At 41.4% G+C, this 288,358-nt stretch overlaps 2 protein-coding genes across 10 annotated transcripts in view; both read right to left on the bottom strand.

Annotated features, from left to right (window-relative positions):
* The window catches only part of gria2b (glutamate receptor, ionotropic, AMPA 2b), a 140,992-nt gene extending 91,100 nt beyond the window's left edge, over positions 1–49,892 (bottom strand). For all 9 annotated transcript variants that reach the window (XM_072255987.1, XM_072255988.1, XM_072255980.1 and 6 more), the window contains exons 1-2: positions 49,648–49,892; positions 49,184–49,324 (exon numbers count right to left, since the gene is read on the bottom strand). In XM_072255987.1, the coding sequence (XP_072112088.1) occupies positions 49,184–49,324; positions 49,648–49,741 (235 nt within the window). In that variant the 5' untranslated portion in view covers positions 49,742–49,892. The remainder of the gene's footprint in view (positions 1–49,183; positions 49,325–49,647) is intronic.
* A 62,559-nt stretch (positions 49,893–112,451) lies between these two features.
* glrbb (glycine receptor, beta b) lies at positions 112,452–264,327 on the bottom strand. The gene is made up of 10 exons (XM_072254697.1): positions 264,116–264,327; positions 262,547–262,704; positions 216,187–216,293; positions 199,428–199,495; positions 176,248–176,477; positions 176,053–176,135; positions 171,094–171,234; positions 154,526–154,678; positions 152,405–152,730; positions 112,452–112,748 (listed from the first exon to the last, which is right to left on the bottom strand). Exons 2-10 carry the CDS (start codon positions 262,666–262,668, stop codon positions 112,452–112,454), a joined length of 1,527 nt encoding a protein of 508 aa, XP_072110798.1. The 5' UTR covers positions 262,669–262,704; positions 264,116–264,327.
* Positions 264,328–288,358: the final 24,031 nt, after the last annotated feature.

Below are 288,358 nucleotides of genomic sequence, written 5' to 3'. Positions count from 1 at the left end.
TTTATAATCTGAATATTTTGATTCAAATTATAAATGTCAAAATAAAAAAATTCCCATATTAATTAATTCAAGCAAAATGCCTCATTAACCTACTATTGCTCTCAAATAATGGAAAAAGATGCATTTTTCTAGAAAGCATTCTTCTAGGGTGCATCACAACCTGGTATGGAAGTTGTCCTGTCCAAGACCAAAAGAAGCTGCAGAAGTTTGTGAACACAGCCCAGCACATCACACAAACCAATCTTCCATCCTTGGACTCATTTTATTCCGCACACTGTCGGATCAGTGCTGCCAGGATAATCAAGGACACGACCCACCCAGCCAACACACTTTTCCTCTGGGAGCAGGCTCAGGAGCTTGAAGACTTGTACGGCCAGATTTGGGAACAGCTTCTTTCCAACTGTGATAAGACTGCTGAATGGATCCTGACCCGCATCTGGGCCGTACCCTCCAAATATCCGGACCTGCCTCTCGGTTTTTTTTTTGCACTATCTTACTTTCCATTTTCTATTTTCTATTTATGATTTATAATTTAAATTTTTAATATTTACTATATTTGTCATCCAAGGAGCGGGAAGCGCAGAATCAAATATCGCTATGATGATTGTACGTTTTAGCATCAATTGTTTGGTGACAATAAAGTATAAAGTAAAGTAAAGTAAAGTAAAAAGAACCAATCCTGCAGGAACTAAAATCTTTCAAATCAAATTGATCTTAGATCTTTCTTTCTGGAACTTTCTTCATCAAATAGTTATTGAGACTTGAGCTTACTTCTCAATTTCAAAACTGAGATTGATAAAATATTATCTTGACCTGTGCTTTGGCCTGAAATGTCAACTGATTATTCCTTTCCACCAAGGTTGCCTGACCTGATGTGTTCCTCCAGAATTTAGTGTGTGGTGCTCTGGATTTCCAGCATCTGCAGAATCTCTTGTATTTTCGATAAATTATTGGTAACAGAATTCGGCTCTGGAATTCCAAGCAAAAATAAATGACCACCTCTAGATTTCAATGACCAAAATATATTTCTTGGCCTTAATATGTATTTCTAAAATTAATTAATTTAATATTTTCCAAATGCTGGAGGCACTCAGCAGGTCGGGCAGCATGTACAGAAAGGAAAAAATAGCTAACGTTTTACGCTGAAATCCATCATCAGTCCTATGAAAGGTCTAGACCCAAACATCAACTATTCCTCCAGTATTTTGTGTTACTCTGGATTCCTACCAACAGCAGAATCTCCTGTGTTTCTGTTTAATACTGTTGGACTAAAGATAAACTGGACCCATTTTCAAGATATCTGGGGCCGTAAACCTGGTATATAGTTGCTTCATTTGTTGTTCAGTAAACCTTTAGCTATACAAAATGTTTCAGTAAGTATATTATGTGAAATATATAAATCATGAAAAATATGACTGTCCCATCACAGTAGCTAAGGACTATTGAATGTTTCCAAGTAGGGTCTGGAATCATATGACACAATTAATGAACAGTTAGGTGAAATAACTTGCTATGTTCTGCCTTTTGACATTTTCCTATGCATGCCTTAAGAAACTGTTAATCAAAACAATTGTGAGCACCATACAACATTGATTGGCAGAAATGTCCAGGCTTGGAAAATCATTAATAAAGGCTTGCCCTCAACTGTTCTGTACACATCAGCCCTTGGTGAAGAGAGAAAAGTTTCAAATCCATGACTTTGCCTCAGATCTGAGAAAAGTCTGAAATTAAGCAAGGTGAAAGTTGGGGGAGAGGCAGAGGGGAAAGAAAATGGTCCGTGATAGGACTGAACTTAAAAGAGTACCATCAATTCTCTGCAGCCATCACCAATATTTTCATTACTAATTCTGCCTACTGCCCACTGTATCAACTTCCCTTTTGTTCTGACCTCTTTCTCTGCCTTTCTATCATATTTTAAACTTGTTTCACCTCTAACTTTTCCTAGTGTTGATGAAAGGGTTCAATAAATGAAAATCAAAGATCTGAAACAAAATCAGAAGATGCATAAAAGTCAACAGGGTTATTATTTCAGATTATGTTCCTCTTATTGTATTATCACCCTCTGATCACCTCTATTAAACTATCAAATGGATGCCTCCTTATGACATTCTGAGCCTCATCCTATCATGGGTGTTTCCTTTGTTTTATCCTTCCTTCCCCTACCTTCTGTGCAACTTAAAACTACCTGTTTTCTCTCTTTTCCAGCTCTGGTGAAGTTTCTTCAAACTGAAAGATTAATTATGATAGCTGGTTGCATAAAAACATCATCCATTAAGTGTGATAACACCTCTCCACTTAAGAAAAACATCTCTTCCTCAGGATGCTTAGCACATAACTATTTCTTTTATCCTAACAATAGCTCACGTGGCTCTACAGCAACATTTGCTTGATAACACTCCTTTAAAGTGCTTTGAGAATTTTTACTATTTATGGGTGCATTATAAATGCACTCACAATGATGTTGTTGACGCAGTTAGTTACCTTAAGTAACCATGGATATAATTTAGTGAATAGATCAGGTATTTGAAGGCTCTGAGCCTGTATTCACTGGAATTCAGAACAATGAGGGGTGACATCATTGAAACCTATCAAATGGTGAAAGGATGGATGATAGAGTGGATGTATTCTATGATGGGAGAGTCGAAGAACAGAGGACACACCCTGAGAATAGATGGGTTTCTGTGGAATTCATTGCCATAGGCAGTCTTTATGTATACTTAAGGCAGAGTTGATAGATTCTTGATTAGTTAGGGCATGAAGGGAAAAGGCAAGAGACTGGGAACGAGAGGAAATTTGCATCAGCCATGATGAAATGGCAGAGCAAACTCGATGGGCCGAATGGCCTAATTCTGCTCTTATATCTTATAGCCTTATGTTAAAATAACAGATACTGATCTGCAAAAATGAATTGAGAATCTGAGCAAACTGCAAATAATAATTTCTGTCATTGTTCTGCATAACATAAATAAATTGATAATTAAGAAAAATACCAGCATCCTTTTGGTGCAGGTTTAAGAATCACACTTAGTTTGTTACCTACCTGGTGCTCAGGTGAGTGACATATTGAACCAACTTGAAAGAACATAGGAAAGCAAGGGGTAGAATTAAGTAATTGTGGTCCATATTAGGACAACTTTGGAAGAGAAGCATAACATCTACATTAACATACAGGACACTAGAAGTTATAATTTCTGGAATATGAAAACTACCATAGCATTAAGCAAATAAATAGCGTCAATTAGTACTTCAAAAAGTGGCTTGGGAAAGAGGCTTTCCAATATGTGGTCACTGACATTAGTACATGGACTGGAGTGAACCAAACAATTGAAAAGGGCTCCTTCTGAGTAAGGCTGGGACCAGGATCCAAAACGAAAGGATTACGTGGACAGTTAAAAACATTCAGCTGGTTAATTGAGCAATGACACAGTAGTTAAGTCTTCATGCACAATTATAATATAACAAATAAAAGGTTAGGTTAAAAGTCACAAATTTTTTGAGGCCCTTTTAGTAAAGGAATCTCCAAGAGGACCACAACCTTGTTCTGGGGTTTGGAGGCTTACATGTCTCGATGACCCAGAGAGCTATGTTGACTGGAATCAAAGACTTATACTTTAGCCCTTGGTAGGGTCACCCCTGCCAAACAGGTCAAAGGGTAGAGGCCAGATCAAGAGAGGTCCACCAGTCTTCCAGGTTTGGAGGTTCAGTTCAGGGCTAACTACCCTGACTGATAAAACGAAACTGTTACAGAAACAGCAATGAAGAATCCTTCTACATCAGAGTAGCCTTGGACAGGGAGGGAGGGAGGACCTTCATTGCTGCCCTACATGCCAACGGTGTAATGGGCAGGAAGTTTAATAAAGGAAAACTGAATCTATGCTGGAGAGAAAATTAAGGAATCTGTATGTAAAATACCAAATCAAGAGGACAGGTGTGATCCAAACTATCATGATTTTTACCAATTGCGGGCACAAATTCAACTTCGACATGCAACTGTAACTGAGATACAGCTGCATGCAATTTGGCCTGGCTTTAAACTAAAGTGAGCTCCATTAAAAGATCCGCAAGAAAGATGTGAAGATGGTGCTGCAGTCTTACAGATGAAGGTTGAGATGATCTCAGCTATAGTGAGAATGGTAGGGGAGAGTTGTTTATTGGGAAGTCTACTTTAAATAATGAAGTAAATAAACTTCTCAAAGATTCTTAGCTAGTCAGAGAATCAGCATCTGACAATTTGCAAAGGCTAGGTCATGCCTGACAAATTCAACTATCTGTAGATGTTATTTTTATGATCTTCCAGAAGTTTTTTGATAAAGTCCTTTGTGAAGCTGAAACCCATAAATTGAAATTATTGACTGGCTCAGTCAGAAGATAATGCATAAACAGCAAGGGCAGGGATTCAACCTGTCAAGTTGTGCCTAGTGGTACACTGGAAAAATTAGTGAAGGTTACCGTTAAATAAGTGGTAGTTTATTTCGTAGGTTTGAATTACAAATATAAGACTGTTCAAATTCATTTTGTATAGAGTTAACACAAGCAAGACTTCCATCTCATCCTTCTTGCCTGGATCATGACCTGTCTATGAAAAAGACAATAATTCTAGTCCATCAAATGTTATCATTTTTTTTAAATACACTCTGAACTACAAACTGCATGAATAAGCTCAGCGAATGTTATAGTAAGGACATAAGAAACACTGTCCAGACAAAAGATTCAGAAGTACATAATGCTTAAACTCTCTGAGCTCAGTTATAACTTCATTCATAAATTTCACAAATAAAGAAATAGTTATTTGATCTTGCCAATCAACATTGTTCTCATAAAGATGTAATAATCTTTTCACTTTATGGAACCATTTATGGCATAAGATACCAAAGTTCAAAGTAAAATTTATTATCAGAATACATACATGTCACCACATACAACCCTAAGATTCTTTTTCCTGTGGGCATACTTAGTAAATCTATAGAACAGTAACTGTAAACAGGATCAATGAACAACAAACTGTACTAATGCAGATATAAATAAATAGCAATAAACAAGCATGAAATAACAAGATAAAGAGTCCTTAAGTGAGTGTAATTATCCCATTTTGTTCAAGGGCCTGATAGTTGAGGGGTAGTAACCATTCTTGAACCTGGTGGCGTGATTCCTGAGGCACTTGTACCTTCTACCTGATGGCAGCAGCAAGAAAAGAGCATGGCTTGGGTGGTGAGTATCTTTAATGATGGATACTGCTCTTTTATGGCAACGTTTCATGTAGGTGTGCACAATGGTTGAGAGTTTTTTTTTACCCTTGATGTACTGGGCCTAATCTACTACCTTTTGTAGGAATTTCCACTCTAAGCCATTAGTGATCTCATACCAAGCCATATTGCAGCCAGTCAGCACACTTTCAAAATGTCAAGATATCTTTAACTTTCAGTAGTTGATCAGCCATACCATGCTAATGGTAGAAGCCCAGAAATTGTGGGTGATCTTGCTCTCTGCAGCATATGAATGTCTTACACTTGGCCTCAGACTTGATATGATACTCTATCCTTGAATTTTTATGTCAGATAATCAAAATGTATTGCAACACTTCCAGAACATCTTGGACCTACACTCAGTGACCGCTTCATGAAGTGCAGGTGTGTAACCCGCTGTGGTCTACTGCTGTTGTAGCCCCTCCACTTCAAGTTTCAACATATTGTATGCTCAGAGATGTTTTGCACATGACTGTTGTAATGCATAGTTATTGGAGTTACTGCCACCTTCTGGTCAGTTTGAACCAGTCTGGCCATTCTCCTCTGACCTCTCTCATTAACAAAGCATTTTCACCCACAGAACTGCTGCTTACTGGATGTTTTTTTTTGTTTATCACACCATGCTCTGTAAACTAGATGCTGCTGTGCATGATAATCCCAGGAGATCAGCCGTTTCTGAGATACTCAAACCATCAAATCTAGCACCAACAACCATTTCATAGTTACTCATTTACATCACAATTCCTTCCCATTCCAATGTTTGGTCTGAAAATCTGAACCCCTTGACCATGCCCGCACACGTTTAGTAACTGAGTTGCTGCCACATGATTGGCTGATTAGATATTTGCATTAATGAGCAGGTGTACTAATAAACTGCCTACAGAGTGTACGTGAACAGAGAAACCAACTGTCTATCACCTACGCAGACACGAAGACATCTGCAGATGCTGGAAATTCAGGACTGAATACTGACTTCTCTTACTTCCGTTAATGCCTCTCCTCCCCTTTACACCCCATCCCTTATTTGTTTATTTAATATTTTTAATTTTTTTTTATTTTTCCCCCTTTTTTTCTGTCTCTCTTTTTTCTCCCCTGTCCCTCTTGCTATAACTCCTTGCCTGCTCTCCACCCTCCAGGCTCCCCTCCCCCCTTCTTTTTCTCCCCAGGCTTCCCATCTCGTGATCCTCTCCCTTCTCCAGCCTGGTATCCCTTTTTCTAATCAACTTTCCAGCTCTTAGCTCCATCCCTCCCCCTCCCACTTTCAAATCCCTTACTACCTCTTCTTTTAGTTAGTCATGACGAAGGGTCCTGGCCCGAAATGTCAACTGTACCTCTTCGTATAGATGCTGCCTGGCCTGCTGCGTTCACCAGCATTTTTTGTGTGTGTTGTCTATCACCTAAACCAATCAGATTAGAAGAACGTTGATGATGTTATGCCTCAGTCTGACCACCTGGGGATGCCAGAGTCCTTGAGGCTCCAACACGCTTCCTTCCCAATTATTCATTGATTATTTACAACTGTGTCTTGTTTTGTTTGTCTAAACAATTTCCTCTGTTGTTTATCCTTGCTCAGTGTTAACTTTACCTATTCTGTGTGTAGTCGTAAGACTATAAAACATAGGAGCAGAGTTAGGCCATTCAGCCCATCGAGTTTGCTCCACCATTTCATCATGGCTGATCCTGGATCCCATTCAACCCCATGCACCTGCCTTCTCACCATATCCTTGATGCCCTGACCAATCAGGAATCTATCAATTCCTGCTTTAAATATACCCACGGACTTGGCCTCAACCACAGAATGTGGCAGAGCATTGCACAGATTCACAACCCTTTGGCTAAAAAAAAATTCCTCCTTACTTCTGTTCTAAAAGGTCTCCCCTCAATTTTGAGGCTGTGCCTTCTAATCCAGGATACCCCCACCAAAAGGAAACATCCTCTCCACATCCACTGCATCTAGTTCTTTCAACATTCGGTAGGTTTCAATGAGATCCCCATGCATTCTTCTAAATTCCAGTAAATACAAGCCCAAAGCGGCCAAGTGCTCCTCATATGTTAATCCCTTTATTCTTGGAATCATCCTCGTGAACCTCCTCTGGACCCTCTCCAACGACAACACATCCTTTCTGGGATAAAGAGCCAAAAACTGTTGACAATACTCCAAGTGCAGCCCGACTAGAGTCTTATAAAGCTTCAGCATTATCTCCTTGTTTTTATATTCTATTTCCCTTGAAATAAATGCCAACATTGCATTTGCCTTCTTTACCACAGACTCAACCTGTAAATTAACCTTGTGGGAATCTTGCACAAGGATTCCCAAGTCCCTTTGCACCTCTGATGTTGGAATCTTCTCCCAATTTAGATAACAGTCGACACTGTTGTTCCTTTTACCGAATGCGTTATCATACATTTCCCAACACTGTATTCCATCTACCACTTTTTTGCCTATTCTTCCAATTTATCTAAGTCCTGCTGCAATCACATTGCTTCCTCAGCACTACCTAACCCTCCACCTATCTTTGTATCATCCGCAAACTTTGCCACAAAGCCATCAATTCCACTATCTAAATCATTGACAAACAAAGTAAAAAGTAGTGGTCCCAATACTGACCACTGAGGAACACTGCTAGTCACTAGCAGCCAACCAGAAAAGGCCCCCTTTATTCCCTCTCACTGCCTCCTGCCTGTCAGCCATTCCTTTATCCATGCCAGTATATCTCCTATAACACCACAGGATCTTATCCTGTTAAGCAGTCTTGTGTGAGGCACCTTATCAAGTGCCTTCTGAAAATCTAGCTAAATGACATCCACTGTCTCTCTTTTGTCCACCCTGCTTGTTACTTCCACTAAGAATTCCAACAGATTTGTCAGGCAAGATTTCCCTCGACAGAAACCATGCTGATTTTGACTTATTTTATCATTAGATTCCAAGTATCCCAAAACCTCATCCTTAATAATAGACCCCAACACTTTCCCAGCCACTGAGGTTAGGCTGACTGGTTTATAATTTATTCTCTTTTGTCTTCCTCACTTCCTAAAGAGTGAAGTTACATTTGCAAACTTCCAGTCCTCCGGGACCATGCTAGAATCAAGTGATTCTTGAAGATCATGGACAATTCATCCATTATCTCTTCAGCAACCTCTCTAAGGACTCTGGAATGTAGTCCATCTGGTCCAGCTGACTTATCCACCTTAACACCTTTCAGGTTGCCTAGCATTGTTTCTTTTTGATAGCAACGGCACTCATTCCTGCTCCCTAACACTCACAGACGTCTGGCATAAAGCTGGTGTCTTCCACAGTGAAGACTGAAGCAAAGTATTTATTAAGTTCATCTGCCATTTCTTTGCCCCCCATTACTACCTCACCAGTATCATTTTCCAGTGGTCCAATCTCAACTCGTACCTCCCTTTTATTCTATATATAACTGAAAAAAACTCTTAGCATCCTGCTTTCTATTATTGGCTAGTTTACCCTCATATCTTTTCCCTTCTTAAAGCTTTTCTTAGTTTCCTTTTGTTGGATTTTAAAGGCATCCCAATCATCCAAATTCCCACTCACTGTTGGTATCTTATATGCCATTTCCTTGGCTTTTCTGCAGTCCTTAACTTCCCTTGTCAGCCATGGTTACCTACTCCTGTCATTTGAGAACAACTTCTTCTGTTGGATATATCTTTCCTGTGCCTTGTGAACTATTTCTAGAAACTTCAGCCACTTCTGTTCTGCCATCACCCTCACCAGTATACCCTCCAATCCACCTAGGCCAGATCCTTTCTCGTGCCTCTGTAATTCCCTATATTCCTTTGCGATACTGATACATGTGAGTTATGCTTCTCCCTCTCAAATTGTAGTATGAATTGAAACGTATTATGATCACTGCCTCCTAAGGGTTCCTTTACGTTAAGCTCCCTAATAATTTCTGGCTTATTACACAACACCCAATCTAAGATTGCCTTTCACCGAGTAGGCTCAAACACAAGCTCTCTAAAAAGACAACTCGTAGGCATTCAACAAATTCCCTCTTGCGATCTGACACCAACCTGATTTTCCCAATACATTTGCATATTGAAATCCCCCATTACAATTGTGTCATTACCCTTATTACATGCCCTTTTTCAGCTCCTTTTGCAATTGCAACCCCACATCTTGGCTACTATTTGGAGGCCTGTGTATCATTCCCATAATGGTTTTTTTTGGCCTTGCAGTTTCTTCTCTCCAAACACAAAGACTTAACATTCTCCGACCCAATGTCACCTCTTTCTAAAGAAGTACTTCCATCTCTTACCAACAGAGCCACGCCACCGTCTATGCCTTCCTGCCTGTCCCTTTGATACAAAGTATATCCTTTGATGTTCAACTGCCAACTATGACCTTCTTTAAGTCACAACTCAGTGATATCCACAACGTCATACCAACCAATCTCTAATTGCGCCATGAGTTTGTCCACTTTATTCAAATACTACACCATTTAAATACAGCATCTTTAGTCCTGCTTTCTTCACCCTTATGAATTTTGCCTCTGTGGTACCACTTAACTCTCTGCTCTGTCTGCAGTTGTACCCAATTGTTGGCTTGTCCTTCCTTATATTCATATTGCATATTACATCAGCTATTTGCAAATCTGCTGGCTCATCCTCAGCTCTATCAACCTAGTTCTCATAGCCTCTACCATATTAGTTTAAACCACTGCCAACAGCCCTAGCAAATCTGCCTGCAAGGATATTGGTCTCCCTCGGATTCAAATGCAACCCATCCCTTTTGTACAGGTCACCCCTGCCCCAGAAGAGGTCCCAATGATCCAGAAATCGGAATCCCTGCCCCCTGCTCCAATTCTTCAGCCACTTATTTATCCGCCAGCTCATTCTATTCCGATCCTCACTGTCGTGTGACACAGGCAACAGTCCCAAGATTACTACCCTTGAAGTCCTGCTTCTCAACTTCCTTCCTAACTCCATTTATTCTGTGATTGTTGGGTTGTAGCCTGCATTCTCTACAAACAAGTAAAGATTCTTTGTTCAACTCCCTCCTTGTCTTTGCTTTCCTCTGCGCTTGAGTCCAACTAGTCAAAGTCTCTCCTGGTAGTCTGCTGGTTAAAGATATAGAACTTCATAACAACAACCCTGATTCAAACCCAGCCTGCAACCACCTCCTTAAACAGATGAGTTTAATGGAGTTTTGAGTGAAATGTTTTTGGGTTAGAATAACAAACACAATGCTGAATTTGGTATTCAAAGCAAAATAGAGAAAGTTAGGATAGAGTGGCAAAGAGAAAAAGACATACAGAAAGAAAACTTGAAATAAAGAACTCTGGCAATTATTAAAATCTGAAGGAACCAATCCACGAGTATGATCTTAGCCAGATCTGCAGTTTGATTTCCAGCTTCCCCAATTCAAAATTGAATCTATTCCCATTTGTTTTCATCAGCTTTAAGCTAATCTTCTTGAAAACTTCACCAATGATCAGTTTGGTCAATTAATATAAATGATCAGTGTTTGTCCAAGGTCTTGTTGCAAATTTTCATTGCTAGAGGGAGACATTGGACTGTAGTGATAGGAACGTGGAGGATATTTGTCCTGCACATGTTAAGTGTGAAGTCTAAACTCTCATATCCTCATCACAAGTATGTGAGATGATGATTTGGAGCCTGGCCTCTGTGTATAAACGCAGGCATCATGACATACTTCCCATATCTTGGGAGCCATCTCTCAACAAGTGGCAGGCACTAGTGAGGCTGATAGTCACCTTTCCCTTCAATATGCCACTTCAGCCTTTTGCTAATTGTAGTAAAGGGTGTTCAAGATCACAAACCTAGTACAAAAGACGTGATTTTATGGACAGCAGAGATATCTGCCGCCTGACATAGTTCTGAGACTTGGACTGCTAACAACATGCACACCAAGGCTCTAATATTACCTCTACAAAATCCGCTAATCTCACTGAAAAGATAAGCAAACCAACATTGGAATCCTCCCTCAGGATAGAATACTCAGCATCTTTCCCTAGGTATACTCCATCAGCTTCACTGAGCAGGCTGCGTCATTCACATTCCATATTTCCATCTTGCTTTACCCAAAAGGAAGACATTTAGTCCACCGAATGGTTCCCAGAGCATTCACATCTTTCACTATTTTTTTCTGGTAATCTAATTGCCCCACATTTCCATCAGCATCCTCATGTATGCACCTACATGCTGGAGACAGTTTGGAGTGGCAAGTTAACCTACCTCTCAGGAATGTGGGTGGCATGGCAATGCTTTACTCTACAGGTGACCAGGGTTCAATTCCCACCACTGCCTGTATGTTCTCCCTGCGGCAGCGCTGGCTTCCTCCGGGTGCTCTGGTTTCTTCCCACAGTCCAAGGATGTACAGTTTGGTAGGTTAATTGGTCATTGTAAATTGATTAAATCAGGGGTTGCAGGGCAGCACAGTTCTACAGGCCAGAAGGGCCTATTCTGTGCTGTATCTCAATAAATAAATAAAAACCAGAGCATCCCAAGAGAACCCCACAGAGACAAGAGAGATGTGCAGACTCCATGCAGACAGCACTGGAAGTCTGGATTAAACTGGGGGTCACTGGAGTTGTGAGGCAGCCACTCCCTACATGGACCTATGTGTTGTCCTGAAACAAACTCTATATTCGAAGCTCTATCCTAAGAGGTGGACAGAGCTTCAGGATATGGACCACAGGCTCAGTAAAGTGTTATCACCCCCTTGATGCCTGGAAAACACTGAACAATGACTGCTCAAAGTGGAAGAAGAGCACTTGGGAGGATACTAGAAACACTGAGATCACACCCCTGCCTAAATGTCAGCATGCGTGGGCTAATTCATTTACTCCCCATTAGAAATGTCTGCAGCTCCCATACTGGCCTCATCTATCATCTCAAAACCCACAGCTGCACTGTCATCCTTCAACAAGCCACATTAATGACTGCAGATCACTCAGACACAAAAGAAATGGACATTACTGCACTTCATCAAATCTAGAAGATAAATCTTAGAAGATTAGTGAAACTATGTTTTTATCTTTCACGTAGACATAAATAGCAGTTTGTCTTATATTTAATAACTATAATTTTCAAATGGATAATTTGTACAAACATTTTGTTAGAATTGTAGTAAAATTGTCTTTTATCTGCAATATTTCTACTTTGCCATTTTTCAAAATTAATAATGCACATTGATGATAAAATCTCACTTCGGCAACCAGCTTAAATAAGTTTATCAGACATCTGGAATCCTGAATGAATAGGATCAATATTTCATCCCCTGAAGTAATTAAATTTTAGGGCTATAATAGCTGGTAAGTGGCAGCTTTGACATCTGAATATTTAAACAAAATTGATTGCAACAGAACCTAATTACATTGAGGAAAAGGGGCACATCTATGCCTATAAACACATGGATGAGTCAGGCTCCTGTTAAAGGTTCAGACCATATTTTATTCATGAAATCCAGGAACCAAAGTAAACCTGTAGATTGCAAATTTTATCATTTTCCTCTCTGCTGCACAAAACCGTTTTTTGCTTTAGCAGGCAGTGTCTATTCTCAATCAGCAACATCTGTAATCCATGAAGCACTTTTCAATCTATGCCCTTTATATTTTCCCTCAGTTCATTTATTTTCTTCTCTCTGTGGAGAATTTTCTTCCTTTTGTAAGATCCCTAGTTTAATTTGAATCTTGGATATGTATTTTATGTGACATGTGCAAAGCAATCATCATTAATTGCTAACTGGCTTAAAAGTGAAAGGCCACTAGAAACATAAATCACCCCATTATCAGATTTGTCATGCCATGAAATAATAGCTCTAACTTTCTCTGCCAAGTTTGATTTGTTCTTTTCGCACAACTGAAGCAATTCTTTGACGGCGAGACAAAATGATTGAGAACAGATCATCCAGCCACTGCCCGTAATTCACAACCCATTGCATGCCTTCTCTTTATCAAATTAATGGGAGGTTTTATATAATAATGATAGTGTGACCAGGAACTCATCACTACTTTTGCAATAAACACTGAATCAATTTGAAGTAGATCTTTAAAGGACATTGTGATTTTAAACTAATGAAATAACTAGATTAGGACAAATGTTCAATTTGAGATCATCATCAGACTCAGCAAATCACTGACCTTCCAAAATCCTCCTCACAATACAAAGGAGTTAGGTCTAGATTGGAAGAGCTATGTTACAGACCAGTTAAGCAACACGTTAACAGAGTCAAACACAGAGTATCCTACCTTACAGATAAGGTACTAGACCTCAAGACCATCCCTAGGCATATCCTGATGCACCTTAAGGGACTAGCCTCGGGTGTCCTGCTTCCAGACCTTTTCAAGTCTCATACATTCAATGGCCACTTTATTAGGTACAGGAAGGATCTATAGGTTTGTAGTCTTCTGCTGCCGTAGTCCATCGACAAACTGTGTCTTCAGAGATGTTCCTCTGCACACCACATGGTCGTTTGAGTACTGTCACCTTCCTGGCAGTTTGAACAGCCATTCTCCACTGACCTCAGTCATAAACAAGCCATTTTCACCCAAAGAACTCCTACTCACTGCATGCTTTTTTCACGCCTTTCTGTGTAAACCCTAGAGACTGCTGTGCATGAAAATCCCAGGAGGTCAGCAGATTCTGAGATAAACTTCCCCGGCTGGCACCAACAATCATGCTGCATGCTAGAAAGTCATTTAGGTCACATTTCTTCCCCATTCTGATGTTTGGTTCAACAACAAATGAAATTCTCAACCATGTTCACATGCTTTGTGCATTGAGTTGCTGCCATGTGATTGGCTGGTTAGATATTTGCATTAACAAGCAAGTAAAGATGTATCCAATAAAGTGGCTGCTGAATGTATTATTGAACCGAATTCTGGGGAGTATGGAGGTATGAGACTGATTGCCCTGGTAGCAAGGCAATATTTGACGAAGTGTGGCATGAGGAACCCTGACAATAGTGAAGTAAAAGGGAAATACTCTGTGCTCCAGTTGCTGGGTAGTACGTTGCAGGAAGAAAAAGTGGTTGCATTTATTGGAGGTCAGCCATCCCAATCCCATGACATCACTGAAGAAGTTATTCAGTGCAGTGTCCTAGTCCCAAGAATCTCCAATGACCTTTTCCCCATCATGACAGAAGCAGGGATGTTTGCACATAATTGTACAATTTTCCATTAATTTTGTAACTTCAGAGAAAATGCCGTCTGCTCCTGCATGATCTGAACAACTGTCAGGAAAGAATTGATATGTGGCAGGTAACACTGCTAACCACAAACCATTTCCAACACGAGAAAATTCAAGCTCCTGCCTTTGACACTTATTGGCCTTGCCATCAATAATTCATAGATTTATAGCAGTGGTCCCCAACCTCCGGGCCGCGGACCGATACACTGCCGCGAAGAACGCAGTGGTGCAGCGGTAGTCAGAGCGCACCCAGTAGATCTTTAAGATACGCCTCTGATCTGGGCCGACATTTACATGCCAGGCGGCACCTTTAATTAGATTGTTTATTTCGGCTTTTCTCTTAAAGATGTGCTGGGTGCGTTCCGACTACTGTTGCACCCCTGCATTCTTCGCAGCAATGTATCGGTCTGCAGCCCGGAGGTTGGGGACCACTGATTTATAGTGCACCAAAACCAGACCTTTGGTCCACAGAGTGTGTGCCATCCATCAAATACTCATTTACAATAAACCAATTATATTCTCTGACATTCTTGTGTTACGGTACACACCCGACCATGCCAGGTTCAGGGGTTTAGACACTCTGATTCTTCACAGTATGGATAGTTGGCATGGTCCCTTTAAAGATTCTGGCCCACTCAGCTAAGACTTGGATACTTAAAAAGGCCTGGACTCAGGTTCGGGGCTCAGTCATCAGCTCAACTTTGGTTCAGTCTGCAATTGCATTTAGGACTTCTGTCTCGTTTGGATTCTCGTCTAGTCCTGTCAGGTTCTTGTCTAGAATTTAGTCAAAAAACCCTGCTCTTGTCCTAGTCTCAAAATCATGTCTGGATTCCAGACCTGGATACTCCAGCACTTGGGCCCTTACCATCCTCACCTAGGTCTCTCGTCACATGCTGTTAACTCCCTTCAGACACTGCCCCTCACCCTACACATTACAGACAATTTACCATGGTCAATTGACCTATCACTGCACATGTCTTTATGAGGTGGGAGGAAACTGGAACAACCAGAGGAAGTCCATGCGATCAAAGGGAGAATGCTTGAACGCAACATAAAGAGTACCAGAGGTCAGAACTGAACCATTAACAACATCCCAGGAACTCACCATTTACCAGAATTCAGCTGGACAAAATCACATAAATATTTTGGCTACAAAGGCAAGGCAAAGGCTCAGTATGTAACTCACTTCCTGACTCCTCACAGCCTTTCCACAAGGCATAAGTCAGAAGTGTGTGATAGGCTACTCGATGGTAGCCTTGATGATCACTCAACCACACTATAAACATTTGTTCTCTCTACTATGGTCATACTGTGGCTTCAGAGTATACCTTCAACAAGATGTTCCGTAGATATCCAACAAGGCTTCTCCAACATTTCCCAATCATACAAGCTCTAACATCAAAATAGACAAGGGCAGCCCTAGTAAAGGAAAATTATGTGTTCTCCTCCAAGCCACATCTCATCCTAAAATATATCCCCATTTCTTCCTCAAAGTTAGGTGTAAATCCTGGAACTCACTACACAACAGTACTGTGGGGAATACGGTTACCAAAAGGACTGCAGTGATCCGGGAAGGTAGCTCACCATGACCTTCTCAGGGGTAACTGAGGATGGGCAATAAATCCTGATCTGGTTAGTGACATTCAAATCCTGGTCAAAAATAGGTATTTTATATTTTTTATTTCAGGTTTCCAGGTATTTTTTTTAAATTTTCAAAAATATTTTTGATAATTATGAAAGATTCTTCAATAAAATTCCCCCCAAAATACTGGAAACATAGGAAGAAGGAGCAGGAGCAAGCTATTTGTCACTTCTAGCCCCTCCACCATTCAACGCAATCATGACTGACCACGCGCTGCAGCATACTGTTCCCAGCCTCTTCCCGTATTCCTTGATCCCTATGAAATCAAGAAATACAGTACAGCTGTCTCATTCTTGAATATATTCAAGGACTTGGCCTCCTATAGTAGAGAATTCCACAAGCTCACTGCCTCCTTAGTGAAGGAATTTCTCCTAATCCCGCTGAAAAATTATGTCCTCTGCACCTAAAAAAGATTACCTAGGTTATGAACTCTCCCATCTTCAAGAACATTCTCCTTGTACCTGGTCTTGGAATATTTAACATCTGAAATAGTTGGACTCATCATGAAAGCAAAACTAATTTAATTAATAGTGAGTCAATATCGTATTGTTAATTTTTAAATATTTAATAACATTTTGCAAAGTCATTTATTAATTTGACTCTGTCAACTTGAGCCATATCTCAAAATAACACAAATCAAGACCCCAAACACTACAGTAAAGAAAATAATACCAGTGATATTGGATAGAATAAAAACAACAAGGTTGCACTTAAAATGTCAATAGTATTCAATAAAGCAAAGTCACATTGCCTGGATGAAAACAATTATGAGGAAAATGAGAATACTCCTGGTGGGGGCTTAGGACAGGATTTTCAATCCTCCTTAGATATTGAAGTGTTGCCGAGGATTTCACAAATATTAGATCATAGTTCAAGAAAACAAAAATGAATAATAATCTAGAAGCAATTCAGCTGAATGTCAAAAGTGGAAAAATTAATATTGACTGTAAAATTCACTGTCACTCAGAATGACACGGATTAATAGATGATGACCGGTGCAGATTCTGTCTGACAAAACTGACAGAATTCCTGATGAAATAGAAAGTTAATGGAGGCATTGCAGTTGATATTATATTCATAGGTTTTCAAAGAGAAATTGCTGAAGTCCCATAACATAGCAAAACTGAAGCACAGGTTATATAAAAAACAATGGCCTCATTGACTAAAATTGAATAAAAGATGGGAAACTAGAAATTATTCAGCAGTCAAAAAGGCAAGATGATATACATAGGCTGGAGAGTGAGGCACCTTGGCTGTATTAATACGTCATCATCATATATCAAGTGTAATATGTAATAAAACAGACCTTTCATAATAAACCACAGTCAAATCCCTTCCTGTTACTTGTTCCACCAATGTTCAAATACCAGCAGAAACCAGGCAAGTCACAGATTACGGACAGGGATACTTGAGTGAGGACATAATTACAGGGGAGGTCCCTTGACATGGTTTGGAGGGGGCATCACTGTGGAAAGGACCATTAGATTACAATTAGAATTGAGAGTGGTCGATGTATTAAAACAGCCTGAATCGTCGTGAGATTTCCATATCATTGATTCAGAGACTTAAGTTTGAATCCCACTATAATATGTGAGGAATTTCACTTCAACTGACTAAATAAATCAGAAATTAAAGCTTGTCTCACTTACAGTCACCATGAAATAGCTAGTTTACAAATATCTATCAAGGAGGAAATTCTGTTGGCCTTCCTTTTCAGGCCTACGTGTGAATCTGGTCCCACCAATGTGGTGGACTTATAAATGCCACCTTAGCTCTAGGGCATTTAGGGATGGGTAGTTATGTGCACATCTGTTATATGAATATATACATATTCATACATTTATATGAATTATGGATACGTATTCCTATCAATACAGTACTGTGCAAAAGATTAAGCACGTATATACAGTACAGCTAGAGTGCCTAAGACTTTTGCACAGTGCTGTATTTGTCAGTGTAGCCAGAGGGCAAGTTTATAAATCTGGCAGGAGTAAAGGATGTTAGGAATGGCTAGCGTGGAGCGTGGCGGGAGGGGTGTGATACTGGTGGCAGAGAAACAGTGCTAGGTCGGGGGGTGCTGTGGGTGCAGACACACCCAGCCCTGAAACTACAGGTAAGGTCACTTGATTCCAAACAATTGGTTTATTGATCATCGCAGAATGTCTCTCTGATGCTTCCTGCTCCCTCCCCTCTCCCTTCCCCTTTTCCCAACCATAATTCCCCTCTCCCTGCCTCCTTCCCACTCTCAGTCTGCAATAGAGACCCACATCAGAATCTGGTTTATCATCACTCACATATGTCATGAAACTTGTGTTATTTTGTGGCAGCAGTACTGTACAAAAGCCTCAGGCACCTTAGCTATATATGCTGTATGTGCAAAAGACTTTTGCACAGTATATGGCTGAGTAACAAAGCTCTGCATAAAGGAAATTCAGCAAAATTTAAGTGACCATTTGGATAAGAAATTAGCTGGCTCTCTGTCCGTTCCCCCTGTTCTTTCTCTGAAGCTCTCCTAAATTAATGTATATCATACCTATATAATTCCTTTCTATCACCTTCATTGGCAGTGAGGTTCAGATTATATTTACCTTGTATATATGTAAAAAAAACATTTTTCCTTGTGTACAGCATAGCAATTCTAAGATTTTGAAATTACGTACACATCTTTATAAAATAGATATGACAGAAATATGACACTTTATGATACCACTCAGTGGTTTCCTGTGCTGGTGCATTTGGATAATTGCTTCAGCTTATCAATGCCTTGGATTCTTATTTTGGACCAAGTAGATTTCATTTAAACCAAATTAATGCAGAAGTGCATGCAAGAATCTAAGTCACTTCATAATGAATTATGTAAAAATATGTAAAAAGGACCACCTAAAATGATTCCCTCTAATTTTAACAAACTCAAATTCAATTGGATTGCCTTTATTAGAGCAATGGTCGATAGTAGAGGGTCTCACAGATCAATTAGAACTGGAATTACGAACATGGAACAGAACAGTACAGCACAATGTAGCCCATTCAGCCCATGATGTGGTGCGGACCCTTTACCATACTCCAAAATCAATGTAACCCTTCCCTCCCTCATTGCTGCCCAGTTTTTCTATAATCCATGTTCCCATCTAAGATACCCTGTTAAGTGTCCCTAATGTATCTGCTTTTACCACCACCCCAGCACCACGTTCCATGCACCCATTATTCTATTTTAAAACCTACCATTGCCACCCATACAGTACTTTCCTCCAAACACATTAAAGTCATGCCACCCTGGGAAGGTCTCCGGCTGTCCACCCTATCTGTACCTCGTATCATCTTGTACACCTCTATCAAATCACCTCTCATCTTCTTTCTCTCCAAAGAGAAAAACCCTAGCTTGCTCGACCTATTCATGCAAGATGCTCTCTCTAATTTAGGCAACATCTTGGTAAATCTCCTCTGCTTGGTCTCCAAAGGTTCTACATCCTTGCTTTAATGAGGTGACCAGAACCAAACACGGTATTCCAAGGATGGTCTGAACAGAGTTTTATAGAGCTACAGCATTACTTCAGAGCTCTAGAACTCAATTCCCCAACTAATGAAGGCCAACACACCATATTGTAACCATCACAAATAAGAGAAAATCTGCAAATGCTGAAAATCCAAGCAATACACACAAAATGATGAAGAGTTCAGATGAAGGGTTTCGGCCCAAAACGTTGACTGTTTACTCTTTTCCACAGATGCTGTCTGATCTGCTGAGTTCCTCCAGCATTTTGCGTATATATATTGTAACAATGTGTGCTGGCAATGTCGGAACCCAAGCGCAGACTCCAGTGTAGAGATGGCGACCAGAGTTCCTTCATTAGAACTTCAAAAGGACATGGATGACTTTGCCGAGTGACACCATGAGACATAACATTCTCAAAGCTAGGACTCTACGATTAGCGCTAATCAGGCATCTGCTTAAATACCAGTAATGTGGGATCCCTGAGCCTATCAAAATAAACTTCACAAGTTTAAACAGAAAACACCAGGAGACCACATTACACAGAGCGAGTTGCTTCACTTTAAGTGATTAATAACTTTTATTAAACAACAGCTAACCAATTCAGGTGCTCTAAAATGCTCTCTGACTCCCCTCACAGGCCTGAGGAGCTCATAACTGGCATGGGACTGTCAGAGGAATTGGCAGAGATGCATGTGGAAGGGGAATTGTTGAATTGGTGTGCAATTCTGAACTTGCTATTGTTATGATTTGTAATTCCAAAACACAAAACTAATTGTAAAAAAAGACAGGAGCCCAGGAGAACGGGTCTTAGTTTTGTTTTTTTTTACTTTAAGTGCGGGGTATATGTATGATATAGCAGTGATGACGTACGCAATTTATGTACTTGGCATATAACCTGTAATGAATTATTTAAACAAAGAATGCTTACTCAACAACATATTTACAATATTACTGAAATATTAAATACACAACACTCCTCCTTAGCTATAAATAACTCAATATAGAATGCAACTGAACTTATATACATACATATTTAATTGCTGTGGAGGATTTCTTACTCTTGGGATAATGTCTTTTGTAACAAGGGCGTCACTCTGCTTGGCAGGAGAGACACGTGGCTGTGAAACAATCTCGGGGTTGGAGGCCACCTCCATAGTGGTTGCAGTTGACTCTGGGACTACAGGAGGTGGTTCTGGCAGATATGGACACCTTTCTTCTGGATATGCTGGCATCCTGAACGGTGCATGGCAAGCTTTACTGGATGATGCGGAACTTAATGAGTGAGTACAGTGTCTGACATCACCAGCTCCTTTACCTTCTGGAAAGCCAGATCACATTGCTGCACTTTATTTTTAAGTAATAGGCTTTGTCTATTGCCATTTCTTCCTGGTCTGTAGTAAAGAGTCACCTAGGTTTGGCAGAAACCTGTTATAGTAATTGACAAATCCTGAAAAGGACCACAACTGTGACACATCCTTTGGCTTTGGGGCATCCGCCACTGATGGAATTTTCTCAGCACACTTGTGTAAACCTTATGTGTCAATAGTGTGACTACAGAAGTGATGTTTCATTTTAAAAATTCATACTTGTTGCGTTGTGCTCTAAAGCCATAATCTCATCTTTTTAACACTGCCTTATAATATTGGAGATGTTCCTTGTCATCCTTACCAGTGACAATGATGTCATCCAGGTATCACTGAGTGCCTGGGCAGCCTTGCAGCACTTCGTCCATAGCTTTCTGCCAGAGTGCAGTTGCAGATGCTACTCCAAAAATGAGCCTATTATAGCAACAAAGCCCTTTGTGAGTGCTTATAGTGAGAAACAATTCGGACTGTTCTTCCATCTTCATCTGTATGTAGGCCTCAGCTAAGTCCACTTTGCTGAAGTGTTTTCATGAAGGAAGGTTTGCAAAGATATCCTCCATTCTGGGCAGAGAGTATTGATTTACTTTCTGTACTGGGTTGATGGTGTCTTTAAAATTACCACAGATCCTGACAGACCCATCCTTCTTGGCTACTGGGACTACTCATGTTACCCATGGGCTCCACTCCACCTTAGAAAGAATTCCTTTAGACACCATGTGATTGAGCTCACAGGCTATTTTATCATAAGGAACCCGATGAGATTTGTAAAACTTGGTGTGGCATTTTCATTTACATTATTTTGCCCTTGATATGTTTTCTAATGCCTTCCTTGAACACTGCTGTGTCATCATTCCTTAGCACTTTCAGTTGACTCTACTGGAGGGGATGTAGCATACAATTCATGACTGAACATCCAATCCAGTTGTACTTGTCCCACAATGTTGACCCTCCTGCTTTTACCATATACAAACCCAATGTGGCTTGTTGGTTGTTGTATATCACTGTTACAAATGTCATTCCCAAAAGAGTTATCTCTTCTCCAGTATAAATTCTTAGTTGAATATCTGCAAATTTTGGTTCAGTATCTTAGAAATGCCATTCAAATGCATTTTGTGGAATAACTGAAATAATGAAGCCTGTGTCCAATTCTATTTTAATTAACTTGAAGTTCACTTCTGGTGTAAGCCATACTGCTTGTCTATTTTTAGTTTTCACATTTTAACTCTCAACACTACCCAGTCCTTCTGATTATTAATATAAATCATTATCAGATTTTTCACCAACAGCATGTAGATTTAGTGTTCTCTCTGAAACTGCAGCTTGATTTATTACCCTGTATAGTCCATTTATTCCTGCCTGCCCCACCATGCTCTTTGTATATGTCCTAGTTTGTGGCAGCTTTCACAAGGTTCACCTTTAAATCTGCATTGGTCTGGTGTATATAAGCCTCTGTCACAACGGTAACACAATTTGTTTGGACAGGCAGGTTTCTGCTTAGACATTGCAATTTTGTTCACGCTCACTTTCATTCCTAACTGCAACTCCATTGCATTTCTGTCTGCTACTTCCATTGATACAGTGATTACAATTGTTTCAGTTAGGAATCATTTTTGAATACTTTCTTGCAAGATTCCACAAACTAAATGATCTCTCAGTGCATCAATGCTCTGCTCACTGAACTGACAATGCTCAATCTCTTCAATTCAGCCACATACATTGAAATGGACTCCTGTTCCTTTGCATTCTGCTTATAAAAACCTAAAGCATTATGCAATCAACAATGGTTTCAGTTCTAAAAGTTCTTGTATTACTTTCACGATATCAGCAAAGCTCATTTCAGCTGGTTTAGTTGGAGCAGTCAAACTTCTAAGCAAATTGTATGCCTTTAAATCCAGTCAAGCCAGGAAAATTGGCACTCACTTTTCATTGGATATTTAATTTGCTTCAAAATATTGCTTAATTCATTCAGTATATATGAGCCAGTTATCCATTGTGCAATAGAATGCCTCTATCTTTCCAATGTAGCCAGTCTTTTCTTCTGCTTTTTATTATTATCACACAGTACACACTGTTTATGAACCCAATACCCATCTTTTTTTTAAATTTAAGCATCTTCTCCCCGGTAAAGAAAGCACGCTGCGCTCTTGTCTAACTCGAACATTTCACTGTTCTTCAACAGGTAGTTAAGCATCTCAGGTTCATTTTAAAAATACCTCGTCACCACTAGTGAAGAAAATCTTGCTTCATCCTGCAGACATCTTGCACTCTGACATAGAGAGCCCACAGAACCTCCTACTATAAGTTTACAAATCTGTTTTAATAACTATTAAAAATGATCAAATTAAAGAAAGGCTGAGGGACTTCCCCATTGGAAATACATTGACACGTAATGACTAATAATCATCAAAAAAGATTGATGCTTATGAAATCTAAAAGGAAATCATTATAGTACAAAAGTGAATGCTCAGCAACTCTTGTACTCTATCAGTGCATGGACCTTAGCATTTTACTGAGTGGCTTAAATAGGTTGGATGAAGGTGAAGAAGGGGTTTGGTGCAAGTGAGCTCATACATTACAATTCTAAGATTGTGCATTGTGACCTTTCCCTGAAATTATGAGATTATGTCAGAGCAAGTTACTTGGACATGAAAGTCTGATTCCTGACTTAGGAAGGAGGGTGGAGCAGATTGGAGAAAAGGTGGATCTGACCCCAAACAGTTTTAGCATCAGGAAGTGGATGTGAAGGGGTGCAGGGGAAGTAATTAAAGGGATGATATCAAGGTTGGCTTGGAGGTCAGGAAAAAGAACTCCAGTTTCTGATTGGCCTATAATTAGAGTAGAAACACTCTTCGCAGCCCAGTTTTGCTGTCAAATTTCCAAAGACTTGGATAATCCAACCGCCTCAGCCCCCATAAAATCTGGAGCTTCCTCACTCATTATATTTAGCAATTACATCCCTTCCTCTAAATGAGTTGGCTCCATTGACATTCACAAGTCAGAAAAATGACTTTAGCTTTCTTACATGCTATCTAATTCATTTGAATTATACCCCCCCATCGCAAATGCAGTCACAAATATATAACCAAATACATCAATCAAGTGATTTGGTTATTAATGTATCACCAGATTTAATATTTTGAGAAATGACAATAATTTGAATGTTTCTCATTTGGAATGCTTTCAAATGTTTAGTAAATGTCACAAACATTAATAAAAAGCTATTTTAACATCCCAAGCTAAAGCCGATGAGATGTTGAGGGAAGCACAAGAGATTCTACAGATACCTAAGCAACACGCATAAAATGCTAGAAGAACTCAGCAATTCAGGCAGCATCTATGGGGGTGAATAAACGGTCGATGTTTCAGGCTCAGACCCTTCACTAGGAGGGTCTCAGTCTGAAACGTCGACTGTTAATTCTCCTCCATAATGCTCCTGACTTACTGAGTTCCTCCAGTATTTTGTGTGTGTTGTGATGCTGCAGTGGATTTTTCATCTGCCATGCAGATCTCACCACTGATAATGAAAGCAGTCTTGTGCAACGACAATGCACTGAGAAATTGCGCAAGACTTTTCTTATAGGTTAGAGGCAAATGCAGGAGGTTAGTTGCTGACCACAAAATGCAGACCATTATTCCTTATCTTCGTGAACTCAAGAGCTGTAGTGGATTGGTTACCTTAGATCACTAACGAAGTACTTAATCAGATCAGAATTAGCATCAGGTTTAATATCACTGGCACATCATGAAATTTGTTACCCTTGCGGCGGCAGTACAATGCAATACATAATAATATAGAAAAACCAATGAGTTAGAGTAGTAAATATAAGTACATTAAATAGTTAAATATGTAGTGCAAAAATGGAAATTAAAAGAAGTGGAGAGGTAGTGTTCATGGATTCAATATTCATTCAGATAACGGATGGCAGAGGGGAAGAAACTGTTCCTGAATCGTTGAGTGTGTGCCTTCAGGCCTCTGTACCTCCTTCCTGATGGTAGCAATGAGAAGAGGGGATGACCTGCATGAGGAAGATCCTTAACAATGGATGTCACCTTTTCGAGACACCGCTCCTTAATGAAGTCTTGGATATTATGGATATTTTGTGCTTCCAAAAAGAAGTGATAGTTTCACTATTGCTGTGATCATAATATCTGATGTAGTTGCAATAGCTGTTATACTGAGCACAAAAATCTTCAGTGGATTGGTTTTTGGTACATGAATCACTGTTCTGCTCTGGATGAGATTAAGGAAAAGCTAATTAATTTAAAAGATTGATTAATAAATTAAAGACAGACTATGAATTGATCCAGTGGTGACCGACATCCATTTTGATGCAGACAGGAAGCCAATGACTGAGTATCAGGTGGCCGTTATTCATGTGGCCTAATTTTCATTTCCATGGACCACATCAAGCTGACTGGCAATCCCATAGGAAACTCAGCGTCCAGTCCCTCTATACCATTCATTTTCCACTTATCCTGTTGAAAAAGGTATGCCTAGGAAAGCATTTGAGTTGTAGTTATAGTAATGTTTTTATTAAATACATTTCAAATTGACTCTGTACTTTTATTGTCGATTTACATCTGTATATAGCGTTTAACAATATCACATGCTTTCAGAGGCATTAAAAGCTGTTCAAGAACCTTTGTCAGCAGTCAGCAGTTGAAGACACAGGGAATTCTGGGATAGGGTTTCAGGATTTAGAACCTGGCACCTCATTGCAGTATGGAGCCCCTATAAGCTCACCGGACACATCTCAGGTGTGGAGAGTGAGTTCGTCAGCCATCCACATCTGAAGCAAACCAGGCCAGGAGAGAGATCTCCATGGACAGCAACACAGGCATAGCCTCACGTAAGAACAAAAAAAACCGTAAGTATAACTGGCTCCTTATGCATGGTCCACCATTCAATAAGATTATGGTTGGTATTTTACCTGAATTCCTTTAATTCAATTAACAGTTAGAAATATATACATCTTTGTCAGGAATATAGTCACTGAGCCTTCACTGCCCTCTTGGGTTTAAAGTTCTGGATGAAGAAACCTCTCCCCTCTGCTTGAATGGCTAAGCCTTGATTTGAGACTGTGTCTGAAATTGTAAACAGATGGTACTTGCCTTGTGAGGCCCCATATAGTCCATCCCATTACTTTTTCTTCAGGGATTGACAATCACTTTTCGGGGGAAGGGGAGTTGAAGTATAAATGCACAGTTTGGCGTCCATCTCCCTGCTCAGGATTTCGTAATCCACCCCATTTACTGAAGCGTTAAATAGAAAGATACTCTATAGGCAAGTTGAGGAAACAGTTTTGTCAAGGATAGTGACATATCATTAAAAAAAACCAGTCAATAGTACAGAAGTTGCCAAAAAATGGCTTCAGTTTAGGGAAGAGAAACATAATCCATGTGTATCTGGTGAAACACATATGCAGATCTTACTGTAAGGTATCTAATGAGCATCTTATGGGCCTGCATGAGTCAATGCAGTTCCGCTCTATCAGGAAAACTAGAATTACATTTACTATTCTATCAGGAAGCACAACCACTGAGATAACAGATAATATGACAAAAACAATTGAAAATGAATAATCTCAACAGGATCTATACCATCTATCAGGAATAATGTGATTCTTTTTCTTGCAGGATGATTCTGAGCAACACATTTTACAACAGCATTTGGAGAATGTGGAACCAGGTGGTGAAACTACTAAGTTCACAGAAATTCTCTCTCTTCCACACCATGAAATAACTTTCATATTCTTCATAATAAGAGATTATTATCTTCAAAAATAAGGGAATATGCACATATTGAGTTCAGGTTCTATATGTAATCTTTTTCCAAGCTTCGATACTTTCTTTATGTATCCACACAGTGCACTTATTATCTGGCAGGTTTTAAATCATGTTGGACAATTTTTGCCCAGCAGGCAATAAGTCAGAAAATCAGATCATGCCTTTCTATCTGAAATTGCCAAAAATTTCTGAGATTTGTTTTAAATGCACTGGCACACACATTAAGATAACTGTTAGATTAAACAGATTTCACCAGGGCTATAAGAGCAAATGTATAATACGTTTGTACATCAAAGTGTCAATAACTGATTTGCTTTTAATCACACAATACAAATAAGGCTATACTCAATGGGAGTTCTTTTAATGCAAGGGTGATAGGCGTAATGCTACACAATAAGTGTATCCAAGGCCATAACGTACAATTGCATTAAATGACCACACTGTGGGGTTAATTAAATATTAGTTCTTCACTGGCATGTGTTCAAGCAAAATAGAGGCTGGTGGTTTCTATGGAGAGTGAAAAAACAATACAAAATAACTAGCTTTATTATGTTTAAAAGGTTGTTGTGAATCTTCAGAAAAAAAAGTAGGAATGATTGCTTAACATTCCTGGATATATGAATGTTAGATGAGAAGAAGAGGGAAGTATAATAAGAGAGGCATGGAAATATATTCTAGAAAATCACAGATGTGAGCAAGGATAATATGTAAGAGCAATCAACCTGAGGCTTTATGAGTTGAAATAAAGAAGAAAACAAGATAATCACATGGTTGGGACTGTATTGCAATTTGATAGATAATCCAAGGGAGATCAAAGAGAAAATCTGTTGTCAAATGTATGACAAATATAAAAACACTCGACTGATATTGACACTGAATTTAAATGATCATAATGTCATCTAGGACACAGTGAGTGTGAAGGGTACAGAGCACACAGAATTTAAATGATCATAACAGGCCTACAATGGTATACTGAACTAACTAAAGTAATGACACCCAATTAAACTGATCCCTTCTGCCTCCACATGGTCTTTAAATCTCAACTGCCTCTTACTCACCTCCAGCATGCCAACTTCCACCAACAACTCTGCCAGCACATTCTAGACACCCACCACTATGTGTGAAAAAAAACCTGCCCTGCACATCAAATTTGAGATTTCCTCTCCCACTTTAAATACATGTCTAGTATTAGACATTTTGACCCTGGGAGAAAGATATTGGCTGTTTATACTATCTATACTTAGTTCTCATATTTTTAATATAATGCTGCTGAGATACATCCTTGGATGTGCTGGGACATATCATCAGTGGTGTAACCTGGGGTCAACGGATGTTTCAGGTCTTTTAACATCAGATACTCTTGCCCCGGCGACCCAGCCAGGACTGATTAGGCCCTGGCTTGAGTCCAATCAGCTTTTGTCCACGGTTCACACCTCTTGATCCATAGCCACCTGGAGGCTCACTCAGCAGCCTCTGTGATGGTCCTGATGGCTCTTGTCTTTGCAGCTCCCGTAATGCCAAGGAGAAAGTGGGTTCTGCACAGCAAAGTGTCAGCAAAGCCTCTACACCCCACCTCTACGGGCTCGCATCGTGCCTTCCACCCCTGTCTCTGGCACTGTTCTACCAGCTCCAGGTATTTGGCTTTCTTATGCTCACACTCCTCCTCAATCCAGTCTTCCCATGGAGCTGTCAGTTCTACCACATTTATAACTGAGACAAATTGAACTTTAACTTTACTTTTCTTTCCACAGTTGCTGCCAGGAGGTCTGCGTGTTTGCTGTATTTACCTTTGCAGTATTAAACCCATGAATCCTACCTCATTGTTTTTTTATTTCTATTTTTGCGCTACTTATTTAATTTAACTTACTGTAATTCATGTTTTTTTTTCTGTTACATATTGCATTGTACTGCTGCTGCAAAGACAACAATTTCACGACATATGCTGGTGGTATTAGACCTGATTCAGATTCTGAATCTGCTGTGCTTTTTCCTTTAGATTGCTAGCATATGTAGTTTTTCGATTTTCAATTTAAGGAAGCAGGAAAGGTAGCTAATGTATATAAAAAGCCACAGAACTTGCTTTCCTTTATTCCTTTATTTACTGAGGAATAACATGTAACAGCAGGGTACCACCTTGAAAACATGAACTGCTAGAATCATTTCACTAATGCATACGGTTCTGATTAATACATTTCATGAAAAGGGCACTGGAGAGAGTGCACAGTATACTTACCAGGATGTAGCCAGGACTGGAAACCACAGGATCATAGAAACCTACAACTTAGGAGGCTACTCAGCCCATTGCATCTGCAGTAGTTAGAAAGAGATACACCCACCTAATCTGAAGTTCTAGTACTGGGTTCATAGACCTGCAGGTCAACGTCTTCAACTACACATCCAATTACTATTGACGATGATTATTTCTGCCTCTCCCACCCTATCAGGCAGTGTGTCATGGTTCCAGTGCACTCTCTTGATAAATTGTATTTTATATTCAAGGTGGCACAGCAGCGTATTGGTCAGCACAATGCTTTGCACTACCAGCAAACTGGCTTCCGTTCCCATTGCTGTCTACAAGTAAGGAGTTTGTACTTTTTTCCCTGTGGTCACATGGGTTTCCTCTGGGTGCTCCGATTTCCAACCCACAATCCAAGAACATACTGGTTGGTAGATTAATTGGTCATTGTAAATTGTCCCATGATTAGGCTAAGGTTAAATGGGAATTGCTGGGCGGTGCAGCTTGAAGGGCCAGAAGGGCCAATTCTGTGTTGTAGCTCAATGAATAGATAAATCATCTTCCTTCCTATTCATTGGCTCATATCTCTGCCCCTGTGTTTTGATACCTCTCCCCACCCACCCATAGTTTTTAGTCCAATATTGCATGCTTGATCACCTTAACTAAAACATGGGCTTCATCCTTACTTTTCCAAGACTTTGCAAAATATTCATTAATATCTCAAGTCTGTCTCTTTCATACAAGTTACTTTTTCTTCTATGAGAATAAACTAGACTAGCTATGAGCGCTTTCTTTGATGTGGCTCCGAGAGGTCTTAATTAGGATGCATAACATTCTAATCAATCCTGGCAGAGGAAAGACCCTGTTCCTTTAGCTGAACGACCAAAAAGAAGCAGATGGTTTAGAATATGTTCAATATTGAAGGATTTGAGAGTGGCTAAGCAACTTCCTTTCCTCTAGTAAGAGCATGTTGGACATCTGCAACTCAATGCTTGAAAGTGCAGTAGAAGTAGAATCCTTCACCTCTTAAAAACATCCTTGAATGACCTACTGGAAGAGCCTTAAATTTGTGAGCATGTACTGGAAACTAGAATTATGTTTGGCTCTTTTTTTCCAACTGATGTGGACACAATTGACTGAACAATTCATTCTATGTCCTGAACTTTTGATAATTCTATGATTCTAAAATCATGAGTGACTCAAAGTATTCTTGATTTTCATGTTCATGTCAGAAGATTCAACTCCCAACATCAAGTTTATTTATTGAGATACAGTGCGGAATAGGCTCTCTGACCCTCCACCCAGCAATCCCCATTGAACCCTAGCCTAATTATGGGCCAATTTACAATGACCAATTAGCTTACTAACTGGTATGTCTTTGGACTGTGGGAGGAAACTGGAGCACCCAGAAGAAATTTGCACAGTTATTGGGAGAGCGTACAAACTTCTTATAGATAGCAGCAGGATTTGAACCCGGATCGCTGGTACTGTAAAGCATTGTGTTAACCACTATGCTTCCTTGGCTGTAAATACTGTATAAATACACAACACTAAATAAATTAATAGAATTTAATTGAAAACAAATCTTCCACATAAGTAGAGCATCTAACTACCACTGCTGAGTTGTTTCTGTTGTGGTCAGAAGTTTTAGCCAGACACTCCTTTCATCAGTCACCATTGTAACCCTGACCGAACCTTCACATGAAAGCTGCAAGAAATGATGATTCTGCTCAATGTTCTTTTTGGAGTATTACAGAGGAATTCTGACAATGCTGTCCCATAGGTGACAGATACCAGGCACATTTGAAACAACACACCGTAGCACCAGTCATGCTGCTTTGTGCTTTGCAAGAAGAAAAAATATTAGCTGAAATCTTGGCAACACTGGTCCATGCATTAATTTCCACCTCAACATCAAAGATTCCCAGTATTCCACCTGACCCAGATCTGAGGATCCATTCTATCCAATCTCCCGGCCTCCATTCCCTTTACCAACGCTTCCAACTAGTGTCACCAACGCTTCCCTACCAATACAAAGTTACTAGTGTGCACATGCATGTACAGAGATGGTATTCCTAGTGTCTCCAAAACATAAGACTCCTGATATCCCTGATCTATATCCATCATGTAAAAGTGCTGCTGACCTCAACACTGTTTCATTCCAACCTCCCACCCAACCAAAATAAAATGCAAGAGAATGAGATCTTCTCCATCACCCCGCCCATTCAGTGAAGCTCTGTGTGTTCTTCCTTGTCTCTTAACATCCCCTCACCAGAAGAGTACTGGTGCACAATTCTCCTTCCCTACTGGCACAAATCTGACCACAAAAGTCCTGATCAGTCTCCAACTCCTCACTTCCAGCCCACCATCACCCTCAAATAGTTTCATGTGTTTTATATTTTCAAATATAAAAAAAACCATGTCTGTTACGTTTTATGTAACTGGGATCTTGGGCCTGGTTACATCGAATTTCAATGCAGTGAATCAATGGCACACTAGAATTTCTGGGTAAAAGTACCTTTGCCATTTTGATACCTGTGGAAAATTTGGAGTGCCTGATAAGCAAAGTGAGCTTTTTTTTACCTCAGGTCATAAACCTGAAACACTGTTTCTGTGCCCATGGATGCTACACGACCTTCCAATGATTTTCAGCATCCTGTTTTTATTTCATTACCGAGCAATGACACGCTTTGCTTTATGTTGGTAGATTCAAGGTGTTTTGCTTCCTGGTGCAGGATTTTTGCATTTCTCTGACATGACCCTAACTCAGCTGTTTCTGGGATGTGATTCAGTCTGGGTTAATACTAATTACACCCCAGTCGTTCCCTATTTCTGTAACTAAGTCCTGCTCTTCATGGCCTCCTATACCGCCACGATGAGGCCTCTCTCAGGTTGGAGGAGCAACCTCTCATATTCCATTTGGGTAGCCTCCACCTGACAGCATGAAGATCAATTTCTCCTGCTTCTGGTAGTTTCTCCCTTCTCCCCCTTCTTTCCTTTTCCATTTCCCATTCGGCTCCTCTTTTACTCTTCTTCTCCTGACCTGCCTATCAACTCTCTCTGACACCCCGCCTCCTTCCCTTGCTTCCATGGTCCACTTCTCTCAATCAAATTCCTCCTCTTCAGCCTTTTACCTGTACCCACCTATCACCTCCATGTCTGTCAGTTCATCCAGCCTCCCCCACCCACCTACCTTCCCCTTGCCTGGCACCTGCCAGCTTGTACTCTTTCCCCTTTGCCCACCTTCCCCTTTTTCCTCCTACCTCTCCAGTCCTGATGAAGAGTCTCACTCCAAAATGCTAACTCTTTATTCCTCTCCACAGATGCTGCCTGACCTGCTGAGTTCCTCTGGCACTTTGTGTGTGTTAATCTGGATTTTCAGCATGGCTTTGTTTATGATTTGCTGCTGTTTTCACCACTCAGACTGAGTCACACCCACTCATCAACCGTGTTGGTGACCTTCAAATTGTTAATAAAAAAGTTTAAAATGCACTGTCAATTAGTCACTTGTTTACATGTGTGTTATGCCATGGTAGATCTAAAGGACCTAACAAATCCAAAGAGGTGGTGAACAGAAAAATCAACCTGTTTTTTGTGTGACATCCCCAATACCTGAGACAAAATTCACCAGCAAGTATGACACCCAGATGGAGTGGCAAATGCTTGGCCAAACATATCGATGCAATCATGAAGGAGGCACACCAGCAGCTTCTCCTCATTTGGAGTTTGAGAAGATTTGTTATGTTACCAAAGACTCTTAAAGATATAAATATATATATGTACAATAGAAAACATTCTGACTGGTTGCAACACAGCGTGGTATGCATCTCCTAAGTAATCGATCACAAGAGGCTGCAAAGGGTTGCGGACTCAGCTAGCACTATCAGAGGCAGATCACCTCCCCATCATCGAGGACATCTTCAGAGAGGCGATACCTCAAGAAGACAGCATCCATCATTAATGATCCTCACCATCTGAGAAATGCCCTCTTCTCATTGCTACCATCAGGGAGGAGGTACAGGAACCTGGAGACTCGCACTCAGTGATCCAGGAACAGCTTCTTCCTCTCCGTTGAGAGTTCCATGAACCCAAGAATACTACTTTGTTATTCATTTTTTGCACTATTTATTTTTGTAATTTATAGACTTTTATATCTTTGCATTAAACTGCTGCTGCAAAGCAACACGTTTTGTTTTGTCTGTCAGTAATAAACCTGATTCTGATTCTGAAATAGAAGGATTACCCCAAACTGCAGGCTCCCATTTCCGTATAGGTCAATGGTGATGATAGGGATGTTTCTGTGGTAGAACATGTCTATTCTGTCATAGGAAAGCAGCATCCATCATCAGAGATTCCCACACCGCCCAGGTCATGCTTCGTCTCGCTGCTGCCATCAGGTAGATGTACAAGATGTACAAGAACCCCAGGACTCGCACCATCAGGTTCAAGAACAGTTACTATCCCTCAACCATCAGGTTCTTGAATAAAAGGGGATAAGTACAATCACTTGCCCCATCATTGAAATGTTCTAACAAGCAATGATCTCACCTTTGACTCTCTATCTCATTATCTCATATTCTCATTAATTATTGCTATTTATTTATATTTGCATTTGCACAGTTTCTTGTCTTCTGCATTCTGGCTAATCTTTCATTGATCCTGTTATAGTTACTATTCTATAAATTTGCTGAGTATGCCTACAGGAAAATGAACTTCAGGGTCGTACAGTATATGGTGACATAAATGTACTTTGATAATAAAATTTACCTTGAACTTTGAATTTTTGTATATGGCTCCTTAAAAATTTTCAAAAAAAATAATAGAATTAAAATTCCTTTAAGTAAATGGACCTTAAATTCTGTTGTTATCAATTTATAATATATCTGAAGACTGTGTAATTTACTTTATGCTGGGCTTAATATTATGCTAACATTTAAACCTAAAGTCTGTACCTTCAATGTTCAGATCTTTTCATTGTCTATTGCTACTTGAAGGTCTATCAAAGTAGTTTTCTGTGTTTCCTTAACTACCAGAAGGTCTGTCTGCAAACTCCCTGTTCAGATTTTGTCCTTAGACGTATTGACCTTGCCTCTAGGATGCTGGACACAAGCCAAAGTTGACTTTTCATTGACTAATATTTTTTTTTCTGTGGATTATCCAGTCTTCAGCCAGTGAGACAGATAGTTTAACCAGAAACAAACTAAATCAGCATTTACTTTTTATTTCAGTCAGCCTCTGTGTCTTTTGCTTCTGGCCCAAAGTGTACCAAAGCAAAGGACGGTAGCCAAATAACATACATTGGTGGGCAAAATGAGGAGGGAGATTGACAAAAGGCAGTATACAGAGATGAGAAGAGATAAGGGAGTATTAGTGATGGAAAGAAATGGGCAGATAAGTTCAAACTTTTCAGCAGAATAGAATGAAATGACTAAGATCAAAGAACAATTGTCTCTCTGACTGAGCTCTAAGCAAAGTGGATCTGGTCATGCATGAGTGCACCTTGCTGTTTCAGCTGCATCATCAAGCTGTTCTGTTGCAATATTTGATAACATCTGTTACATTGTGTAGACGATACCATGAATCAAAATAGAAAAACAAACTGAAATATGAATTAGAACTTGGACCATGCTGGAAATACTAAGCAGTTGTGATGAAAGGTGATCAATCTGAAATATTAATTTTGTTTCACCCTCCTTGGAAGCTGCTGGACTTTCTGGGTACTTCTAGCATTTTCAGTACATACATCCTGGAAAATATCTGATCTTGCTATGCTCCAAACATCAGTATTTCATGTCATGAACAAATAATGTGCCAGCTCACCCACAGTACCATCAGAAATGGGTGGAGATATCAGTGTGGTTTTGGGAAGTCAAGTCTGTAAACAGTTCAGTTGACATCAAGTCCTATTGTTGCTGATGGAAATTGACAGTAAGAAACTCACGGGTGCATTCAAACTGGAGAATGTTCTTGAGATACAACCATAATTCCAATGGATTTTTTAGAACTTTGTACTCAACATCATATTTTGTATCTCTAGGTTCTTGTAGTGGTAAAATGACTGAAACTACTAACAACACCCATCAAAAGGTGAATGCAAGGGAACAGGGCTTCACATTCTGCTGATCTCAGCAAATCCTTGACAGCAGATATACTCAATGAAAATAGTTCCAGTGATTTGGTTTATGATTAAATTTGTACACCTTAAGTCATAAAACAAAGGTTATTATTAGCTTTTCTAAAATAGAGTATTAATTGACCTTTCCTCACCATAAGGAAAAAAAAAATCCCTCCTCAAATTAGATTGCTGATACACCCAGTGGCCTAAGTCACGCAAATCAAAGGGCAACTAAGAGACCTTATACCTAGCCTATATGTTTTAACAATTTCCAGTGAACCACATCTAGCATGCACCTTTGGATTTTGGAGTCACTTTGTGCCTGTTGTGCTACTATCTTCAATCAAGCATTCACTCCTCTATTTACATATTCTTGGGCAAGTTTGAATTTCTGCGTAATCATTAACATAGTTAGAGTCACAGACTTGTACAGTACCCAAATGACCCTTCTGCCCATCACAGGCCCGTCAACCTTGTTGCCCATCTAATCCCATTTACCCACTTTAGATCCTTCTCTGCCTTGCCTCTTAAGTACATGATGTCTGTTTCTTTTTCCACTATCTCCTCTGGCAGCAAGTTCCAGATATCAACTACTCTCTGCCCAAAAAAAACCTTTCCCCTCAAATCCTCTTTAAAACTCCCCCCTCAGCCTCCTCAGGTAAAGAATCCCAGCTTATCCAATCTCTCCTCATATCTCAAGTCCTCCAATCCAGGCAACATCCCGGTGAACCTCCTCTGCATTCTCCCCTATGCAGCCACTTTCTTCCCATGAACTGCATGCAGTGAACCATGTACAGAAGCCAGTCTTTTTGTTAAGTTGCAACAAATCAACTCAATTTTTATATTCTTTAACCCAAGGATGCTTTATGCCATCTTCACACTTCTGTTGCTACTTTCAGGGAACTATGAACTTGAAACTAAATGTAAGTTTTTGTTGCAAGTTTTAAGTCTGTCTAGAATTTAACTAAAATCAGTGGTCTAATAAACTGGGCACTGAATGTGTTCCCGGTCTTCTGCTGCTGTAGCCCATTCACTTCAAAGTTGAACATGTTGTGGGTTCAGAGATACTCTGCTGTGCACCACAATTATAATGCCTGGTTATTTGACTTACTGTCACTGTCTTGTCGGCTTGAACAAGTTTGGACAGTCTTCTACGACCTCTGTCATTGACAAGGTGTTTTGGCCCACAGAACTACTGTTGACTGGATCAATGCTTTTCACGCCATTCTCTGTAAAATCTAGAGATTGTTGTGTGTGAAAATCCCAAAAGATCAGCAGCTTCTGAGATAATCAAACCACCCAGTTCGGCACTAACAATCATTCCACAGTCAAAGTCACTTAGATCACATTTCTTCCCCATTCTGATGTTTGGTTCTAAATGACAAATGAACTTCTTAACTGTGTCTGCATGCATTTATGCATTGATTCGTTGTCACGTGATTGGCTGATTTGCATTAGTGAGCAGGTGTATGCCTAATAAAGTGGCCAGTGAGTGCATATATCTGTATCTCCACACTGAGCTTTTGACTCTGTGCTCCTCAAAAAAAAATGCCATAAAATGTGATACCTATAACTGTGACTTCCATAAACAGAGATCTTATTACATCTGGAACTATGTCAGATTTATTACACATGCAAAAGTGGTTAAGGAGGGGAAGTGCTAACGTTATTTATGTCCCATTATTATACAAGTGCAATGAAATGACTACAGAGTCATGATCACATAAAAATGCATCACATCTGCAGAATTGGAGAATTGATGATAACTACTACTTATTCAGGATGCTTTCTTCTACCAGCACAGGCATTTTTACCCTTCACTGGATGAGCCAACTTCAGTTTTTCTGTACAGTAAGTTTATCCATCAGAGTAAATAAATCTCGCTAAAATGCTAATTAATATGACTACCTTATATTCAGTAGAGTATAACAAATAACAGGCACTATGAGCAATGCATTATCAATGCTTCATGGAAAAATATACAGCCTTTTTAAAATTATCTGCATTAATCTGTAAAACAAAATGAATTTACAATCCAATTCTGCTTTCAAAAGTAGTTTCTTGTACACTTTGTGCAAGTTAAATAATTCAAAATGAAAGTGACATATCGTCTAACAGATAAACTATTTAAAATCCTTGATTTTACTTTCGATTTTACTTTCTGTACAACAATACAAATTGTGCTAAAATGTTCCAGCAATAGACAAAAGAACTAGATTTTTCCCTCATCCACCGCGACACCAAAAGGTTCTTGTAATACCTCAGAAGTAGCATGAACTCCATTTACATTACTGGGCTAAAATTTCTGGCAGAATAATAGCAGGTTTAATGGACCTTGTTATTAGTACATAAATGACCCAGCAAATAGTGCTGATGATGAGATACCCAGACATTTGGTAATCCCCACAAGTTGCTGGACAATTTGGTACCACTTCAAGCATTAACCTCTTGAAAAAATTAGGATTTGCTCTTGATCTCCCGTTCAAGGCTGAAAATTTACAGCATATGCTCCCACAATACTAATAAATTTCTCTGGCTCGGTAATAGAATAGAAGAAAGAGTGGAATCTCACTTCTTCAAATGGTAAACCATGTTCTTACTTGTCAATTCAGTGTCAGAATCAGGTTCAATATCACTAGCATATGTTGTGAAACTTGTTGTTTTGTGGCAGCAGTGCATTGCAATACATAATAATAAAAAACTAAATTACATTAAGAAATATATACAACTAATTAAATTAAATAAGTAGTGCAAAAAGAGAGCATCAAAAGAGCAAAAAAAATAGTGAGGTAGTGTTCATGGATTCGTTATCTGTTCATAAATCTGATGGCAGAGGGGAAGAAGCTATTCCTGAAATATTGAGTGTGTGTCTTCAAGGCTCCTGTATCTCTTTCCTGATGGTAGCAATGAGAAGAGGTTATGTCCTGGGTGACAGGGGTTCTTAACTTTGGATACCACCTTCTTGAAGCATTGCCTTTTGAGGGTGTTCTCAATGCTGGGAAGGCTAGTGTCTATGAAGGAGCTAGATGAGTTTTCAACTTTCTGCAGCCTTTTCTGATCCTGTGGACTGGCTCTCCGTATCAGACAGTGAAGCAACCAGTTTGAATCTTCTCCACAATACACCTGTAGAAATTTGCAAGAGGCTTTGGAGTCATACCAAGTTTCATCAGACTCCTAAAGAAATATAGCCACTGTCATGCCTTCTTTGTAATTTCATCCTTATGCTGGACCCAGAATTGATCTCCAGAGTTGTTGACATTCAGGAACTTGAAGCTGCTCACCTTTTCCAATGCTAATTCCTCAATGAGGACTCATGTGTGTTCCCTCAACTTCCCCTTCCTGAAGTCCACAATCAGTTCCTTGGTAGTATTGACACTGAGTGCAAGGTTGTTGTTGAGACAGCACTCAACCAGCTGATCTATCTTTCTCCTGAAGGCCACCTCATCACCATCTGAAATTCTGCCAATGATAGTTGTGTCCTCAGCAAATTTATAGATCGGGATTGAGCTGTGCCTAGCCACACAGTTGTGGGTGTAGAAGAAGTAAAGCTGTGGACACATCCTTGAGGTGTGCCAGTGTCGATTGTTAGTGAAGAAGAGATGTTATTTCCAATCCACACACACTGTGGTCTCCCGGTGACGAGGTCAAGGATCCAGTTGCAGGGGAGGTAAGGTCCAGGTTCCGGAGCTTGTTGATTAGAACTGAGGAGATGATGGTGTTGTACGCTGAGCTGTAATCAGTAAACAACAACCTGACATAGATATTCCTATTGTCCAGGTGATCCAAGGCCAGGTGCAGAGACAGTGAGATTGCATCTACAGTATATCTATTGTACCAATAGACAAGGTCCTTGCTTATTCAACAATTGATCTTGGCCATGACCATCCTCTTAAAGCACTTCATCACAGTAGACATATGTACAACTGGGTGATAGTCTTTGAGGCAGCTCACCCTGCTCTTCCTGGGTAGCGGTATGATTGTCGCCCTCTTGAAGCACGTGCAGCAATGAGAGAATGAAGATGTCCTTAAATACTCCTGCCAGTTGGCTGGCACAGGTTTTCAATACCCTACCAGGTACACCAACAGGGCCCGACACCTTGTGAGAGCTTCCCCTCTTGCAAAATGGTCTGATGATGGCCTCCAATACAGGGACCACAAGGTCACCAAGTGTTGCAAAGGTTCGCACAGGCGTAGTTTTATTCTCCTTTCAAAGGCATTGAGCTCACCTGGGAGTGGAGCATCACAGCCACTCATGATGTTAGGTTTTGGCTTGTAGGAAGTAATTATCTGGAAACCCCGTCAGAACTGACGTGTATCCGATTCTGTCTCTAATTTCAATCAGAATTGTTATTTGCTCTATGTCTTTCCTTGCTTCCTTAATCTGATTTTACTTTCCCTCAAGTTCTCTTTCTTCCACTGTCTCTCTAATTGCTATACTTCCATCTCCAGCATTCCCCTGCATCTTTTTTTCTAACCTCACTGGCACTGAATTAGGAGATAAAGTTATTTTTGCCATTCCTCTTGGTTTCATCCCGCCCAGAAGGTCTGCTGCTTCCGGCAATTTGAGGATATAGTATAAAGCTAAATGAAACTGCTGAGGTGAATGCTTGGCCATTTGTTGTGACTGATGGCTCTCAGGGACCCTCTAGATTTTTGAAGGATTTCCATTCCATCTTCAGGAGACAATATAATATGGAATAAATTCTCATTCTTATGACAACATTTGAATCTCTATAATTATCTGGAAGTTGCTTCTATCCATTTACCAGTCTGCGGAAATACTAAGTGCCTTTCATGGCTTCCTAAAAAAAATAATTGGCGGATGAGATATAATATTTGCATAACAACATTTTTGTACTTTGCTTGACACACTGGACATGAAGGTGCTTCACAGGATCCAGGCATTGAATGAAGTATGTCTTCTTAGTTTCTTAACAGAAAGATCAATGAAATTTGGAGTGATAATTTATTCAAATAAAAACAATTCAGGAGTACTGAATAAAATACAGGTGCTGTGAATGTTATTCAAGTTTTCCTTTAACTTTACATTATTTGTATTCTTCTTGACAGCCCACAAACAGATCATAAATTTGAATCCTAGAAAGACATCTGTCACTCAAAGGTTGTCTCAGTGTGGTAATGTAATCAATCGCCAGCTGAGACGGCAGATGGACTGCCACAGGCCATTCCATACTGAGGGAAGGAAAAACTCTCACTGTTTGATTTGACACCTTTTGAGAAGGTCTTGTCTGTGAAGTGGAATTGACAAAAGCAAAAGAAGCTCATGTCAACAATTTCCTGACTCACGGCAGTGTGAACGACTAAATAAAAAAATGTACTTGGGCGAAGACAGAAGCAGACCAAATTAATTTACATGAAGCATGTGAAATGATGGTTGTGGAGTTTTGTCCTAATTTCTAAACAAATGATATTTATTTTCACTGTCTATGTATTTCCGAGATTTCCATCCTATCTTCAGGAGACAATCAGGAAATTACCCTCCCTCCTGCAATATCTGAGAATTCACTGATATATTACCCCATGAGCCATAACTTTATACTATAAGTTCACCTGAAATTTTGCGGCATCTCACCTGTGGTAAGATTCCACAAAACTGCAGGTTAAGATTTTTCACGCAACACAGACAACTGGGCTTAGTTGTTACATCTTCTACCAACAAATAGTAAGTTATATCAAAATGCATATTTTAAGTACATTATACCTTATTTTGAAGAATCATGCAGAATTCAGATATGGAGTGAACTTTCATCAATAAACTAAAAAGAATAGTAAATGGACATGCAGACATCCTTGACTGAATCTTTGAATTACAAGGGCAATAATTTTTAAGATAGAAATAAAAATATAAAAGCTGCATCCAAGACTCTAGTGATACTGTGCCATCAGTTAAACTCTTAATAAACGAACTTTAGAAGGGAAGTCTTAAGCTCAAACAAATCTGTTAATTTGTATTCAAAATAAATCCTGATATAATGAATAACTGTATGCAAATCACTACAGTCATGAGCAATTCTAAAATAAGTATGTTACAATATTAAAATGGAAATTATTTAGATACATTAAATTAATTAATTGTAAAATTAGCGCGCTCCATCACGTGCACTAGTCTCCGTAGTATCCAGGGCATCTTAAACGAGCGGTGCCTCAGAAGGGCGGCCTCCATCGTTAAGGACTCCCTCACCTAGGACATGCCCTCTTCTCATTGCTACCATCAGGAAGGAGGTACAAAAGCATGAAAGCACACACTCAATGATTTAGGAACAACTTCTTCCCCTCTGCCACCAGATTCCTGAATGGATATTGAACCGTGAACACTACATCACTACTTTTTTATATCCTATTTTTTGCACCACTTATTTAATATAACTATTTAATATATACTTACTGGAATTCAGTTCTTTCTTTTTCTCTCTATTATCATGTCCTGCTGCTGCAAAGTTAATAAATTTCATGACATATGCCAGTGATATTAAACCTGATTCGGATTCTGAAATCACTAAACCCATTAAAGACAATGGTAATGGAGGTTCATTTCTGGTGCTGACTAGCCCAAATCTATTTTAAAAGTATCCAGTTGATCAATTTAACATTTTGAAACTGGCATCTAATTAATATCATTTTCAACATTAGAAGACATTATAGTAACACTGTATCGTTTGGCTGTATTCATGAATGGTTGAATGACAATTAAACTTGAATGGGATTGAATGCTGCTCAATGCTGTATACTTGATCATTGAGCATTCACTTAGAGACTGTAATTCTATGATCTTCATTTATATTGTTCATTTACTAGAGCACAGGTAGCTGGATAGCTTTGGCTCTACCAGTTATCATATCCAATGAAAGTGAAAGCAGTATTCAAAATGTTTTGGAAGTCTTAAAATTTCTAAATCCATGTTTATCATCTCCCATGTCGTTTGATATCATTATTTAATAGGCTACTCTTCTTTAAGGTAAGATATGAAATTTTATCTGTCCAAAAATCAATGACAAGCAAAGGCAAAAACGTTCAGATGTGTTGTATGCTACATTGCTAGGAGTAAGAGAGAAGTTAACAACAATTTCTTTCCACTCTGTTGTCTAGCACATCCAATGATTAAATGGCACATTATAACTAAAGAAATTTTAATGTATTAAGATTTAGAGAAGAGAAAAAAACAATAATTGTTACAAGAGCATTTAGTTACCCAGGAGAGGAGTTTTGGAAAGGATTGGCATGTGTAATTGATATGAAAATATTAATGTGTTGCTAGCTGTACTGCTGAACAACTTTACGTTATTGATCAGCAATCTTGCAGTAGCTGCAATACGATTGTTAATTCAATAAGACTGACATGTGCTAATCGAATGGTGCTGTGCTTGCAAAATGAAGCAACATTTTGAATAAAGCCATGTCCTTACTTTACAATTTGCCTAGCATGAAACATAATACATGTCTGAAATGATTCCAGGACAGACCCCTGGCCCTGGTGACATCTTCTCAGTGCTCAATGATATTGGCATTATTTATGTCAACCTGCAACTTACAAAGGTGAAGATGTGCATTCTCAGACTTCTCATTGTCCTCAGTAGTCTCCCAGCTCCATCATGCAATTCATTTGGAACCTCACCACTCCCATCCCTAGCCTGACCAACCACAGCATTTAGTGCTGTGGTTCACTGAGCCAAAACAAGCACTTTCTATACATGGTTGCCAGGAGGAAAGACGAGGATCTTAAGTAAACAACATCAGGTCACAATGCCTAATTGCAGTCATTCACACCATCTAGGGAAGTGCTGTGACAGTGAGTTTAGTTGGGCGGGACAATAAAGGAGTCCACAATAAGACTGAGTATAAATTTGAAGGGCCCGGGAATGAGAAAACAAAAAGGTTAAGTTTGATAGGACATTAGAAAAAGTGGAAAGAGTGACCAATTTCAGGTTCCTGGCTGTCAATAACTCTAAGGATCTAACCTGGACCCAAAATATTGATGCAACTACAAAGAAGTGGCTATATTTCATTAGGAGTGTGAGATTTTGTATGTCACCAAAAACACTCACAAATTTCTACAAACGTCCCATGGATAGCATTTTAACTGGCTGGATCACCATCTGGGTATGGCATGGAGGGCTGGGGGCTACTGCACAGGATCAAAATAAACTGCACAGAGTTGTAAACTTAGCACTAGCTTCCGCAGTATCCAGGACATCTTCAAGGAGCAATGGCTCAATAAAGTGGCACTCCTTCATTAAGGAACCCATCATCCAGGTCATGCCTTGCTCTTATTGTTGCCATCAGGAAGGAGGTACAAGAGCCTGAAGGCACGCACTCAGAAATTCAGGAACAGCTTATTCCCCTCTGCCATCCAATTACTGAATGGAGATTGAACCAATGAACATTACCTCACCACCTATTTTTATTTCTATTTTTGCACTACTTATTTAACTATTATATATACTGCATTTCACAGTTTTTTCTATTATTATATATTGCATTGTATTGTCGCTGCAAAGTCAAAAAATTTGTGACAAATACGGGTGATATTAAACCTGACTCTGATCAAAAGACGTGCAGGAGTGAAGGAGAGTGGAACTAGACTAGGCAAGAATCATGAGAGATCTTCAGTTGAGGGAAGAGGATACAGCACTGTCTGATTATGCTGCGTAAGAATATTTAGGAACATATCTGGGATTAAAGAAGAAGATTTATTGGAACAAGTTCACCTAGCATCCTTCTGCAAACTGGAGGAGCTTGTTCCTGCTGTATGACTCCTGTGAGGAGCAAAGGAAGAGAAGCCCATGATCAGGCTCAGGAAATGACATGCAAAACACTTGTGGTCACTCTTGGGTGGTGAAGTTCCCGATGAACGAAAAGGACCCCATCAAAGTAGAAATGAAAATCTTGACCTCTACCTGCAGGTCATCTAAAACAGTCATTTTACATATGATGCAAACCAAGAAAAGGTTTCCAGCACTAGGAATATCGCCTGTAGAGAAAAAATGCTTCATTTAGCAAGCTAAATTGTCAAAGAAAGAAACATAAGAGTTGCAGGAATATGGAGCGTTAAAAAAACTCTCGAAGCAACCACTGATGCAGCGTTTCAACCCGAAAAGATGACATTTTTACTTCCCTACAACCCCACCCCCGCTGCTGCTGCTTGACCCACTAGATTCTTCCAGAAGCTACTTTCTTTTAGCTATTAAAAATACTTCATTCTATACGCAAATGTGCTCACTCCAGGACTCATGCTGAATCACTGCGGAACAACAACACAGAGGGGGAAACGGGTCTCCAGAGGCCGTGGTGGGCCAGCGAGGGGGTGTTGGCCGAGGTGTGCAAGCCAGCAGTCTGATTGGTGACGGTAGGATTCATTGTCCATCACCGACTCGTTTCCCTCGGGTGACCCCGTTTCTTTTGATGGTGCAGATGTCCCGGGAGACCGGCGGCACGGGCAGTCCCGCCGACCTTTCCTGCTGGCACAGAGTGCTGAAGGGCCCCGGCCCAAAGCGTTGACTGTACGCTTCTCCACAGATGCTGCCTGGCCTGCTGAGTTCCTCCAGCGTTTTGTGTGTGTTGCTCAGGTTTCCAGCATCTGCAGGCTTTCTCTTGTTTGTGACTTTTCCCTGCTGCCCTCTGTAAACTGGCTATCGCTCAGAACCAAGCGCGGGAACCCAGTCATCGTGCAGTGCAAGCACACCTCGCCACTAAACACATTGTCAATAATATATGGGAAAAATAATTTGTTACAGAAGTAACTTTGTACTTACTCGATAGAATTTATGGCTCAGAGAAGGTTCAGTCCATAATGAGGAGGCTACATGTGCCTCAAGATTGGGAAGGGGTGGGGTGTGATTCCCTTTGTACTACTTACGGACAGAATTAAAATTGACAAGGCCTTTTCCAAACTAAAAAAGTCCCCTATTTAATACATTGTCTGCGACATTTCCATCGATTTGCCAATTTTTATATAACAAAGTTGCATCCCAAATACTGAGATCATTCTCTGCTTTTAAGGACAAATCTCTCTCACCTCTAGCTGATTGTATGTTCTAGCATCTGCCATCTCTAGTGTCCTCTAACACCATTTTGTTTATTTTCTTGTATATCGTTAATAAATAGCAGCAAAGTTCTTTCTCATACATCATATTTACACAGAAGATCACGAAGTCACACAAGCCAGGAAGATCCCCTTATTCAATTGCAGATTCATGATGAAGTATCTCATTATGACTGTGGTAAAGATGCTCTATTTCTAGATCCCCAATATGGATGGAGGTTAGGAATAAACTGAGTTTGTGTCCATTCCTGTATGCTTGCTAGCATCTCCACAATGGAAGTAAATGTGTGGGTGCTCTGCTTGGACAGCAATCAATTAAACGCACGCTGGGGCTTGCCAGAGCTTGTCATGACATCATTCTTGGTTAAATTCTGCCACGTTCCAGAAACAAAAATCTCTTGTTGTGGTCAATTATGCCAGTTTTATTTATAATCTTCATTTAATTAGGCAAATATTTTCACAGTAATATTAATCAGAAAGACAACTATCGGTTTGTTATTTACTGTAGATGAAACACCAAAGGCTTTAAAGCTAGGATTGAAGTAGTATATAGAATCAATAAAGAGTTAGAGGTGGAAAGGTTTAGAAATTCCCAGAAGTAAGAGTCTTGGCATCTGAAGGCACAGCCAGCAAAGGTGGAAGACCAAGAGGCCAGAATTAGAGGCACATGAGGCAGTATTTGATGCAACATAGGGAAAGGCCCAGTGAAGGATTTGAAGCCAAGAGTGTAGATTTCACAGAAGTCCAGTAAAAATCCATAAACATGCATACATGGCTGAATGGGGCGGCATGGTACCATAGTGGTTAGCACAATGCAAAAACAATACCAGTGACCCGGGTTAATTTGCTGCCGCTGTATTCTCCCTGTGACTCTACAAGTTTCCTCCCGGGGCTCCAGTTTCCTCACACAGTCCAAAAGACGCACCGGTTAGTAGGTTAATTGGCCATTGTAAATTGTCCCGTGATTTGGCTAGGATTAAATTGGGGGATCTCTGGGTGGTGCAGCTCGAAGGGCTGAAAGAGCTTACTGTGCACTGAATGTCGATAAATAAAAATACATAAATAAATGTCACATCTTAAAGTTATCATTGTTATCCCTTTCATTCAAGTTATCCATTGTTATTCACACATTCATTTTGATCTACGTTGTGGTTTACAATATGTAAGGTATAGGAATTGATGCCTTCATGTTCCATTCGATCAGTTCTCCCAGACTAGCTATAGACCTGTGCGTAACTACTCTGGCCATTTTTGATTTAATAATAAAGACCATCAAATGTATGCGCATGAACATTGGCAGGGTAATCTTCCGTGAATCAAAATAATTCCATGTAATGACACATAATTGATATTGATATAATTAGTGAGACTGGAGGGCCAATCCCCAAATTAAGTTTACCACAATTACTAAATGCCTCAATTATATCAAATCAATTAGCATTTGGGTATTTAGAATTTTGTTTTGTTTTGTTATTAAACTGGAAAGGAATCCCAGCATTTTGAATCAGGGATGACAGCACAATTCAGCCAGTGCACAGCAATCCACTGTATAGTGGATCGAATCCAAAAGTACCAGCTCAACATGTATCTTCAGTTTGGACGAAGAACTATCATTGCACTCTTTACTTGCCAGTGAGGAATTTGAGCCAAGGGATATGGCAGTGCAGCCTGAATCTGAATGGCCCCAGAGTCTGGATAAATTAAAGGGGAGAGATGAAGGTGTGGGGTGAGTTATGTGAAACCATGTAACCCTGTTGGGCCGAATAGCCTATTGACGGGCTGACCAGTCTGCCCCCTGGTGGTAAGTGAACCGCCCTCGCCTTCTGCAACTGTTGGAATGAGAGACTGGCAATGCAGGAATTGATGCCTTCGTGCTCTATCATTCAAACGAGCTCTAGGTTCCCCTCTATAACCACTTACCCGAAAATCCTCAGACTATTGACAGTTTAATCACAAAGACGCCCAAAGGCACATTTATGTTCTTTCAAACGTGAGCTTGCAAGGGCTGGGAGCCTATTTTGCGATCTAATGCGAAGATTGGCACCGTCAGCCAAGCTGACAGTGAATTCGCACACAGGAGACCAGCCATTTTATGAAAGGGGGGATCTAGCAGCTCACAGAACTGGGTTTTTGCTTTGGTTCGTCGGATCACGGCAATCCTTCACAATTCTGTAATATATAAATATATAAAATAAACATCTGAGCAGCGCGCTGAAATTCAACTTATTATAAATACCAACGACTTAAATGCAGGATTGAAGAAAGGAAGGGGCTCTGTACATGATTTGGTTCCCATTTCCATCCAAAGCATCGGATAGCCGTGACGTAAATCGGGTACTTTGCTTCAGCCCAATTAATGTTTCTACAAACATAAAAAAAAGGAACTCCGTGTACTGCACAAAGAACTATATGTGTTGCTTTAATATTCATGTTCTTCTCGAACACACATACACCATGTCAGTTTCAATGACAGGAGAACGGAAATCCACTCAAACGTTTTTTTTCGGCGTCTGCGATACAGTATTGCTGATCGCCTCCGCATACTTGAGTGTGAGATTCTGCTCCGTGTTGTGAATCGCCGTTATTTTATTTCAGGGTAAAGTGCACTTGTTGTTTCATTGTTTTTTATATTTGTAAGCGACGCGGAAGTCTTATAATGACTATCCCATCGCATTTAGAGTGGAATCGTAGCTCAAGCAACTTCGCAGTAGTAAATTGGACAGCGAGCGTTAGTCAGTCAATCTCAGGAAGATATTTGTGAAATTGGCACGATTATGTAACCAGAACCAGTCCTCGCGGATAAATAGGGCTGCGCGCGTGCCAAGTAAATTTATAATATTCCCATTGAAATCCAGTTTAAACTTGGATCCCAATTGAAGACGCGCATTTAGTTATATTGTTCGAGTTACATAAATATGTAAATTAAAGCAGTTTAATTCCCCCCCCCCAGCCTCGCACAGAGAATACAAAATCACAGCGGCAGCCAGCATCCATAAAAAAAAATCTCACAACAAGCTACACAGTAAAGCTACAAAGCAAGTGGAATGCACAATCACATCGAGTCTTAATGAACACAGGGACACATTATTAGCTTGCCTCCTATAACTGAGACGAACTGAACCCCCGCCCCTTCCTTTCTAGCCTTCTGTTTGGTGGCTCCAAGGAATGCTCAGAAAGCCCGTTCTATAATGCTGAGATCACCTTGTGTAATGGAATTTACGCACCTCGCTCCTGTCCCTACCATTTTTCGGCAATGTATAAAATATAGTTATTTACTGTGAATGGTGATGGTGTATTGCTTAGTCAGTCCTCTACGAGTGAAATTAATAATCACGATCGGCCGTGTTAAAAAAGATGCGACCAAGCTGTGAATTAGTATGTTGCTGATTGATCGATAACCCTTCAGTATTATTGTTTTGACGACATGTATGTATTCTGCACCGTGTCGGTGTTATACCACTGCAGTGGTGTGACGTCACCCACTTTGTGACCTAACTTTGTGACATCAGAAATAATAATGACCAGCGTTAGTTGCTTTTACAGTTGTAGAACCAGGATGCATCATTTGGGACCCGACCTAATAACCCACTGGTGTCTCCCCAGCTCGTTAGTTATCGCAACGGTTTACTCGGGCTGCGTCTCATTCAAAATATTTGACAATACAGGGGGATAGAGCCGCTCCCACCCACCCTCACCATCTTTACGCTTCCCCTCGACAGCGCGCTTCCTGTTTGTGAAAAGTGGTCGTGCCACAAAATATAAACGGTGCCTGGAGAAAAATAGTTCAGGACACAGACACATCATACTAACAGCCAAAACGATTAGAAGGACTATATGAATTTTGTATAGATGGTTTTCAGCACTCACTATATTTTATCTCCCCAGACACACACACACACGCGCTACAACAGCCTTGGCACAGAGAAATACAATATCGCATTCAACCGGTACCCAAGTTGAAGCAGACTGATAATTAATACCGAGTTAGCTGCCCCTGTCGCTCATGCTAAGGGTCTCAAACATTCCAATACATTTCGCAGTGCCCGCCTTGGTCGGCAAGATTACTTACATGCGTTGGTTATGGCGAAACTGTTTGCTACTTCCAAATTGTCAACATGGGGCGTCAGCCTCAGTTCATGTGAATTATGCTGGAAAATTCCTAAACGAAATGCACTGTATTCCTGATCTGCTCCTCTTGGGAATAACCCCCCTATTAAAACAAAAAATATATAAATAACTAGTTTTACCCTTACACTTCAAATGAACCTCATCAATATATTTTTGGTGTATGGCTATAACAAGATTCTGAAGGTCTTGAAAAATTAAGATTACTGATACTAAAATCTGATTGATAGTTTAGTCGAGAAGTAAACAGCTATTTAAAAAGATCATGATTGTCACTCGTTCTTGGTCTAATGCTTTATGACACAAATGCAGAAACGAATACGATCGATAGAATTGGGATTTTCTTAAAAAAATGAAATAAAGATTTTATTTGCCAATGTAAATTAATTTTACGGGAAGGTAACTCACCGATTTGTACGCTGGTGGGGGAAGAGGCACTGAGCGCCAGTCCGCATAACCAAGAAGCCAGGAAGACCGATATATGCTGCATAATCTTTTGCATTTCCGAAGAAGAATACTGCAACCGCGTTATAATCCTTCCTTTCAGGATCTGTTGTAAGTTTCAGGTCCTGTACATAACGCCGTTTTTAAGAAAGAAGGGGGAGAAAAAGAAAGAAAACGATAAACACCTGGTCGACTAACGCTGCTTTTCTCGGTTGGGGAAAAAGGCAGCAGCAAGACTAGGGACGGTGGGAAAATGTGAAAAGCAGTTTAGCACTGCGCTTTACCCAGCAACACCTCTCAGCACAGCCACGCTGCCAGAGACATGTCCTGATTCTTAATAAATCCGAACACACGAAAAAAAACGATTAACGACCGAACACATGCACGTTTCTCCCTACCAATCCAGAGAGGACTTCACTCGGAACCATGAGGCGTCCATGTTATTCAGTATGTTTTCTCTACCTTCACATATTCCCGTCACTTGCGATCAACATATTAACACCACTATTAGATTAGCGTATTTTATCTTACCTGCCTAGCGTGTCTCTAGTCGAATGACAAAGAATGGTATCTGTTAAGAGTGGAGGCGGGGGCGAAGAACTAAGTCGCCCATAGTCTTCATTGTGCAGGTTTGCATTAGGAACACACGGTTTACCAAGACATTATCCACATACGATACGAATTCACGAAGCTCACGTTAATTTCCGTCTGTATTGATGTGGGGCAATTACTAGTTCATATCTTAATGCAAATATGAAATACCAATTGTCCGGTAGCAATCGTCCCACATTTTCGCTCATTCATTAAACATCAACCTGACAGACATTCGGATCTATTCGCACGGGCAGCATACCTCATCAAAAATATTAATCATATAACCGATAATGATCTTGTTTTTAATCAAACTTTCAAGATGATTTAACAGACTCTTACTTAATAATTAATATAATTTTAATCATCTCTGTTAGCTTAGCTTTAATATTCTATTAGTCTATTTGCAACATTTTAAGGGGGATAAGTTATTTGGTAAAAAATCAATGTTGGTAGTAGCAGAATTTTTCAAACAAATCTCTTCAGTAATTGAGATATTCAAAAGGAAAACTAAAGACGATGCTTCTCTTTTGCGGATCATTAATTAAATCTATTTTTGCCTTATCAGAAACAGGTTTAAAAACTAGTGATAACATTTGTTCTTGCTTATTTAGGCTTTTATATTGTAGATATTATAAAATATAAATCTTGAAAAGAAGGAATAGTAATTGATCAATGTTAGAAATTTTCATAACCAGCTTCTCTGCTTAATTTGATCCTTTTTAGAAATCTGATAATAACATAAACTGAAGTCAGATAAAGAGAAAGGCATTGAATGGAGGGTGTCCGACATATGCATCATGGTACACAGTTAGATACTAACTTCTTTCTTTTCAAATCTTTTTATTATTATTATCCAAAATTAACAAGAGTACATCAAAATAAGCAACACTTACGATGTCTCAAGAAAAAAACACTATTTTTTTAAGATTGAAAAAATTATGGTGATTAAAAAAAAGAAAAAAATCCTACTAAGCAAGAATGATGCTCTCAAGTGATGCTATGTCTTAGTTTGGAGAAAATTAGAAGTCAAACCTTTGAACCTATGTTTGAAATTGAGAAAAGATAGGGTTCATTTGCTCATTATTATCATTTGAGTTAATTGATAGATTTCCTCCATGATCTAATTGTAAATTTTTGGTACATTTTATTTTCTTGCTGGCAGTTTGATGTTTATCTTTAGAAGCTTTTTGTATGACGCATGGCTCCAGGGTTGAACACCTAATGGGTTTTTTTCTCACTTTTTCTTGCTTAATAGATACTAACTTCTTAAGGTGTATTATTGTTATTGAACACATGATCACAAAGACACATACAAACACACATACAGACACACACATGTAGAGAGAGAGAGAGAGAGAGAGAGAGAGGGAGAGAGGGAGAGAGAGAGAGAGGGAGAGAGGGAGAGAGAGAGACAGAGACAAAGACGGAGAGCAGTATGACCAATCAAGGTTCTGGGGAATAGGATTAATGATCAACTTTTCCCAAGGATCAAAGATCAAGGATAAACTTTCTTTGCCATCTATATTTACAGGCACTAGAAATTTTCTGTGGAGTGTTGGCACACATGCAATAAGAAATAACAATATTCAAATTATAAAGGATAAATAATTATATAAAAATAAAGTGAGAAATATACAAACTGTAGATAACTATATGGAATAAAAATGTGCTGTAATACATAAACACCATTGTTGTTATTACAATGTAAACAGCATGAAAAACAGTGGTTTTAAGTGTTTACAATACAGTGCGGTGATAGAGGTTGGGTTGGGGTGGAGGCTAACTTGAATTGTTGATCAGATTAACTGCCTGAGTGAGAAAAAAAGCTTTTAGGATGGTGTGAAACTTTGTTTTAATAGACCTATAGTGGCTTTCAGAAGGGTGCTTCTAGAAAAAGCAATTTGCTGGATGGGTAATGTCCGCAATGATTTTTCCTGCCCACTTCTTTGTCCTGGACACATACAAGTCCTGCAGTGATGGAAGACTGCAGCCAATTGACCTGACAGTTTTGCTACATTGTGAGAGGATGCTGTGGCAAGCTGAGAGTAAGGGTTGATGTGAGGATGCTCCCTATGAAGACAGTGAGGAACTGCAGCAGGATGTTTGGGGCAGATCGAAATTTACCAACTGCAGCAAGAAGTACATCCTCTAAAGTGCTAATGTTGTACTGGATGCTGCTTTGAAGTTGTGAGGGGAGCCTGCAATGTCTGCCAAGCTACCTGGAGCATTAAACCAGGCTCCTTCTGTTCTCAGAGGATTCCTTTTCACAATTTTGAAGAAGAGCGGATAAGATAACCAAAGTGCACAACCAATATTTATCACTTAGCAATGATTATTTTTTCCTGATTTAAAGGAAAGATTGAATAGGTTAGGACTTTACTTCTTAAAACATGGAAGATTTAGGGGAGATTTGATAGAGGTGTATAAAATTTGGAAGGTTATAGATAGAGTAAACGCAAGCGTTTTTTTCCACTGAGGTTGGGTGGGACTCAAACCAGAGGTCATTGGTTAAGGGTGAAAGGTGAAAGGTTTAGGGGGAACATGAACGTTCTTCACCCAGAGGGCTGTGAGAGCGTGTTACAAGTTGCCAGTGCAAATGGTGCATGTGAGCTCAATTTCAAAGTTTAAGAGAAGTTTGGGTAGGTACATGGACGGCAGGGATAATATGGAGGGCTATGGTCCTGAGGAACGTCAATGGAAGTAGGCAGTTTAAATGGTTTGGCAAGGACTGGATGGGCCAAAGGGCCCGTCTCAGTGCTCTATGTCTCTCTGGCTCTATGTTGTTAAGTATTATTTCTGTGTTCTCGCTTTTTTGTGAGAACCTGTACACAGATTGGTTAATGTGTTTTCTATGTTATAACATTGACAATGTGTCAAAAATACTTAGGTGATTATATTTTACTTAGTTGAAATACTTTAGGACATTCTGAGATTATAAAAGGCAATGTACAACATTTTTAAAATGTTGTACCTGTCCACTAAGTTCAATGTAGTAATGAAGTCATTACATGTCTTATTGTCCATTGAGTCTTCTTTTGCCTCGAGCACAGCAGGTAAAGCATCACGAAGGGTGATTGATAAGTTCGTGGCCTCGGGTAGAAGGAGATGAGTTATACAGCTCTCGTTACATGCACGTGCAGTTCAACTCTTTGAGTGATAATGCAGAAAGTTTGAAGTTAATAACTCATCTCCTTCTACCTTAGGCCTTGAACTTATCAATCACCCCTGCTGTGGACCATTTTCTGGAGGTCCAAGGTGCCGACTTCTACAAAGGAGTATCCATATTCTTCACGACTGCTGGACTAAGTGTGTAAATGTAGGAGGGGACTATGTTGAAAAATAAATGTGCTCGGTTTTCTAAAATTGACTCCTTCTGCCTTAGGCCACAAACTTATCAATCACCCCTCGTACTTCAACCACCGACTCAGTGGCCACCAGGACTTTTCCAAAAGAGATTAACAATGTTCATACTGAGCTGAAAGTAATCAATTTATTTTACAAGCCCAAAAATAGAAAGCAGTATTATCTGCAAAGTGACAAGATTAAAGTTCTTCAGTGCCAGAGCCAAAGCATAATGCTGGTTGAAACAATTGGCGGCATTGATGACAGCCCAGATGCATGGCCATTTCATCAGTAATTATATTGGTTTAAATTTATTGCAACCAGTTTGATAGACTGAGCAGAAAATAGTGGATACATGCCAAGTTTCTAATGCATGTTCCTAAGTGATGTTGTTAGCTGAAAGATTTTTTTACATAAGTATCACAGGTATGACTGTGAAAATTTGTAAATATTCATTTATAAACTATCCAAAATGGTCGACTTCGTCCTCAAGGTAAGCTGGGCACTTCCTTCAAATAAATGCCTATGGCATGAAAGCATTTGGAATGGACATAAAATGAAAGATTCTTATCCTTAGTTTAATTATTGCAACTGAATCACTTCATCGCAATGGTGAGTCAGATTTCCAATGGTATAGAGGTGTCAACACACATTTAAGATTGTTGAGAGACATAATTGTAAGATTCTGAAAGACACTGTGCATTCATTCAGCTCTCAACCACCCATCCCCCCCCATTTTAGTCAATACAATGCAGCAAGTGTTCTCGTTCCAGTGTGCAGTTGGACTTTATTAAACTAAGTGTGTACCATTCTGACTGCTTTTGTTTAAAATTTGCAAATAAAGTAGAAATGCAGCTGATATCTATAACAGATGTGGATATTGATAAGTAATTGGTGCAGATTTTGGATGTATTTGCAAATGTAAGTTTAAGGTTTATGTACAGATTAATTTCATTAGGTGGAATACATAGTTGAATTAGGAACTCACCATGAATAAGTATTCATCTTAATCAGTGATGTTGACTACTCTCCAAAGTTTATCTTTACATTCACGTATACCCAGTGGCTGCTTTATTAGGTAATTCCTGTACCTAATATTCTGAGTGCATATTGAGCATATGTTCATGGTCTCCAGCTGCTGTAGTCCATCTACTTCGACGTATTGTGTGTTCAGAGAAGCTTTTCTGTACATCACTGCTGTAATGCGCGGTTGTTTGAGTTATTGTAGCCTTCCTGTCAGCTTGAACCGGTATGGCCATTCCCCTCTGACTCCTTTCATTACCAAGAATTTTTCACCCACGGAACTGCCACTCACTAGGCATGTTCTGTTTTCACACCATTCTCTGTAAGCTCTAGTCTGCTGTGCATAAAAATCCAGGAGATCAGCAGTCTGTGAGACACTCAAACCACTCTGTCTGCTACCAACAATCATTCCACAGTCAAAGTCACTTAGATCACATTTTTTCCCTATTGTGATGTTTGGTCTGAGCAACAAATGAACCTCTCGACCACGTCTACATGCTTTTATGCATTGATTTGCTTCCACATGTTTGGCTGAGTAGATATTTGATTTTAACAAGCAGGTGTACAGCTGTATGTAATTTTTTTGAGATTATGTGAACACTCAGTCCTCTTTTATTGTCATTTAGAAATGCATACATGCATTAAATAAATGATAAATAATAGATAAATATCCAAATTAAAACAGAAACTGCTGCAAGCATTCAGAAATTCAAACAAAGTTACTGCATTAGGCCCAAGGTGTTTCATCAGAAGCACACAGGTGATCTACTGGGTAATTGCAGCATGTTTTCTGATCTCTAACAGCTGCAGATACTTTGTTATTGATGCACAATAACACTCCATTTCTTTGTGCTTTATTTTGGTAAAATGTCCTCAAAAGACATTCTACCAAAGCGTTGAATCCTGATGAAGAGTCTCGGCCTGAAGTGTCGACTCTTTATTCCTTTCCTTCGATGTTGCCTGACCTGCTGAGTTCCTCCAGCATTTTGTATGTGTTACGCTGGATTTCCGGCATCTGCAGAATTTCTTTTGTTCATACCCAATGAAAATCCTTGCTGTTACAGAAAGAACGTTCAGCCTCCACATAGACAGCATCAGAGGTCAGGGCTGAGCTTCAGGCCTCTGGCTAGTGGAGAATTGCCCAGTTGAGTGACTGGTTTCATCACGGCCTTGTATGGAAACACCAAGGCCCAAGAATGTAAAAGACTACAAAAAGTAGTGGTTACAGCCCAATCCACCACAGGAAAAATCCTCAGTGAGCACATCTACACGTAGTGCTTCCACAAGAAAGCAGCATCCACCATCAAAGAGCCCCACAATCCAGGCCATGCTGTCTTCCCACTGCTGCCATCAAGAAGAATCAGATTCAGAATCAAGTTTAATATCACCAGGGTATATTGCAAAATTTGTTGTCTTTGCAGCAGCAGTACAATGCAGTACAAAATAATAGAGAGAAACTGTGAATTACAGTAATATATTTATACTGTTATGTACCCCTAGGGTTCATATTTTTGGTGGACTGTCATTTCAAAACATCAGTAGAATGAGAATGACTTTTGGACACTGTTTGAACTCTTACAGGGAGAGAGAGGGGTGGAGTCTGCCTTTCAGCTCGTGTTATGGTTTCTCTGCAGCGTGTTTACGCTTTTACAAGGACACTGACTACTGCTGTCAGCTTCTGGGTTTCCATGGAGAGAGAGAGAGAGAGAGAGGGGCGAAGATGGTTTGTTTGGAAGTTCGGCAAGGACACTGCCAACCTCTGAGTTCCTACAGGGAGAGAAGGGAGGAGCTACTTGATGGACAGCTTGTGTTCAGCATGGTGAGATAAATAGAAGGTCAGCTGGTAGACACACAGACACATGATTTTGGATACTGTATGAGCTTTGTTGAGCCCACAGAAAGGTGGGTTTTTGGAGGATCGTTCAGGAGCATCGATCACTGGCTCTCACAGTGTGGAAAAGGTGTGACCAGTGGGAAGTTATTAGTGTGTCCAACCCTCGCCTGGGATGATAACTCCACCACATAAGATGGTCCCCTTTTTGTGGTCACATTCGGTGACTTCTAAAAGATTTTGGAGGACAATGGGAAGAATCGACGGCATCGGCTTACTCAAACAACCACAACACCTCTCTCTCTCTCCATCACTACTCGACTCAATACCACAAACTGAACTGAACTTTACTCATCATCGTAAGACTGTATCCATTTACCCCTAGGCTTGAAGAAGCTTGGTTTTTATATTTCCATGCTTATATATATAATCATTGCTAACCTTTTGATATATCTGATTTTATATTACTGTATTGTGTAGTTACAAATAAACGAGTATTAGTTAGTAGCAATACCAGACTCCAAAGTGTTTTCCATTTCTGCTGGTTCTTTAACCCGTCACGGGGTACATGACAATACATAAAATAAGTACTGCAAACATGGAAATAAAAAAGTAGTGAGGTCGTGTTCATGGATTCAATGTCTCTGATGGCAGAGGCGAAGAAACAGTTCCTGTATCATTGAGTGTGTGCCTTCAGGCTTCTGCATCTCGAGGTAGTATACGAGGACATATATATACATTGGTAATAAATTTACCTTAAATTTACTGGTAGTACCAGTTGGTGTATGACTGTATGGTTGAGTCAAGCTTCATGTTCTAGTTATGATATTCCTTTATCAGTCCTTTCAACTGTAACATTATTTGCAATTATTGGTTGATATTACTCTGGTTGACTGTGATAAATTCCACAGCATGAGACTCTTAATTCCATCCCTTCAGAGAGCATCTCCTAGCAGCTTCAAAGAAGTCTTGTGCACAGTGAACGATAGGGCACTGAGGAATATGGAAGAACAAAGGGAATTATAGATCTGTAATTCCTTGAAAGTGGTGTCACAGGTAGATAGGGTCATAATGAAAGTTTTTGGCACAAGGGCTTTTATAAATCAGAGTACAGTATTATGTAAAGTATTTGAGATTTTATGTTGAAATTGTATAAGATTTGTTAAGGCCACAATTGGTGCCCTGTGTGCAGTCCTGGTCACCTGTCTACAGGAAAGGCATCAAAAGATTGAAAGAGTACAGAAAAAATTTACAAGGATGTTGCCAAGACTTGAGGATCTGAGTTTAAGCAGAAGCTGAATGGGTTAGGATTTTTTTCCATGGTGAATGAGGGGAATTTTAATAGAGGTATACAAAATGATGAGGTGTATAGATAGGGTAAATGCAAGCAGGCAGTTTGCAGGGAGGTTGGGTGAGACTAGAACTAGAGGTTGTAGGTAAAGGGTGAAATATGGAATATTTAAAGAGAACCTGAAGGGAAGAGTGGTAGAATGAGCTGCTACGTAAGTAATGGATACTGGTTCAATTGTAAAATTTAAGAGAAGTTTGGATAAACACATGGATGGGAGGGGTATGGAGAGCTGTGGTCGAGTGCTTGTTGACGGGATTAGGCAGTATAACAGTTTGGCACAACCTAAACAGGCCAAAGCATCTGTTTCTCTACTGTAGTCCTCCATGACTCTATCAATATCACATGACACATTGGTTTTAACTTCTTTGTCTCAACTTTGGGAAAGTATAATGCATGAGAAGATCAAATTAATACATCTTGGTGTAGGTACACTAAATGGGTGTCCCTTCCACAGGATTGACTTTGATTAGCTCCAGATATGTTGTGTTTAGTGTTACCCTGAATCTAACTCCAACTTTGTTCCTGTACAGCTCATCTCAACTTCTTCATGAATATTAATATCCTTATTATTGCATCACATAACAAAGAAACACTACCTTTGGTCCACCCCCATCAAGTATTCATTTAATTTTGTCAGAATTATTTTGAAATCCACATCATTCACTCTCTTTCCCATGGGCAGGACATTTGTATTTGAACTACCTATGTTGTTATTCACAATACTTGTGATAGATATGCAGTCTTGGTTGATTGCTTCCTTTTATTGGGAGTAAGTTGCTGAGTAGAGTTGCAAAAGTATTCTAGAGAGAGTTCTGGGAGGCTGTTGAACGAAAAAACAAATATTCAAATTCTTTATATCAAAGTACATACACTATATGTCACCATATACAACCCGGAGATTCATTTTACTGTCAGCATACTCAACAATTCTACAGAATAATAACTATAGCAGAATCAATGATAGACCATACAACTAGGCTGTTCAACAGAGTGCAGAAAACAACAAACTGTGCAAGTACAAAAAGAAGAAATAATAATAATAATAAATAATAAGCAATAAATATTGAGAACATGAGATGAAGAGTCTTTAAAAGTGAGTCCATTGCTTGTGGGAACATTTCATTGATGGAACAAGTGAATTTGAGTGAAGTTACCCCCTTTTGCTCAAGAGCCTGATGGTTGAGGGGTGGTAACTATTCCTGAATCTGGTGGTGTGAGTCCTGAGGCTCTTGTAACTTTTACGTGATGGCAACAGGGAGAAGAGAGCATGTCCTGGGTAGTAGGGATCTCTGATGATGGATGCTGATTTCCTGCGACAGTGTTTCATGTAGATGTGCTCAATGATCAGGAGAGCTTTACCCATGATGGACTGGGCCATATCCACTACTTTAGTGGGATTTTCTGCTCAAGGGCATTAGTGCTTCCATACCAGACTGTGATGTAGCCAGTCGATAATATCTCCACTATACATCTATAGACTTTTGTCAAAATTGTAGATGTCCGGCCAAATCTCCACAAACTCCTAAAGAAGTAGAGGCACTGCCGGGCTTTGTTTGTAATGGCACATAAGTGCTGGGCCCAAGATGGGACCTCTGAAATGATAGCACCTGGGAATTTAAATATTCTTACCAACTATTGGATGGATATGTGCTGAGAATCTTTTGAAGTTCATTTGTCAAAGTACTGAAGAGAATAAATACACACACCCAAGACACTGGATTTCAAGAAAAGTAATCTGACAAAAGAATGAAAAGGCGATTTTCTGCCGGATGCTCTGGTTTCTTCCCACATGTACTAGTCAGTTAGTTATCTGCTGTAAATTACTCTTTACAGTGGCCAAAGAGTTCAGTGGTTAAAGAGTAAGCAGAGAGTCAATAGGCATGTGAGGGAGCAGAGTTGGAGGGTGACAAGGAATTGAATTGTTGTGCTGGGAGTCTTCTGCATCCAAATGAGACTGTAAGTTAAAAGGCAGTACTTGTAACCAAGCTCAATATCTGACACTTCGGTTCAGGCACTGAGTCTTAATTTCATCAGCTATCATGTGGTGTCAGTATCTTCCTTATTCACTGTAGAAAGTGAAAAATGGTCAGTAATTGAAACAGCAGCTTATTCATGAAAGAGATGGCAGAGCCAGCAGACATTCATATACAGTATTTGTTTTATATCCCTCAGCCACATTCTAGAAGTTTCTACCCGGAACATCATTGAAATACAAACCAACAGCTACTCACATGAAGCAATTCTTAAAGAAGTGAAAGTACTAAACGAATAATTATTGTCCATTGAGCAAAATCAATGGCTACTTTATTAGGTATTGTCTCATACAGCGGACACTGAATGTACGTTTGTGTCTTCTGCTGCTTTAGCCCATACTCTTCAAGGTTTGATGGGTTGTGCACTTCTGCTTTTAATGTGTTTAAGTTACTGCTGCCCTCTTGTCAGCGTGAACCAGTCTGGCCATTCTTCCTGCAGAATTAGGCCATTGGGCCCATCGAGTCTGCTCTGCCATTTCATCATGGCTGATACATTTTTCTTCTCTAGCCCCAATCTGCTGCCCTCCACCCCTCCCATATTCTTTCATGTCCTGACCAATCAAGAGTCTATCGACCTCTGCCTTAAATATACGTAAAGACTTGGCCTCCACAGCTGTCTATGGCAACAAATTCCACAGATTTACCACTCTCTAGCTAAACAAAATTCCTCCTAATCTCTTTTCTAAAAGGACGCCCTTCAATCCTTTGCTGTTAGACTCTTCCATCATAGAAAACACTCTCTCCACATCCACTCTATCAAGGCCTTTCACTGTTTGATAAGTTTCAATTAGGTCACCCCTCATTCTTCTGAATTCCAGTGCATACAGGCCCAGAGCCATCAAACGCTCTTCATATAACAAACCATTCAATACTGAAATCACTTTTGTGTATGTCCTTTGAACCCTCTCCAGTTTCAGCACGTCTCTTCTAGGATAAGGGGATCAAAACTGTTCATAGTCCTCCAAGTGAGGCCTCACCAATGCTTTATAAAGTCCCAACATTAAGATATTCATTGCATTGGCCAGGAACCAAACCTGGGCCTCCCACATGGCAGATGAGAATTCTACCACTGAACCACCGGTGGACATAAGCTTTTCTGACCTCATTCATTAACAAGCCATTTTTTTTTCACAGAACTTCTGCTCACTCGATGTGTTTTGTTTCTCAGACTATTCTCTGTAAACTCAAGAGACTGTCGTGTGTGAAAATCCCACAAGGTCACCGGTTTCTGAGATACTCAAACCACCCCATCTGATACTAACAAACATTCCACAGTCAAAGTCACTTAGATCACAGTTCTTCCCCATTATGATGTTTGGCCTAAGCAGCAACTGAATCTCTTGACCATGTCTGCATGTTTTTATGTATTGAGTTGCTGCCACATAATTGGCTGATTAGATATTTGCATTAATGGACAGCTGTAAGGTGTACCTAATAAATTGACCATTGAGTGTATGTTACAATTTTGTCACAAGCAGAATATATAAAAATACTTTTCAGAGTCAGAATCAGGTTTATTTCACTGATGTATGTCGAAATATTTACCATTTTGTGGCAGCAGTACAGTGCAAGATGTAAAATATTATTACAAATTACAAAAATAAATAAATAGTGTGAAAGCGGAAGAGTGGGGTTGTGTTCCTGGGTTTGTGGACCATTCAGAAATCTGATCACTGAGGGGAAAAAACTGTTCTTAAAATGGTGAGACTCCAGTACCTTTTCCCTGATGGTAGCAATGAGAAGGCATGGCCCAGATGATGAGGCATGTTGTGTGGCATCTTGTGACTGGGAGTGTATGCAACAAATATGGTTGTGGTCTCCATACATATCAAATGGATTCTCAAAATAAATACAAACATATAATTCATGCATTTCCTGGGGAAGCTGCACTTCCTGAGGCGATCTGAACTGAATTTTATAGGGCTACCATTGAGAGCAACCTGACAAGCTGCATGTCTGTCTGGTGTGGGAGCAGTGGAGTGTTGCACCGGAAGACAATATAAAGGATCTTGTGAATGGCTGAGAGGATCATAGGAGTCTCCCAGCCACCCATCAAGGCCACTTATCAGGAGAGCAGGGCCTTTAGTGTTATCAAGGATCCCACCCATCCATCCAGCATCCTCTTTGACTTTCTACCATCAGCAGGGGACTATGATGCATACAAACAAGAACAGTCTGGATGGGAAACAGTTCCTTCCCTCAGGCCATCAGGCTTTTGGACCCCCTGCCACATCTCATTCGAAATGTCGCTGGATAATTTGTACAGTACCCTATAATATTTAATTTATGTCCTTAACTTTGTTTATCTATGTGAAATTCATTTGTAGATTTAAATTTAATTCTTACTTTCCCATGTTATTGTGTGTTAAATGTGTGCTATCTGCTTTACATCCTGGTCTGGAGGGACATTGTGCCATTTGTTGGTATACATGTATAAGGTTAAATGACAATAAATTTGACTTGCAACACACATCAAAGTTGCTGGTGAACGCAGCAGGCCAGGCAGCATCTCTAGGAAGAGGCACAGTCTACGTTTCAGGCCAAGACCCTTTGCCTCCACTGCTTTATTTTCACTATTTGCGTTTTAAAAAAATAAATTTGACTTGACTTGCTTAATTAAGATAATGGAAACCTAAAAGATTCTGCAGATGCTGGAGATCCAGAGCAACACACAAAATGCTGGAAGAACTCAACAGATCAGCAAGCATCAGTGGAGGGGAATGAACAGAGGGTGCTTTGGGCTGAGACCCTTCATTGGGATTGAGAAGCCAGAATAAGAAGGAAGGGGAGGGGAAGGAGTATAACTGCCAAGTGATAGTGAGACCAGTTGAAGGGGAAGGTGGGTGGGTGACGGAGGAGGGGTGAAGTGAAAACAAGGAGGCGAATCTTATCAGATTCTTTTTTCTTCAGCCCTTTACCTTTTCCACCTATCGCCTCACAGCTTCACACTTCATTCCCCCTCGCTCTACCCACCCATTTTTCCACCAAAGAATGTTAATAAACCACTTGTATTTTGAACTAATTTCTCAAGATCTGGCATTGCTGACAAGGCCAACAACTATTGTCCATCCCTCACTCTCCTGAGAGGTGGTGGTGAACTGCTCTCCTGAACCGATGCACTACACCTGGGGATGGTAGCCCCACAGTGCTGGTCAGCAGGTAGTCCCAGTGGATCAGCAACAATTGAGCAGTGATACATTTCCATTTCAGAATGACGTGCAGCTCAAGAGGAAATCAGCAGATAGATTCCGCTTGCCTTGCCCTTCTTGGTGGGAGAGCTTAAGGGTTGTGGGAGGTACTGTTGGAATAGCCTTAGGTAAGATCCTACGGTGCTTTTTGGAGTTGTACTGTAATCAATGTGCACCAGCAGCACAGGTGGTGGATGGAGTACCAGTTCTGTGGGCTGCTCAGTCCTGCGTAGTCAAAAGCTTCCTAGTAGTTGTTGGAGCTGCACTCACTCAGGCCACCGGAGTATGTTTTACCATGTTGTTGCCCTGTGCGTTGTGAATGGTTGAAAGGTGTTGGTCTAGTTTCCAGTTAATGTTGACACGCCAATCCCACCCCATTCCAAATGGTATTGCGGTGGGGGAGGACTGTAATTTTGCCACTGAACATCAGTTGCTTTCACAGCAATCCAGTACATTCATAATTTCAAGCCCCAAGGCATTACATGTGGTTGATTATGCACACGCATCTGCCTTACACCATGGTCTTCCATTAACATGAAGAGTGAGATACGTGGAGAAAGTATGTGGGGCAAGAAATCGTGACTGGCAATGGTTGGGAGAGTGATGAGCTGATTGTTGTAAAAGGACAGATTGAATTGGAAGGGTGTGCAGAGGGGAAATAGGCAGAGAAGTGTAAGGAGGCCGGAATTCATTGGCATGGGAAAAGGAGAGGATGGGGCACAGTCATTAACAATGACAGACTAAGCCAGTATCTGATCAGGGCCAGGTGGAGGCCTCAGCTTCCAATTAGATTCTAGTTACCAGGTTAACTAGAATATTTATCTAGTTATCTGAATCTAACTAGTTAGATTCAGACTTCTTAAATAATGTTAAAACAGGTCTCATCACCTTGTTAAAAACTGCTTTAGTCTGAATAGGCTGAGCAGTTTTGAGCAGCTGCCCAAATTAGCTGAAGTTTCATGGAAATAGCTAAAAAGGTATAAAAAAGACAAACTACCATTTAACTCAGTAACAAATTACCCAGGTGGGCTAGACAGCGACTTCTTCGAGCTCATCTACAGCTCATTTCTACTTTTAATGTCTCTCTTTTTCCTTTTCAAGGTGGATGGGGTTCTATCGAAGGCTCTGACGTGGAGCTACACGCAACCTTTCATTCTTTGTGGCGATGGTTCCCACTCAAGCAGCCCACCGACCTGCCTTTCATCAATATCCCAAGGGTGTGGCCAAGAAGGTGGGCACTTCTTCGGGCTTCCGAGGCTTCACAGCCCCAAGGACGAGCCAATCCTATGTCAGTGCCACCAACTAATGCGTCGCGAGGGAGAACAAAATATTGGGAGCAGCAAGTCAGCTGTCGGGACCTCTGAACTTGGATCATCTCTCTCTCTATTTCTCTCATTGGTGGGAAGAGTTTTTAGGCAATTCTTGAGTCAGAGAACTCAGAAAAAGTGACACAGCAGACCTTAACACTATAAATCAGCAAGTTGTTTTGTCTATGTCTCCCACCTCACTGAGTGACACCTCTCTACCCCTTTATTAGGGAGAGGGAGAGAGCCTGTGATATGTCAAATTGTCAGGTGAATTGTTTTTGTTGTACTGTAAATTATAGTCTTTATGGGGGTTTTGCTATTGCTTGCTTTGTGGGTGGAGGGCACTGATGCTTTTTGCTGAAGTCAGTGTGGGAAGGGGAAGGTCATTGTTTTGCTGCTGCTTGTGCGTAAGAGGGCTTTGGGGTTCCAACATTTTTATTGTCACTCATTCCTTGGACACTTCTGTTGTAGTGGATGTCTGTAAAGCGAGAATTTCAGGTTGTATATTGCTTACACTCTCTGACATTAAATAGAACTATTGAAATATTAATATGATGCATTTAAATGAAATACAGAACAAATTAGAATACTACCAATACCACTAAAGTACTATAAAACTGTGTATTAGTTATCGACAGAGGAACTCATGCAGTGTATGCTGCTGTGTTCTTTTTACTGACCGTAAATGAACAAAATCAGCATAGATGCTGAGGGTGATTTTTTTTCAGCTAGTGTCAAATCTTTTTGTGGTATCTTGGCAAGGGATTGAAACTTTTTAAAGTCAAAATAAAAGCAATATAATCAAAAAACACGGTTTTTTGAATTGGTGAAAATCAGCCCAAATAGATAATGTAAAACAAGCATCTGCAACTGATGCTATTTATAAATTGTTCACTCTAAGGACCATGTTGTCTTTGTGGCTATCCCTCGAGGTCGAGGATGATGGTCTTCATTCTGTTGCTCTACCTATGGGCTCGATGAGCAGAGTGGATCCTAAATAGGGCTGCTCAGATGTCAATACTGCTGCTGAACAACTTTCCTGCTTCTATCCAAAAGTTAAGCGACTGAATCAAGTATTCACCGCTTTCGTGCCAGTTCTTGACTAGGAGCTTCCAGCCATCACACTGCCTGCTCCCCAATCACTGAAAGACTTGAAGAAGTGGTCCACAGAGCAAAGATGCCTGTGCATGTATTCGTTTAACGTGTACTTGATGTTGCACTCCAAGAAGCACACAATACTTCACAAATCAACCAATTAATTCCAATGGCATGGAAACCACAACGATTCGAGCTGATGGTTTTGTTGCAGCCTTCATCAGCCTTCACAGCCATTGAGTTCGAAGTAACTTCATACACCTGTTCCACAGTTGAGGTCTTGGTTGGGTTGTTCTTTGTCAGGGACCTCACCCTCGACCTTACCACCATGGGTGACCCTACCAGGAGCATAGCTCTAGACGGCATTGCTCTCGGGATCTCAGGACCACACAAGCTTCTCCACCATGACAAGGTGACAATACACAGAGAAGAAGGACCATGTGGTGTCTAACAGGCACACACGTGCACACAACTGATGCTAGTTAGAAACTGTTCAGCAGCTCCTACTGGCATTGCATGGAGTAGATGTGCTTCTCGAACAGCTCCGTTCTTTTTAAATTACTGAATCCAATCTGCTTTCAAAACTTAATTTGGAGCATTATGATGTCTCATGCTAAAACTTCTAAAAAGGAATAGGATCCCTCTGTGACTACGGAAGCTATTGCGGAATTAATTCGGAAAGCTCGGAGCGAAACAACTGAACAACTTTCAGATGTATGCTTAAAAGTTACCACAGAGCTTAAACGAATGGAGATTCTGCTGCAGACTTATCAAAAAACTTTACAGGAACATACTATCAGATTCAAGAACATGAAGATGCTTTAACCAGGCTGGATACTAAGACAAAAGAATTGGAAAAGTTCAGAGATAAGCAATCGAAAATCGTTGAATCTTTAAGACAAAAGATTGTGGCTTTGGAGAATGGATCAAGAAGGAACAATAAACGAATTTTGCGTCTTCCTGAGTCGATCGAAGACAAACGACCTTCAGAATTTTTGGCAAATCTGTTGGCTCGTTTGTTTTCTGATGTTTTAGATACTCCACCAAGAATAGACCGGGCACACCGAATTCCAGTATTTAGACCTGCCTCCCAACAAAAACCTCAACCTGTGATAATTGCTTTTCATGACTTCCAAACTAAGGTTTCTATAATTCGCCAATCCCATCAGTTAGGTATGATTAACTTTGAAGATTATAAGTTAAGGATGGTTGAAGATTATTCACCTGAGGTATTAAATGAACGTTTTAAGTATAAAAAGTTCATGGTGGAGTTATATAACTATGGCTATAAACCTTCACTAAATTACTCTGCTCACCTCAGAATCATTTTGGAAAATGGATCTCCTAAGTGGTTTTGTTTGATTGAGGAAGTGCACGACTTTCTTTAGGTCAAATCAAGTCCAGAAGACTAATTGTTTAATACTGTATCATATAAATTACGCTTCCTTAGCTTGACTGATTCTTTGTTGTTGGAGGTTTGCAATCTAATAGTTTAGTACGTCTTTTTTTTGAACAATTCTCGCCTCTATTCTCATATACTCTTATAATTAGTTTTTGTTCTTATCATATTTTCTTTGCTGAGTTAATTTTTTTTCAACATGATGTTTTGAACTGTTCTTTAGCTCTTCCAAATAATATTTAGTCTATCAACTCCAGAAGTTTAAATGTTTATTTCTGCTTCATATAACCTTGTTCCCTTAGTCTGACTGATCAATTCATTGCAATTGTGCAGTTTATTTGTTTATTACTTCTTTCTTTGAACAATTCTTTTTTTGATATATTTTCATAAATAATTCTTCTTTTTCTTCTCGTTTTTTATTTTTTTCTGTTTAGGAATTTAATAGATTTAACTTCAGTAAGTTTTCTTTGTAATTATTTTTTGGAAATATTATGTTTTGATTTTTTTTAGTTCTTTTGAAGGTTATTTAGTCTAGGTTGGAATTCATTCTGTACGAATCTTTTCTTCTCTTTGAGCTCTGCCAGTGGGATGTTGGGGGTGGGATTTATCAGTAGATCAGCTTTGGCCCTCTCTTGGGTAATTTTTTTTCTTTGGGAGGGGGGTGATCAGGAGTAGGCTTTTATTTTTCTTTTTCCCTTTTATCAGCTGGTTGGTTATCCCTGCCTCATCTATTGCTTTGTTAAATATTTTGAATTTTAAGGTTTGGATTTTTGGTATATTCCAATGGTTTATATGTTTAACTTCTGTTTTAAATATAGTTAAATGGTATACAACATTAATTTTCTTAGTTTAAATGTGAAAGGTTTAAACCACCCTGTGAAACACCATAAGGTTTTTACCTATATTAAGAAATTGAATGCCTCAATTATTTTTTTACAAGAGACACATGTTCACAGATCTGACTGTGGGCATTTATGCAAATGTTGGAATGGTCTAGCTTTTCATTCTTCCTTTCAAGCCAAGGCCAGAGGTACTTCGATTTTGATTGACAATTCAGTTGCTTTTGTTCAACATGATGTAATGTCTGACCCCAATGGGCGGTTCGTTATAGTCTCAGGGAAATTAGATAACAAACTAATGGTTTTTGCTAATCTCTATGCTCCAAATATAGATGATCCCAGCTTTTTTGAACATCTTTTTTTCTTTTTTACCAGACTTAAATTTGTATTCTTTAATCTTGAGATGTGATTTTAATTGCTGTCTTGACCCTGTTTTAGACTGTTCATCTATGAAACAATTGAATTTTAGTAGATCTGCCTCTTATATCCAATCTTTTCTAATGAAATGTGACATTATTGATGTTTGGCGTTTTTTATACCCAACAAGTAGAGAATATTCCTTTTTTTCTCATGTTCATCATACCTATTCCAGGATTGATTTTTTTTCTGATGATAGTCATTTGATACCCTCTATTCGATCCTGTGATTATAAAGAAATTGCTTTTTCAGATCATGCCCCCATATTTTTCTATCTTTAAATCTTCCGGGGGTTTCTCGATCAAACAGATTTTGGCATTTTAATCCAATTTTACTATTGGATAAGGCTTTTTTACAATTTTTAGAGAGTCAAATTACTTTTTTCTTTGAGGAGAATACGCCAGATGGCACTTCTAGCCTTATTAGTTGGGATGCTTTCAAGGCTTATACTAGAGGCCAAATTATTTCCTGTACAGCAAGTATTAAGGAAAAAGCTAATAAGGAGAGAACTGATTTAGCCAATCAGCTGAAACCTTTAGATCAAAAATATGCTTCTGATCTGGATCCCATCTTATATAAAAGACATGTGGAAGTTAAAACTAAATATGATCTGTTCTTAACTTACCCTGTTGAAACCCAACTTCTAAAAGATAAAAGTCAATTTTATGTTCATGGTGATAAAATAGGCAAACTATTGGCTAATGAACTTAAAACTTTAACAGTTAAATGTCAAATTAAGGAAATCTCAAAAGTGAGTGGTGATATAACTTCTGATCAATTAGAAATAAACAATACTTTTAGAGAATTTTTCTCTAAACTGTATAGTTCTGATTCCCCTAAAGCCAATTTTGCTATGAATAATTTTCTAGATCGTTTAAACATTCCCTCACTCTCTGGGGTTAATCAAAAATGGTTAGATTAACCTTTTTCTTCTGAGGAAATTGCCTGGGTTGTCCATTCTCTGAGTTCGGGGAAGGCTTCCGGTCCTCATGGATTTTCTGGAGAGTTCTACAAGGCTTTTGCTCCTTTGCTTATTCCTCACTTACTTTCTGACCTTTCTGACTCTTTTAAATTAGGTAGGTTGCCACAATCTTTTTATGACACGTCTATTTCACTTATTCTCAAAAAGAATAAAGATCCAACTGATTGCTCTTCTTACACACCTATTTCTTTACTTAATGTTGACGCTAAAATTTTATCTAAACTTTTGGCTCATAGGATGGAAAACACTTTGCTTTTTATTATCTCTGATGACCAGAGCGGATTTATTAAAAATCGTTATTCTCACTTTAACAATCGTTGTTTACTGAATGTTATTTATTCTCCCTCTAAAGAAACTTCAGAATGCATGATTTCTTTGAATGCTGAGAAAGCCTTTGACCGGGTTGAATAGAATTATTTATTTAAAATATTAGAACAATTTAAATTTGGGTCCAATTTTATTCAATGGATTAAATTACTTTATTCGTCTCCCACTGCACAGGTTCTTACTAACTCTTAGAGTTCTAAACCATTTAATCTCCAATGGGGAACCAGACAAGGATGTCCTTTGAGTCCTTTGCTTTTTGATTTGGCTTTAGAGCCCTTAGCCATTGCATTTTGTGAGTCCATTGACGCCTTGGGTATTTTAAGGAGGGGTATCACTCATAAGGTGTCGCTTTATGCTGATGACCTTTTGCTCTACATCTCTAATGTGGAGTCCTCTCTACCTTCAATACTCTCGTTACTTTCTGAATTTAGTCAGTTCTCAGGATATAAACTTAATCTTCATAAGAATGAACTTTTTCCTTTGAATAATTTGGTATCAGTCAACTCTGACCTTCCTTTTAAATTGTAAGAAATCAATTTACTTATTTGGTTATAACAATTACTAGCAATTATAAATTCCTTTTTAAAGAAAACTTTATCATTCTTTTGGATTATGTTAAGAAGTTACTATCAAATTGGTCTCCCCTTTCTTTATTGCTGATTGGACATATTAATTCTATTAAAATGAATACTTTGCCTAAATTTCAAACCCTACCTGCTTGTATTCCCAAATCCTTTTTAGACCCTTTAGATTCGATTATATCTTCTTACTTATGGAAGAATAAAACCCCCCTATTAAACAAAGTTCATCTTCAGAAAACTAAAAAAAAAATGGGGGATTAACCCGACCCAATTTTAGGTTTTACTACTGGATAGTCAACATACGTTACCTTACGTTTTGGTTATACTACATTAATCGTGAAGACTGTCCGGTTTGGGTTTTTTCAGATGTTAATTCTGCTAATAAATTTTCTATTATTTCTCTTCTTGGTTCTTCAATTCCTCTATCCTTAAGTAATTTAACTGATAATTTTGTAGTGAAACATTCTTTGAGGATTTGGTTACAATTTAGAAAATTCGTCGGGTTATTTGGTTTTTCACTTTCTAGTCCCATTTTTTCTAATTATTTTTTAAACCTTCTTTGACTGATGTAGTTTTTAAAGAGTGGAATAGACTAGGTATTAATGTTTTCAGGATCTGTAATATCTGTAATTTCAGGATCTGGAAGCACCCAACCACAGTCCGACTCCGAATCCGTTCGAAAACTTCGGCCTTCGACCAGCTCTCTGACACCGAGCACCGAGCACCATCTCTGCCGAGTACTTTGACCCCGGCCCCAGCAACAGGCAATAGGCAAAGCCAAGGATTTGGGGCCTTCCCCTCCGGAGATTCTCGATCGCACAGTAACAGCGGCAGTGAAGCAGGCATTTCAGACGTTTCTCCAGATGTTCCTCTGTGCTCCTCACGGCTGTCTCCATCAAATCAGGATTGTGCATGGCATCCTACTTCACAAATACGATATCATTTCGGAGCAGCCGCGCGCGCTGCATTGCACCGCCATCTTCTCTTCTCCTCTCCTCTCCTTTCCTCCTTTAATGTGGCACTCTATTCAGAGCCTTCTTAAATCCAAGTATACAATATCCACCTGTATGTGCTGCACTCATTATACCTGCAAAGATCTCCAGTAAATTTGTCCAACAGGACCTCCTCTTCATGAATGCATGCAAGGTCTGCCTGACGGAATAAGCTCAATACAGTGGTCTAGCTACTTCCTCCTTAATGTTAGTCTCAAACATTTCCTGACTACAGACATTAACTTAACAGGCCAATTGTTACCCACTTTTTACCCATATCCTTTTTTAAACAGTGGCATGATATTCGCTGGCTTCCAATCTGCTGGGGCCTGCCCAGAATCCAGAGTATTTTTATAAATTATTGCAAACGCATCTGTTATAACTTCCGTTAAGTCTTTCAGTACCCTGGGATGCATCCCATCATGACCAGGGGCTTGTCTACATTTAGGACCACTAGTTTGCTCATCACTGCCTCCTTTGTGACAGCGATGGTATCAAGATCCTCACCTCCATCGCTTCTACAACATCTCTCTTTGACATGTTAGACGTGTTCTCCATAATGACACAAAATAGTAATTCAAGGCCCCAACCATTTCCCCCATTACCCAACATCAATTTCCCTTCTCATCTTCCAGAGGATCTATGTTTACTTTAACCACCTATTTCTGCTTTATATATATCTTATCAAACATTTTTAATATCTGTTTTTTTACATTTTGTACAAGTTTATGTTCATTATATGCTTTATCTTCCCTTGTTGGTCGCTTACTGTTTCTTTGTTGCTTTTTAGTGTTTTCCCAGTTTTCTAGTTTTCCACTGCTCTCCGCAACTTTGTCTGCATGAGCTTTTAGTTTGATGCCTTCTTTTATTTCCTTAGTTATAAAAGCTATCTCTCCCCAACCTTGGTGTTCATGCTTTTAATTGAAATATACCTTTGTTCAACACAGTGAAAAATCTCTTAAAGTCTTCCACTGTTCCTCAACTCAAGCATGTGCATGAGGTTCCTGGATTGATATTTTTGACCAAGTTTTGTACAAAATGTTCTATTAATTTGAATTGAATTGACTTTATCATTTACATCCTTCATATACACGAGGAGTTAAAACCTTTACGTTACATCTCCATCTAAATGTGCAAAGTGCAATTTATAGTAATTTATAACAAATAGTATATACAACAGGATAGTCAAAATAACATAGAAATACAGTTGTGTCAGCATGAATTAATCAGTCTGATGGTCTGCTGGAAGAACTGTCCCAGAGCCCCTTGGTCCTGGCTTTTATGTTGGGTACAGTTTCCCGGATGGTAGCAGCTGGAACAGTTTGTGGTTGGGGTGACTCAGGTCCCCAATGATCATTCGGGCCCTTTTTACACACCTGTCTTTGTAAATATCCTGAATAGTGGGAAGTGTGCTGGGCTGTCCGCACCACTCTCTACAGAGTCCTGCGATTGAGAGGAGTACAGTTCCCATACCAGGCAGTGATGCAGCCAGTCAGGATGCTCTCAATTGTGCACCTGTAGAAAGTTCTTAGGATTTGGGGGCCCATACCAAACTTCTTCAACCATCTGAGGTGAAAGAGACGCTGTTCTGCTTTTTTCACCACACAGCTGGAATGTACAGACCATGTGAGATCCTCGGTGATGTGTATGCTGAGGAACTTAAAGCTGTTCACCTTCTCAACCCCAGATCCATTGATGTCAATAGGGGCTAGCCCGTCTCCATTCCTCCTGTAGTCCACAACCAGCTTCTTTCTTTTTGCGACATTGAAAGAGAGATTGTTTTCTCAACTTCTTCTCTGTAGGCTGCCTCATTATTAATTGAGATTAGGCCAATCAATTAATACATAAAAATGTTTATTATTGAACTGTTACCTACTGCGTGTTAATCCTAAAATATATAATCATGTAATTATTGATTCAATTATTTTAAAAATTTAATTAATTAATTGCTGAAATTTTAATTTATGCTCCTGAAGTCTTTAGCTAAAACCTCACAATAATATTCCAGACATGCAACTGCAGTATTACCTTATCCTTATTTAGATTAACCTGATTTGTCATGTTGCAAGTGAAGGAGTGTTGACATATATTTTGGCTTGCAAAAAAGACACGCTGAATTGCGACTTGTTTTACGTGTCTTTAGACCACTGCACTGCATTTAGCTGAATCTTGATATAGTAATCTGAAGAGGCAAGTGCGTAAATATTTTTATTTAAGTTGCTTCTTGCACAGTGCTCACAAGAAGAGACCTGATTGACAATAAAAGACTGAGATGTCTCAGCATAGGCCAGCTAAAGAGATTCCCTCTATATACAAATGCACTCCTATAATATTAGTCAACTCTAAAGGCTTGCATACTATTGGTATATCCATTTGTTTTTACAAATGGCAGAATTACATTTCCCTATCTCCTCACGAGTAATTGTTTTTTTTCTGATCAACTTTATATGCTTTTCATGCCATTCATTACACCACTAAAGAGGTATAGTTACCACCTGGAATGATTTTTTGTGTAGTTTCTAATCTCTATGGACACCAAATAAAACAAAAAAGGCATTAAAGTCAGGTAACTATATACACTTCATACCTGTCAATAGCGGGGAAGTAACTGGAGGGATTCTAAGGGACAAGATCTACCAGCATTTGGTTAGACTGAGTCTGATTTGGAGACAGCGTGCCTTTATGGATGGAAACTTATGCTTGATGAATTAGTTAGAGTTTCTTGAAGAGATAACCATGAAGATAGATGAGAGTAGGGCAGTAGGACCTGCATGGTAGTCTGGTTGGAAGTCCCATGGAAAAGCTTGTAGGTGGATTCAAAATTTGCTCAGAAATACGAAGCAGAGGGTGATGGCCGAAAGTTGTTTCTTGGGACGGAGGGCAGTGACTAACATTGTACTGCAAGGGTTAATGTTGGGACCAACATTCCCTCTAATTTGTAATGACCAGTGTGTGCAAAAATCCTGTGCTGAGACAACAACATGTGCACACTGAATTTTTAAGTGGAAATAAACCTGAAGCTATTCTAAGGATAATAAACTACCAAGTCTAATTCATTGTTCATTGTTTAAAAAAAATAAAATAACTGACGATAAGAACTTTGATTTCCTCTGGGTTTAATCAGTTTTGCTCTCATTCATCTGCATCTTCAAAACATACATAATAGGCTTGGGCAGGTAATGAAGGATCCTCTCACCGCAATTTTTGCACTCTGTCCACATGTGATTTATTTGCTAAATGATGCTTTAGAAAATCAAGATCCCAAATATCACTCCAGTTCTTCCCACTTGTAAATTGTCCAGCAACTTTTGCATCATGACAATATACATAGTTATCATTTGTTTCTGTATTGTGCATAAGTATTTCTTATAACTGCACGTTCCTGACCTCATGAGCTTTCTGTGTAGCAGTTTCTACTGTTTCATTAAACCATTCTGCTTTAAATGAACTAGTAGTTCTTTTGCACTTCACGCCCTTTGCCTCTTTGGAATTCGACATAGTGAATCAATCATTTCGATAAAAAACAGTATAAATAAGCCAGTTCTAAAATCTGCTGACAAATCATCGCAAACTCTGTGTTGTCAACATTGTCTGCATCAGAAACCAGAAAAGGAAATGTGATTGTGTACGATTGTGAAATATATTTAACATGCCAATGAGGTAGAGGGTGATAACCTTTTGTGCGCTAGTAGGAGATGATGTATGCGCAAGCACACCTCAGAGGGAACATCTGTTGAGACCCTTGTTATTCGTTATTTATATAAGTGATTGGGATGCAAATACAAAAGTTTTTATCAGTAAATCAAATGATGATACAAAAATTAGGACTGTCACAACCATGAAACCTGCCATGCGGTCTGCGCACCCTTGCAGGTGGGCTGCTGAATGGGCTCAGCGATCCTGCTCATGAATATGCACATTCCAGCCAATTACTGTTTCATTATGCTGGCACTTAACACTCTTCCTCTCATTTCACCTTGCTCAGACTTGACCAAAAACACAGCAATATCAACACTCCCTGCTTACCTTTGTCCTTGTCCTGGGAAATAAGACTTCCATGTAGTTTGACATTGTAAACAAGCGCTATTTATTTAGTTTTAAGTTACTGCTTCTAAGTCGCAGTGTCGGCATTACCTTGCAGTTTGAGAGTTTTAGTTAATGGCCCTGTTGGCCTAGCGTTTATTGCTTTTCCTTTAATTCTACAAGCTCTAATTAAAGGTCGGTGAACTGTTCATTCGCTTCAATGTCTCCCCTTCGGAAAGTCAAGCCAGCATAGGAGTTATACTATGAATGGTAGGGCGCCAAGAAGTGTAATTCAACAGAGACCAGTGAGAACAAATGCATAGTTCATTGAAAGCAGCATCACAGGTAGATAGGGTAGTGACAGACAGCGTTGGAGCGTTGACCTTCGTCATTGTGGCATTGAGTATAGGAGTTGGGATATTATGTTACAATTGTATAAGCTGATGGTGAGCCCACACTTGGATTACTGTGGACAGTTTTGCTCACCTTGTTATACAGTAGCTTAGACATGGTTAAATTGGAAACAGTGCATACAATATTTATGAGCATGTTGTCAGGACTAGAGAGACTGCTTTATAGGCAGAGGTTGTTCCTTGGAACATGGTTAAAAGAGTTGTGACCTTATAGAGTTTTATAAAAACCAAAAGAGGTTTTTTTAATGTGGAAGGTAACAGCCTTTTTCCCAGTGTAGGGAGGTCATAGATTTAGGGTGAGAGGTGAAAAGAAAATACTGAGAGAATATAAACATTGCAGGATAATTCCAGAAGTCTGCTCCATGAACACTTTTGGTGGTGATTCAAGGGAGTCCTTAGGGGTCTTCTGCAGAAATTTATCTTTTATAAAAGGGACCCAAGGGGTTACTTTTTCATGTGGAGGGTGGTGAGTTTACAGAATCAGCTGCCAGAGGAAGTGGTTGAGACAGGTCCAATAATATAATTTAAGGAGCTCTTGGCTAAGTACATGGAGAGGCAGAGCTTAGAGAAATAGGGGTCAAACGTGGAAAATGTTTGGGCATCATGGTTTATTGGGCCGAAAGGCCTGTATCTGTGCTATGTTGTTCTCCATTACTCTATTAACTCTGCTTTTCACTCCATAGCTACTACCTTATCTGCTGGTTATTTCTATTCGGATATCTGATTTCACAGAGCATCAAAAAATGGGCAAAGTGTTGCACAATAACACTTTGTGTCATATATGTTGGATCCAACTGTTTAATTGCCATTTTCTTTGCAGTTTAACAATTACAGTTGAACAATTATTTGCCTGCTTGTATTTTAAGTAGTTCTTATAGACATATAACAGTTTACTCTGGTTTCCTAGTAGCCACAGTATGTATATGCAATCCGCTTGGTGCTGCATTATTTGAATAGGAGCTTTCTCATTAGTTGACTCGCGTCTAAAAGTTTGAATGGAATTTTCCTTATCTATATAGTATAAAAAGAGCTGTACCATGTGGCAGTGCCACCTTAGTTCTTATTGCTTCTCTCTCCCTTTGCTTAGCAGACCTCCATCGCTGTCCGTTTCAATTTTTCTTTGTCCTATCCATGCTAAATAAAACAATCATGTAGCAACAAGTTTTGTGCCTCTTTCCTGAGATTAAAACATCAGAATCCAACAACTGGTATAGACAGCGACAGGATGAGCACTGCAAAATTTAAGGACTTGGAACAATTGCAGACAAAGTGGAATGTTTAGCATGCAACAGAAGACATAAGGGCTTCCTCTGTTCCAATTGCAGAGAGGAAGGACGAGTTCTGGCTTCAATATCATCTTATGAAAATTAGGATTAAAGACTACTGTGTTGCTATTTTGATAACAAAAAAGAGATTGGTAAAAATCAAGACAAGCCCTGAAATTAATATTGGGTTCAGCTGTACTAGCTGGTGGGTTATGGGAGAATTTCAGTTGCAGGACAATATATTTTGGTTACACCGCGATCTATTTCAGTATGTTTCTAGTGAAATTAGTTTGGTTGTGCAATCTATTTGGTTGCAATTTGTTTCAGTTGCAGGACCAGCCATTCGTTTGCAAACTATTAATATTTTGAGATTGCCCTAAAAGTAAATAAAGTATTAAGATCAAATCAAAACAATGATCAAAGTCGTGAAACTTACTACATGCTCCTACCTGAATAAAACACCTCAGTTTGATAAAATTAATGAAAAAGTCTGGATGAAATATTCCAAAAATGTTAAGTTTAATAAGATTCAGAAATGCTTGAGGGAAATGATAAACCCGGGATAGCTGCTACTATTTAGAGATAAGACTGTGTGGTTGATGTGATTGAATGTGTGAATAAATCAAAGAGTTAACGGGATGAGTAAAGAATTTTACTAACAGATTACAAAAGAAATGCAAAACATTTCAAAGAGGACTGGAGAGTTGTGGATGTTGTTCTTTTATTCAAGAAAGGGAGTAGGGATAGTCCAGGTAATTATAAACCAGTGAGTCTTACTTCAGTGGTTGGTAAGTTGATGGAGAAGATCCTGAGAGACAGGAGTTATGAACATTTGCTGAGGAATAATATGATTAGGAATAGTCAGCATGGCTTTGTCAAGGGCAGGTTGTGCCTTACGATCCTGATTGAAGTTTTTGAGGATGTGACTGAACACATTGATGAAGAAAGAACAGTAGATGTAGAGTATATGGGTTTCAGCAAGGTGTTTGATAAGGTACCCCATGCAAGGCTTATTGAGAAAGTAAGGAAGCATGGGATCCAAGGGGACATTGCTTTGTGGATCCAGAACTGGCTTGCCACAGAAGGCAAAGAATGGTTGTAGATGGGTCATATTCTGCATGGAGATTGGTGACCACTTGTGTGCCTCAGGGATCTGTTCTGGGACCCTTACTCTTTGTGATTTTTATAAATGACCTGGATGAGGAAGTGGAGGGATGGATTAGTAAGTTTGCTGATGACACTATCCTTGTCGTGGATAGTGTGGAGGGCTGTCAGAGGTTACACCAGGACATTGATAGTATGCAAAGCTGGGCTGAGAAGTGGCAGATGGAGTTTAACCCAGATAAGTGTGAAGTGGTTCATTTTGGTCGGTCAAATATGATGGCAGAATATAGTATTAATGGTAAGACTCTTGGCAGTGTGGAGCATCAGAGGGATCTTGGGGTCCAAGTCCATAGGACAATCAAAGCAGCTGCGCAGGTTGACTCTGCAGTTAAGAAGGTATACTGTGCTTTGGCCTTCATCAATCGTGGAACTGAATTTAGGAGCTGAGGGATAATGTTGCTCTATATAGGACCCTGGTCGGACCCCACTTGGAGTACTGGGCTCAGTTCTGGTCGCTTCACTGCAGGAAGGTTGTGGAAACCATAGAAAGGGTGCAGAGGAGATTTACAATGATATTGCCTGGATTGGGGAGCATGCCTTATGAAAACAGGTTGAATGAACTCAGCCTTTCCTCCTTGGAGCAACAGAGGATGATAGGTGACCTGATAAAGGTGTATAAGATGATGAGAGGCAAAGATCATGTGGATAGTCAGAGGCTTTTTTCCCAGGGCTGAAATGGTTGCCATAAGAGGACATAGCTTTAAGGTGCTGGAGAGTAGGGACAGAGGAGATGTCAGGGGTAAGTTTTTTACGCAGAGAGTGGTGAGTGCATGTAATGGGCTGCCAGCGACGGAGGTTGAGGTGGATACAATAGGGTCTTTTAAGAGACTTTTGGATAGGTACATGGAGCTTAGAAAAATAGAGGGCTACGGGTAAGCTTAGTAATTTCCAAGGTAAGGACATGTTCGGCTCAACTTTGTGGGCTGAAGGGCCTTTATTGTGTTGTAGGTTTTCTATGTTTCTATTTCAAAGTACATTCATTGTCATAGAATGTATAAATTATACAACCTTGAGATTTGTTTGCTTACAGGTAACCACAAAGCAAGAAACCCCAAAGAACATAATTAAAGAAAATAAGTGAAAAGACCAATACCCAATGTGTGAGAGAATGGGAAAAAAAAACACAAATCATGCAAAGAACAACATTTGAAACCAAACTGAGTCCTCAGATCCCAATGCTGGAGTAGGCCCAAAGCCTGGTTTATCAGTTCATCATATTAGTGGGCATGGAGCACAGCAGCCAAGGTAGTCTTCATAGCCTCAGTGCCACGGAAAGAGAAACCATCACACAATGGTTTACAGGACCTCTTCTGGGGCAGGTGGGACCTGTACAAGAGAGACGGGTTACACTTGAACCACAGGGGGACCAATATCCTTTCAGGGAGGTTTGTTAGTGCTTCTGGGGAGGCTTTAAACTAGATTTGCAGGGGCATGGGAACCAGAGTGCCAAAGCTGACAGTGTGGCTGAGGTGAAAATAAATGATATTGAAAGTTTAAGCAAATCCACTGATAGAAAGGTTGTGAGTGGTGGTAAAAATCTTCTGAGGTGTATATATTTCAATGCTAGGAGTATTGCGGGGAAGGCAGATGAGTTGAGGGCGTGGATTGACACGTGGAATTATGATGTTGTAGCAATTAGTGAAACTTGGCTACAGGAGGGGCAGGACTGGCAGCTTAATATTCCAGGGTTCCGATTTTTTTAGAAGTGATCGAGGCAGAGGAGTGAAAGGTGGGGGAGTAGCATTGCTTGTTAGGGAAAATATTACAGCAATGCTCAGGCAGGACAGATTCGAGGGCTTGTCTACTGAGTCCTTATGGGTGGAGCTGAGAAACAGGAAAGGTATGGCCACATTAGTGGGATTGTATTACAGACCACCCAATAGTCAACGAGACTTGGAAGAGCAAATCTGCGGAGAGATAGCAGGCAACTGCAGGAAACATAAAGTTGTGGTGGTAGGGGATTTTAATTTTCCATACATTGATTGGGACTCCCATACTGTTAGGGGTCTAGATGGTTAGAGTTTGTAAAATGTGTTCAGGAAAGTTTTCTGAATCAGTATATAGAGGGACCAACTAGAGGGGATGCAATATTGGATCTCCTGTTAGGAAACGAATTAGGGCAAGCGACAGAAGTTTGTGTAGGGGAGCACTTTGGTTCCAGTGATCATAACACCATTAGTTTCAATTTGATCATGAACAAGGATAGATCTGGTCCTAGGGTTGAGGTTCTGAACTGGAAGAAGGCCAAATTTGAAGAAATGAGAACGGATCTAAAAAGCGTGGATTGGGACAGGTTGTTCTCTGGCAAAGATGTGATTGGTAGGTGGGAAGCCTTCAAAGGGGAAATTTTGAGAGTGCAGTGTTTGTATGTTCCTGTCAGGATTAAAGGCAAATTGAATAGGAATAAGGAACCTTGGTTCTCAAGGGATATTGCAACCCTGATAAAGAAGAAGAGGGAGTTGTATGAAATGTATAGGAACAGGGGGTAAATAAGGTGCTTGAGGAGTATAAGAAGTGCAAGAAAATACTTAAGAAAGAAATCAGGAGGGCTAAAAGAAGACATAAGGTTGCCTTGGCAGTCAAAGTGAAGGATAATCCAAAGAGCTTTTACAAGTATATTAAGAGCAAAAGGATTGTAAGGGATAAAATTGGTCCTCTTGAAGATCAGAGTGGTCGGCTTTGTGCGGAACCAAAGGAAATGGGGGAGATCTTAAATAGGTTTTTTGCGTTTGTATTTACTAAGGAAGCTGGCATGAAATCTATGGAATTGAGGGAATCAAGTAGTGAGACCATGGAAACTGTACAGATTGAAAAGGAGGAGGTGCTTGCTGTCTTGAGGAAAATTAAAGTGGATAAATCCCTGGGACCTGACAGAGTGTTCCCTCGGACCTTGAAGGAGACTAGTGTTGAAATTGTGGGGTTCCTGGCAGAAATATTTAAAATGTTGCTGTCTACGGGTGAAGTGCCGGAGGATTGGAGAGTGGCTCATGTTGTTCCGTTGTTTAAAAAAGGATCGAAAAGTAATCCGGGAAATTATAGGCCGGTGAGTTTAACGTCAGTAGTAGGTAAGTTATTGGAGGGAGTACTAAGAGACAGAATCTACAAGCATTTGGATAGACAGGAGCTTATTAGGGAGAGTCAACATGGCTTTGTGCGTGGTAGGTCATGTTTGACCAATCTGTTGGAGTTTCTCGAGGAGGTTACCAGGAAAGTGGATGAAGGGAAGGCAGTGGATATTGTCTACATGGACTTCAGTAAGGCCTTTGACAAGGTCCCGCATGTGAGGTTAGTTAGGAAAATTCAGTCGCTAGGTATACATGGAGAGGTGGTAAATTGGATTAGACATTGGCTCGATGGAAGAAGCCAGGGAGTGGTGGTAGAGAATTGCTTCTCTGAGTGGAGGCCTGTGACTAGTGATGTGACACAGGGATCAGTGCTGGGTCCATTGTTATTTGTCATCTATATCAATGATCTGGATGATAATGTGGTAAATTGGATCAGCAAGTTTGCTGATGATACAAAGATTGGAGGTGTAGTAGACAGTGAGGAAGGTTTTCAGAGCCTGCAGAGGGACTTGGACCAGCTGGAAAAATGGGCTGAAAAATGGCAGATGGAGTTTAATACTGACAAGTGTGAGGTATTGCACGTTGGAAGGACAAACCAAGGTAGAACATACAGGGTTAATAGTAAGGCACTGAGGAGTGCAGTGGAACAGAGGGATCTGGGAATACAGATACAAAATTCCCTAAAAGTGTCATCACAGGTAGATAAGGTCGTAAAGAGAGCTTTTGGTACATTGGCCTTTATTAATCGAAGTATTAAGTATAAGAGCTGGAATGTTATGATGAGGTTGTATAAGGCATTGGTGAGGCCGAATCTGGAGTACTGTGTTCAGTTTTGGTCACCAAATTACAGGAAGGATATAAATAAGGTTGAAAGAATGCAGAGAAGGTTTACAAGGATGTTGCTGGGACTTGAGAAACTCAGTTACAGAGAAAGGTTGAATAGGTTAGGACTTTATTCCCTGGAGCGTAGAAGAATGAGGGGAGATTTGATAGAGGTATATAAAATTATGATGGGTTTCGATAGAGTGAATGCAAGCAGGCTTTTTCCACTGAGGCAAGGGGAGAAAAAAACCAGAGGACATGGGTTAAGGGTGAGGGGGGAAAAGTTTAAAGGGAACATTAGCGGGGTCTTCTTCACACAGAGAGTGGTAGGAGTATGGAATGAGCTGCCAGATGAGGTGGTAAATGCGGGTTCTTTTTTAACATTTAAGAATAAATTGGACAGATACATGGATGGGAGGTGTATGGTGGGATATGGTCCGTGTGCAGGTCAGTGGGACTAGGCAGAAAATGGTTCGGCACAGCCAAGAAGGGCCAAAGGGCCTGTTTCTGTGCTGTAGTTTCTATGGTTTCTATGGTTTCTAGTTATTGATATAGCCGATGGATTCAGCTCAGTACCACTGATGCCTGAATCTGTGGTTGTTTTTCGGTGTAAATGGCCAACAATACCAGTGGACAAGGCTACTACAAGGTCTCCACAACTGCCCCACTGTCTATCACGTGGCTTTGAGACAACATCTGAGTGACTTACCAACCACTGATTGGGCTATCATGCAGTATGTGGATGATGTCCTGAGTTCATCTGAAGCTGCAGACCAGCATGAACATGATGTGCTTTAATTGTTCGATTATTTATCCTCCAAAGGTTACAGTACAAAGCAAATCTAACAAAGTACAACCAACAAAAAGAGGTCATTTACTTGAGACAGGAAATTCACTGAACATCATGTAAAAACCTCCTAAAACAGTTCAGCAACTCAAGTAATTTCTGGGTTTGTGGAACTACTATAGATTATGGGTCAATTTTTAAGCAGAAATTGCTCAACCACTCAACAATCTGTTGAAAGGCAGTAAGCACTTCGATGATTCTGTAACTCTTAATGAAGTTTAGCTGGAAACTTTTCAAACCTTAAAGGTGACATTGCATACTGCACCTGCAATAAAAATCCCTGACACGGGTAAACCATTTATCCTGTATTTCAACGAGAAACTTCACTACATGATGGCAGTCATAACTCAAGAAGATGGAGACCTACAGCGTTCTGATGGTTATTGCTCTACCAAATTGGATAATGTAGCATTAGGATGGGATCCCTGTTTACATGCAGTGCTGGCAACCTATCTGGCAGTCATGGCTGTTTCTATCATCGTGCTTGATCAGACTTTAAACTTTGGATGGCTACACTCAGTACACAATTTACTGACTATGAATAAGGCCTCTCAAGTAACAACTGCTTAGTGGTCCAAGTGTATACTGTTCTGTGGGCACCTAATATTCTAATGGAGCTCGGTGAATGCAGCTACACATTTCCGTTGGACATGGAAGACTCTGATAACCATGACTGTGCAAGGACAATAGTATGCCATGAAGATGCAAATTATTACGGAGAACTGCTTTTATCAAGCACAGATCTGACTCTCTATACCAATGGCTCCTCAACGACGGAGAGAGGAATTTGAACAGCTTGATGGACTGTTGTTTCTGAAACTGAAGTGCTGCCATCAGGAAACAGGGCTCCTGGTATCTCTTTGCAACAAGCAGAACTGAAAGCTTTGACTGAAGCATGTAAGTTGGCAGGAGGAAGATCAGCTAATTTCTACACAGAATCTCAATATGCTTTTGGAGTTATTCATGATTTTAGAAACTTATGGAGACAGAAGATTTCTTACCCCAATCAAGAATGACTGACTAGTGCAAGAACTCAAGGATGTAATACAAGTGACATCAGAAGTCGTATCAAAATGTAAAAGCCACTCCAAAATGACTACAAGGGAAAGACATAGAAATGCATTCGTGGATGAAATTGCAGAAAAGCAGCACGGGGAGAAATAAAAAAAGTAAACAGTACCGAGAACATATACGGCGAACCCGACAACTGGAATTATGGAAAGAAAGTTGAACTCTGTATCAGAGATGAACGTGCAAGATATTCAAGAAATGCAAGCTCAGTGTTCTGCACAGGAAAAGTGGTTGTGGAGAGAATGATGAAAGGTTAAACAGTGATGGAGTATGGAAATATGGCACTAATTAAAAACGGGCTCTAACTACATTGCTTCCTTATCTGGCACAGCAGATACACTCCTGAGGACACACTGGAGTGGAAAGAATGACTGACAGATTCTCCGAGTGGTGGTGGAATCCAGAGTTTAGAGCACAAACTTGACAAACATTTGAAAGATGAATGAGATGCCAGAAAACAAATCCTGGATCAGCAGAAAAGCTACCATAATTAAATGCTCCGGTCTATCTGGTGCATTTTTACACTTACAAGTGGACTACAGCTCTTTACCAAAATATCAAGGGCACTAGCAATAGTGGACAAGCTGTAGGTGGAAACTATTCCAGTAAGGAAAGCTTCTGCCACACACACAGCAAACACAATGATCAACATGTACCATTAACCCAAGCTGTACAGTCTGCTTCTCAACGAATTCCTGTCACTTGGAATTCTCCAGCAGAAGGAGGAAACACCCTGAGTCCTGGTGAGTGGATCCTGATGGCCTATGGCTCTTCCTATGGTTTTAGGTAGCATCAGATCAACCCCAAACAAGAAAACAAAACTAAGTCCATTCAAGGTGCTAATAGGTTGCCCTGTGTCACTGCCGGGAGCCCTCAATCTCAGAGAGGCTGATAAACACATAATGACAGTTTAGTTAACTATTGCGGGAAATTAAGAAATTGCACAAGGATCCATTGGGTGCTCGCTGGGAAAGTCCTTATCATGTGGTGTTAATTACCAACTCAATGATGAAGGTGAAGGCAAAAGTAAGTGGGGAAGATACACATTTCTATTTCTATTTTTCTTTGTTCAATCTATGCTTAATAGAACAATTGTGAAGCAGCAAGTTTTGTGCCTTTTTCCTGACTTCTGAAAGATCCCTGGATTAAAACATCAGCATCCAGCCTGCACATGTAAACCTAGGAAATGGAACTGTTGTATCATCTTAGCTCAGTATCTTCCACTTTATATGCATGGAAGCAGAAAATGTTGGGAACTTCCAACAGATCAGGCCGCATCGAGGAAAAGAGAAACGGAGAGAATGTTTCAGGACGTAGACCTCTGGACAGAACTGCTCTCTAATGTTCTGAGTTCTTCCAGCAGTTTCTGCTTTAATTTCAGACTTACAGCATCTGCAGATTTGTTTTATTTACATTATCTTCCTCTGCATTTATCTTTTTGTTGGAACAGACAATGTAAGACATGTTGCCATCACGGGTGAGAAGTTCTACAGGCCTTGAACTAGGAGCTCCTACTCTGCAGTTTTGCTGCCGGCAATGTGTTGTATCAGCCAAAATCCTTCCTTTCGGGATCTGATTCATGCACTCTGGTGTTACAGTGCCATTGTGGGCAAGAATATTATAGAAAACAGACACAGAAGAGAGCAACAATTAAGGTCTGAGGAAAGGTCCGCTGATTAATTTGCTGCTTGCAGCCTGATATGCTTCCATGCAGGTTGTCAAAATAAACAGATGGTCAATAAGAAGTTTCGGGCAAATGGATAAAAGTAGTTGTTGACTTGTCTCACTTGTAATGAGCTATTATGTAAATAAATTTAGTAACATCACTGGTATTGCTGGTGAACTTTAAAGTCAGAGCTGTTCATAATTGCTATGTCATTTTAAACCACAAGAGGCTTGGTTGGGGTCAGTCATTGTGCAGACAAGTACAGTATTTAGACTGAGACAAAGACCTTCTCACACAAGGCTCACTCCATAAGGTTCAGTTTGAAAATTGCGAGCATGGAAACCAAGAAAAGCTAACTCACCTTGCCAAGCAACATGGCCATATAGATTAGTTGTGCATAGTTATCCACAGGTATACTCATAACAAAGAGCATCACGCGAGAAGAAAAAAAACTGTTTAATTATGAATACCAGCACTGACCATAGTTATTACCATTCAGCTATCAGGCTCCTGAATCAACATGGATAACTTCACTCACCTCAACAACAAACTGATTCCACGGCCTATGAACTCACTTTCAAGGACTCTATGACTCATTTTCTCAGTATTATTTATTTACTTATTTATTTATCTAGCTGTCTATCTAGTTATTTATTTATAATTTTTGCATATGCACAATTTGTCTTCTTCTGCACGTTATCTGTCAGTAGTATTTCATTGATTCTGTTGTATTTTCTTGTTCTACTGCGAATGCCTGCAAGAAAATTATTCGCAGGGTAGTATATGGTAACATATATGTACTTCGATAATTAATTTACTTGGAACCATAGACATTGATGTGGTATAGTCAAATACGATTAAGCAATATGACAAGGAAAGGCCCATGAAAGAAAATTCTCCACAGAAAATCCATGGGAGCTCTAATCATAGCCATAATGTTCATAAATTCCCCTGCACCGTGTATATGGTTTCATTAATTGCCTAATATAATTGAAGGTGTTGGCAGAAATGTGATTGAAAGAGCCACAGTTTGAGCAGTATGGCCATTTATTCTCAGAGACTTTACAATGTTGGTATTTCAGGAGGAGTACAGGGTCAATGAGTGGCAGGAGAAGATAGTGAATGGCAGAGAAAGGATTAAAAGATCAGACAATCTAGACTGATTTCAGAGATTGGGTTCCAGTGGCCATATTTTGGTTTGTTACTTACAGATTTTTCTTCTTGAGTCCTTAGCTCCCAGTGGAGCATTGACCATCAATGACCTTCCATCTCCATCGTCCTCTGTTCTGAGCCAGTTTCTCGAGGGTGGACCAGGAGTATCCCCATCATTTAATTTCAGCCTCAATGTCTCTCCTCCATGTGTTCTTTGGATGTCCCTTTTTCCTCTTTCCTTGGGGATTCCATTTCAATGTCGGCCTGGTGATGTGGTTGGTTGGCTTCCTCAAGGTGTGGTGAATCCACATCCACTTCCTTTTGTGTATTTGTACCTTTATGGATTCCTGGTTGGTGTTTTCCCACGGTGTCTGGTTGGTTACTCTATCAGACCATCTGATGTTCATGAACCTTCTCAGGCACTGGTTGACGAAAGCATACAGATTAACCTTATGCTAAACCTTTCGTCCTTAATGCATTTTAGTGACAATGTTGTCCAAGATGCTTGTGCGCCCAATCACTAAAACAAAGTCAGTTAAAGGATTTGCACTCAACAACTTCTGTCAGCATGCAAAGCAGTGAGTTCATGAAAGTGATCAATACATGACCAACTTATAGGCAACAATGTAATTTTTGAACACGTTAATTATCATTTTTCAGAATCAGCTTTTTCATTACTAACATGTAGTGAAATTTGTTTTGCAGCAGCAAGACGGTGCAATATACAAAAATTATTATAAATTACAGTAAGAGTATATAAAAATGAGATAAATAAATGCAAAAAAAGAGAGCAACCATGTGTTCTTAGTAATATGTTTAGCTCTTTTCAGGCTCCTACTGGAAACCTAAGCAATTTTCATAGTCTTCTATACAATGATGCATAAAGGTCACCAGGACACTCAATGCACAGAAAAACAATCTAGATTAGATTAGATTATGAGGACAAGCAGTCCTCTTTTATTGTCATTTAGTAATGCATGCATTAAGAAATGATACAATTTGTTCCTCCAGAATGATATCACAGAAACACAAGACAAACCAAGACTGAAAAAACTGACAAAAACCACATAATTATAACATATAGTTACAACAGTGCAAGCAATACCGTAATTTGATAGAAGAACAGAGCATAGGCATGGTAATTTCCTCTTGCAAGGAACAAAGAATATGGCTTTGCCAGGCTGCCTACTTGCCCATGTGCTGAATACACTGGCCTAGCATGCGCGTCGGCTCTGCGCTATGGTCAGTTCTTTCTGCAGGAGAATGCCAGTTATTAAAGTACCATTCCAGATTCTTTACTTCTTCAGCAGTCCCAATGTCACCTGACATTTGATCCACCAGGAGAGGTCAAAGGCTGTCTATTGATCTAGGCCTCTTCATTATTGACTCCACTTCAGAACAACTCACATATGCAGCAGGCACACTGTAAGAGGCTCGTGTCACAAGCAACATTGTAGAATAAAGATTATACAAAATCCTCATATAAAACAATGAAAATAAAATTGGATGGGCCATCCAGCATTGGTAGTGGACTAGGGTATGAATGGGCTACAGTTGACATGCCGTTCAAGAATTCAAAGTACATTTACATTCAAAGTATGTCTGCAGTATTCACCCTGAGATTCATTTTCCTACAGGTGGCCATAATAAAACCATAAGACTGTAAGACATAGGAGCAGAATTAGGCCATTCGGCCCATTGAGTCTGCTCTGCAATTCCATCATGGCTGATCACGGATCCCACTCCACCCCACACACCTGACTTCTCGCCATATCCTTTGATGCCCTGACCGATCAGAAAACAATCAACTTCCTCCTTAAATATACGTACAGACTTGGCCTCCACCGCAGTCTGTGGTGGAGCATTCCACTACTCTCTGGCTAAAATAACTCCTTACCTCTGTTCTAAAGGGGGCCCCCTCAATTTTGAGGCTGTGCCCTCGAGCCATGAAACAAAGAAAACCATAGAACCGATTCAAAGAAAAACATCAACCCCCACAAAAGCAAAAAAAACAAATCCTGCAAATGCCAAAAAAGAGTGGAAAATGCAGAATATAAAACACCAGCTCAAAAAATCATTGAAAGAGCCCAGACATATTCAGTTCAGTTCAATCTAGCACTGTGAATGTTCCTGGACTCTTTTGATGACTTTGTGGGTTGGTATTTGTCAGTCGTCAGAATTGCTGAATTATCAGACTAAAAGTCCAAAAGACGGAGGCGTAACATAAAGATTTTTACTCTTCATGTATGTGAAAGATGTAAGAAATAAGGTCGATTCAATTCAAAACCAGGACAAATACTCCAGGGGTCTGAGTTGAAATCTGATTTAGAAGCTGTGGTATTTAAAATTATTTAATAATATGAAATTTAGAAAAAATTAATCATGGTAATGGTGATAACAAAAATTATCTATTTGTTTTAAAGGTTGTCACATTTCCTTCGATCGTTACCTGGTCTGGTCCATGTGTGACTTTGGACTGTGAGTTTAACTCTTAAATGCCTTCCAAAGTGGTATAGCAAGCCATTCTGTTCAGACAGATAAATCTAGTATCGGCCCAGACACAGATTTCTGACATGACAATATTAGTCCTAGCTCAAGAGACCTTATACAAAGTCCACACAGTTTGGGACTGATGCATAAGTTGGGACAACTGTCCCACAGACTTGGCAAGCAAGGGCCTAATATAGTTGTACTCAAATAATCATAGCTCACAGACAGTGTGTTAGCCTCCTCTATCACATATTGTCCAAATATCCAGAGTTGAGTTGAGAGTGGTTATCCTTGCCAGCAATCCAGAATCTGAATCAGAATCAAGTTTATTATCACTGGCATTGACGTGAAATTTGTTAACTTAGCAGCAGCAGTTCAATGCAATACATAATCTAGCAGAGAGAGAAAAAAAACATGATAATAAAAAAACAAGTAAATCAATTACATATATTGAATAGATTAAATAAATGTGCAAAAACAAATACTGTATATTAAAAAAAAAGTGAGGTAGTGTCCAAAGATTCAATGTCCATTTAGAAATTGGACAGCAGAGGGGAAGAAGCTGTTCCTGTATTGCTGAGTATGTGCCTTCCGGCTTTTGTACCTCCTACCTGATGGTAACAGTGAGAAAAGGACATGCCCTGGGTGCTGGAGGTCTTTAATCATGGACACTGCCTTTCTGAAACACCGCTCCCTAAAGATGTCCTGGGTGCTTTGTAGGCTAGTGCCCAAGATGGAGCTGACTGGATTTACAACCTTCTGCAGCTTCTTTCAGTCCTGTGCAGTAGCCCCTCCATACCAGACAGTGATGCAGCCTGTCAGAATGCTCTCCATGGTACGACTATAGAAGTTTTTGAGTGTATTTGTCGAAATACCAAATCGCCTCAAACTCCTAATAAAGTATAGCCGCTGTTTTGCCTACATCGATATGTTGGGACCAGGTTAGATCCTCAGAGATCTTGACACCCAGGAACTTGAAGCTGCTCACTCTCTCTACTCTCTCCCTCTATGAGGATTGGTATGTGTTCCTTCATCTTACCCTTCCTGAAGTCCACAATCAGCTCTTTGATATTGAGTACCAGGTTGTTGTTGTTGCTCCACTCCACTAGTTGGCATATCTCACTCCCGTACGCCCTCTTGTCACCACCTGAGATTCTACCAATAATGGTTGTATTGTCAGCAAATTCATAGATGGTATTTGAGCTATGCCTAGCCACACAATCATCTGTATACAGAGAGTAGAGCTGTGGGTTAAGCACACATCCCTGAGGTGCGTCAATGTTGATCGTCAGCGAGGAGAATATGTTATCACAGGATTGTGGTCTCTGGTTAGTAAGTCGAGGATCCAATTGCAGAGGTAGGTACAGAGGCCCAGGTTCTGCAACTTCTCTTTCATGATTGTGGGAATGATAGTATTAAATGCTGAGCTATAGTCGATGAACAGCATCCTGACGTAGGTGTTTGTGTTGTCCAGGTGATCTGAAGCCATGTGGAGAGCCATTGAGATTGCATATGCCATAGAAACCACAGAAACTACAGCACAGAAACAGGCCCTTTGGCCCTTCTTGGCTGTGCGAACCATTTTCTGCCTAGTCCATCTGACCTGCACACAGACCATATCCCTCCATACACCTCCCATCCATGTATCTGTCCAATTTATTCTTAAATGTTAAAAAAGAACTCACATTTACCACTTCTTCTGGCAGCTCATTCCATACTCCCACCACTCTCTGTGTGAAGAAGCCCCCCCAATGTTCCCTTTAAACTTTTCCCCCCTCACCCTTAACCCATGTCCTCTGGTTTTTTTCTCCCCTTGCCTCAATGGAAAAAGCCTGCTTGCATTCACTCTATCTATACCCATCATAATTTTATATACCTCTATCAAATCTCCCCTCATTCTTCTATGCTCCAGGGAATAAAGTCCTAACCTATTCAACCTTTCTCTGTAACTGAGTTTCTCAAGTCCCGGCAACATCCTTGTAAACCTTCTCTGCACTCTTTCAAACTTATTTATATCCTTCCTGTAATTTGGTGACCAAAACTGAACACAATACTCCAGATTCGGCCTCACCAATGCCTTATACAACCTCATCATAACATTCCAGCTCTTATACTCAATACTTCGATTAATAAAAGCCAATGTACCAAAAGCTCTCTTTACGACCCTATCTACCTGTGACGACACTTTTGGGGAATTTTGTATCTGTATTCCCAGATCCCTCTGTTCCACTGCACTCCTCAGTGCCTTACTATTAACCTTGTATGTTCTACCTTGGTTTGTCCTTGCAACGTGCAATACCTCACACTTGTCAGTATTAAACTCTATCTGCCATTTTTCAGCCCATTTTTCCAGCTGGTCCAAGTCCCTCTGCAGGCTCTGAAAACCTTCCTCACTGTCTACTACACCTCCAATCTTTGTATCATCAGCAAACTTGCTGATCCAATTTACCACATTATCATCCAGATCATTGATATAGATGACAAATAACAATGGACCCAGCACTGATCCCTGTGGCACACCACTAGTCACAGGCCTCCACTCAGAGAAGCAATTCTCTACCACCACTCTCTGGCTTCTTCCATCGAGCCAATGTCTAATCCAATTTACCACCTCCCCATGTATACCTAGCGACTGAATTTTCCTAACTAACCTCCCATGCGGGACCTTGTCAAAGGCCTTACTGAAGTCCATGTAGACAATATCCACTGCCTTCCCTTCATCCACTTTCCTGGTAACCTCCTCGAAAAACTCCAACAGATTGGTCAAACATGACCTACCACGCACAAAGCCATGTTGACTCTCCCTAATAAGCCCCTGTCTATCCAAATGCTTGTAGATTCTGTCTCTTAGTACTCCCTCCAATAACTTACCTACTACTGACGTTAAACTCACCAGCCTATAATTTCCCGGATTCCTTTTCGATCCTTTTTTAAACAACGGAACAACATGAGCCACTCTCCAATCCTCCGGCACTTCACCCGTAGACAGCAACATTTTAAATATTTCTGCCAGGGCCCCCGCAATTTCAACACTAGTCTCCTTCAAGGTCCGGGGGAACACTCTGTCAGGTGCTGTTGACCTATTGTGGCGATAGGCAAATTGCAATGCATCCAGGTCCTTGCTGAGCCAAGAGTTCAGTCTAGTCATAACCAACCTCTCAAAGCATTCATCACTGTCGATGTGAGTGCCACCGGGCGATAGTCATTAAGGCAGCCCACATTATTGTTCTTAGGCACTGGTATAATTATTGCCTTTCTGAAGCAAGGGGGAGCTTCCACTTGTAGCAGTGAGAGGTTGAAAATGTCCTTGAATACTCCTGCTAGTTGGTTGGCACAGGTATTCAGAGCCTTACCAGATACTCCATCGGGACCTTCACTCTCTTTAAAGACAGTCTAACGTCGGCCTCTGAGACAGAGAGCACAGGGTCATCAGGTGCAGCAGGAATCTTCACAGCTGTAGTTGTGTTCTCCCTTTCAAAGCCTACATAGAAGGCGTTGCGTTCATCTAGTAGTGAAGCATTGCCGTCATTCATACTATTGGGTTTCACTTTGTAGGAAGTAATGTCTTTCAGACATTGCCAGAGTTGCCATGCATCTGATCGCCTCCAAACTCGTTCAAAAATGTCTCTTTATCCTTCAAATAGCCCTCCGCAAATCATACCTGGTTTTCTGGTACAGGCCTGGGTTGCCAGACTTGAATGCCACAGAACTAGCCTTCAGCAGACGACATACCTCTTGGATCATCCACGGCTTTTGGTTTGGGAATGTACAGTAAATCTTTGTAGGCAGACACTCATCCACATAGGTTTTAATGAAATTGATAACAACTGCAGCATACTCATCCAGATTCAAGTAAATCCCTGAATACAGCCCAGTCCACCAATTCAAAGCAGTCCTGTAGGCACTCTTGTGCTTTCCTTGTCCAAACCTTCTTGGTCCTCACTACTGGTGCTGCAGTCTTCAGTATCTACCTATACTTAGGGAGTAGATGTACAGCCAGGTGATCAGACTTCCTGAAGTGAGGGTGTGCAATAGCACAGTAGGCCCTCTTGATGGTGGTGTAACAATGGTCCAATGTGTTGTTTCTTCTGGTATTGCAAGTGATCTGTTGATGGGAGTTGCTTTGTGATTTTTTTCAGACTGGCCTTGTTAAAATCTCCGAAAACGATGGTGAAGGCATTAGGGTATGCTGTTTCATGCATGTAGATCCCATTACTCAGATCATCTAAAGCCTGTTTGATATTGGCCTGAGGTGAAATGTACACTGCTACCAAAATGATCCCAGAGAACTCCCGTGGCAGGTAAAAAGGACGGCACTTAACTGCTAGATATTGAAGAGACAAAATTTCACTTTTATTCTGAAGAGACCTTCCATTATGTTATGTGGTTCTATCATTGTCTAAATGTGCTAGATTAAGAACAAATCTTGCAGTTGAAAAATGGGCAGTGTAAGATGTTGTGGACCATAGTAGGAACAAAAATGTATTCCCCAGAATCACTAATTCCATGGACCAGCACAACCCCTATTCCACAATTATCACTAAACCTGCGACCAGCGGTAGTTCACTAAGGAATGCAGAAGAGCATAGCAGGAGCAGCACCAGACACAGTGAGCATTGAGTTAAGTTTCAACACAGGAGTAAGTGCATGCCAAAGAATGGAAATAGCATGTAATAATAATCCAAGAACAAAATCAGATCGAAACTCTGCAGACCTTCCATAACTGATAGTGACTGGTTGTGGACAATTAGACTGCAGAATGAAGTGATTCAATGTTCATTCCCATTTTTAACAATGGCTTAGCCCAGCATATGAAAGCAAAAAGACAAAGTTGTGGCATTTGCAAATTTCCACAATCAGAAGAGGCAACTGGATTCACTTCATCTTCCTCCTTCACATGTCAGTGTTTAGCCAATTTCATTCACTTCCTGTAATATCAAGAAATGGCTGAGAGCCATTAATGAAACAAAGGCTATTGGCTCCAACAACAATCATCTGTATGTCTGGCAACATGAAATTTAGAACAAACTGTGCTTCCAGTCTGGTCCCATGTGATACAGTGCTGACATTTACCCAATGATGTTGAAAATTACTTGAGTATATCCAACCAACAGTTCAATCTTTCAAATTACAGCTTTGTTACTCAACAATCATCAAAAAAGTGATAGAGTGTTGTCAACAGTGCTAGTAAGCTGCAAATAATATTCCTGGATGGTTAACTCACTTCTGCAAAGCTCGCTCTGCCCAGCCCTCTTAAGTGCAAAATCCAACCTATTAGAGCAGAATTGAAGTCCTGGTTCTGAACCAGATGGTATGGGTCCTGAGGCTTCTGTACCTTCTTCCTGATGGCAGCAGTGAGAAGAGAGCATATCTTGGGTAGTGGGGTCCCTGATAATCTGACGATGGTTGCTGCTTTCCTGCGACATTTTGTGTGGATGTGCTCAATGGTGGAGAGGGATTTACCCGTGATGGACTAGGCCGTATCCACTACTTTTTTTGTGGGATTTTCCATTCAAGGGCATTGGTGCTTCCATGTCATGCTCTGCGGGCACAGAGACTAACCTTACGCTACGCCAGTGGGGTTATCAGTAGTTATTGATGCAAAGCACTCACCACTGCCCCAGTCTGACGGGCAATTATTAACTGAAGGGATGTTCAGTACTCATCTTTCCTGCAGTGTCCAGGCCCATGAAAGGTGAAAGAAGATACCACTGGAGTTTTCATCTTTATAGCTCAAAGTTTAAAGTAAATTTATTATCAAGGTACATATATGTCACCACACTCAATAAGTCTATAATGGAATAATATCCATAGTAGAATCAATGAAAGACCGCAACAGCCAGGGCGTCCAACCAGTATGCAAAAGCCAACAATCTGTGCAAATACAAAAAGAAAGAAATAATAATAATAAATGCAAAAACAAGAAGTATTGAGAACATAAGATGAAGGGTCCTGGAAAGTGAGTCCATTGGTTGTAGGAACATTTCAATGCTGGGGCAAGTGAAGGTGAGTGAAGTTATCCCCTCTTGTTCAAGAGCCTGATGCTTGAGGGGTTATAGCTGGTCCTGAGCCTGGTGGTGTGAGTCCAGAGGCTCCTGTACCTTCTTCCTGATGGCAGCAGTGGGAAGAGAGAATGCCCTGGGTGCTGAGGGTCCATGATGATGGATGCTGCTTTCCTGCAGCAGCATGTTGTGTAGACGATCAGCGGTTTGGAGGGTTTCACCCATTATGGACTGGGCCATATTCATTACTTTTCATAGGATTTTCCATTCAAAGGCATTGGTGTTTCCACACCCTGCTGTAATGCAGCCCTACTGCACATCTATGGAATTTTGTCAAGGTTTTAGATGTCACTAGAATGATTCCGGGAATGAGAGGGTTAACTTATGAGGAATGTTTGTCCGCTCTTAGACTGTACTCCTTGGAGTTTAGAAGAATGAGGGGGGACCTCATAGAAACATTTTGAATGTTGAAAGACATGGACAGAGTGGATGTGGCAAAGTTGTTTCCCATGATGGAGGAGTCTAGTACGAGAGGGTATGACTTAAGGATTGAAGGGCGCCCATTCAGAACAGAGATGCAAAGAAATTTTTTTAGCCAGAGGGTGATAAATCTGTGAAATTTGTTACCATGGGCAGCAGTGGAGGCCAAGTCATTGGGTGTATTTAAGGCAGAGATTGATAGGTATCTGAGTAGCCAGGGCATCAAGGGTTATGGTGAGAAGGCCGGGGAGTGGGACTAAATGGGAGAATGGATCAGCTCATGATAAAATGGTGGAGCAGACTCAATGGGGCCAATGGCCAACTTCTACTCCTTTGTCTTATGGTCTTATGGTCATACTGAGTCTTCGCAAACTCCTAAGGAAGTAGAGGTGCTGCTGTGCTTTCTTCATAATTGCAAATACATGCTGGGCCCAGGACAGGTCCTCTGGAATCATAACACAGAGGAATTTAAAGTTGCTGACCCTTTCTACCGCTGATCCTCTGATAAGGACTGATTCATGGGCCTCTGGTTTCCTCCCCCTGAGGTAAATAATCAGCTCCTTGGTCTTGCTGACATTGAGTAAGAGGTTGTTGTAATACCACTCAGCCAGATTTTTATGCTTCCTATATGCTGATTCATCATTCACCTTTGATTTGCCTTACAACAGTAGTGTCATGAGCAAACTTGAATACAGTATTGGAGCTGTACTCAGCCCCACAGTCAATAGTGTAATGTGAGTAGAGTAGGGAGCTAAGCACACAGCCTTGTGTTGCACATGTGCTGATGGAGATCGTGCAGGAGATGTTCTTGCCAACTTGAACTGACTGGGGTCTCCGAGTGAGGAAATTGAAGATCTAATTGCACAAGGAGGCATTGAGGCCAAGGTCTTGAAGCTTATTGATTAGTTTTGAGGGGATGATGGTATTGAATGCTGAGGAGTAGTTGATAAAGAGAATTCTGATGTATGCACCTTTGCTGTCCAGATGTTCCAGGGTTGAGTGGAGAGCCAGTGAGATGGCATCTGCTGTGGACCTGTTGAACCAACGGACAGATTGGAATACACCCAAGTGGCTGCTCAGGTAGGAGTTGATACATTTCATCACCATCCTCTCAAAACACTTCATCACTGTGGATGTAAGTGCTACTGGACGATAGTCATTGAGGTAGGTTATCACGTTCTTCATAGGCACCGGTATAATTGAAGCCTACTTGAAGCAGGTTGGTATCTCAGACTGCTGAAGCGAGAAGTTAAAGATCTCAGTGAATACTCCAGCCAGTTGATCAGCACAGGCTTTAAGTACGTGGCCAGGCATCCTGTCTGGACTGGATGCTTTTCCCCGCTGAAGGCTGCTCCAACGTTGGCCTCAGAGACTGAAATCACAGGATCATTGGGGGTTGTGAGAGTTCTTGATGATTCTTCCATGTTTTGATGGTCAAACAAGCATGAAAGACATTGAGCTCATCCAGAAGCGAAGCCCTGCTGTCGCTTATGACCTTTGATTTAACTTCATAAGAGGTGATAATATTCATGCTCTGCCATAACTGTCGAGCACCCTTTGTTGACTCAAGTGTTGTCCGGAATTGGCACTTTCCCATGAGGTGACTTTTTGGACCTTTTGTAACTTTCTTGGTCACCAGGCTTGAATGTCTTTGATCTGGACCTCAGCAGATTGTGGATCTCATGGTTCATCCAGATCTTCTGGTTGGAGAAGACTGAATGATTTTATGGGTAGACACTCATCAACAATTGTTTTAATAAAGTCCGTGACAATCGGGATGTATTCATTCAGATTCACAGATGAGTCATTAAGCATGGCCCAGCCCACTGACTGGAAGCAATCCCATAGCTGCTCCTCTGCTCCTGCAACCATCTTTTTGTTGTCCTTATCTCTGGAGCCTTGCTCTTTAGCTTCTCCCCATATACAGGTAGGAGAAAGACAGCCAAGTGATCCAATTTACAAAATGTGGTCTAGGCTTGGAATGGTAGGCATTCTTTATCTTAGTATAACAGTGGTCTAGTGAATTGGGACCTCCATTGCAACAGGTTATATGCTGATGGTAATTGAGCAAGGTTTTCTTCAAACAAAACTATGATTTGAAATGTGTCAGGGATGAGCTGTTTCTCGTTTGGTGCTGGAATCATGTGGTATCTCAAGCACTTGATTATAGTTGGCCACTGGTGGTATGTAAACTGTGGTCAGGATTATGAAGGGGAACTCCCAAGGTAAATAAAACAGCTGGCATTTGATCATCAGGCACTTAAAGTCAGTGCTTGACAACACCGTCACATCAGAACACGACAAAGAGTTTATCATGAAACACACACCTCTCCCTTTTGCCTTTTCACAATCAGCAGTTCAATCCATCTGTAAACTGAAAGCCTTCTGGTCTGACTGCTGTATCTGGTGTTTAGGGAGAAAGCCACATCTCGCTCAGACATAGAACACAACAATCTCTCATTTCCCTCCGATACAGAAATCTTGCGCTCAGGTCCTCAATTTTGTTCTCTAGCGACTGCACATTTGCTAACAAGATTCTGGGTAGAGGGAGCCTCGTCCCTCTGCGTTTCAGCCTGGCTTGGAGTCCCCACCTCCTGCCTTGCTTCCAGCCATGGCGATGAATTTTCATCCACTTAAATGTGATGAACTTGCTTAGTCTGCTGAGTCCTTCAGACGATCATGAAATCTGTAGATCATTGTTGAGTTAAAAGTACATTGCTTAGAGGGAAATTACATACTGCGCATTACAGTGAGCATAATTCAAAAGAGGTATATTGTCCATAGTCGTAGAACGTCACCATGGTTCACCCGTGCATCTTATAGAGCTAAACTAGGTTGGTAGAGGGAATAGGAAACAGAATGATAGGTCAAATGATGGAACAGTTGGTGTAAAGGTAGATCCATGACTTGGTCATCAGAAGGGCAGGTATGACTGCTGTATGTTCTGGGGTTTAGATGCTTTTAAAGGGACAGGAAGGGAGATTAAAGATGTGGGGGAGTGGCATTGCTAATCAGGGATAGCATCGTGGCTGCAGATAGGGGTGATGTCATGGAAGGGTCGTCTACTGAGTTAGTGTTATTGGAAGTCAAATACAGGAAGGGAGCAATCACTGCAAGTAAAGAACAGGAAGATGATTTGTATGAGGTAGGGCTGAGGGACAAAAGAGGAAACATGTGCCTAGAGTAGGAAGAGGGAGGGGAGGTGCTTTATGAATACATTGCTTCAGTATTCACCAGTGAGAGGGGCTTTGACTAATGTGAGGTCAACATAGAACAGCCTAATATGCTGGAATATGTCGACTTCAAGAAAGAGGAACTTTTGAAAAGCACTGGAGCAGACTACTGGAGAGGATCCTCGGAGACAGGATTTATGAATACTTGGACTAGCACAGGCTGATTACGGATAGTCAGCATGGCCTTGTGACTTGCCTCTAGGGCCTGTTCAACTTTTTCAAGGAAGTGACAAAACAAATTGATGAAGATAGAGTGGTGGATATGCTGTATATGTATTTTAGTAAGGTAGTCAATCAAGTTCAGAAAGTTAGGGGAAGCTTGGCTGCATGGATTTGAAATTGGCTAACAGAAGTAAGATGGAGCATATTCTGCCTGGAGGTCAGTGACCAGTGATGTTCTGCAGGAACCTACTCTCTTTGTGATTTTTATAAATGAATTAGATAATGAAAGGAAGGATGTGTTAGCAATTTTACAGAAGAAACCAAGGTTGGTGGTATAGTGAATAGTGTAGAAGACCGTCATATGTTACAATGGGATACTGACAGGATGCATAGCTGGGACAAGAAGTGAGAGATAGAGTTTAATCTGGAAAGGTAGGAGCAAAGTTGAACTTGAAGGCAGAGTACAAAGTTAATGATATAAATATTAGCAGTGTGGAGAAACAGAAGGACGTTGGTGTCCAAGTTCATAAATCTCTCAAATTTGCCAGACAAGCTGATGCAGTGGTTAAGAAGGTGTATAGTGTGTTGGCCATTTTAGTCAGGGGATTGAGTTCCACAGCCGTGAGGTAATGTTGCAGCACTATAAAACTCTGGTTAGACCTCACTTGGAGTATTGTGTTCGCTCCATTACAGGAAGGATGTGAATGCTTTAGAGACGGTTCAGACAAAATTTACCAGGATACTGCCAGGACCAGAGAATGTGCCTTATGAGAAAAGTTGAATAAACCAGTGTTTTTCTCTTTGGAGTGAAGGAGGATGAAAGACAACTTGATAGAGGGTAAACAAGATGATGAGAGGCATAAATAGAGTGGACAGCCAGTGCCTTTTTCGCAAGGTGGCAATGAGAGGACATTTTTATTGTGATTGAAGGAAAGTATTGGGGATGTCATAGGTAAGTTTTCTTTTCCCCCACAGAGAATGGTAAGTCTGTGGGATGCACAGTCAGTGCTGGTGGAAGAGTTTAAGAGATTCTTAAGGCATTTAAGAGATTCTTAGACAGGCAAATGGAAAAAAGAAAATTGGAGGGTTGTGCAGGAGAGAAGGGTTAGATTGATTTTCGAGTAGGTTAATATGCTGACACTACATCATTGGCTGACTGTGCTGGACTGTTCTACGTCTTCCCGTTCATGGTTTCCTTGCCTCGAGAGTTGCAGCAACATGATAAGCTCAGCTGGACAAATATGCTGGAAAACATTTTGAATTGTGGTATCTACATCGATGATGACTGCAGAGTGAACATCAATGGCAGCACTCATATCTTGGATTAAACTCCTGAAATTAGAATCAGGGAAGAATTATGGCCCTTTCCCTCACTGTGTCAGAACTAGTTGAAACATAACCGTCCCACTGAATTCCTCCTTCTGTTCTAGTTCAAGATCACAGCTCTTTCAGTTCAGGGTTCTCATGCAGGGACCTCCAGATTCCTACCACCTACTGGGTGAAAATACTTTTTTTTGTCAGTTCCAATTTTATCCAATTACTTTAAATCTGATCTGACTTTTCACCCTTCTTGTAAGGCATTGCTGCAATAACCTTGCAAAGAATGTTAGTACGACCAACGAACTGATTGTGATCTTCAGGAAGGAGGAGTCAAGCAAATACACATCAGCCCTTTGCAAAGGGTCAGCAGTGGAAAGGTTGAGCAGTTTCAAGTTCCTGGGTGTCAGCATCTCTGAAGATCAGAACTGGGCCCAACATATTGATGTAATTATGAAGAAGGCATGTCAACAGCTATTTTTCATTTGGCGTTTAAAGAGTTTTGGTATGTCATCAAAGAGTCTAGCAAATTTTGACAGATGTACAGTGGAGAGCATTCTAACTGGTTGTATTACTGTCTGGTATGGAGGGGACCACCGCACAGGATCAGAAAAAGCCACAGAGGTTTGTAAACTCAGCCAGATCCATCAAGGGCACTAGCCTCCCCGTATCTGGGGCATCATCAAAAGGTATACTAGACAGGTATATGGAGGAATTTAAGGTGAGGGTGGGATTATATGGGAGGCAGGGTTTAAGGGTCGGCACAACATTGTGGGCTGAAGGGCCTGTACTGTGCTGTACTATTCTATGTTCTATGTTCTATGCGCTATTATAAAGGCAAGATGACACAACTGTGGCTAACAAGAGAAGTCAAAGCCAATATAAAAGCCAAAGAGAGAACATATAATAAAGCAAAAAATAGTGGGAAGTTAGAGGATAGGCAATCTTTTAAATGTCAACAGAAGGCAACTAAAGAAGTCGTTAAGAAGGAAAAGATCGAATTGGAAGAAAAGCTAGCCAATAATACTAAAGAGGATTTCGGAAGTTTCTTCAGATACATTAAGTGTAAAAGGGAGGCAAGGGTGAATATCGGACTGCTTCAAAACAATGCTGGAGAGATAGTAATGGGGGACAACAAAACAGTGGATGAACTGAATAAGTATTTTTATATCAGTCTTCACTGTGGAAGACACTAGCAATATGGTAGAAGTTCCAGGTGTTGGGGGTCATGAAGTGTGTGAAGTTACAATAAATAGAAAGAAGCTTCTTGGGAAACTGTAAGGTCTGAAGGTGGATAAGTCACCTGGACCAGATGGTGTACATTCCAGGGTTCTGAAAGAGATTGTGGAGGCATCAGTAATGATCTTTCAAGAATCACTAGGTTCTGCAATGGTTTTGGAAAACTGGAAAATTGTAAATGTCACTCCACTTTTCAAGAAGGGAGAGAGACAGAAGAAAGGAAACTGTAGGCCAGTTAGTCTGAGCTCAGTGGTTGGGAAGATGCTGAAGTCAATTATTAAGTATGAGGTCTCAGGGAACTTGAAGGCACATGGTAAAATCTTCTCAAGGGAAAATCTTGCCTGACAAATCTGTTTGAATTCTTTAAAGAAATAACAAGCAGGATAGATAAAGGAAAATTGGTTGATGTTGTGTACTTAGATTTTCAGAAAGCCTTTGACATAGTGCCACACGTGAGGCTGCCTAGAAAGTTACAAGCCCATGGTATTACAGGAAAGATCCTAGCATGGATAAAGCAGTGGCTGATTGGCAGGAGGCAAAGAGTGGGAATGACGGGAGCCATTTCTGGTTGGTTAGATAGACAGATAGATAGATATACTTTATTGATCCCGAGGGAAATTGGGTTTCATTACAGCCGCACCAACCAAGAATAGAGCATAAATATAGCAATACAAAAACCATGAACAATCAAACAACAAAATGCAAACTATGCCAAATGGAAATAAGTCCAGGACCAGCCTATTGGCTCAGGGTGTCTGACCCTCCATGGGAGGAGCTGCAAAGTTCGATGGCCACAGGCAGGAACAACCTCTCGTGATGCCCAGTGTTGTATCTCGATGGAATATGGCCGGAGTCCAACAGCAAAAAGTTCAATATCCGGTCTACAAACACGTTCCTTGATTGTGATATGACCCGGATTGCACCATCTGTTGTTAACCAGAACAGTAAGCCCCCAACTCCTTTATGCTTACCACTCTCAGTGCATTTCCAGTCAGCCCAAACGGTCTGGAAGCCGTCTATGGAAAAGGCATGATCAGGTATGTCTCGTGCAGCCCCGTTCCAGTGAAACACATAACACTGCTCTACCGAAATGTTCTCTGACTCCTGGCTAGCGCCATGAACTCGTCCATGTTATTACCCACCGAACTCCTCTTCTCCATAAGTCTCTGCTGTCTCGACCCGGTCCTCTTTCCTCACCTTTGTGATCCCCCTCTGCATCCTCTGTGTGTTTTCTGTAACCCCTCTAGTCGTCTCTTAAATTTCACTAGTGTATCTGCCTCCATCACTGACTCAGGCAGTGCATTCCATGCACCAACCACTCTCTGAGTAAAAAACCTTCCTCTAATATCCCCCTTGAACATCCCACCCCTTACCTTAAAGCCATGTCCTCTTGTATTGAGCAGTGGTGCCCTGGGGAAGAAGTGCTGGATGTCCACTCTATCTATTCTTCTTAATATCTTGTATACCTCCATCATGTCTCTTCTCATCCTCCTTCTCTCCAAAGAGTAAAACCCTAGCTCCCTTAAACTCTGATCATAATGCATACTCTCTAAACCAGGCAGCATCCTGGTAAATCTCCTCTGTACCCTTTCCAAGGTGACCAGAACTGGATACAATACTCCAAGTGTGGCCTAACCAGAGTTTTATAGAGCTGCATCATTACCTCCCGACTCTTAAACTCTATTCCTCCACTTATGAAAGCTAACACCCTATAAGGTTTCTTAACTACCCTATCTACCTGTGAGGCAACTTTCAGGGATCTGTGGACATGTACCCACAGATCCCTCTGCTCCTCCACACTTCCAAGTATCCTGCCATCTACTTTGTACTCTGCCTTGGAGTTTGTCCTTCCAAAGTGTACCACCTCACATTTCTCTGGGTTGAATTCCATCTGCCACTTCTCAGCCCACTTCTGCATCCTATCAATGTCTCTCTGCAATCTTTGACAATCCTCTACACTATCTACAACACCACCAACATTTGTGTCATCTGCAAACTTGCCAACCCACCCTTCTACCCCCACATCCAGGTCATTAATAAAAATCACGAAAAGTAGAGGTCCCAGAACCGGTCCTTGTGGGACACCACTAGTCACAACCCTCCAATCCAAATGTACTTCCTCCACTACGACCCTCTGCTTTCTGCAGGCAAGCCAATTCTGAATCCACCTGGCCAAACCCCTAGATCCCATGCCTTCTGACTTTCTGAATAAGCTTACCGTGTGGAACCTTGTCAAATGCCTTAGTAAAATCCATACAGGTCACATCCACTGCACTACCCTCATCTCTTTGCCTGGTCACCTCCTAAAAGAACTCTATCAGGCTTGTTAGACACGATCTGCGCTTCACAAAGCCATGCTGACTGTTCCTGATCAGACCATGATTCTCTAAATGCCCATAGATCCTATCTTTAAGAATCTTTTCCAACAGCTTTCCTACCACAGACGTAAGGCTCACTGGTCTATAATTATCTGGACTAGCCCTACTACCTTTTTTGAATAAGGGGACAAGATTCACCTCTCTCCAATCCTCCAGTACCATTCCTGTGGACAACGAGGACATAAAGATCCTAGCCAGAGGCTCAGCAATCTCTTCCCTTGCCTCGTGGAGCAGCCTGGGGACTATTCCGTCAGGCCCCGGGGACTTATCTGTCTTAATGTATTTTAACAACTCCAACACCTCCTCTCCCTTAATATCAACATGCTCCAGAACATCAACCTCACTCATATTGTCCTCATCATCAAGTTCCCTCTCATTGGTGAATACCGAACAGAAGTATTCATTGAGGACTTCGCTCACTTCCACAGCCTCCAGACACATCTTCCCACCTTTATCTTGAATCGGTCCTATCTTCACTCCTGTCATCCTTTTGTTCTTCACATAATTGAAGAATGCCTTGTGGTTTTCCTTTACCCTACTTGCCAAGGCCTTCTCATGCCCCCTTCTTGCTCTTCTCAGCCCCTTCTCAAGCTCCTTTCTTGCTTCCCTATATTCCTCAATAGACCCATCTGATCCTTGCTTCCTAAGTCTCATGTATGCTGCCTTCTTCCACCTGAATAGATTTTCCACCTCACTTGTCACCCATCCCAAAGAGGAAGAATAATTCTTCCTCTTTGGAATGTATATATCCTTTGCCTTCCGAATTACTTCCAGAAATTCTAGCCATTGCTGCTCTGCCATCATTCCAACCAGTGTTGTTTTTCAATCAATTCTGGCCAATTCCTCTCTTGTGCCTCTGTAATTCTCTTTATTGCACTGTAATATTGATGAATCTGACTTTAGCTTCTCCATCTCAAATTTCAGAGTGAAATTGATCATATTGTGATCACTTGCCCAAGTGTTCTTTTATCTTAAGCTCTCTAATCAATTCTGGATCATTGCACAACACCCATTCCAAACAGCTGATCTCCTAGTGGCTCAGCCACAAGCTGCTCGAAAAAGCCATCTCCTAACATTCCAGAAACTTCACCTCCTGTAATCCAGCACCAACCTGACTTTCCCAATCTATCTGCATATTGAAATCCCCCATGACTATTGTAACATTGTCCTTTTGGCATGTGTTTTCTATCTCCCATTGTAATTTGTAAGCCACATCCTTACTACTGTTTGGTAGTCTGTATATAATTCCCATCAGGGTCTTTTAACTCTGTTCCTTAGCTCTGTCCGCAATGATTTAACACAAATCTTCTTTCATTTATGATTCAGTGATGCCTACAAGATCATACCTGCTAATCTGCAACTGTGCTGCAAGTTCATCTGCCTTATAACACCTTCCGTCCTCTATTCACGCTTTTCGACTTAGTCCACCTTTTACATTGCAACTCATTCTGTTGACTGCAGTTTTGCCAATCAACAGCCTCTCCTTACTGCACATTGCACATTGCCTCTGTTTGTAAATCAGCTGCATCATCTTCAGCACCATTATCCACCTTTCCTATGATACTTCTTGCATTTAAATATACACAGCTCAGGACAATAGTCGTACCATGCTCAACCTTTTGATTCCTAACTTTGTCTGAGGTCTTGCCAACATCTGCCTCCACAACCTCACCATAGTGCTGGCACTCTAGTTCCCATCTCCCTGTATCTCTACTTTAAACCCCACCGTGCAGTATTAACAACTTCCCTCTATCAGTACCCCTCCAGTCTCTTCTGTACAGGTCCCACTTTCCCTGGAAGAGAGCCCAATGATCCAAAAATATTATGCCCACTCTCCTACACCAATTCCTTAGCTATATATTAAACTCTATAATCTTCTTAGTTCTGGCTTCACTAGCGTGAGGCACAGGTAGTGTTCCTTAGATCACAACCCTGGAGGTCCTGCACCTGAGCTCCCTGTGTAGAACCCTGTCACTCATCCTACCCATGTCACTGGTACCTACATGGACCACGAGCTCTGGCCGTTCTGCCTCCCACTTAAGAATACTGAGTAATCCATTCAAGATGTCCCAGATCAACATACCATCTGGGGGGAGGGGGGGGGGGTGTGTGGCATGTAACATACCATCCAGGAATTTCGTTCTCAGCCACAGACCTCCTGTCTGTTCCCCTGACTGATGAATCCCCGATCACCACAGCATGCTCTTTTTTCTCCCTTCCCTTCTGAGTCACAGAGGCAGACTTTGTGCCAGAGACCCAACCACTGTGGCTTCACTCTTTTGGGTCATCTCCCCTTACAGCATCCAAAGTGATATACCTGCTGTTGAGGGGGATGGCCATGGGGTCACTCTGCATTGGCTCCTTAACTCCTTTCCGCTTCCTGACTGTCACCCAGTTTCCTGTGTCCTGCACCTTGGGCGTAACTACCTCTCCTTATGTCCTATCATTCTCCCCTTCACCCTCCAGAATGATCCAAAGTTCATCAATTTCCAGCTCCAGCTCCTCAATGTGGATTGTTGGAAGCTGCAGCTGGATGCACTTCTTGCAGCTGTAGTCATCAGGGATGCGGAAGGACTCACTGCCTTCCCACATCCTGCAAGAGGAGCATTCAGCTATCCTGCCTAGCATCTCTACTATCCTAGCTAAGCAGATATAAAGAAGGGAAGGGGGAAAAAAAACAATCTAGAGCTTTTCTTTCCTTTGCTTTCTTTTACTGAAGCCTCTTTTCACTGAAGCCTTGAAGAGCTAAAGGCTCAAGATCACCACTCAGAGAACGGCCACTGCACTTGTCCCTGCCTTCCTTTAGTTTGCTCTTCTAATCAGTCGCAAACGTGGATTGGCTGCTGGTCAAAACTTCTTTTCATTGTACCGACCCACTGCTGCCTTTTGTACTCGGGCAGTGAACCTGACTGAGGTTCCTTCTCAAAACTTCCAATGTCTGGACTGGCCGCTGGTCAAAGCACTTCTTGAACTGCTCCAGCCTATCTGACTCTGAAGAATTGTTGTAGCATGGCTGACTCTATTCAGATCATCAAAACTCCATGCCACCGTCCGAGCAATTGACTCTGTTTCTTTCTCCGTCACATATCTATTTAATTCTGGAGTTAGTGAATCCTTGGACCATAATGTTCCTTTTAATCCTTTTGTTACAGCTCCAAGTGGTGACATCACATTTACTTGCACAGTAATCCATTTTCCAGTTTTTCCTACTTCCTCAATCTAATACCATCAAGACTGCTTAAATTTCCCTATGTATTTGTGTCAATGAATGTTGTGTAAATGAAACTTTTTTGCCAATCATGCCAGTATTTAATGATATTTATGATAAATAATTGAGATCCGGCAGGTGTCATTGCAGGACATCTCTGTAACATCCTGATAGTGTCAGTATCTGCCCATTATTCCAAGTCTCAGTCAAGGGTCATTATTCCAAGGGTCCCAATCTTAGCAGCAGATTACCTTCAATTCCACAAGCTTCAATTTCAGTCATTTCTTAGAGTCTCAACTTCTGGAAGTCCCTATAAATTACATTAGAAATAGGTAGTCTTAATGATTGGTGTGAAGGAGGAGGTGGGTGGGATGGTAAAAATTGGAGTGCATCATATTTTTGCAGAGATATGTTTTTGAGGTAACATATCTGCTTTTGCAGATTCCACCTCTCCTCAATTTTTTTGCCCATTATCTAGAGCCAGTATCACCATGGTTATAATCCTTTACAGCAGCATTTAGCTGTACAATTCATACACTGGATCTGTATAATTGACTGTGCCCCTTATTATCTCATTGCTGAGAAGTCAGTCTTTCCAAATCTAAAAATACTGTATAGTGACTGTTTTATATTTCTCCTTTGAAACATAGCACTGAGCACGTGATTGATTTTAGAAAATCTGCTCTCTGATACCCAGTTTGATGCATGTTTGGTGCAGAGTTTAATGGTCCTTGTGAAACCCACACTGGCATTGGTAAGTGAGTTATTGATGAAAAAGGCTGCCATTATTTTTATTATTGAGAGTAGACTGATTGGGCAGATGAGTTTTTTTATGACAACCCAATAGACTGTGGGGTAATCATTATTTTTGAAAGTAAAATCCATACAGGTTGAGCACAACTTAGCTGAAATTCCAAAATACAAAAACCCTTAAAATTCAAAGATTATTTGAGCACTGACATGGTGTCACAAATGGAAAATTTGATGAGGTTCTGGGAAGGTTTCCAGGCGATGCACAGATCTCTGCACACCACAGACAGTTCTGAGAAGTGGCTTCACATATATAATGAACAGAAGTTAATGAAAAATAGAAAAAGACTGCTTAATGCAAAAAAATGAAGTTCTCGATTGTGTATAAGAGTGGATTTGTCAGTGTTGGAGTGAATACATGCCACTTAATAGTATGAGCATCATGAAACAAGCAAAGATCAGAATCAGAATCAGTTTTAATATCATCAGCATCTGTTGTGAAATTTGTTAACTTTGCAACAGCAGAATAATGAAATATATGATATAGAGAACAAGAAAGTTACATTACGTGTATATATGTCTATAAAATAGTTAACTTAAAATAAGTAGAGCAAAAAAACAGAAATAAAAACATAGTGAGGTAGTGCTCATGGGTTCAATCTCCATTTAGATATCCTATGGCAGGGGGGAAGAAGCTGTTTCTGAATCACTTCAGGCTTATGTACCTCTTTCCTGACAATAGCAGTCTGAAGAGGTCATGTCTTGTGCAGAGGGGATCCTTAATCATGGATGTCACCTTCCTAAGGCACCACTCCTTGAAAATGTCTTGGATACTACGGAGGCTAGAACCCATAATGGAGCTGACTAATTTTACAAGTTTCTGCAACTTACTTCGATCTTGTGCAGTAGTTCTCCTCCCCCATCCCATACCAGATGGTGATGCAGCCAATCAGAATGCTCTCTATGGTACATTTATAGAAGTTTTTGAGTGTTTTAGTTGACAAACCAAATCTTCTCAAACTCCTAATGAAAAATAGTCATTGTCTTGCCTACTTTATAGCTGCATCAATATGTTGCATCCGGGTTAGATCCTCAGAGCTACTGACACACAGAAACTTGAAATTGCTCACTCTCTCCACCTCTGATCCCTTTATGGGGATTGGTTTGTGATCCCTGATCTTACCCTTTCTGAAGTCCACAGAAGGCCTTCTGTCTTGCTGATGTTCAGTGCAAGGTTGTTGCTGCGACTCCACTCAACTAACTGGTCTATCTCGCTCCTGTACGCCCTTTTGTTAACATCTATCATGATGAAATGAAAATTGAATATTCATCAGATTGTTTGCAGAAGTTTAAGAAAGTCACTGCATTAAATTTAGAAACACTTGTGATAACGCGTCTGTTGATCATGAAGCAGCAGAGAAATTCAGTCACAAACGAAAGAAAATCTGCTGATGCTGCAAATCCAAGTAAAACACACAAAATGCTGGAGGAACTCAGCAGACCAGGCAGCATTTATGGAGAAAAGTACAGTCGATGTTTCGGACCAAGTGATGAACCTACCAAGATCGTCGCTGATGAAAATCTAACATGCTGAACGGCTGTATCAGTACATATGCGTCATGAACAAATGTAAGACAAAGACTGCTTACCGGTAGCACATAAATTCAGAGCTGAAAATATGGCGATGCCAAACAGCCACCAACCATCCACTTCAGCAGCCAAGGTGAGATAGCTTACCTTCCTGATCGTTCAATGTACGTGTTATTGTTTCATACACAAAATTATTAAAAATATTGTATAAAACTATCTTCAGGGTATATATATAAGCTGTATATACAATGTAAATGGATTTTGTCTTTAGACTTAGGTTCCATCCCCATGGTATCTCACTTCAAGGGGTGATTGATAAGTTCGTGGCCTAAGGTAGAAGGAGTCAATTTTAGAAAACTTAGCACATTTATGTTTCAACATAGTCCCCTCCTACATTTACACACTTAGTCCAGCGGTCATGGAGCATACGAATCTTGGACCTCCAGAAAGTGTCCACAGCAGGGGTGAATGATAACTCTATGGCCTAAGGTAGAAGGAGATGAGTCATACAGCTCTCGTTACATGCACATGCAGGTCAACTCTTTGAGTGATTATGCAAAACGTTTGAAGTTAATAACTCATCAGGGGCGATTGATAAGTTTGTGGCCTAAGATAGAAGGTGATTTACTAACTTTAAACTTTCTGCATAATCACTCAAAGAGTTAAACTTCATGTGCATGTAACGAGAGCTGTATAACTCATCTCCTTCTACCCTAGGCCACGAACTGGCTGTGGTCTTGCTTTTCAGACATGAGACAAGCATTATTCAGTATATAAGTGTCTTGCTATAGTTTTACCCGTGGAATAAAAGTGGATGAGAAAAGCAGCTTAGTAATAACACCGCAGCCTATATTGCCCAGAATTAATTTACTCTAACTGGAATCTGAGTTGCAGCTTGAAGTTCAATATCTACATAACTGCTTAAGTGATGGGTGTACTTCCACCCAAACACCCTCCCAGCCATCCTCCACCTGAAGCTATTGGTGTCCATTGTAACAATTACATACTGGGTTCCTAAGATTCGCAGGGAACATTTTAGATGAACTATTATTATACTTCGTGAATTTTATAATATGGCATCAAAAACTACAATTTCTTGAATGGATAATTATTGGAAGAATTTGGAGCAAAACATTTCTGAAATAAATTATGTTTATTATACAAAACAAGTATATTTTGGGTAGAATCCTGCAGTATTATATCTTACAGATCACTGACAACATATTGCATTATATACAGTGGCATGCAAAAGTTTGGGTAGCCCTAGTCAAAATTTCTGTTACTGTGAATAGCTAAGTGAGTAAAAGATGAATTGATTTCCAAAAGGCATAAAGTTAATGATGACACATTTCTTTAATATTTTAAGCAAGAAAACTTTTTTATTTCCATCTTTTACAGTTTCAAAATAAAAAAGGAAAAGGGCCTGAAGCAAAAGTTTGGGCACCCTGCATGGTCAGTATTTACTAACACCCCCTTTGACAAGTATCACAGCTTGTAAACACTTTTTGTAGCCAACTAAGAGTCTTTCAATTCTTGTTTGGGAGATTTTTGCCCATTCTTCCTTGCAAAAGGCTTCTAGTTCTGTGAGATTCTTGGGCCGTCTTGCATGCACTGCTCTTTTGAGGTCTATCCACAGATTCTCGATGATGTTTAGGTCAGGGGACTGTGAGGGCCATGGCAAAACCTTCAGCTTGCGCCTCTTGAGGTGTGTTCAGGATCATTATCCTCTTTTCACCTTTGGCTTTTTTTTACAGATGGTGTGATGTTTGCTTCCAGAATTTGCTGGTATTTAATTGAATTCATTCTTCCCTCTATCAGTGAAATGTTCCCTGTGCCACTGGCTGCAACACAAGCCCAAAGCATAATCGATCTAGCCCTGTCCTTAACAGTTGGAGAGGGGATCTTTTCATGAAATTCTGCACTCTTTTTCTCCAAACATACCTTTGCTCATTGTGGCCAAAAAGATCTATTCAAAAGGTTCAAAGGAACATCTAAACAAGCCTGATGCATTTTGGAAACAAGTCCTGTGGACTGATAAAGTTAAAATAGAACTTTTGCTTCAGGCCCTTTTCCTTTTTTGTTACTTTGAAACTGTAAAAGATGGAAATAAAAAAGTTTTCTTGCTTAAAATATTAAAGAAAAGTGTCATCTTTAACTTTATGCCTTTTGGAAATCAGTTCATCTTTTACTTGCTTAGCTATTCACAGTAACAGAAATTTTGACTGGGGTGCCCAAACTTTTGCATGCCACTGTATATAGCTGTGTGTGGCCTATTATGTGCACCATAAATAATTAGATGCCATCAAACTTAATAGAAGCTGTTATAAAGTGCACTGACATTATACAGCAGCTAATACATTTTCAATCAGTGCATGGAATGAAAGCATCAGGTACACAATTTGTGCACATTTCTTTATTTCTCTATAATCCCTTTTATAAGGACATTATTCATACACAGATACCACCTAAATGCTTTATTTGATTTCAGATATTGCTGAAGTTGTATATGTGATATACATATATTTATATTACTCACTGTTGAAACAAAAGCCATTACTGATATACATTTTATAGTTAATATTACAGCATCTTAATAGACTTGGCAATTTACCTATCAAACTTTGACAAATGGAGAAATATATACTATATTTTTCTCATTTACAAATGGCAGTGGTATGAACAAACGCTCACTTTCGATCCAAAACTGAAGGGCAGGTTCTGGCAACATGATTTCAAAACAAACTTCACTTATGATATGAAACGTAAAATTTTTCATAAATTCCTACATTAGTAACATTAAGCGTGCTCAGTTAAAAGTAACATCAAACTTTCAACACATTTTCAATGATCTATCACAACACCATCAACATGTTATTCTGAGAATAGGAGAATGATTACAATGTAGCTCAGTTTTCATGAACTCCAGAGCAGCCTGGGTGCTGTACAGCAACATACAGCATAGTTTGGTTAGAATATCTGCATTGCAATTTCATGCTTTCATTCAAATTTGTCATGAATACATTTGGTTTCAAATCAACTTTTAATCACAAAGCATTTAGAATGAAAAAATATGCTTGAAAGATACCATTCTTTGATATTTCTCATACAATGAAACATAACAATGGAACGTTCATAGATATGCAGACCAGTATATGACATTAAAAAAGAGGAAGCAGAATGGAAACACGGCTCTTGCATAGAGGTCGATCCGTTTCGCTTCAGTTGGGATGACAGGCTTTGGAGGTGGAGGCTTCTTATTATTTTTTAACTGAAGCTTCCCAAGACCATTGTTAACTTCAATTGGTTTTCCATAGCAATCATAGTTGGACAATTCAAAGTCCCGAGGCAAGCTGCCAACAATACTGAAGTCATTGGATCTCAGGTCAGATTTGGAAGTGCAAACCTTTTTGCATCTTGTTTCAGCAACCTAACAAAACACAGAATATAATTGTTGAGATTTGGCATCAATATAACCAATATCACCATAGCCATGATCCTAACTATTGACATTTAACTATACAATTTATATACAGTAATTCCTTTGTTTAAATGGCCATGGTAAATTAAATGAAAGTGAATTGTGATAGTGGTGCAATACACTAGCATACCAATGTGTGGCGCCACAAGGTAGTAAAATACAGCTACGATTCTCAGTCAGGCAATTGAGAAACAACATAATTGAACTGATTTCAGTACAGACTTCTACTTACAAGCTTTCCAAAACATTGTGCTTAAAGGATAAGGTACTGTCTTTGAACCTAGTGTATAAAATAATTTCCAAAATTACATCAAAAATATTTGGGCAGTTCCCTGAAAAACAGTTGTATAAACATTAATTTTCTTATAAAGTGACCACTAATTTTGGGTTTTATATGTGGTGAATTATGTCTAGAGGTGAAGCATGCATTGAGCAGAGTATTTGAAAAAAACACAGTAATCCACAACAGAATTTATCCCTGCATCATAAATATGTACAGAAATAAGCCCTTCAGCCCATATGATGTTGAATTAAACTAAATCTCTTCTGCTTGTATATGATCCATATTCTTCTATTCCCTGCATATTCATGTGCCTGACAGTGTCTTAAACACCAATATTGTATCTAATTCTACCTCTGTCTCCAGCGATCCATTCCAACACCTGTTACTTTCAGTGTTGTAGAACTTGCCCCACACATATCCTTTGAACTTTCCTTGTGTCATCATAAATGGATTTCCTGATATATTTTACATTTATACCCTGGGAAAAGATCTTGACCATCTATTTGTGCTGCTCATAATTCTATCAGGTCTCCCCTCAGTCTCTGATGTTCCAGAGAAAACAAGTTTATCCAAACTCTGCCTATAGCAGCATCCTAGTAAACTTCTTCTGTACCCTATAAATGAACAAATCTGAATGTCTCTGCAAAAACACTCTTAAACCACCTAATGATACGACATTTGATTTTCATGACGAATGGTTACGTGGTGGTTATGTGTAATAGCGATGTAATAAATGATGTATTAATGAATGGTTATTACATCGTATCAGAGCAAAGGTAATTGCAAACACAAACATTCAATACTATCATCCTCTCAAAAACTAATCAATAATCTCCAAGACCTTGGCCTCAGTACCTCCTTATGCAACTGGATCCTCGAATTCCTCACTTGCAAAGCCCAGTCAGTTCAGATTGGCAACAACATCTCCTCCACAAACTCCATCAGCATAGGTGCACCACAAGGCTGTGTGCTTAGCCCCCTGCTCTACTCGCTTTATAGTAATGACTGTGAGGCAAAGCACAGCTCCGATGCCTTATTTAAGTTTGCTGACGACACCACTTACTGGCCAAATCAAAGGTGGTGATTATTCAGCATATAGGAGGGAGATTGAAAATCTGCCCCAGTGGTGCCACAACAACAACATCTCACCAAATGTCAACAAGACTAAGGAACTGATTATTGACTATAAGAGGAGAAAACCGGAGATCTACGAGCCAGTCCTCATCGGAGATTCAGAGGAGGAGAACTCAGCAACTTTAAATTACTCAGAGTTAGTACTTCTAGTAGTAGTAGTAGTAGTAGTAGTCATACTTTATTGATCCTGGGGGAAATTGGTTTTCGTTACAGTTGCACTGTAAATAATAAATAGTAATAGAAGCATAAATAGTTAAATAGTAATATGTAAATTATGCCAGTAAATTATGAATAAGTCCAGGACCAGCCTATTGGCCACCAAGGTGTCTGACCCTCCAAGGGAGGAGTTGTAAAGTTTGATGGCCACAGGCAGGAATGACTTCCTATGACGCTCTGTGTTGCATCTTGGTGGAATGAGTCTCTGCCTGAATGTACTCCTGTGCCCAACCAATACATTATGTAGTGGATGGGAGACATTGTCCAAGATGGCATGCAACTTGGACAGCATCCTCTTTTCAGACACCACCGTCAGGGAGTCCAGTTCCATCCCCACAACATCACTGGCCTTACCAATGAGTTTGTTGATTCTGTTGGTGTCTGCTACCCTCAGCCTGCTGCCCCAGCACACAACAGCAAACATGATAGCACTGGCCACCACAGACTCGTAGAACATCCTCAGCATCGTCCAGCAGATGTTAAAGGACCTCAGTCTCCTCAGGAAATAGAGACCGCTCTGACCCTTCTTGTAGACAGCCTCAGTGTTCTTTGGCCAGTCCAGTTTATTGTCAATTCATATCCCCAGGTATTTGTAATCCTCCACCATGTCAAAGATCTGTCCTGGGTCCAGCACATAAGTGTCTTTTCAAAGAAAGCAAGGCAACACTTCTACTTTTTTAGAAGTTTATGAGGATTCACCATGATATCTAAAACTTCACAAACCTCTATATGTGAGCGGTGTATAGAATATTGACTGGCTGCATCATGGCTTGGTATGAAAATGCCAATGGCCTTGAATGGAAAAGCCTACAAAAAGTATGGATACAGCCCAGTCCATCATGGGTAAAAACCCTCCCCACCATACAGTAGATCTACACGGAGTGCTGTTGGAGGAAGCCAGCATCCATCATCAAGTACTGTACCCCCACTATTCAAGCCATGCTATCTTCTCAGTGCAGCCATCAGGAAGGAGGTACAGGAGCCCATGACCCATACCACCAGCTTCAGGAGCAGTTATTACCCCTCAACCATCAGGCTCTTGAACCAGAGGGAATAACTTCACTCACCCCATCACAGAACTGCTCCCACAACTTAAGCACTCACACTTAAGGACTTTTCATCTCAAGTTCTCAATATTTACTGGCTATTTATTATTAACATTATTATTTACTCTTTTTTTCCTTTTTGTATTTGCACAGTTTGTTGTCTTTTGCACATTGGTTGTTTGTTATGCATGGTCTTTCACTGATTCCAGTGTGTTTCTTTGTACTTACTGTGAATGCCCACGAGAAAATTAATGGTGGCATATATGTATTTCGATAGTACATTTGCTTTGAAATTTGAAACATATTTGAAACATTTGAATGAAGACCTGCAATTTTTATCTGGAGAAACACACACAAAATGCAGGTGGATCTCAGCAGGTCAAGAGGCATCTATGGAAATGAATAAACAGTCAATGTTTTATGCGGAGACCCTTCATCAGGAGTGGAAAGGAAGGAGGAAGAAGCCAGCATAAGAATGTGGGGGCAGGGGAGGAGGACAAGTTAGAAGGTGTAGGTGGTGTTGTATTAAGTAGCTGCAAGTTGTTTGGTGGAAAAGCTAAAGGTCTACAGAAGAAGGAATCTGATAGGAGAAGAGAGTGGATCATGGGAGAAAGGGAAGGAGGAAGGGCACCGGGGGAGGTGATAGGCAGATGAGGCGAAAAGATAATAGGCCAGAGTGGCCTCCAACCTGATGGCATGAACATTAATTTCTCAAACTTCCGATAATTATTTTACCCTCCTTTCCTTCTTCATTCCCTACTCTGGGGTTCTTGCCTCTTCATTTCCCCATTCGGGCTTCTTCTCCTCACCTCCCACTGGTGCCCCTCCTCTTTCCCTTTTGGCCATGGTCCATCCACTCTCCTCTCCTAAGAGATTCCTTCTGCTTTGGCCCTTTGCCTTTACCACTTATCACCTCCCAGCCTTTTGCTTCATCCTCCCTCCCCCACCAACCTGGGTTCACCTATCATCATAAACAAGAGAAATTCTGCAGATGCTGGAAATTCAAGCAACACACATCAAAGTTGCTGGTGAACGCAGCAGGCCAGGCAGCATCTCTAGGAAGAGGTACAGTCAACGTTTCAGGCCAAGATCCTTCGTAGGACTAACTGAAGGAAGAGTTAGTAAGAGATCTGAAAGTGGGAGGGGAGGGGGAGATCCAAAATGATAGGAGAAGACAGGAGGGGGAGGGATGGAGCCAAGAGCTGGACAGGTGATTGGCAAAGAGGATATAGGACAGGAGGCCCAGGGAGAAGGAAAAGGGGGAGGGGGAGAAACCAGTCCCTATATACTTCCATCCCCCATCAGAAAGGTCTCAAAGCTTTCCGCTTCTTTTTGGATTCCAGACCTAATCAGTTCCCCTCTACTACCATTCTGCTCTGTCTAGCGGAATTAGTCCTTACTCTTAATAATTTCTCCTTTGGCTCCTCCCACTTCCTCCAAACTAAAGGTGTAGCTATGGGCACTCGTATGGATCCTAGCTATGCCTGCTTTATGTTGGCTTTGTGTAACAATCTATGTTCCGAACCTATGCTGGTATCTGTCCCCCACTTCTCCTTTGCTACATTGACGACTGCATTGGCGCTGCTTCCTACACGCATGCTGAGCTCGTTGACTTTATTAACTTTGCCTCCAACTTTCACCCTGCCCTTAAGTTTACCTGGTCCATTTCCGACACCTCCCTCCCCTTTCTAGATCTTTCTGTCTCTATCTCTGGAGACAGCTTATCCACTGATGTCTACTATAAGCCCACTGACTCTCACAGCTATCTGGACTATTCCTCTTCTCACCCTGTCTCTTGCAAAAATGCCATCCCCTTCTCGCAATTCCTCCGTCTCCGCCGCATCTGCTCTCAGGATGAGGCTTTTCATTCTAGGACGAGGGAGATGTCCTACTGTTTTGAAGAAAGGGGCTTCCCTTCCTCCACCATCAACTCTGCTCTCAAACGCATCTCCCCCATTTCACGCACATCTGCTCTCACTCCATCCTCCCGCCACCCCACTAGGAATAGGGTTCCCCTGGTCCTCACCTACCACCCCACCAGCCTCCGGGTCCAACATATTATTCTCCGTAACTTCCGCCACCTCCAACGAGATCTCACCACTAAGCATATCTTTCCCTCCCCCCCCCCCCCCCACTTTCCACAGGGATCGCTCCCTACGCGACTCCCTTGTCCATTCGTTCCCCCCATTCCTTCCCACCGATCTCCCTCCTGGCACTTATCCTTGTAAGCGGAACAAGTGCTACACAAGCCCTTACACTTCCTCCCTCACCACCATTCAGGGCCCCAGACAGTCCTTCCAGGTGAGGCGATACTTCACCTGTGAGTCGGCTGGGGTGATATACTGCGTCTGGTGCTCCCGATGTGGTCTTCTATATATTGGCGAGACCCGACGCAGACTGGGAGACCGTATTGCTGAACACCTACGCTCTGTCCGCCAGAGAAAGCAGGATCTCCCAGTGGCCACACATTTTAATTCCACGTCCCATTCCCATTCTGAAATGTCTATCCATGGCCTCCTCTACTGTAAAGATGAAGCCACACTCAGGTTGGAGAAACAACACCTTATATTCCGTCTGGGTAGCCTCCAACCTGATGGCATGAACATTGACTTCTCTAACTTCCGCTAATGCCCCACCTCCCCCTCGTACCCCATCCGTTATTTATTTTCATACACACATTCTTTTTCTCCCTCTGTCCCTCTGACTATACCCCTTGCCCATCCTCTGGGTCCCCACCCTGCCCCCCGTCTTTCTCCCTAGGCCTCCTGTCCCATGATCCTCTCATATCCCCTTTGCCAATCACCTGTCCAGCTCTTGGCTCCATCCCTCCCCCTCCTGTCTTCTCCTATCATTTTGGATCTCCCCCTCCCCCTCCCACTTTCAAATCTATTACTAACTCTTCCTTCAGTGAGTCGTGACGAAGGGTCTCGGCCTGAAACGTCGACTGTACCTCTTCCTAGAGATGCTGCCTGGCCTGCTGTGTTCACCAGCAACTTTGATGTGTGTTGCTTCACCTATCACCTTCTAGATTGTCCTCCTCCCCCTACCTGCATCTTCTTATTCTTGCTTCTTCTCCCTTCGTTTCCAGACCTGAAGAAGGGTCTCAGCCTACACTGACTTTATTTATTTCCACGGATGCCGCCTGACCTGCTGAGTTCCTCCAGTATTTTGTGTGTGTTGCTCTGGATTTCCGGCATCTGCAGGATCTCTTGCGTTTAGATTCTGATCTACATTATTCAGAATACAAAACTGGTAATTAGATTATTAACAACATATGACAAAAAGATTCATTGTTAATTACTTTAACTTAATGTCATTTTAAAAAAAGTTAAACTTATTTGAAAGTTCACATTAACTTAATGGAACACAAAAATCTCATGTCATTGTTTTCATATTTTACAATTATAAATTACTTAAAATCCAGTGATGTTTAGGCTACACTGCCAGCTTGTTAGGGAACTTGCTGTTTTTAATAATAAACTTAACTGAGAGTAAAGTTCTGACTGCCATTCCATGGTAAGGCATTGGAAAGTACTGTATATTAAATCAATACTTTCAGGGTGGAGAGGGTGGAGATTGTAATGACAATCTATTTGAGTGTTCCTACAATATGTGTTGGAATGCAATGATACAAGACACTAAACACATCCAAGCTGTTGTATCGATCATTTACACTACGTATGCCGACCATAAAGGAATATCACAGATGCTGTATTATAATGGTAACCCATTTATGGGTGACTGTTCTGCAAGTATGACAGCTGTCTTCTGCCCGCCATAAATGCTGCCTCATTTGCTGAGTTCCTCCAGCATTTTGTGTCTAGTGCTCAAAATTTCCAGCATCTGCAGAATCCTTTGTGTCAATGAAAACTCCACTTCATAGCCTTATTTCCCTATATTGGTCAATTAATCTTGGGACAGAGAAATCATTATAATGTTACAGTTGCAATTTCATTGAAGTCTTTGTTGTTTCTCATTCTACCCCCTCCCCCTTCCACTATTAGATGGTTTGTGGATAACCTCTGTTTATGTGATACATTCTCAATTAAACTTTAATTATTTTCCTGTCATATTGATTACAATGTTTTTCACTGCTCTCTCTAATAAATTCAGCCATCCACTTTCCTTTCACATTTTTGAAATATATTATATCTTGCAATGGTTCCTTCCTGATCCTGATTTTTCTGCAGGCAGATCACAGTAATCCCAACAAATCAAGTCTTTCTAATGTATCATTCCCCCTGTTCCTTTCCTTTATTAATATCACATTGTGCATGTCAGAGTTATTCAGGAGCTAGGGAATTATGTGGATAACAGACAGTAATACAAACTAGAACCAGTCTTCGACAAAAAACCTGTTCGGATGTAAAACTACAAGCAGTAATCGGTTTTGAAAATAAAAGAACTATGCAAGCAAACAGTATCGTCTACAGAGCAAAGGCTACGGCCTACAGTAGGCGGCTGTCAAAGAGATATGGTTTGTAAACTGACATGATCGTGACACATTCTTCTATGCATCAGCCAAATGTCAGGCAATAGGTCATGTTTATGAGCCTACAATGCAGTGTAAAACACCATCTGTTAAGTTATTTTGCACCATTGTGACTGACATGAAGTAAGCATCCAGAGCAGGCTTAGCACAACAAAATAGTCATAGGCATATTTTCCCTATCTATCAAAAACTGGAATACTTATATAGCCAGACAATCAGCCCTCACAATGCTAATTTTGGGTGCCTGTGTTCTCTGTCCTCAGAAGCTTACAGACCATCTACATAAATAACTTTGAACTGGCAAAGGTGTTTGAACATTCAGAGTGGTCATTTAGAATGGTCCTATAGTAAACATGTCGTCAGTGGATTTATTTGTCAAAACAATGTCACTGTAGCAACTGAAATTGTACTGAATCCACCTGCTATTATCTTTGTTCTTAAGAATATAAGAATTTGATGTACTTTAAGTTCAGGAAGACTCTATTGGGAGAAACTCAAAAAAAGGTGCCTGATTCTCATGAAGAACAAAAATTTTCTGTATTTTTCAGCTTCAGTCTCTAGTAATTTAGTCAGTAACAACAATTCATTGCTGTAAATACAATATAGCTTATATTTTAATTGGTAGCTCCTTATGCAAATAGGTTTAGTTAGTATTTGGAGAATTAAGAAAAGTTGTATGGTACACCTATGCCTACTTTGATCTTTCTGAAAAGACTGAGATACCATTTCCTGACATTGCATACCTGACACCAAATGCTTCCTTACAATTTAACCATCCCATTAGCTACCGTGTGAAGTTCAGTCAGCTCCCAGAAGCCTACAAAGTAGCAGTCAGATCAGGGCTTCAGCCCTTTGCCAGGGTAACCAGTGCTGCCACAGTTGGCAAGAAATGGCATACATCTGGTCTAGTAAAAGGGCAGATCCTAGATAATGAGGTAATACAGGATTAACACAAGATGCACTAAAGTGAGCTTGACTGTACCACTGAGTTGTTCCAGCAGATGGTTTGTTACCATCAGATATTAATCGTTTGTACAGCTACTAATTAATACATGCACACAATCCAACACAACCCTACAGTTAAAGCTATTCTCTCTCTCACTCCCTCTTTTACAGGGAGCCATCATTGACATCAACACATAGTCTCATCTCATAATTCTTGGCAAAGGTTAATAACAATTAGATGGAGGACAACAAGAATAGATTGAGGCCCCTCTTGTGCTTAATATCTTAAGGCTTAAGGCAAATCTCCTCCTCCTCATGGGAAAAAGGCCACTGAGGACAACACTGAACCAAGAAGAAGATTGCTGGGAATCTATCTGATAAGCATGTCTAACCTCTTCAATTTCTTGAAACCTACTGCATATTAAAAGGTCTGAACAGAAGTCTCTGAATAAAGGGATGCCCTTTTAAAACAGATGTCCAGGAATTCCTTCAGCCAGAGGGTGGGGAATCTGTGCACTTTGCTGTCACAGAAGGTGGGGAAGGCAAATTCATTGAGTGCATTAAAGCTAGAGGTTGATAGGTTCTTGACTGGTAAACAGTTTAAGCTCTATGGAGAGAAGGTGGGAGAATGGAGTGGGAAAGAAAATCAGCCATGATTGAAAGGCTGAGAAAGGCAGAACAAACTTGCGCGTAATAAATGGGGTTCTCTTCTGATAACTCTGTTAAACAAACATATCGAAATAGATGCCATCTATGAACCACTAAGAACCAAAGAAATGTGAGCCAATAGAGTTCAAAGGTCAACTGAAGGGGTAGCCAATCAGGATTGAAGCAAGTGAATGAGGACCTACATAAACACGAGCACTCCCAGAGAGGAACACCAACAACTGCGCACTGACGATGTCACCTTGACTGGTGATGAAACCTCTGAAAGCTAATTGCCAATCTCAGCGAACACCGTAACATCAAACATAAAATGGGATTAGTTCTATTTGGGTACTGGATGGTCAGCACAGACTGGTGGACCAAAGGGCATGTTTCTACACTTTAGGATGCTAAGACTCGGGAAGCTTTCATGTGAAGGCCTGTTACATTTACACTGCTGTAATTGGCATGCTGTAGGTAGATGACACAAAGGTGCAGTAGTCAGTACTAGGTACACACAGTCACAGTGGCACTGTAAATCCAACTTTTGTGCCTTGTGGGAAGCTGTGCAGAACCAGGAGAAGAAGACTTCTGTTCTGGAGGTGATACACAATTCTCTTCAAGGTCTCCGGGTCATTTAGTGAATTCTCATTCCAGGCAGAGTCAATGTCTCACTGCATCTATCCAGTTGCAGGAAAAGGTAACTGCTCTTCATGAGCAGAAATATTATATTGTCCTTCTAACTTAGTTTCCAACTCCTGATAGCCCCGTCAGCATGTCCTCCACTCTATTGTTATTACTATGATTTGTTCCAATTCAGAGCACAACTGGATTTCCTCCTTCCCTTTCCAGATGCATTGAGATACTCCTTACTGCTGTACCTACTTACGGCCCTTTATGCCGCTGGCGCTTTGGGCAGCAGTGAAGGTCCTCCATCTCTCTCAGTCCATACCATCACACACAGATACAGAAGGATTTTTCATTGCCGTTTCCGTAACAATTTTGTTTTACCAGTCAGGGTTATTAGCCCTGAGCTGAACTCCCGAACCTGAAGGACCGGTGAACCACTCTTATTTTGGCCTCTACTCTTTGACCTGTTTAGCCCTACCAAGAGCCAAAGCACAAAGACCTGACTCCAGCCAACATAGCTCTCTGGGTCATTGAGGCATGCAAGCCTCCAAATCCTACAACAAGGTTGTGGTCCCCTTGGAGGTCCTTACTCCTGTATCATGTAAGTAATGCATCTCTTAGGATTGTCATTCACAACTTCAGAGGATGCTGAATCTCCTTGAATCCAATAACGTACTCACAGAGCAGTTCAAGTCTTCAAAATTGTTGAGCACATCTAACAGAGGAAAACCTCACAGAACAGTGAAGGAGTCCCTGACCTGTCATCTTTAAATTACTGAAGAGGCAATTGTTGATTCAGACACAGGCAGATGCTGCTGTTTAGTTAATTACCCTATACAGTGGATTCCAGTTAATTGGGCAATTGGTTAATTGTGGCAGCTCTTTATTTGGGACAACTCTTACAGAACAAAATCTAGTCATGAAAATAGCCGCGATTCCCTTCATTTATTTGCAACACAATACCACTTAATTGAGGCAGGAAACTATTGCCGACAGCTTCTAACCAGTACTAGACGTGTGCACTTGTGTGGCCATTAGACACTCTACTGTGCTTAGAGCGAACAGTTGTTGAATTGCATCAATTGTGTGTGTCTGTGTTCAAAAAGCAGTGATTTTGTCATTGATAGTTGGTGAGAGATAAGCAGTAAAATAATTCAGAGCTGTTTTGATCATTGCCGTTTCAAGCATTCAAGCTTGGTGATAGCAGAAATGGCTGGGAGTGAAAATGAAACGATTTCACTACTTCAAGTTAGAAGCTATGAAGAAGTTGATGGTATCGACAATCATCTTGAATGTTAACATGATAATGAAGATTTGGAGGATGCAATTATTGATAGCATTACATAAAGGCAGTCTATTACCTACATTAAGTGTCTGTGCTGATTTTGTCCACTTACAGTCAATCAAAAGAACTCAGCAGTGATTCCTCTGTCAATAACGATTAGGAACTAATAGTGTTACAGTAGTGTAGTAGTATTGATAGTGTTCTAATTTGTTCTGTATTTCAATTAAACACATGTTACTCAGTTAAATGATAGGTTCAAGCAACACACACAAAATGCTGATGGAACACAGCAGGCCAGGCAGCATCTATAGGAAGAAGTGCAGTCGACGTTTCAGGCCAAGACCCTTCGTCAGGACTAACTGAAAGAAGGGATAGTAAGAGAGTTGAAAGTGAGGTGGGGGGGGGGAGATCCAAAATGATAGGAGAAGACAGGAGGGGGAGGGAAGAAGCTAAGAGCTGGTAGGTTGATTGGCAAAAGGGATACAGAGTTGGAGAAGGGGGAAGATCATGGGACAGGAGGCCTAGGGAGAAAGAAAGGTGGGGGGGGGAACCCAGAGGAAGATGGAGAGTAGGCAAGGAGTGATTGTGAGAGGGACAAAGAGAGAAGGACAAAAAGAGGTGGGAAATAAAAATAAATAAGGGATGGGGTAAGAAGGGGAGGAGGGGCATTAATGGAAGATAGAGAAATCAATGTTCATGCAAATGATAAGTTGTCTTTTTATGCCTTTTTAAACTGTTTCCACGAAACTTCGGCTAATTGGAGGTAGCCGCTTAACTGAGCCAAAATGTTCTGGTCCTGATGTGTCCCAATTAACTGGAATCCACCGTATTTGTTGCTCTCATTTGATCTATACATCTGAGACACAACAGTGGGAAAACAGGCCCATTTATTTAGTTCGTAATTATTTTAACACTATCAACCCTCAGATACAGGAGAAGAATTAGGGCATTTGGTCCTTTGGTTCTGCTCTGTCATTCAATCATGGCTGAATGTCCTGATAGTTTGTGTTTACTTTTTTTATTCACCATCACCTGTTGAGGAGTGTTTTGCTTTTCATCTTTCCTGGTGAACTCAATTCATTTCATTCTGATTCTTTGGAATGTGCCTTTTCAATATCATGTGTTTTTCACCACAAAATCACTGACAAACAAGCTTAAGCCAAAACATTTTGTGATCACTTCAACACTTAGTTAGTGACTTTAACAGAGAAAATGTCAAAAGAGATTTCACTAACAATCACTGACAGAAAAATCAATGCTGCTCTAGGGAGGTTTTTAGTGGGTGTGAACCAAAGCTTCATCAAAAAGGTAGGGTATGAAAGGATGAAAGGGATTTACTGAGTGCAGGAGTAAAGAGGTTTAATTGCATTAAATTGGGTTGATACCGTTAAAGGATGAGTGAAGGGAACTTACTAAACCCCAGAGCTCCAAATGATGTAAATGTGATACAGGTTCAGTGCAATAGGAGGCCCTCAGAGGGTAGCCAGGGCACAGCACATAAAGGAGTGGAAGAAATCATACACTCTTTTTGAAGCCTCTCAAATCCATGGGCTTGGCAAATTGAGAACACCTTTTTAGACAGAAGTGATTCTCTCCACATAAATCTCCCCTGTGCTCAATGCCCAAGCCATGCTTTATTTCCAAGTATAATAAGAAGAAAGTTTGCATGTTGTTTGGTCCATTGAAAAGAGCATAGAAGCAAATTTTAACTGCTGAGTGATGTGGAGACTGAAACTTAAGTTTATGTTTATTTTCTTGCCTCAATTTTCCACTTTTCCCCATGGAAATCCAACACTTGTCTCTTACTTTGACGAAGGGTCTCAGCCTGAAATGTCGACTGTACCTCTTCCTAGAGATGCTGCCTGGCCTGCTGTGTTCACCAGCAACTTTGATGTGTGTTGTCAGACAACTGTTTAGCTAACAACTTCCATATCGTGAAGAAAGAAATTGAAACCATCAGTAACGCAATTTATAAAATTGCGTATAAATCACAGGGCACCTGTGCTTCTTAATGGACTGCTTATTAATAAAATTTTTAAAAGTATATTCTGGTAAAGTTCCAAACAAACATTAAACTTTTAGTTTGGATTACATGGGTATTTAGTGCATTCTCAAATTTGTGAGACATTTTATCATTGAGGTAATTTAGCAATAATGTCATTTACTTATATTAGCCTGGTGAAACTACTAAATGCTTAATCACTGTTCAAATAGCAGTAAATGGTTTACTCACAGCCAATGGAACAGACTTCACAGTATGGACAAACAATGCAATCACACTTATCAATCTCCTCCTTTGTTTACTAATGTCGAGGATAACACTGAGTTGTTAGCTTTTTAATGAGATAGTCTGACAGTTAGCATACCAGCAATGACACTGACAATAATAAAATCATCTGTTAGCTCAAGGATCATCTGAGCAATCAAGAAAAGCAACTCTTTCTGTATTATTGTATCATATGGCAAAAGCAACAAGATCTTTGCAGGGAGGCTCATGGTTTTCCATAGATTGATTTTCTTAGACAATTTCAAATCTAGTGGATTCAACCACAGTCAATTTCAAACTTTAGCAGAAATTGAGGCTGGGTATACTAATAAGATTTATCACATAGAAGTGAGGTAGAATTACAAAATAGATAAAACACAGAAGAAGCCATTTTGTCCACAGGAGCTAAACTGTTGAAAAGGAAACACTCCCACTAACCTCACCTTCCAGCTCCTGGTCCATAGCCAGCCCAGTAGTTCACAGCACTCCTAGTGCTCACTATTATTATGGCTTTTTCTCACTGGCAGTGAATAGCATCCAGAATATTCTGGGTAAAACATAAAGCTAGCAATAGCTTGAATTCTTTGTCCCTCGTTTTTTGACCCCCCCAGCTAAGGGAAAAGGTCCTCTCAGTTTACTCTGTCTGGGCCTCTCATTAATTTGGCGCATTTCCAATTCAGTTCCCCCTCAGCCTCCTCTTTTCCAAAGTAAATAACTCAGTTTGTCCGGTCGCTCTGCAGAGTTACAATTTTCCAACCCTGCCAACATTCTCGCAGTTATCCTCAGAGTTCTTTGCAATGCAATCATATCTTTCTTGGTAATGCAGTGACCTAAACCATACACGGTATTCAAGCAGAGATCTAACTAGTGTTATGTATAGTTCCATTCCAATGACCTTTATCTTGTTCTCTATGCCTCAGCTAATAAAGGAAGGCATCCCAATATTTTTTTAACCATTGTATTCATCTGTTTGTTTCCTTTGAAGGATTGGTGGACCTTCCCAGAACACATCTGGATTAAATTTTATTTAGCATTTTTCTGTTCAATGATTACCTTCTTGCAGTTTAAAGCTCACATCAAAATCACAAGATAAAGAAAAAAATGAAGCTCACAGAAGATAGATAGAACTTAAAACAATGGAGAAATTTCACTGCTGGTCAAGATTAAAAAACATCTCAAATCATTTTACTTCACGAGCAAGAGGAAAGCTAGAGAATATTGATGAATACCTGTAATCTCTATTCACTGAGAACAGCAACATTGTCATTGGAGAATTCAGGCAGAGGTGGGTGGTACTAGGATAGCCTTTAGTTATTGGATAACATTGACGAAATTGGGAGATGAGCTGAGCAGCAGATGACAGAAATTAATCCTGATAAGGATGAGTCATGCATTTTAGGAGGACTAATAAAGCTAAGAGAGTGGTATAGCCCTAGGGACTACTTCACAGAGGGACTTTGGCGTACAAGTCCAAGGAAGGTGAAGGTGGCAGCACAGACACATAAGGTAGATAAAAATTGACTTGACTTTATTTACCATAAGACCATAAGACAAAGGAGCAGAAGTCAGCCATTTGGCCCACCGAGTCTGCTCCGCCATTTCATGGGAGCTGATCGATTCTCCCATTTAGTCCCACTCCCCCGTCACTTAACCATAACCTTTGATGCCCTGGCTACTCAGATACCTATCAATCTCTGCCTTAAATATACCCAATGACTTGGCCTCCACTGCTGCCCGTGGCAACACATTCCATAGAATCACCACCCTCTGACTAAAAAAATTTCTTCGAATTTCTGTTCTGAATGGGCGCCCTTCAATCCTTAAGTCATGCCCTCTCGTACTAGACTCCTCCATCATGGTAAACAACTTTGCCACATCCACTCTGTCCATGCCTTTCAACATTCGAAATGTTTCTTTGAGGTCTCCCCTCATTCTTCTAAACTCCAAGGAATACAGTCCAAGAGCGAACAAACGTTCCTCATATGTTAACCCTCTCATTCCCGGAATCATTCTAGTGAATCTTCTCCGTACCCTCTCCAACGTCAGCACATCCTTTCTTAAATAAGGAGACCAAAACTGCCCACAGTACTCCAAGTGAGGTCTCACCAGCGCCTTATAGAGCCTCAACATCACATCCCTGCTTCTATACTCTATTCCTCTAGAAATGAATGCCAACATTGCATTCGCCTTCTTCACTACTGACTCAACCTGGAGGTTAAGTTTAAGGGTATCCTGTATGAGAACTTTGAATTCTTTCCCCATTTAAATAACCGTCCGCCTGTTTATTTTTTCTGCCAAAGTGCATAACCATACACTTTCCAACATTGTATCTCATTTGCAACTTCTCTGCCCATTCTTCCAATCTATCCAAGTCTCCCGGCAGACTCTCCGTTTCCTCAGCACTACTGGCCCCTCCACCTATCTTCGTAGCATCAGCAAACTTAGCCACAAAGCCATCTATTCTATAATCCAAATCGTTGATGTACAATGTAAAAAGAAGCGGCCCCAACACGGACCCCTGTGGAACACCACTGGTAACTGGCAGCCAACCAGAATAGGATCCCTTTATTCCCACTCTCTGTTTCCTGCCAATCAGCCAACGCACTATCCACGTATGTAACTTTCCCGTAATTCCATGGGCTCTTATCTTGTTAAGTAGCCTCATGTGTGGCACCTTGTCAAAGGCCTTCTGAAAATCCAAATATACAACATCCACTGCATCTCCCTCGTCTAGCCTACTGGTAATTTCCTCAAAAAATTGTAATAGGTTTGTCAGGCAGGATTTTCCTTTAAGGAATCCATGCTGAGTTCTGCCTATCTTGTCATATGCCTCCAGGTACTCTGTAACCTCAGCCTTGACAATCGACTCCAACTACTTCCCAACCACCGATGTGAAGCTAACAGGTCTATAATTTCCTTTCTGCTTCCTTGCCCCCTTCATAAATAGCGGAGTGACATTTGCAATCTTCCAGTCTTCCGGAACCATGCCAGAATCTATCGACTTTTGAAAGATCATCGCTAATGCCTCCGCAATCTCCACAGCTACTTCTTTCAGAACACGAGGGTGCATTCCATCTGGTCCAGGAGATTTATCTACCTTTAGACTATTCAGCTTCCTGAGCACTTTCTCTGTCGTAATTGTGACTGCGGACACTTCTCTTCCCTGCCACCCTTGAGTGTCCGGTATACTGCTGATGTCTTCCTCAGTGAAGACTGATGCAAAATACTCATTCAGTTCCTCTGCCACCTCCTTATCTCCCATTACAATTTCTCCAGCATCATTTTCTATCGGTCCTATATCTACTCTCACCTGTCTTTTACTCTTTATATACTTGAAAAAGCTTTTAGTATCCTCTTTGATATTATTTGCTAGCTTCCTTTCATAGTTAATCTTTTCCCTCCTAATGACATTCTTGGTTTCCTTTTGTAAGGTTTTAAAAACTTCCCAGTCCTCTGTCTTCCCACTAACTTTTGCTTCCTTGTATGCCCTCTCCTTTGCTTTAACTTTGGCTTTGACTTCTTTTGTCAACCACGGTGGCATCCTTTTTCCACTCGAAAATTTCTTCTTTTTTGGAATATACCTGTCTTGCACCTTCCTCATTTCTCGCATAAACTCCAGCCACTGCTACTCTGCTGTCTTTCCCGCCAGTGTCCCTTTCCAGTCAACTTTGGCCAGTTCCTCTCTCATGCCACTGTAATTTCCTTTACTCCACTGAAATACCGACACATCAGATTTCGGCTTCCCTTTTTCCAATTTCACAGTGAACTCAATCATGTTATGATCACTGTCTCCTAAGGGTTCCTTCACCTCAATCTCTCTAATCACCTCTGGTTCATTACACAATACCCAATCCAGTACAGCCAATCCCCTAGTGGGCTCAACAACAAGCTGTTCTAAAAAGCCATTTACTTCTTACATCCTTCACATACATGAGGAGTAAAAATCTTTACGTTATGTCTCCATCTAAATATGCAATGTGCAATCATAGTAATTTATAATAAATAGAACAGTCATTGAAATATAGAGTACAGTCAATGTAATAGAGTGCACTCAAGTCTGATGGCCTGGTGGACGAAGCTGTCCTGCAGCCTGTTGGTCCTGACTTTCATGTTGCGGTACCACTTCCCGGATGGTAGCAGCTGGAATAGATTGTGGTTGGGATAGCTTGGGTCCCCAGTGATCCTATGTGCCCTTTTTACACACCTGTCCTTCTAAATGTCCTGTATCATGGGACGTTCACAACTACAGATGCGGTTGGCTGTCTGCACCACTCTCTGCAAGGGAGGTACAGTTCCCATACCAGGCAGTGATGCAGCCAGTCAGGATGCTCTCAATTGTGCCCCTGTAAAAAGTTCTTAGGATTTGGGGGCCCATACCAAACTTCCTCAAGCGTCTGAGGTGAAAGAGGCGCTGTTGTGCCTTTTTCACCACAGAACTGGTGTGCACGGACCAGGTGAGGTCCTCGGTGATGTGTATGCTGAAGAATTTGAAGCTGTTTACCATCTCAACCCCAGATCCATTGATGTCAATAGGCGTTAGCCCATCTCCAATCCTCCTGTAATCCACAACCAGCGACGTCACTGTGTCAGAGATATAACTTCTTCCCTCGTTATTGTTTGAGATAAGGCCAATCAATGTTGTGTCATTGGCAAATTTAATTAGCAGGTTGAAGACACATGAAGAATTGACTTTATCGGTGGATGTATAAAATGTAAGAACTGGGAAGTCATAGTACAACTATAAGAGGTGGGCAGACCTAAAGATGGTGCCAGTGAGCGACTCCTCCCAGCTCATCAGTTAAATTCTTCCTATTCTAATGACACTATTTTCCTCTACAGGGTCCTGTCAGGATCTTTGATCTACAGTGATACTCAAAAACTGCAGATCTGCACGACAGTGTGTTCCCATTCTAGGAGCTTGCCAATCGGCCGCGTTTCGGCATGTCCAGTTTCAGCCTGAAGTTGGGTGACTTTGGGGCCTGCACAGCCCTGTGGGCACAAATTCTTACTGGTACTGTGTACTGAAGCGTAGCAGGAGCTGAATCATTGAAGACCATGTGAGTGGCTGTCGGATGGCTCTGCACTCCGTAATTGATTTGTCAATTCTTGAGTTGGAGTACTCAAAATAAAAAATGCTTCAGACTAACTGTATCATTGAAATAATAACTGTTGTCTTCCCTGTTGCTGTGGAAAGAGAGATATCTGTCTCTCCCTTGTTTGTGAGAGAGTGAGTCTGTGGGATGTTGCAAGGCTGGAGTGAACAGTTAGTTTTCGATCGACTGTAAGACCATGGGCTCTCTTTAAGTGCTTTGCTTTTGCTGTCTTGGTGGGCGGTGAGAATGCTGATGTTTTATGCTAGAATGGGGGGGGGAGGGGGAGGACTGATGCTGCTTGCTGCCGTTTGTGCATGGGAGGGGACTTTGGGGCTTTTACATCATTTTTCTGTCATTCATTCTTTGGGTTTTTTTTCTTCTGCTTTGAGAATGTCTGCAGAGAGTAAGAATTTCAGGTTGTATATTATATGCATTCTCTGACATTAAATGGAACTATTGAACGATATAAAAAGTGGTGAAAAACCACAACTGGAATACTGTGTGCAGCTTTGGTCACCACTCTCTGGGAAGGACAGGACTGCATCAGAGACAAAACACAGGTAACTCCCCAGGAAGTTCACTGTGATGGAGCACTTCAGTTATAAGAACAGATGGAATAGGCTTGTTTTCCTTGGAGTAGAGTGAAATGACCTGATGGAGGTAAAATTATGATGGGCAGCAATACGTAGATAGCAGGAATCTTTTCCCTATAGCTCCAAAACCTTATCTAAGTTAACGAAACTGGATAAGAAGTTTCAAGGGGATCTGAGAAAGAATTCTTTTCATCCAGAGAACGGCTGAAATTTGGAATTGTCTAAAGAATGCATAGTGGTAGGGGCAGATATACTGATATTTAAGAAGTATCTTGATTAGCAGCTGAATTGCTAAGGTATAGATGGATATGGGCCATATAACATGGATGTGCATTTTATAGTCGACAACACCTAGCGCTGAAGGGTTTGGTTTTGCGCTGTACAACTCTCCAACAACTTTAATAATACAGCGGATTCAGGTTAATTGGTCTATCGGTTAATTGGGCAAATGCTTATTTGGGACAACTGATATAAAACAAAAATTAATTAAGAAAATAGCTGGGACTCTCTTCATTTATTTGGTACACTATGCAGCTTAAATGGGACAGAAGACTCCGTCCACTTTCTAACTAGCATCAGTCGCGTGAACTTGTGCGGCCATTAGAGCCCACCCCATAGTTAGAGCAAAGAGATTTAAATAGCATCAGTTACGTGTGTTTGTGTTCAAACAGCAGTGATTTTTGTCACTGATAGTTGGCGAGAAATATGCAGTAAGACAATTCAGATCTGTTTTGCTTACTGTGGTTTCAAGCATTCAGGCTTGGAGATGCCATAAACGGCTGGGAGTGATATGAAACAATTTCACTAATTCAGTAAGTTAGGAACTACGAGTAATTTGAAGGTATTGACAATCATCTTGAATGTTACAATGAAAATGAAGATTTGGAGGATGCAATCATCAAAAGCATTGTATGAAGGCTGTACATTATCTGCACTAGGTGACTCTGTACTGATTTTGTTCATTTACAGTCAATCAAAAGAACTCTGCAGTGTGTTAGTTGTTCGTTGTACCTGATACTGACAGTGAAACCTGTGTGGGAGAGCTTTTAAAGTGGAAAAGCCATTGTATTGGGACAGTTCCACTCTCTTGACCTTGGAAGTCCAAGTCCAGTGGTATGAGTAGTTGTCACAAACTAGGGTCTTCTTTGGTTGCAGAGGATAAGCATGACTCCTTCTGTGCCTTGTCACGCCCTTTGCTCTCAAAGGTAGCTTGTCTTTTTCATACCTTTTTGACTATTTCCATGAAATCTCAGCTGACTGGGGCAGCCATTTAATTGGGTCAAAGTGTATTGGCCCCGATTTGTCCCAATTAACCGGAATCCACAGTATTTACAAATTTCTTTATCATCCTATCCACTTTTAAATCTAAGAACGTAATATATATTGTATTAAAGTCTGTGAAAATTACCTGAGATTTCACTTGCAAAATACCTTTCAACCATTACCCTTTGCTTCCTGCTATTAGGCCAACTTTGGATCCGGTTATCTACTCCCACTCAGACCTTGTAAGCTTTTACATTTTTATGACCAGACTGCTATATGTTATTATTGTAAAATGCATACAGAGAACACATCAAGTGCACTGCCCACATTGGCCCTCCTCGCTAGTCTCACAAAAAAATCAACTAAATTGGTGAGTCAGAACAACAGGAATTCTGCAGATGCTGGAAATTCAAGCAACACACATCAAAGTTGCTGGTGAACGCAGCAGGCCAGGCAGCATCTGTAGGAAGAGGTGCAGTCGACGTTTCAGGCCGAGACCCTTCGTCAGGACTAACTGAAGGAAGAGTGAGTAAGGGATTTGAAAGTTGGAGGGGGAGGGGGAGATCCAAAATGATAGGAGAAGACAGGAGGGGGAGGGATGGAGCCAAGAGCTGGACAGGCGATTGGCAAAAGGGGATACGAGAGGATCATGGGACAGGAGGTCCGGGAAGAAAGACAAGGGGGGGGACTCAGAGGATGGGCAAGGGGTATATTCAGAGGGACAGAGGGAGAAAAAGGAGAGTGAGAGAAAGAATATGCGCATAAAAATGAGTAACAGATGGGATATGAGGGGGAGGTGGGGCCTTAGCGGAAGTTAGAGAAGTCGATGTTCATGCCATCAGGTTGGAGGCTACCATGCAACATTGACTTCTCTAACTTCCGCTAAGGCCCCACCTCCCCCTCGTATCCCATCTGTTACTCATTTTTATGCGCATATTCTTTCTCTCACTTTCCTTTTTCTCCCTCTGTCCCTCTGAATATACCTCTTGTCCATCCTCTGGGTCCCCCCCCCTTGTCTTTCTTCCCGGACCTCCTGTCCCATGATCCTCTCGTATCCCCTTTTGCCAATCACCTGTCCAGCTCTTGGCTCCATCCCTCCCCCTCCTGTCTTCTCCTATCATTTTGGATCTCCCCCTCCCCCTCCAACTTTCAAATCCGTCACTCACTCTTCCTTCAGTTAGTCCTGATGAAGGGTCTCGGCCTGAAACGTCGACTGCATCTCTTGCTACAGATGCTGCCTGGCCTGCTGCGTTCACCAGCAACTTTGATGTGTGTTGGTGAGTCAGAACTTTCCCTTAATAAGTCCTTCTGATTTTGCCTGATTTATCTTTGCCCGTTAAATGAATGCTTGTTTTGGCTTGCGTTTGCTTATTTCATTCCTTCACCTTTTTAAACACCAGTGCATCATTAGAAGTTCTCCAACCCTGATTCGTTGATTCTGTCATGCCACTCCTGTTAGAATCAGGAGCAAATCATGAAATTTGTCGATTTGCAGCAGCAACAGTGCAAAACATAGAAAAATACTATAAGTTACAAGTAGAAATATAAAGCAGATAGTGCGGAAAGACCAAAATACTGAGGTAGCATTTATGGGTTCATGGACAATTCAGAAATCTGATGGCGGAGGGGGAAAAGCAGTTTACAAAATGTTGAGTGCAAGTCTTCAGGCTTTTGTACCTCCTCCCTGATGGTAGTAATGAGAAGAGGGAATGACCTGGATAGTGAGGTTTCTTAACGATGGATGCCACCTTCCTGAGGCAGCACCTTTTGAAGATGTCCTCTATGGTGGGGAGGCTAGTGGCCATGAAGGAGCTGGCTGAGTTTACAACTCTCTTCAGCTTTTCTCAATCTTTTGCATTGGAACCTCCATATCAAGCAATGATGCAACCAGTCAGGATGCTCTCCATGGTACATCTATAGAAATTTGCTAGAGTATTTGGTGATATACCTAATTTCCTCAAACTCTGAAAGAAGTATAGCTGCTGGCCTGTCTTCTTTGTGACTGCACCAATATGTTGGGTCCAGGATAGATCCTCTGCGATGCTGATGCCCAGAACTTCTCACCTATTCAATTGCTGACACTCGATGAAGACTGTTGTGTGCTCTCTTGACTTCCCCTTCCTGAAGTCCACAATAACCTCCTTGGTCTTACTGACGTTGAGTGCAAGGCTGTTGTTACGACACCACTCAATCAGCTTATCTACCTTGCTCCTGTATGCTTCCTCGTCACCATCCGAACTCCTGCCAACAATAGCTGTGTCATTGACAAATTTATAGAGGGTGTTTAAGCTGTGCCTAGTCACACGATTGGGGTTGTAGAGAGAATAATGCAGTGGGTTAAGCAAAGATCCAAGAGGTGCACTGTGTTATCGGTAAGATGTTATTTCTGATCTGCATTGACTGTGATCGCCCAATGAGGAAGTCCAGGATCCAGCTGCAGAGGGAGGAACAGAGGCACAGGTTTTGGAGCTTGTTGATTAGAACTGAGGGTATAATTGTGTTGACAATCGAGCTGCAGCTGTCGATAAACAGTAGTCTGACATACAGTATATATTATTATTGCCCAGGTAACCCAATGCCACATGGAGACCCAATGAGATTGCATCCACTGTGAAACTATTGTTGTCTATGAGATCTTAACAAGATTTCCTTTGTTAAATTTCTGAAAGCAAGTTAAAGATGATCTTATTAAAATAAGACCCCTGAGGAATCTTAACAAGATTTTCTTTAAGATCCCTCAGAGGTCTAGATCATCTTTAATTTGCACTTGCTTTCAGAGAAAACACACAAATCCTGTATATTCGAGTATCAGAGGTTGTGAGAATAAGAAACTGAAGTAAATAGATAAAATAAATCACTAGGGAAGTTAGTGAGCTTGAAAGATGATGAATCCCAAGAACTGATGATCTATATCCCAGAGTTTTGGAAGTGAAGGCAACACACACAAAATGCTGGATGAACACTGACTGGCAACTCCTGCGACACTGCTGGTACCAAACTGTATTGGTCTCTGCTGTTCCTTTGGGTTCATCAGATGTGTGGAGAGGGGGAGCTTGCTACATGGGCAACAGCTTGCTCTCCATATCGTACTGCCCAGGCTTGCGTATCTAGACAGCTAGGAAGCAACATCCATGATTGACCCTGACCGACAGAGTCCTCATATAACGAAGGGTGCAATAACAGAATGCCTTAAAACAAATAGAACTGAGAAGAATCAACACAAGTCTATGAAGAAAAACAACGTTGATAAAGCTGTTGGAACTCTCTAAGGATGGGGTTAGTTGAACAGATAATTGGAGCCAATCGGTATTGTGTATTTGGATTGAGATTCTGCACAAGTTGTGAAATTAACAATAATATACTGGTTACTCGACAGAAAGCAAATAGTGGGAATGAAAAGATCCTCCTCAGGTTTGCAGACCCCCAGCTATTATCGGTCCAAATCAGTGATTCAGTTGAGGGTACGAAACAAAACAATTCCAAGTCGGTTTTCGATATTAAACTAAGCTGGTGTGAACAAGGAGAAATGCAAAGTCTTGAACAAAATGAGTCAGGGATGGAGAACATGGCAAGTGGAATGTAACATGTAGACAGGTGACATCATCCACTCTGTTGCAAATAACAAAGGCTGATTATTTGTTAAACTGAGAGATTACACAGTGCTGGTGATCAAAGGGAGCTGGGTGTAATTGCACACAGCACTGATAGTGAGAATGCAGGTGCAGCAAATTATTAGGAGGCCAATGCTACATTACTGTTATGACAAGGGTTTGATGAGACAAGAAAGGATGTTTTATCGCAATTAAATTGTCCCTTGTTGAGACAGCACCTGGAATATTAGCACAATTTTGTCTCCTATCTACCGATGATGAAGAAAAAGCATGGAAGTTACATTGAACTGGTTCCAGGGACAGCAAGTTTGCTGTATGGAAAGGAAATGAATACATTGGAAATTTAGTTTTAGAATTTGGAAGAATAAGAGGAGATCCCATCAATACTTACAAAATGTCAAGGAGTTTGACAGACTAGATAGAGGAAGGATATTTCCTCTGAACAAAATATTCTGAGAAAAAGGCACGATTTAAATAAAGTCAAAGTAAATTTTATTATCAAAGTACATATATATCACCATTTATAAGCCTTATATTCATTTCCTTGTGGGCACACTCAGCAAATTATAGAATAGTATCTTTAACAGGATCAATGAAAGATCAACCAGAGTGCAGAAGACAACTGCAAATGCAAATATAAATAAATAGCAATAAATATCAAGAACATGAGATAAAGAGATAAAGAGTCCTTAAAGTGAGATCATTGGTGTTGGGAACATTTCAATGATGGGGCAAGTGAGTGTAGTTATCCTCCTTTATTCAAGAGCCTGATGGTCACTTTGAATAATAGGTCATTTGGGGTATAAATGGAGACGAATGTCTTCACTCAAGAAAGTGGTGAATCTTTGTAATTCGCTAACACAAATAGTTCACTATATACCTTCAAAACAGAGATAAGAAGATTTCTGGATATTCAGAGATATGGTAATTGCACTGAAAAATAGCTCTGAGCTGGAAGATCAGTCATGATCTTGAGGGATAATGGAGCAGACTCAAAAAGCTAATCCAGCTCCTATTTATGTTCCTATCATCTCTAATTTTTCTAAAGTCTAGTGAATATGAATCCAGTTTGCTCAGTATCTCTATGTAAGAAATTGTCTTTATACCAGGGATCTAGTAAACATTCTCTAACCTGGCTCTGCTGTAGATATAACTGAGGAGACCAAAGTTTTATACAGTAACCTGCATGTGGACACAGGAATAAAGGCCAACATTTCATTTGCCTTCCCAATTACTTGCTGTAAATGTATGCTAACTTGATGTGTTTCATTTAAGAGAAAACCCAGATATCTTTTGCACAGCAACAGCATTCTGTAGTCTCTCTCCAGATAACTTCGTACATCATCTGCAAATTACATACCCACTTGCTTATATCCTGCAGACTCTTAGTATCCTCTTCACAGTTTGCTTTCTCACTTTGTATTATCACTAATTTTGTCTCTAATACATCACTATCATTTATAAGGACTGAAAATGGTTGAGGTCCCAGAACAAATCCCTCTTGCACCATACTGTAAACCTGAAAATTACCCACTTATCCTAGCATTGTTTTGTTACTAAACCAATTCTCTTTAATTAAAGTCCTACTCCCAATGCCATGGGCACTTAATGCCTTGCATAGTAACCTTTTAGGTTGAATGTTAAGTAAGCCATTTAGAAATCCAAATATATTACATCTACTAACCCCCATTTATTAACTTTGCAAACTGCATTCTCAAAAAGCTCTAATAAATTTGTCAAACACTGTTTCCACTTCATAAAGCTTTGTTGACTACTCACTTTTTGTTACTGCTTTCCACTAGTAAAGGCATCCGTTAGTCTTGTGAGACCATGGATCTGCGCCTGGAAGGTCTTCACTCTCCAGGGCGCAGGCCTGGGCAAGGTTGTATGTTAGACTAGCAGTTGCCATGCTGCAAGTCGCCCCTCTCCACGACACCAATATTGTCCAAGGGAAGGGCATTAGGGCCCATACAGCTTGGCCCCAGTGTCGTCATAGAGCAATGTGTGATAAAGTGCCTTGCTCAAGGACACAACACGTTCCCACGGCTGGGGCTTGAACTCAAGACCTTCAGGACTTTAATGCCTTAACCACTTGGCCACGTGCCCACACTACATAAATGAATAAAGGATTAAAGGCTTTAATAAAGGATTCCATCATTTTCCCAGTGACCGATATTTTTTTCTCCATCCTTCCCCAGAAAAGTTTTCTAATCAGTTAGAATCTTTCTAGAATCTAAGGAATTTTCGAAGACAACATCTAATGCCTCCACTATCTTGGTAGTCATTCATTTGAAACTTCAGAATATTGCCTTTCTTTCAATATTGTCTACCATTCTTATCTTCCTTTATTAGTCACAGATTGTTTAATAATTTTATAGTCTCCATTTCTCAACAGAATATACATTTCTTGAAAATTACAATGTACTTGCTTAAGTACACTTCAATGTTATTGGACTGTTTTATTTCTCAATCAATTCCCCAGTGCAATTTAGCCAACTCTGCATTCACTGTTAATTCAAATTATACACGTAGTTCAGACTTGCATTTCTCCATCTCAAAACTGACTGTGAAATCCCATAATGTCTAATCACTCTCCCCCAAGAGGATCATTTCTTTGAGATTAGTAATTAATCCATCTCATTACACATGACCAGATCTAACTTATTCTCTGGCTAGTTCTGCAATGTATTGTATTAAGAATGTGTTCCGAATATTTTCAATGAACTTTTTATCAAGGCTACTAGCTACTTGTATCATCAGTCCATGTAAATCTTTATGAATACTTAAGTCAATGCATAACCATTATAGTAAAATTTCCCCAGAGTCTGCAGTTTTTATTAGCTTATGTTGTGTTATGTTGTGCAAGCTATGTGTAAGTGCATGGAGTTCACCATTTCCAACTAAGATTGGGCAGCCCTGTCCATTAGCACACACCCGTAGATGTAGTCATGATCCACCCTCTGCTGGCATCTCATCTTCTTTTACACTCCTTGTATTTTGGCTAGCTGCTGCTTGTGCACTAGTAGCATCTCAGGTAGGTGCCATAACTCTCTGGATACTACTGTTCAAAATCAGTGCAACAGTCTACTCTCTATTCATTTCAAAAGAAGACTATCCTTAAGCATTGGGAGAGATACAGCTATGTTGTTTAGACCCAACTGCAAGATATCAGCTGCTAATGAGAAAAAGAAGCTTTTTTTTCTAAACACATTGTATGCGTGGAGCTGGAGAGGAAGGAAGGTAGCATGTCCAACAGTATTCTTAAATTTACAGCAATGATGGTACTACTAATGAAATAGAAGTGTTGGCTCTCTTCTCAGGAAATCATTCATAAAAACGTCAATGTCACTAACCACTTCCTTCACCAAACCTCCAACTATCCCCTACTTTCCTCCTAAGCCCAGTAGGCTTCCCTCTGCCCTAAAATCTAGAAAATGAAGTCGCTACCATCCACCAGTTTAACACTTCTCCCATGCCTGCAATACATTAAATGAAAGATATTCACAGTGGCAGAATGGGAGGTGTACTGGGAGATACAAAGGGCAGTAACTGGTGAAAGCACATAAAGAGAATGGCATTATCAGCTATTATAGAGAACCAGCTTCTTTAGGATCCTGGAAGGCCCTTCAGCTGATCCTGAGGAAGGCAGTCAGATAATAATATCTATCATATTCCTTGGGGCTGTCTAAGTGATATAAAAATATCAGCAAAGTTCCACAGTCATGGAGAAAGTTTGCAGCAAAAGGAGGCAACTAATGCCGGAGCAAATAAAACAAATTTGATGCAGCAAAGACCATTTGATATTAAACAGCACCCCTCAAGACCAAACTTATGAGTTAAATATCAAACAAATCTTACATGTCAATAAAGATACGATATACCACCTCACGTGGAAGAAGTAACATTATGAGCAGATACACCTGTCTATCAATAGAATCGCAAATCAACATCTTACTGAAGTAAAAGCTAGATTTCCCTCTAGATTACACAGGCTATCTTCATCGAACGCTAAGTTCAATCGACTGAACATTTCCTTGAAGAAGGTTATACACTACACTCATTTGAAAGTATTATCAAAACTTCAAAGGAAAGTTTCAATTGGTTACAGATGTTCATACATTAATGATAACAGATGGCTGCATTAAACCTCTTTCCAAATGGGCTTCAGGATACTGAAATGTCCCTTGATAATATGGCAAATGCCTTTTTACAGAATATCAGATTCAATTTATTTTAGCAGATCAGAGATCAGAATATGTAAATAATCTGTCAAATAATAGACATTTCAGGTGCTTGGAACTTCATGCATAGCACAGCATATTCAATAGATATCAATACTACTCCATTGTTGTGGAATTTGACATGAGACCAACAGGAAGAACAATTTTGAGCAAAGTGAAAGCTTTTGTATTGTTAATAGTCTTAAATTACTATTTATAATATCTACAAGAATTAATAATTACTGTCGGTCTTCACAATACATCTGCTGAAATGCAGGCTTGGGAAATTTTCTTAGTCATGGCATCCTGAAATAATCATTCCTGAAGAAAAACGAAGTAGCTAATTGTAAGATATAAAAGAACATTAGAATTTGTTCTGATAATGTCATTACACAGGCTTTCCTAAATCAAGCCTAATACTTAATCTAAAACATCTTGTGAAGTGAATCATATAGTGAATCATTATTTAATAATAATAACAACTTATTTATGGAGCATTTTTCATAAGATGTAGTTTAAAATGTTTTACAATGGGATAAAGTAATAAAATAAAAGATAAAAAGTTGTTAGTTAAAAGGTTAAATAAATAGATTTTGAACTGATGCTTAAAAGTGTCAACTGAGCCTGCATCCCTTATAGTTTTACATATTAAATTCCATAGTTTAGGAGTATAGTCCAAAAACAGCCGACTTGCCAATTATCTTTTGTTGGAGATTGTTTAAATTTAAGAGACCGGCAAAAGAAAACCAGAGAGCTCGAGCAGGATTATAAAATGAAAGCAATTCTGTGATGTACTCAGGCCCAGACCACTGAGAGCTTTAAACACAAATAACAGAACATTAAAGTCAATTCTAAAGGATAGAAGAAGCTAATACAGAAATAGAGGAAGCTAGGACAGGAGTGATATACTCCTTCATCCTTTTTTAGTTAAGTCTAGCAGTGAGTGAATGAGTTGAAGTTTGTCAATAGATTGCTTTGGAAGGCCAGTAAAAAGTGCATTGCAGTAATCTAGACTATTCAATATACAGGCATAAATTTGTTTTTTAGCATCATTAGTGACAGAAACAGATGTACCTTTGCAATATTCCTTAACTGTAGAAATGGCAACATTCACTGAGTTTAATTTGAATAAATATGAAGAAGAATGAAAAATGTTTGATTGGAGGCAAGTACACAACACAATCTTGTCTGTTTACTTCATGCTTTTACAAAAGCTTCAGTTATCTAAAGTGTGCCATCAGACACCTGGTATCACTGAAGTGTGTGTTTTGTTGTTCATGGTTTTCAGAGACCAGGAGTAGCATTTGTACAAAGTAAGAAAACGCAGAATGTATTAGCTACTAAGCAATGAGAAGTTTGATGAAACAATACAAACACGCCACTCAGAAAAGGATTCTGAACCTTCTCAGTTGAAGGTCAGAATCAGGTTTCCGATTCACTTACATCATCATCACCATCATCATCATCATAATCATCACCATCATCATCATCTGACGTAGGTGATCATGGTGACCATGATTGTCCTTGGCAATTTTTTCTACAGAAATGGTTTGCCATTGCCTTCTGCTGGGCAGTGTCTTTACAAGATGAGTGAGCCCAAACATTATCAATACTCTTCGGAGTTTGTCTGCCTGGCTTGAATGGTCACATAACCAGGACTTGTGATATGCACCAGCTGCTCATACAATCATCCACCACCTGCTCCCTGATCGGGGGGGGGGGGGGGGAGGAATGCAAAGCAAGTGCCACATTTTGCCCAAGGGTGAACTGCAGGCTAGCAGAGGGAAGCAGTGGCTTAGTAGAAACGTATCTCAAACTTGCCACCCAGGTTACTGACATGTGTTGTGAAATTTGTTGTTTTGTGGCAGTGGTACAGTCCAAGACAGAAACACCATCATAAGTCACTGGAAATAACTAAATAAATCCTGCAAAAGAGGAATAGTGTGGTAGTGTTCATTGACCGTTTAGAAGTCTGATGGCAGAGGGGAAAACTCACTTCCTAAATCATTGAGGGTCAGTCTTCAGACTTCTGTAGTTCCTTCCTGATGTTAATGACGAGAAGAGGATTTATGATACAAATGCTAAGGAAACGGCAAAGGTTACCACCTGATGCTCCACAACCTCTCAAAGCATTTTATCGGTAGATGTGAGTGCTATTAGCCAATAGTCGTTAAGGCAACTCGTACTGTTCTTATTGGGCACTGGTATGATTGTTGTCCTTTTGAAGCAGGTGGGAATGTCCGACCATAGCAGTGAGAGATTGAAAATGTCTTTGAATACCCCTGCCAGTTGGTTGGCACAAGTTTTCAAGCCTTACCAGGTACCCCATCGATATCTGCCGCTTTGCGAGGGTTCACCCAATGCCGGCCTCCAAGACAGAGATCACAGGGCCACCAGGTGCAGCAAGGATCCTCACAGCAGTAGCTTTATTCTCCCTTTGAAACCAACCATAAAAGGCATTGAGCATGTCTGGTACTGTAGCATCGCTGCCACTCATGATGTTGAGTTTTGCTTTGTAGGAAGTAATATCCTGCAAACCCTGCCAAAGCTGGTGTGCATCTGATGTCTTCTCCAACCTTGCTTGGAATTGTTTCTTAGTTCTTGAAATAGCCCTCCACAAGTCAAATCTGGTTTTCTTATACATATCCAAGCTGCCAGGATTAAATGCCACATAGCTAGCCTTCAGCAGACTATGAAGCTTCTTGTTCATCCATGGCTTTTCATTTGGGTGCAGAGAATTTCAGATTTGTGAATCATTGGAATCTCTTCTGGGGAAGGTATAACCTATACAAAAGGAACAGTTTACAGATAAATTCAAGAGGAATCAAGGTCCTTGTGGGCAGGCTTGCTAGAGTTGTTACAGAGGGTTTAAACGCGGTTGGCAGGTGGTTGACAACTCAAGTGATAGGTCAGGTAGATACAGCATGTAGAGAGACTGAGGAAGAGGTGTACAAGAGCAAGACAGATCAGCTGGTTGAGTGGTGTCGCAACAACAACTTTGGACTCAATGTCAGTAAGACCAAGGAGTTAATTGTGGATTTCAGGAAGGGGAAGTTGAGAGAACACACACTAGTCCTCATCGAGGAATCAGCAGTGGAAAGGGTGAGCAGTTACAAGTTTCTGGGTGTCAACATCTCTGAAGATCTATCCAGGCGCAATATATAGATGCACATACAAAGAAGGCAAAACAGTGGCTATAGTTCATTAGGAGTTTGAGGAGACTTGGTATGTCACTAAAGACTCTCAAAAATTTCTACTGATGTACCGTAAAGAGCAACCTATCTATTTGCATCACTGTCTGGTATGAAGGGGCCACTACACAGGATCGGAAAAAGCTGCAGAAAGTTGTAAGCTCAGCAGGCTCCATCATGGCCATTAGCCTCAGCAGCGACAAGGACATCTTCAAAAGGCACTGCCTCCACAAGGCACCGTCCATCAATAAGGATCCTGTCACCCAGGACATGTCCTCTTCGCGTTACTACCATTAAAGAGGTGGTACAGGAGCCCGAGGACATATGCTCAAAGTTTCAGAAACAGCTTCTTTCCCTCCGCCATCAGATTTCTGAATGGATTATGAATCCATAAACTACTTCACTATTTTTGATTTTCTTTTTGCACTACTTATGTTTTATACTTACTGTAATTTACAGTTTTTATTTCGCATTGCACTGTACTGCTGCCACAAAACAACAATTTTCATGACACATACCAGTGATACTAAACCCAATTCTGATTCTGAGGATAGGCAGTGGGTAGGGCATAAGTGCATTCGGTTGGTTGGGTTGAAATATATTTACTTTAATGCAAGAAGTATTGGAACAACAGTGATGAATTTAGAGCATGGATCAGTTCTAGGAAGTATGATGTTGCAGTCATTGCAGAGACTTGGCGGTTACAGGGTTTGGACGGCTGCTGGATGTTCTGGGGTTTAGATGCTTCAAAAGGGAGGGAAGTAAAAGAGGTGGGGGAATGGCATTATTAATCAGGGATAATATCACAGCTGCAGAAAGAGAGGACATCGTGGAGGGATTGTCTCCATATCCCTTCCAATTCAGTGAAGTCAGTGTGGTTAGAAGTCAGAAACAGGAAGGAAGCAATCATTTTATTGGAAGTGTTCTATCGGCTCCCCAATAGCAGCAGGGAGACTGAGGAGCAGATTAGGGGGCAAAGTTTGCAAAGGTTAAAAGTAGCACTGTTGTTATCATGGGTGACTTCAACTTCCCTAATACTGATCAGTAGCTCCTATGTGCAAGAGGTTTAGACAGGGCATGAATTTGTTAGGTGTGTCCAGAAAGGGCTCCTGACACAAGATGTAGATAGGCTGACAAGAGAGGCCATACCAGATCTAGTACTAGGCAATGAACTTGGTCTCTCTGTGGGTGAACACTTCAGAGACAGTGACCACAACTCCCAGACTTAGCATAGGCTTGGACAAGGATAGGAACAGACAATATGGGAAAATATTTAATTTGGAGAAGACTAATTATGATGTTATTAGGCTGGAACTGGAACTTTAGAGCATAAATTGGTAACAGATATTGTCAGGGAAATGTACAACAGAAAGCTGGAGGTTGGTTAGGGAGCATTTACATGAGGTTCGAAATAGGTCTGTCCCATTGAGGCAAGGAAAGGATGGTAGGGTGAAGGAATCTTGGTTGACAAGAGAGATGTAACATTTAGTCATGAGGAAGCAGGAAGCATACTTAAGGTTTAGGAAGCAAAGATCGGATTGCAGTGAGCTCTTTGGGCCTGTGCAGGGCGCTGGAGACCATTGGACTCCAAAGTTTTTGGAGTAGCTGAATTAGTTCCTGTTGCTTGATGAATGTTGCTAAATGTTTATAGAGTTCCTTGTGTTTTTCTCGAGCGACTCACTCTTTGTAATGCAGTCTCCTGGTGCTTTCTGTTCAAGCTTTTTCAAATATTTTGACAGGCTCAGGGGATTCCATATTACTTGTATTATTTAAGCAGATGCCCAATTAACACTAATCGTGTGGATCTAGTTTTGAGAATGTTACATCTCCCAGTATCGATTGACCAAGCCACCAATGTTCTGTTGGAATGATGATGAATAAGCTCTCCTCGCCATTTCTACATTGGAGTCTGTCTTTCCTCTGGCACTTGGGTTTCAATATTGCCAGCACACATCATGACACAGACAGCGTTCTTTACAAGTCTTAATGATTTGCAGGAGATCCTGCATTTGATGGTATTTCTTTAGTGGTCAAGATGAAACCTTGAGGCTGAGGCAGAGTGGGGGGAGATATATTGTCAGCATAGCACTGGTGAATAAATGTGCATTTTGTGAATGATGCATATTACAGTCAAAGTGGACAGAATTGACATTTTGGATGATGGCTGAGGTACTAATCAAATGGACTCAAACACGAGGAATTCTGCAGATGCTGGAAATTCAAGCAACACAACTTTGATGTGTGTTAATCAAATGGACTGTTTTATTCTAAATGGTGTCAAGTTTCTTGACTATTGTTGGAATGGTTCAGCACATGACTGACTCGTGGTTTGTAGATGATAGAAGCTCTTTGGGTGCCAAAAGGTTCAGTCACACACTGCAGTTAACACCACCTCTCACCTGTCTTCTGGTTATTAGTTCAGTTGAGTTTTGGGTTAATGATGGCATGTGACATGTTGATGGTGGAGGGCTTGGTGTTGGCAATTTGTCCGAATGTCAAGGGTAGTTGGTATGACCTTTTTTGTGTTACATTTTATTAATATAGTAAACTATTTGAAACACCTGAAAGTTCAATTGCACTTTTATTGGCGAGCTTAGAAATTCCTTTTAGTTCCAACACCACTTGGATGCCCCTCAAAAATTTCTGGTTTGTTGAAAACAAGTGCGTATTACACATAGAAAACCAAAGATGCACACTACCCAGTGGGACCCGGCTAACTTCACCACAGCTGCCAACAGTTTGTACCCAGTAATCACAGAAGGCATCAGCCCTTACACGCAGGCTCCTCCTGACCGTCAGGTAACAGGGATACACACTGTGGTACCGTGAAGGAGATAGAAGCAGTAGCAGAGAGCGACAGAGCTCCACAATTTAAGGTGCAGGGCATAGAAGTGTATATCAAGATACATACTAGTAGATAGGTTCTGTTACTTCATACATATCCCCATACACTAAGCTCTCCCCTGTACCACATCACAGAATATAAGGAAAGGCTTTTGTCTTTATCATGACCAGAGAAGCAGAAGACAAAGCAGACTGAGGAACTGGCGGGAGAAGTTAAGGGAGAGGAGCAGGGGGAGGGCGGTGATGGCCACAATACCCTATACTGCCATCACACAGAGTGGTATAGCAAAGAAACAGTGCAGAGAAATGTGTGTCACAGGGAGATTCACCTAGCATAATTGGGCTACACCTTAGCAAGAGATGTAAGAAATCTAGATCTGGAATTGACATCTAAAATGACTCTATATTTAAAAAAAAGTTGTGGTTGGGATCAAGAAACTAAAAGCTATGTTGGGAATCTGAAATAAAAGGAAAGCATACTAGAAATGCCAAGCAGGTCAGCAGCATTTGAGGAGAAATCTGACCTGTCTACAATCTGTCCTGAGATGGTGCTGCTGAGAGACATGACACTTTACTGGCAGCAAACAAATCTACTATCTACTCTTATTAATCACACTTTTTCTGAATAACAATCACTGCAATCTAGAGCCTGCAGCTTCCCTTTCAGATTTGTGATTTTGAACTGCCTGTACCATCTGGCATTATTTCGGTGAACTGGAGTCTCAAAGGTGTAGTATGGTTGTGGAGGTGTGTGGGTACAGGCCAAATTGAGGCGGCAGGGCCCAGATTTGAGAGCAAGGAATGAGTTAATGTTTGGCCAATTTAAGCACAGGGCTAATTTGAAAAGGTTGGGGTTTCGGGGCCAGAGGTGAGGGACTGGCTGGTGTTCAGCTCACTGCTCCACCAATGAGCAGGCTTCGTGGCTGCGGACTCACTTTTGTGAACTTTAGCTCTGGGTGTTATTTGTTTACTTTTTATTGTTTGCATGATGTGTTCTTTTTTGCACAATGGGTGTTTGACGGTCTTTTTAAAGAGTTCTGTTAGGTTTCTTTGTTTTTGTGGTTGCCTGTAAGATGAATTTCTTCTCACAGGAGCTTGTGCAAAGGCAAACGACCTTGATGTTCAGTCTGTATGAGGACTTTGTGACAATCCTGTCACACTATACCTACTGCAGGTGACAGCCATTTTGGAGGGAAAGACAGAGGTCATAGGACTTCTTTCTGTTTAATGCAGTGACTAAACCGTTTAGTTAGTGGTCCGTCATTGCCATCATATACTCTTCCTTCTCCTTTTCCTTTTCCATACAGCCTGTATCTCATCCAAAGTGAGGTCATCCGCTTTGGTTGGAAAACATGGCATGGCATTTATCAAATTATCTGAAACTGAAAGATGTTATTGTTCAGGGTGACCTGGGAGTCCTTGTATACTTCTCACTGAAGCCCAGCCTGGAGGTTTAGCAAGCAATTAGGAAGGGGAACAGGATGCTGGTCTTCACTGTTAGAGGCGTTGAGTACAACATCTTTCTCCAATTACATCGGGCCTTAGTGATCCTTCATCTGGAATAGTGCAAACAGGTCAGCAGTCTCTGCTTTTGGAATGGATCCACTTACAATTGAGACAGCATAGCAAAGGTTCACCAGATTGATTCATAGGCTAGCAGGTGTATCATACGAGAGTTTAAGCAGAGTGTAGAGAAATGAGGGCTCATCTCACCGAAGCAAGCGCACAGTATTCTTATAAGACTTGACAGATGTTTCCCCTGACTGGCTTATCCAGAAACACATGTTAAGGTTTCAAAATAAGAATATAGATAAAAAGCAATTTCCTTATCCAGAAGAGAGTGAATCTTTGTAATTCTCTACTGAGGCTGATACTGATTGATACTATGTTTGGATATTAAGCAAATCAAAAGAAATGGGCTGAGTGTAGGACACAGGGGCTGAGCCATGATCTTATTGAATGGCAGAGAAGGCAAGAGGGACGGAATGGCCTATTCTTTCCATTTCTTATGTTCTGACATTCAGTGTTTGCCTATCACTGCAAAGCCAAATTGTGAAGACAAGAGCAGATCACCTTCATTCTTGAAATACTGGTTATCTAATATTCCTCAGGAATAGTCTAAAGATCAAAGTTCAAAGTAAGTTTATTGTCATACACTACCTTCAGATCAATTTCCTTTTAAGCATTTACAGGAATAAATACAATAGACTTTTTCCAAAAAACTATGCTTTAACTAAGACTAACAAATGCTAATGGGAAATGAAGACAAAATGTGCAAATACTGAGAACACGAGTTATAAAGAGTCCTTGAAAGTGAGTCATTACAGAGTTATGGTGAATGAAATTATCCATGCTTTTTCATGAGCTTGGTGATGGTAGGGTAATAACTGTTCCTGAATCCGTGGGTTTCTCCCAGCCCATCAGTACAGTTTAAATTCTTCTTTCTAATGCCTCTATTTTTTCCTTTTCAGGTGGCTGGGGTCCTGTCAGAGGTCTGTGATCTACAACTGCGCTCAAACTGTGGTTCTTCAGTTCTTGGAGCTCGCCCATCGGCTGTATTTTCAATATCTCCAAAAGCAGCTTGGATGATGGGCGCCTTTGCGGTGTGGCCCTGCTCAGCCCTATAGACCCAATTTCTCTACGGTGTCGTGAACTGAAGCATCGCAAGGAACCGGAACAGAGACAACGGGTGCGGCTGTGGGAGGCCTCGGCCCTGGGGTGATCACTTTTGCTTGCTCTCTCTCTCTTGATGGTGAATGATAGTTCATTGCCAATTCTCAAGTCAGGGGAAACTGGAAATAAAAGCGGCGCTACAGGCTGTAACATTGAAATAGCGAGCTGCTTGTCTCCCCTCTCGCTGTGGAAGGTTCGAAACCTCTCTCTTCCTTGTTAGTGAGAGAGGGAGAGCCTGAAGGATGTTAAACTATTGGGATGAACAGAAGTTTTTGATGTAGACCATGGTGTCTCTTTACGGATTTGTTGTTGCTTGCATGGTGGGGGGTGGGAGCACTAATGCTTTCTGCTGGCATAATTGGGTGGAGGAAGAGGGGGAAGGGTTGATGCTTTGCTGCTGCTTATACATGAGGGGGGTAGGGGGCTTTGGGGTTCTTTTTTTTTGTCATTCATTCTTTCGGGTTTTTCTTCTGCTTCATGGTTGTCTGCAGACAGTAAGAATTCCAGGCAGTAATACATTCCCTGATATTAAATGGAACTATTGAACCTAAGGCTCCTGCAATTCTGCACAGTGTTAGCAATCGGAAGAGTGCATGGCCTGAATCCTTGAAGATGGATGCTGCTTTCTTATGGCAGCACTGCTTGTAAACACGCTCAATGGTGGGGAGGGCTTCGACTGTGATCCCCCATTTTCTGTACCCTGTTCCATTCCTGGGCATTGGTGGTTCCATATCAGGCCACAATGCAACCAGTTAGATACGCTCCACTGTGTGTCTATAGAAGTTATTGGTAACATGCCAAATCTACACAAACTTCTGAAAAAGTAAAGACACTGTCATGACTTCTTTGTGATGACACTTCTGTGCTGGTTCCAGGACATACCCTCTGATATGGTAATACCAAGGAATTTAAAGCTACTGACTCTCTCCACCTTTATTCTCCTAATAAAATGAACCCTTGCTTCACCTTAAATCATACACCTAAAATACATAGTAATACACACAAAATGCTGGAAGAACTCAGCAGGTCAGGCACCATCCACGGAAAGGAATAAAGAGTCAACGTTTCGGGCCGAGAGCTTTCATCAATACATTTAAGCATTTGGATAGCTTGTTTTACATCATGATGAACCTGATGTCTGGATGCCTATTTAGGTGACGGGCTGAACTGGAAAAGTTGGGTACAGGCCGAAACAAGGCAGTGGGGTTCTGGGCCTCAGAGCATACCAAAGCAACTGAACCTGATGTTTGAGTGACTATTTAAGTGCTGGGCCAGATTGAAAAAGTCAGGGTATCGGGCCCGAGGCGAGGGATGGACCTGTTGCTCGGCGTTGTTTAATTGGCTCTGTGTTAAACTGAAGGTCTGTGGACGGACTCCCTTTCACTGACTTCAGCTTGTCTTCATTATTCGCACGATTTGTTGTTTTTTCTCTCTGGGTGTTTGATGGCTTTTTTTTAAGTGGGTTCTTATGGGTTTTCTTGTTTTGTGGCTGCCTGTAAGGTGATAAATCTACAGGATGTATAATGTACACATTTTGATAATAAGTGTACTTTGAACAACACTGAGCTTAATGTGCAATAGAACTTTGCAGAAGTGAGGCCTCAAGTAAAAGATTAATGTGTTTCTAGGTCCACTGTACACTGTTCAGAGTTATTTGATTTCAAATCAAAGGAGTTAAAAGTTGATAACACTTTTAAAGATAGAGGGAGTGTATTCAACAGACAGCAGTGTTGTTTAAAGAGAGAGCAGTGACCTTCCATTATCTGACATGAAAGCACGAGAGCCTTCAGAGACACTGCTGTCCCAAAATCACAGAAAATCAGGATTGAGGATTTAAGATTCAAGTTTATTTGTCACGTGTACATCAAAATATACAGCGAAGTAAGTCGATTTTGTTAACAATCAACACACCAGAGGCTGTGTTAGGAGCAGCCTCAAGTGTTGCACACAGTCTGGCACCAACACTGCATGCCCACAATGCTTGTCAGAATAACACTGAACACAATAAATAACAAAACAACAACACCAAAACAAGCCCCGTTCCTCCCTCCTACCCACCGTTAACCACAGGACAGCTCTCCAGCAGATTCAGACTTGGGCCTGCAGAGTCAGGGTTTCAGCATCCCCAGTGGACTTGCAAAGAGTCGCAAACTAAGCTCCAGCCAACTGGCCTCAGCTTTTAGACTTCTGAATCAGGGTATAGAGTGAGAGCCTATCTACAAGATGATCCTAGCATGAGGTCTCATCACTCCTACAACTTCCAGTGCACCAGTATTTGTCTTATGCTGATTCTGAAGGCCCCTCCTTCTCTGGGTCTGACACTGTTGCTGGATACCATCTTCAAGTATAGGAGGAGGATCAACAGTGTAAGGAAGAAGGCAATGAATGCATGACAAAACATTATGTACATAAAAATTCTGTTTATTACTTGAAAAGAATTTTTGATCACTACTCTACTGCACATATCAGCTATTTTACAGGCCCAAAATTACAGTCCTGAATTTCATTTTAGAGGCAATGTGAAGACATAGGTGCAGAGATGAATGTGTTTAACTTGCATCACCTTGGTTTCAAATATTTGATTTTAATCATAAACTAAGATCTTGTACAATGGATTGTCCTTTTTAATGATTGCAAGAATTTTTTTTACTGCTTCATGTTAAGCCTTGCCCACGAGGAACACACACTGTGCACTTAAACTTCCAACATATGACTGCGGTAGGCAAAGCTCCCTTCTGGAAGCACAGATTGTGAAAATGAATTCTCAAGTGGTGGTACATTAGTACTGTGGAAGCCACAATGCAGTCACATTTCTATGTATGTAGGCTGGACAGCATTTGCTATACTCAGAATTCTGCATATTTTATATCTTTTGAATTGGTTGGGATGTGGGCACATTATTTCTGATGTACACATTAAAAAGTAATCATATTGCAACAATGCTTTTGCTCCGAGTAGCTCCAGAAAGTTATTCACAAGTTAGCAGAGATTCCAATATTTATGTATATATTTGCAATGAGTCCCACACACAGGAAAACAAAATATATTCAACCACATCACAGCGATATCTCCTTGGATAACATGCAAGATAAGCTATTGGGGGGTAAAAAAAATCACAAGTCACTAGAGCAAATATATTCAGTGAAACATAAAAGTAGTTCTCATTGTTTCTTACCTGTAATGTGCTAATATGAACAGGGGTATCTGTGCCATTAACAGTATTTTTAGAAGAAGGTTTAACCCAGTTTCCACATCCTTTCCCTTCAGATGCAATTGCTTGCTCCTTTGCCTTCAACTTCTTTTGGATTCGAGCCCTTTCAGCTTCAACTATTTTTGAGCTATTCAACAAAACCTGCACAACCGCATATTCCACAAGAGATGCAAACCCAAACAGAAGACAAGCAATCAACCAGATATCCATGGCTTTTACATAGGAGACCTTGGGCAGTTCTGCAGCAAGGTTCATGCACTCGGATGACAAGTTGAGGACTGAGAAGATGCCTATGAAATAGAAAAATGCATATTAATATCAACATATTTTAATAATATGCTTGTTAATAATATCATATGGATAGTCTACCATTTATTAGGATAGATAACTCACTGATTTGAATGAAAAGAGATTTTGTTTATGTTTGACTTCTCCCATTTCTGCCTGTGACAAGACCTATAAAATCCGATCCGCTAGTATTTTAAGGTTAATGTTCAGGTGCATGTTGTGGTGTCACAATATTTTCAAGAGTGCACTAGTGGAAAGAATATCAGGCAAGTTCTACATTGGGTAGAATATGATTACAGAATTACATAAACAATGAATGTGCAAATCTACACTAAAATCAATGAATCAATGTTGCAGCTTCCTACTGGATTTGTCCTTTTTACACAAATCTACACTAAAATCAATGTTGCTGCTTCCTACTGGATTTGTCCTTTAACACAAATCTACAAATAGAACATGGAAGGTGATTGTCAAATTAGTTGACACCAATTAAAATAGTTGATATTCTCAAAATTACCTTATCGTGCTTTTACTGAAGTGAGTCCAAATATTAGCCCACCTGCAATTGTGCACATTTTAACATTTCTCAGTTTTAACAAATTTCTGTATATAAAACACCTATGCAGATTATGGAGCCAAGCTACTGAACTGCATGGAGCAAACATAGGCAACCATTATTGCCTTAACAGAGTAAGATACGGTGAAGAAAACTGCAATGTCTCCAACCAGAACAGGCATTTCCCACTTGTTCTAACTCATTCTCTCAGTCCCAAATGAAAAATGCTACTTTCTGGAGCCCACACAGTTGCTGCCAGCGTTTCCAATTTGACTTAACACACACCAATATATTTTTGGATATTAAGCTAATGAAGAGATAGTGTGAGAAAATGGCACTAAAGTTTAAGATTTGCCGATCTTCATTGAATGATAGAATGAATGCAACAGGTAAAAGGTCTTCCTTTTCCAACATTTTATAATACCTATGTTTTCAGAAAATTTGCTGCTTGGGATATGGCTGGGTTCAGAAAATCAGCAAGCCATCATGAGAATTAACCAAAGGTTTGATCAGTGTCATGTGTGCAATGTGATAGAAGGGGTGGTCACTTGGAATAATCAAAGTCTATTTGGTCAAGACTGAAAATTGAAGTTATGTGAAAATGTTAGATAAGTGAGGCTCTTTCTATAGAACTGAAGGGCAAAAGATTTAATTATATGCTGCCAAAAGTTAAGGGAGCCCTGGGTATAGTGCATTATAATGACAATTTTCCATGAACAAGGCGGCATCCTTTTTATACAACAGGCAGAATGTTTAGAAGGGAGATGAGAGATTCTTTTCAATCCAATCTTTGGTAGGAATCTGGAAATCAATCCCTCAATAGGTGATCAACACAGACACTAGTAACAATTAAAAAGTACTTGGATGTGTATTTGAAGATTTGTTGGCTAAAAACCTAGTACTAAAAGGTGAGGAGGGAAAGATCTTATTCTAGCAACAAGGACATGATGACTCAACTATTTTCTGCTCAATTGTTTTGTGATTAGTAGTCCATTAAAGGGATGAGATAGATAGGCTGTACTAATGCATTGAAAGTAACTCTCAATCATTCATAATTCCCAACTGACTGAATAAGAGTTGCTATCTAAAAGTTTTACATCACCCATTTTTAGAAACATCTATCAACAACATCACAAACTTTTCTGTAATCAGATATACAATGGCACACGAGTCAGCACCATATATTGGAATGTACGACTATTCTCTACGTCTCTTTCTGCAGTGATGCTGTTGATGTTTACCTAAAGGTACTCTTGCAGCACTTGCATCAGGGTTTATCCAGAATGACAGCCAAGAAAGGACAACTATCAGAAGAGTTGGAGCATAAACGCCCATCATGTAATATCCAACCTGTCTTCTTAATGTAAAAATCACTTCCACGCATGTGTAATAACCTTTAATAAAAACAAGGTGTATGAATAATTATAATACTTTTCAAAATAGGAAGGCAGGCATTTAATAGAATTGGTACAATTAGTTTACAATTAATTCAATACAAGAAGTAAAGACCAATCTGTTGCTTTTTACATTTGAACAATGCTTTAACAAATGGTTCAGTTCTTTTGTTGTGGGATGAACACTGAAAGGATTTTAATCTTTGTAGCTAATCTCACCTCTTACATGAATTTGCCTTTCTAGGAATCAATCTCACTTCGTTGCAGGTAACGGTTCCTTAGGTAGGAACACTTGACATAGACATAATATTCTATCATTGATCTCACCAGGGCCCTGTATAATTAAAGGAAGACACCTCTACCCTTGTATCCAACTTGACTTGAAATAAAAGCCAACATACTATCACGATGCAGGGTTTCAACCTGAAATATTGACCACTCCTTTACCTCCACATGTGCTGCTGATCTTCTGAGTTTCTCTAATTTCTTTTTCAGCTCCAGGTTAGAGCATCTGAAGTCTCTTCTCTCTCCAACATACTGTTCAACTCTAGTTGCTTGCTGCATAGCAACTTGCAGTAACTTACGTTCGAAGAACACGGACACCTTTCAACCTTCACCTTTCAATTTTTATGAATGGAAGTGGATGACTTCACATTTTTCTACATATTTTATTTGCCAGGTCTTTGCTCATTCACTGAGCCTGTACATGCTCTGGAAACCTACCTGTGGTATTCCCACTCTCCACACTTGGTCTTGTATCATTACCAAACTGAGATAAATTATATGTCATCCCCTCATCTAAATCATGAGCGAACATAATGGGGGTACAGCACTGATTCCTGTGAGCCACCCCAGTGTCACATCCTCCCTACCCAAACAATTATCCATTTATCCCTACAGGCAGTTTAAGAATCCTCAAGAAGGGTCAGTATGTTTTACTCTATTACAATTTCTTTGAATTTTGCTCAGCATTCTATTGTATGGCTCATTATCAAGGGCTTTGTAAAAGCCCAAATGCACCATAGCAACTGGTTTGACCATATCTCTTCAGACAATTCCGATCTCATGACATTCAAAATAATTTGTCCAACACAATTTCTCTTTCTAAATCCATGATAAGTCTTCCCGTTCACTATTATTTTCCATGTGCCTTTCCTTAATTACAGATTTTGACATTTCAACCCGTCACTAGGCTAACTAATCTAGAGTTTCCTGCTTTCTTTTTCCTTCCTTTCTGAAATAAATGGGGTCGGATTCTCCGTCTTTCAGTCTGTGGGAACAGTTCTGTAATCTCGAACTTTAGGGGATGACAACCGCAGTATCTACTATTTTCATAGACATTTCCTAAATTCCTTTTTTTTAAAAATTCCACATTTATTTCTTCCTCAGAATCACCTTGAATTTTGATACTTTTTCCTATTTTACATACAGGAACCTTTATGGTCAGATTTTGTTTCTCACTACAACACACATCAAAGTTGCTGGTGAACGCAGCAGGCCAGGCTGATGTGTGTTGCTTGAATTTCCAGCATCTGCAGAATTCCTGTTGTTTTTGTTTCTCACTACCTTGGTTTTGCATTCTATTTTCCCCATTATTTTTTTCCAATTTCTCAATATTCCTCTATCAATTTGTCAAATTTTCCCAATTGTCAAGCTTACTGCTTTTTGGCAACATTCTAAACATTTTCTTTTGATGCAATGCTACTTTTAACTTCTTTTGGTAGCCACTGTTGAATCACTTTTCCTGTTCTTTTTATATGCCTTGAAGGGATTTACATTACTTGGAAACTGTGTCAGTTCTTTAAAAGATTTACTGTCTGTCATTTTTAATTGACGTTTCCCAATCTACTGTAACCGGTTTATAATTCGTGCCTTCACAACTTGCCTTTAAGTTGTGATTTCAGATTAAATCAACCATATTCCAATCTTTATATAAATTCCTATCATGTAATGATCACTGTTCCCTAAAGGCCCATTAAGTACCAGATGATCAACTGGCCTTTTTACAGAACATTAGATCCACCATACCCTGTTCCCTTGCTGGTTCCTCAATCGAGAAAACCATCTCTTACACACTCCATGAGTTTAGTTTCCCCCCTGCCCTACCACTAATATTATTATTTGTCCAGGCCATAGAACTACAACTAGGGGACATAGCCTCAAGATCTGAGGGAACAAATCTTTGATAGAGATGAAGAGAAACTATTTTCCCCAAAAAGTAGTGAATCTGTGGAATTCTCTACCCAGGGAAGCAGTGGAGGCTACCTTAGTAAATATATTTTAACACAGTTAGATAAATTTTTGCATTAAGAATTATGGAGAAAAGGTAGGAAGGGGGACCTGAGTTCACCGCCAGATCAGCCATGATCTTAGTGAATGACGCAGCAGCTCGGGGAACCAGATGGCTGACTCCTGCTACTATTTCTTATGTTCTTATATGCCATTCGAAGTTTCCCATGATATTTTATTACCCTTGTTACATGCACCACTAATTTTGTGATTTATACCGTGTCTTACATTATTAGCACAGTTTAGGGGCCACATGCTACTCCCACCAACATTTTCTTCCTCCTGCTGTTTCTCATATTCACTCAAACTATTCCTGCTTCTCCATTTTCTGAGCTCAGATTGTTTTTTTCTGCTGCCGTTATCCTTTTCTTAAAAATCAAGGACATTCCATCTCCTTTTGTATATTGCCTGCCTTTTGTAAAATGAAAAGTTTCCTGAAATACAGTATTTAATTTCCAACCTTGGTCAACTTGCTACCATGTCACTGTAATGGATATATGATTGTACTGCATATACTTGTGCTATTCACCTCCTTTGTTATTAATGCTCTACACACTCAAATAAAGAGCCAGTAGTTCTGTCTTTGTACCGTTTTTCCCTGCTCTGAATCAGGATGAATTGCTGCTTCCTGACAGACCGGTTATCATTAGCTATGTTTTCCACCTTGAGCCATCTCTTTGTCCTTAACTCTCTTCATTTTCCCTCAACAACATCCCTCTCCTAGCATCACCTGATCCTCCTCAGAGGGTATGATATGGCAAAAAGGAAAACTTATGTTAGATCAACACACACAGTAAAAGTAGAAGTACTTCTACTGAAACGCTTACATCACATCTATGTCAAACTTTCACTGATTCTATATCCTCTGGGAATCTCCCGAAAACTTTTTATGAGGCATCAATCTCATTGATTCCTGAAAAAGGAAAAGAACTATCTGAATGTGCCTCCTATATGCCAGTTTCCTTATTGAATGTTGACTTTAAAATTCTCTCTAAGATTCTGGCTAATAGGCTTGAGAATATTTTGCCTATTGTTATTTCAAATGATTAAACTGGATTCATTAAAAATAGGTATTCACATTTTAATATCCGAAGATTGTTAAATATTATTTATTCTCCCTCAGTTAAAGAATCTGAATGTATTGTCTCTCTTGATGCAGAGAAGGCCTTTGATAGGGTGGAATGGCTTTATTTATTTCAGGTTTTGGAGAGATTTAATTTTGGTCCGGGATTTATTTCCTGGATCAAACTGATCTATCAAGCCCCGATGGCTGCGGTTATAACAAACAATTAAAAATCTCCTTATTTTAGACAAATTAGAGGAACCCGTTGGGGTTGTCCTCTTAGTCCTTTATTATTTAATTTGGCTTTAGATCCACTTGCTATCGCTCTTAGGGATTCCAACTCTGTTCAGGGTATTAAGAGAGGGGATAAAGTACATAAGGCTTCGTTGTACGCAGATGATTTATTAGTTTACATTTCCGACCCTAGGCAATCTATTCCTTCTATGTTATCCATATTTACTGAATTTAGTACTTTCTCTAGATATGTTAAATTTACATAAAAGTGAATTATTTCCTATTAATAATTATTCAGATCAATATGATAAAATACCTTTTAATATTGCTAAAAATTATTTTACCTATCTTGGTATTAAAATTTCTAAAAATTTTAAAGATTTATATAAATATAATTTTCTTCCTTTAATTGAATATACACAACAAACGCTTTCCAAATGGTCGCCTATGACGATGTCGTTAATTGATCAAATAAATGCTATAAAAATGACAATTTTACCAAAATTTTTATACACATTTCAAGCTGTTCCATTCTTTGTCTTGAAAACGTTTTTTGATAGAATAGATTCTATGATCTTATCATATATCTGGAATAATAAAAGCTCTGGATTGAGTAAACCTTTACTGCAAAAATTTAAAAAAAGATGGTGGTTTGGCTTTACTAAACTTTAGATTCTATTACTGGGCAATCAATATTCGTTATATTACTTTTTGGATTCACTGTATAGATATGCAGGACTGTCCTCCATGGTCGGATATGGAGGAGAACTCGGTAAAGGGGTTCTCTTCGGCTTCTTTGCTGGGAGCTCCTCTTCCCTTTTTGTTTTCTAAGATTGGTAGACAAGATCTTAGTCCCATTGTTAGACATTAAAAATTTGGTTTCAGTTTTGCAGATCTTTTGACTTATATAACTGTTCTTTCTAGTAATATCCATTTTAACTTTTTTTTTAAACCATCAATTTTAGATAAGGTCTTTTTAACATGGAAACTAAGGGAATAAAAACTTTTCTAGATTTGTTTTTAGAGGATTGTTTAATGCCTTTCTTGCAGCTAGTGGATGAATATGATTTATCTAATGCAAAATGTTTTAGATATTTACAAGTTAGGAATTAATTAATTATTTATTTATTTTACGTGATTTGTTACTGAATTACCCATTTGCTCATTTACTAAATATGATAGATGCTACCTTTCAGCTTAAACCATTCCAAAAAGGATTGATAGCCATCATATATAAATGGCTATTGAATTTACAAATGGTGCCTAATCATAAGGTTAAACGTGCGTGGGAATTGGAACTTCAAGAGTCACTTTCAGATAATCAATGGAATAAAATTTGTCATTTAGTTAATAATTCATCTATCTGTGCCCGTCACTCCTTGATGCAGTTCAAGGTAGTGTACAGGGCGCATATGTCAAAAGATAAACTAGTGCATATTTTTTCTAATATAAATCCTACCTGTGATAGATGCAACACTGAGGTGGCCACTTTAACTCATATATTTTGGTCCTGCATAAAGTTAAATCATTTTTGGAGAGATGTTTTTAGAACATTATCAAAAGTCATAGGTCTGGACCTACAACCTAATTCACTTACGGCAGCCTTAGGGATTATTCCAACACATGATAGCTTTCTCAACTTTATTGGCTAGGAGAGTTATTCTATTGTACTGGAAGGATCCCAATCCACCTACTGTTTTTTTTGGCTCTCCTCCATTATGTCTTGTTTAAGTTAGGAGAAAATAAGGAGTCGGACGTTTGATACATCGTTTAAATTTGAGCAAACTTGGTGACCTTTTATTCAATATTTTCATATGATCTAATTCTTTTTACTTTTCCAGTTAATTTTTTTTTCTTCTTCACAAAGTTTTGGATTTGACCAGAAGAATTTTCCCTTTTTTTTCCAAACTGTATCCTCAAAGTGGACTGCTTAGTCCCCCTTTTTTTTTTGTTTTAGGTTAGTTTAGTGGGGTTTTTTTCCCTCAATAACTGGAAATCTTGAGTCTTTTTTTTCTATGAACTGTTAAGAGGAGAAGTAATTCTTCCCTCTCTTTATATTAGCTTAATACTATATATGATTTTGACAGTGTATATTCCTTTCTTTGTTTGTACTATTATTGAAATATGTATTTGAGGTAACCTCTCCTCTGGTTTGTATTTATCCTTATTCTTTTAAATCAATAAAAAAAGATTGAAAGAAACACACACAAAATGCTGCAGATAAGGCGGCATCTATGAAAATGTATAAAGAGTCAGCGTTTGGGGCTGAGATCCTTTATCAGGACAGGAAAGGAAGGGGGAAGATGTTAGAATAAAAAGGTGGGGGAAGGGGAAGGAGGACAAGCTAGAAGGTGGTAGGTGAAGCCAGATGGGTGGGGTGGAGGGGAATGAAGTAAGAAGCCAGGAGGTGATAGGTGGGAAAAACAAAGGGCTGGAGAAAAAAAGAATCTGATAGGAGAGGAGGGTGGACCATGGTAGTAAGTGAAGGGGGGTGGGCATCAAGGGGTGGTGATAGGCAAGAAAGAAGAGGTAAGGGACCAGAGTGGGAGATAGAAGACAAAAGGGAGAGAGAAAAGAAAATTACCAGAAGGAGAAATCTATGTTCATGCCATCAGCTTGGAAGCTACCTAGACGGAATATAAGATGTTGCTCCTGCACCCTGAGAGTAGCCTCATTGTAGCACAGCAGGCGGCCATGGACCAACCAACATGTCGGAATGGGAATAGGAATTCAAATGGTTGGCCACTGGGAAATTCCACTCTTTGCAGGTGGAGCAGAGGTTTATGACAAAGTGGTCCCCTGATTTACATCAGGTCTCAACAGTTTAGACGAGTTCGCATTGGGAGCACTGGATACAATAGATGACTCCAACTCTATTGCTCAGGTGAAGTGTTGCCTTACCTGAAAGGACTATTTGGGGCCCTGAATGGAGAGGAGGGAGGAGATGAATGGACAGGTGTAGCATGTCTGTCCTTGCCAGGAGTGAGATTAGTGGGGAGGAATGAATGGACAAGATAGTCCCGATGGAGGAAGTGATCCCTGCGGAAACTGGAGAGTGGGGGAAGTAAAGATGTGTTTGGTGGTCGGGTCCTGTTAAAGATGGGAGTAATTGCAGAAAATGATGTGTTGGATGTGAGGCTGATGGGGTGGTAGGTGAGGACAAGAGGAACTCTATCCTGTTAAGGTAGTGGGAAGATAGTGGGTGAGTGTGGATGTTCAGGAAATGGAAAAATGCAGGTGATGGCAACATCAATGGTAGAGGAAGGGAAACCCCATTATTTGAAGGAGGAGGACACCCCTTATGTCCTGGAAAGGGAAAACTCATTCTGAGAACAGATGCGACGGAGACAAAGAAACTGAGAAAAAGGAATATCATTTTTACAGGAAACAGGGTGAGAAGAGGTATAGTCAAGATAGCCATGGGAATCACTAGCTTTATAAAATATGTCAGTATACAGTTTGTCTCCAGAGATGGAGACAGAAAGATTAAGAAAGGGGAGAGATGTGTCAGAAATGGACCAAATAAATTTCAGGGCAGGATGGAAGTTCGAGGCAAAGTTTATGAAATTGACAAGTTCAGTATGGATGCCTGAAGCTGTGCCAATGCAGTTGTCAATATAGCACAGGAAGAGTTGGGGAGCATTATCATAGAAGGCTTGGTACATGGACAGTTCCACATAGCCAACGAAAATGCAGGCATAGCTGGGACCCTTATGGGTGCCCATGGCTACTTCTTAGGTTTGGAGAGAGTGGGAAGAGCTGAAGGAGAAATTGTTGAGGGCAAGTACTATTTCTGCCAGACAGAGGAGGGTGTTGGTGGAGGGGAACTGGTCAGCTTTTTTATTTTTATTTTATTTTATTTTATTTATTTACTTAGTGATACAGTGTGGAGTAGGACCTTCCAGCCCTTTGAGCCATGCTGCTAACTGGGACTTATGCCTAATGGGAAGGCTTCTGTCAAAACCAAATATTTCTGTTTCCTTTGCTACCAGAAGCCACTGCCATGAAGGTTCCAACCAACGTTACTGCAAATAGTACATGCGTCCTGCAGATACAATATACAGATCGCAGCTTCAGCCTGCTACTCACACTAATGTAAAACAAAATGGATTCTAATATTGTTGAAACCCCTAATTGACAAGTTCTAAAGATCAGATAGCAGGCAGCCTATGGAATTAAAAGTTATATTGGTTCTCTTGTAGACAAGTCCCATGTACTGTGGAAACTGTAAATGTAATACCCCGTTCTAGAAAGGAGGTAGGAAAAAAAGCAGGAAGCTACAAGTCAATTGCTCTGCCATCTATGATTGGGGAATGCCAAAGAACCATCAAAACTTTAGAAATGAAGAATACATTTAAATGTCAATGAGTTTGAATGAAAGAGAAACTGTATTTGTAAGATTTCCAAGGTGATTTCTAAGTTGAAGGAATATGATGAGGGAAGACTGAGAAGGTTGATCCAATATTCATTGGTGTTTAGGTGAATAAGGGGTGATCCTCTTCAAACACAGTGCATAAGATTCTGAAAGGCCCTGTCAGACTGATGCTGAAAGGATGGTTCCTGCTATGATGGAATATAGAACTGTTAAGCATGAAATTTTGCTTTCTTCCATTAGCAACGTTGGCATTCAACCTGCTGTTTTTTTTAGATCCTATGGATATTTATTCTTCTGGTTAATCTGTGATAAGAGACCTTGTTAAAATCTATGTTAAGTCTTCCAGATATTTTTTTCCTCATTAATGTTCCCTGCTACTATCATGGAAAATCCAATCATGAGAGTCACATATGCATAACAAATCAAAGCTGAGTGTCCTTGATCAGTGTGTTTTGCCGAATGAATAACTTGCTGAGAGTGTGCGCTGTTAATGGTGCAGGAAGGGAAGCAGTGGATCTGAAACAGGCAGCAAACAAGTCAATCAAAAGGTTATCTCCTCAACCATTCAGGTTCAAGAACCGTGAAGTTGATAGCATAATGACTGAGAAGAATTGTAATACAATAGTTGGTGTCACATCGGGTGCAGAAAGTAAAATTAAAAAGGTAATAGAAAGATCTCTAAGTTTATAGAAGAATAAGGAAAAGAAATAGACTATTTTGTTTGTAAAGGAATGAAACTTCAACAGTGGCTACTACTATTCAGAATTAGAGATATTGACAGGATGCTTACATATTATTAAAAGGGTACATACTGAAACTGACTATTGTAGCAACCTTGTGACAGTCTATGAATTTCAATATAAGATAAGTAAGGATATGTCTTTGATGGGTTAGCAACAGATAAGAGGAACTTGACTGTAAGTTTTAGACATTTATATTTAATTTTATGTATGCCTCTCGAGGAAAAACAGTGGCAAGTATTATTGATTCAAAGATCATATTTTCTGCAAATTTATCAATAATATCTTTCATCAGTCTAATAATTATCTTCACCATGTTGAGTCAGTAGAATCCAAAGAGGTCTTCATAAAGAAGGATGTTCACTGGATAGACTGGGATACTAAAGGAAAATGTACAGCTAGACAAATAATATCCAAGATCAAGAATCAACGTGTATCTGAAGAATAAAAATCTTCAATTTTTTAAGAGTATTTTCTTAGAAGGGCTTTGTCAGAAACAATAGATAGACAAGAAGACACTCATCCTTTGACTCTGCATACACATCAACCTATATAGATGGTCTACAATTCTAACCTTTTTTTTGTCATCCTTGCAGAAAATACTGGGCTTTCATGGACATGTAAATAACTAAATCAGAGAGTCACATGTAACACAGCAAAGCAGCTGCTTTTAACTGTAAAGCAGAAGGTACATCGCATCCTGAGTTTCTCCGGTTAGCGGGCAATTTCCCTCCACGCCTCTCTGACATAGTGGGGAACAGCGTACGAGGCAAGTTACAGGAATGGTTTGCCATTGCCTTCTGCCAGGTGAGTTTCCATCCAGCTCGTAATCCAGCACGGATGGAAAGCGTGCAGGGGAGCCGGCTGGATTCAAACTCGGGACCTTTCGTCCCAAAGTCCGATGCTGATGCCCCTATGCCACCAGCCAGGTCCAAAGCAGAAGTACCTGCTCTTAAAACTGTACTGGTAAACGTTACAACAAAATTAAAGCAAGTACAAGAACACAAGTCTAAAAATAGTTGAACAAGGTGCAAGGAAATGTGCAAACCTACTGTGATTCTGGCCTGGTGGGTAAAGAAACTGCCAACTCAAGCATAACAGGGATATCACAAAACATATGAATCATTCACATCTTACAGGGAGAAAGATGAGATATTTCTTCATGGCCATTAACATTCTTGAGCTGGAAGACAGTGCTGACATATGCAGGTATTGAATACTGTAGTGAGCAAAGCACTTAAGGAAATTGGCTCCTAAGTGCATTGTACGCTCATTAACTTAGAAGCTTGCAAAAAGCTGCAGACTTCTCATTGATAGAAATAGTTCAGAGATCGGAGGAACACTTCAGCCTACTGAGACAGTGCAGAGTTATGAATTCACCTCATGCAATCAAGTGCTAGGAGAAAGCATGGCTAATTACTCACAGACAGTTTCATATGCAGAGACAAAAGGATCCAGTTAAAGGTATTAGGCACTAGAAACACTATACTTGATTTGATGTAGGATTGTGAGTTCCACAGAATAAGTGGAGGCAAGAATGCAAAGACATTCCATCCTATGCCATCCACAAATTCAATGGTAGCTTGAAAAGCAATTCCGAAAGCTTTGGTCCAAAAACAAAGTCAGCATCAAGTAATTTGAGCCATTCTTCAACTATCAGCAGTCATTCCCAACATACAGTAAGTGTTTTTATAAAGGGTTTAATTGCTGCTCATATAGAAGAAAGGACACTTAGCAGTAACTTGCAAAATGTAATGTATGACATCAGACAAAAATGCAAAATCTCAAATGCAACATCAGCACAGAGCAAGCTTCTCTGAAGAAGACGTAAGGAAGTTTGCATAATATACAACCACCATGTATGGCAAAGGATATAATTTATGTAGTATCTATGCCTCAAATAGCCCACAATGTCAGACTTTAAGTCCCAACTGATGGAAAATCATTAAAAACACAGATTGATGCAGCTACAGGCAAGACAAGTAGAATTATAGAACAGTGGGGTCTCAGGGGGAGGCCATTTCGTAAATGAATCTCATACCATCTCTTTACACAGCTACTGACTAGTTACACTAGCTGCCATTTTTGTAGCCTTTCCAATATTTTCCTTACCATTGAATTTTTTATTCAATTCTCTCTTGAGGATTACAAGGGAACCTGCCTCCATTATTTCTGCAGACAGTGCATGCAAGATTCCAATCACACGCCACATAAAGTAAATACTCATGGCATTATTAACTTTCTTTCCTTTCATTATGTATCTGAGACATCTAGTCCCCGAACCCTTCACTAAAGACAATAGCCTCCTAAATATTGACCCAGTTTGAGCTCTCTTAATTTTGTATACATCTAACACACCTATCTCTTCTCTTCTTTCTAACGTCTACCCTCAGTCTTGTCTAAAGAAACCATGTTAGCTACTTTAATCTATCATAAGACCTTAAGACATAGCAGCAGAATTAGGCCATTTTGCCCAGCCATTCCATTATGGCTGATTTATTTGTAACCTTTGATGCCCTTACTAATCAAGAACCTATTAATCTCCGCTTTGCATATACCCAATGACTTGGCCTCCACAGCCATTGTTGGCAATGAATTCCACAGATTCACCACCCTCTGGCTGAAGAAATTCCTCCACTTCACCGTTCTAAAGGGATGACATTGTACTCTAAAGTCATGCCCTCTGGTCCTAGACTCTCCCACTATAGGAAACATCCTCTATCTAGACCTTCCAATATTCAACACGTTTCAGTCAGATCCTCCTCATTCTTCTAAACTCCAGCAAGTACAGGCCCAAAGCCATCAAACACTCCTCATATGTTAACTTTTTAATTCCCAAGATCATTCTTGTGAACCTCCTCTGGACCCTCTCCAATGCCAGCACATCCTCTGGATAAGGGGTCTAAAACTTCAAAATACTCCAAGTGTGGTCAGACCAATTCAATTCAAATTTAATTGTCATTCAATCAGACATGAATACCCATGAATACAGCCAAACAAGACAGTGTTACTCTGGGGTCAAGGTGGATAACACAGTACCAACAGTCACACATAGCACGTATAAGATAGAAAGATACAACCACTCAATAAAAGAGTCCAAGCTCTTGAAATTCAATGCTGCCAACATCTGCGGACGACCACAACAGAACTTGCCTTCTGCCAAGTGAGCACTGGGTGGGGGGGAGGGAAGTAGCAGCAACACCAGCCGGAATGCTGCGCCACGCACTGGCTCCAATGCCTCTCTCCTGCCAGCTGTAAGCAGGCGACACCACGGCTTGAGGCTCCGAGTCCAAATGAAAGCTGCCGAAATTTGCAGTTACCACAATACAGCTTGTCTTCCGCCAAGCAAAGACAGGGTGGGGTGGGGGGGTGGGGGTGGTGTGCGGCACCAACTCCAGCCCGAATGCTGTGCCAGGCCACCGGCTGTGGAGCACATCAGCTCTAACACCTCTCTCCTGGTGGCTATGTCAGGCGACACCATGGTTTGTGGCCTAGTCCTCACTACAACCAAAGTCACTCAGTTCCCCCACCATCCTCCCCTGCTCTCCATCAATAAATCAGTGAATTGAACTGGTGGCATTCCACCTTAACAATGTCCAAAAGGATCTTGAGATTGCAAGAAAGGCGACCAAGATGGTCATTGGCTATTAGACTGTACACCTTCTTCGATCAGGCAGCAACACATTGTGCAGTCCTTAATTTTTTCGCCAGCGAGCAATTCACTGATGGAGTAGACCTGCACAGCTTCAAGTTCTTAATATTCAGCAGGATCTTGTGATCATGAAAAATGCATTTAAATATGACAGTGGCATCTTTTATTGACCCCGTAGCAGCCACTGCAAGCAAACATGCCGCCATCTTATTGGAAAAGTGCCTTATGAAGACCTAGCGTTACATCCTTGTTTTTATATTCCACGTCCCCAATTAGTTTAAACCCTCCCCAACAGCTCTAGTAAACCTACACACAAGGATATTAGTCCCCTTTGAGTTCAGACATAACCCGTCCTTTTAATACATGTCATAGCTTCCCCAGAAGTCATCCCAGTGACCTAGAAATCTGAAATCCTTCCCCTGCAACAATTTCTCAGCCACATACTCATCTGCCAAATCATCCTATTCTTACCCTCACTGGCATATGGCAGAGGCAGGCAGAGATTCCTATCCTTGTGGTCCTGATTTTCTGCTTTCTACCAGGTCCCTATATTCTACCTGTGACATTGGTACCAATATGTATCATGACTTCCAATGTTCACATTCCCCCTTTAGAATGCTGTGCCGAGACATCCTTGACCCCGGCACCTGGGAGGCAACATACCATCCGGGTATCTCTTTCACATCCACAGAATCTCCTGTCTGCTTCTCTCACCGATGAATCCCCTATCATTACTCTACATCTCTTTCCCCTCCTTCCTTTCTGAACCACAAAGCCGGACTCTGAGCCAGTGACTTTCCCCAGGTAGGTCCAAAGTGGCGTATCTGTTACTGAAGAGATCGCAGGGATTTTCTGCACTACTTGCCTAGTCCCTCTCCCTCTCCTGACAGTCACCAAGCTACCTGCCTCCTGCAACTTAGGGATGACTACCTCCCAGTAGCTCTTAACTATCACCTCCACATTCTCCCATATAAGCCAACAGTCACCAAGTTGGAGCTCTAGTTCCCTAATACAGTTTGTAAGGAGATCAAGTTCATTCAGCCGTACACATGAATATCATCAAATGAAATGTTCCGAAAGACCCTGAATTCTTTTAAAATCTTGTGCCGCCTCACTAAAACAAGCAATTGCTCGCAATGATTGAAGCCCGCTGAAAATCTTTGTAACTAACTGCATTGCCACACTCCAGAAACCATCTCATTAATCTCTTCTGGACCATCCATATCATTCTAATAATATTGCAACCAGAAGTAGCCGAGGTCAGGCTAGCGTTTTAGGATGGATTGACAAGAATTTCCCAGTTTTACACTTCGTACTTCTACTAACGAAGGCCAGAATCCTGCATACCTAGCAGCTTTCTCAATGTGGGCTGCCACTTCCAATGATATCTGCATCGATAGTTCACAGACCTCTACTCCTGTATCCCTTTGACACCACCATCCTATAGCCCACATTGAATTTCATCATTCGTCTTACCAAGGTGCATCATCTCAAATTTCTCCACATGTATCTGCTCATTCCACCAGCCAGCTTATACTCTGCTTCAGTTTATCACCATCCTCTCCACTTCACTTTAACACTAAGTGTAATCATATAGAAATTTAGAAATTGTTGCCTGCACCTTCAAGTTTAGGTCTAGTTCCAGCTCATTACTTACTTTCTTTACTGCCTGTTATGATGCTGGCATTTAGGACAGCAATGAAGGTCCTCTTATCTCTGCTGGTGTTCAGGGCTTCCTTCACCGTGTTAGTAGCTTCCTCTCGGTTTTCACTACTGTCAGTCATGCAAGACCTGGTGGAGACTCAGGAATACCATCACACTCAGATGTAGAACAATTTCTTCACTGCTGTTTCCGTAACAATTTTGTTTTATGAGTCAGGGTTGCTAGCCCTGAGCTGAACCCCTGAACCTAGAGGACTGGTGGACCACCCTTAGTCTGTCCTCTACCTTTTGACCTGTTTGGCCTGAGTGACCCCACCAAGAGCCGAAGCATAAAGTCCTGACTCCAGCCAGCAGAGCTCTCCAGGTCATTGAGGCACGTAAGCCTCCAAACCATGACAAGTTTGTGGTCCACTTGGAGGTCTAGCTCATTATCATAGACCTAAAAAGATTGGCCCCCAACACTGATGCATCCCCCAGTCCCAGAAGCACACATTCATCATGTCATTCTGCTTCTTACTTACCAGTTTTACATCCCTCCCCATTTCAGTTTCTCTCATTCTTAGCTCTGATGATGGGTCTCAGACCGGAAAATTTAACTGTGCCACCTGTTTACTTCTTCCAGTATATTGTGTCTACATTTCAAGTAGTACTAGTGCCTGTTACACAGATCCTGACAGCCAAATTCCCCTTCTTTCCTGACTTTCTGGCACTCTTGCACAACCTGAATCCTTCTTCACTGTCTTCTCAAGATATGTAAACACAATGAGCTTTGAAATTTCCCAATAGCCAAGTCACCCTGATGCCCACCATTACAGTCCTGAACCTCCTGAATTCCCAGTTTCCTGTTTCCCAATTCCTGCCCCTGAACTTCCTCATCCTGTGACTTTACAAACCTGCCTTCCCATACCTTAGATGATACCTTTGCTGATAATTGATAGAAGAAAGAATGGCTGGTAACTAGTTTTACTTTCTCTGACTAGAGAGCAGCACTGATGGGAGTGGACAGCCCCCAACGAGGCACAGACCACAATGCGCCCACAGAGACCTCTGCTCTCTCCTACACCACCTTGGCATCTCCTCTAGCGGGTGGCTGCAAATGGTGACTCCACAGCATGAGGTCCTAGTACTCACCACAACCAAGGCAATGCAGCTCCTCCACCAGTGGTCTTGCCAATGAACCAGTGAACTGGACTTGCCGTTTTCAACATTACCAAAGTCTCAACAAGGCCTTGGGATCACATGAAAAACATTCAAGAACATCATGCACACTTCCTTTTAGTTTGGCTAAAGGCATTTATAGTTGTAGAGTGTAACTCTTCAGTGCTACGGCTGATTTGTTGTTTGATTCCATAGCTTTTTCTATATCCTGTTCCACTAGCCACATCATGGTACGACATGAAGTGAGTGGAATTCGCTAAAGACAGGCTCGTGAGGAAGCCAAAATGGATTAGCTATTTGGCACTTCTGGCTGAATATGTTGGCAAATGCTTCTGTCTCATCTCTTGCACTTAAATAAGAATGTTGCACGGTACAGTACTCTTTGGCCCACCACATCTGGAATATCTCTTTTATCCACCTCCACCAATTCTATTAACTCAAATAAGGTCTGTATCCTTTCATTTCTTACCTATTTAAGTGTGTGCCTAAATGTTTCTTTACTCTAGTGACTGTATTTGACTCTACCACCTCCTCTGCCTGTTAATTCATCTCAAAGTTCCTTTAAAACTCTTTCATCTCACCTTAAACCTACTATGGGAAAAAAGATTCAGACCGTCTACCCCACAGATTGCTCTTATAATTTTATATACTGTACCATTAACAGATCATCTCCCATCTTGTTTGATTCCAAGAAAAGCAAACAAAATTTAATCAATCTCATTCCATAGATGAATTCCTCCAATCCAGGCAATATCTTGGTGAATCTCATCACTACAATCACATTTTTCCAATAGTATGGCAATCAGAAACACACACAATACTCCCTTCTGAAAAATTGTTCAAAAGTTACTCACTAGCTACTTAATGCTTGCTTATAATTCTTTTGACATTTTTAAACCAGAATTTTAGTGCCTCATATGAAATTTTGGTTCATGTAGTTGGATGCAAAAGAGTTAATGAGCTTCTGAGAGATGATTTCATGATCATTGAGTTCTTCTATATGTACCTCTGGAGTGTTTGAACAGGCCATTCTGTCGTTCAACCGAGAAACAAAATATCCCCAGATGTATCTAGAAGGTTGCAATGAGTTTTAACTCTAACTGATTAGATCCACATGTCACCCAGCCAAAGGACATGGAGCTCCTAAATTTGAACTTCTGCAGAGTAGTCATTCTCCAAAAATTTATATCTTCAAAATAATGTACCAAAACAACTTTTAACATTGATAAGAAAATAACTCACCAGTGCCTTCATAATACTTTGTGCAGTTTCCATATTCAATATCTTCCTCTTTAACATCAAACTGTGGTAATGCAATCTCTTCCATCTGAACGGGGTCCTTAGCTTGCCAAATGAATTTCAGGTCTTCGGTGGTGTAGCCAACTAAGAGGTAAAGTGCACATAATTAGAGAAATAAAAATGCAAGTGCAGAAAATATAATACTAAAACAGTGTTTTTGATTACCACAATGGTGCAAAATCTTTCGTAGGGTCCAATTCCTATTCCTCTTTTCCCTACTTGTCTATTTCCTATGAAGTCATATTGTTTTACCTATTTCACTGCAGCTGTAAGGGAAGGAGAACCAATTGATGAAAAAAACACCAAATATATAAGTGAATATATATATATATATATATATATATATATATATATATATAACAAATATATTTTCTTGCACCTGCCTAATACTAATAGATAACTCTGAAATAAAATGGACAAATGAGCTTGAACATTAGCACAAAATACTCTGCAGATGCTGGGGTCAAAACAACTCACAACACGCTGGAGGAACTCAGCAGGTCGGGCAGCATCTGTGAAAACAATCAGACGACATTTTGGGCCGGAACCCTTCGTCAGGACTGTAGAGGGAAGGGGCAGAGGCCCTATAAAGGAGGTGAGGGGAGGGTGGGAAGGAGAAGGCTGGTAGGTTCCAGCTGAAAAACCAGCGAGGGGAAAGATAAAAGGGTGGGGGAGGGGAAGCAGGGAGGGGATAGGCAGGAAAGGTGAAGAAGGAATAGGGAAAAACACAATGGGTAGTAGAAGGAGGCGGAACTTCCTCCACAACTTCCGCCACCTTCAACAGGACCCCATCACTAAGCACATCTTTCCCTCTCCGCTTTCCGCAAGGATCGGTCCCTTCGCGACTCCCTGATCCTTACGTCCCTCCCCACGGATCTCCCACCTGGCACTTATCCCTGTAAGCGTAGGTGCTACACCTGTCCCTACACCTCCTCTCTTGCCACCATTCAGGGCCCCAAACAGTCCTTCCAGGTGAGGCAACACTTCACTTGTCAGTCTGTTGGGGTCATCTATTGCATCCGGTGCTCCTGGTGTGGCCTCCTCTACATCGGTGAAACCCGATGCAGATTGGGGAACCACTTCGTTGAGCACCTCCGCTCCATCCGCCAAAACAGACAGGATCTCCCAGTAGCCACCCACTTCAACTCTGCTTCCTATTCAGATATGTCCATACATGGCCTCCTCTACTGCCATGATGAGGCTATACTCAGGTTGGAGGAGCAATACCTCATATACCGTCTAGGTAGTCTCCAGTCCCTTGGTATGAACATAGAATTCTCCAACTTCCGGTAATTCCCTCCCTCTCCCTTTCCCCATCCCTATGTCACTCTGCCCCCTCCCCCAGCTGCCTATCACCTCCCTCATGGTTCCGCCTCCTTCTACTACCCATTGTGTTTTCCCCTATTCCTTCTTCACCTTTCCTGCCTATCACCTCCCTGCTTCCCTTGATCTTACCCCTTACTGGTTTTTCACCTGGAACCTACCAGCCTTCTCCTTCCCACCCTCCCCCCACCTTCTTTATAGGGCCTCTGCCCCTTCCCTCCTCAGCTTGAACATTAGAAAGCTTTTGTGCATTAGAACAGGCTATTCAGCCCAACAAAGCTTGCCAAATTCCTATTCACACAGTGTGTTAAAATAACTATTAAGTTTAGATTTGAAAGTCTCCAAAGATACTACTCTCAGCTACACAACTAGGTATGTGTACCTAGATGTGTACAACTTGCTGTGGAAAGAAATGCTTCCTGATGTTTGTCTGCAATCTCCCTTTAACCAGTCTCCACCTATGGCTCCATGTCCTTGATGGTAGATTAATTGTCAAGTAGCAGCTGGCATCCACCTTACTTATACCCTTAATGATTCTGAACACTTCTATCATGTCATGTCTACAGTCGGCCCTGCTTATCCGCGAGGGATTGGTTCCGGGACTCCTCACGGATACCAAAAAATGCGGATGCTCAAGTCCCTTATTTAACCTGACTCAATGCGGTGGACCTTAGGACCCAGTGGAAACCCGGACCTTATTTAACCTGTCTCAGTGCGGTGGACATTAGGACCCGGTGGTGGAGCTCTGAATCCGCAGTGTTTCTGTTCACGAAAATGATTACGATCACGATTGAAAATAAAGTGGAAATAATAAAGCGATCAGAAACGCCATCGGTCACTGGAAAAGCATTAGGCTACAGTCGGTCAATGATCGGAACAATTTTAAAGGATAAAATGAGAAAGACCCTACCCGATTAAAGCTACAATTATTACTAAGCAACGCAGTGGTTTAATTATTGGGTTTTGGAGTTTGGGGTTTTTGATCCACCACATCAACCCGGCACCGATGGAGAGCGTGCTCGGGAGCGCTCTGTCACTGGATCGAACTCCGGAACTTTTGTTCCCCAGCCTGGCGCTGAAACATACGTTTCTTAAGTATTTTATATGCATAGAAAGCTAAAATATATACTATATACTAAGGCAAATGTTTGACTAACTGACGCTAAATAATATCGGATGTACCTGTTCCGACTTACTTAGTAAGAGAACTTCCCTTTTCTTTTTTTCGATCCCAATTCACGATAACCTACGCACATCCTCCCGTATATTTTAAATCATTTCTAGATTACTTATAATACCTAATACAATGTAAATGCTATGTAAAATAGTTGTTATACTGCATTGTTTAGGGAATAATGACAAGAAAAAAAAGTCTGCACATGCTCGAACAACAAGTGCTGGAAGAGCACTTCCGGGTTTTCACGATTCGCGGTTGGTTGAATTTGCGCATGCGGAACTTGCGGATAAGGAGGGCCGACTGTCCTTAAGCCAAAAAGATTTAATTCCCTCAACCTTTCTTCATAGCTCATACCCTACAGACCTAGAATGAGTCTAGCCGCCCTTCTCTGAACTCTCTCTAGTGCTGCACATCCCTCACAAAATATGGCGGCCAAAATTGTACAGAGTATTCAAAGCGTAGCTTCAAAAGTATATTATACAGCTTAAGGAGAACATCTTTAGACTTGAACTCCATTGATCCCAACATTATATTAGCTTCCCTAATTGCTTCTGTGCATTGTCTAGATGTTGATAGTGATGAGTCTACCAAGACGTCCAAATCCTTCTCACACAGTGCACTTTCTAACTCAGGACCCCCCATTGTGTATTTATATCTAATATTTCTACTCCCTTTTTTTTTAAGGCATCTGTTAGTCTCATGAGACCATGGATTTGTGCCTTGGAAGGTTTCCAGGGCGCAGGCCTGGGCAAGGTTGTATGGAAGACTGGCAGTTGCCTATGCTGCAAGTCTTCCCTCTCCACGCCACCGATGTTGTTCAAGGGAAGGGCACTAGGGCCGATACAGCTTGGCACCGGTGTCGTCGCAGATCAATGTGTGGTTAAATGCCTTGCTCAAGGACACAACATGCTGCCTCAGCTAACGCTCGAACTAGCAACCTTCAGATCACTAGATTGACGCCTTAACCACTTGGCCACGCACCAACACATATACTCCCTATATGTAATATTTAACATTTACTTACATTAAAGATATTCTAACATCTGCAAGTAGCATAACACACAAACTATTCCAGAACATTTCCTTTCCTGCATATAGGCTCTCACCCTTTCTCTTCCTTCCTGCAGCTTCCACCCCATCAGATGTCATGCCTCCTGTATGAAAGTACCACAAAACTTCTCCCCCTCCCCTTACAGTCTTCCAAAGAGACATAAATGAATGGCATACTGTGGTTCATCCTTCTATTTCCATTCCTTCTTTCAACCTGATTTTATTGAAGAGCTGCTTTACTTTTTTTTTGCTTACGTAGATCTAAAAATTCTCTTTACTTACAATGAGCCATTACTAAATCTGTCCATATGCTGCCAATAACATGCAAGTTGTTAAACATATCTGTTAATGACAAACTGTTTGGCCTCATTTAGGTTCTGTCTGATAGGAATTTAGTATTATGATACATTGCATACCAATAACTAAAAATAATATATTCTACTAATTAGTTATTTTTATTTTAATGAACATAGCAATGACCAGAAATGTTACTCCAAATACAAAGCACTGGAAAGGCTGGAAATTTGAAAGTTCCAATGAAAGGTTATCAAGCTAAAACTCTGGTTCCCTCTTGACAGATGTATATAGATGACCTGTTACATATTTCCAACATTTTATGTTTTCAATTCCATTATTATCTTACAGGTGAGTAATGATGAGAAAATACTATCATCCTATTTTTGGGAAAAAAGCCCACTGGATACTTCTAAGAATACTTTGCTGATTATTACTACTATTAAGTTATCTCAGATAGGTCCATGCATTTATGAGAATAATACAGCAATATCCCAGAGTAGTCTGTATTCACTTACTATTTTCTCCCATAATTCATTAATTTAACTGATAGTCAGAAATACAAAATAAATTAACTATAAATTCACATTTGTCTCACATACTTGCTCTTTTATTTAAAAAAAATTAATGGTTCACAATTCCAAGAATGGATGCAGTCTCCCAAAGCCTTCTCCAAGTCGTCATGGAGACTTCTGCAGGATTACTGGAACCAAGTCCATTGCAGAGCTGAACCTGACACCTGCACCTTTTCACGGGGGATCATTAACATGCAGGACTCCAGGTGCTAACTTTCATTTTCTGGCACAGATGGTCAATTGGCGTTGTGGATGAACAACTAATTATACATGCTGACCACGCAACAATTAGCAGCTCATTGCTCTTGCTCAGAGTGAAAACCATCCCTGCTCACTGAAAATTGTCTTTCCCTAAACGATAGAAAACACTGCTTTTGAAATATGAGATCTTAAAACAAAACCTGACTTATTGCCAACAGCACCTCTACCGTCTCAACTATCAGTCAAAACATATAACCTGAAGCAAAAATTCAAGAAACGTACAGCTCTCCAGCTGAATCTTGCAACGCTGTGTATCCATGGGAAACAGGGTCAAATCAAGAGGGCATGAAAGTGTTATTGACAACCTGAAATATGAAAGAGAACAGCAAACATTACCCACTTTTGAAAGCTATAAAAATAGAGCACTTTCAGCAAATGCAGTCAGCGTCATCCTTAGATGTCAAAATTTTATCTCACCTCATACTGAGCAGCACATCACCATTCCGGAATATAAAGAGCAGGATGTTGTCCTGTGTTACATCATGAAAATTTGCATTCTTTTCATTTGCAAAAAATAAATCAGGCTTCCATAAGCAATTGAACATTGTTGGATCCACAGTCAGCGCATCTGAACCCTTAAAATCATTTGGTAGTTTGAGTCGAGGGTCATTCCATTTTTGTCTCAGGAATATATTCACTCTATAGTCCTATCAAAATAGAAGCTACAAATTAGTTGTGCATGAAAGATACAATCATAGAAAATTACAAAGTAAAATCATAATCAGAATAAAATCAAAAATAGAAACAAAATGCTGAAAATATATAGCAGATTAACTGACAGCTGAAAGAGAAGGAAAATCTTATCTGGGAACTGTGATTTCAACTTAGAAGAAATGTTAATAGTTTTATTTATTGAGAATAACACAAGCATCCATTTTGATACTAATTTTACTAATTAATGCAATTTATCAGGTGGATCAGAATGATAAATCTCTAGCATTGAATCCAACCCTCCCCCTCCCACTTTCAAATCTCTTACTAGCTCTTCTCGGCCCGAAACGTCGACTGTACCTCTTCCTATAGATGCTGCCTGGCCTGCTGCGTTCACCAGCAACTTTTATGTGTGTTAACTGTATGTTGTTACTTTAAAATTACTTTTCAGTTATTATATTAGGAAGAGAACTTTTTTAACCTACTGTTAGCATTCCTACCTCTGGGAGGGAAGGTTTAAGGCTTGTTTTTCAAGTAACAATGGTGATGTCAACCAGAACATGTGGCTGAATATTTGTCCTTCTGTTTCATTGAAGTTAGGAAGTAATGACAGGTTAACTAGTATTACCCAGCAGAGCTGGCCATGACCGACCCATAATCAACAGCATTCTATACAAGCTCTGATCAATAATATCACAAAATGGTTGAACAGGTATTGGCATTGGTTTATTATAGTAGATGTACCAAGAAACAGTGAAAACTTTTGTTTGCATGCCATCCAGACAGATCATTCCATATAGAAGATGATCAAAATAGTGAAAAAAGGAAAACAGAATGCATGTAAAGTTTCATTTACAGAGTAAATGTAGGCACTTAAACGAAGTGCAAGGGTTGCAACAAGGTAGATTGGGAAATCAAGAATTCACCTTTTTAGTGTATGGAAGGACTTTTGAAGAGTCTGATAACGGCGGAATAGAAGCTACCCTTGACCCTGGTGGTAGGTGCTCTGAAGCTTTTGTATCTTCTGTCGAACAGAGCAGGTGAGAAGAGAAAATGGCAAGGTGGGAGAGATCCATAATTATGGTCAAAGTTCAAAGCTCAAAGTAAATTTATTACCAAAATACATTTATGTCCCTGAGATTTGTTTTCTTGTGGGCATGCACAATAAACCCAGGCAACATAATAGAATCACTGAAAGGCCATCACACCCAAGAGCATGAACAAACAGCCAGTGTGCAAAAGACACAACAAATGGTGTAAGTACAAAAGAAAAACAGGAATAACAAAAAATAAATAAATATCGAGAACATGAGATGAAGAGTCCTTGAAAGTGATTTCACAAGTTGTGGTCAGTGATGAGACGAGTGAAATTATCTTTGGCTCAAGAGCCTGATGGTTGAGGGCTAATAACTGCTCTTGAACCTGGTGATGTGAGTCCCGGGCTCGTGTACCTTCTTCCTGCTGGCAGCAGCGAGAAGAGAGCGTGGTCTGAGTGGAGGGGGTCCTTGATGATGAATGCTGCTTTTCTGTGACCACGCACCATGTAGATGTGCTCAATAATGTGGAGGGCTTTATCCATGATGGACTGCTGTATCTACTACTTTTTTGTACGATTCTCTTCAAGGATATTGGTGTTTCCAGACGAGGCTGTGATGCAACTAGTCAATATGCACTTCACCACAGATCTATAGAAGTTTGTTAAAGTTTTCGATGTTATGCCGAATCATCGCAAATTTCTAAGGAAGTGGAGCCACTACCATGCTTTCTTTGTAATGGCACTTACGTGCTGGACCGAGGACAGATCCTCTGAAATGAAAATACTAAGGAATTTAAAGTTGCTGACCCTCTCCACCTCTGATCCCCTGATGAGGACTGCTTAACGGACCTCTGGTTTCGTCCTCATGAAGTCAATAATGGGGCTAACAGTAGCGTAGTGGATAGAGTAATGCTATTACAGCTTGGGATGTTGGAGTTCGGAGTTAAGTTCCGGCACCAGCTGCAAGGAGTCTCTGTACCTCCTCCCTGTGGAATACGTAGGTATTCCCCAGGTGCTCCCATTTCCTCCCACAGTCCAAAGACCTACCAAATAGGTTAATTGGTCTTTGTAAATTGTTTCCTGATTAGTTTAGGGTTAATCGGGGTTGTCAGGGGTTTCTGGGGGGGGGGGCATGACTCAAAGGGCCAAAAGGGCCTACTCTGCGCTGTTGCCAAATAAATAAATAATTTGTTCTTTGGTCTTGCTGATATTGAGTGAAATGTTGTTGTTGCACTACTCAGCCAGATTTTCAATCTCCCTCCTATATGCTGATTCGTCACCCCCTTTGATGCTGCCAATGACAATGGGTTTGTCAGCACAGTTAAATCTTGCATTGGAACTGTGCTTGGCCTCACAGTCATAAGTTTAAAGAGTGTAGAGCAGGCAGCTAAGCACACGAACTTGTGGTACACCTGTGCTAATGGAGATTGTGGAGGAGATGTTCTTTCCAAACTGAACTGACTGGGGTCCGCAAGTTAGGAAATTGAGGACCCAATAACACTAATAACACTGGGGTCTTGAAGCTTATTAATTGGTTCTGAGGGATGATGATATTGAATACCAAGCTGTAGTTGATAAAGAGCATCCTAATGTATGCACCTCTGCAGTTCAGATGTTCCAAGGTTGAAATGGCATCTGCTGTGGACCTGTTGAGCTGGTAGGCAAATTGAAGCAGATCCAAGTTGCTTCTCAGGCAAAGGTTGATATATTTCATCACTGACCTCTGAAACCACTTCATCACAGTGGATGTAAGTGCTATAGGCTGATAAGTCATTGAGGCAGCTCACCTCACCCCACACTCACCTCTGGAGCATTGGACAGTAAAGACACCTAAATCAGACTATTGTTTATAATGCTGCAATTCCAAGCAATCTCGTCACCAAACTCCAATATCTGGGAATCAACAATTCCAACTGCAACTGAATTCCACAATTATACACAAAGCTGGTGCCCCACAAGGCTGTGTTCTCAGCTGCCTACTCTAATCCCTGAACACTCATGACTGTATGGCCAGATTCTGCTCTTATTCCATATACATTTATAGATGATACCACCAACGTGGATAATAACAATGAGTCGGAGTTCGGAAGGAAATAGACTGCTTGGCATGATGATACCATGAGAACAACCTTTCCCTCAATGTTAGCAAAGTAAAAGGACTGGTTATTGACTTTAAGAGTTCAAGTTCCTAGGAATGAGTATCGCCAATTGCTGTCTTGGTTCATCCACATGGACGTCATGGGCAAGAATGCTCACCAATGCCTCTACTTCCTTAGGAGGCCAAAGAAATTTACCATGTCCCATCATCCTTTACCAATCTTTATCCATGAACCAGAGAGAGCATACTGTCTGTGGATGCATCATGACTTGGTATGGCAACTGTTCTGCCTGTAATCCTGAGAAACTTCAGAGAGTTGTGGAGGGGAGGGAACGTCGACTCAGACCATGAGAGAGAACACAGCTCAACACATCATGGAAACCAGCCTTCTCTCCGGTGACTCTGACTTTGTTCCTCACTGCTTCAGTAAAGCAGCCAGCATAACCAAAGACCCCAGCCATTACAAACATTCTCTCTCTTCCCCTCTCAACTTCTGGCAAAAGATGCAAAAGTCTGAAAGCATATACCACAAGGCTCAAAGAAAGATTCCACCCAACTGAATGAAAGGATAGAAGCTGTCCTTGACTGCTAAATGGTCCTCAGTATGATAAGATGGATTCTTGACCTCATAATCTACCTCATTATGATCTTGCAACGCAGCCTGCACTGCAGTTTCTCTGTAGCTGTTACACTTTATTCTGTGTTCTGTTATTTTCCTACCTTGTACTACCTCAATGCACTGTGCTATGAATTAATCTGGATGAACAGTATGACCAGCTTTTCAATGTACCTTGGTACAAGTATCAATAATAAACCAATTCCAATCCAATGTAAATTCCCTTCAAACTCAGCATGATATCCAGAGGAATCAGTGAATCTTGGGGCAGCTTTGGCCTGGTTGAGCCATTTATTCTTTGGTACAGGCAACTACCTTCTACAAATTGGAAATACATTTCAAAATATGCAATACCATCATACTCTTTCTTTGTTATATGTGAACAAGGGCAATGTTCTACAGCAAGATTTATCACCAACAACCAAGTTACTTTTTCCTGACATAAAGGAATTAAATTCCTGATTGTGGAGTACAAAATCAAGGAAATATGCTGAACTAAAAGCAAAAACTACATATACTACTATAGCCGGAATGAGTTGGATTACTGTAATAAAATCCTATCACAGATGCAAAGACCAAATGACTTTTCCGTGATTCTGGGTTTGCTGACTTAGTCATAGAGGAACACGGCATGGATAGAGGACCTTTGGTTCAACGAGTGACCAATGTGTCCATCAATCTAGTTCCAGCTTGCCTACAGCCCATTTTCCCCAAGCCCCACCCCTCCATGTACCTATCCAAGTGCTTCTTAAATGGTATTACTCTACTTTTCCCAAACACTTCCTCTGTTAGCTCGTCCCATGAACTCGCTACTCTGTGTGTGAAAAAGTTGCCCTTGTCCCTTTCAAATCTTTCCCCGCTCACCCTAAATCTATGCCCCCAGTATTGGACTCCTCTACCCTGGGGAAAAGACTGTTACCATCCTCGTCATCTATGTCCCTCATGATTTTATAAACCTCTATTATGTCGCCCAACATCCTCCTACGGCCTATAGAATAACGACCTAACCAGGCCAACCTCTCCCTATAACTAAGGGCCCTCCCACTAATACAACACAATTATTCCACCAACGATGAGTAATTTCTCTACACAACTTCTCCTCAAGTTCCTACTGACTGTTGGGAGGTCCCGTGAGGGTGATTCTCCTCCTCACGTTTCAAAGATCTACCCATTTGGTCTCATTGAACAATCTCCCTCAAGAGCATCATCTCGAAGAACTCCTGCTATGTCTTCCCTTATCAAAAGGGCAACACTCTCTCCTCACTCATCCATACCTCTGTCACACCTACAGCATCTACATTCTGGAACACTGAGCTGCCACTCCTGCCCTTTTGTCAGCCATGTTCCTACTATGGTTAGAACATCCCAGTCCTCAGAACCAATCCACACTCTGAATTCATCTGCCTTGAGCATCGAAATAAATGCAGTTTCACTGGGTATTTTTTCCCTGCCTTTTATGTGCTCCTAGCCAATCTGATTATTAAACTTGCTCCCGCTGGCTACTACTTTATCCATGACTTACTCCAGTTCAGAGTTCTACCCACCATGAACCTCCCTAAACTGGTTTACTCTTCCACGTAACACCAGGAAATTTCCTTGCAAGGATATTGTCCCCACGCTGGTTCAACTTGTACAACCTGTCACCTTTGTACAAGTCACCTCTATCCCAAAGCCATTCTATTTGTCCACGAACCGGAATCCCCGCCATCTGCACCAGATCCTCAGCCACAAATTCAGCTGGTCTATCTTTCTATTTCTGACGTCGTTTGCACATGGACCAGGTGTAATCTGGAGATCACTACCCTTGAGGTACTGTTTCTTACCTAACTTCCTACACTCATTCTGCAGAACTTCATCCCTTGTTCTACCTGTGTCATTTGTACTAACATTTACAATGACCTCTGGCTATTTGTTCTCCCACTTGAGAATTTTCTGCAGGTGCTCAGAGACACGGTTTCCAGGAGGTAATACACCATCCTAATGTCTCTTCTGCCTCAAGTCTCCTGTCTGCTTTCCTCACTATGCTGGAGCAATGAACTAGTTTTCCAATCATTCTTAAGGTCATTCTCTTTCAACTGACAACAGAATCCCGAGTGCTGCTGCAGAATATCTTACTGCAGTAAGAAAGGAAACTGTTGAAAATAAAATTGAGCGGCGTTTGTTTTGACAGCCACTGTAACATTATCAATAAAATTATGCTACATCCATCATTTGGAAGTTGGAAAAATCAAAAAGCCTATCGTCAACAATACTCTTCACTAAGATGTTAATGTGCAATTTCTCTGTTTTTTGTACATTAACCTTTACTTTATCTAATACTGTATAATATGCTGGAAGTTTAAAATGTGCCCAATACTGGAATTTTGAAATGAAAGCAGAAAGTGCTTGAAACACTGAGCAGGTCACTCCAAATCTCCAAAAGGAAACCACAGTTCTAATGAAGGGTCTCCAACTAGACACTATAACACTGTTTATCTTCTAACATGTGTGGTCAGCGAAGAGCTCCAAGCATCTTCTGCTTTCATAACACCATTCCACTCCACTCTGTTTCCCTCTCCTTTATTTTCAATAACAGATTTTCATAGGGAAAGTCATAATATCCGTCTGAAGGGTCAGAATTTTTCTGGAAATCCTCCTTTAGAACTGACCAAAACTTAAATAAATGTTGAAAAGTCATTTGTTGCTGGAACAATCCAGCATTCTCTAGAAATACACTCTTACAAGTGCATATAACAAAACACTTCTTCATGGCTCAGACATCCTTAAAAATAACTGTTAGAGTGAATTCTTTTGGGTAGATGATTCGTTTACATTTAAATGGCTTTGGCCACCAGACTTCTATTTGACAAAGTACTGTGAAATGAGTCCACAACAATGCACTTCCTAAAAGGTGTGAATACCAGATGCTTCTGGCGCTGTAGTTTGACCAGATGCCGTAGTTTCAAAGACAGTATTATCTATACTTTATAAATATTAATTGTCTTCTACGTTAGCATGTAAAATGACAAATAAATGTATAGTGGATTTAACTTGCATTCCTAAAGGCTGTGGGTACCAACCCAGACATGTTGGCATTGGAAGGAAAGAATGAATTCAGAAGGTGTGATGTTTGTATGTAGCTTCAAAAGGAAGCATTGTCTGTGCATTGTCTATAACTTTTTAAGTAGCGATTGCCTTTGTGTTTAGCATATAAATATCGGGCCCACATTGGGCTAGCAGACCTTTCTACTGAAAGTGTCTCCATCCGTATGATGCCTGCTGTACCTTGTTGTGTGGAATAAAGAAGCTGCTTTGTATCTACCAGTGACTCTGTCTCTCCGGTGATTTCATCCACGCTACAACATTTAGTGTCAGGAGTGGGATACTTCGTGACCCGTTGTGTGGCCAGCGTTCCTCGCGGTCTAAGTTAGTGAGTATTTTTCTAAAATAATGCTCGCACTTGGATCTGTTCGGTCGGTGGTACACGGGATCACAACGTATCACGAACATGGAGAGCTGAGCAGGTAGATATAAAAGTAGTGTGTGCGTCTGCATGTGTGATTTGTGAGAAATCTTTGCATGTTAACCTGGTTAACTTGGTGAGACTTGGACCACCAGTTGCAAAAGGCGGTAACCAATGGTACGGTTTGAGACGCCAGTGTAGGGGCAGGTATACTCGTTCAGGGAGTTGCATTTCAGCGTATGCATTTGCAAGTGTGATGCAAAGGAATACAGCAGGCATCATGAGTTCAGGTACTCAAAAGTGGCAGATTGTGGAATACATACTCTGCAGTTTTATATTTTGAGTAGTGTGGGAATTAGTATGGAGATATCTCAGGGAGAGGTTTTACCCAGATAGAGCTACCAGAATGGTACCTATTGAGGTCAGGCAACATCAGACTGAGATCCCTGATGATCCGAACCAGCCTTTGACCTTGATTACGACTACTCATAAGCCCTTCACCCCCGGGGAGAAACAGAGCATTTTGTCTGAGCTGCCCTCACTTAAAGTTGACTGTGGGAATTCAGAATTCTGGTGTAAGCTCAAGGAAATAGTTGAAATTCACCAGATGCACCCTAAAGATATACATGTGGTGGTGAAAGTGAAGTGCCCAAGGAATATATGGAACAAGATGGCTCAGGGGATGTGGGATGGTACATGGGCAACTACCAGGAGCGCCAGTAATGAAGAAAGATATCGCTCTTTTAAAGGGGAAATGAGGCAGCGGCTGGGGGAAGGCGAGAGTAGCTGGGGAATGATAATGGCAGTGACCCAGAGGGCTGATGAGACAGCCATGGATTATGCAGAACGTAAATACCAAGCATATGAGAAGTATTCAGGGTTGGATAATCCAGGGAGGGATGACCCAGTCTTCCTAAAAATGCTGAAGGAAGGCCTGAGCTCAGCCCACCAGGAAGTTTTAGATTTAAGCATAACGGTGGGGTCCAACTACTCTGAGATAGTTTCATAGTCCAGTGAAGTAGACCAAAGAAAAGGCAAGAGAAATCATAAAGTGAGTATAGTGGATGCAGCTGCTGTGATGTCCCGGAGAGTTTGTTTTGCTTGCCTGCAGCCAAGGCACCTAGCAAAGGACTGCCAGACCAGGTATAAGACAACTAAGGAGCTGGTGGTAGACCTGAAGAGAGCTAAGGTACCGGTGACCCCTGTTTCCATCCAGGGGGTCAGTGTGGACATGGTGGAGGGTTACAAATACCTGGGGATATGAATTGACAATAAACTGGACTGGTCAAAGAACACTGAGGCTGTCTACAAGAACGGTCAGAGCCGTCTCTATTTCCTGAGGAGACTGAGGTCCTTTAACATCTACCAGACGATGCTGAGGATGTTCTATGAGTCTGTGGTGGCCAGTGCTATCATGTTTGCTGTTGTGTGCTGGGGCAGCAGGCTGAGGGTAGCAGACACCAGCAGAATCAACAAACTCATTCATAAGGCCAGTGATGATGTGGGGATGGAACTGGACTCTCTCACGGTGGTGTCTGAAAAGAGGGTGCTGTCTAAGTTGCATGCCATCTTGGTCAATGTCTCCCATCCACTACATAATGTACTGGGTGGGCACAGGAGTACATTCAGCCAGAGACTCATTCCACTGAGATGCAGCACAGAGCGTCACAGGAAGTCATTCCTGCCTGTGGCCATCAAACTTTACAACTCCTCCCTTGGAGGGTCAGACGCCCTGAGCCAATAGGCTGGTCCTGGACTTACTTCATAATTTACTGGCATAATTTACATATTACTATTTAACTATTTATGGTTCTATTACTATTTATTATTTATGGTGCAACTGTAACGAAAATCAATATCCCCTGGGATCAATAAAGTATGACTATGACTACTATACTATGAGTTGATATGCTACAGCTGTGGCCTATCGGGACATGGCTGGAGACAGTGTCCAAAAGGGAGGGGGAAAACCCAGACGAAGGTCACGGCAGGCACCCAGTCGCCCACCCCATCAGCAACCAGTCTGACTGTCAATCAGATCAAAAAGTTAGTGACGGCACCTCTTAGGGCAGAAAAAGATGTGGCAGCGGGCTCCACTGCCAGTGCTGGTGACCCGCGGATGTACACAACGACATTGTTAGGGGGACGGCAAAGCAGTGTGTTAGTGGACACAGGGGCATCGGTATCGATAACAGACTTACCCTTACCAACAACCGGACAGGCCAGTTATATCAGGAGTGTAGGAGGGAAAACAGTAAAAGCAGAAAGAAGTGAATCGCAGATACTAGAAATCGGGGGAGTTCAGCTTCCAGTGTTTTTCTGGGTATGTCCAAATAGTGAGGGCACGATCCTTGGAATAGACATCCTAAGGGAAGCAGGAGCTGTTATAGATTCGGGAAAGGGGGAAATAATATGGACGAGTCAGGGGCAGCAAACGCGCACAACCAACAGAATACACAACCTGCCTAGCATAGTCGCAGCTGCCCCGATCACCAGAGGCTGCAGCCCGGATGGGGTCCATGGGTTACCTTGTCAGCAGTTCCCAGCAGTGTGGGCTACACACAAGCAAGATTGTGGTCGAGTAAAGATAAACCCAGTTAAAATAGAAGAGGGTCTGTATAAACCCCATAAGCAGGACCCTATACAAACTGACACACTGACCACTGTTCAGGGTATAGCGAAGGAACAAAAACACCAGGGGATACTCAGAGAGACTGCTGCCATTCCAGAACATAAAGTTTTCCCAGATCCTCCGAGGGCAGACATTACTGTGAATAAAGCAGCAGGGGGTCAAGAGGCAATTGAAATTGCAAGTGTGCAGGAGGAAACGACGGAAGCCAGCTTAGTAAAATTATATGAAGAGGTTAGAGACAGAAGGAAAAATGGAGCAGAAAAGGAGCAAAGGAGGGACCAGATGGGTGCTGGACACATGGGGAGGAAAGTAATGGTGGCCCCACCCTGTATTAGACCGATACTACTCAAGTTATATCATGGGGTGATGCATCAGGGAAGGCAGAGCATGATCACAACCCTCCAGCAGGACTGGTGGTGGCCAGGGATGGGCGGGGATGTTGAAAAATTCTGCTGTTGTATCATTTGTGCCCAGCATAACCCTGGTAGGGGCAGAAAGCTACAGCTGGCAAATCAGCCTCAGCCAAGGGGACCCTGGGAAAACATTCACATAGACTTCTCAGGGCCCCTGCCAAAAAGCAGGGGGAAAAACTACTGTCTAGTAATTATGGATCACGTCACCCGGTGGGTGGAGGCTTTCCCAACAAGGGACTGCGCTGCCCGCACTGCTGCATGGATCCCAGTTCAGGTGGATTCAGATCAGGGAGCACATTTCACAGAGAAAGTGATGAAGAAAATGTGCCGACCGCTAGGGATTCGACAGCGGTTCCACGCACCCTACCACCCCCAGCGTTCAGGGATGGTAGAAAGGATGAACCGAACAATCAAGAATGCATTAGCCAAAGCTACAGCTGAGACAGGAAAGACATGGGTGGATGTATTATCAGGAATCCTGATGAGATTGCGCGCAACCCCGAACTGCACTTTGGGTCTCAGCCCCTACGAGTTATTGATGGGGCGAGCAATGCGACTCCAACATGGGGTAATTACAGGTTGTGGGGAGCCTGGGGCTTACAGGGATAGAATGATCCAAATGTGAAAGACCTTTCTAACCAACTTAAAGTGTTGAAGAACCAAGCAAAACAACAACAGCGAATCAAAGAGAGCCAGAGGTAAAGGGGATAGTCCTTCCACAGCCCAGCACCCAAGTTATGGTGAAGGTGCTGCCAGAAAAGCCAGGGTTTGCCCCCAGGTAGATAAGACTACAGACGATACTCTTAACCAATGACAGGTGCGTCTGTGTACAGACTCAGCGAGGCAGCCAGTGGAAACACTGGACTCAGGTTAAAGCATAAAACTCACCCTCTTGTTGCTCCCACAGACAGAGTGGGGGAACCAAGTGTACCCAGTAACCATGTAATTACAGAGAACCTAAGAGAGGAACACCAGCCAGCCATTCCAGACCTGACCACAGCTGATGAAAACATAGCTGGAGGAAACGCAAAGGCAGAAAACGCCGAACGTGGCAGAAAACACGAGAATGTGTTGGAAAACCATGAATAGCCTGCTAAAGTGTGATGATGATGGTGTTCTGTAAAGAAGGCTGGTTGCTGAAGGTAGATGATTAATTCTATAGCATAGTATAGGAATTATTGGGAAATAGACGGGGACAGATTTTTGAGTTAAAGCGGAAATGGCAAGTTCCACCACTTCGATGGCATTTCAGACTGCACACGGCATCTGGAAGCAGTCACCCCGAGTCTGAGGAGCTGGGCCCTTTTCAGCAGTTGGGCCAGTGATCGACCGGACAGTTTGGAAGGGGGTGCCACTGGGGAGAGGTCCTTGCAGATGTTTACGCAGAGGCCACCCCAACCCCTTCCTGTACATCGATGAGAGAGCCTGTGGGTGCTCCTGGAAGGAGAATTTCAGTGACCAGAGGATAAAGGACTGAAGACAAAGGAATGTGCTTAAGCTGCAGTCAGCCTGCAGGGAAAAAGCTGACAGGCACATGAAAGGAGCCCCATTCCTAAAGACTTGGAACAGCCTCTCTGCTTAACATTTGGTAGGTAGCGATTAGGTAATGCTAGGATAGATATCGAGGTACATAAAATTGAGGGGGAATTTTGAGACAGGGCATTTTTGCTGCCCTATTTGAGCATATCCTCCTAGATTGGCCTTTCCTGGTACAAATTTAATTTTTGTCCAGGAGGGCCAAGAGGAGGGACTGTTAGAGTGAGTTTTTTTTGGGTAGATGATTCGTTTACACTTAAATGACTTTGGCCACCAGACTTCTATTTGACAAAGTACTGTGGATTGAGTCCACAACAATGCGCTTCCCAAAAAGGTGTGAATACCAGATGTTCCTGGCGCTGTAGTTTGATCAGATGCTGTAGTTTCGAAGACAGTATTATCTATACTTTATAAATATTAATTGTCTATGTTAGCACGTAAAATGACAAATAAATGTACTGTGGATTTAACTTGCATTCCTAAAGGCTGTGGGTACCAACCCAGACATGTTGGCGTCGGAAGGAAAGGATGAAGTCAGAAGGTGTGATGTTTGTAGGTAACTTCAAAAGGAAGCATTGTCTATAACTTTTTAAGTAGCGATTGCCTTTGTGTTTAGCAAATAAATACCAAGCCCGCATGGGGCAGCAGACCTTTCTACCGAAAGCGTCTCCATCCGTATGATGCCTGCTGTACCTTGTTGTGTCGAATAAAGAAGCTGCTTTGTATCTACCAGTGACTCTGTCTCTCCAGTGATTTCGACCACGCTACAACAATAACAGGTTACCTTATCCACTATTTCTAATAGTCAGCAGGCTACACCTATGCTGTAAAGATACAAAACATTCTTTTTTTAAGCAAAATAAGCTTTATTCATAATCATTTATAAGAATAAATCATGCAGTATTTTTTCATTCTTACATTCATAAGACAATATATTTAGCGTTACATTATACTGTTTAAAGCCAATAGCACTGCTGCCACTCGTGATCCCCCGGGGTATTCCACTAATACAATAATTGAGGGGCTTCCTCAGCAAACCCAGCCCCTCCCTGTCCAGTAGAGAAAAAACCCTAAAATGTGGTCTTCCCCCACCAAGCCCTTGCAGTAGCTGCACCAAGCTTCGGTGTGTCACTTGGCAGCATTCCTCTACAGACATCTTGATGTGCAGGCAGACCAAAATGTTTTGGGCAGACCAAATTTGGGACGTCTTTCACTGAGTTGATGATCCTCCAGCACGGCATGATGTCCGCCCCCGGGAACAGCCCATACATGATAGAGTCCTCTGTCACACAGCTGCTCACTGTGAACCATGACACAGGCCCTTGCATCTTCCTCCACACACTCTTCTCAAATCCATGGCTGCTATTCTTGACATGCGTGTGGCCCATCCGTGCTCCTCCATCTTAGAAATCATCTGGGCCATCTTCCAGTTCATCTGGGGATCCAAGATGGATCGAGTCGTATGGATTGTTATGCACAAGTTCCTGGTCGGTGGGGACAAAAACATAGTCAATGGTGCCCTCATCCTGATGACCACCTTCATGTGTCACTGCATCAGGCTGTATATCCAGGGGTCCCCAACTTTTTTGCACCGCGGACCGGTTTATTATTGACAATATTCTTGCGGACCAGCCAACCCCGGGGGGGTGGTATTGAGAGGTACGGTTGCCAACATACAAGAGTCGCAGTTAAATACATTGTGTTTACCCCGAGAAAGACTATCACAACCATGAAGCCTTGCACAGGGACCTGTGTGCGCATGCATGTACGTGTCGATTTTCTTCTACAAATCGTTTTTGGTGATTCTGTTCGGGGGGGGGGCGTGTTAATCACGACTGGAATATAGGTGATAAGTGGCTAATACACTCAATTTCATTTCCAACAAGGGTTTATCTAACTAATTTAATATTAAACACACAGCATATAATTTCCTTGCATGAATATAGTGATAAGTCAATTATCAGGGGAGGACAGGGGAGCTTGAAGTAAGTGTTGAACGAACTTCCAGTAGAAGTGGTAGACGCAGGTTCGATATTATCATTTAAAGAAAAATTGGATAGGTATATGGACAGGAAAGGAATGGAGGGTTATGGGCTGAGTGCAGGTCGGTGGGACTAGGTGAGGGTAGCGTTCGGCACGGACTAGAAGAGCAGAGATGGCCTGTTTCCATGCTGTAATTGTTATATGGTTAGATAAGTCACTTATAAGTCAATAGCATCATAACATTTTAAGTAACATTTGGATATTAAACACATAGCACATATTTTCCCCGTATGAACATATAAAATCATTGCAACACACCAATATCGCTGAATCAGTGGGAGCCCTGGGCTTGTTTCCCTGCAACAAAACGGTCCTATCGAGGGGCGATGGGAGACACCGAGACTCGAAGGGAGCTCCTTATGTCCAGTCTATTCCGCAATTTAGTTTTCGTTGCATTCATTGCAGACGATATGTTGGAAATGGAAGCACGTTTTCAGTGCTTTCGTGGCTATCTCAGGATATTTAGCCTTGACTCTGATCCAGCCCGCCGTCATTTGCAAGCTCGAGGAGTTGATCTCCTTCCCGCGCTGACATGGATGACGCGCAGGTAATGACCTCGCATGCGTTCAAGTTCAACAGTGGGCATGACAGGGAATGAGGAAAGGTGCAGCTGACCCATATCAACAAATCATATCGTTTCCTCGCGGCCCGGCAGCACATGCTTTGCAGCCCGGTACCAGTCCGCGGCCCGGTGGTTGGGGACCGCTGGTATGTTGAACCACGTGCCACTACATGCTGAGGTTCTATCTGCCCCCTGTGTTGTGAAGGATGGGTCTACCCCCATTACTACACAATGTCCCAGTTAGCTGCACTTTGTTGCACTGCCTGTCCTACACGTGAGTGAAGCGTACACATTAACTAGCCAGAGCAGAGTGTTTTGGTACATTACACTTGCCATAGGGAGGTGCCCCTAATCACCTCTCTGACTTGGGTGATTGAGAAGTTGCCTCCCTGCAGCAGAATCCCCAGGTCAGAAGCGTGACACTCATTACCCCCCAACCAACTGACTAACCATGAGGTCACCATAGCGACCACCTCTGATAGCTGTGAAGGTGAGGTAGCCTGCACTCCTGTGGAAGGTTACATCAGCCTTGACCATGGCAAGGCACTACAAGGCATTGATACATTATTAGATCAGATTAGATTCAACTTTATTGTCATTGTGCCGAGTACAGATACAAAGCCAATGAAATGCAGTTAGCATCTGTTCAAAAATGCAAAGAATAGTGTTATTTACAAAATAACTGTGAATAAAAAGTAAGTGCTACAGCACACAAATATAAAAGTACTGAGACAGTATAATACGGATGCAATACTGCTTAACGCTGTGATGTGAGGTTCAGCAGGGTCACAGCCTCAGGGAAGAAGCTCTTCCTGTGCCTGCTGGTGTAGGAGCGGAGGCTCCTGTAACGCCTACTGGATGGGAGGAGAGTAAAAAGTCTATGGTTAGGATGAGATGTATCCCTGATAATGTTTTTCACTCTGCCCAGTCAGCGTTTATGGTAGATGTTCTCAATGGTGAGCAATTGGGAGCCGATAATCCGCTGGGCAGTTTTCACCACATGCTGGAGTGTTCTGCGGTCCAATACGGGACAATTGCCATACCACACTGAGATGCAGCTGGTGAGTATGCTCTCAATGGTACAGTGGTAAAAGTCTGTCAGTGTCCTGGGACAGAGGTGCGCTTTCTTGATGCTCCACAGGAAATAAAGGTGCTGTTGTGCCTTTTTGATCAGGATGGAGGAGTTCAGGGACCGGGTGAGATCCTCGGAAATGTGGACACCAAGGAATTTGAAGTTTGATACACGCTCCACTACAGCTCCATTGCTGTAGATGGGGACGTGAGTGTGACTCCTAGCATGCCTGAAGTCCACAACGATCTCCTTGGTCTTCTGGGTGTTAAGGACCAGGTTGTTGTCGGCACACCATGCAGCCAGGTGCTGGACCTCATCCCTGTAGGCCGTCTCGTCATCCCCTCTGATCAAGCCAATCACCATGGTGTCGTCTGCGAACTTGATTATGGAGTTAGAACCATGTACAGGAACTCAGTCATAGGTGAAAAGGGAGTACAGAAGAGGGCTCAGCACACAGCCTTGCGGCATGCCGGTGTTCAGGGTGAGAGTGGAGGAGGAGAGGTTGCCTTAACTTAACTGATTAGAGTCTAACAGTCAGAAAGTCCAAGGTCCAATTACAAAGGGATGAGCTGATATCAAACTGGCGAAGTTTGGCGATCAGCTTGGAGGGGATCACAGTATCGAATGCCGGACTAAAGTCAATGAACAGCATTCTGACTTAACAGTTGGGGCTGTACAGGTGGATCAGGGCAGAGTGAAGTGCCGTGGAGATGGCATCCTCTGTTGACCTGTTGGTACGATAGGCAAATTGATGGGAGTCCAGGGTAGTGGGCAGACAGGATTTTAGATGTGATAGAACCAGTCTCTCAAAGCATTTTGCAATGATGGGGGTGAGTGCAACTGGGCGGAAGTCACTCAGGCCCGTGGCAGTGGAATGCTTCGGCACTGGCACGATGGTGGCGACCTTGAAGCTTGTGGAGACAAATGCCTGGGCCAGGAACAGATTAAAAACATCCGTGAAGATGGTGACCAACTGCCCTGCACAGACTCTGAGCACACGGCCAGGTATTCCATCCGGACCAGCTGCCTTCTGTACATTCACCCTGCTCAGGATGGCACAAACATCAGAGGTGGGAAGTGAGAGAGGCAGTTCCACTTTAGGGGTGACCTCCTTGTTCTCTCATTCAAAGCGAGTGTAGAAGTAATTGAGCTCATCAGGGAGGGATGCAGAGCTGGAAGGGGGCACAGTACTAGGTGGTTTGAAGTCTGTAATGACCTGTATGCCATGCCACAAGCGCCGGGGGTCCGAGGAGTTGAAATGCTCCTTGATTCTCTGTTTGTATATGTGTTTAGCCTGAGAGATTCCCCTCCTCAGGTTCGCCCTGGCTGAGCTGTAAGCCTCCCGATCTCCAGACCTGAAGGCTGAATCTCTGGCTTTGAGCAGGAGGCAAACTTTTCTGTTCATCCATGGTTTCTGACTGGGGAAAATTTTTATTTGTTTTTGTGATGTCACTCTATCTACACACTTGTTGATGTGCTCAAGGACAGAGTTGGTATATAAGTCAATGTTAATCTGAGAGTCTCTGGTGGCATGGGCAGCAAACACACTCCAGTCTGTGTGCTGGAATTGGTGCTGAAGAACAGAGTCAGCACCCTCCAGCCAGATCTTAATAGCCTTCATTGTGGGTTTCACACATTTAATGACCGGGCTACGGGCTATACTTGGGAAACAGAAACAATGAAAGATGGTTGGACTGTCCCAGGTGGGGGAGGGTAGTGGCTTTGTAAGAGTCAGCCACATTTGTGTAGACATGATCTAAGGTTTTATTACCCCTTGTGCACATGGGGTAATGACACTGCACATGGTTAAGGATGCTCTCCATGATGGAGTTGTGGAATCATAGGGCTAGTCCACTATCATTCAGTCTGAACCATCATGCCCACAACCTCTCTGTTTGGAGGCTCAGGTACTGAGAGTGCCACTTCCCCAGGTGTGTCACTGCGGGTATTATGTCTGGGGACTGGTTGGTCTTTGCTCCCGTTCCAACGTCTTGCTCTGGTCACCCTGCACCTTCCATCTCTTTGACCTGGGGTGTGCTAGATGCTGTTCTGGGCTCCCAAAGCTGGGAGGTAATGGCTCCAGTTCTCTCCTGGTCTCCCATAGCTGGGGGCTGATGGCCTCTATGCTGCCCCTGGTCACCTAGGCCTTGTAGGGGGTGTGGAGTGGCTGGCAAATTCTTCCTTAATCACATTAGCTTGTTGGCTCCCTTCTACTTTGTACTCTCTGGTTTAACATATCTTCTGAATGAATCATCAGTTTCCCACACATGCTTAATAATCCTACGAGGGGAGCTTGCTGGTGTCCATCTGCTACATTGTCCTTTTTTTTCTCATTCTTTTTATGCTTAGCAGCCTATTGTCATTTAGATGGTGGCTTCTGGGACTTCTTCCTCTTCACCACCCACTACTCTTCTTCTTGTCTCTCTACCCTTCTTTCCTTAATTGACTTCTCCTCATTTTATAGACGGGACTGGGGTTTTTCAGCTGCAGGGGGTGCGGGGGCTTGGGGGGCTTGAGGCAGTCAGTCTCTGTCTCAATTTTGGCAGCAGCCTCTTCACTGGTATTGAATTGGCTTTACTACTTATATCCTTCATATACATGAAGAGTAAAAATCTTTACGTTTTATCTTCGTCTAAATTTGCAATGTGCAATTTATAGTAATTTATAATACTATAAACTTCCAGTTTGGTCGCCGGCCACTCGACCATGGTTTTCGGTCAGGCACCGGACGCTCGGAGAGATTTGGAGGGGGGTGGGCGCCCGGCGCTTGGCCGGGGACCATGGTCGAGTGGTCGGCGACTTGGGCCAGCTCCCTCACCAGACTTAGTCTGGTGAGGAGGGTGTGAGGACACACAGCAGGCCTAAAAAAAAACAAGACTTGACAAAGGGCGGATGAGCTCCTTGTGAGCCAATGACCATCTTCTGTGGAAGAGATTAAAGCCTCACCATGTACCTACGAATCGTATGCTATGCATCTAGTTAGAAGAGATATGATGAACTTGGGCGCTGCACCGTGTGCCTGGACCTGCCCAAGGCCTCCGCCTAAGGAAGGGCCGAGCTTGAAGAAGCGGCCGCGGCTGGAGGCTGACACGGCCTCGGGCTCCAGTTTGACAGGGCCGGTGGCAGGCGGCATCCCTCTTCTCCATATGTGTAAGGACGGTGTATACAGCTGTGGCTATTGCACCATCTGTTCGAAAACAAACTGGAGTAGAGGCTGTACTTGGTGCTGTTGCAAGATCCAAGAGGATGGAGGTGCATAGCCGCCAACGCCGGATTCGGGACGGTACCCACTGACTGACTGATAATAAATAGTATGTACGACAGGATAGTCAGTATAACATAGAAATACAGTTGTGTCAGCATAAGTCAAGCAGTCTGATAGCCTCGTGGAAGAAGCTGTCTTGGAGCTTGTTGTTGCTGGCTTTTATGCTGCAGTACTGTTTCCTGGAACAGTTCGTGGATGGGGTGACTCGGGTCCCCAATACTCCTTCAGGCCCTTTTCTCACACCTGTCTTTGTAAGCTTCCTGAATCATGGGAAGTCCACATCTACAGATGCGCTGAGCGGTCCACACCACTCTCTGCGGAGTCCTGCGATTGAGGGAAGTACAGTTCCCATACCAGGCAGAGATGCAGCCAGTCAGGATACTCTCAATTGTGCCCCTAAAGAAAGTTCTTAGGATCTGGGGGCCCACACCAAACTTCTTCAACGGTCTGAGGTAAAAGAGGTGCTGTTGTGCCTTTTTCACCACACAGCCAGTGTACAGACCACGTGAGATCCTCAGTGATGTTTATGCTGAGGAACTTGAAGCTGTTCACCCTCTCAAACCTAGATCCATTGATGTCAATAGGGGCTAGCCTGTCTCCATTCCTCCTGTAATCCACAACCAGCTCCTTTGTTTTTGCAACATTGATGGAGAGGTTGTTTTTTTGACACCACTGTGTCAGGATAATGAATTCTTCTCTGTAGGCTGCCTTATTATTATTTGAGATTAGGCCAAACAGTGTAGTGTCATCAGCAAATTTAATTAGCAGATTGGAGCTGTGGGTGGTGACACAGTCATGGGTATACAGAGCATAAAGGAGGGGGGTTAGTACACAGCCCTGAGGTCAGAGAGGCAGAGATGAGGAAGCCAACTCTTATCACCTGCTGACAATCTGACAGGAAGCCCAGGATCCAGCTACACAGGAAGGGTGAAGGCTGAGAGCTCTGAGCTTCTTGTCAGGCCTGAAGTGGTTATGGTGTTGAATGCTGAACTGTAGTCCAAGAACAGCATCCCCCTTCTCCAGATGTGTAAGGACGGTGTGTAGAGCTGCAGCTATTGCATCATTTGTTGATCGTCTGTGTTGGTAGGTGAATTGTAGGGGGTCCAGTGTGGGTGGCAGCATGCTGCAGATGTAGTCCTTGACCAACCTCTCAAAGCATTTGCTTATTATTGGGGTGAGTGTGACAGGACGCCAGTCATTCAGACATGTTACATTGGTCTTTATAGTGTGGGTGTTGACGTTTCTCTGGGCTTTATCAGTGACAACTTTCCCTCTTATTACCTGAGTATTGGTACTAGCATGTTTTAGATAGGCCTTGTGAAGGTGACCTGGCTCCCTACACATTTGCTTTCCCTGTAATCCTTGGTCGCATGGCCTTCCTGCTTGCAGTTTTTGATGATGTCTGTACTGCAATGGGCTGCCACATGTCCAGACTTATTGCAGTTTGCCATAACTGCAATAATAAACCAGCATATATCATATAACCACAGTTTGCTCCAATGGCAAAGACAGAGGGAGGGTGGATGATGATGCCATTTGCATCCACTCTCAGTTTGACCTTCACCTGACATTTATTTGTCCAAATCCCAAACATATCCTTGATGTCCGTGCAGTTTCCTGTTCCTTCAACATAATGAGCCAAGAAGATGAGGACATCTACAACGGGCACATGTGGGTTGAATATGTGCACTATGATCACATGCTCCTTCGGGGTGGGGATGGTGAAGAGTGGCTGCGCCTTCAGAAGCGACAGCTTTGCATCATTTGCCTTTCTGCAAAAATCCTTTAGCAACTTTTACCATGCCACTGCATATTTGAAGGTGATGTCAAAGAAGCCATTACTGGTGAAGTCTCAGACACAGAAGATGTCCTACACCTCAAGCCCGCAATACTGCAGCAGGACCTTCTCAATGAAGCAGTCCCTGTTGAAGGAGTTCTTCTTGTTGGGATCCTTGACTACCATTTTGATAGTGTTTCTGATCCCGGGTCCTCCTAGCGACACACTGTAGCTACAGTCATCATGACTAAACTGAACATTGATTGCTGGAAAGGGGTGTTAGATTGGTTTTCCAATTAGCATGACAATACTCCCCTACACCACAGGTTAAGCTCTTATCAGTGCCACTTGGTCATGAAGAATCCCTCGTGTCTTCCATTCTCAATGTTAGTGTCCACAGAGATCCACCATGAGTTGGTTCCTGCAGAAACTACATTTAATCTTAACCAAAAGGCTGAGATATTCAAATGATCACACTCAAAAAGCAATAGTCAGAGAAAACAGACACCATAACCATGGTAAAAATGACAATGCGTATTAAAATTGGACTGAAAAGTACAGATCTCCAAACTGATAAAACTGCATGCTTTTTATAGATACAGGTTGAAATTTTCTGGAATTCAGTGGTCCAGTACATTTTGAATAGACCTGTACTCATCAACTACCTAATGATTTCAGCAAACAGCCTTATGGAAATCTCAGCTCTCAACTGCAGAAAACTCTCACATTCCACACATAACCTCTGGAGTACCTATAGAAGAACAATTCTCCTGGTCAGAGGAGGATGACTGGGAGTAAATTCTGACATCAGTCAGGTCTCAAAGGTGCCAGAATAGAGTTTCAACCTGTATAATCTGCGTACAATGCATCCAGTGTGGCAGCAAATGCACTTACACATTTTTTTTGAGCTGGATATATGAAACTGCCATACTAGTTTAGCAATAGAAGATGTCACCCATTCTATGGCCACTTGCTAGCAACTAAATACCAATATGGGTTAGACACTGAAAGGATATATGATCTCATCCTACTTGCTGTTCGCCTAAGAAATAAGGAACTACTAACTTGCTCCCATGACAACAACAGAGAACGTGTGCTGGAATCAGGTATGGGATGTGATATCAAGGCACAGAAATAATATGATTGATCAGTCAACACCAATTTACGAAAAGGGAATCATGTTTGAACAATCAATTAAAGATTTTTTGTAGATATGCTTGGAGACTGGGTGAGAAGAAATCAACAGATGTGAATTTTCATAAGGTTTTTCATCTCTCATACAGGTTTGTGTTCCTTGTTGGGGGATATGGATCGGGAGTAATATATTTGTGTATTGAGAGTTTGTTAACAGGTAGAACATAAAGAGCAGAAAAAAATGTATCCTTTGCAGGTCAGCAAGCTGTGTCTAATGAGAAAATACAGGAATTGGAGTTTGGGCCTTAACTATTCACAATTTATATCAAGGTTTGCCTGAGGAGAACATATGTAACATTTCCAAGTTTTCAAATGATATAAAACCATGTGGAAACATGCCGTGATGAAGCTATAAATAGGTGTCTAGAAGATTTAAACAAGCCAAGTCAGTGGGCCAAAACATGACAGATCAGAGTAGATGCAGAAAAGAGTGTAGTTATCCACTTTAGTTCAAAAAACATAAGGATCACTAGTTTTTAAATGATGAGAGAACGGAAAATGTAAATGTTAAAAAGGACCTGGCTGTTCTTGTATATAAGTCTTGGAATGCTTTTATGTAAATGTTGCAGTTAATTAGAAGGCAAACAGCAGGCTGACCTTTATTTCAAGATGTTTTGAGTACAAGTGTAAACATGTCTTCGTACATTTATGTAGGATCTTGATGAGACCATACAAGGAGTATTGTCTGCAACTTTGGTCTCTTTACTTAAAGAAGTATATACTTACTAAAGTAAGAAAGTAGCAAAGATCAACAGACTGATTTCTGGATGCCAGTTCTGTCAAATGAAGAGTGAATGAGTTTCTTTTCTCCAGAGTTTAAAAGGATGAGAGGTGATCTCATACAAAATTCTTATAAGACTTAAGAAGGTAGATACAGGAAGGAAGGATGTTTCCTTGACTGTGATTTTGACCAATTTGCAGTATAATCAAATGCAGGGAAAAACTTGTTATACACAATGATAGATGTGGGGTAAAAGTGGTAAAGACTCCAGAGAGAGAAGGTACCTCACAAGTGCCCCAAGTCTTACTATTTCTTGCCTTTTGGATCCAATGTTTTAACTTCATTCCATCCAGAACAACTTCAATGACTGCAATACTAATACAATCATCTTTTTCTTCCCTTTTCTTCTCTGCTTATGATACAACTTCTTATAAATTTAAATAATTTAATGTTTTTAAGATGGTTACACTGTTTTTAATTAAGATCTTCAGAACTTATCAAGCAGATCTCTATTTATTGAGTTAATAATGTGAGCTTACCATAGTTGTTTCATGGATTGAGCCAAAACTGTTAATGAAAATATTTACTTGTACATCAACTGGAATATCTGGAAAAAAATCAGAAGAACTTTATCTTGCAGGATAAATAATAAATTTTCAAGAACATAAAACAAAGTTCAATTACTATACTGGTGTTTATTCATTGAGCACGCCAACTTTCTTGTCAAAACAAGAACAAGTTGAAATCGTGATTTATTGAACCAAAAAGGAATCAGTTTTGAGTAAAAGATTTATTCTTGATAACTTTAAAGTGTAACTTCTGTTAAATTCCACTTACATCCTTTGATCCCTATGTCTTGTCTGAACTTGAATTAACAGATTAGATGTAAAATTATACTGTATAATTTCTTCCCTCTCCATCCCCTCTATCTGGTTTGTATAAACTTAAGCTCATCTGATCTACCCTCAACATAATTTTCTTTATGGCAGAATTTAGCCATGTTTACATTTATATCAGATTGCTTTCGGATCCCCTTCTGCCAACTTTAATGCACCTGTATCTTCTCTTTTAATTATAAATCTGAACAAAATATTCCTCAGCACCTTTCCTGAATATCTGTACTCAATCATTTTTGCCTGTATATCCTAGAGTTTTTCTCAAGCCACAAAACGTCTGGGGTAGTTCTGTTAGTAGATGAGTGAAGATTCAGAACATAGTCTGGCTGCTGACTAAAGTAAGTTGTAAGGTTTTCACATTGTTGGCACTTGATGCACCCTACAATTGTTATAGATACTTGTAACGATCTGGCGTTATGAGGTAGACCAATTCAGATATCTCCAAGTCCTTGGAGAATGATAAAGTTATTGAAGTTGAGCTTTGCTTTGCCTTTTTCAAAAGGAGAAAACTTTGAGTTGCGCAAACTGACATAAGACCAAACCTCCGATCTGGTGCTGGCAGATAAGAACTTTGGGAATGAACGATGTACGGTATTTATCAGTGGTGGTATGAATCTAGTAGTTCTACACAGAATTCAGCAATGGGGCCAATCTTTCTGGAACTCCTTAGCAGGGAAATGAGAACCCACCTTGGATCCTACAACAGCTAGGACATGGGGGTAGGATTCAAAATCCAATCAATTTCAAATTTTTTTTAATAGGGAACAGTTTGAGCTCGCAATGTGAAAGGTAATTGCTGCTAAATTTTCTGTCTACCTTGATACCTTTTTGGATTTATTGAAGTTTAAACATGTTTGAGCTAACTTTTCTAAACCTAGATTTTTAATATTTGCAATTATTTGCTTGACTTTTAATAGTTTTTAAATGTCTCAATGTTAAGGGCATGTACAAATTGTTAAAATTACAAGAAGATAAAGTTCCAACTCAACTGCATGGAATATTTGGGAGTGGGCTTCCATACTACGGAGCTGCCAGCCTGGTAATTGTGAAAGGCCAGTGAGATAAATCCTTCACCCCAAGCCTAGGGATGTGGATAGAGCAGTCAGGATAGTACAAGCTGGTCCACTATTATCTTATATGTAGTTCTGGGCCATGCAGTGACTTCAAATATACTCATGCTAGCTATAGCTTGCAAGAGATTGACTATGATATTGGCTCTGCGTAAATGCAGGATTCATGGAGTGTTCCAGGAATATCATGGAAAGGACATGCAGATAATCTACCCATGTCACGTGTACTTAAACAATAATGGTGGCCTTGGTAAGTACACCCAAGTTTCTGGAGTGAATACATTTTGAACATAGAGCATAGAAAACCTACAGCACAATACAAGCCCTTTGGCCCACAGAGTTGTGCCGAACATGTCCCTACCTTAGAAATTACTACGCCTACTGTTTTACTAAGCTCCATGTACCTATCTAAATGTCTCTTAAAAGACCCTATCGTATCCGCCTCCACCATCGTTGCCAGCAGCTCATTCCATGCACTCACCACTCTCTGAGTAAAAAAGGTACCCCTGACATCTCCTCTGTACCTACTCCCCCGCACCTTAAACCTGTGTCCTCTTGTGGCAACCATTTCAGCCCTGGGAAAAAGCTTCTGACTATCCACAGGATTAATGCCTCTCATCATCTTATACACTTCTATCAGGTCACCTCTCATCCTCTGTTGCTCCAAGGAGAAAAGGCCGAGTTCACTCAACCTATTCTCATAAGGTATGCTCCCCAATCCAGGCAACATCTTTGTAAAAGAATAGCTGTCAATTTTACAGCTATTGGAAGGAAGTCAGTGGAAGTAAAATTCAGAAGAGATAAGAAAAGGGTGGCAAGGTAGCACTGTGGTTAGCACAACGCTTTACAGTACAGACAACCCAAGTTCAATTCCCGCTGCTGTCTGTAAGGAGTTTGTACGTTCTCCCCATGACTGGATGTTCCTACAAAGATGTCCCAGTTGGTAGGTTAATTGGTCTTTTAAAATTATCCCGTGATTCTAGGATTAAATTGGGGGATTGCTGTGTGATGTGGCTAGAAAGGTCAGAAGGGCCTATTTTGGGCTGTATCTCAATAAATAAATAAATAAGCTTCAACTCCTTATCAGTCATTTTAAATCATCACCAAAAAAAACGAAATCACTGCTTCAATCTAAACTTTAAATTCACACAAAATATTTTTGCAGCAACTTTATGTAACCTCGATCCACTGCAGTTTGCCTACCAGAAGCATAATGGAGTCAATGATGCTGCCTTCTATTTGCTGAACAGAGTCTACTCCCATTTGGATAAGCAGGACAGCACTGTGAAGATCATGTTTTTTGATTTCTCATGTGCCCTCAATACCATACAGTCAATATTGCTAGGGGAAAAGCTCTATTCAATACAGGTTGGCATTTCCATTGTATCCTGGATAATGGACTAACGGACAGGTAGACCACAGTTTGTGCGGCTTCAGAGTTGTGTGTTAGACATGGCTATAAGCAGCACTGGGGCTCCAGAAGGGACTGAATTGGCTCCCTCCCTTTTTACCCTGTATACCTCGGACTTTAAATACAACACTTAGTCATGTCATCTGCCGAAATTCTCACATTATGGCCTGTCCCCTAAAACCCTCACTAGATGCACCATAGAATGCATTCTTCTAGGGTGCATCACAACCTGGTATGGAAGTTGTCCTGTCCAAGACCAAAAGAAGCTGCAGAAGATCGTGAACACGGCACAGCACATCATACAAACCAATCTTCCATCCGTGGACTCACTTTACACCGCACGCTGTCAGAGCAGTGCTGCCAGGATAATCAAGGACACGACCCACCCAGCCAACACACTTTTCATCCCTCTTCCCTCCGGGAGAAGGTTCAGGAGCTTGAAGACTCGTACGGCCAGATTTGGGAACAGCTTCTTTCCAACTGTGATAAGACTGCTGAACGAACCCTGACCCGGATCTGGGCCATACCCTCCAAATATCTGGACCTGCCTCTCGGTTTTTTTGCACTACCTTACTTCCCATTTTTCTATTTTTCTATTTATGATTTATAATTTAAATTTTTAATATTTACTAATATTAACTATTTTTAATATTTTAATTATTTAATATTTGTAATCCAGGGAATGTGAAGCGCAGAATCAAATATCGCTGTGATGATTGCACGTTCTAGTACCAATTGTTTGGCGACAATAAAGTATAAAGTATAATGGTTGGGTGTATAAAGGAAGGACAGGAGGATGAATACAGGGCCCTGGTGGAGGACTTTCTCAAATGGTGCAAGCTGAATCATCTGCAGCTCAACATCAGTAAGACAAAGGAGATGGTGATGGACTTTAGGAAGACTAAGCCTGCACCGCTCCCTGTTACTATTGATGGTGAGGACATGGATGGGTGCACCTGGATGACAGACTTGCATAGAGTACCAACACAGAGACTGTGTACAAGAAGGGCCAGAGTCACTCCTGTTTCCAGAGGAGACTGAGGTCCTTTGGAGTATGCAGGCCTCTCGTTCACATGTTCTACCAGTCTGTTGTCACCAGTACAATCTCCTGTGCGGTGGTGTGCTGGGGCAATGGCATCAACACAGGTGATGCCAACAGACTCAATAAACTGATTAGAAACATAAACACGAGGAATTCTGCAGATGCTGGGAATTCAAGCAACACACATCAAAGTTGCTGGTGAAAGCAGCAGGCCAGGCAGCACCTCTAGGAAGAGGTACAGTCGACGTTTCGGGCCGAGACCCTTCGTCAGGACTAACTGAAGGAAGAGCTAGTAAGAGATTTGAAAGTGGGAGGGGGAGGGGGAGATCCGAAATGATAGGAGAAGACAGGAGGGGGAGGGATGGAGCCAAGAGCTGGACAGGTGATTGGCAAAAGGGATATGAGAGCATCATGGGACAGGAGGCCCAGGGAGAAGGAAAGGGGGGAGGGGGGAAAAACTCTCCTCTGGGTTTTTTCCCCCCTTTCCTTCTCCGTGGGCCTCCTGTCCCATGATCCTCTCGTATCCCTTTTGCCAATCAACTGTCCAGCTCTTGGCTCTATCCCTCCCCCTCCTGTCTTCTCCTATCATTTTGGATCTCCCCCTCCCCCTCTCACTTTCAAATCTCTTACTAGCTCTTCCTTCAGTTAGTCCTGACGAACGGTCTCGGCCCGAAACGTCGACTGTACCTCTTCCTAGAGGTGCTGCCTGGCCTGCTGCGTTCACCAGCAACTTTGATGTGTAAACTGATTAGAAAAGCTGGCTCTGTTATAGGAGTCAAACTGGATGAACTGGAGGCTGTGGTAGAACAAAGGACCCTATGGAAAATCCTAGCAATTCCGGACAATGTTTCTCACCCTCTGCATGCCACCTTGGCTGAACAGAGGAGCACTTTTAGTAATAGACTAAGACAACTGAACTGCTCCAAAGAGTGCGATATGAGGTCATTCTTACCCTTGGCCATTAGGCTCTAAAATGAGTCAACCTATAGCTGGGGAAGTGATGACCCCCTCCTGATAGACTGTTTGAGGTCACTTATTTTTTATTCTTTCTTACTTCTCTTCTAATATTTGTATATTTGTATATCTGTGCACTTGTAATGCTATTGTGACACTGTAATTTCCTTTGAGATCAATAAAGTATCTATTTATATTTGTTCCTTGAACTCACGTCCAAGTGTAAACATTTCCATCTACTGGATACATCTGACTGATAGTATTTTTATGACCAGCACAATGTTAAATTGTCTACAATGACACTCAACTTATGAATGGGACTATTGAAAAGTACAAATTAGGGCAGAAGTCTTAGTCTAGTGCTCCTTGTACATACGTACAGGGCTTCAGTCTGGTTAACATGGTCATAAAGCTTTGCAGAAATAGTTGACGTTGCACAGGGTATGACCACAGCAGTCTGGAGATCTGAGGGCAGTGGTGGGAGAAACCTCAGTAGGAAACCATAGAAACCATAGAAACTACAGCACAGGAACAGGCCTTTTGGCCCTTCTTGGCTGTGCCAATCCATTTTCTGCCTAGTCCCACTGACCTGCACACGGACCATATCCCTCCATACACCTCCCATCCATGTATCTGTCCAATTTATTCTTAAATGTTAAAAAAGAACCCACATTTACCACCTCATCTGGCAGCTCATCCCATACTCCCACCACTCTCTGTGTGAAGAAGCCCCCCCCAATGTTCCCTTTAAACTTTTCCCCCCTCACCCTTAACCCATGTCCTCTGGATTTTTTCTCCCTTTGCCTCAGTGGAAAAAAGCCTGCTTGCATTCACTCTATCTATACCCATCATAATTTTATATACCTCTATCAAATCTCCCCTCATTCTTCTACGCTCCAGGGAATAAAGGCCTAACCTATTCAACCTTTCTCTGTAACTGAGTTTTTCAAGTCCCGGCAACATCCTTGTAAACCTTCTCTGCATTCTTTCAACCTTATTAATATCCTTCCTGTGATTTGGTGACCAAAACTGAACACAATACTCCAGATTCGGCCTCACCAATGCCTTATACAACCTCATCATAACATTCCAGCTCTTATACTCAATACTTTGATTAATAAAGGTCAATGTACCAAAAGCTCTCTTTACAACCCTATCTACCTGTGATGCTACTTTTAGGGAATTTTGTATGTGTATTTCCAGATCCCTCTGTTCCACTGCACTCCTCAGTGCCTTACCATTAACCCTGTATGTTCTACCTTGGTTTGTCCATCCAACGTGCAATACCTCACACTTGTCAGTATTAAACTCCATCTGCCATTTTTCAGCCCATTTTTCCAGATGGTCCAAGTCCCTCTGCAGGCTCTGAAAACCTTCTTCACTGTCTACTACACCTCCAATCTTTGTATCATCAGCAAATTTGCTGATCCAATTTACCACATTATCATCCAGATCATTGATATAGATGGCAAATAACAATGGACCCAGCACTGATCCCTGTGGCACACCACTAGTCACAGGCCTCCACTCGGAGAAGCAATTCTCTGCTACCACTCTTCGGCTTCTTCCATTGAGCCAATGTCTAATCCAATTTACCACCTCTCCATGTATACCTAGCAACTGAATTTTCCCAACTAACCTCCCATGCGGGACCTTGTCACAGGCCTTTCTGAAGTCCATGTAGACAATATCCACTGCCTTCCCTTCATCCACTTTCCTGGTAACCTCCTTGAAAAACTCCAATAGATTGGTCAAACATGACCTACCACGCACAAAGCCATGTTGACTCTCCCTAATAAGTCCCTGTCTATCCAAATGCTTGTAGATTCTGTCTCTTAGTACTCCCTCCAATATCTTACCTACTACTGACGTTAAACTTACCGGCCTATAATTTCCTGGATTACTTTTCGATCCTTTTTTAAACAACGGGACAACATGAGCCACTTTCCAATCCTCCAGCACCTCACCTGTAGACAGCGACATTTTAAATATTTCTGCCAGGGCCCTGCAATTTCAACACTAGTCTCCTTCATGGTCCGAGGGAACCTGTCAGGTCCCGAGGATTTATCCACTTTAATTTTCCTCAAGACAGCAAGGACCTCCTCCTTTTCGATCTGTACAGTTTCCATGATCTCACTACTTGTTTCCCTTAACTCCATAGACTTCATGCCAGTTTCCTTAGTAAATACAGACGCAAAAAACCTATTTAAGATCTCCCTCATTTCCTTTGGTTCCGCACATAGCCGACCACTCTGATCTTCAAGAGGACCAATTTTATCCCTTACAATCCTTTTGCTCTTAATATACCTGTAAAAGCTCTTTGGATTATCCTTCACTTTGACTGCCAAGGCAACCTCATGTCTTCTTTTAGCCCTCCTGATTTCTTTCTTAAGTATTTTCTTGCACTTCTTATACTCCTCAAGCACCTTATTTACTCCCTGCTTCCTATACATGTCATACAACTCTCTCTTCTTCTTTATCAGAGTTGCAATATCCCTTGAGAACCAAGGTTCCTTATTCCTATTCACTTTGCCTTTAATCCTGACAGGAACATACAAATTCTGAACTCTCAAAATTTCTCCTTTTAAGGCTTCCCACCTACCGATCACATCCTTGCCAGAGAACAACCTGTCCCAATCCACGCTTTTTAGATCCTTTCTCATTTCTTCAAATTTGGCCTTCTTCCAGTTAAGAACCTCAACCCTAGGACCAGATCTATCCTTGTCCATGAATTTATTTACACAGTAGAAATCTGTTCTAATGAAAAACACTCAATCTACTGGAAGAACTTAGCGGATCAAGCAGCATCTGTGGGGCAAAATTAATAGTCAGTGTTTCAGGGTGAAACACTGCATCAATCCTGGCGTAAAAAATAACTTGGGAAAAAGTAGAGCCATCTTGGTGCAGCAGAGGCTTAGGTGAGTTCCTAAATTAATACTTTTCATCAATATTCACAAACGAAACAGATTTTGTAGCTGGTGAATTCAGTGAAAGAGAAGCTGAAAATTTGGTGTAGGTCTACATAATTAAATGGGAATCCTCAGAATTGAATGGAATTTATCCCAGGCTGATAGGGGAGATAAGGGAACAGATAGCTGGGGCTCTGGCTCAGTAGTACTGCAAACTGAGAGTTAGCAAACATAGTTTGCCTTTTTTTCAGAAAGGGAGTAAGAAAAAGTTAGGAAATTATGGACTTGTAGCCTAGTTATCAGTAGTAAGGAAGATACAGGAAAATAATTCTGTATTTGATATTGCAGAAGGCAGTCTTAGACTGCAGGGAGATATTGGTGTTTTGATAACATAACAGATGGAGTTTAATCCATTCAAGTGGGGTGATGCATTCTGTGAGATCTAATGAGGCTTGGTAAATAGCATGATTAGTAGAGCGTTAGGAAATATTGAGGAATGCAAGGAACTGGTAGCATCAGTCCATTGACTCATGAAGAAGACAATGCAGTTGGATGATTAGGTTAGAAAGGCACAGGGAATATTGGTGTTCTTTAATCAGGGCATTAATTTCAGAAGTAGGGAGGTAACTTAGCCATACCTCTGCTAGAACCATAATCAGGCTCAACTGGCCAAGGCACCCTTATAAGCTAAACATAAACACAAGGGATTCACACACAAAATGCTGGAGGAACTAAACAAGTCAGGCAGCATCTACGGAGAGGAATAAACAGTTGACATTTTGGGCTGAGATCCTTAATCAGGACAGTCCAGATGAAGGATCTTGGTCTGAAACATCAGCTGTTTATTCCCCTCCTGGTTGAAATGGGAAATGTATCAGCCATAATAGAATGCAGAAATACTAGATGGGTAGAATGACTTAATTCTGCTCCAATGTCTTATGATCTTCAATGTTGCTGCTTGTCTTGCTGAGTTCCTCCAGCATTTTCTGTGTGTTTTACCATCTAAGCAAGTCCCATTTGGCTGCAGTTGACCTTTATTTCACTATTTTTTTTCAATCAATGTAATGGTCCAAATGTATTTCAAATGTGGTTAATGTACCTGCCTCAGCCACTAGCTCTAACAGCTCATTTCATAATGGACCATCCTCTGGGTGAAGATTTGCACCTCAGGTTCTTATTAAATCTCTCCCTTCTCACCTTGATCCTATACCCGCTAGTTTTTGATTCCTCAATCCTGGGAAAAGTACTGTATGTATTCACCCTATCTACGTCCTTCAGGACTTTATTCACCAAGATTACCCCTCATTTTCCTTAGAAAGGCCTTACTGAATCAAAGGCTTTACTTAAGTCCATATAAACAATGTCTACCATCCTAGTCTGATTGACTTTCTTGATATGTCTTCAAAAACAAAATAAAATTTGTGAGACATGATCTCCCATGGAGAAAGTTATGCTGAATATTCCTAATCAACCCTACTTTCTAAAGCATGTATATCTTATTCCTCAGAATCCCTGTTAGTAACTGTAGATTTTTAGATTTACTGGTCTATAGTTTCCAGCACAACATTAGTTACCATCCAGTCTTCTGGCATTTCACCCATTGCTAAAATTGTTTCATAGATCTCATCCAGAGTTCCCACTATTTTTAGTTCTGGTTTTCCATAGTACTTTTGGACACACCTAATCAGGCCCCAGAGATTTACCACCTTAATGCATGTTACGACCAGCTAGGTTTCTCTCTTCGAATTGAAGGAGGATAAGGGGAAGAATCAGGTTTATTATCACCAGTATGTGACGTAAAATTTGTTAACTTAGAAGCAGCAGTTCAATGCAATACATAATCTAGCAGAGAGAGAAAAATAATAATAATAAATTAAATAAAACATAATAAATAAACAAGTAAATCAATTACGTATATTAAATAATTATTTTAAAATGTGTAAAAACAGAAATACTGTATATTAAAAAAGTGAGGTAGTGTCCAAAGCTTCAAAGTCCATTTAGGAATCAGATGGCAGAGGAGAAGAAGCTGTTTCTGAATTGCTGAGTGTGTGCCTTCAGGCTTCTGTATCTCCTACCTGATGGTAACAGTGAGAAAAGGGCATGCCCTGGGTGCTGGAAAGGACACTACCTTTCTGAGACACCGCTCCCTAAAGATGTCCTGGGTACTTTGTAGGCTAGTGCCCAAGATGAAGCTGACTAGACTTGCAACCTTCTGCAGTTTCTTTCAGTCCTGTGCAGTAGCCCCTCCATACCAGACAGTGATGCAGCCTGTCAGAATGCTCTCCACGGTACGACTATAGAAGTTTTTGAGTGTATTTGTTGACATGCCAAATCTCTACAAACTCCTAATAAAGTATAGCCGCTGTCTTGCCTACTTTATAACTACATTGATATGTTGGGACCAGGTTAGATCCTCAGAGATCTTGACACCCAGGAACTTGAAGCTGCTCACTCTTTCCACTTCTGATCCCTCTATGAAGATTGGCATGTGTTCCTTCATCTTACCCTTCCTGAAGTCCACAATCAGCTCTTTCATCTTCCTGACGTTGAGTGCCAGGTTGTTGCTGCGGCACCATTCCACTAGTTGGCATATCTCACTCCTGTTTGCCCTCTCATCACCACATGAGATTCTACCAACAATGGTTGTATCGTCAACAAATTTGTAGATTGTATTTGAGCTATGCCTAGCCACGCAGTCACATGTATACAAACGCACCACTGAGGTGCGCCAGTATTGATCATCAGTGGTATGTTATCACCAATCCACACAGACTGTGGTCTTCCAGTTTGGAAGTCGAAGATCCAATTACAGAGGAAGGTACAGAACCCAGGTTCTGCAACTTCTCAATCAGGATTGTGGGAATGATGGTATTAAATGCTGAGCTATAGTCAATGAACAGCATCCTAACGTAGGTGTTTGTGTTGTCCAGGTGGTCTAAAGCCATGTGAAGAGCCATGGAGATTGCATCTGCCGTTGACCTATTGTGACCATAGGCAAAGTGCAATGGGTCCAGGTCCTTGCCGAGGCAAGAGTTCAGGCAAGTCATAACCAACCTCTCAAAGCATTTCATCACATTCAATGTGAGTGCGACCGGGTGATATGCGTTAAGGCAGCCCACACTATTCTTCTTTGGCACTGGTATAATTGAAGCAAGTGGGAACTTCTGCCCGTAGCAGTGAGAGGTTGAAAATGTCCTTGAATACTCCTGCGAGTTGGTTGGCACAAATCTTCAGAGCCTTACCAGGTACTCCATTGGGACCTTCTGCCTTGCGAGGGTTCACTCTCTTTAAAGACAGTCTAACATTGGCCTCTGAGACAGAGATCACAGGGTCATCAGGTGCAGCAGGGATCTTCACAGCTGTAGTAGTGCTCTCCCTTTCAAAGCGTGCATAGAAGGCGTTGAGTTCCTCTGGTAGTGAAGCATAGCTGCCATTCATTCTAGTGGGTTTTGCTTTGTAGGAAGTAATGTCTTGCAATCCCTGCCAGAGTTGCCGTGCATCTGATGTCGCCTCCAACCTCATTCAAAATTGTCCCTTCGCCCTTGAAATAGCCCTCCTCAAATCATACCTGGCTTTCTGGTACAGGCCTGGGTTGCCAGACTTGAATGCCACAGATCTAGCCCTTAGCAGATGACGTACCTCCTGGTTCATCCACGGCTTTTGGTTTGGGAATGTACAGTAAGTCTTTGTAGGCACACACTCATCCACATGGGTCTTAATGAAGTCGGTAACAACTGCAGCATACTCATCCAGATTCGAAGATGAATCCCTGAATACAGCCCAGTCCACCAATTCAAAGCAGTCCTGTAGGCACACTTGTGCTTCCCTTGCCCAAACCTTCTTGGTCCTCACTACTGGTACTGCAGTCTTCAGTCTCTGCCTATACTCAGGGAGTAGAAGTACAGCTTGGTGATCAGACTTCCCAAAGTGAGGGCGTGGAACAGCATGGTAGGCATTCTTGATGCCGGTGTAACAATGATCCAGTGTGTTGTTTCCTCTGGTATTGCAAGTGATCTGTTGATGGTAATTGTTTAGTGATTTTTTTCAGACTGGCCTTGTTAAAATCTCCCAAAACGACGGTGAAGGTATTAGCATGCGCTGTTTCATGCATGTAGATCCCATTGCTCAGATCATCTAAAGCCTGACTGACGTTGGCCTGAGGTGGAATGTAAACTGCTACCAGAATGACCCCAGAGTACTCCTGCGGTAAGTAAAAAGGACGACATTTTACTGCTAGATACTCCTGGTCTGGTGAGCAGAATTGGGTCAGAACTGATATATTCCTGCACCAAGAAGAGTTGATCATGAAGCAGGCTCCTCCACCTCTGCTTTTGAGAGACTCTATAGATGTACCCTGATGGTGTATAGTAAACCCGTCAATCTGAATCGCTGCATCCGGTACGGAAAGGGTTAACCAGGATTCCGTGAAACAAAGGACACACGTGGTCCTAATGTCCCTCTGATTCAGCACCCTGGCTCTGAGATCATTGATCTTATTCACCAGGGACTGCACGTTCGCCAGCAAGATTGTCGGTATAGAGAGTTTAAAACTCCGTTTCCTTAAATGCACTTGTAATCCTGATCTTCGTCCACGTTTTCCCCAAGGTTTTCTCCGTGGGCCCTTCCGACCACAGACTGTGTTGCTTCCGTCGGTTTTAAGCAGCGATAGTTCATTTAAACGCATTAAGACATCTTTGTTGACTCTACTGACCTTGGAAGCAGTTGTGCTTTTTAGCTGTAACAGGCTGAAACAAGAATATTTATTCATATCCATTGAGAGTACTGCTGCTACTCGAGTTGCACCTAGGCACCCAAGAAGACGCCTCAGGTGGTGCATTCCTTCCGCTAGCTTCACTGGACTTCCATGTGCTTCCAATGAAGAGATGCAAGGCTCCCTGGCAAATCAGATACTCCTACAGTCCGATTAGTCACCAGTCAAGAATTTCTATGAACTGATGAGGACACTATACATATCCAAAGAGGCTCTAAGAACATGTGGGAATGTTTCTGTTGTCTTAGTAATCTGATACCTGTGATAGTACTCAGAGTAGAATGTCTTTTTCAGCACATTCAGGCCCATCAAAGGAAGTGATGAATCAATATATTAGCCTGGGAGAGAAAACTCATGCTGATTCACTCATCTTGCTAGTGGATTTCAGCAACTTTGAGGAGACATTCATTGAGATGACTGCTGTAGCTTAGTTCCTGCCTCTCACAGAATGTGCAGGCAGGCAGGGGTCTCTGCTGCACTGCACTGTAAACACAAGCTTCATGTTCAGCTTGAAGCCTTGATCTTCAAACACTCCTCCTTCAGATTGCCCATGGCTGCAATGGTGCACTGAAGGTGAAAGTAAACGTTGTCGTCAATGTCTGCCTCTGCTGAGATCTGGCTCTCAGCATGTGGAAAGTGATTAATGCCTTCAAGGGTGACACTGTGGAACTTACCATGGAGTAGGAAGGAGGGTGGGGGAATTTTGCTAGAAGTTAGAGAAATTGATATTCATGCCATAAGGCCGGGGGCTACCAGACAAAATATAAAGTATTGTTCCTCCAACCTTCAAAGTTCAAATTTCAAAGTACATTTATTATCAAAGTATATGTACTAATTACAACCTTAAGAGTCATTCCCTTACAGGCAGCCACAAAACAAGGAAACCCATAAAACCCATTATAAAAAGATCGTCAAACTCCCAATGTGCAGAAAAAAAAGACAAGTCGTGGAAACAACAAAAGCAAGCAAACAAATGAAATTCATGGAAGTGAAGCCAGTCATCACCGTAGCAGATCCAGTAGCCCGTTAGTTGAAGGCTACAGCCTCAGTTCAGCAAAGAGACAAGTAAACCATGCAGAGCAGCGAGCTAAACCGGCCCAACCCTCAACTCTGGCCCTGACACCCTGACCTTTTTAATATGGCTCAGCACTTAAGTCGTACAAGCCCCACTCTTGGACACGGGCCCTGCTGTTTCGCTACCCTCTCAGGCCTGGAGCCTGCCGGCTTGATTTGGCCCGTATTGGACCTTTCCAATTTGGCCTGGCGCTTAAATCAATCACACCTCGGGGCTTTCCTCATTCTCGATCCCAGGCCTGGGCCTCACTGCCTCATCTCTGCCTTGGTTCTGCCACACTGAATCACCTCCAAGTCTGCTCCAGCAATGACCAAACACTGGTTCAATCCCTGCGCTTGGGCCCAGTCCCCAGCACCTCAATTCCACCCGTGCATACCACACCAGAACCGTCCTGCACCTTCGAGACCTCTGTTCACTTCGCAAAAATGCCAGATCGTACAGGTGGCTCAAAAGCTCAACTCCAACAGGGAAGTTACAGGTTGCTGATTGCGGTGCACCGGGGAAAGATAGTAATGATTTTTTTACTGCAGGTATTCGTACACGGTTCCCCACTACGTCAGAGAGGCATGGAGGGAAATCGTCCGCTAACCAGAGAAACTCCGGATGCGATGTACCTTTCTTTTCCTATTCAGTGCAAGGCCACTTTTCTTGCATGCTGCAGTGAACAAGTCTATGATGATTTAGTGTTTGAGCTTATTGTCCACCCATGTGTTTACATGAGCGTAGTCTGTATACTGCAGCTCAGTAACTGAGTCTGGAGTGTCCTTGGTTCTAGCATGGAGGCCAAAACGGATGAATGGTTGACCATTTGTCCTTTAGATAAGCTCCACTCCACAACAAGCTTACCGGTGGTTGGATGAACCTTATTAAAACAAAAAGTGGCCAGATGAATTCGGGTGAAAGGAAATATCGAGAGTATACGAGGAAGGATCAAGCAATAGTGCACGGTAGCAGAATAGATAAGCAGTGTCTGTCTGATAGAAACAATGCACATTAACCAGCAGCACACACAAAATGTTGGCAAAAATCAGCAAGTCAGGCAGTACCTGTGGAAATGAATCAACATTTTGGGCTGAGACCCTTCTTCAGGACTGGAAAGGAAGGGGGAAGAAGCCAGAATAAAAAAGGTGGGGAGCAGGGAAGGAGGACCAGCTAGAAGGTGATAGGTGAAGCCAGGTGGGTGGGAAGGGTAAACGGCTGGAGAAGAAAGTATCTGAAAGGAGAGAGTGGACCATGAGAGACATGAAAGAATGAGAGGCACCAGGGGGAAGTGATAGGCAGGTGAGAAGAAGAAGTAAGAGGCCAGAGTGGGTAATAGAAGAAAGGGGGAGGGAAAAAATTGCTAGAAGAGGCAGTTGATGTTTATGCCATCCGGTTGGAGGCTACCTAGACGGAATATGAGGTGTTGATCCTCCACCCTGAGAATGTCCTCATCATGGCAAAAGAGAAGGCCATGGACTGATATGTCAGAACAGGATTGGGGATAGGAATTAAAATGGTTGGCCACTGGGAAATTCTGCTTTTGGCAGATGGAGCAGAGGTGCTCAACAATGCAGTCCCCCAGTTTACATCATGTCTCACCAATGTAAATGAAGCTGCATCGGGAGCACCAGATGCAATGACGACCCCAACAGATTCACAGGTGGAGTCTTGCTCACTAGGAAGGACTGTTTGGGGCCGTGAATGGAGGCAAAAGAGGTGAATGGGCAGGTATAACGTTTCTGTCGCTTGCACAGATATGTGGCAGGAGGGAGATTAGTGGGAAGGGATGAATGGATAAGGGAATCACAGAGGAAGTGATCCCTGTGGGAAGTGGCAAGTGGGGAGGAGGTAAAGATGTGTTTGATGGTAGGATTCTGTTGAAGATGGAGGCAGTTGTGGGAAATGATGTGTGAACGTGGACACTCATAGGTAGTAGGTGAAGACAAGAGGAACTTAATCCCTGCTAAGGCAGTGGGAAGATGGGGCAAGCGTGGACATACAGGAAATGGAGATGCAAGTGAGGGCAGCATCAATGGTGGAGGAAGGGAAACCCCATTCTTTGAAGAAGGAAGACATCTTTTAGTGTCCTGGGAATGTCTTTGACGTCCTGGGCAGAAAAGTCTTATCCTGGGAACAGATCTGGCAGGAATGAAGGAACTGAGAAACGGGAATAGCATTTTTACAGGAGACAGGGTGGGAAGTGGTACAGTGAAGATAACCATGAGAAAGAGTACATTTATAAAAGATGTTGGCAAGTCAACTGAATCTCTATTCTCTAGAATTTAGAAGAATGAGAGGTAATCCCATTCAAATGTAAAAGCTTTTTTGAGGGCTTGACAGGTTACATGTAAAGCTGAGGTTTCCCATGGCTGGAGTATTACGAACCCATATTGACAGATTCAAAATAAGGTGTTCATCACTCAGAACGGACAAAAGGAGTTCTCTTCACTCAGGTGTGGTGCGTCTTTGTTATTCTCCATCCAAGTGGCTCAGTTCAAGATTATATTTAAAATGGAGATCAGTAGCTTTTTAGATATACTCTATAGGAATCAAGGAATATGGGGAATGCCTTCTCAAAGCTCACAGAACTGCAATGGAAACAGGACACCCTCAATCCTAATGAACTGCTTAGGCAGAGCATAAATGTGTATATTTTAATCTTAACCAGGGTTATCTTGTAATTATCAGATTATTTGATTGATTTCTATTCAAAAATCTTGAATATCTTCAGGCGACACATTTGAAAATCTTTCTCTCACTCCACTCAAACGCCAACTTCTCAGATTATTCATGACCAAATATAGAATTAAACTATGCTCCTGCTGTTCATTTCATTAATTATAAAGATCCTTATGATAACAACATATAATTGTTTCCAAGTCAATAATTTTCCTTGCTGTAAAGATAATAAAATAGAACTGAAATCCCACCATGCATTGCTTCCTGAGTGGAGCAACATTCACAGATAGTCCATAATTTTCAGTCCATTAATTTAATTGAATAAAGTAGGGGAATGAACATCCTGAAAATGCACTCCCATAGGGAGCATACGCTGGTGGAATGATTATTAAATACACCAGTCTTAAAACTACTTTACGTTATCAAAACTACAGGAATCTTTTACAAAATCATTGAGATTAATTTACAAGTTAAGTTTCCTTGTACTGTCAATGGATTGCACAAACCTTTAAAATTTGGTCGTATTCTTGGGTCATATGAGACAAGTAATCTGCTGAGGATGTTACTGGTGGAATTTGCAGGGGTCCGTGCAAGATCTTCAGCTGATTGTTCTCTGCAACAGAAATAAATACATTTGTCATGTTTAGTTCCAGTGTCCAACCTGATCATGAATTAGTTTTGTCTTCAATATCAGTGTGCCAATATCCATATTTACATCGGACTGATGAGTTTTATGTTAAGCCCACAGGTCCTGATCATAAAGGATGGAACATGGGGATTGGATAGAATGGAATTCATTTGGAAATTAAACAAATACTCCATGCCTAATTTTGTAACACACCTAACAAGTGAGAAAGTGAAAGGCATGAATACTAGTTTAAAAAAATGCTAGAGCATTATACAGATCAAAAATAGGCCCTTCAGCCACATACGTACTGTTCATCAAACACCCCAGGATAAGTTGTATCCACGGTATTGAAATAGCTGATTACAGAGAATATGGTTGTCATCTTCCAGAATTCTGTACATTCAAGAATAGTTTCCACTGATTGGAAGGTAGCGAACTTAACCCCACTGTATGAGAATGGAGGGAGATAGAAAAGGGATCTAAGCCAAGGAAGTGGATGGCAGTCATATGGAAAAGTATTAACATCTATTGCAAGAAAATAGTAACAGATTATTTGGAAAATAAAAATTAAATTGGGGAAGTATCATAGATTAATGAAAGAGAAATCATGCTTGATGATCCTGAAACAGATCTTCGAGATTGTAACTAACGATACAGGTGAGGTGAGCCTGTAGATGTGGTACATTTCGATGTGAAGGAGCATCTCAGTAAGTTACCACTGAGAAAATGATGAAATAAAGTTAGAGCACATGAGGTTGGGATCACTTAGAGCACACGCAACTAAACACTGGAGTAGCGTAGTGGTTAGCACGATGCTATTACAGCTCGAGGTGTCAGAGTTCAGAGTTCAATTCTGATATCATCTGTTAGGTGTCTGTATGTCCTTGCTATAGAATGTGGCAGTTTTCTCTGGGCGCACTGGTTTCCCCCCACAGTCCAAAGACATACCAGTTAGTGGCTTAATAGGTTATTGTAAATTGCCGTGTGAGTATAATAGAGTCAATCGGGGGTTGTTGGGTGATGGGTTCCAAGGTCCAGGGAGGCCTATTCCGCGCTAGTATCTCAATAAGTAATTAAATAAATAAAAGATTCAGGGGAGTAGATATGGAGCGGAGATGAGGAAGAACTGCTTTGCCAGAGAGTGGTGAATCTGTGGAATTCTCTGCCCAATGAAGCAGTGGAGGCTACCTCAGTAAATATATTTAAGACAAAGTTGGATAGATTTTTGCATTGTAGGGGAATTGAGGGTTATGGGGAAAAGCAGGTAGGTGGAGATGAGTCATCAGCCATGATCTTTTTGAATGGCGGAGCAGGCTTGACGGGAGATGGCCTACTCCTGCTCCTATTTAATATGTTATTATGCTCAATGCTGATATGCATTCAGGTTCAGTTAACAAACAGGAAGAAGGTAGGAATAATTTTCAAGTTGACTGTGCCCAGTTTGGGTGGACAGGAATTATTACAGGAACCCCACTGTTCATAAACTATACTGTGATTTGGATAAAGGGACATTGTACAATATATCTGAGTTTGTTTATGAGGAAAAGAAGTGTGAAAGATACAAACAGACTTCAAGAGATGTAGACATATTAGTGTATAGGTGAAGACATGGCAAAAACAACATAATATGAAACAAAATATGAATTCATTCATTTTGGTAGAAAAAATTAAAAACATTAAAGGAATTGAAAAGTGTATGCTTTTAGAGGAATCTGGATGAAACTATACATGAATCTCTAACTGTTAACATACAGGTACAGCAAACAATTAGGGAGGCTAACTATAAGTTGGACTTTATTACAAGAGAAGTCGAGGACAAGAATAGAGACATCTCAAGGCACACACTCAACAATTCAGGAACAGCTTCTTCCCCTCTGCCATCCAATTTCTGATTGAACAATGAACCCATGAACACGACCTCAATACTTTATTTAATTTAACTATTTAATATGTATATACTTACTGTGATTCACGTTTTTTCTATTATTATGTACTACTGCCACAAAGTCAACAAATTTCATGACATATGCTAGTGATGCTAAACCTGATTCTGATGTAGTTCTTATTGCTCTTCATGTGGAAGATGCGGGGATGCTGTTTCACTGGCTGTGGGCTGTGGTATCTTGAACAAGGGCCACTGTCTCAAAATAAGAGGTGTCCATTTGAGGCTAAGATGATAAATTATTTCAACAGGAGGATAATAAACCTTAGGAATTTTCTAGCTAAAGCTACAGAGACAGAGATATTTTTGGATATTTAGGAAAGCAAAGGATAGAAGTTTACTATGGGGAAATTACTGTGTCTGTCTGCACAAGGGCCTGCTCTAGTCAGTGTCTGCTGTAATCATGCGCTCCTGTCTCTGCCTGTCATTTCCACTTTTTACTTTTCCAATACTAATTCCTTCTTTCTTCACTTGTCTGATCCTGTCCACTTTTTATATCTCCTGCTTCATCTGTCTGAGCCAGCCTGGTTATTGGCATCAAAAGATTCAGGAGTAGCGCCCGAGGAATGGAAAAACTACAAATGTTACATTCTAGTTCAAAAAAAGAGTATACCTACAAACTTACTGAACTTAGGCCAATTGGTTTAATTTCAGTGGTGAGGAAACAATAATTAGGTGAAGAATTAAGGGCTACTTGGACAGATGTGAAAATAATTTTACAGAGAAATTCTGTCACACTAATTTAAGAGGTTTCTTTTAAACTTACCTTGGATGATGAAAGAAATGCAGCTGATAAATAGAATACTTAGACTTCCAAATGACATTTTATAAGATGCCACATAACTGGCTTGTCAGTGGTGGGAGGTTCTTTCTCAGACTGAAGAAAACTTTACAGTGGAGTCCCTGAGTCTTCAGACTAAGGCCACTATTCTTTCTTAAAATTCATTAACCAAACTGGGGTGTACAGGGCATAATTTTTGACTTTGCAAACAACACAAGCTTGAAGACATGGAGGGCAGTGAGAACAACAGAGATGGAAATGTTGACAAGTTGCAGGATTAGGAGTTTAGATGGCAGATGAAACTTAATGATGAGAAAGGTATAGTATTGGAAATAGTCTGAAAGGTGTGTAGCTCAGGTAGTTGATGGTTGGGTTCAGTTGTTCCCGATCTTGGCAATTTACTTGCAAATGTTTTATCATCACATGGGGAAACATCATCAGTGTGCTGTTGATTCAGCAGTGCATTGATGACGTCTCCTTGCATGGTGACAAAATGGTTGCAAGTAAGTACAGTTTGATATTTTAACAGAAAGAACCGGAAGCTGCAGAGTATAATTTTAAAAGGGGTACAAGATCTGGTGTTGTATTTGCATAATGTAGTTCATTGAAGGTGTTAGGGCAGCTTGAGAAAGTGGTCAAAAATATGGGATTCTAGATATTATATATAGAGGCACAAAAGACAAAAACAAGGAAGTCAGGATTAATGTTAAAAACCATTTGTTTAGCCACAACTGATGTATACTGTCTGTTTTGTGAAGGTACAAAAATTGGGGACTTCAGTTCTCTGTGTTGACTGGGGAGACTTGGTTGTTCTCTTTGGAGAAGAGGAGGTGGCAAAGGAGCATTTAAAATTAGGAAGGGTATAGGCAGAGTACACAGGGGGAAGCTGTTCCCTTTGATGGGAGTGGACAAAAACTAGGGGAAGTAAGACTGAACATGACAGACAATTGAACCAAACCTGAGAAAAAATACATTTTTACACAGCCAATGGCTTGAGACTGGAACGTTCTACCAATGGAGGCAGCTTCAATTATAGCATTCAGAAGTGCTTGATAATGAAATAAAATTAAGTTATTTACAGAGACATGAGGAAGGGGCTTTGGGGTTTCAATGTTTCTATCATTCATTCAATGGGGTTTCTTGTTTTGTGGATGTCTATGAAGAGTATGAATTTCAGTTTGTATACTATACAAATTCTCTGATATTAAATCAACTTTCAAACCTTTGAGAGGACAGGGTGTGTAATTACCTGGATTCTTTTTCCTTTGAGACAGTGTAGTCTCAATGGACTGAATGTCCTTTCTCAACTCACCAATCCTGCCTATGCCATTTCAAGGCTGTTTTTAGCAATATGTAACTCTAGTAATAAATGTACTGTATACTTTACTAGTGGATGAGCTGAGTAGAGGCTGAAATAGGCTGTACAAATGTGAAAGAAGAGATCTGATGGTGAAAGAGAGGGTTTTTGTTTGGTAGATTACCATAGGGACAAACAGGAGGCCAGTCTTGTGAAGCAGGTTAAAGAGAAGCCTGGAATTTATAGCAGGGACAGATAGATGGTAATGAATTTTCTCATTTCAAAATTGTTCCTCAGGAATGTAATGCTCACACATACTAGTAAACAGAACATTGAATTTGAAGCCATGCTATTGATCATAAGAAATAGGAGTGGGCCTCTCACCCCCTCAGACCTTCTACATTATTCAATATGACCATGGTTGAACTTTTCCCTTGGTGCCACCTTTTAGCATGATTAAATCATGCAAGGAAAAGAATTTACTCCTCAAACCCAGCTTAAGAGATCAACACCCTGTTCTGAGACTAAGCCTCTTATGTTTTAGATTCCCCAGCATTTTTATCAAACCTCTTGTTAGTTCCAATAAGATTACCTTTCACTTTCTTAAAATCCTAATGGTGTCGGTTAGTTTGCTCAGCCTTTTCTCATACAGTAACAACACATTCTAAGAAGCAATCTTTAGAATCTTTGCCATAGTGCCTCAAAGTACATCCTTCCTAAAAGCAGAATACTTTTAAAGTACAAATGAACAAATCTTTGAATTGCGTTGGCAAATTAATAAAGATGTGAAATCTAGCATCAGGATTAGATTTGTCACTCTCAATCTGCATGTAGAATTCTACATTATGGCCTGATGATACCTAGAGGACCTTTGCTACGTGATCACTAATTAATTCTGTCTTCTTAACAGAATCGAGTAATCGCATAATTACAGAAAGCTTTCAGATCATTTTGGCCATTGAGCTATACACAAAAGCCATCTAGCTAGATCCACTCCCTTACCTTCTCACTATTGTTCTGCAATTTCTTTCTTTAAATGTAGTTATTCAGATCCCATAATTGTGTTGTTCTCCACGAAACAGTAAGAATCTGGCACTATATTCTAAATCCTAAATGCTGACTCCATCAAGTTTGTCTGTATGCCACTTTTGGCCCTGTGACCAGTCACCTTCATTCTGTGACTCTTCCACCAATGGGAGCAGTTTCTTTCTAGCCACTCCATTAAAATCCACCATAGTTTTAAATACCTCTTGCAACTTCTCTGTTTCAGAAAGCCCCAACTTCTCCAGCCTATCTGGGTATCTAAAGTCTTCATTCCTGGAATCATTAGTTTTCTTCTGCATGTTTTCCAAGGCCTTCACATCTTTTCTATAGTGTGGCCTCTAGACTGGACACAATGTTCCAGCTGTGTCAAACTGGTGCTTTATAATAGTTCGTTATAATTTTGTGTACTTGAAATGCATACTTATATTCATTTGTCATGTCCAGGATCTTAAATGTTTTATTTGATTCTTGTTCGATCTACCTTGAGATCCTGCATATCTACCCTCAGATCTCTTAATCCCTACACAGTCACAAAGAGATATAGCATGGAGACAGGCCCATCAATCTACCAAATCCATGCCAACCATTAAGGATCCACTTACTGGAAATGTGAGTCTCCTACTATACTAGCCGCACCACAAAGCCACCTCTTACAACTAATGTAACCTCTGAAATGGTGTAAGTGGGACAACTCTTAGAATTATCTCTCCTAATTTATATTAACTGTTCTAATTCATCTTCCCAAAATATAATCTTTCTTGTCATCTGCCCAGTTCACCAACCAATCTATATTTGCTTCAAGTCTATTATTACCCTCATGGTTGAACAATGTTTCCACATTTTGTATCATGTCCATCTTTGGAATTTTGCATGTGAAGCCACATCCAAGTCATTAATGTGAGTTGAGAATAACAGTGGTCCTGGGTATGACATTGGGGAACACGACTAATCATTTGCTTGCAGTGTGGAAAATCAGCTTTCAATTCCCACTTGGATTATCAACCTGACATTTTGCATATGCCATTTTTTCTGCTTTATTTTCTTCTTTATCTCTTTGAAGGGTCTTGAAGAAGTTCTCACATTAATTACCTTTCTCCCTCGTGGGAAGGTATCTGAACTCTTAAACTATGTTATCCATTCAAGCTATCTATTATTCAATTAGATTTGACTGCTAATCTTCGGTTACTATTTACCTTGGCGAGATTTGTTCCAATCTCATAGAAATTGGTTGACCGTTTTAACCTGAGTTAATCTAGATGTTGCGATATCATGACTGGCACTCTTTAATATCCACAGCCCTAATACCTATTCTGCTTGTTCTGCTTCATTTCACAGAGCCATTCAGTAATAATCAGATTTGAAATGACTTCTTATCTGGACGGTCCACAAATATTTTTCTAGAAAATTGCCTTGCACTCATTGGATTTAAATTTAAGGTCATACAGTCAAGACTGAACTATATCAGAAAACCGAATTCCATTCAGCGAGAAATTTGATGATCTTATACACACATGGTCAAGCTCAATGAATCGATCATCAGATCCCATCTCACAACAGTTACTCCAATAGCCTTCACATTCAATAAAAAATTCCATCAATCAGGACTCCTCCCTCACATTCTAATGTTCTATCATACAGGTACACAGTTACCAATAGCCCAACAATCACAAGCACATCCAAATCCCGAGTTAAGGGTCTCAGCCCAAAACTTTGACTATTTCCTTCCATAGATACTGCCTGACCTGCTGAGTTCTTCCAGCATTTTGCAAATGTTGTTCCAAATTTCCAGCATGAGTAGCCTCTCTCATGTATCATAAGCACACCTCATAGCTGTCACACATAGGCAGACATATTGCTCAGACACATTTCATGGCATTCATCGATACATTTACTTCTCCTCTGATAGCACATAATTGGCACAAGCAGAAACAAACTGGTGATAAACAAGCTCAGTCATTGTGGTGTGGCCATTACTGTCTCAGTAGGCAACAATAGCTCAAAGGTAACTGAAGATATAAATCTTCCTTATCCAGTCTTCCTTCTTATCCAATTTGATGCTACTGTACAACTCTGTTAGTCCAACTCACTTGAGACATTCATAGAACAGTACCAGACTATGAGATGCTTTTATTAACACTCGAATAACACTATTTCTCTTTTTGGTTTAGGTGTTATACAGTGGAATAATTAATTTTCCAGTGAACCTGGTGTATCTAAAGAGAACATGGGCAACCAAGTTGCGTCTATAAGACCATAAGACATCGGAGCAGAATTAGGCTATTTGGGAGTATAATTCATTCAATCATGGCTGATCAACCTTTTCAACCCAGTTCTCCTGCCTTCTTCCTGTAACCTTTGACACCCTTACTAATCAAGTATCTATCAACCTCCACTTTAAACATGCCCAATGACTTGGTCTCCACGGTTATCTGTGGCAATAAATTCTACAGATTCACTACTCCCTGGCTAAAGAAATTCCTCCTCATCTCTGTTCTAAAGAGATGTCCTTATATACTGGGGTTGTGCCTTCTGGTCTTAGACTCTCCCACTACTGGAAACATCCCCTCACATCTACTCTATTCAGGCTTTTCAATATCCAGTAGGTTTGAATGAGATACCCCTCCCCAAATTCTTCTAAACTCCAGCAAGGATAGGTGCAGAGTTATTAAACACTCCTAATATGATAACCCTTTATCCCCAGAACCATTCTCATAAACTTTCTCTGGACCCTTTCCATCGCCAGCACATCCTTTCTTAGATATGGGGCCCAAAATGCTTACAATAATACAATAATCTAAATGTGAAATAACCAATACGTTTTAAAGCCTCAGCATTACATTCTTGCTTTTATATCCTAGTCCTCCTGAAATGAATGTGAAGATCACATTTGCCTTCCTTCCTACTGACTCAACCTGCAAATGAACCTTTAGGAAATCCTGCATTAGGACTTCCGAGTCTCTTTGCACCTCTGATTTCTCAATTTGTTCTCCATTTGGAAAATAGTCTATTACACCTTTACTCTTCTACCAAAGTGAAGGTCCATACAGCTCCCTATGCTGCATTCTGTATGCCACGTCTTTGCCTATTCTCCCCACATGTACAAGTCCTTCTGCAGAGTCCCTGCTTCTTTAACACTACCTGCTCCTCCACTGATCTTTGTCTCATCTCTAATGGGCACTACAGTAGTGTAGCAATTCGTGCAACGTTAATACAGCTTGAGGCATCCCAGAGTTTGGAGTTCAATTCTAGCACCATTCTGTAGGGAGTCTCTGTACATCCTCCCCATGGATACACGGGTTTCTTCCGGATGCTCCGGTTTCCTCCATAGTCCAAGGATGTACCAGGTAGGTTAACTGGTCACTGTAAATTGTCCCATGATTGGGCTAAGGTTAAACTGGGTTGTGGAGTTGCTGGGCTGGGATGGCATGGCTTGAAGGGCTGGAATGGCCTTCTCCACGCTGTCTTGCTAAATAAATAAATTTGGCCACAAAGGCATCGATTCTATCCTTACATATCTTATCACCATGACCCATAAAATGATAGTCAGAAAACTGGATCCTTCAATCCACCATATCTATCCTGACTAACAAGAACATTTCTATATTAATCATGTTACTATGCCTTGGCAATTCAAGGGCTTGTCCAGATGCTTTTTAAATGTTGTGAGAGTACCTGTCTCAACGAGCTTCTCAAGCAGTGCCTTCCAGATTGCACCCATCCTCTAAGTAAAATAATTCTTCCTCAGAGACCCTCTAAATCAGGGGTTACCAACTTTTTTATGCTGTGGGCTAAAACCATTAGGCAAGAGGGCTGTGAATGAAGAGAAATCAAAGTTCAAAGGTCAAAGTAAATTATCAAAGTACATACATGCACTATATACAACCCTGAAATTAGTTTTCTTGTGGGCATACTCAGTAAATGCAAGAACCATAATAGAATCAACGGAAGTCCGCACTCAACAGGGCAGACAAACAATCACTGTGCAAAAGACAATAAATTGTGCAAATACAAAAAAGGAAAAAAAAATAATAATAAATAAATAAATAAGCTATAAATATTGAGAACAGGAGAAGAAGAGTTCTTGAAAGTAACTCCAAAGGTTGTGGGAACAGTTCAGTGATAGGGTGAGAGAAGTTGAATAAAGGTACCCCCTCTGGTCCAGGAGCCTGATGGTTGAGGGGTAATAACCACCCCTGAATCTGGCAGTGTGAGCCCTGAGGTAAGAAGCAAGCATGATTTGGGTGGTAGAGGTCCATGATGATGCTTGCTGCTTTTCTGAAACAGTAGTCCATGCAAATGTGCTCAGTGGAGGGGAGAGCTTTACCAACAGACTGGGCCAGATCCATTACCTTTTGTAGGATTTTCCATTCAAGGACATTGGTGTTTCCATACTAGGCTGTGATGCAACCAGACATCTGCACCACACATTTATAGAAGTTTGTCAAATATTAAATGTCATGCTGAATCTTCACAAGATTCTAAGGAAGTAGAAGTGCCGCCGTGCTTACTTTGTTAATGCACTTATATGCCGGTCCCAGGACAGATCCTCTGGAATAATAGCACTGAGAAATTTAAACTTGCTGATCCTTTCCACCTTTAAAGTCCCCAATGAGGACTGGATCATGGACATCCAGTTTCCTCCTCCTGAAGCCAATAATCAGCTCCTTGGTCTTGCTGACATTGACTGTGAGGTGGTTGTTGTGGCACTATTCAGCCAGATTTTCAATCTCCCTCCTATATGCTGATTTTTCACCATCTTTCAATCGGTCAACGGCAATGGTGTTGTCAACAAACTTAAATATGACATTGGAGTTGTGCTTAGCCACACAAATTGAATATCGACAAACATTTTACGTCAATGTTGCATTATTTTTGAGGAAGACCACAATTTATACTAAGTGCATTTTCTGAACCTTTGCAATGGCAGATGTGAGAGGTACTCAGCGCAGCTGATTTAGAAACACAGACAACCTACAGCACAATACAGGCCCTTCGGCCCACAAAGTTGTGCCAAACATGTCCTTACCTTAGAAATTACTAGGGTTACCCATAGCCCTCTATTTTTCTAAGCTCCATGTACCTATCCAAAAGTCTCTTAAAAGACCCTATTGTATCTGCCTCCACCACCGTTGCCGGCAGCCCATTCCACACACTCACCACTCTCTGAGTAAAAAACTTACCCTTGACATCTCCTCCGTACCTACTCCCAAGCACCTTAAACCTGTGCCCTCTTGTGGCAGCCATTTCAGCCCTGGGAAAAAGCCTCTGACTATCCACATGATCAATACCTCTCATCATCTTATACACCTCTATCAGGTCACCTCTCATCCTCCGTCACTCCATGGAGAAAAGGCCGAGTTCACTCAACCTTTTTTCTCAGTGCTATTATTCCAGAGGATCTGTCCTGGGACCGGCATATAAGTGCTTCCCAATACAGGCAACATCCTTGTAAATCTGCTCTGCATCCTTTCTATGGTTTCCACATCCTTCCTGTAGTGAGGCGACCAGAACTGAGCACAGTACTACAAGTGGGGTCTGACCAGGGTCCTATATTGCTGCAACAGTACCTCTCGGCTCCAAAATTCAATTCCATGATTGACAAAGGCCAACATACTGTATGCCTTCTTAACCACAGAGTCAACCTGCGCAGCTGCTTTGAGCATCCTATGGCAGCGGTCCCCAACCACGGGGCCGCAGACCAGTACCGGGCTGCAAAGCATGTGCTACCGGGCCGTGAGGAAATGATATGAGTCAACTGTACCTTTCCTCATTCCCTGTCACGCACTGTTGAACTTAAATACAGGGTTGCCAACTGTCCCGTATTTGCCAGGACATCCCGTATATTGAGCTAAATTGGTTCGTCCCATACGGGACCGCCCTTGTCCCGTATTACCCCGCTAAGGTAGAGCGTTCCTATGAAACCTTTCATGCCGAAATGGTGTGAAGCGAAGAAGCAATTACTATTAATTTATATGGGAAAATTTTTTGAGCATTCCCAGACCCAAAAAATAACCTAACAAATCATACCAAATAACACATAAAACCGAAAATAAATAACACTAACATATAGTAAAAGCAGAAATGATATAAATACACAGCCTATATAAAGTAGAAATAATATAAAATAATGTATGTACAGTATAGTCGGGAAGATGAAGGCAAAACTGATTTGTGGGGAAAAATCAGCACGTACGCGCATGTGCACACAGGTGCCCGCGCAAGGCTTCATGGTCATTGTAGTTTTCCTGGGGTAAGGTGTCCCGGGATTTGACTGCTACTTTTATCCCTTATTTGGGAGTGAGAAAGTTGGCAACCCTAACTGTTAAAGACATGTTGAGGTGAGTTTAACCCTAACAACAGGAATTCTGCAGATGCTGGAAATTCAAGCAACACACATCAAAGTTGCTGGTGAACGCAGCAGGCCAAGCAGCATCTGTAGGAAGAGGTGCAGTCGACGTTTCAGGCCAAGACCCTTCGTCAGGACTAACTGAAGGAAGAGTGAGTAAGGGATTTGAAAGTTGGAGGGGGAGGGGGAGATCCAAAATGATAGGAGAAGACAGGAGGGGGAGGGATAGAGCCAAGAGCTGGACAGGTGATAGGCAAAAGGGGATACGAGAGGATCATGGGACAGGAGGTCCGGGAAGAAAGACAAGTTGGGGGGGACCCAGAGGATGGGCAAGAGATATATTCAGAAGGACAGAGGGAGAAAAAGGAGAGTGAGAGAAAGAATGTGTGCATAAAAATGAGTAACAGATGGGGTACGAGGGGGAGGTGGAGCCTTAGCGGAAGTTAGAGAAGTCGATGTTCATGCCATCAGGTTGGAGGCTACCCAGACGGAATATAAGGTGTTGTTCCTCCAACCTAAGTGTGGCTTCATCTTTACAGTAGAGGAGGCCGTGGATAGACATGTCAGAATGGGAATGGGATGTGGAATTAAAATGTGTGGCCACTGGGAGATCCTGCTTTCTCTGGCGGACAGAGCGTAGATGTTCAGCAAAGCAGTCTCCCAGTCTGCGTCGGGTCTTGCCAATATATAAAAGGCCACATCGGGAGCACCGGATGCAGTATGTCACCCCAGTCGACTCACAGGTGAAGTGTTGCCTCACCTGGAAGGACTGTTTGGGGCCCTGAATGGTGGTAAGGGAGGAAGTGTAAGGGCATGTGTAGCACTTGTTCCGCTTACACGGATAAGTGCCAGGAGGGAGATCAGTGGGGAGGGATGGGGGGGACGAATGGACAAGGGAGTTGTGTAGGGAGCGATCCCTGCGGAATGCAGAGAGAGGCGGGGAGGGAAAGATGTGCTTAGTGGTGGGATCCCGTTGGAGGTGGCGGAAGTTACGGAGAATAATATGTTGGACCTGGAGGCTGGTGAGGTGGTAGGTGAGGACTAGGGGAACCCTATTCCTAGTGGGGTGGCGGGAGGATGGAGTGAGAGCAGATGTACGTGAAATGGGGGAGATGCGTTTAAGAGCAGAGTTGATAGTGGAGGAAGGGAAGCCCCTTTCTTTAAAAAAGGAAGACATCTCCCTCGTCCTAGAATGAAAAGCCTCATCCTGAGAGCAGATGTGGCGGAGACGGAGGAATTGCGAGAAGGGGATAGCGTTTTTGCAAGAGACAGGGTGAGAAGAGGAATAGAAATGAGTTTAACCCTACTTGAACACCCCCCCCCCCCACCCCGGGTCGGCCGGTCCGCAAGAATATTGTCAATATTAAACCAGTCCGCGGTGCAAAAGAGGTTGGGGACCCCTGTCCTAAGAATTCAAACCCCAAGATCCCTCTGATCCTCCACAACGCCAAGAGTCTTACCATTAATAATATACTCTGCCATCATATTTGATCTACCAAAATGATTTGAGCAGGGGAACAATCTGTTGAACAATCCGTCCATATTGTAATATAAGATGGAAACAGAAATTGTATGAAGGAATTCTCAAATTAATGGTGAGGAACTGCCTAATTCTCCTTCCCCACACAACTCCTCTCCTGAGGGCTCATAGCAGATCCTCTCCCCTTTGTCAGCCCAGTCTCCAGAGCACAACATGTCAGCATTAATTTTCAAGTTTAATATCTACCACTTGCCCTTAGGCAATGAACATGACCTGCTATCTCAAACCCCAGGCACAGATGGTAGAACCCTGCAATTAGAGAGAATTCAGTCAAACCCAGCCTTTGCAGAGCTCAAGCTTATTGCAAGCATCGAGTGTAAGCATCTGCTTCTCACCACAGTGAAAGAGAGCTGGCTTCCAACAGCCTGTCAATGGGCACCACGGTACTCAAACCTCACCAATCCAGCTGAAAGCATTCTAAAAAATAGCACTGGTCTGTTTACCGGTTATAAGAAATATACAATAAGCTCAACCTGAAAAAAATATATTGTAATATTATGTTAATTAAAATATTTTCTTTGGACACTGTCTCACTTGGAAACCAGACTATGAAATTTTAAATGATGAATATGAAAACAAATGCCTTTTACAAAGCAACACACATTTCACCAGCATTTTTTATGTGTGTTGCTTGAATTTCCAGCATCTGCAGATTTCCTCCTGTTTGCGTTTTACAAATGTCCCTGCCTGATTATTCAGACTTTTCAGGTCAATGAAGGATTCTCTGAAATTAATCAGACACAATTTCTTCATCATAAAGGGTCTATCTCAGCATAGAATTACTGTCATAAAGAACTAATTGTCAGTTTTTCTTGTATCCATTCCCCATGCAAACTCTAGGGCTGGTCTCAGCTGCTGTAGTGGAAATATTCAATTGTGCCCCTCATGATCAAATGGCCTCTGACAAGATGAATGATGAGTGAAACTCATATTGGCAGTGACTTGTCGATGCACAATGATATGAAGTGTGGGTTATTCAGGACTGGTTTTTCATTGAATATGTCAAGGGAAATGGGAACTTTCATGACCATCAAAGAGATAGCAATCTGTAGCTTGATGTACTATGTCTATAAGGACATTCAAGCATTTGGCCTGGTCAGAATTATGTCCCTTTCACATTCCTAAAACTGGGCTGCAAGATGAAGACAGGAGGGTATGGAACTGAGGAGAGTGTATCTAGGACGCCAGGTATCACCGTTGAACCCTCTGGAGACATTGTGGGCTTATCAACGAAACGTCAAATAAGGAGGGTGCCAACCTGATGACCCCGATGACGTACCTACCCTCCCTCCTTATCACCACTCCAAACCCACTGCCAACATCGAGAGTACCAACTTACCATAGGGATTGAACCATCAAGTCCTAGTAGCTCTACTACAATGGCTGGTATTACATCACTAAAACTGAAATGTAATGTCAGATGATTAAAACTTCCACTCCACTGGAAATCGATTCCCCCGGACTTACTCATGTGATAACATCTACAAAACTCAAATCAGAGCAATCACAATGCATCAGTAATGTCATATGTAAAGGTGATTTATCTTGTAATGCAGGCTTGGATATTTACTTATTTATTGAGATGCAGTGAAAAGTAAGCCCATCCAGCACTTCGAGCTACGCCACCCAACAATTACCTGATTTAATCTGAGATGACAATTCACATTTATGAATTAACCAATCAATTGGATACAATAAGGTCTTTTAAGACTCTTGGATAGGTATATGGAACTTAGAAAAACAGAGGGCTATGGGTAACACTAGGTAATTTCTAAAGTACCCGAAGGAAACCCATGTGGTCACATGGAGAATGTACAAACTCCTTACAGGAGCCGACAGGAATTGAACCCACATCACCTGTACTGTAAACCACTGTGCTAACCACTACGCTGCTGTGCTGCCCCTGATTGCCTGATAGCAGTAAATACTGCATCAGTAACATTGAATGGTGTTCATACAGGACATCAATAATGAGAACGGAGAAGTTCAGAGGGCTTCTATTTCATATAAAGTCTTTTCATGTATTGTAGTTGATTGATTAAAGGCTGGGCATTTAACTGGATCAGCATTATGCTTCTGGCTGGCCTTAATTCAAAACAATTACTTTGAAAGAATCTCATGATCTGCATTAAGCTATAAGCTGCAGTGGTATTATGCCACTGCACAGACATGTCTCCAGGGCTGATTAGTTAAAACAATTGATTGAAATGTTAAAAGGCAATGATTTAATCTTACAACAGAATGTTTCTCTTTTGATGAGTGCTGCCAATAAGCACAGGTGCTGTAGATCAAGAATATTCAGCCTTGTGATATTCATTTTCAATAAACCCTCTCAAGTAAGGCTTATTGGAACAACAGTAGCACTCAGTCCACAAGTGACGATCTTTAACAACACACAGAAAATGCTGGAGAAACTCAGCAGGTCAGGCAGAATCTACAGAATTGAATACATTTTGGGCCCTGACCCTTCTTCAGGACCGGAAAGGAAGAGGGAAGATGCCAGCGTAATAAAGTGGGGGAGGGGAAGGAGGATTAGCTGGAAGGTGATAGATAACTCCAGGTGGGTGGGAATGGTAAAAGACTGGAGAAGGGGAAGTGGAGAGTGGAAAACAGGAGAAAGGGAAGAAGAAGGGGCAGGTGATGAGAAGAGGTAAGAGGACTAAGTGGAGAACAGAAGAAAAGGGAAGGAGGAGGAAAAAAATACTGGAAGGAAAAATTGATGTTCATGTCATCCTTTGTTATATCCTTCTGCTTATATAATTCTGGCAACACCTGAGAACAAGCAAGAAGGAGCTACACAAGAAGAGCCTAAATTTCTTGGCCCAAAACTTCAACTGTTTATTCTACAGAGGGAAATAAACAGTCTATGTCCTACAGAAGGATCTTGGCTCGAAATATTAACTCCGTTGATGCTGCCTGACTTGCTGAGTTCCTCCAGCATTTTCTGTGTGTTAACTTACATGCTTCAGTTTCTACGTATTTGTATCTGAATGTCTAAAATATTCACAAAGGTCATAACCACAAACTTTTTGCTCCAATTTCTGTCATTAAGTCAGAAAAGCAGGTTATGAATGTTGATGACATCATCACGTGTACAAAACACAATGGGGAATGACAGCAACATTAGGGTGAATCACAACAGCAAATGTGAACCCCGATTTCCAAGTGGGTGGGCCCTACAATGAAAAAGGGAGCTAACAATTAAATTACATACAAAGTGCTCTCTCAGCAAGATTTATATGCAAAAAGGCACAAATAGGTTTTACTAATCCAATTTCTAGGTTTTCTTCCTAAGGGGTGAATGAGCTTCTGACTTAGAAACATAGAAACATAGAAAACATAGAAAATAGGTACAGAAGTAGGCCATTCGGTCCTTCGAGCCTGCACCGCCATTCAGTATGATCATGGCTGATCATCCAACTCAGAACCCTGCACCAGCCTTCCCTCCATACCCCCTGATCCCTTTAGCCACAAGGGCCATATCTAACTCCCTCTTAAATATAGCCAATGAACTGGCCGCAACTGTTTCCTGTGGCAGAGAATTCCACAGATTCACCACTCTCTGTGTGAAGAAGTTTTTCCTCATCTCGGTCCTAAAAGGCTTCCCCTTTATCCTCAAACTATGACCCCTCGTTCTGGACCTCCAGTAAACAGTCACACAGAAAATATGATTTGACAGTCAATATAGTCTTATGAAGAGAAATCAGCATTTACAAACATAATATATATTGAGTGTGCTTTTAATATAAATGGGGATATGGGGAAATCAGTGTACTTAATTATGTTCATTGGGTAATTGATAAGATGTCACACAAATAGTTATTGCATTAAATAAAGATTAGAGCCTATGAATGAATACTGATAGAGTTTTGTCAAAGGAAAACATAGATATACTGTACCTGCAAAAAGGGTGGGTGAGTGAGTCTATGAGGACTGAATGGCTGTGCAGGTATTGTGAGATCAGACATTCTGGCTCTACATTCCAGTTGATTATAAGGTGTAGCTTTCCATCATTCAGTGAGAGAATACAATCTATGTGACAGGATAAGGGAGAGTCAACTCTCAGACCTCCTGTGGTTTTTGATTGTCCACTGAAATAGCATTGTCAATGCCATCACAAAATGAAGGTATGGAATCTGAATTTATCTCTGAAGAAAGCTTTTGGAAATGCTGACATGGCTGAATACGAGTGTTTGTTAAGAACATACAACAATACACTACAGGAGCAGGCTCTTTGGCCCAGAATGCCAAATTAAACTAAATTTATCTGCCAGCACGTGATCCGTTTTCCTCAATTCCCTCTATGTCCAGGCACAAGTCTAAAAGTTTCGATGTTTTTATTTCCTCACCTGAAAGGCAGTCAAAGATTCAAAGAACATTTATTATCAAAGTGTGTTTGCAGTATTAAACCCTGAGATTCGCAGAGAGCCATGAAACAATGAAAACATGAAACCCGTTCAAAGAAAAACATTATTGCAAATGTATATTTCTTTTGAACCATTTTTACACCTAAAACATTATCGAATTAATTCACTTTAACCACTGAAATATTTGCTCACCAGGAATAACATAGTGATTTTATAATATTTGAAACCATATCAAATAGCTGACAGTGATATCAAACAGGAAAGGAGAAGTAATCTGAGAAGCTAACTCAGACAAGAGGAGAGGGGCAGCAAAGATCTTGTGAGTTACATCAAATCAGAGAGTATACTTCTTATTGTTTCAAGGCCGTGAAGATTTACTATTAAGACCCTTTCAGTGACAGAGTGGTTGCAATTACGAAAAGTCAACGGATCACTTGAATGACACACAAAATGCTGAGGAACTCTGCAGATCTATGAAGGGAAATAAAATCAATGTCCTGATCAAGGGTCTTGGCTTGAAATGTTAACTGCTAATTTTCCTCCATAGATGCTACCTGATTTGCTGAGTGCCTCCAGCATTTTGTGTATGTTGCTCAAATTTTCCAGCACTTTCAAAAACTCTTGGTCTCTGAATTGGTCCCTCACCAGTTGATGTCAGTAGATGAACCAATGAGACAGGCTGCAGTCAGGGAGGCAATCTGCTCATTCTCTGCAAACCATGCCTCTTTGCTGGACTGGCCCCCAGGACAGTCATGAGAATATTCACACCTATGTTAATAGCAAAGAGGGGTGATTAGCAAGGTAAAAGTATCTGGTATCGATTGGCTAGTGTGATCCCTCAAATTCACATGAATTTACTTTAACACTGAATAAGGAATTTTTTTTGCCATTCATTGGTTGAGCTGAATGCACATCTGCACAATAGGTTAATTACAGCCTACTGTAAGCGAGAGGAGACAAGAGTCCTGCAGGTATCATGAGCCAAGTAGAGTCAACACATGGTGATAATAACAGGGTGAGGTGCTTCTGGATGACCAGGTGGTGAGTTAATTTGCTGAAGTTAGCTCTCAACAAGGAGCGGGTTTGGGTTACCCTTGAAGACGATACTGAATCATAGTCACAGCAATCCACATTTAACCCTTCACAGGAAAAAGCAGTGTGGGCACCAGCATATCAAGGGTAGATACAGCAGGACTGGGCATGTGGCCAAGTGGTTAAAGCATTCGACTAGTGATCTGAAGGTCATGAGTTCGAGCCCCAGCCGAGGCAGCGTGTTGTGTCTTTGAGCAAGGCACTTAGTCACACAGTGCTCTGCGGCAACACTGGTGCCAAGCTGTATGAGTCCTAATGCCCTTCCCTTGGACAACATCAGTGCTGTGGAGAGGGGAGACTTGCAGCATGGGCAACTGCCGGTCTTCCATACAACCTTGCCCAGGCCTGCAACCTGGAGAGTGAAGAGAGCGTAGATCCATGGTCTCGCAAGACTAACGGATGCCTTATATAACAGCAGGAGGAAAAGCAAAATACAGTGGTGGGAACAGATAGCTGAGGAAGAAAATAAGTTGAATGATCGGGAGTGTGAGAAGGAAGCTGATGAGATGATGAGAGGCATTGATCTTGTTGATAGTCCAAGGCCTTTTCTCAGGGCTGAAATGGCTAACACAAGAGGGCACAGTTTTAAGGTGATTGCAAGTATAGGTACAGAGGAGATGTCAGGGGTAAGTGTTTTACGCAGAGTGGTGAGTGCGTGGAACGGGCTGCCGGCTACGGTGGTGGAGCCGGATATGATAGGTTCTTTTAAGAGACCCCTGGATAGATACATGGAACTTAAAAGAACAGAGGGCTATGGGGAACCTTAAGTAATTTCTAAGTAAGTACACGTTCGGCACAGCATTGTGGGCCAAAGTGCCTGTATTGTGCTGTAGGTTTTCTATATTTCTATGAAGTGGAGAATGATGGGGAGCCAGACTATGGGTCAAGTTGACAACTTCTTGGGAAACTCTGGCTTATGGTACCTATGTGGCAGAAAATATCAGACTCTAACTGACTGGGCACCTTGCTTGACTGTGTTCTTGATCTCCCATTCAGCACAGTTTAATTAAGACAGATAGCAGCAACCCCACCAATGCGACTTTTGGCATTTCTAGAGGTTGAACGATTGTCAACATCGAACAAACTTGACAGAAAGGAAGAGGTTGCTGCCATTCATAATGAATCTTGGCATATACGTCTGATACTCATTTGGGAAATGGGATCCATGAAAATTTAAAGGAACCATGAGAAAGGGCAAGAAACATCCTTTCTAGGACATAGCTGTACCTAACAGAGACCTACTATAGTTTCCTTTGAGTTCACTGACCAAGTTGTAGCCAACCTACATGCAGACTAAGGAAGGGGTGCTTATAGATCAAGAACAGTTCCAGGGAGTCCCTTAAATTATCGGCTGTGATTTGTGATATCACATTCTGTTTTCCAGACTTTTACCCTGTAAGTAATGATAAGCACAAAGAAGTAAATGTTGAAGAAAGTGACCTTGCATGTCACTTGCAACAAGTTGGTGAAGTCAGCCAAGGACCACTTCACAAAAACAAGAGAAGATGGTGAGGTGAAGGAAGTAACTGTAAAGAGTTGCCAACAAAATTCTAACAAACTAACTACATCGACTCAGGCCTAGAGGGCCGGTGTCAGGCATGATGACGGACTCAACACTTCTCCCTCTCCCTCATCAGTGTGTTCAGTTCATCTACATTAGCCGCGCCACTGTCTTCTAGAAGCGTGTTGACCATAGTCTTGGGAGGGCGCCCAGGGTTCATCCTCCCATGCTTGGGCTCCCATATGATGACTAGGCTGGCAGGTAGCTCAGGGTGGCGTAGACAGTGCCCCGTTAGTTGCAGTCTTCTCACCTCGATTTTAGTGCTGAGCATTGGTAGGTTGTCATAGAGCTCGACATTCATCATATGCTGTTGCCAACTCATGTCAAGAGCCATCCAGAGCATTCGTGTATAGGAACCATCTACAGACTTTCGCATAGTCTTGGTGAGTGTCCACGTCTCGCATCCGTACGTGAGAATGGACTCTATGACTGCTATGAAGATCCTCTTTTTAAGCCCTCTGGTCAGGTTCGACTTCCAGATTTCCTTCATGTCGTTCATAGCCCTCCACACCAGCGCCTTCCGTATCTTTATGTCCTTCTCCGAACTCATCATTCTTGATCTGAGGTACTTGAAGTCAAAGGCTTTCTTAATGGTATCATTTTTTATGGTCTTGAGAGTACCTTCATCACGGTTAAATGCCATGTACTCTGTCTTTTTAGCATTTACGTGAAGTCCAACTTTATTGCACTCAATTTCCACTTTTGTCAGTATCTGCTGTGCTTCCTCCATCTGGTCAGAGAGCAGGACTATGTCATCTGCAAAATCGAGAACTGTGAGCATAACTAGTCTGACCCTTTTGGTTCGTTCTGGTTTTATTGTAAAACCAAGCTCGTCATGATCTTTGGTAGCTTGACGTAGAGCGTAATCGAGGACGATTATAAAGATGTAGGGTGCCAGAGTGTCTCCTTGCAGCACACCAGCTAGGAGTTCGAACACTGCTGTTTCTCCGTCTGGTGATACAACTTTCGCCATGGTTTTGGTATAGCTGGACTCTATTGCTCTCAGTAGACGGTCTGGCACTCCGTAAGATTTCAGGATCTTCAGCATTTTGCCTCGGTGAATGGAGTCAAAAGCTTTGCGAAAATCGATGAAAGTAAGCACAGCTGGTAGGTTGTTCTTCTTGACTTCCTTGATGATTCTACGGAGAGCAAGTATTTGCATTACTGTTGTGCGCTTCTGTCGAAAATCATTCTCATTGAATCTTAGCTTAGGGTCAATGGCGGTGCGAATCCTATTCAAGATCATCCAATTGTATATCTTTGCTAAGATGCAGGTCAAGCTGATACCGTGGTAGTTATCTGTCTTCATGAGGGATCCAGACTTGGGGTCTGGGATAATGTTTGAGAGTGACCACTGTTCTGGTTTGTCGCCTTTCATCAGTGCCGTATTACATGTCCAGCAAGATGTCGTCCAGGTCGCAGTTTTTCAAGACATCTGGTGGTATCCTATCTGGTCCAGCGCTCCTGCCCTGCTTGAGCGCATATTTGGCCTTCTTCAGTTCCTTAATGGTGAATGGGCCGTCATCGATGTCGACTTGCATTAGTATTGTGGGTATGTCCTCTTCTTCTTCCGTGATCGTTGGAGGGCTTCCCAGCAGGTTCTTAAAGTGGGTAAACCATGTCTGGACACGGTCCTCCGCTGTTTTACCACTTATTTGACCTGATGGGGACCTCTTCCATCTGCTGATCTCATTGACTCAGTGCCATGCTTCTCCATCCTGCTTGTCTTCATTAGCAGCCTCTACCTCTCTAATCCTCTCAGCTAGTTCCTCTTCCTTCAGTTGATCGTAGGTGGCAAAGAGATTCTTCTTTGCTGTCTTGAACATGTCTCTTAGCTCAAGCAACACACATAAAAAAATTGCTGGTGAATGCAGCAGGCCAGGCAGCATCTCTCGGAAGAGGTACAGTCAACGTTTCAGGCTGAGACCCTTCGTCAGGACTAACTGAAAAAAAAGCTAGCAAGAGATTTGAAAGTGGGAGGGGAGGGGAAGATCCGAAATGATAGGAGAAGACAGGAGGGGGAGGGATGGAGCCAAGAGCTGGACTGATGATTGGCAAAAGGGATATGAGAAGATCATAGGACAGGAGGCCTAGGGAGAAAGAAAGGGGGAGGGGGGATCCCAGAAGATGGGCTCTTAGTTCTTCCGTTTTGCTCCTTCTAAATTCAGCATGACAAGCATTGACCACACCTCTTGCTGCAACAACGTCAGGATGTTTCGAGATCCGGCTCTTCTTGATTCGTTTCACAGTAGGCAAACTCTTTGTTGCATCTGTGTGTGTGTCTGTGAGCCGTTGGTAGCCGTCGGTGGCAGTCTCTTCCTCCTCCCTTTCCAGTGGGCCGAAGTGATTTCTCACCTCCATTGTGTACTGGGCTTGAAGAATAGGTTGTGAGGAGAATGCCTTCCAGTCTATCTTCTCCTTGGGACCTGTGGCTTTGGGTTGCCGCAGGCTCAGTCTCATTTGCATTGACACTACTCTGTGGTCAGAGCTGACCGAGTTGAACGTGCTGTAGGTGTCTGTGTTGATCACACAATTACGCCATTCTGTTCTTACGAGGATGTAGTCGAGCTGTTTCCTGTAGATGGAGGCTTTGTTTTCGTATGTCCACAGTTTACCAGCTCGCTTCTTGAATTGTGTGTTGGCGGCAATGAAACTGTGTTCCTGGATGAAATCAACTAGATATTGTCCATTTCTGTTGGTAAAGTCTTGGTATGAGTATGGAACATCTTCCAGTCCGACCTGGGCATTAAAATCACCAAGCACAGCCAGGAAGTTATATGCCGGTATTTAAGTGACAGCTTTGTGAAGTTTACTGTAGAAGGCCTCCACCTCCTTCTCCTCGCTGCAGTTGTGTGGGAAGTAACAGATGATGACAGAGGTCGCCAGGTTTCCGTCGAATTCTGCAGTAAGGATTCTGTCACTGACTGAGACTACGTCCCTCAGTGCCTTCTTCGCCTTGCGGTTCAACATCAGCCCTACTCCATCTTGTGCTGACATTGTCGTTGGCTCTCTCCATGCAGACGAGGTGATGATGTGCATCCCCTCTACCTCTGTGAACCTTATCTCTTCACCAGGGTGTGCATGACAGTGTTCTTGGATCCCCAGGATGGAGATCAAAGGACATCAATTCTCAAAGAAATATCCAACGGCAGCCTAGCAGCAGCAGTGCACATAAGAGGCAGCCTTTGAGATGCTTCTTTATTGAAGCATTTTGGAAAGAGAGTATTGAATGCAATTTTCCAGAGTTCTGAGGAGCCTTTTGTTCAATTTAAAGGCATATAGGAAACACTGCTATTTGATAGATTATGGGCTCGGTGCTGGCTATGAAGCTTAGTCCATCCAATATTCTTTTCCCACTCAGCTGAAAGTACAGTGGAAACTGTATCTGCCTTCACTGATAAGTAACTCCCAAGATTTTAGAAGTAACCCATATTTCCCTTGAATCAGTGTTGTACAGCAGGAGTGATCAGTGGACTTCTGGGGTGAAAGCAACACAGCACTTCTTCCTCTTTTTCCAGGAGACTGACAGCAGTCCAAGGGGATCCTGTTGGAGGAGAGATACAGTTATGACAGGAAAGTTTGAGAAGAATGTCGGATTGATAACATAGCTATGTTTGGCTCCAATCTGCATTTGGATTGGGTCTGGGTGGACCTGCTGATTATCATCACAGCTTGTATTGTTATTGTGTAGCAGGTGTGAACTGGCAATTCAATTTGTGATGGATTCTCCAGAAAAAAAATGGGCATCCCAAACACGAGGAAATCTGCAGATGCTGGAACTTCAAGCAACACACACAAAATGCTGGTGGAACGCAGCAGGCCAGGCAGCATCTATAGGAAGAAGTACAGTCGACATTTCGGGCCGGGACCCTTCGTCAGGACTAACTGAAAGAGAGTTAGTCCTGACGAAGGGTCCCGGCCCGAAACGTCAACTGTACTTCTTCCTATAGATGCTGCCTGGCCTGCTGCGTTCCACCAGCATTTTTGTGGGTATCCCAATGTATGATTCACACAAACTACTATGTGAGAAATTGGAAAATCTCACAGAATGCTAGGGGATTTTAAAACAATTGTAAGGAGGTTAGGCTTTAGTATAGAGGACATTTTTAAAGTACCAAATGAAATACTGTGAACATCATGGTCTCATTTAAGAATGAATGTTAATGTGTTAAAAACAGTTCTGAACAGGTTTTCTGGACAAATAATTAAAATGTGTGGGTGGTCTTGTGTAAAGGTTGGGCAGATGAGGCATCATCTACTGGAGTTTAGACGAATGAAACATATCAGATCCTGAGTATCTTGCCAGAATAGAGAATCCTCTTGCAGAAGTGACTCAATCAAGGAGTTCCCACTTAAAGATAAGGGCCAACTAATTGAGACTATAATGAGACTTTTTTTTCTCCCTCAGTAAGTTGTGAAACTTTTAAATACCCTTCCTCAAGGAAGCAGGTGGAAGCAGGGTCTTTGAAAGCTTCTTTTGATAGTATTCAGTAGATTTTCATAAACAAGGAAGTGAAAGTTATCATAACTTGAGGGGAAGAGTTGAGTTCAAAGTTGAAAGTAAATTTTATTATCAAAGTACATATATGTCACCATATACAACACTGAGATTCATTTTCTTGTGGGCATACTCAGTACATCTATGGAATAGTAACTATAACAGAATCAATGATAGACCGCCCAACTAGGGTGTTTAACCAGTGTACAGAAGACAACAAATTGTGAAAATGCAAACATAAATAAATAGCAACGAATAACGAGAACATAAGATGAAGAGTCCTTGAAAGTAAGACCATTGGTTGTGGGGCAAGTGAAGTTATCCCCTTTTGCTCAACAGCCTGATGGTTGAGGGGTGGTAAGTGTTCGTGAACCTGGTGGAGCAAGTTCTGAGGCTCTTGTACCTTTTTCCTGATGGCAGCAACGAGAAGAAAGCGTGACCTTGATGATGGATGCTGCAATCTGATCAGCCATGATTTTATTAAATGGCATTGCAGGCTTACAGGACTAAGCGGCCTTCTTTTTCTCCTAACTGAAATGTTATGCTTTCATCTTCAAAAAAATCTTTCAGTTTCATATCATCCCAAGCATTGAGAAGTTAATTACTCTCACAAGTCTGATGTCTTACAATAGTTACCATGACTACTCCTGAGAGAAACACTTGTTGGAAAGGTAGCGAAATATAAGGGAAAATTGCTATCCAAGATGAAACATTTCTCCACATTGCTCCTCCTCTAGAAATACACACTGTACACAAGGAATTGAAAAGGAAAGGAATAGGTGAGAGAGCAATAAGTAAAAAGCAATGGTTTGTGCTGGAAAATCCATGTCACAGCATTGATGATATCCAACTGTTGCAAGCTTAATGAAACACAGCACTACTATCACTGACATTTCATCAGTTCTTTCCTTTCATACAGTCAGTTGGCACAGCAACTTAAAATGAAACTCAGGGGTTTTGCTTTACTTAATAATAGTGGACCTTACTGACATGATATTTTAGCCTTTCAGTACGTCTTCTTATCAAATGCACACAAGCCAATCAATGTGTTTTTAACTGCACTGCTCTTGAACGCTGTAGCTATCCGGCCACCATTGCCCAAAGAATTCAGGGTTCAAAAATCAAGGAAACTGTCAGTCAACGTGACTTTGATCTCCCTGTAAAGCATTGTCCATACATGAAATCAAAGCTGAGGGTCCTGTTGCAGAATGCCATATACATCAGTAATAACAGCCTTGGAAAATTTGAGCTTTATTGGAAAGAGAAAACATAGGGTCTCTGAAGATTCACATTCCAGACTCTTTGCAGATGGGCACATTTCCGCCTCCTGCAGCAAGATTACTAACCACCCATGCCCAGTAGCGGAATGCTGCCAGTGATATCACAACTGAAGCACCATATGATTAAGTATTACAGCTGCGAGATGCTGACAAAAGCACTCCTTGTCAGTTGTAGCACAGGCTAACATTTCAGAATGTCTTTGAACACTCTGCAATCAGTCGTCCAGTTGGGTTTTCTATTGTCAGTAGAGGGGCAGCCTCTTGAGATATCAAGACAAGAAACAAACAAGCACAAGGTGCTCATAGTTCTCCTGAGAATGTTTCACAAATGGAAATAATGTTGGAGTTCAAGTTATATTAGTACTGGCACAAATTACTATAACTCTTAAAGCATGGAAATAGACCCTTTGACTCACTGAGTCCATGCTGACCATCAGCACCCACCGAATCCTACTTCCACGTTTTATTCTCAGCAAATCCAAACAAAACTATCTGTCATTTATCTACACAGTCAGGATCATCTCACGTGGCCAATCCAACTCCCACCCCGTACATTGTTGGGATGTGGGAGAAAGCTGGAGCATCCAAAGGAAACCCATGCAGTGATACAGGGGAGGTGAAATCTACATGTGGGTTCACCTGTATGGCCAATTTCCCGACCAATGCTATTTCATCATGAAATGATCATTGATATAATCTCCTCTGGGTGAAATCAAAATTGGATCACATAGTATTGAAAATTTCCAAGGAAATTTGTCTGCAGGGATAGATATATCAGTTAAGTAGCTGTGTAAAAATGTGGTAAAAGGAGCAGAATGTGTGGAGATATCGAGAGACTGACTGAAAGCCATTCAACTTCCTGCTAAATGACAGCCAATGCAAGTACATCAGCAGTTTTCAGCAGTGATGTGGGAGAACAATTGAACATAGATCAGAAGATGAACCCACAGCAGCTAAAGGTATACAACCAGATGGAGGTTTACAGTTCATTTCTTTATTTTTCAGAATCTGAGCATTATTAGCAAGGTCAGCATTTACCGTACATTACTAACTTCCTCAGTGGAGGTATTTTCAGAGTAATGATGTGCGAAGAGTAATAGGACTCAGAACTAGTGACAAAGAAGATTGTTGACATATTGTCAAGTGAAGATGATGTGCAACTTAAGTGGCGGAGGGTGGTGTGCAGAAGTGGAAGCCTGCAGCTGATGAGTTCCCATGAGTTTGAAGCCCTTGTCCTTCTTTGTGGAGGTCACAGGTTGGAAGGTGGTGTCAAAGTAGCTGAGGCAAGTAATTTACACTGCTTTTTATGGATGGTTCCACTGTAGCACTATGGGCAGTGGCATAGGGATTGAATGTTTAGATGACAGATGGGCTACAGACCAAGCAGGCTCTTTATGCTGGATGGTGTCCAGTGTCAAGCTGTGTTCATCCACACAAATGAAGAGTATTCTATCATGCTCCTGATTTCTGCCCTATAAGTGGCGTACACTTCCAGGTGTCAAAAAGTAGGTTGCGCGTCACAAGGTAACCCACTCGCTGGCCTGTTCCTGTAGCAACAGAATGAATGTAGCTGATCCAGTGGAAGTTCGAGTGAATGGTGACAAAGACATTGAAGTTGAATTTGAATTGACTTTATTTCTTACATCCTCCATATACATCTAAATGTGCAATGTGCAATTATAGTAATTTATAATAAATATTATGTACAACAGGATAGTCAATACAACATAGAAATACAGTTGCGTCAACATGAATTAATCAGTCCGATGGTCTGGTGGAAGAAGCTGTTCCTGAGCCTGTTGGCTTTAATGCTGTGGTACCGTTTCCCCGATGGTAGCAGCTGGAAAAGTTTGTGGCTGGGGTGACTCAGGTCCCCAATGATCCTTCGGGCCCTTTTAACACATGTCTTTGTGAATGTCCTGAATAGAGGGAAATCCACATCTATAGATGCGCTGAGCTGTCCGCACCACTCTCTGCAGAATCCTGCCCGTGGGGGGCTTGGAGATGGTCATAACTGGCACCTCTGTGATACAAGTGCTACATGTCCCTATCAGCCCAGGTCTGAAAATCACCCAGTTCTTGCATTGTTCGGGATGAGCTGATTCATTTGCTGAGAAGTTGTGAATTAGAATTGAACTTTATACAATTATCAGTGACCATCCCCAAATTCCAACCTTTGGTGGAAAGAACGATGTTCATGAAGCCCTCAGAGCTAGAATACTGATGAACTGAGTGATACATTGGTCTGGGTGAATTGACCTTTCACAATAACCATTGGCTTCTCTGTATTATCCCAACCACGACGTACTTTCCCTTTAAAGCCATTGAATTCAATTTAATCAAGCTTCCTCGATGTCACACTTGGGTTAACTTATTACTTGATGTCATGGGCACTCATTCTCACCTCACCTCTAAATTTCAGCTTCTTGGTCCATGTTGGACCAAATCTGTGACAAGACCTAGAGCTGATTCGTTCTGTTGAAACTGAAACTGGGCACCAGTGAAAGATTATTGATGAGGAAGCAACGCTTGATATCACTCTAAAGACGACAAGAGTAGACTGAGAGGTAATGAACAGTGTGAACTTCTCCCGCATTTTTAGTTGAGGACATATGTGGGCAATTTACCCCATTGTTGGGTAGATAGCAATGTTATAAAAACTGGAACAGTTTGGCTAGATATTCTGGAGGACAGATCTTTAATATTACAGTCAACATGTTATCTATTTTTATGGGCTATGTTCTTTTCAATTCTCTAAGCCATTTCTTAGCTGAAGACTGGCTTCTGTGATGATGGAGAACATACTACTTACAGACCCACAACCTCAGCCTGGGGTCTCAGGCAGATTTCCACAATGACTGCACCTGCCCTGCCCTGCCCTGTCCTGACCTCCTGAGTAGCTGTAGGCAGAGTGAACATCATTGTCATTGGGAATGCTGAATTCTCAAGAAAACTTGCATAAACTTTGTGTCATACAGAAACATAGAAAACGGAAGGAGGAACAGACCATTCACCCCTTCATATCTGCATCACATTCAGTACGATCATGGTTAATCACCTACCTCTTAACCATATTCCAGTTCACCTCCCATGCCTCTTGATGTTTTCCCAGGAATCAGTCTGATGAACATTTGCTCTATTCTTTCAATGGAAAATATATTCTTTCTTAGACAAGCAGACCAAACTGCAGATATTACTTCAGGTATGGTCTCAGAAAGGCTCATGGTGATGGGATTAAAGAAGTCATAACTATGTCGTAGGTTAATAACTAAAGGAGGGAAAGCAGAAAATTTTCTTTAGGCAGGAGACAAGGATATAGTGGGTCCATAGCTCTGTACGAAAAACAAGGTTTTTTTGATTATACATTAATAACTTGACTTCACTTATGATGTATAGGACATAATATGCAGGTGAAGTTGATATTCAGCAATTTATTAAACACTTAGCAAGATGGTTTTCAGAATTCAAAAGTATATTTACAAAGAGCGAAATCGGCTGATACATGATAAATGAAATTTAAAGCTAAGTGGAAAACTATTCATTTCACAACAATTTTAAAAGAGAAGTTGAAGCAGAGGGATCTTGGATTTGCATTTGTGAACTTTTTTCTATACCACAACAATGTTTATATTTCAAAAGACTTACTTTAAGGTGCTTTTGGATATTCTGTGCAAGTTTCTGCATAAACTCAAGTCTCTCTTGTTTTGGAGATGGTAAACATAGAAACATAGAAACATAGAAAATAGGTGCAGGAGTAGGCCATTCGGCCCTTTGAGCCTGCACCGCCCGCCATTTATTATGATCATGGCTGATCATCCAACTCAGAACCCTGTACCAGCCTTCCCTCCATACCCCCCATCCCTTTAGTCACAAGGGCCATATCTAACTCCCTCTTAAATATAGCCAATGAACTGGCCTCAACTGTTTCCTGCAGCAGAGAATTCCACAGATTCACCACTCTCTGTGTGAAGAAGTTTTTCCTAATCTCGGTCCTAAAAGGCTTCCCCTTTATCCTCAAACTGTGACCCCTCGTTCTGGACTTCCCCAACATCGGGAACAATCTTCCTGCATCTAGCCTGTCCAATCCCTTTAGGATTTTATACGTTTCAATCAGATCCCCCCTCAATCTTCTAAATTCCAACGAGTACAAGCCCAGTTCATCCAGTCTTTCTTCATATGAAAGTCCTGCCATCCCAGGAATCAATCTGGTGAATCTTCTTTGTACTCCCTCTATGGCAAGGATGTCTTTCCTCAGATTAGGGGACCAAAACTGCACACAATACTCCAGGTGTGGTCTCACCAAGGCCTTGTACAACTGCAGTAGTACCTCCCTGCTCCTGTACCCGAATCCTTTCGCTATAAATGCCAGCATACCATTCGCTATTTTCACCGCCTGCTGTACCTGCATGCCCACTTTCAATGACTGGTGTATAATGACACCCAGGTCTCGTTGCACCTCCCCTTTTTCTAATCGGCCACCATTCAGATAATAATCTATTTTCCTATTTTGCCACCAAAGTGGACAACTTCACATTTATCCACATTAAATTGCATCTGCCATGAATTTGCCCACTCACCCAACCTATCCAAGTCACCCTGCATCCTCTTAGCATCCTCCTCACAGCTAACACTGCCGCCCAGCTTCGTGTCATCCGCAAACTTGGAGATGCTGCATTTAATTCCCTCATCCAAGTCATTAATATATATTGTAAACAACTGGGGTCCCAGCACTGAGCCTTGCGGTACCCCACTAGTCACTGCCTGCCATTCTGAAAAGGTCCCATTTATTCCCACTCTTTGCTTCCTGTCTGCTAACCAATTATCTATCCACATCAATACCTTACCCCCAATACCGTGTGCTTTAAGTTTGCACACTAATCTCCTGTGTGGGACCTTGTCAAAAGCCTTTTGAAAATCCAAATATACCACATCCACTGGTTCTCCCCTATCCACTCTACTAGTTACATCCTCAAAAAATTCTATGAGAGTCGTCAGACATGATTTTCCTTTCACAAATCCATGCTGAGTTTGTCCGATGATTTCACTGCTTTCCAAATGTGCTGTTATCACATCTTTGATAACTGACTCCAGCAGTTTCCCCACCACCGACGTTAGGCTAACCGGTCTATAATTCCCCGGTTTCTCTCTCCCTCCTTTTTTAAAAAGTGGGGTTACATTAGCCACCCTCCAATCCTCAGGAACTAGTCCAGAATCTAACGAGTTTTGAAAAATTATCACTAATGCATCCACTATTTCTTGGGCTACTTCCTTAAGCACTCTGGGATGCAGACCATCTGGCCCTGGGGATTTATCTGCCTTTAATCCCTTCAATTTACCCAACACCACTTCCCTACTAACATGTATTTCGCTCAGTTCCTCCATCTCACTGGACCCTCTGTCCCCTACTATTTCTGGAAGATTATTTATGTCCTCCTTAGTGAAGACAGAACCAAAGTAATTATTCAATTGGTCTGCCATGTCCTTGCTCCCCATAATCAATTCACCTGTTTCTGTCTGTAGGGGACCTACATTTGTCTTTACCAGTCTTTTCCTTTTTACATATCTATAAAAGCTTTTACAGTCAGTTTTTAATGTTCCCTGCCAGTTTTCTCTCATAATCTTTTTTCCCCTTCCTAATTAAGCCCTTTGCCCTCCTCTGCTGAACTCTGAATTTCTCCCAGTCCTCAGGTGAGCCACTTTTTCTGGCTAATTTGTATGCTTCTTCTTTGGAATTGATACTATCCCTAATTTCTCTTGTCAGCCACGGGTGCACTACCTTCCTTGATTTATTCTTTTGCCAAACTGGGATGAACAATTGTTGTAGTTCATCCATGCAATCCTTAAATGCTTGCCATTGCATATCCACCATCAATCCGTTAAGTGTCATGTGCCAGTCTATTTTAGCTAATTCACATCTCATCCCTTCAAAGTTACCCCTCTTTAAGTTCAGAACCTTTGTTTCTGAATTAACTATGTCACTCTCCATCTTAATGAAGAATTCCACCATATTCTGGTCACTCTTACCCAAGGGGCCTCTCACGACAAGATTGCTAATTAACCCTTCCTCATTGCTCAATACCCAGTCTAGAATAGCCTGCTCTCTAGTTGGTTCCTCGACATGTTGGTTCAAAAAACCATCCCACATACATTCCAAGAAATCCTCTTCCTCAGCACCTTTACCAATTTGGTTCACCCAATCTACATGTAGATTGAAGTCACCCATTATAACTGCTGTTCCTTTATTGCACACGTTTCTAATTTCCTGTTTAATACCATCTCCGACCTCACTACTACTGTTAGGTGGCCTGTACACAACTCCCACCAGCGTTTTCTGCCCCTTAGTGTTACGCAGCTCTACTCATATCGATTCCACATCTTCTCGGCTTACGTCCTTCCTTTCTATTGCGTTAATCTCATCTTTAACCAGCAACGCCACCCCACCTCCTTTTCTTTCATGTCTATCCCTCCTGAATATTGAATATCCCTGAACGTTGAGCTCCCGTAAGACGTTGAGAAAGCTTTATTAATAGAAGCACAGAATGCATAAGTGAGGAAATTATACCCTCATGAGATACCATTTAGGCCTCATATGAAATATTATAAATACTATGCCTGGGATCCAGCTATATCAATCTATATCAAAAATTTAGCTGAGAAGACCAAATGATATACTTTCAACTTTGCTGAAAATACAGATTGTAAGTACAAAGGAGTATGTAAAGAGGCTTTGGTGGGAAGAAGACTGAACAATCTGAGTGAATGAGTCAGAGCAGACAGCACAATAGACCCACTTCCTCACAATTCAAGTTACCTGGATTCAATGCTGACATGTCTGTATGGTGTTTGCATTTCCTCCCAATGATCATGTGTTTCCTACCACATCCCAAAACCATGTGAGTTGGTAGGACAATGACCACTGTAAATGGCCGCTCCTGTGTAAAGAAGTTGATAGGAATGAGAGGGAGAATAAAAATAGAAGTAATGGAATGTTACGTTAATAGGGTTGTTGATGGTTTAAAATAAATTTCTTATCAAAGTACATATATGCCACCATATACAACCCTGAGATTCATTGTCTTTTGGGCATATTCAATAAATACATAGTATATTATCCACATCAGAATTAATGAAAGACTGTACCAACTTGGCCATTCAACCAGTTTGCAAAAGACAACAAAACGGTCCAAAAACAAGAAGAAATAATAATGATAAATAAATAAGCAATAAATATCAAGAACATGAGATGAAGAGTGCTTGAAAGTGAGTCCATGGGTTGTGGGAACAGTTCAATGACGGGGGGGATAAGTTATCCCCTTTGGTTCAAGAGCCTAATGGTTGAGGGGTAATAACTGTTCCTGAATCTAATGGGTGTGAGTCCTGAGGCTCCTGTACCTTCTTCCTGATTGCAGCAGCGAGAAAAGAGCATGTACTGTATTGGATGGTGGGGGACCGTGATGATGGATGCTTTCCTGTGACAGCGTTTTGAGCAGATGTGCTCAGTGGAAGGGAGGGCTTTACTTGTGACGGACTAGGCCGTATTCACTACTTTTTGTAGGATTTTCCATTCAAGGGCATTGGTGTTTCCATACCAGGTTGTAATGCAGCCAGTCATTATATTCTCCACCACACATCTATAGAAATTTGTCAAAGATTTAGATGTCGTGCCGAATCTTCATAAACTCCTAGGGAAGTAGAATCTTTATAATTGCACTTACGTGCTGATCCCAGGACAGGTCCTCTGAAATAATAACACTGAGGAATTTAAAGTTGTTGACCCTCTCCACATTTGGTGTTGCCTCAGTCAGAGAAAGGACCTATCTATATACTGTTTGATGGTATGACTAAAACAGACAGAATATAATGTAGAAAAATGTAAGTCTATCCACTTTGGTGAACTTAACACTAAAACAAGACTACTTGTTATGTAACGTGCTGTAATGGCTTCTCTGTAATGTTTCACTGCTAAGACTAATGAAACGGCTTCTCTGTAATGTTCATTGCTGAGGTAACGGTTTCTCTGTAGTAGCAATGTTTGGGTCATGGCTGGAGATAACAGGACTATGGTTATACATGTTAACCAATCAAGATTTTGTTGCTCTATCTTGTGAATCTGGAGGTAGATTTTTTGCGGGCTTTTGCCGGGGAGAGATGAGGAGAGAAGACGTGAATGGAGAGATTTGGTAGAATGCCGGACAGTATGGACTTGGAGCGAGAGTCCGAAGAGCAGTGACAATCAGAGGAGGTCAATGGTGAACAATCGATTTGTCAGTGAGTTCCAACTTTGCGCAACAGACTGTTTAATATGATTGGGCCTTTCTTTTCTTTTATTTCGTTTCCTTTCTAACCATATAGTCAAAGTAAGAATTATAAAGCTTAATTGTTTAATCGCATATTGTGTACTGTTTGTTATTTCGGGGTACTGATTTGTAACAGGGGACACATCGCGCAGCATCCACCCAAATTAGATTTCTTAAGTTTAGCCTGGCAGGGAACTATCACCCCCTATATTAAGCTGCTAGCCAAAGTGAGAGTTACAGTTTCATGATGGGAAATTGCTTTTTTTAAATGGGAACTGGAAATGCTTGTATACAGTCACAGTAGTCCAACATGCAGGTGCAACAGGAGAAAAAGGGAAAAAGTGGTATGTTAGTTTTTATAACAAGAGAGCTTAATTGTAGGTTGAATGAGAGTTCAGTCTGTGCGAGGAGTGGCGCCCCACATAGACTTCCAATCTGCGCTTTGTAAGGCATGAAAATGCCTGACGCAGGCCTCTCATGGTCTGAGTCCATGTTCCCTCCCTTAATTATAAGAGTAGAGAAGTCTGATTCTAATTGTATGCTGCCTGGTTGAGAGCACACTTAGAGCATTATGTGCTGCTGTCATGGTCCGGTCCGTGAAGTCCGCATTCCGGTTCGCAGTCCCGTCCATCGACCCTTGCTCCAGGTTTTCCTGTCTACCCTGTTTCTGTTCTTGTTGAGCTCTAATTGAGGCAGCTGATGCTCGTTGGGGATGGCTGCATAAATACCTTCAGAGACCAGGGTGTGGCTGCTGGATTGCTCTTGTCTGTACTCCTTGTATCCCTTCCCCTGCCTTCTGTTTCCTCGCCTGGAGCCTAGCCTTGTCTTGCTGGTAACTCTTGCCTTGCCTGAAGTTCTTGTCTCGCCTTACATCACCTGAAGCCTTGCCTTGTCTTGCCGGTAACTCTCGCCTCGCCTGAAGTTCTTGTCTCATCTTGCATTGCCTGAAGCCTTGCGTTGTCTTGCTGGTAACTCTCACCTCAAATCGCCTGAAGTTCTGTCTTGGAGCCACCCTGTACCTATCTCCCTTCCTGTCCCTTGCCTCCGTCGGGTAAGTCAGGCCAGATTGCCGTTACCCTGCAGTTGGTTCTGTCCCTTGCCTCCGTCGGGTAAGCCAGGCCAGGTTGCCGTTATGCTGCGTTGGGTTCTGTCCCTTCCTGTCCCTTGCCTCCGTCGGGTGGATATTCGCGCCCTGCCCAGGAGGAGCTTCAAGACCCCAAGTCTCTAGTGGAGCCTCGCCCCAAGCCAAGCTTCAAGACCCCAGGCCTCAAGGCTCTGGTCTCGCGCCTCGCCTCAAGTATGAAGACTCCAGCCTCATCCTGCCTGCCAGCCAAGTCACGTCCTTGTCTAGTTCTGGGGTCCAAGACAGAGGAAAGACCCAGGTTCTGGGTGCTTGTCCAGTCTCTGGCTTGGAGTCCAAGCCCGGGCTCCCAGCTCTCTTGTCCAGTTCTGGGGTCCGAGCCAGAGGCAAGACCCAGGTTCTGGGTCCTTGTCCAGTCTCTGGCTTGGAGTCCAAGCCCGGGCTCCTAGCTCTCTTGTCCAGTCCTGTTCCGGGTTCCCGGTTTTCATGTCCATGTCCTAGCCCTCACCCTGTATCCTAGTCCTGTCCCTAGTACTTCAGTGTCTGTGTCTTGCACTTGGGTCCGTTCCCAGCCACCCCCTTATGACAGCTGCAGGGTGTACTTGTCATTGAGGGAGCCTTAGAATGATTCACTAAACTGGTCTGCCATAAGGAGAATGAGTATACTGACACTGTTCCCTTTAAAATTGGGAGAAAATGAGATAGATCTCATTGAAACTTACAAAATTTTTACAGGGTTTAACAGGCTGGGCACAAGGAGGATCGTTCCTCTGAATGAGAAGTTATTATTTTTCTCATTTAGCCAACACCACGAGTACTTTTGCCATTCGCTCTCTCCTTGTCTCTACCCTATCATACACTTTTACAACTTAAGTGTTCCCAGTTCTGAAGAACCATTAATTCTATTTCTCCACAAATACCACCTGACCTGCTGAGTATTTCCATTTTTTCCCTGCTTTAATTAGTAGAACGGCACTGAGGCAGAAGGGATTTAGTTATGTGATACAGATTTATAACACTTGGGCAAAAGTCTCTGGCAAATCCTCAGGATGAAAAAAGCCATTCTCTTCATAGCCACATGGATGACAATGAGTCAGTTTACAGCATTGAGACAGGACACCTGATTGGGCAGTGCCTTAACAACATCCTCTCAACGAGTGTCAGTTAAACTAAAGGACGCATCTTTTGACGGAAAGAAGAGGAAGGAGGGCAATCATGCACCAGTTCACATTGGTGGATCGGCAGTGGAGAGGGTCAGCAGCTTTAAACCTGGGCATTAACATATTGTATAACCTGCCTTGGAACCAGCACACAGATTGTACCTAATCATAAGGAAGATGCACCTGCATCTGTACTTTCTTAGAAAGTGAAAGAGGTTCAGCATATCACTGAACACTAACAAAATTCTACTCATGTAATTTTGAAAATATCCTGACTAGTTGCATCTAGGTCTGGTATAGTAATTCAGATGCACAATAATATAAGAATTTGCAGGGGGAAATGAGCTCACTTCAATATATCATGGACACGTTCCCTCTCAACGTCAAAATTATCAACATGAGGCACTACCTCAAAAATAGCAAAATCTATCAAATCGCCCCACTATCTGGACCATGCCATCTATTCACAGCTACCACTGGGCCTCTAGTCTCACACCACCAACCTCAAGAACTGCTACCTCCCTTCACCCATTCAGTTCTTGAAACATCCTAATCACAACCTCAGCACAGTAACACTATGACGATTTTACACTGCAATGAAATTTGGGGTTTTTGTGCTAATTGTGTTCTTTCTTATACAATTCTTATAATTTATGTTTTTCATCTGAATGTTGCACCTCTAATGATATGTGCCTGTACTACTGCTACAGATACATTTTTCGTTGCAGCTGTACATACACGTACTTGTGCATATGACAATAAAGTTGACTCAATAACTCACACCACAATACAATATAGTACCAATACAGCAAAACTGTGATTATCCACTATCTATTTAAAATCCCAATAGTTTGGCATCTGGCTCACAAGATAATGTTTGCTGTATTCCCTTTCCACTCATAAGGAACCTGGCTCTCAAATTCCCTTTCAACTTATCTGGTTCACTGGAAAATTTATAATTCTGCTATGTAACATTATTTTAAAAAGTGAATTGAACGAGCTTTAATGTATTTTGTAGAAATATCAACCAGTAATCCAGAGAATCTGCCAGCCTAGCACCTCCAAAGTCCCAAGGTGCCTGAATATCAGTTTTAATGTACATACAGTTTGTAAAGGTACATAAATCCCAAATACTACACTGTTTTCATTTCAAAAAGGATAATAATCACGTTGCAATGATATCCACATATTTTAAATTATTTCATTTATATGAAATATAAAATTATACAGGTTCATAATTGTTTACAATGTGTATATAGATGGTAAACTCATAAATTTAGTTAAACATAAATCTGTTTTTTTTTAATCCTCTCAACTACAACCCAATCATTATAATCTAAATCTAACAATATAGCAGTATGCACTCTTGGTATCAATAGATCTACTAATTAATTTGTCTAACAGGCTTCATATTACACATTAGAAAAACCTCACATCCTGCGCAAAAGCATTACATTCATGGTTAAACAGACATAAACCAAATATCAATTGTAAAACTCAAATTTAACAGAGACTAATGAACCTACTAAATACAACAGTAACAGTAATTATGATTTATCCAAAATTTTCACAAGTATCACAAGCCTAGCAATTTCTAACATAAATAAATTGGAATTACTAGGAAAAGGGGAGGCACAGTAGTATGGTCCACATGGTAGTGTAGTGGTTAGCGTATTGCTGTAGCAGCACCAGCAACCCCGAGTTCAAATCTACTGCTGTATACAAGAAGATTGTATGTTCTCACCCATGGCTACATGGGTTTCCTTCAAGTGCTCTAGTTTCCTCCCACATTCAAAAGGCATACAGGTTAGTAGGTTAATTGGTTGTGTGGATATAATTGGCGATGCGAGCGTTTTTGGCCAGTAAGGTCTGTTACCGTGCTGTATCTCTAAATACATTTTTCTTCACATATGCTCTGTTTCATATTGCAACTCCCACTTCAGTACCCTTGTCCTTTTACTGGATATTTCCCAAACAATGTTAACATATCCAAGCCTGAGGCAACATAAGACCATAAGATACAGGAGCAGAAGTAGGCCATTCAGCTCATCGAGTCTGCTCCGCCATTCAGTCATGGCTAATCCAATTCTTCCAGTCATCCCAACTCCCCTGCCTCCCCCCGGCCATACCCTCTGATGCCCTGGCTGATCAAGAACCTATCTATCTCTGCCTTAAATGCACAGCCGCACGTGGTAAAAAATACCACAGATTTACCACCCTCTGACTAAAGTAATTTCTCCACATCTATGTTCTAAATGGACATCCTTAAATCCTTTTCATGCCCTCTTGTCCTAGACTCCGCTACCATGAGAAATGACTTTACCATGTCTAATCTGTTCAGGCCTTTTAACATTCGGAATGTTTCTATGAGACCCTCCCCCTCATTCTCCTGAACTCCAGGGAACACAGCCCAAGAGCTGCCAGATATTCCCCACACTGTAACCCTTTCATTCCTGGAATCATTGTCGTGAATCTTCTCTGAACCCTCTCCAATATCAGTATATCCTTTCTAAAATAAGGAGCCCAAAACTGCACACAATACCAAGTAGCATCATGTATAAAATTCAAACTCCTTTAAATCAACTCCACAGAAGCACACAGCTCTGTGAAGAAACCTAAGGTAATCTAAATCTGTTCAGGCTATCTGCCTACAGTATAAATAGCAGAAGCCCATAGGCAGCATACCTTCTTCCAAGGACTACAAAGTCTCTTCCACCACAGCTGCAACATCAACATTGTTTGTTTCTTTGCCTTGCTCTTAGATTCTCATTTCCCTTGACTCAAATTGCTCGTTAAGGACTGTTACTCTAGGTCACCTTCTCTATGTTGCAAATTCTGGCACTCTTGAAGCCCTGAAACCTCTCCATTCCATTTAGCATCCAAAAACTATCCATAGGTACTGCCACACTGCAATATTTGCTTCATTTGTCTACTTCAAGGCACTCAATTAATTAGCGCTCCAAATTCTCCTGATTTTAAAAACACTTTCACTCTAAGGTTCTTAATTAATGGCTTCCTCATCTTAACTTTACGTCTGGGAATATCACATTTCCAGGCAGGTGGGCAGAGGCAATGGAGTTGCTTTGTTGGGAAAAAATCTTAGAAAGCACTGACACAGGGATCAGAAAATGTAGAATCTTTGTGGCTAGAGTTGAAACTGCAAGGATAAAGAAGATCCTGATAGGAGTTATATACATACAGGCCTCCAAACAGTAGCCAGTGGGAGATGGAAAAGGCATGTAAAAAGGACAATGTTACAATGGCCATGGGGGATTTCAATAAGCAGGTAGATTAGGTAAAACAAGTTGATGCTGGATCCTAAGAGAAAGAATATATAGAATACCTATGAGATGGCTTTTTAGAGCAGCTTCTGGTTCAGCCTACTGGGGAAAATGCAATTCTGGATTGAGTGCCGTGTTATGAACCAGATCTAAGGAGCTTAAAGTAAAGGAACCCTTAGGAGGCAATAATCAGAATATGATAGAATTCACTCTGCAGTTTGAGAGGGAGAAGCCAAAATCAAATGTACTGGTATTGCAATGGTTAAACAGAGCTACAGAAGCATGAGAGAGGAGCTGCCAAAGTTGGCTGGAAGGTGGTGATGACCATAATTCTGTACGTCTTATGGTCCATCTACCTTTTGCTGACGTTGGTTCATACTATTGAATTTTCCAGCAATCCTTTGTGCTCGCTATAGAGTATATGCATTGAACCAACTTCTCACTTCTCCCTTCTTGGGAAAATTGTATTGCTTTCTCTTACCTTACAGTCCTAGAGTCACAACCACAGATTCAGCAGCGCAGCAGATATAGCAATTGTGTTCATGAACATGCACTGTCAGCTATTTATTACTTCATAGTGATGGTATTTAACTCCATTCTTTTTGTTGTAGTGCTCGTTGCAACTTGAGCAAAGCGCAACAATGTTTCGCTGCCTGCTTGCGTTCAGCCTTGCCTGAGAAAATTGGACTGTTGAGTCAACTGACTGAAGACTAGTGGTACTTATTTTATATTTAGTTATTCCTTTCAGCTGCAGTGTAGGCTTCGTTTTCCATTTGAGAGTTTTAGTTAACAGCCCTGTTTGGCCTAGCATTTATTGTTTTCTTTTCCCTCTAACTCTGTTCGCATTGAAGTCTGTGAACTATCGACCCATTTCAGTGTCTCTCGCTCCACACTTGGACCATATCGGAACACAGTGACACCTAGCTGTTCTCCCTTCTTCAGACAACCTCTCCTCAGACTCAATCATACTGCTACCAGACTGACTTCCATGGACACAGTCACCCATCCTCACCACAGTGGGAAAGTAATGAGAAAAGGACATACACTGGATGATGAGGGTCCTTAGCATGGATGCTGCTTTCTTGATTCTGCCTGTTGAAGATATCCTCAGTGATGGAGAGAGTTGTGTCTGCAATGCTGCTGGCTGTGTCCACAACCTTTCTGTGATCCTGTATATTAGTGCCTCTATACCAGGCTTGGGATGCAACCAGTCAAATTGCTCTCCGTTGTACACCTATAGAAGTCTATGAGTCCTTGGTTACACACCGAATCCCCTCAAATTCCTAATGAAATAAAGCTGCTGCTGTGCCTTCTTTATGATTGCATCAATGTGTTAGGCCCAGGTTAGAACCTCTGAGATGCTGACACTTAGGAATGAAGCTGCTCACTTTTTCCACTGTTGACCCCTCAATGCAGACTGGTGTGTGTTCTCCTGACTTCCTCTTCCTAAAGTCCACGATCAATTCCTTGGTCTTGTCGGCATTGAGTAGGAGGTTGTTACTACATCACTCAAACAGCCGATCTCTCATTCCAGTATGCCTCCTCATCACCATCTGAGATTTTACCAACAATAGTGGTGTTATTAGTGAAGTTATAGATATAATTTGAACTATGCTTACCCACACAGTAATGACTAGAGAGAAGATAGCAGTGGGATAAACATACATCTTTGAGGTGTGACAAAAGACCAAGTTATCAGAAGATTGATGCTGATGAGAGACAAAGAGAGAAACATTCCAAATGTTAATGAGAGACGAGAGAGATTAACGAAAAGAGACACAGTTCCAAGTATTGTTAGACCGTTTGCTTTGAACCTGAACGGTTTGAAGTTTGATGGACAGGCGATACCCCAGCAGGGGGATAAAAGGAACAGGTTCGCTAAGGCAAGAGACACACCACGACACCACGAGATAACAAGACCCTGGAAGTGCAGTGTGCCCCCACAACTTGGTGGGAGTTTGGAGGTCTGGTCGCGGGACTGACCATAGACGCACAGGGTGAAAAGGTACGACTGGCGGGAACCTGGTGTGTGTGTCCGCCCTTGCCTGGGTGCCGGGTTCACCGCAGAAGAACGATCATATCCGGAACGGAGGGGTCACAGTCGGTGACCTCAGAAGACATTACAAAGGGCTCGCCCGAAAGCTAACTGCGAGGAATATCAAAGGTCTGTTTGAATCCGATTTGAATATCATCATTTGCTCTCTCTCTCTCTCTCCCCAACGGCACAACAGCGATTACTGCGAACTGAACTAAACTGAACTGAACTCTGCATCACTTGAGACTGCTCATTTTACCCCTAGCCTGTGATAGAGCTTGATTGATCCTATTATCCTAGTTCTGTGTACATGTGTTTTATCATTGCTAACCTGTTGCATTTATATCCTTACTATTAGAGTACTGTGTTACTTATTTCTTTAATAAAACTTTCTTAGTTCCAGTAATCCAGACCCCAACTGAGTGGTTCATTTCTGCTGGTTTGGCAACCCAGTTACAGGGTACGTAACCGAGGTCTACCTGTGTTGCTTGTCAGTGCGGAGATGTCATTAATGCTATGCATAAGTTACAGATCATATCACCAGTAATTTCCAATCAGTGGCCTCTTTATTAGGTACACGTGCACAGCTGCTCATTAATGCAAATTTCTAATCAGCCAATCATATTGCAGCAGCTCAATGCATAAATGCATGCATTCATAGTCAAGAGGTTCAGTTGTTGTTCAGACCAAACATCAGAATATGGAAGAAATGTGAACTAAGTGACCATGGAATGATTGTTGGTACCAGACCAACAATATTGCAGAAACTGATGATATCCCAACAGTCTAGTTTACAGAAAATGATGCAAAAAATAAAAACATCTAGTAAGCAGTAGTTCTGCAGGCAAAAACACCTTGTTTATGAGAAATGTCATCTTCGAATCAGAATGAATATGCCACAGTTACCACCGACTTCTTCAAGACCTGTGTGGTTGAGTGTGTCCCTTCAAGAACATACCGGACATAACCAAACTAAAAGCTGTGGATAAACCAGGAGATTTGTAGTCTGCTGAGGGATCAGGCCCTTGCTTAGGCATTAATTGATTCTTGCCATGACCAACCTCTCAAAGCACTTCATCACAATCAGGCCCTGAAGCCTTGCAAAGGTTTACTCTTGAAAGATGTTTTGACGTCAGCCTCTGAGACAGAGATCACGGGGTCACTGAATGCTGCATCTGATTCTGTCTCTAATATAATTCGGATTTGTTTCTTCGCCCTTAAAATAGCCTTCCGTCAGTCATACCTGGACTTCTTGTGTAGCTCTGGATCACCAGTCTTAAATGCCACAAACTTAGTCCTCTGCAGCTACAATTCTCCTGGTTCACTCACGGCTTTTGGTTTGGATATGTCTGGTATGTTCTCAAAGGCACACACTCATCCACGCAGTTCTTGATAAAATCAATGACAACCATGGCATATTCATTCAGATTCAACAGCACTCAGTAGGAAGTTGGGGAGGGACAGGTCATTATTGGGATAGAATGTACAAGGGAAATGAAACCTTATCAAAGTTTTTTTTCACACTTGCATGAATGATGGTGTTCCGCAAAGCAATCACCTAATTGGTGCCTGATTATCACCAATCACAACCATTAACCTTTTAAAGGCTGATTTATACTTGTGCGTCAAATGTACGCCGTAGGTACGGCGTAGCCGCGTACCCTACACTATACTGTACGCCGAACCCTACGCCGTAGCCTAACGCGCACCTCTCCCAAGATGTAACTAAGCGTCGCAGTGACGCAGTCCGCAACTGTGATTGGTCCGCTTAGTAGCATCGCACTTCCTCCTACGCTGCAATAGCTTCCCATTGGGCGACTGAAGGGCAGGGAAGGAACTCTGGCTGCAATGCTTTCCATAAAGCTTTACAGACCTCTGAAATTATGGAGAACCCTGTGCTTGACGCCAATTTGTAGCTAGCTGCTACAGCCTGTTGACTTCCATCTGAAGCTAAAACTCGAATGGTGAATGCCAGTCTCTGAGTATCAGGTGTCCCCTGCTATCCGAACGTTCTCTTTACGACATTTCGCTTTTACGAAAGACCTACATTGGTACCTGTTTTCATTAACGGAAAGAGGATTTTCGCTTTTACGAAAAAAGACACTAGCTTTAAACTTGTGTTTACCCCGAGAAAGACTACCATGACCATGAAGCCTTGCACGGGCAGGTGTGTGAGCATCCGTAACGTGCAAATGCGTGTACATGCCAATGCGTGACATGCACATGCGCGTATGTGCTGATTTTTTTCGACAAATCAATTTTGGCTCAAACTTCCCTATTCTATTAAGTGAAACTACACTGTACATACAGAAAATTCACCCTCCTTCTGTTTCAGTCGCCGTTGTTTGAAGTTTGAGTTTCTTCGTGTTGAGTTTCTGCACGAAGAAACTCAACACAGTGGCATAGAAACCCCACTGCCAACTAGCATTTTGGCGATGAACTGCAGAGCAACGCAGACACACCAACGCACAACTATAAATGCTCACAACACCGTAGCCCACTTGCGTAGGCTACGGCATAAGCTAGTACGCACAAGTATAAATCAGCCTTAAGTGTGGATGAGACAGCTTCATGGGATGTGAATACAGTAGGTTAAATTGAAAGTACAAAGAAAAGTTCAGGCCCCTGAATGGTACAAAAGGAGGTGTTAGAAGATCTCTTACACACACACACAGGAAAGCATGTCCAAGTTTGGAGAAACTATTGAAGAATATGAATTTAGTTATTCTGTAGTTGCAGCACAAAACAATTGTACTAGGCACAAAAAATATCAATGGAGCCAGTTTCATGCTAGATATAATGCAATTTCACCATGGTGTACAGTATACTGTAATTTCTTTGCATACTATAGTTGAAGACAGAATTGACTAGATCCTGCCAACCAGCTCAGACTCCTAGTCTGGGATCACTAGGTATATCTCTCAGAGAAAGCACTCTATATTGTTAGAGCTATAATGAACTGGAAACCTAAGAAATTCAACATCAAGCAATCCACTTTTACGTAGCAATTTTATGTTGCATATCCAGTGACAATCTGGGAATATTATACAGACATAGCTTCACAAAGTTGTAACTGCTGCTTAAATTGACAAGGATCCATAATCAAAGAAGAACTCTGATAATGGCTATGTAATCACTTAAAAAATAGCATGGCAATTTTGATAAAGGATTCTGTACATAGTCTTCTTCTATCCACAGGGACTTTAGAGTTAAGACAAATAAAACTAATACCACAGCCCACCTCAAAATTTCTGAAGTCCCACTGCATAGTCCTTAGCACAACCTGGGGAAATTCCTGAACTGCATTTTTTCCAAATGAGATGTTAAATCAAACGTTGCTGTCTAGTGTGTATTTAAAAGATCCAATAACAGTGTATCAAAGTAGAACATGGAATCTCACCAATATTATTTGTCCTTCAATTATTATCAGTCAAGCATGCTGTATTTTTTCATCATTATCACCTCACTGGGGGATTTTACCATCAGCACACTCTCTGCTGCATTTTTTACTTGATCATGGTAACTACATTTCAAAAACACTTCACTGACTGTAAAGTTCTGGATCATCAGAGTAAAGAAGCATTTCCAGCCCTAATACTCCAACATCTTAAAACACAGAATAACTTTCCAGTAAACAGCCTGTAGTTTTACAATCTAATGAGCTATCTCAATCAGTAGTAATGCTATTATAATGGTTATATATTCAAGGATGAAAGGTACACAGATTACAGGCAAGAAATTCAAAAGCAGAAATGATAGTCACATATCTCAGCAATAGGCAGAATCTAGCCATTGTATTCAAGGACAACTTTGCATTTGAAACAACATGATTCCAAGATTTCTGACTAGATGGGGTTATTTTACCTAAGGAATAATCCCTGATATGACAGAAATATAAAATAAGTTTAGGGGCGGTTGATTATTTGATTAAATATTAAGGAGCTGCAATCTCCCATTGAATTTCAACTCTCAAGAATACATATCACTGAAATTAGTAAAACAAAATTAATTTTTCTTCTACCAAGAAATGTAGAAATTCCCAAACTGTGTGCTAGGTGGAAAAAAGACATCAGGAAATGAAATTTGTAAAATCTATATTATTGTATCCTATATTGTATTCTGTTTGAGCTTGATTCCAAGCTATGCTTCTAATGGGTATGAAATTATTTTCCTGACTGCAAAAATGTTGGCTATTATGGCTGCCATATTTATCAAGGTGGGAAAGACATGCCAGAATGAAGACATTTATCTCAATCTGCAATGTTTGCTTTGCTACTTATAATTCCCTTTAAAAGGAAGCTATAATATTTTCCTGAATATTTGTATTACCTCAAGTAAAGACATAGGGCAACATCAAGGGATTAAAACTTTGGTTTTGTTTTGTTTTTGCTGAGCTTGGCTAAGAATTCATACTACTCGGGTGCGAAGATGCATCTATAAATAAGTGAATGCACAGTAATTAGATAAACAACATGGCTTTGTAATTGGCCAGTATTTTTGCCATTCTTTTTTCTCATTATATGGCAGATCTGTCTACACTAGGAAAGATGTAACCACAATCTATTTTCTTTGGAAAACATATTGAAATTCACAAGTTTAGATTTTAATACATTATGAAATAAAAGGAATAACATACGATGGACAGGGATACTGCTTCTTCTTTCCCTTTCCTTTCTTTGTAGTTGCTTCACCGGACAAACTCCGTTCAATACCAACGCAGAAGATGAGAAAGAGAAGGAACGCCTTGATCAGCTCCATTCTCAAAATGACTGCTCTCTCCCACACAAAGCTAATCTGGAATAGCAAAATTGTCAGCAGATGTCAAATTATTCTACAAACTCTATTTTACAAGTGACAAAATAGTAATAAAACTAAATACACTTCATCAGACGTGTCTAGGTGCCCAAATCAGAGAATGTGTAACAAGAAGAATACTTCAATGCCAGAGTCAATATTAAGCCTCGCATAGTAAATCTGTATTGCTATCACTCATTCCCATCCTGAGAGGGGAACAGTAACAACATTTAAGAGGCATCCTGACAGGTAATGGAATGAGCGAGGATTAGAGGGAACTAATGCAAGCAAGTGGGATTAGTACAGACAGGCATGGTGCAGTAGGCCAAAGGGCTCTACAACATTCCACCATTACTAAACACCAGCCCTGCATCTTCAAGATGGTGCCACTGGTGGAACTGCTGCCTAGCAACACCAGTGACCCCCGTTTAACCTTTAACCTTTAGTGTTGTTCATGTGGAGTTTGTACTTTCTTTTTTTAACCCTGGGTATTTCCTCTCACATCCCAAATACCTTTGGTTTGGAAGGCTAATTGACCGTCGTGAATTGCTCCTGCTCTGTGCGTGTGTGTAAGTGTTAGAATCAGAATAATGTAGATGAGAACGGATGTCTCATGGTCCACTCAGTGGCTCATAGGCCTTTTCCATGCTGGTGTTGAGATTATTGAAAATTTATGAGCACACATTTCTGTTAGGATTTTCAATGATTTCAACCCACTAAATATAAGTTCTGAATAAATAATTTCGAATGATAAAAACATGTAAATATGAAGAAGAGAAAATCTGCAGATGCCCGACATGTAAATATGAAGTTGTTTTGCTAAAGAAGCACAGATTATATTTAATACTGAGGATAAGTGTAACTGCATCATTTCTCAAATATTGTATACATTAAACAAAAAAATCCAAATATTAAACCTCATCTTGTCACAGTCCCGGGGACAGTTCCTGCACAACACGATCGTTTTCCAATCTGCTGTCTGTGGGGGAGGAGACTAGCAGAAGATTGTCCCAGCGCTGCCCGCAGTCTGTGGGGAATGAGACCGGCACAACGTTGTCCCAGGGCTGCCTGCAGTCTGTGGGGAATGAGCCCAGCAGAACATTGTCCCAGCGCTGCCTGCAGTCTGTGGGGACTGAAACCATCCCAATACTGTCCCAGCGCTGCCCGCAGTCTGTGGGGACTGAAACCATCACAATACTGTCCCAGGGCTGCCTGCAGTCTGTGGGGAGTGAGACCAGCACAATACTGTCCCACCACCGCCTGCATTCTATGGGGACCGAGACCATCACAAGCCTATTTAGCAGCAAGAGCTATGGCGCCTTGGACAGCTCCTCTCACTGCTCAGAGCGCAGACACCTCTGTGCGGCTGGATTTCGGAACAATATACTTATTTATGATTGTTTCTACTTACCCTGCATGTCTGCGTAATTTTAATTTAAGTAGATTTCGTTGGAGATCCCGGATTGTGCCTTGTGCTGGATGACGAGCGCTCGCCTTTCGCAGCACTGGCGCCGTCGCCACGACAGCTCCTGCCAGCTCACCGCGCCGCCGTCAGTCTTCCCTGCTGCGCCTTAACCACATCTGCCACTATTGTTATTATTTTGTTAAAATGTATTTTGTGGATGATACTGTCCCCCAAGATGGAGGAGCACTGTCTGCACTGGCTACATGCGCAGTGGGGACGTTACTAAATTATGGGGGGGGGGGTGATATAGTCACTGATCCTTCACCAACCATTCCTCTACATTACCTTCAGTCAAAGGGTTTTTAAAATCATATTCAAATACATAAAACCGACAGCAGTGTTGTCAAATGCTGATCAGCGGCTCCGAAATACTTCTTGCTATGCAGCGTTGCCCTTGGGACGTTTTATTATTATTTTTCCTCTTGCATGAATTCTTGACGCTAGAAGCAAAGTCGACACTAGCATTATTCATGATGTGTGAAGTCGTGAACGTATGATCCCTCGCACCATATAACACAGATAATATTGTCAGTATTATTAAAATATTTGCAGTCTTATTGCCCACGTCTTGCCTTAGCGCGGTTCTCCTGTCCCACAAACATTCTTAATGTCCTTAATAAGAATCAATTTTATCTGCATAACATTCTGCTCTGTCGTCATTTTTTAAAAGACCATACGTAGGGGAAACTGCAAATCCGTACAGTTCCTAAACAGTTACAGTTATTTTAGTCATGCGTCGAAATCTCAGCATCTCAATTATTTCAATGAAATCCAGTATCAGATAGGCTGTCTTGCAGCCAGATATCACAATTTCCTTTCCTGGTCCATCCATGTCCAAACATTTAGTACCTACATATGTCAATCTTGCCCTCACTTCTTTACGTGCTTTGTTATGGCTAAATATAAAATTAGTGAACTTATTTTAGTGCATTGTAACGTCGATATTGGATCCATCGGTGCTCAGTTTTCATGCACGTAATATGCTAAACGTTCAATACGCACTGGAAATGGCTTGCAAGTAAAATTGTGCCCATTCGGAAATTCATTTGGGCACCTCTATGCATATCTGACCGTTTTGCTGCGTCGATCACACATTTAATCACTTCACAACACACTCGTTTCATCTGTTACGACCAAAACCAATGTAAATTAAAACTTTTAGGTGAAATCTACTATATTTGTTAACACACAGAAATTTAAATGTCAGTTAGAGAGTCATTATGTAGTTACTGGTTCAGCACAGCATCTACCGGCTTCTGTTTTTAATGCTCAGGATATTCAAGATGCCATCACTGCTTCTTCCATCACTGTCTACAGCTATTTCATGCAACTCGCATAAATTCTGCTTCTTGCCTTCTCTCTCCCATGATTATGCTCAGTGGAAAGCGGCCATTCAAGGTAAGGAACTTGATTAACGCAGATCTTCACATGATGAGTGCCCCTCCTCCCCCCTCCCCCCCCCCCACACACACACACATACACACACGAAACTGCTGGGTTTCTCTTTTCCTCACCATGGTTGCATTTTAAGTGAAAACTTGGCAAAGATGCAGCTGCAACCCATTTTTGTGCAGCTACTGAAGGGAACAGCGCAAATCCTGCTCTAGCACAATGCTCAATCACTGGTGAACTTTGTGATATTTTTTCTCTGAAGGAACCCAATTACAGTACAAGTTATTGTTACGTGCTAAATTTTCAAAGTTCAAAGTGAATTTTATTGTCAAAGTACACATATGGCACTACATACAGCCCTGAGATTCATTTTCCTGCGGGCATACTCAGCAAATCGATAGAATAGTAACTATAACAATGAAAGATCAACCAGAGCACAGAAGACAACAAACTGTGCAAATGCAAATATAAATAAATAGTGATAAATAGTGTGGACATGAAATAATGAGTTAAGGAGTCCTTAAGCATGAGATCACTGATTGTAGGAACAGCTCAATGATGGGGCAAGTGATTGTACTTATCCCCCTTTATTCAAGAGCCTAATGGTTGAGGGATAGTAACTGTTCTTGAACCTAGTGGTGTGAATCCTGAGGCTCTTGTACCTTCTGTTTAGTGAGCACTTGTCGTGGCTGTAATGGAAGAGCTTACTGAGAGAGCAAGAGCAGGTCTTCACTGCTACAGCATGTATATTGACTGTAGCTGTAGGCTCTGTCACATGCAGTCACTTCCGACAGACGGTATCATATCAACATTAGAATATAAAAAGTAGAAAGATGAGTAGGCCATTCAGTCTTTTAGGCCTGCAGTGCCTTTCAATAAGATTATGGCTGATCCTTTACCCGTAGCATCTGTAAGTTTATTAACGATCTATTGTTCTGAGTAAAGATACTCAGTGACAAAGCCTTCACAGCCCCGAGAGCTACTGAATTTCAAAGATTCAGCAGTCTTCACAGAAGTTTATTCTTATCTCTATTCATAAGTTCACCTTCTAGTTTTCTGAATTCAAGTTCTATGTAATTGTAACAAGATATTTCCACATTCATATACAAATAAAGGCCAAGATACTATTTGTATTTCTAATTGCCTGTTTAAACTGCATATTAACTTTCATGATTTATAAGGTCCAAATCTTTCAATTACTCACTATTTAAACAATCTGTTGCTTTTCTATTTTATTTCTTCTAAAAGGGGCTACATCAGTCTTTTATTCTGCTCATTATTTTCCATTTGCTCTATTTGCTCCTATTCATTGAAGACTGGCATCAGTGATAATGGAGGTCCCTGGGGGAGGCTGATCCACGCGGTACATTTAGCTGGAAGTGATTAGCAATGCTTTGGTCTTGTCTCTTCTACTTCTCGTGACTTCACGTGGCCAAGTGGTTAAGACATTCGTCTAGTGATCTGCAGGTCACTAGTTCGAGCCTCAGCTGTAGTATCGCGTTTGTGTCCTTGAGCAAGGCACTTAACCACACATTGTTCTAGTGGCTGTGCGAGGAGTGGCACCCCACACAGACTTCCAATCTATGCCTTGTAAGGCAGGAAAATGCCGAACGCAGGCCTCTCATGGTCTGAGTCGACATTCCCTCCCCCTCCCCTCCCCTCCCTCCCACCTTCAATTGTTAATCGTTCATCAATATTTGTTATAGGATGTAGCAGAACTGCAGACATTTGAAAGGGCTCACTTACTGTATTAACATGGTACTCTACATTGAAACACTGTTTTTATCGTTTCTCTTAAAAATAGTTCTTTGTTATGGGGATGGTTTTCAAATGGAACAGAAAGCACAGAATTTGGGACATCACAAGAAACTGATCGTTTAGACTCTGTCACTTCTATAAAGCCACACATTTCTATATGACCTAGTTAAATGGAAAGGAAAACCAATAAAGATGTATAATAAATACCAAATCCAATGAGACAATTGATGTCCTTACAAAAGCTAAAAGTTACCCACTCTTTTTGTGGGCTTGATTTATAAAATGAAAATTCTTCATACGCATTTCCTGAAGTCAACCAAAACGGATAAATTAGTATTCATTAGATACTTATTGGTGGATTCAATGAAAAAGAATATTATCTGAGCTGTAAAATAGAACTATTAGAAACCTTAGGAACAGAATATTAACAACTTATGGCAAAGAAGGAGAACATTCTGTGATGGGTTGAATGTCCCATCTGTGCTAAAAGTTTATATAAATCTGTTTCTGTCTTTCTCATCCTTTTATGTAATAAGTTCAAGCTCCCTCTCTCTCTTTAACAAATGTGCATATATACTACACACACACCCACACACGCACACACACCCACACACACACACACACACACACCCATGTTGATATTTTGAAAATAACTTTACCGTTTGTCTCTTAGGAAAAAATTGCTTATGATAAGCACCTACAGCAACAAACTGGGTGTGTGTTGGAAGCACCAACCCCAACAGAGAAAATAGCTTTCCTCAGTAGTGTCACGGTTAGCACAACACCATTACAGTTCTGGGCGTTGGAGTTCAGAGTTCAATTCCAACATCATCTGTAAGGAGTTTGTACGTCCACCGGTGAGGACATGGGATTACCCTGGTTGCTCTGCTTTCCTCCCAGTCTAAAGACATAACGGTTAGTAAGTTAATTGGTCATTGTAAATTGTCCCGTGATGAGGCTAGAATTAAATCAGTGGGTTGCTGGCAGTCATGGCTCATTCGGTCTGAAGGTCCTATTCTCCATGGTATGTATCTCTAATTAAAATAAAGTAAAAGTAAATAAAGATCAGCATTTAGCCAAAATTGAAAATCTGACAAGTATCCAAATAGGTAAGCGACTTCTGAAATTTTACCATGCATTAATGTGCTATCTTAATCTGGCAATATGGTTGACAAAATGCCTTCTGAAAAGAATTGATATGTCAATTAATAACCATATCTTAAAAAAGAATAAAAATAAAGCTGGAAAGATAACAGAGGAATAGCGAGGTAGTGAACAGTCCATGAACTCATGAATACTATTACACTATCCCTCTTTTATACAGCTTATTAATTTTTTATTTTATTTTGTTAGAGTAATTTGTTATGGCTGAACTGTACTGTTGGAATGGTAGTTTAGTGGTTAACACAAAGCTTTACAGTATAGGTGACCTGGGTTCAATTCCTACTGCTGCTGTAAGGAGTTTGTATGTTCTCCCCATGACTGCATGGGTTTCCTCCAGATGCTCCAGTTTCCTCCCACAATCCAAACACATACATTTGGTATGTTAATTGGTCATTGAAAATTGTCCCAGGATAAGGCTTGGGTTAAATCAATGGTTGCTGGGAGGCATGGCTCGAAGGGCCAGAAGGGCCTATTCTACACTGTATGTCAATAAATAAATAAATAAACAACAAATTGCCAGCCTTATGTCAGTGACAATAAATCTAGTTCTGATTCTGATTCCAAAAGGTCATCATAAGTTCTGGCATGGTACAAATAAATCCAGTCCATTTTCCTTTGAAAAACCCTCCTCAAAAGCAACTTAGGATGTTGTCTAAATTGGGAAACCATTCCACCGCTTAGTCAAGCAATAACATTGCCTAGTTGTACACATCGTATCATATCTCCCTACAGACATCATCCGAGACTTCCCCAATGACATAGAATGGATATGCTTCATTCCACCTGCAGGGCAGACCCAAAGGAGATGATACCATAGAAGTAAAAGTCAGGATGAATTTGACCTAGACATCTTCAGCATTGATTCTGAATCCCATGTAGTTTCATGACATTAGGAAAGCATGGATAAAAATACCTCTTCCTAACTACCACCTACTGTCCTCTCTCAGATGATAAATCAATGCTGCTAATATTGAGCAGATCTTGGAGGAAGCAGTTAAAAGTGTTAAAAAATACAAGAATGTATTCTTTGAGGGACTTCAATGTCCATCATCAAAAGTGACTTGCATAGCACCACTGCTAACTGAACTTGCAAGTCCTGGTGGATATTGCTGCTAGGCTGCACTGGCAGAAAGTAAGTAGTGATTGCTGCAATATGAGTAGTAAAAACCTCTTTGATCTCACCCTCACCAACTTAAATGTTACAAATGCATTTTTTCAGTTTTGGGAAGTGACCATGCACAATTCCATGAAGGCAAAGCCAATTTCACAGTGAGAATATCATGCTTTCCGTAAGTAACATAACACTCAGAACAGATCCGACAGCTCAAAATCCAGACTAAAGCTTTCCTCCTGTTGGTGCTTGCTACTTAGTCTGAAGGGCTGAGTTTGGGTCAGGGTGGTTTTAAACATAATTATAAGTCCTCAGATATTATAGTAAAGTACTTAGGAAACAAATAAACTTAATATAGCTTTGTAGAAGGGATTTCTTGAAGAATCAGCATGGGCTGTGAATGGATGGTAACGGGTGAGTTTACTATAATTACCTGTACTGTGGCAGCATTTAAGGTGCCACATCAAATGATATTGCTGAAAATAACAGCTCATGGTATGGATCACATACTAGTCTGGGTGAAAGATGGACTGACTAACAGGACACAGAACAGAGATATAAATGGATCTTTTTATAGTAGGATGATTAGTCTGCCTGGGACCTCAAATGCAAAGGATTAGGAACTAGTCATAGTCATACTTTATTGATCCCGGGGGAAATTGGATTTTGTTACAGTGGCACCATAAATAATACATAGTAATAGAACCATAAATAGTTAAATAGTAATATGTAAATTATGCCAGTAAATTATGAATAAGTCCAGGACCAGCCTATTGGCTCAGGGTGTCTGACCCTCCAAGGGAGGAGTTGTAAAGTCTGATGGCCACAGGCAGGAGTGACTTCCTATGACGCTCTGTGCTGCATCTCGGTGGAATGAGTCTCTGGCTGTATGTACCCTTGTGCCCACCTAGTACATTATGTAGTGGATGGGAGACATTGACCAAGATGGCATGCAACTTAGACAGCATCCTCTTATCAGACAGCACCGTCAGAGAGTCCAGTTCCATCCCCACAACATCACTGGCCTTACCAATGAGTTTGTTGATTCTGTTGGTGTCTGCTACACTCAGCCTACTGCCCCAGCACACAACAGCAAACATGATAGCACTGGCCACCACAGACTTGTAGAACATCCTCAGCATCATCCGGCAGATGTTAAAGGACCTCAGTCTCCTCAGGAAATAGAAACGGCTTTGACCCTTCTTGTAGACAGCCTCAGAGTTCTTTGACCAGTCCAGTTTATTGTCAATTCATATCCCCAGGTCTTTGTAATCCTCCACCATGTCCACACTGACCCCCTGGATGGAAACAGGGGTCACCGGTACCTTAGCTCTCCTCAGGTCTACCACCAGCTCCTTAGTCTTTTTCACATTAAGTTGCAGATAATTCTGCTCACACCATGTGACAAAGTTTCCTACCGTAGCCCTGTACTCAGCCTCATCTCCCTTGCTGATGCATCCAACTATGGCAGAGTCATCTGAATACTTCTGAAGATGACAAGACTCTGTGCAGTACTTGAAGTCTGAGGTGTAAATGGTGAAGAGAAAGGGAGACAATCGAGACCCCTGTGGAGCTTCAGTGCTGCTGATCACTCTGTCAGACACACAGTGTTGCAAACACACGTACTGTGGTCTGCCAGTCAGGTAATCAAGAATCCATGTTATCAGGGAAGCATCCACCTGCATCGCTGTCAGCTTCTCCCCCAGCAGAGCAGGGCGGATGGTGTTGAACGCACTGGAGAAGTCAAAAACATGACCCTCACAGTGCTCGCTGGCTTGTCCAGGTGGGCGTAGACACAGTTCAGCAGGTAGATGATGGTATCCTCAACTCCTAGTCGGGGCTGGTAGGCGAACTGGAGGGGATCTAAGTGTGGCCTGACCATAGGCCGGAGCAGCTCCTGAACAAGTCTCTCCAGGGTCTTCATGATGTGGGAGGTCAATGCCACCGGTCTGTAGTCATTGAGGCCGCTGGGGCGCGGCGTCTTCGGCACAGGGACGAGGCAGGACGTCTTCCACAGTACAGGAACCCTCCGGAGCCTCAGGCTCAGGTTGAATACATGGTGAAGTACTCCACATAGCTGAGGGGCACAGGCTTTGAGCACCCAGGTACTGACACCATCCGGTCCTGCAGCCTTGCTTGGTTTGGGTTGGGTTGAACCTAAACCCCATGGAATTCCACTGGCAACAACTTAACATTCACTAGGAACCCATTGTCATTGAGTTTTGGCATTGCACTGGTTTTGGACACCATTTGCCACTTTCCATTGGATTCTATTTTATTTTTTTGACCGGTTTGTCATATAAGAACTTGTCAAAAGCCCAGTTAAAACTTATGTAGACTGCACTAATCTCACTGATTTCATTGATCGTCCATGTGGCCCCTTCAAAAAGTTTAACAAAATTGGCTATACACCAGCTTCCTTTAATGTCTGTCTTGACTGTCCTGGTTAATCTGTGTCTTCTCAAACGAAGTTTTCTGCTATCTCTCGCAAATGATTTCAGAAATGTCATAGTTTCCAAAGTTAAATGGATCGACTTGAAGTTACTAAATGTATCCCTTCCTTCCTTCATAAACAGTGATTCAAGATTAGCAGATATCCAGTCATCTGACATCACCCCATGTGCCCAAGAAAGTGAAAAATGATGTTGAGGCTCTGCAATTTCCTTATTACCTTATTTTTAACAGCATTGTCAATAGGCTTACTTACAAAGATGCTTAACCTCTTAATTCTTTCTTTTCTGCTCTCCTTATCCTACACAAAATTTCACATTTTTCTTCCTTAAAAACAATTCCAGCGTTATCTTATTTTGTGAAAACAGCCTAAAAGTATTCCTCCTTCTCCAAATCCTCTGCTTTCTCAAATGGGTTATGTTTTCAGTCCAGAGTATCTCCTACACTTTCTTTATTGTCCTGTTCTTTATGTATTTATGAACATCTTGGAATATTCTATGATGATACGTATTGTTGGATCTAAATGTTTAAGTTTTACTTTCTTTGCAGTTTAGCAACTAATTGTCTGCTTGTATTTTATGCAAATTTAATATGTCTCTAGTGGCTATACAAAATATAATTAGGAAAGCTCTGGATGCTTCTTTGTTCTGAATTAAGTCAATGAGCATTTTCTTATTGGTTAACTTGCTACTGCAGTAATGAATAAGTATTTTCTAATTGGTTAATTTTTTCCAGACATTTGAATGGAATTTTATATATCTTGGAGTATGAAAATAGCTGTTTTGTGCTAGGCGCCATTATCTGATTTAATCATAGCTTTCCCTGTCACTGTCTGGTCAGTACTAGTGGACTAGTCAGAAAAAATTTCAAATCCAGAACTTGTGGCAATCGTCCTGACAAAGTAGTATATTCAGTGCCTGAACAAAGGGAGTAAGAACTTCCTCTTAATGCTCCAATTTGTCTGAGAGAAAACTTCTGGCTTCTACATCATCGGATGGGAGTCAGGAGCGAGAAACTGCTATGTTGTTATTTTAAAAATAAGATCTGTAAAAAAGAAACACAAACCAGTAGAGCCACGTGCAAAACTGGGAGAGCACAGACTAAGTCCACAAGCCAATAAGAATTAAATTCATACAAGCGGTGAGCAAGGATTAAAATGTTACATTCGTATGAGCTACTGCAGTGCTTGAGAAAACTTACAGTAAATATGTATAAGCTAGTGTAGTCCCCTTGGCCAGCCTTAGGGTCGCTCAGCTCGCTGTCGTCTAGGGAAACAGCCCTTGGCCCTGCCAAACTGGGTAATAGTTTGTGTGGATGCTGTGTGATGTACCCCACCCCACCCAAATAACAGACAATACACCAGATACGATTAAATGATTTACAGTTTATAGATATTACCGGAACCATATAATTAATAGAGAATAAAATATAAAAGGAAAATAAAAGGCGCCACTCTTATCTAAGTTCAATCTCTTCGTGCACAAATAGTTGGAGCTAAGGACCCTCCTCCTTCACCCTGCGATCCCCTTGGAACACCTCGACCTGCCGCCTGTGACCAACAAAAGTGGTCGACCAGATGCTCCACACAAGTCTGTCTCCATCTCCTCGCCGAACATCCTGGACCTCGGACTCCTGCTCAGGGTCCGACCCCGTTAGCGGACTCACAGCACCTGATTCGTCTTCTGTCTCTCTCTCCCGCCTTCTCCCTAAAATCCCGCGCATCACACTAACTTACAGACACACGGAAGGAATAACATCTATCCTAATTGGTTTATTCACCCTCTTATCAGTAACATGATCCAAACAAACTGCTAGCGGGAGGACTTTCTCAGCAGTTAACATAACAAAGAAGCCAGTTCAATTATAACATAACAAAGAAGCCATTTTAATTAGACTACACAGTAACATAAAAGAAGAAACTTCTTACACTCTCCCCCCACCAAATAAAGTCATGTCCTCATGACTTCTAAATAACTTGCCAACCAGTCCTACAGACACAAAAGCCCATCCGGATACACACAGTGACATTGCTCCCCAAACAGTGGACTTTCCGCCCATCCATGGGTGCTACATAGGCCAAACTATCTGGGAGCTTCCTAATTCTCCGAGATCTCCGTACCCCTCACCTAAACCCTAAAGGCTCAGACACTACTAGGGATACCTTGGGTTTGCTTGCCAACTCCTCTCTCACTCGTGCCTCCACCAGAACTCGGAGCCCCCTGTCCCGTGTCCAGGGTCCTGCTTCTTTTCCTTCCCGGTCCTGCTGTAACTCAGACTGCCCACAGCTAGCCCTCCCCACTACACCTGACTCAGTGGGAGAAGGGCCAAAGGTCTCTTCCTCAATCACGGGGAAGTTAGCGAAAGGCAGCATGTACCACATGTCCAGCACATCATCCTTCGAACGAGTGTTCTTCCTCATTCCCTCGCTCGGTAGTCGACTGTACCTCTTCCTAGAGATGCTGCCTGGCCGACTTAGTTCACCAGCAACTTTGATGTGAGCTGCTGTTTGACTTCCTTCAAACTGAAGCATTTAGCTGGAGCTACCCCTTCAGCCTCCTGCAGTCGATGCGTCAGCTTCTTTGGGGACTCCTTCAACTCTCGCCACAGCCTCAGCAGTTCTGACTCCCGCTTCTTGGCCATCTCAATCTGGGATGCAATTACCCCACCATCTTCTTCCAGGTCAACTTACAGTTTTTCCACTTCACTTAAACTGTCGATAGTCACCTTCAGATTCCTTTCAAGCGTCCGCCTCCCTTCTCCGAGATCTGTCCTCCATTGCTTCACCTCCTCGGGAGTGTAGTCAAACTCCCCTCCCCGGGCTCTTGGTTTTCTGTTGGCCTTAGTCAGAACACTTCCTTGTTCTTCCCCAACCTGTAAGTCTTCCAATCTTTTCTGGATTAATTCATCAGTACATGACCGCAGAGTCGGCTCAGAATTCTGTTCCTCCTTCTCCACGTTGACGAGCGTGAATTCCAAGTCTGCAATGGTCGTCCTGCAAGAACGGCACTCTGTCTCCGGCCTGCATTTCTGAGCACTCAGTTCAGCGGGGCAAATCCCCTCTCTCCCCTATGTCTCATTCTAATTGACGACTTGGGTTTCCATCCCCCGGTCCACCACTGTCTGTTCCAACACCAAGAAGTTCAACTGGTATGTCGGGTCATTTTTCTCACATTGCACTAAACTCCTCCGACCAAAAATTCCTCCACATTTGACACTTTGCTTCTGTTTGGCATCTTTTCGGATCAGAAGGATCCTAGGGAACTAATAATGGCCGTCTGCTGCTCATCAGCTGCACTCCTCGGGATCTGGCAACATCCACTCCTCAGATCCAGCACATTAAACCACGTCGCATAATCCACCCACACGCTGCCTACATCTTCTACGGCACCGGTGTCCAGTCGCCGCGACCTCTCTCTCACTGAGGTGTCTTCAGTGGTCAACTCCCCTCCCTTGCGGTAGTTCGGAGCATCTACTAAGAGGGTCTCACCCTCAGCTACTTTCCCCAGGTTGTACCACAGCTGGGTCTCGTTTAAGTTCGGTACCGGCTCAAGGCTGCTACACACATCCTTAGAAGCAACTCGACATGCTGGTTGCCCAGTCAATTTCCCCATGAACTCCAGGGTCATTAACCAATCATCGTCTTCTGGATAACTACTGGCACTGGTACCCAAAGTCTCCGGTGCCCTTGCAGTTGTCAAGGATAAATGCTTCAGACACCGGTTGTAAAATGAACTGTACAACAACTTGATTTGTGCGCTGGGGTCGAGGATAGCTTTAGCATTGCTTCCCTCTATCCATAACGACACCCTGGGGCGTGGTCCCTCTAAACCTTCAGGAATAGGGTCTTCTCCTTTCGGAAGTTCATTGGTACATTGCTGGGAACGTGCTCCCCCAGAGACCCCAAGCCGTTCCCCCACTGGGCCTCCACTAAGTTTCCCAACACCTCTCTGATCAGCTGAACAACTGAAGGAGGGGCTGATCCCCTGAAATGATCCCCCGGCACTGCAAGCAATTTAACCACCCTTCTAGCCAGAGAAGATACACTGAAAACTTTCCCCCCTCTTTCAAATAACTGACAGCTGTCACTACGGTGTAAGTGAACCTGACAGCTCTAACACCGTCACCAGCCCGCCTACTCAAACTTTCAACCAATCCCTGTTGCTCTCCCTCAACCGAGCACTGCCACTCATCTAACAACTGAGAGATCCGCTCCACCCACGTCTCGCATGCCTCCGCCTCTCTTGGGGTGGACACTATCACAAACGCCAGGTGGAGCCTGCCAGAGCTAGAACATTTATTCGCAGACATTACCTCCGAATCAGACCACTCTTTCCTTTCTCTCCCAACAACATGGACAGCCCCGAGTCCCACCCCAAACTCGTCAATGCTAGTCTGAACTTGAACAAAGGCCTCACCCACCACGCATGCAGAAATAACCAGCAAATAACCCACTGAGACACCGATTACTGATTTAAACAGGGCAACCACACAGCATACCACTAGATCCAATCCCAGACGAGCCCCCAAATATAGCACCCCGGCCAGCCTCAGCATCGCTCAGCTCGCTGTCGTCTAGGGAAACAGCCCTTGGCCCTGCCAAACTGGGTAACTGTTTGTGTGGATGCTGTGTGATGTACCCCACCCCGCCCAAATAACAGACAATACACCAGATACGATTAAATGATTTACAGTTTATAGATATTACTGGAACCATATAATTAATAGACAATAAAATATAAAAGGAAAATAAAAGGCGCCACACTTATCAAAGTTCAATCTCTTGGTGCACATACAGTTGGAGCTCAGGACCCTACTTCTTCACCCTGTGATCCCCTCAGACCACCTTGACCTGCCGCCTGGGACCAACAACGGTGGTCGACCAGATGCTCCACATGAGTCCATCTCCATCTCCGCTCCTTGCCGACCACCCTGGATCTCAGACTCCTGCTTGGGGTCTGACCCCACTAGCTGACTCACAGCACCTGGTCCATCCTCTGTCTCTCTCTCTCTGCTTCTCCCTAAAAACCCATGCATCACTCTAACTTACAGACACACAGAAGGAATAACATCTATCCTAATTGGTTTATTCATCCTCTTATCAGTAACATGGTCCAAACAAACTGCTAGCGGGAGGACGTTCTCAGCAGTTAACATAACAAAGAAGCCATTTCAATTAGACTACGCAGTAACATAAAAGAAGAAACACCTTACACTAGCAGAGCATGGGGAAAAAAGACTAAGTTAGGAATGCAGTACAGCCTAATAAAATTTCAGTTGCAAATCATTAAATTTAGAGATCACGGTCAAAGTAATAGAAGGTAAGTATGAATTAATATCGAATCAAAACAATGCCCAAAGTCATGAAACCTCCATCCTCCAAGGGTCACAAAGTGAATCTAGACAAGGCACAATTACAACAAGAGGAAGCAAGAGGAAGAAAAACTAAAAGAAGATATGAGGTCACCTTGGCAAGTAAGGTGAAAATAAATCCCAAGGGTTTCTACCATTATACTAATAGCAAAAGGATAGTGAGGGATAAAATTGGTCCCTTAGAGAATCAGAGTGGATAGTTATGTGTGGAGCCAAAAGAGATGGGGGAGATTCTGAACAATTTCTTTTCTTCGGTATTCACTAAGGAGAAGGATATTGAATTGTGTAAGATAAGGGAACAGGTAGGGAAGTTATGGAAACTATGATGATTAAAGAAGAGGAAGTACTGGAGCTTTTAAGGAATATAAGAGTGGATAAGTCTCTGGGTCCTGACAGGATATTCCCTAGGACCTTGAGGGAAGTTAGTGTGGAAATAGCAAAGGCTCTGACAGAAATATTTCAAATGTCATTAGAAACGGGGATGGTGCCGGAGGATTGGCGTATTGCTCATGTTGTTCCATTGTTTAAAAAGGGTTCTAAGAGTAAACCTAGCAATTATCGGCCTGTGAGTTTGATGTCAGTTGTGGGTAAATTGATGGAAAGTATTCTTAGAAATGGTATATATAATTATCTGGATAGACAGGGTCTGATCAGGAACAGTCAACATGGATTTGTGCGTGGAAGGTCATGTTTGTCAAATCTTATTGCATTTTTTGAAGAGGTTACTAGGAAAGTTGACGAGGGTAAGGCGGTGGATGTTCTCTATATGGACTTCAGTAAGGCTTTTGACAAGGTCCCACACAGAAGGTTGGTTAGGAAGGTTCAATCATTGGGTATTAATATTGAAGTAGTAAAATGGATTCAGCAGTGGCTGGATAGGAGACGCCAGAGAGTGGTGGTGGATAACTGTTTGTCAAGATTGGAGGCCGGTGACTAGTGGTGTGCCTCAGGGATCTGTATTGGGTCCAATGTTATTTGTCATATACATTAATGATCTGGATGATGGGGTGGTAAATTGGATGAGTAAGTATGCAGATGATACTCAGATAGGTGGAGTTGTGGATAATGAAGTAGGTTTTAAAAGCTTGCAGAGAGGTTTAGGCCAGTTAGAAGAGTGGGCTGAAAGATGGCAGATGGAGTTTAATACTGATAAATGTGAGGTGTTACATTTTGGAAGGACTAATCAAAATAGGACATACATGGTAAATGGTAGGGCATGGAAGAATGCAGTAGAACAGAGGAATCTAGGAATAATGGTGCATAGTTCCCTGAAGGTGGAATCTCATGTGGATAGGGTGGTGAAGAAAGCTTTTGGTATGCTGGCTTTTATAAATCAGAGCATTGAGTATAGGAGTTGGGATGTAATGTTGAAATTGTACAAGGCATTGGTGAGGCCAAATTTGGAGTATTGTGTACAGTTTTGGTCACCGAATTATAGGAAAGATGTCAACAAAATAGAGAGAGTACAGAGAAGATTTTCTAGAATGTTACCTGGGTTCGTCACCTAAGTTACAGAGAAAGGCTGAACAAGTTGGGTCTTTATTCTTTGGAATATAGAAGGTTGAGGGGGGACTTGACAGAGGTATTTAAAATTATGAGGGGGATAGATAGAGTTGACATGGATAGGCTTTTTCCATTGAGAGTGGGGGAGATTCAAACAAGAGGACATGAGTTGAGAGTTAAAGGGCAAAAGTTTAGGGGTAACATGAGGGGGAACTTCTTTACTCAGAGAGTGGTAGATGTGTGGAACGAGCTTCCAGCAGAAGTGGTTGAGGCAAGGTTCAATGTTGTTGTTTAAAGTTAAATTGGACAGCTATATGGACAGGAAAGGAATGGAGGGTTATGGGCTGAATGCAGGTCCATGAAACTAGGTGAGAGTAAGAGTTCAGCACAGACTAGAAGGGCCGAGATGGCCTGTTTCCATGCTGTAATTGTTATACGGTTATATGGTTAATTTACTTGGGACAAAACAAAATCCCCAAAATAAATGGGAAATCACTGAGGATTGTGTAAAAGCCATTAAGTCAGCAAAGCTTTATACAACAGTTCAGCAACTCCAGTTATTATGTGGATTGTACAATTGCCCAACCACTCAACAGTCTGCTGAAAGGCAGTAAGTGCTCAGATGGTCCTGTGACTCTTAATGAAGAACAGCTGGAAGTATTTCAATCTTTTAAGATGGCATTGTGTATTGCACCTGTATTAGAAATTCGATACAGGTAAACCATTTACCCTGTAATTTGATGAGAAACATTGCTACATGATGGCAGTCTTAACTCAAGAAGATGGAGACTTACAGCGTTCTGATGATTATTACTCTACCAAATTGGATAATGTAGCATTAGGATGGGATCCCTGTTTACATGCAGTGCTGGCAACCTATCTGGCAGTCATGGCTGTTTCTATCATCGTGCTTGATCAGACTTTAAACTTTGGATGGCTACACTCTGTACACAATTTACTGACTATGAATAAGGTCTCTCAAGTAACAACTGCTTAGTGGTCAAGTGTATACTGTTCTGGAGGCACCTAATACCATTCAACAAGCAAGCTCGGTGAATGCAGCTACACATTTCCGTTGGACATGGAAGACTCTGATAACCATGACTGTGCAAGGACAATAGTATGCCATGAAGATGCAAATTATTACGGAGAACTGCCTTTATCAAACACAGATCTGACTCTCTATACCAATGGCTCCTCAACGACGGAGAGAGGAATTTGAACAGCTTGATGGACTGTTGTTTCTGAAACTGAAGTGCTGCCATCAGGAAACAGGGCTCCTGGTATCTCTTTGCAACAAGCAGAACTGAAAGCTTTGACTGAAGCCTGTAAGTTGGCAGGAGGAAGATCAGCTAATTTCCACACAGAATCTCAATATGCTTTTGGAGTTGTTTGTGATTTTGGAAACTTATGGAGACAAAGAGGATTTCTTACAGCTGTAGGAACCCCAATCATAGACTGGTAGCTCTAATTATGTTGCTTCCTTATTGGCACAGCAGATACGCTCCCTGGGACAAATTGGAGTGGAAAAAATGATCAACAGATTCTCCCAGTGGTAGTGGAATCGAAAGTTCAGGACAGAAGTTCAACAAATATTTGAAAGATGCATGACATACTAGAAAATAAATCCTGGAACAATGGAAACTTTTCTACAATCAAGTGCTTCTGCCCCACCTGGTCCATTTTTATACTTATGAGTGGACTCCATTTCTTTACAAAAGTGTCAGGGATTCTCAGATGTACTGGTAATAGTGGATAAGTTTTCAGAATGGGTGGAAACAATCCCAGCAAGGAAAGCCACTGCCACACACGCAGGCAAAACTCTGATCAAGGACTATATTCCCAGATGTGGATTGCCACGTCACATTGACTCTGACCAAGGAACACAATCAACTGGGAATGTTTGCCAGGAATTATGTCGACTGATGAACATGGAATGGTCTTTTCATTGTTCACATCAACCAGAGTCATCAGGACAAGTCAAACGAATGAATGGGACCATCAAGCAATGACTAACTAAGTATTGCGGTAAAGACATACTGTACTATGGCCTACGGCTCTTCCTATGTCTTATGTTGCATCAGTGAAACCCCAAACAAGTAAACTAAGCTAAGTCCATTCAAGTTAATAACAAAGTGATCTATGTCACTGCTGGGATCCCTGGACCTCTGAGATGCTGATATACACGTTATGGCAGACAGTTTCGTTAACTATTGTGTGAAATTAACCCAAGCTGTCCAGTCTGCTTCTCAACAGGTTTCTGCCACTTGGAGTGATCCAGTAGAAGGAGGACACGCCCTGATTCCCAGTGAGTGGGTCCTGAATAAGAAACCGCATCAGGAAGCACTGGGAGCTGGATAGGAAGGTCCTTATCAAGTGTTGTTAATTACCAACTCGGCTGTGAAAGTAGAAGGTAAAAGTAAGTGGATACTTGCCAGCCACTGCAAGCAAACTAAAGTGGCACCAATAAGCTCAACAAGCACTGTGTTAACGTCTTAGTAACCCCTGACCCAGTGCCTGCATTGCTGGGTTACAGTGAGCAAATCACCGACCAGCCAGAAGACTTCAAGCAAATCGGACAATTACTGGACTTTATGAAGTTTATTTTAATATTATTTGTTGTTGTTATATTTTTGCCAATTTTCCCTAGTCATAATGTATACTTGCGAGTATCACACGAATTTGCTGATGCTGTTAATTACGCTAGCTGTTCGGTATGCCATTACACAGCCCTGTGCAAAAGTCTTAGGCACATATATTTATGATATATAGCTAGAATACCTAAGACTTTTGCACAGTACTGTTTTTGTCAACGTGGAGTGGAGAGTAAGCTCGTAAATCTGGCAGGAACAAAAGATGCTGGGGATGGTGAGAGTAGAGTTCCGTGGGAAGGGTGTGGGACAGGTGGCAAAGAAGAAATGCTGGGGCAAAGGGTGGTGTGGATGCAGACACAACCTGCCAGAATGTCTCTCTGGTCACCACTCACATGTGTCATGAAATTTTGTTTTTTTTGTGGCAGCAGTACAGTGCATTATATAAAAATACTACAGTACTGTGTGAAGGTCTTAGGCACCCTAGTTATACTGTATATATGTTCATAAGACTTTTGCAGTACTGTATACCACACAGTTCAAAATATTCACCAATGCTAGGCATTCCTGCAGATCCAGAACAAACATGTGCCCTCTTTATTCAAGATTCCATTGACATTATATCTATGATTCCTTACTCTCAATGGAGTCATAAATATACGATGGTCATGCCCCCCAACGTATCATCTTAAAATGGATCATTTATGTAAATACAATCAGCATGATTTAGGTACTGACCATATTCATCTCAATATCTACATCTAATGTTCATGACAAAGCTACTAAATCTTCACACATGTTCATTGTAAAAGCTACCTTTTGCTTAAGTTCAGAAGGTACCATTCCAGTAGATCATAGTTTATGCAATTACACTTCACATTGTCCAAAATGGGGTAATGACTCTGGAATTTTCAATGACACTCTGAAAATTATTACAACTCAATGAATCTCCTGTCAAGTAATAAGAAGTGGTCTAAGTTTGTGGAACATTATGTACTTTAAGTGTGGAAAAGGAGTCTACACTTCCCTTCCATGCAATTAGTTAGATCTTGTTATTTAGAGTATGTTTTCCTGCCATGGGACATACACACATCTTACCTTTACCTCCTGAGTCCAGAAATAAATGAGACATTTCAGAAGGAGATTGCTTTGCATCAATTTTGTTCCCATTTTATGGTGTTGAAAGGAATATAAGGGAGATTAAAAATGTTGCTGTGGCCTCAGAAAGAGTACGCGACGGCACTTGGTCCATGTTTCACCACACCCTTCCTGAAGTCAATGTCCTGCTCTTTTGTTTTGCTGACATTGTGGAAAAAGGTATTGTCATGACCCCATGTTACTAAGTTCTCTAACCCCTTCCTGACACATTGTTATTTGAGATATAACCCACTACGGTGATATCATCTGCAATCTAGTAGATAGAGTTAAAGCAGAATTTGGCCACACAGCTGTGAGTGTACAGGAAGTAGAGCAGGATGCAATATTGTGGATAACCAGTGTTTAGGGTAATCAGAGCAGAGATGTTGCTGACTGTCCTTACAGATTGTGGTCTGCTGGGCAGGAAGTCAAGGATCCAATTGCAAAGGGATGTGTTGACTCCTAGGGTCTGAAGTTTGGAGATCTTTGCTGGGAATTATAGTATTGAAGGCAGAGCTGTGGTCAATGTTGTAGCGTGGATGAAATCACTGGAGAGACAGAGTCACTGGTAGATACAAAACAGCTTCTTTATTCCACACAACAAGGTACAGCAGGCATCATATGGACGGAGACGCTTTCCGTAGAAAGGTCTGCTAGCTCAACGTGGGCTCGATATTTATATGCTAAACACAAAGGCAATCGCTACTTAAAAAGTTATAGACAATGCATAGACAATGCTTCCTATTGAAGCTACATACAAAATATCACACCATCCTTTCCTTCTGACACCAACATGTCTGGGTTGGTATCCACAGCCTTTAGGAATGTAAGTTAAGTCTACGATACATTTATATGGCATTTTACATGCTAACATAGAAGACAATTAATATTTATAAAGTATAGATAATACTGTCTTCGAAACTACAGCATCAGGTCAAACTACGGCACCAGAAGCATCTGGTATTCACACCATTTTAGGAAGTGCATTGTTGTGGACTCAATCCACAGTACTTTGTCAAATAGAAATCTGGTGGCCAAAGTCATTTAAGTGTAAACAAATCATCTACCCAAAAAAATTCACTCTAACAGTCAATAAACAGACAGCTGACCTAGTGCCTTTACTATCTAGATTCTCCATCGATGAGTGTAAGTACAAGAAGATGGCATTCACTGTTGATCTGTTTCAGTGGTGTCAAGCTGCAGTGGGCCAAGGTTATCTGGAAAGCTGGAGTTCATGCGTGCCATGACCAGTCTCTCAAAGTACTTCATGACGGTTGATGTCAGAGCCACTGGGTGGTAGTTGTTAAGGCACGTTATATTGCCTTTTTTAGGTACCAGAATGACAGTGGTCTTCTTAACATAGGTGGGAACCACAGGTTGATCCAGGGAAGGGTTAAGAGTGTCTACAAATACCCCTGCTAGTTGATCTGTGCAGGATTTAAGGACACATGGAACACCATCCAAGCCAGATATTTTCTGTGGGTTCACTATGTGGGAGACTGATCTTACTTCAGCAAAGATGACTCTGGATTCAGGTGCACTACAGGCTGTTGAGTTGGGTGTTGACATCTCAATTCCCCTCTGCTCAAAATGTGCATAGAATGCATTAAGCTCTTCGGGAAGGGATGTGCTGTTGCTGGCAATGTTGCCCAACTGTGCTTTGTAGACCTTTATAGCCCTGTGATAGCTGATGTCACAGGGGACTTGACATTGGACTAGTACAAACTCTTAGGATCTCTGAGACCTTTGTGAAGGTCATACCTTGATTCCCTGTGAAAGTCAAGCTCCTGATTTGAATGCAATGTGGTAACCACAGACTTTTCTACAGTGGAAATTACATCCTCAATGCTCCTTTGAGAGATCATGAATGAAAAATTCTCGTTAGTCACTGGAAATGTTACAAGCTGTCAAGGAGGCTTTCAGTAAATTCTTGAATCTTTTCCTCTGTCGACTAGTAATCTCTTCCTGTAACAGAACTTAGAGTAAAGTGTCGGTTTTGGGAATCTAGCAAAAAGCATTCACGTAACATGGTCCACCTAATAGAGCCAAACAAGTATAGTTAGGGCTTAATTCTGATGATATTGGCCAATAAAAGACAGGTGTTGGTAACTTTCCAATGACTTGACATACCTTTAGGTCTTCAAAGGATATAGGAGGATGGGGATCACTGCTGCATGGTTAGTCATGAGTTTTATGTCATGTCTAAGGTCTTAATCATAATATATCCTTTTTCTTAATTGACCAAAAACATTAATGACAGATTTAGAATCGGATTCAGTTATTTATCACAAGGATATTGAAGCATACAGTAAAATATGTTGTTTGTGTTAATAACCATCACAGCCATCACCACACATTCCAGCAGCAAGATAGCATGGACGCAATGTTCAGCAGATTAACACAATCAAGAACAGCGAAGCAATCCCCTTTCCTCCCCTCCATTCCCCTACCCACTCGCACACACAAGTAGTCCCCCAACCCCAGAACAGGCTGCCTCTGGACTGCCAGAATCGAGTGGACATGCAGACTTATAAGCATTAGGGTTCCAACATCCCTGGTGGATTTGCAGACTCTTAGTGCCAGGCTTTCTCCATCAAGCCTCAATTTCTGAATTTACAATTGACTTCAATCTTTGAGTGTCCACCCAAGGACTTATGGATGACAGAATGTTGAACTCCAGATTTGTTGGCTTGCTTACCCAGGGGATCACTGGCCCTCATGCCCCCTGTCCGCATGGTCCTCACTCCCAGGATCCAGCAGCCTGGAGGGACCTCCTTGACCTGGGCGGGGGGTGATGGTGCCACCAGCCTTCATTTCATTGGTCTTCACCCACAGTACTTGTTACTCACCATTCATCCACAGAAATCCTTTGTCACACATCCATGTCGCCAGCCTTCAACTGTGGAGCATGGACTGGAGGCATGGGGTGCGGCCTGACCTCTAACTTCCCTTCATTCCTGTCTCTAAACCCTAACCTAACTCAGATCGACCTTTCCCGTGCTAAAAACCACCCCAATAAACCTAAAAAAAATCAAGTACGAGCCATGACCCCAACAGAGACCACTGCTCAGCGCCATCTTGAATTGGAATGTTATTGCATTTTCCCTTAATCTTTCTTGCACTTCACATTCAACAAGTTTCCCACAAGAGTTGACTGAAACATGCCTTCACTAAGAGGTAGCTTCCAAGATATGAGAAATGGTCCTAATTTCTAAAGTCTCACCATGAACTATGACTGCCAGAGACTAGAGTTGTGCACTGCAATGTGGTTGCAGGGAGCAGCACCAATAGCCTCTCTCAGCTTACTGAACCCTTTGGTTCAAAACCTTTAAGAGGGACTGTGAAATAATTGCCTTTAATTACCTGACCATGGGATCTTTTCACCATTTTAACATTTGCTTCATGATAGCATTGAAACCATGACCAAACCAATAGCTCTACAATAATTTTAATGGAGACCAGGCTGTGCTACTGCCCTGACATTTTCTTTATCATTCTTGTGGAAATATTCCACCCTCACATTCCCAGTGGAAAAATAGCTAAGAATGGCTACATTACAGAACCCCAGTAGTTGAGCTACAATATGAAGACAATACTTTTGTTGGCAGCTAAGCTCCAAACCACCACTGACTCATTTATTGACTCATTCACCGACTATATGAAAGTAATGGCCTCATAATCCAAATAGGAATGTTGCTCATACAAGTTCATTGAATAAAGCAATCTCGTGCTTCATTGGTCTCTCAAATAGCCACATTCTTTTAGATTCAAGGCTACGCCCTGTCTAGCCAAAATGCAAAAACACTCCCCACTTTCTTTGGTGAAGCCCCCTCACCTTCTAGCTTATACTCCTACCTCTTCTCCCACCTTCTAATTCAGGCTTCCTCCTCCTTCCTTTTCAGTCCTGATGAAGGTCTTGGCTTGAAATGTCAACTCTTTATTCATTTCCATTGATGCTGCCTGACCTGCTGATTTCCTCCAGCATTTTGTCTGCTAAATGACTTTGCTTTCCTCCTTTTGGCCCTTGTTTCCCTACTAATCCTATCACGTTCAAACTCTTATTCATCTGAAATTACTATCTGATTCACATTTCCTACCAAGCTTGTTTAAACCTTCATGATCATAAACCTCCCTATAAGGATATCAGTCCTATTTCATTTGGACGCAACTCACACTCGTAAAAGGGAACCACAATTGATCCCAAAGGCCCATGAATCTGAATCTTTCTTTCCTATACTTCATCTTCAAAAATACATTCATTTTTATTTCCTACGTCTCCAAATATTGGCTTTAGCACCATTAGTAACCCTTAGATTGCATCTGTTAAGATGCAACTTTTAATCTCTAACTCTCAATATTCTGCCTGGAGTACTTCATTATCCTTTCTGCCTTTGTCATTGATAGTACTGTGACCAATATCATCAGGCTGTTCATTCTCCCTTGCTAAAATGGTTTGGCATTCTCTTATATCCTAGGATCAAAGATCGGGGATCAAGGTCAATTTAATAAATTTTATTTGTGATATACATTCATTTGTATTAGGACTTCGATGTGATGTGTTGCCACGACATGCAACAAAAACAACAACATTCAACAACAGGTGGAGGAACGACAGCGTATATTCTGTCTGGGTAGCCTCAAACCTGATGGCATGAGTATTTCTCCTTCCAGAAAAAGAAAATTCCGTCCCTCTCCCTCCTTCTTCAATTCCACCCTCTGGCCTTTTACCTTTTCTCACCTGCCTATCATGTACCTTATCACTTACCACTCACCTGCCTCTTCCCTTTCTCCAGTGGTCCATTCTCCTGTGCTATCCAATGACTTCTTCTCCAGCACTTTGCCTTTCCCACCCATCTGGCTTCCACTATCACCTACTAGCTATCCCTCCACGTTTTTATTCTGGCATCTTCCCTCTTTTTTTTCAGTCCTGAAGAAGGGTCTCGGTCCAAAACATTAATTGTTTATTCTTTTCCATAGACGCTGCCTGACTTGTTGAGTTCCTCCAAAATATTGAGTGGGTGTTGCTTTGGATTTCCAGCATCTGCAGACCTTTCTCCTGGTCAACATTCAACAATTATAAGAATAAAGAATTACACGAATAACTGGAGGACCGCAATCTCTGTGGATTGGTGATAATATCTCCCCCTCACTGGCTATCAACACTGGTGCACCTCAGGGGTGTGTGCTTAGCCCACTGCTCTGCTCTCTCTATACTGTGTGGTTAGGCATCTGTAAATTTGCTGATGATACAACCATTGTTAGTAGAATTTCAGATGGAGATGAGAGGGCGTACAGGAGTGAGATATGTCAACTAGTGGAGTGGTGTCGCAGCAACAACCTGGCACTCAACGTCAGTAAGACGAAAGAGCTGATTGTGGACTTCAGGAAGGGTAAGACGAAGGAACACATACCAATCTTCATAGAGGGATCAGAAATGGAGAGACGGAGCAATTTCTAGTCCCTGGATATCAAGATCTCTGAGGACCTAACCTGGTCCCAACATATTGATGCAGATTTAAAGAAGGCAAGACAGCTACTACACTTCATTAGGAGTTTGAAGAGATTTGGTATGTCAACAAATACACTTAAGAACTTCTATAGTCGTACCGTGGAGAGCATTCTGACAGGCTACATCACTGTCTGGTATAGAGGGGCTACTGCACAGGACTGAAAGAAGCTGCAGGGGGTTGTAAATTTAGTCGTCTCCATCTT

Source organism: Mobula birostris, chromosome 4 (genome assembly GCF_030028105.1).
Source record: "Mobula birostris isolate sMobBir1 chromosome 4, sMobBir1.hap1, whole genome shotgun sequence".
Taxonomy (NCBI): Eukaryota; Metazoa; Chordata; class Chondrichthyes; order Myliobatiformes; family Myliobatidae; genus Mobula; species Mobula birostris.
This window is presented reverse-complemented; position numbering and strand designations above follow the sequence as displayed.

Coding starts and splice junctions, on each gene's coding strand:
- glrbb (XM_072254697.1), bottom strand. CDS start 262,668: ATGGAGCTGATCAAGGCGTTCCTTCTCTTTCTCATCTTCTGCGTTGGT. Junction 216,294..262,546: donor AAGCAGTATCCCTGTCCATC/GTATGTTATTCC, acceptor TTTCTGTTGCAG/AGAACAATCAGCTGAAGATC. Junction 199,496..216,186: donor AATACGACCAAATTTTAAAG/GTTTGTGCAATC, acceptor ATTTTTTTCCAG/ATATTCCAGTTGATGTACAA.